We start from the raw sequence: 288,358 nt of genomic DNA on the forward strand, positions 1-288,358 counted from the left end.
TGCTGCCACGGGTGCTCGGGGGAGTGGAGGACAGCTGAACGCAATCTTTTTATGCTGCTCAGCCCCCAGGTACATCAAATCCTAACACTGATCCTTCATCACAAAAGTTAAACAGACTTAGTCAACTCAATTTCCTGTGATAATGAGCATCAGAAATCACATGGATTAATGAACCACAAATGATCCCCTTCAGAATAATTTTATTTCTAATTTCTTAACCCTCCTGGTACAAGCCCTTGGAATGAGTGACGGCCAGAACTGAGGCAGGCTGCCCACTCTCCCCGTCCTGGGCAGAGCTACAGCTGAAGATAGCAATGGCCACTAAGCATGGAACCATCGCCTCCACAGAGCAAGGTAAATGTGAGGACATTTGATTGTCTTCTGCATCCTTGACTGTCATTAAGGATGTGCCACTTCTCAGCTAAAGGTACAGACTGAAGAAAAAAGGCAGGGGGAAAAAGTCTTAAAGGTACAGCCCTTTGCCTCAGCTTTATGCTACTGAATGTCCCACATTCCTGTCTTACGTTCGTTTTATTTATTTAAAATATGCTTCCACTCCTTATTTTTGGCCGCATCAAGTCTAAGTTGCAGCACTCAAGCTCTTTATCACAGCACGGGGGCTTAGTTGTCCTGTGGCATGTGGCTCTCAGTTCCCCGACCAGGAATTGAACCTGCATCCCCTGCGTCAGAAGGTGGACTCTTCACCGCTGGACCACCAGGGAAGTCCCTGTGTTGCATTCTTGAGTCCTCCCTTCTCTGTCTTCTGAAGGACTGGCTGATTTGTAAGCATTCGGACACTAACTGAATAACTGAACACCCTAGATCTATTCTCAGACTGACACCAGTTAGATGTAGCTAACACAGCCAATAGGTATTAAGAGGATCCTCAAAGAATTCGCCTGCCAGTGCAGGAGATACAGGAGATGCTGGGTTGGGAGGATCCACTGGAGGAGAAAATGGCAACCCACTCCAGTATTCTTGCCTGGAGAATCCCATGGACGGAGGAACCTAGTCCATGGGGTTGCAGAGAGTCAGACATGACTGAAGAGATTTAGCACACAGCATGAGAAGCAGTATGTCCGAAAGAAGAAAAACAGAGAAGACAAAAGACAGAAAAGCAGAGGGTGAGGGGGCTTGCTCATGTGCTACTGTCCATGTCCATGTCTGTCTGTTAGAGAACAGGAGACGGAAATCTGAGTGGAGTTTTCTCTTTAAAAATGACAGGGATGCTTGACTTTCAGTAGCAAAGTAAATACAGGTGGCAATTTTGTATCTACATAGTCACCCAAAAGATGAATGAAAGGGCTAATAAAAAAGTATTTAAATGTATAACTGTCAAAAAGAACTCATAAAAAATGAATAATCATATTCATAGAAATAATTAAGTCTATCTAGTGAGTGACAGAGCCAGCAGCTTTGAGCAGACTCAGGATTTTAGGCCTGAGTCCCAGCTCTACACCCACCAACCACCTGACTTTGGACAAGCTACCCTACCTCTAGAGCTTCAGTTTCCAAATCTTTAAAATGGGGGTAATTATACCTGCTCCCAAGGTTTTTGTGAGGATGAAAGAAGATACTTAGGACAGGGTTTGGCATAGACCAAGTGTTCCATAAACCTCACTGCTTGTCCTCTACAGACAAGCCTATAGTTACACATCAAATACCAAAGCAAAACTCTGAAGGAAGAAATTTGCTGGAAGAGTCTAAAACTTCTTTGGTAAGACATTTCATGCCTTATAGACTATATCATATTATTTGCTGCTTATGTTGATTGTAAACAACCTATTGCACTCATGTTAACCTTTAAATTTTAATAACATTTTAAAATTAATTATTATTGGAGTATAGTTGCTTTATAATCTGTTAGTTTCTGTGGTGCACCAAAATAAATCATCTAAGCATATATATATATATCTCCCCTCTTTTTGAGATTTCCTTCCCATTTAATCCACCAAAGAGCAGAGGTCCCTGTGCTATACCATATGTTCTCATTGGTTATGTCCTAGTATCAATAGTGTGTCAATCCCAGCCCCCCAGTTCTTCCAGCCGCCTCTTCCCCCTTGGTATCCATACATTTGTTCTCTCCATGCCTGTGTCTCTGAGTCTGCTTTGCAAATAAGATCATCTATACCATTTTTCTAGATTCCACATGTATGCATTAATATATTTTTGTTTTCCTCTTTTCTAACTTACTACAATGTTTGACAATCTCTAGTAAAATTTAGTAACTTTTAAGTAAAATTCATTTAATTAGAAAAATCAACAATTTAAATGCTAGAAGTTTAAATTATCAAACGTACATTTGCTTCACTGACAGACATCCACACAGTTATTCATGTTTCACTTCTGGAGACAGCTAGAGTCTTTATACTGATGATTTTTGCTTTTTCATTTTTTGGGTGAGGGTGAGGAGCCTGCAATAATTGTCATTTGAGAAAGCTACAACATTTAAATATCTTGCTTTTATTTCTTCTTTTCTCAATATTTCTTCCCTTTTCCATACCAAAAGGGGGGGCACTATCAAATTTATATAATTTTGAGGAAAGTCTGTAAACTAAATTTATTTAACATCAAATCTGGTTTAGTGGAAATCCCTCTATTAAGGAATGAGGTCATGTCTCTTGCAATGAATCATGCCCATTAAATTTATCTTCTTTTCTGGATACTTTCCTTCCTTCATTTTGTCATTTCCAAGTCTCTAATTCTTGTTGATTGCTCAATTAAATGGAAGCACTGATTTTTTTTAGTTTTGAAAAGGGCATGAAACTCAAGCTACAAAATATTATTTGTATCAACATATCTGCTTTTAACTCTGCAATAATTTTTCCTATCCAGTCTTTTTTAAAGCAAATACTGATTTGATTTTATTCAAAACTCTCCAAACATCTTCTCTTCTGATCGATTTTTTCATGTGTGTCTTCTCTTTTGCCATCTTCTGACTGCTTCGATACTGAAAACAAAATAGGAAAGACGGCTGTTCCCTACTATAATATTCTATTACCCAGAAAACTTACGGAGAACGAAAGTAAACCCTGCTCTTCAAGTTGGCTAATAACTGATTCATCTCCATACATTTCTCTACTGCTCATTTTCCTTGATGCCAAAATTACACACTAAAAGATTACAGCTCCACTTAAATAACTCCCACTTATTTTCATAGACAGTCCGAGGAGAACTATAATCTTCTCAAGGATTCTTCAAAAGGTCTCATCTATTCCCAGGCCTTGAGATATGATCCAGTACATAGGATGTATCAGGATTTTACGCCTGGATTCAGTTAACAATGGAAGCAAATTTGGAAATCTACCAGCCCCGTATCCTTTTTTAACGTGTAAGGAAACTAAGACCCAGAGAAGTTGTACTGTATAGAAAATAATTATTTCACAAATATATATGTATATATCATCTATACTGCTTACATTTTTATAGAGAATATCACATGAATCGTCATAGATACTAATTAAGGGGATCTTGAAGACAAAACTAAGCGGTTTTTATAACAATTGGCCCTTTTCAATTAATATTTTTAATCTTAAAGGAAATCTTTATGGCAACACAAATGATTTTATTTCCTAGTGGATATGATTTTGTGTTTTGAAACAGCGCCTTTATTCCAGGTTCAGATGCCGTGACCTTGTATAAGTTCGGTTTCCCACCCGGGTTCCCCCCGGGGCAGGGACTGAGGGCCGCCCAGGCCCGGCTCGCACCCATCTTGCCCAGTGCCCGGGCGGCGGCGGGGACAGCGACGGCCGCGACCAGACAATGTCCTGCATTCACGGAGCCCTCGGCCAATCACAGGCCGCCGCCTCCCGGCCCCGCGCGGCGCCACCGGCCACGCTCGGGCCTGAGGAGAACCTGGCCTCCAGGCGGCCATCTACGGCCATCCTAGGGCCGGACGCCGTGACCCGCCTGCGCCCCGGCCCGGAGCAGCGGACCCGGAGCAGCGGACCCCGGGGCAGGGGTCGCACTCTGAGCGCCGGACGCGCCGCCCCCTCCGGCTCGAAAGCGGCGCTGTCCCTTTAAGACGAGCCTCCTCCCGGGCCGAGGAGCGCGTCTGCGGCCCCGCCGCGGGGGGCAGCGACATCCGGGCTACCGGGCTGGCGACGACGACGGCCCCTCGGGCAGCTCCCAGCCTCTGTGGGACGCCCGGCTTGCCGCGGTTGGGGGGGGAACCGCTGCCGGGGAGGGAGGGGCGGGCTTCATCGCCACGTAAGCCCCCGGCCCTGGTGAGCCTCGCCGCCGCCCGCCCCCACCTCGCGGTCGCCGGAGCTTGGACGCCGAGGCTCGGCACGCGGGTCACGGACGCTTCGCCCTCGGGGCCGCGCTTCGCGCGCCCACGTCGGGCCCGCCCCACCTCCTGCGCGTGCACGGGGGGGCGGGGCGCCGAGAAGTCAGCCAATCAGCGGCGGCCGACCCGGGACCGCCCCTGGAGTCCTCGCGGGGGGCGGTGCGGGAGGCAGAACTTCGTGGGGGGCGCGGCGCGGGGCGGCTGGCGGGCTACCAGGGAGTACGAACCGGCGAGGGAGCCGGACACCGAGCCTACCGGCTCCGACTCGGCAGCTCCGCGGAAGTGAAAGGGAGGGAGCGGCGGGGAGGGGCGCGGGCGGCGCGTGAGAACCGGCGCGGGAGGGGGGAGGGAGGCGGCGTCGGGAGCAGGTGGTGCAGCCGGAGGCGGGGGAGGAGAGGGCGGGGGCGGGGTCGGGGGCGGGGCGGGGGCGGGGGCGGGGGCGGGGGCGGGGGCGGGGGCGGGGGCGGGGGCGGGGGCGGGGGAGAGCAGGCAAGTCCCGGAGATAGAGAACTAGGGATGGAAGTACCGAGTTAATGAGCGTGAAGCCAGAATCTGTCAGGGCTTATTTATGCAGCACGGAGAACTTGAAGAAGTTGTGCACTCACTGGTGAGATGCGTCTTAAGATTTTCCTCTGTCCGCGTTTTTCTAGAGTGGGTACAGATTTTTGATATCTGGCAAAGTTTATTGAAATTGAAAGTTGATCACAATATTTTATCATGGGAGTTGGGGGCGGGGAAAAGAAACAAAAGGCATTTAAAAACTAATTTCTGCAATCTCTTCTACCGAAAATTTGAGAAAGACTGTATGTTTCTGCAGTCAAGACACACTGAGTTAGTTTTTAGGGTAGAATAGGGGGTGTATGCCGACATGAACAAACCCGCACCTCGAAGTCTCATTTTCCTCGCCTGCAAAATGAAAGCCATGACCTCTACCTAATCTCGTAGATGTTTTGTCGTTCGATGCGATCAAGAAAAAGTGGAATATAAGTTTTGCCCGGTCGCACTGGATTGACCCCCCTGGGCAGCTGTCCTAGGCCACCTTCTCCCCCCCGATGGTCTCGTCCCCTCGCACAGCGTCGTCCTACTCCAGCCCACCTCGTCCTGAGGTCCAGGTGTGGGTAATCTGGGAGCCTCAGAAACGTCATCTGGGTGTCCTACACAGAGCTCGGCACCTCCCCTCCAAACCTGCGGCGTCTCCCATCTCAGCAGGTGAATCGCTGTAGCTCGGTCATCAGCGCCTCACCCCATCGTCGAGTCATTAAACCCCTGGGTCCACTTTACTTCCGTACTTCTTGACGCCTGTTTGTCACTGCTGCCCTGCTCTGGCTTCCTCCGCGCAGGCCACCGGCGTCTCCCACCTGGGTTACCGTAGTTACCTGCTCACTCGTCTTCCTGTCGGGGGTTTTTGCCCCACCTACATCTCGATATTGCAGCCACGTAGATGTTTTATTGTAAAGTGCCGCGTGTAATCTCTTAGGGGATGTTTGTCACCCTCGGGATAAAGCCCTATCCCCTTAACTTCTCTTTATAAGGCCCTCCTAATCCTGTCTCCTGCTAGATCTCTCACCACCGGTCAGTCTTCCCACCCGTCCCCACCCGTCCCCAGTCCCAGCCTACCTGAACTGTTTTCAAATTCTCTAAATGTGCCCAGTCCGCTCTGGCTTCTGCAGCCTTCCTTAGTCTCTTTCTTTTCTGAGAGCTGGCTTCCTACCTTTCCCTCACCTCCTTCCCCAAAGTGTGAAAGAATTAGGGGCACCCACTGCACCCCTACCTCTGCAACAAACCATAGCCCTTTCCTGTGGTGGCTTGTCGTCCTGCCCTTCAGAGCAGGGGCTGTGTGCTGCTCAACATTGTTCCCAGTTCCTAGGAAGATCCTGGCAGTAGTCGTTCGGAGCCGGGTGACCCTTTTAGAATACACAGTGAGGGGCACAGGAAACCGATAGCCTTAGGTGTCTACTGGCTGGTTCATTTTATATTCCTGAGTTTTTCAGTTTTGAATTCCTCTTCTCTTAGTTACAGGTTTCTTTATAAGAGTAACATTAAAAAAAAAATAGATTTTACTTAAACCAACTGTGATTTTTTTTGTCACAACAATAAATCTCTTTCAGCAGAAATAGTGTGTGTGGTTTATGAAATGAAATTCATGGCCAGTGGCTGCCGTTCAATGCAAATAGGCAGAAATGGGTTAAATGGACTCATTTTACACTCAGACTCTGAATCTAAGCTGAAAGTAATGCCCCAGTGATGACTGAGGGAAGGCATGGAAAGAAAGAGTGTTAAGCTGAGAGTTTTGTTTCCATGTTTATTATTATCATTTTTTAGATTACCATTAGCCGTATGTTAAGAAATTACTCATAATGACTTTAAAAAAACAACTCCCGATACACCTAATATTTTTCTTTTGGTTACAAGAAATGTCCGCATAACAAACTGAAATTCTCATTTCCTTGTGCTTGAAGCTCACAATACTAACATATTTAGATATGTAGTATTTCTAAACACCGCCCTGCCACACACTTTCCAATAAAGTTCAAGAATTCTTTGTTGAGAGATGTAATATTTGGAGGGGAGGATAGGGGAATAAATCTCGACTACTGCAAATTGTTTCCCTGCAGCCTTACTCTGAAGGAGATCCTTGTTGGCTTTCTCATTACTGTACAGCTACTCTGTTGATTCTGTTACACCTTGGTAGAAGGGAGGGGAGTTTAGTAAGAAATAAACATTTTTAAAAAGAAGGGAGGGTAAGCTTATTTCTTTAGTAAAATAACAACAAAAAATGAAATTATATAAAAGTAAAAGCAAATAATGTATTTAAAGTATTTAAAGGAGAAAAAACATGCATTATAATGATTTACTATTTCTATACAAAAGTATTCTCTCAGCATGTATCATATCTGTTTATGGGACTCACCAAATGATTATTATAAACAAATGGTAAGGGTTTAAAAAATGTGAGAGAAATGGCTTCTTTTGCATATGTCAGCTCGGGTAATTTTGAGTTTAGAAAACATTTTATGTACTGTGATTTAGTAAAAATCCTATATTTTACTTACATTTTAGCTAGTTCTGTTTTTCAGTTTTTAAACCTTAAAAAAAATCTTATTTCCAAACTATAGAGTGGTAAAAGATTATTTAAAAAAACTGTTTATAGTGAAACATTTTTTACAAATAGCTCCTTTTAAGAGGGGATTCCCTGCAGTGGTCCAGTGGTTAAAGGTTCTGCATTTTCACTGCTGAGGGTGAGGGTTCAATCCCTGGTTGGGGAACTAAGATCCTGAAACCTGCACAGCATGACCTAACAAAAGTAAATAAATATAAAGAGTATCTCTACAACAACATACATTTCAGCCTTGTTTAAAAATGTCAAACCTGATTAAGTGACACCTTGAGAGAATCACACATTGAGGCTGAGATCTAAGATTGCCATTTGCTACATTTGTTGGTTTTAGCAGAGATTTCAAGCTGATTGGGCGGTCAGCTCAGCAGAGATATGCAGTGATGACCAACAGGTAGCAAAGTGGAGAGAGGGTGGGTTTTGGAATTAAAAGACTCAGGTCTAAATCAGATAGCCTTGTACCTTCTGCAAGTTACGTCTAAAACCAAGGGTCCACATTTATAAATTAAGCAACTATTTGTTATCTTGACCACTGTGTCTGTGAGGATCATGTGAGGATAATGTATCCTGCCAGCCTTGAAATACTAGATAACTCATAGTTCCTGCTACTGTCCTACACATTCTGATTTGTCATTGGAGACATTTGATTTTCACAGAAATAATAAAATTATATATGAATTATATATGTGTGCGTATGAAAGAGAAAATGTTAGTCCATGGAATGACCTCATGGATTGTAGCCCACCAGGCTCCTCTGTCCATTGGATTCTCCAGGCAAGAATGCTGGAGTGGGTTGCCATTTCCTCCTCCAGGGGATCTTTCCAACCCAGGGGCTGAACCCAGGTCTCCCATGTTGCAGGCAGATTTTTTACCGTCTGAACCACCAGGGAAGCCCATATATATATATATATATATATATATATATATATATATATATATATATATATATATATATATATATATATATGTTGTATGTTAAGTTACTCCAGTCGTGTCTGACTCTTTGTGACAGTGGGCACATGTGGGTTGCCATGCCCTCCTCCAGGGGATCTTCCCGACCCAGGGATTGAACCCATATCTCTTACGGCTCTTGCATTGGCAGGCAGGTTCTTTACTGCTAGTGCTACCTGGGAAGCCCCTCTCTCTCTGTCTCTCTCTATATATAAAATGCATGTATATACATATATATACATATATATGTATGCATATACATATAAAGGAAATAAGTTACTTTTTCATAAACTATGACTCCTCAAGGAGGATTTATATATGCTTGCATTTATCGGTGGGTAATAGCTGATATTAGAGACAATTGGGGCACCTTATATAAAACACAATCCTTGTAGTAAGGGTACAGAGGATGCTGGTATGTCTAGAATTTGTGGTACTCTATGTAGAATGCAGGAGCAAGGTGATATGTGTGTGTGTGAAACTAATAAAAATGGATAAATGAAGATAAGGCAGATAGTTAATAAAGTTCAGTTCAGTTCAGTTCCTCAGTCTTGTCCGACTCTCTGTGACCCCATGGACTGCAGCATGCCAGGCTTCCCTGTCCTTCACCAGCTCCCGGAGCTTGCCCAAACTCATGTTCATTGAATTAGTGATGCCATCCAGCCATCTCATTCTCTGTCGTCCCCTTCTCCTCCTGCCTTCACTCTTTCCCAGCATCAGGGTCTTTTCTAATGAATCAGTTCTTCACATCAGGTGGCCAAAATATCAGAGCTTCAGCTTCAGCATCAGTCCTTCTAATGAATATTCAGGACTGATTTCATCTCTCTCTCTCTTTTTTTTCTTTTGAAAAAAAAAGTATTTATTTGGCTGCACTGGGTCTTAGTTGTCTCATGGGAGTCCTAGTTCCCTGACCAGGGATTGAACCCAGGGTCGCTGCACTGGAAGCATGAAGTCTTAACCACTGGACAACCAGGGAAGCCCCAGTGAAGTATATCTTGTCTGGTGTTCACTGTTGAAGGCTAAAGAAGGAAGATATTCTTCAGTGACAGTATTTATTTATTATTATTTACCCATGATAAACCTGGAGAATAAAGTAGCAAAATGGCAACCAAAACACTTCTATATCCTTGATTCCTTCACCCGAGTTTGAAATATTTGGCCAGTGGTTAATTATCCTAGGTTTGACTGAAAACTTTCATGCAGAAAGCTATAGTGCACATGATATGGATGGTTAAATAAACACAAGATGTATTTTCTCTCAAGGAAGAATTCTGAGAAAGAAAAGAAACAGAGCCCTAAGATGTCTGTGAATGAGCCTGCACTCTGCCTGGGAAGGAGGCAGGATGGGCAGCTTCCCGCTGCTTCTAACGGACCTCCCCCGACCAAGCAGAGGAGGCATCTCCTACATGAATACCATACACTCGCCCTGTACTCTTCCACCCTGAGAGTCTCTTTCTCTTGGGTCCTAACACTATCCATTTTCTGAAGTTGCCTGTTAAAATATAAATCTCCCTGAGAGGGGTGTCACTGGAACGGGGAGCTAACACCTACATAATCTTTTACCAGCTCAGCAGAGATGGTTCTTATCCTGCTGAGAGCAAGGAAGGGAAGAAGATGGACACATAAGAGCATGTGAACAGCCAGGGTGGAGAGGAAGGTCCCACAGAGTGGAGACCGAAGCACGCTGACAGTTTTGCTGGAACAGTCCCTCCAGCTCTGTTTCTGTGCAGGTGTGACATCCTGCCGTGGGGTTCCGACCTCTGCCCTCAGGCTTTCAGATCTCTGCATCTGGCAGTACCCATAGCTCTCGACTGTTGTGAGGTTCAGCTGGATTCAGACTAGCTTTGTGGTAAAGACAGCACTAGAAGAAAAAGCACTCTGAAGGTCAGAAGACCCCAGTTCTTTGGGACTTTGTGCTATTCAGACTTCAGTTGCCACATTTGCAAAACAGAAGGAATGGCTTCTGTTCCTATTCTGCTCTGCGTTTCATCCTCTCCCTGCAGACTTCTCTCCCAAATCTTTTTACTGTAATTAAGCCTCCACCTTGTGGTAGCTCCTAAAAGGTGGAAACAACCCAAATGTCCGTGGATGTGTGGATGAACAAATGTGGTCTATACATACAATGGAATATTACTCAGCCTTAAAGAAGAAGGAAATTCTGACCTGTGCTACGGCATAGATAAAACCTGAAGACATTATGCTGAGTAATGTCTCATTCCATTTCACTGGAGGCCTCTGCTAACGCACGTTTTGGAGCTCTGTTTTGTCATGTCTCAGCCTTGTTCTGAACAAACCTCATTTTTAACTGCTCTTTTTGCAGCCCTCCAAAAGTGCTGTACTCTCTTGAGTCCAAATGTTTGCACAAGCAGATCTTGCTGCCTGGCACCCTACTTCTTCCCTCTTCTTTATCTAACAGATCCTACATGTTCCTAAGGGCTCACCTCTGAGAAAGCCGGTGCTAGCCCCTCCCTCAGGCTGTAGGAGGAGCCTATGGCCCACGGCACCCCCTGCTTATTCCTCCCATCATTTGTGTATTACGACTTTCCCACAAAAGGGCAGGGATTTTGGCGTCTTTATGGCATGCTCCCAATCTGATGCAGGCAATAAACCTGTTGAATAAGTCACTGAATATACTTTAAAAAAATGCTTCAGTTCAGTTGCTCAGCCATGTCCAACTCTTTGCGACCCCATGGATTGTAGCACACCAGGCTTGCCTGTCCATCACCAACTCCCAGAGCTTACTCAGACTCATGTCCGTTGAGTCGGTGATGCCATCCAACCATCTCATCCTTATTTTTGATTTATTCCTTTATTTGGCTGCGCCAGGTCTTTGTTTCGGCATGCAGGATCCTTAGCTGTGGCATGTGGCTTCGAGTTCCCTGATCAGGGATCGAACCTGGGCCTCCTGCATGGAGAGAGCGGAGTCTTAGCCACTGGACCAGAAGGGAAGTCTCCCCCTGAATATTCTTAAGAACACATTGTTTAAAAAAAAAAAGTACACATTGTTATAGGTTGGTCTAATCAATAATAATTTGGCTTATAGATTTTATTTCTGTAATTTTATTATCTTCTTATAAGTATCATGTCTATCTTTTACATTATCTTTTTTTTTACCTACTAGTTAATTTTAATACTTGACATGTCAATAGAATCAGGTTTGGCAGCACATAACAAAAAATTCTCAGATAACATTAGCATAAACAAAATAGAAGTTTGATCCCAATTCTGCAGAAGTTCAAGTACAGACAGTGTTGGGCTGATACCCATTTCCCTCCAAATCTTCAGGGATTAATTCTCTTTCAGCTTCACTTGGCCATCCTGAGGCTGTCTTTGTGCTCCAAGATGGAGGCCAGGCTGGAATTCCAGGAAGGATCAAGAAAGGGTGTAGGGTGTATAGCAGCTGTCTTTCTGGAAGCTCCTCAGATGCTCACATACAGCATTCTTGCTCACATACTGTTGGGCAGCTTAATCACACGTAGCTGCAAGGGAGGCTGAGATACCGTCTATATTCTGAGCAGACATGTCTCCAGCTAAAATCCCACTGGTGTGGAAGAGGAGCAATGAATATTGGGGGACAGAAAGAAGGGGAGGCCAGACGAGTATAAAAAAGATACAAACATGTCAATATCATAATCTAGTTGAATCTAGATTTCTAGATGTATTCTTCCCAGCTCCTAATCTCCTTTGTTGAAAGGTCATGACATTTAGACTCAGGAGTTTTCACACTAAGCAAAGCTCTAAATTTCCAGGTTTTCTCCTTTTACCAGGTAATCAAAGAAGTAAGTGCTGTCCCCTTGTCCTTCGTATGGGGCTCAGAGAGGGGGCAGAGGGCAGTAGAGCTGAGGACTGTCAGTGGAGAAAGGGCGCAGTAGTAACAAAGGCAGGATGTCATGTTTCAACACGTCTGATCTGGCCCCTGCGTCTCCCGGGCCGGCTTGGCTTTGTCCTGTTTTTCCCTGGCTCCGCTCTCGGGCGTGTTCCCAGCAATTCCCAACCTCTAGCACCTGCAGTTCCACCCTGGGAAGCTGGAGGTCTCTGCTCCTCCACAGGCCACTGTGGATGCTCCAGTCACCCTAGAGGAGTCATCGGAGGCCACGGTCTCTGCCACCAGGCCAGGTGCAGATGTTGCCTGCAGAGGATCCCAGTCTGTACCACAAACCTGCTCTCACTTGTCACCAGCCTCATAGCCTTAGCCACCAGCCCTGATGGCATGCCCTCAGTCCCTGTTCTCACTGTTACTCTCCAAGCGTCTCCTGAGCTTTTCTCTTCCATTATTTTTCCTCCATCCCAGTGCCTTCCAGGGTCCTCAGAAACCCTGATTGCTCTCATGGCTTTATCCAGCTTTCACTCTCCACCTAACTCACTGGCAATCTCCTCCCCTGAATCTCTAACCTCCATCTTTTCTCTGTAGCTGAGGACTCTGCTCCAGGCTCAGCATCCTCCTCCCTCCTTCTCTGCAGGCTTCTTCCTCTCCCCCAGAGCCCCTTTTACTGTGAGAAAAGCCCTCCCTTTTTTTGCTGCTCCATCCGTTTTCTTTCTTTCATTGCCAAATAAGGAAAAACACTTCGCTTAGCCATTGCTCCCAGTGATTCATCACCACTCCTAACCCCGTTCCCTGTCATCAGGTGGCACACGCCACTTCTTTGTGGTCCCCGGTGAGCTCCAAATTACATCATCCAATGAAAGCAACAGATTCCTTGATTGTAACATGACACTAACATCACTGCCCTTTCATTACAATTTTCTCTTGCCTTCCATCACCCTACATGCTTTGGTTGTTTTCTCACTTTTCATGACCACTCTGATCAGCGGTAAACCATCACTGCTTCCTTGGTGGCTTGGAAGGTAAAGAATCTGCATGCAATGTGGAAGACCTGGGTTTGATCCCTGGGTCAGGATGATCCCCTGGAGGAGGGCATGACAACCTACTCCAGTATTCTTGCCTGGAGAATCCCCATGGACAGAGGAGCCAGGTGGGCTACAGTCCATGGGGTGGCAAGGAGTCGGACATGACTGAGTAACACTTCCAGTTTTCTGACCACACTGATCAGTGATAAAACATCAGTGCTAACAACTAATGTTTAATGCGCACTTATTTTGTGTCAGGCAGGTCAGATGGTTTACACACATCATTTCCTTTAATGCTTGTATTGACTCTGTGGAGGAGATGCAGTTATTACCCCCACATTACAGATAAGGAAACTGAGGCTCGTAGGCCTACAAAGGTCAATGATGTGCTCACAATGACAAAGCTAGTAAGAGTTAGAGCTAAACTCAAACCCTAGTTTGCTGAATTCCAAACCAGGAGGACCCTCTGGTTCTGTGCCACCTGTTGTCCCTCATTTCCTGATTTCACCTTAAATATGAGACTTTCCCAGGCTTTTCTGTTCTGGGTTACCAGCTCCCCTGGGTATAGACACTTACTTTTAAAAGGAAATGTGCTTCCACAGAGTGAGCACTCCATTTGTTTTTATCCCATTATTATGGAATATTTAAACACAGGGAGAGACAGAATTGTGTAATGACCCCTTACCCTGTCCCCAGGCAATGCCACCCAAGTCCAACAGTCATCCACTGGTGGCCACTCTTGTTTTGTGTGCACCCCACCATTCCCCATACCCCCTACCAGATTATTTTGCAGCAAATCTCAGAAATCATATCAGTTCATCTGTAAATATTCCAGCATATTTTTAAAATATTGTTGTTTGGTCTCCGAGTTATGTTTGACTCTTTTGTGACCCCATGGACTGTAGCCCACCATGCTCCTTCTGTCTGTGAGATTTTCCAGGCAAAAGATTACTGGAGTGGGTTGCCATTCCCTTCTTCAGAGAATCTTCCCATCCCAGGGATTGAACCCACATCTCTTGCACTAGCAGGCAGTTTCTTTATCACTGAGCCACCAGAAAAGCCCTTGTAAAATGTAAGGATCCTTTAAAAAGCCTTAACCATGAAAACATTAATATGTCTAAAAATGAAAAAGAATCCCGTGATATCAGCAAATATCCAATCAGATCACATTTCCTCAGTTGTCTCATAAAGTTTTTAAAGAGTTGGTTTGTTCTTTGTTCAGATCGGGATCCAAATAAGGTCCACACACGTCACTCTTTAAATCTCTCTTAATCATTTGATTCCTCTTTTCTCTTTTCCTACACCCCCAGCCCCCACAATTTATTTGTAGAAAGCACCCATTCCTTGGTACCCAAAATCCACCTTGTGAATTTTGCTGATCACATCCCCCTAGGGTTGTTTAACACATTGATCCCTCCATCCATTCAAATTTCCAGTAAACTATACATTGCCACAACAAAAGTCCATCTAGTCAAGGTTGTGGTCTTTCCTGTGGTCATGTATGGATGTCAGAGTTGGACTGTGAAGAAAGCTGAGTGTGGAAGAATTGATGCTTTTGAACTGTTGTGTTAGAGAAGACTCTTGAGAATCCCTGGGACTGCAAGGAGATCCAACCAGTCCATTCTAAAGGAGATCAGTCCTGGGTGTTCTTTGGAAGGAATGATGCTGAAGCTGAAACTCCAGTGCTTTGGCCACCTCATGTGAAGAGTTGACTCACTGGAAAAGACTCTGATGCTTGGAGGGATTGAGGGCAGGAGGAGAAAGGGACGACAGAGGATGAGATGGCTGGATGGCATCACCGACTTGATGGACGTGAGTCTGAGTGAACTCTGGGAGTTGGTGATGGACAGGGAGGCCTGGCGTGCTGCAGTCCATGGGGTTGCAGAGTCGCACACGACTGAGCGACTGAAATGAACTGATAGTCAGATAGAGATGTGTGAGCTGATTCAAGTTCATTTTTCAGCAAGATGATTCTGTAGGTGAAATGATGTACTTCCGTCAGGAATCTTGTTTATTTAGGTGACTTCCAAGTCTGTATCCAGCTTCATTCCTTTATCTTAGGCTAACTGATATTGGCCATCATCTCAAAATCGGCACGTCTAAAAACAAATTTATCTTCCCCCACACAAGCTTTCCCTCTTGACACCTTCTCTGTTTCTGTCATTCTTGCTGTCCTTTAAAATGTCTTGGGCTCTCAGGGCCAAACTTCACTCTCCCTTGACTCCCATGTTCAGTCACAAAGACCTGCCAGTTCTCTCTCTATAGGGTGATAGAACCCTTTCCCCTTGCACCTCACACCCATTGCCCTTGTCCAGGCTTTAAAAGTATTACAATACCTGCCCCCCACCCCACTGGTCTCTCTTTCCTCAGTTCCACTCCATAAACTGCCATTGGACCAAGCTCAAACCTGACGTCTTCCTTCAGTGTGGAATATTGGAGCATCAGATAAACAATTACTCAAGCTCTGGAATAGGCAAAGCTTCTCTCTGAGGATAATCCTGGATTTGTCTCAAGGGACACCCGTGGCCCCACACTAGGGGGAAGGCAGAGTTGCCTATCATCCTGGTGAAACTCTGCTTGCTAGCAGCTTTCTCTGCTTTGCCAGTAGGACATTCACACTTCTGTTTGTGTTCTTCAGTTGCTAAGTTGTGTCTGACTCTTTGCAACCCCTTGGACTGCAGCACGCCAGGCTTCCCTGTCCACTATCTCCCGGAGTTTGCTCAAACTTATGTCCATTGAGTCAGTGATGCCATCCAATGGTCTCATCCTCTGTCACCCCCTTCTCCTCCTGCCTTCAATCTTTCTAAACATCAGAGTCTTTTCCATTGAGTTGGCTCTTCACATCAGGTGACAAAAGTATTGCAGATTCAGCATCAGTCCTTCCAATGAATATTCAGGGTTGATTTCCTTTAGGATTGACTGGTTTGATCTCCTTGCTGTCCAGGGACTCTCAAGAGTTTCAAACACTTGTGTTTGTCTGGTCCTAAAACATGTGCCTGGTTGTCGACCAGTAATGCAGATTGGCAGCCACCTCGGCCCTGCTCTCACATCACCCACTGGCTGGCTCTAATTACAAGCCAAGCACACAAACACCCAACAACACAAAGAACTCCCAGCCCAGAGAGGGAGGGATGTTCAGAGAAAATTCCCTCGGAGACATGCTATCTGTCCACTCTTCCAAGAACTTCATTGAGTTAACCAGTGACCCTCTGCATCCTGGATGCCCTTCAACCAAGAGACTTTGAACATTATCCTGCTGATACTGCTCCTGCCCACAACTCACCATCTGTGAGAATTCCCATGTGATGCTTTCTTGTAAAATTCATCAGAAAGACCTGGTATTCACAGAGCTGGTATACCATCCTTTCCATAGAAAAAGCTATGAGTTTATAGTTTCCCTTTTTATGCTGGTTATCAAGAGGCTCAGATAAAATTGCAAAGTCCAGTAATGGCTTAGTGCTTTTCATTAGAAATTTTATATTTTTTCCAAGGTCCTGACTTCCATTTGTAGTTCTCCTTTAATAATTTTGTGTTGTTATCTCATAAGCACCTTAAAATGCATTTTGGAATGATCCTGTGTGTGCGTTAAGTGAATAAAATGCTACTGCATTCCTCCACCCAGGCAAAGGTTCATTGATTTACCTCATCTGACTCCAAGTTTACTTATTCTGTACCTTCTGATGGGGACACTGCCCTTTCTATGGTCCCAGCAGCACCCCAAAGCCCACCCACCCCAGATACCTCAGTTCAGATGTCCTCATCCCCGCATGAACCATCCTGACTCCCCAGCCTAGAGCAAGCTTGCCCTCCTCTGAGGGCCTTTCACGTTGTTTGTACGCTATTCGTTTTATAAGCTATTTTTTAAAGTAAAAGTAATTTGTACATATAATAGAAAATTGAAACTGTATGAGACAGGTTGCACGGGAAAAAGTATCTGCCATCCACAGTTGCCTTAGAGGCAATCACTATTGCTAGTCCTTTTTGTATCATTCCAGACACATCTATGCATTTACAAACATATGGATATAGGCATATATATACATATATGTATATGTATATATGTGTGTACATGTTTTCTTACAAATTCTTCTGTCCTTTTTCCCACAGCTATGAACATAACACATACATTCTTCTGCACCTCGACTTTTTTTTGGCTGCACCGTGCAGTTTGTGGGATTTTAGTTCCCCCACCAGAGATGGAACCTGCACCCCTTGAAGTGGAAGCACAGAGTCCCAACTGCTGGATCACCAAGGAGGTCCCTAGACATTTGTTTTCAATACAACAGTATGACTTGGAGATGACAGCTCATCAGTATGCAGATATCTACCTCATTCTCTATAATACCTGCGCAGCTTCTGTTGAAAAGGTAAACCTTAATTTATTTGATTAGTTATACATCATGGTTGGTATCTTTCTGGCTTAATGTACTCTTTCTGAGGGCAATGCAGACAATAAAACCACAATTAGTATTGCCCTCCACAAATCCAGGGTATGGTATCTTCCACATAGGAAAAGCTTAATAAATAACTGATGGTCAACTTTTACCAGTAAATAGTCAAACAGAAAGTTATTCTACTTTATACAAATGTTTTAGGAGTAACTTGAGAAAGTCTTACCGCATCAGCCTTTCAACTATGGCCATCTTTCAGTGACATTGTCTGTGGTCTGGGCTTGACCTTGCGGTATACTGTATCTCAGTTCATGAAGAGAGTGCTGAGGGGACCTGAGCCTGAGGCAGGGCTCCCAGGGGATGCACTGGGTCCAGCCAAGGTTCCGCCTTCAGCGTCCGGAGCAGGGAATCTGTAGGACTGAGAGAAGCTGTCCGAGCTTCCCTGGTGGCTCACTGGTCAAGAATCCTCCAGCCAATGCAGGAGACAAGGGTTCCATCCCTGATCTGGGAAGATCCCTCATGCCTCGGAGCAACTAAGACTGCATGCCGCAACTACTGAGCTCGTGTTCTCAAGACCAGGAGCTGCAGCCACTGAAGCCCAAGTGCCCTAGAACCTGTGCTGCACGAGAGAAGGCCCTGCAATGAGAAGCCTGAGCACCGCAAGCCAAGAGTAGCCCCTACTCTCTACAACTAGAGAAAAGCCCGTGCAGCAGTGAAGACCCAGCATAGCCATCAATAGACAAATCAAGGTTTGAGGCAAAGGAAGTGCATGTGATTACAGAACATGGTATCATTTCCCCCAATTCATTCTCATTCCACTGCCTTGGTCTGTATCCTCTCTGAGCCCACATGTACTATTTAACTCGTGGTGGGAGACGTGTGCTAATATTACATTTTCTCTTCTTGAGAGAGGTAATCAAGAAACAGGTTTTGGGGGAAGTACGTGTAACTGTGCTTCTGCGACTTTCAGCCTAGGTAACTTAGACGTGACCTGAGGGCAGTGGCCCCACCACAACTCTGGGAGGATAGGACGGAGACCCAGTGGGTGGGACAGAGCCCCGGGTCCACTCAACTCCCACTGCTGAGATCTCAGGAAGTTGTGCTTGCCCAGGAACCAGAGTCAGCCCGCGGAATGACATCCAGGGAAACTGCCAAGAGGAAGGCTTAGGAGACAGGTTAATATGGAATCTTGCTAGCTTTCTAAACGAAAAGCCCCAGCATAGTAGCTCTACCACATTAGAAACACATTAGAAACATATTAACAAGTAATTACTTTGGAGGAAGTTAACTTTGTTAAATTACAAATTAAGATAAAATTAGGAATATTTCTCCTTTCAGATTCAAGTGCACAGGATATGTATAGTTTTAAAATGATTCCTTTCTGAATCCACACATCCTCGCACCTTAAATGCAACGCTTATTCCATAACCATCCTCTCTGTAAGGCACCCTACTAGGTGCTGGTCTTGAACTAAGCTTTCACAGATCTGAGTGTGGTACTGGATGGGTGCATTCCCACAACCCTATTTCACCATGCAGCAGTGGGCAGAGAGGTGTCTGTGTCTCCACCCAGGAGAAGGCATGATTTGTAGCATCATTCTCAAGTCCGTCTTACCCAGAGCTGCAACCTAAAGAAGATCCTGTGAAAATCAGGGTGCGGACTCATCTGTCAAATGTCTTTTTCCCCTTTAGAGCAGAGGTGAGTGTACGCAACTGGATGTAAAGGAGTTCAGTTCACAGCGGATCGTGAGGAAGGCATGGCGTCTTTCCACCATTACTGGATTTCTGTTTGGCGTTGAGAAGACCTGGGTTTGGATCCCGCTTATTCATTCATAGCAGGGCAATCTCTCACGATGCAGATGCCTCATCTGTTGCATGAGCATGATCTGCAAAAGCCAAATCTAATATTTTTTTCTACTGGGAATATTTTGACCAAGGAGGAAGAGGGCTGGAGCACCATGTGCTAGCAAGAGTTATTGGCAAATACCTAAACCAGAGTTAAATGTAGGCACATCATGAGATCTGACACATGCGGTATGGAATTAGGCAACCGTAAATTATGACCTGTTCTCATTTTACGTATCAGAGTACAACTTTGAGTTTGACACAGTTCAGCCTAGAACTGTCCAAGAACTTGCAATGATAGTATTATGTCCTTTTATGTCCCCTGTACGATACTGACACTGCTGAGATCACCGGAACAGAAACAGCACCCATGGCCTTGACCTGATTATCACTGGAATCCAACCAGATGAGCCAACCAGCCACCCTGGAACTTAAGGGAATAGAAGGAAGAGGAGACATATTCAGTTATTTCTCTGTTGTTGTTAACATCTTTCTTTCCCCAAAGAGGATTTGAGATGGCCAGTAATCTCTGCATAATATAATCACATACAGTCATGAGTTGTGTGTGATGATATGTATGTGATTCAAAGAAAGCACACTTGATTGTGGCTACTTCATGAACCATACAAGGTGATCTTGCCTGATCCCTGGGAACCTGTTCTGGTGATGTGACCAACTATCCTCTTTGGTTCCTGCAGATGGCAAGGACTCCCCCGTGTGAACCGGGCAGTTCTCCAGTCCGACTCCTTTTCCCTGGGGTTGAACATCACTGAAGGAAACTCCAACAGTCTGATGCCTCTGCAGTCCCAGCTCAGGACTCAGGGAGTCCTAGGACTCCAGGAGGGTCCATTCACTTCATTTTCACAGCTTCTTTCTTCCTCGTAGAGACTGTTCCAAGACTGGAATCCTTGTCTCAAATTTCCTGACCCTCCATGAACATTTGAATCTCAGGAGATGATTAACCACTGAATTGAGGGTGGAAAAAAAAGAAGCTTTTATAAATGCATTTGCTTAACTTTCTGAGATCTCTCTCTACCCCAGCCTGTAAACGTATTGCCATTGCTGTCAGCCTTCCTCTGGTTTCAAAAAGCCCGGTGTTGCTCTTCCCATCAACCCTCTGCTGGATGCTTCTTCCTCTCAATAGGCCTGACTCTCCTAGGTCATTTCCCCTCTGCCTCCTGGCTCTTGTCTCTTACTCTAAAGTAATGCACATCACTGTCATTTATAAAAACAACAACCACTATTACTCTCCCTTTAATGGGAGTTCTCCTGTAGATGCTGCTCCATCTCTTCATTTCACTTCTGACCTTCTAAGAAAAGAAGTCTGCACCATCTGTCTACACTTCCTCAACACCCATTCACTTTCTCTCCCCTCTGTGATTCAGTTTTTACTCTCAGCTCGCAAAACTGCGAAGGTTAACAAAGACTAAGTCCGTGAACACTTGTTGTTCCTTGCATTCTTGTTCTCTCTGTGACACTTGGCACTGTTGCCCCTTCCCTTCTGGAAACTCTGCTTCCTTGATGTCTTACTGTTTCTTTCGGACAGTGAGTGATTCTTGCGTCTTTCTCCAGTGGCTTCTCTTTTTCTGCCTGTCTCTTAGCATGTGTTTTGCATGGATAAGTAATGTTCCCAATGAATCACTCCCTCCTCTGGGCTCGCCTGGTGTTGAATCCGGGACCATGTGACTTGCTTTGGCCAGTGAAACCTCAGTGAACATGAAGTCAGCAGAGTCTTGACAAGGACTTGTGTCTTGGCACTTGCCTTCTTGAAACGCTCCTCAAAAACTTCTGTGTCTTCTGGATGACTAAGATGAAAGGCCAAGAAGAGAGAAAGGAGAGAGGGAATGTCAAAAATACCAGATTTTTTCAACTGAGTCCGAAGCCAGCTCACCCACCAGATGAATCATACCTTTTTTTTTTGGTTCAAGCCACTAAGGTCTGGGGTGGCTTGACATACAGTAATAAACAACCGAGAAGAGCTGGTGTTTTAACGATTCCTATTGTTGTCCTACATTCCTCTAATGTTGCATATTTTTCCGGACATCCATTCCAATGGTACCGTTCATACGTCATAATTATTAAACTTACGTTTCTAGACCAGATCAGTCTTCTAAACTCCTATCTCTTACTTCCTGGACATCCCTACTTGAATAATCCACAGACCGCTCTGAATTCCCACACCAAAGCATCAGATTCTTCCACAGACTTCTTCCCGCTTATTACTTATCTTGGTTAGTGATGCATCTACTTACCAGTCACTCAAGGAGAGAACTTAGAAGTGAATCTTTAACCCCTCCCTTTCATTCACTTATCAACAATCAGTTGTTCACCAAATCTTATCAAGTATGTCACCTAACTCTCTCTCACATTTATCCGTTTATCTCCAACACCTCTAATGCCCCCTGGTCAAGGACCTCAACATGTTGTACTTTATCGAAAACCTCTGCTGTCTCCCTGCTCTGAGGTTTGTTCTGATCATTTTCCAGCTGACAATCCTTTTGTGGCTCCTCACCTATGGAATAAGGTAAATATTTCTTAATATGCTACTAAACCCTTTCTGACCTGGCCTTCCTCACATTTCCACTGTCATTTTCTGCTCTTTCTCTCTGCATACTGTGATCTGAGCCAAATTACTCACAGGGCCGACACTAGCCATCTGCCCCATGGATGTCTCAGACAGTTTTCCTGCCTGGTACCTCCCCTCCCCTGCCATCTGCAGAGTCCTTGAAGACTCAGATTAAATGTCACATCCTCTGTGAAGCTTCCCTGCCTCTCTGGGCAGAAGCAAAATGAGGCATCTCTTCTGAGTAATCATGTACCCAGTAGTACCATGACTGTACACGTTTTTTAAATTGTGGTGATGTGCTTGAATATCTGTCACCCCTGATAGAGTCAGAGAGCTCCTCCGGGGTAGGGGTGGCTTTACTTTTGTTTTCATAGTGCCCAGCACAGTGTCTGATACACGGCAAGTGTTCAATAATTACTGAATAAATAAGACACTGTATTTTCCCACTTGTAATGTTTTGTTAATGTGCCTTATAATTGGCTAAGTTAGCACCTTGGATTTCCATTTATTAGTCTCAAAATAGAGACGGGAGATTTTAAGTGTTGCTGAACGTGACTTAGGTAAGTTTGGTGGTAAGTCACAGAAACTGGAGCTGGTAACTGAGGGGAGAAGAGGCAAATGCCTTGTTGCAGGTGGGCAGTGGGGCTGTGTTGGAACCACTGCCTCCACGCCCCAAGCAGTGCTCCTTTCAGACCGAGACCACCTTCTTCCATCACAGGGGAAGTGGTCCATCATACCTCTCTGTTTTTCTGTGGGATGACGGCCCACGTGACAAGCATTTAGGAACACCTTGTGTCTGAACAATAACACAGGAAGTGTGGAATTGATTTTCTTTCTTCCCTTTTCTTGCCTTATGAGGGTTTCTTCTCTTTTTCTCCCTGCTTCAGGTACCATTTCCCACCGTCTGCACCCCATCACAGAGGTCTTTCAAAGGAAAGATCTGACTTGTGACTGTCTGAATGTTTCAGTGAGCCCCCCGCAGTGCTTTTGGGGTTCAATCAAGGGCTTTCCTTGGTTCTGCCTACTTCTCCAGTCTAATCTGCTGTCCCCTGACTCTACCATTTCTGTAAGGAGGTAAGCATTCACTGGGTACCTTTGTGTGAAGGCTCTGTGCCACTTGGGGATGCCAAAGGACAAAGCATAGCCGTTGTCCCCAAGTAGCTCACAATCCAGTGAGAAACTAAGACAAGAATGAATTGTAATTTAATGTAAACCAGTATTAATGGGGACAAGTATTGAATGGATGAGAGGACAGCCAGCCATCCTGGGGGCTCAGTGAAGACCAAGCAGGACCCGCCCTCCATGTGCCAGTTAGTATGGAACCACTTGCAGTGACCTGTGCTCACCAGGCTTTGAAACCTCTGGACCTTGTGGTCATCCATCCTGCTCTCTTTGTTCCAAGAAAATCCTCAAGCCCCCTTCCTTCTAGGAAGCCTGTTGTGCTGTCCCAGCAGCCAGAACCACTCCCTTCTTTCTGCTGCCACTGAGCATGAACTCCATGTCAACAGGGAGCTCGCTGTGACCTCCAGTACTGCCACATAGTAGGCATTGGATCAGCGTTTGCTAAAACTACTAATGATTCCCTTAGGGAGCCAGTAGTGGCCTGATTGCAGCCCTAGTGGCTTCTTTTCTCCTGGTCTCTTCACCATTCCAATCTTCACAGTTGCTAGCAAAGGCAGTAGCAGCCAGGCCCGTGACCAATGGAATATGGAGGCTGAACTTACACATACAACCAGATTCTCTCCCCCATAAAAAGCATCAGCTGGGAAGGTTACGCTGTCCTTCCAGTGATGTAGGAAATGCTTTTCAGACTTCTCTTTTGGGGGCTTTCTTCAGCATTTATAGCCCTCTAGATACCTATAGCTTTATTTTTCTCTCTTTTCTTTTTAAAACATTTTATGGATTAAACATATTCAGTCAGAATTTATTATAGTCAAGTTTTTAAAACTTTGTGAATAGCTATCATATATACTATTTAAATTCTATATGGTTCCAATGACAGTACATCATTATTTAATGACAAAATATCCTTCTGGAGCTTGCCAAAATCATTTGGAACCAAATTTGATCAATGATAAAGTAGAATAATATAGGTTTTAGTGGAAAAAAGAAATTGGGTGCTAAAAAGAGTTATTTTCTATGATCCACAAATTGGCTCTGAACACGGTTTCAAAAGATGAGTTCCAAAACTACATTAGAGTAAGTCCTCAACACTGGAACTGGTGTAATAGATTAGTGTAATTGATTTTAACAATTCAGAAGAACAGATAGGGAAAAGCGGACAGCTTTCAATTGAGTGTGTTCTAGATAAAATTTGGGTATTAGAGATTGTTCCCAGAGACAAATATTTATTTGTCTAAGCAGTAAGTTTGAGTTCCTGGAAGAGACTGTTTTAATTAATTTCATGGGGCCTAGAAAACCTTTTTGTAACAGGTCAAGTTGTCCCTGGAATTTTTCTCAACAGTTTTCTGGGGGCACCCACTCCATCCCACCTCTAGGCCCACCTCCAGGCCTCTTGCACCTTTCCTCTGCCCTGTGGCTACAGTGAACGAAAGCCTGTCCTATTCCCTAGGGGCTGAGACTCTGAAGTTACTATTATCTCTTAGCACTAAATCAAAACCACCAGCCCATTAGATCCTACACTCCAAGACTGCAGGAACCTTGGTCCGTTCTGCTCTTACTGTATCTCCAGCGCCTAGCACAAGGCCTGGAACTTCTCAGACACTCATCGTTGAATGAAGGAAAAAAATCTCTAAATTTGTTAGTCCCAGCTAGGTGTTGGGAGAACAACCCATTGAACTAATTTGCACTCATCTGTGAATGACCAGGAGTCCCTTATCTGTCCCTAAGGTATTTGCATACTCAAAGGGAAAGCTTGTGAATTCAAATTATTCTCAATGGGAAAACTTCAATAGTGAAGCAAATGGAGAGAAAACATTGGAGGGTAAAGGGTAGGGCTGGGGAGGGGGTGGAGAGATTATGACTCCTAGCTAGGGCTGCCTAGGAGTCTGACCCTGAGGCCTTTCGCTTTCCAAGGCCCCACAGCTCTGCACTGTTAATCACTTTGGAGAACTTAGAGACTCCTCCGTCCTGTGGGAACCAGGAGGGAGATTAACCAGGGAGGGGCTGTAGGGCTGCTGGTCTCCACTTTGAGCTTTGGTTGTACAGTCTCTCATATGTTTCAAAGGGAAGTGTCCTCACTTTCTGGTTAAATATACAAGGGCACGAGGGACCTCCTCACAGTCAAACCTATTTGTTAATTAAAGGTTAACTAATATATTTTTGGGCTTCCCAGGTGGCGCTAGTGGTAAATAACCCACCAACCAATTCTGGAGACACAGGAGACACAGGTTCAGACCCTGGGTCTGAAGATCGTCTGGAGTACAAAATGGCAACCCGGTCCAATTTTCTTGCTTGGAGAATTCCATGGACAGGAGAGCCTGGTGGGCTACAGTCCATGGAGCTGCAAAGAGTTGAAAAGGACTGAGCACAGCACAGTATACTTTTACTTTATGTAAATATCTTTAAGTTGGTAAATTGACTTGAAATAAACCCACATCTGACAGAGAGCTGGGTATACTGTAAAGGATAGAGATAAACCCTTTTATGCCACTTTTGAGTCCTCTAACATGATCTGTTACTAGTGATTTATCTGCAGACATGTGTCCTGTCTTTAACAGCACCCCTACCCCTACCCACCCACCACACCCCAAGCATCCCCCATGCTTTCACTGAGAGATGTAAACATAATGGAAATGTAAACCTGACCTCAGAATTCTGATTCTTGGTTTATGAAATGAACTATAAAAAAAGACAGAAGTTGACTTTAGTGTTTCCTAATTTTTTAACATAAGAATTTTCTGTAAGATCAGCCTTCTTTCTGTTTATTTGTACATTTCTTGAATGAAACATTTACCTCTTTCAAAAGACCATTTAAATGTGTGACAGAAAAAAGCAAAAGCCCAAACCAGTGCATTTCAATAAATGACAGTATAACACATATTTAGAAAATCATTACTAATGTTAGGAAATGTTTGAGTGATTAGATCTAGGATAATCAAACAAGTTATTGAAGAGTTGTAGTAGTAATGTAACAAAAGAGTTTTGATTAATCCTTGCTTCAAAGAAATATATTGTGATAGCCTTAGCACTACAGGATCTGAATGAAGAGAAATGATATTTTCTGAGTTTGTTTTGGAGTCATTAATAGCAATTGGCTTTCCTCTGTATCTGTTATAGGTCCCTATTTGGTTGATATAAGTTCCTTTCTTGATGTGAAAATAAATGTAATTTTAACCTAATAAAGTCATCTTAATGTGTACAAGTGTTGACGGTTTAAAAATTTTATAATTGCTTGGTATTTTGCAGATTAAAGGTACTTGATAAAGGTTGGTAGCTCTATTTCCTGAAAGGAAAATTAGTAAAAGATAAATTTCTCCTGGTTTAATATTCATTTTGTACCGGGAAGGGAAACAGAATAAGAGAATTGAGTATTTAAGGCTAGGCGATCATACAAAAGTGCCATTTTGGCCAAAGAATGATTAAAACACTCTAGTCCTGACACGTTTAATAATGGGCACACAACCTATTTCTTTGTTTCATAACCATTGCGCTCTCTCTCTCTCTCTCTTTTTTTTTTTTTTTGGCAAAGCAACAAATTCAACAAAATCAACGCCATCTAGTTAAACTTTTTGATTTAGCGGTGGATCCGGCTGTCCTGTCAACGAGGAGGTAAGACCAGCAGTGTGCACAGACAAGAAAAATTTATCTGAAATGGCAAGAAACGTGCCCATTCTAAATAATTTCCTGTGGGAAAATCGTTCCAAGTTGAAGGATAATTACAGGAGAGACGTCCCAACCCTCTGAGTTGCTGCGGTCCGTCCGCGCAGCGTTGCAAGGCTTCCCCGCGGCCCCGCCACCGCCGGGCCGCCTTCCTGCCGCGGGCGGCGCACCCGGACTCCGGGAAGGTGCCGCGCGGGGAAACGTGGCACCGTCTCCAGCCCGCGCCCCGGGCGCTGCCGCGCAGCGCGGAGCGACCGCTCGAGGAGCCGGGCCGGGAGGGCTGAGCGGCGGCCGCGCACGGGCCCGCGGGGAAAGCCGCCCGCAGCGCCGGCGCCCGCCCGGGGACGGGAAGTGGCGCCCGGCCCGCCCTCGCGGCCCGCGGCCCCGCAGCCCCGCGCCGCCCCCTTTCTCTCGGCCTCTCCCTCGGCCTCCGCCACCCCGGCCGAATTCTTGCATAAATTATGCCAGGCGCGCCTGACGTCAGGTGGCGGCGCGCGGACCCGGCGCGGCGCGGAGGGAGCCGGCGGCGGGCGCGCGCGGCCCCGCGGCCTCGGGCGCGCGCGGCGTGCCGGGCGCGCGCAGGCGCTGGCGTGCTGGGGCCGCGGCGGCGGCGGCGGCGGCGGCGGCGGCAGCGGTGGCGGCGGCGGCGGCGCGGGGGTTGAGCCGCGGTAGTGCGGACGCGCTCGTGCTCGGGAACTATCGGATTAAACTTGAATCGAGTGAAATTACACAAAGGAGCGCCGCGGAGGAGGCGGCCCGGGGACCCGGAGACCCTGAAACTCGCCAGAGCCCCGTTCGCCCCCGGCCAACTCCGCGCCCGAGGATCCAGCCCCCTGGCCGCGGCCGCCGAGCCAACTCCGGAGCCCGCTCTGCGTTTTGTCCCCCCCTCGGCACCGGGCGGCGGAGGAACCCGCCCGCCCGCTCCGGTAAGCGCGAGAGTTCGCCGGGCGCCTCCGGGAGGGGCGGCAGCGGCAGGAAATCGCTCCGGGCGGGGGCCGGGGCCGCGCGAGGAGTTGGGAGCGAGGAGTTGGGCGTGTGCGGGGCGAGGGGCGAGGGCGGGCGGGGGCCGGGGCCGGGCGCAGGAGCGCAGCGCCGCCGCCGCGGGGCCCGAACCCGCGCCCCGAGCGCCGCCCGGCGCCCCAACTTTTGCCTGCGTCCTCGGGGCTGGCGGCGGCGGGGGCGCGCGGTCCGGCCGAGGGTCACTTCCTCGCATGTAAATGGCTTTTTGTTGTGCTGCCGGCCGTGGGGGGGGGACGGGGGACAGGAGGGAGCGTGTCTGCGCGCGGGGGAGCGCGAGCGCGTTTCCTCCCGCCGGCGCCGAGCACGAGTTGCCGGCTCCATTCGGAAGAAAAAGGAAGGAGGAAAAGTTGGGCTGCAACTCCAGTGCGAGTGGGCGATGGGCGCGCGGGCGCGGGGCGGCTGAGCGGCGGCGGCTCGGGGACTGCGGCGACCCCCGCCCCCCGCCCGGGACCGACCACGCCGCGCTCGCCGGGAGCGGCGGCCGCACCGGCGCGAACAAAGTGCGTCCCTCCCGGCGGCGGCGGCGCCGGCCCGCGCGGGGACGGCCACCGGGCGAGGTGGGTCGGCGGCGGAGAAAGTGCGCGGGGCGCCGCGTGGGGCGGGGGCGGCGCGAACACGCGGTGCGGGGGGCGTCCCGAGCCCGGCCCGTGCCGGCCGCGGGCGCGGAGTTGCGAGCCCGGAGCCGGGGGGCTCCCGGGGCTCCCCAAGTTCGCGAGGAAGAGAAGAAAGGGAGCGGGACTGGGGCGGGCGCGGGGCGGCGCGGCGAGGAGGGGACCCCACCTTGCCGAGCTGGCCGGGCCAACGGCGGCGGCGGCCGCGGCGGCGCGGCGGCTGCATAATAGCGACTTTAAGCCCCCGGAGGCAACTCGGCTCCCCCACCCCTGAGCCTCCCGGGGGTCAGCGCCCGCGGGGAGGGGGGGTCACTAGGTGGCCTCCGAGGTGGCTCGGGTGCGCTCTGCCCCCGCAGAGATCCGCGGCTCGGAGCGTGAATCGTCGAGGTGGCTGGAGGCCAAGCGGTCAGCGGGGAGAGGAAGGAGGGCGGCGGGGGACGCGTTGTTTGTTTGGTCGGCACCGGGGACGGGGCTCGCCGGGGGTGCAGGGGCGCGGGCACCCGGTGGGCTGCCGTGCGGGGCGGCCGCGTCGGCGCGGGGCGAGCGCCGCCCGGGGGAGGGGGGAGGGCGGCGATCCCGGGCGCGGGGGTGGAGGGGGGGGTCGGGAGGCTCCGGGGAAGGAGCCGCCGGCCCCGAGCAGCCATCATTACCGAGCCGCCTTTCTCCGGATGGCTGCGCCTCGAGGATCCCCGCGCCGTGGGAGCGCACCCCGAACTCCCGACCGGCCGCCCGCTTTGTGAGCGCCCCCGGGGAGCGGCCGGGCGGGGAGTGCCTCTGCTACCCGGCGGCCGGTTTTCCCGGAGGTCACTTTTAGAGACTGTTCACGCCTCGATTTTAAACTAGTTTTTTTTTTTTTTTTTTCCCCTCTTCTGAACAGACAATGGACAAAAGAAAAGTGGCAACCCACATGGAGAGTTTCCTTTTGAATTGCTAGAATTAGATACACTATCCAGCTCGCCACTTGCTAAGTATACTTTCTAGTTTCCCATTGTATATTACCTCGCCGTCGATTTAAAGAACTCATCTTGAAATGTGTCCATCCTCTGGGCTTGATTTCTCAGCTGTATTAAATATTTTCATTTATTTCTAAAGGATTATGTGAAGGCCCTGATTTTTATTTTCAGAAAATTGTAATTCACGCTGTCTTTGCAGTGGGCAGCACCTTTCAAAGAGGTGGAGTGTATGCTTCCCCCCCATCCCCCCAGTTCTCTCCCCTTAAGGGGAGGGGGGAGTACTCCCTAAACGTAATAATCAAATAGTTTTTTTTTTTTAAAAAAAAGCAAAACCAAACAAACTTCTCTTTATTTCCTCACAGATCTATTCTGACAATGGCAAAAAAGAAATAAATAAAAAAAATCGTAGTGACTGTGATCTTAGCAGCATGGGAACTCGATTTATTCCAGTTAAAATTCCATTTAGGTAGTAGCAATGTATGATCGTATGTAATTCTTATTTCAGAGATAACTCGAGCAGAGCAGTGATTCTCCGAAGTTGAACCCTCCTCCCAGCCCCCGGAGTGCGACATCTGTCGCGGAGTGTTTTTGTCTTGCTGTTGCACAACAGAAGCCCTCCAGTCTTTACCCTAAAATGGCAGCTTTCATTTGACTGGGGCCCATTCATTGACAATGATAATAAAGAGGCTGAAAGCTAGATGCTTGGGGCACGGAGCAGGACGGGGTTTGCCTTTCTAGGTGCTAGTAAGTGGGAGACATTTTATGTCTTCCAGATTTGCTCAGGAAAAGTTTCTTTTTCCTGAAAAATCTGGACTGTGGAAAAAAGTTACAAAGTAAACAGAATTTGGAAGTGGAAAGGGACTTGTAGCAAATTTTAGAAACTTAAGTTTTCTTGTTTCACTAAATGGTGAAATTATGACATCCTCCCTTACCCCTTCCTAACCAGATCAAGGGCGGTAATGAATTCTTGTGAGGCTTGTAACAGGTGAATTTCATCACTATAACACCCAAGAATTGTTTTTTAGCACTTTAGACTTCATTATTTATAGTCTGCTGATATTTTCTATTTTTTTTCCTCCCTCTGCGCGTCAGTAAATTGAAGCTTGATGAATTCTAGGTTTTTCAGGATTCAAATGAGTTTCTTGGTAAGAAAATAATAATAATAATAAAGGGACTGGTATATGAATTTTAAACTCTAATTTTATTGGTTTAATCAGTGAAATTATTTTTGAGTCAGTTAAAATAATTGCTTCCATTTCTATGTCTTAAGATGGAAGTAAGGATAGAGAAGTCATTTATAAGTGATGGTGATAGTTAAAAACTCAAACATTATTTTCCTCTTTCGAGGAAAAAATAACACTTTTCCTCCAAGTTGAGAATATATAAGTTGAGTTTTAAATAACAGATCTTGTAACATGGTTTTAAAACAGTACTTTCATAGATTCTCCTGTACTTGGTCTAGTTGTTAATCACTTTGGCTTACAGGACTATTTCCAAAACTTTTCCACCAGAGTATTGAGTTAAAATGAATACCATGGGGAGTATGTGTATAAAACTGTATGAAAGAAATGTTACAAGTTTTTCTTCATACAGATGCAGGCAATAATGTATTACCTGTAGTATATTTTTAAGCTGTTAGGTCAAAAGAAAAAAATGCATTTTCATCTATGAGGAGATATAGTCGAAGTGCGTAGGTATACATGCCATGTAACCCGTGAGAGCAATCTCAGTGCCAAGGTTAGAGTAGGCATTTCAAACCTTGATGGAAAGTATGTTATTCCCTGTGCTTAAGAAAGTTGGCTTGTCATACGGTCACCATTCATTTGGTTACTTTGGATTCAGCAATCACTAGTGAGTTTTCAGTGTGTAAAAAGACAAATAGAAGGCAATGCTTTCCCTCAGAGAGTTCACCATCTAGTAGGAGAGAGCCTTTTAAAGGTACACAGATACTCACATTTAACTTTTAAGGTCAACTTTGGAGGTAATAGTTATTCATCTTTTATTATCCATACATAGCCATCTTATAAATATCTACTATAAATAAGGCATCACAAGAATAAAAATGCTTAGTCAGGGCTGAGCATTTAAAAAATGACTGACTTCAAAAAGTGACCCTTAAGATTTCAGCTTTGAAATAAAATGATTTAATTCCAGTATTCAGATGGTTTCTAGATGTAAACAGACTAGTACTTGGATACATCACATAGCTAAATTCACTGGAGGTAGGAAGGGACATTTGGGGGTGATGTTAGGAACATACTGGCCCTATGTGATTCTTTAATTGCCTTTTTCATTCACAGGACACATTTGTATATCTTTAAAAGGATATTCTTTTTATGCCTTTTAGAAATTGAGAATTTTGCGTTGTATCTTACCAGGTTTCTCAAACCATTATGATTTTATCAGTCTGGAAAATAAAATTTTCCTTTTTCTCTGGAAAACCTTATTATTCTTAGGTTTTTTTTTTTTTAAACTCTGACATTCAAAGATGATGGATGATGTTAAAATATAAAAGAAATTGGGAATAAATGACCACTTAATTTTTCTACCAAAAAAAAAAAATGAAGATGTAGTGATTTAATTTGGGTATTACTCAGATTGGGTTGCAATTATGGCAGAAGCCCATAGCTGATCCTGATGGTAGTTAAGAGTGGGGAAAGTAATTAAAAACGCTACTGCCATTCTTTTACATTTAAATTCTATCGGTATATAAAAATTCTTAAACCACACCTGTGTGATAAAAATAATAAACAGGAAAGCACAATGATACTGTCAAGTAGAAATTCATCTTGTGATCATTAGTGAATCTTTGGATATTTAGAGCATAAGGACCTTGGAGAGCTAGTCGAACTTACTCATTTTACAGATTAAGAAACTGAAGCCCAGAGAGATTAATTAAAGGAGCCGCCTCTGGCTGGCCACCCGGTTACTGCCGGGCAGTCTCGGTCACGGTTGTCTTGCTGGCGCCTAGCTGGGTGCTGCTACAAGGGGATGCTGGGTTGGTCCTTGCTGGATGACAGAGCTGGTTCTTGAAGGGTCTGGTTCTCGAAGGGTCTAGCTCTCTTCCTACTTACATCTGACTCAGAAGCACCTTTTGGCTTAAGAACCCTTTAACCCATGCTACAATAGCTCTTAAAGGTGTTCCTGCTATTGCTGCTGCTGCTAAGTTGCTTCAGTCGTGTCCGACTCTGTGCGACCCCATAGACAGCAGCCAACCAGGCTCCCCCATCCCTGGGATTCTCTAGGCAAGAATACTGGAGTGGGTTGCCATTTCCTTCTCCAATAAAGGTGTTCCTAAATCATCATCAATATTGTGTTTGTCTCTACCGTGTAGTGGTTGGGAGGTTTTTTGGGGTGCTGGGTGGGGGGAGGTATGATTACGCATCTAGAGGAAGGTACGAAAAAATTATCCCAAGATTTGATTACTGTTTTCCCTTAAGAGGCATGTATTCCTTATCGTAATTAGATTGCTATACCTTTTAACTCATGTTAGGTGACTGCAAACATGATTATGTTATTCTTAGTATTTTTGGAGGGTTTTGTCTTGTTTTTACTTCGAAAAGTAAAAACTATCTTGTTAAAAATGAAAATAGCATAGAACAGTAATGAAGAAGGATTACTGGGTAGGAGGAGGTGACCACGTGGCATCAGAGATGCTTGCTGTCTTCCGTGGTCCTTTCGGCCTCAGTACTGCTGTAGGTGCCAGGCTTGGCTCGAGTGGCTGGTGGCTGGAACTGTGATCGGTTTTCTGTTTCATCTGTTTTCTTGTTCATCGATTCAAGTATTTATTGGGTACCTGTTACCTACAAGGTGCTGGGCTGTACCTGAGTTAGGAATATAATACATAAGAAGACATAGGAGACCCACGTGAAAAAGAAATAGAACTGCCGCAGTGTCGTAGGTGCTATGTGCTGGATACCAGGAGGAGGGAAGATCACTTGTTAGCTCTTAGGAGTGGCCTCAGCACTGCCATCCAATTGGTGGTAGAAGAAGGGGGCTCACCTGGAGGGTGGCAGCAGGTCCGAGGTCTACGGAGAGCGGCCAGATGACGCCTAAGAGGTAGGCAGAGGCCAGCTCGGGCGGGGCTTATGGGATCTGGAATTTGGGATTAGGGAAAAAGAGCAGCAGAGCCACTGATGGATGCAGAGCAGTGCTTGGCGTGAGCAGGCTTGTGTTTTGAAGGCTGAATTGGCGGGTGGGGCACTGGAGGGAGACTCAGGATGTTCCCCCTGGTGGTGAAGGAGCAGTGGTTTGGACTGGACTGGTGACCGTAGGGAGGGAGAAGTGGAGAGGCTGCAGAAATATTCAGGAGGCGCGCTGGATTGGACTTGAAGATAGATTTGTTCTCAGGGAGAGGAAGGGGTCAGGGAATGTAGGTTTTCTGGTGTGTTCCAGGCGTGGCTGGCTGGTTGGTGATGCTGCTCACTGAGGTGGGGGGGCACCTGGTGGGAGCCAGGTCTGAGGAGGAAGTTCATGGGTTCTCATAGCGTGTGACTGAGGTGGCCGATAATGGACCATGAAACCACTGTCTCAGCCTTCTTTCCATTGCTAGCGGCATTCTAAAACTTTCCAAAACAGCCTGCTAGCTTCCCCCCAAAGATGGAGGTATACGGTGAGCCCACCAGGAGACCTGCCAGAGAAGGGGGACTTTGTTACTTGCCTCCTACATGGCACCCTGCTTGTTACTTGTTGAAAAGAACTTTGCTTGCTCCTTCAGAGAGGAGAACCCTCCAGTAAGCAGGCTTTGTTACATTTTGTTCTTCCGTCTCCACATTCCAGTGGCTGCTTTGTGTTGCTAAGCATGAGGTCCTTGGTCTCCCAGCAGTAGCTGGTGGGTCTCATAGTTAGCTCTGGTTGAATTTTAGAGCTGGTTGCAGCCACACATGGGTGTGGTAGAAATGAATACATTGCTCAGATAATTGTGGAGGGAAGTACCATCCTTGGTCTGAACACTTAACCTGCTCTGGGTGGGGAAGGAAGGAGTATGTATAAACTAGTTTAATGTATCTTAAAAGTCACTTTGATCAATTATTATAAAAAGTTGTTGTTCAGTCACTCAGTCGTGTCTAAGTCTTTGCGATCCTATGGACTGCAGCTTGTCAGGCTTCCCTGTTCTTCACCGTCTCCTGGAGTTTGCTCAAACTAGCATGATTGGTAGCAAATGAGAAGGCCATTTTCTTCTCCAGGGGATCTTCCTTCCCACCCAGGGATTGAAACTGGGCCTCCTGCATTACAGGCAGATTCTTCACCGTCTGAGCCACCAGGAAAGAGGTACTAATGAATAAATCCAGACATGTTTTGAAGTTTCTGAGAAAAAGTATGAAAAGCCTGAACATTTATCTTGAAACAGTTTTTTTTTTGTTTGTTTGAGGGAAGTGTTTGTATTTTATGTGTGTGCACACCAGTTTATAGAGTAGTGATATTATTGTTTAGTCTCTTAAGTTGTGTCTGACTCTTTTGTGACCCCATGGACTGTAGCCCACCAGGCTTCTCTGTCCCTGGGATTCTCCAGGCAAGAATACTGGAGTGGATTGCCATTCCCTTCTCCAGGGGATCTTCCTGACCCAGGGATCGAACCCAGGTCTCCTGCAAGTCCAGTGTCACCCGTTTATTTTTGTTGCAGGTCCTGCTTTGTTCTTGGTGTGGAGAGGGGTCCTTCCTGGGCCTTGTTGCCTTTGGTTGGGGTTCATTTCAAAGATGCTCTGCCTGACCCCCGGTCCTCACAAGCCATTTGGTACCATTGTGACTCCATCCCAGCTTCACCAGGGCCTGCCCCGCCTCCTCCGGGGTGGGCACGATTGTCCTTTGCAGGATTTTCAGGGGCTTGCCTAGGCTGTAGGGGCTGCTCCATCTGCAGGTTTTGCTCTCTCCTCTAGCAGTCTTTAGGGATTGTTTGGATACGTTTAAACTTTAGGGGCAGTAATGTTCCCATGTGGTGAAATAATATAGAAATGCTGGGTGTGCTGACTTCAGGTGGACTTGGCCGGCGACCCTACTATAGTTTTCATTTCTAATCCTAGTTCTTTCCCTGGTTAGTTTCAAACATTTCAAAAAACCTTTAAAAATACATTGTCTGGCTTGTTCCCATCAACAGTATATTAGTTTAAGAAACCGTTGGCCTTTCTAGAGGTGCATACATGACATTGAATGTAGGGTTGTGCCATGTGGCCTTCAGTGGAAGAATAAAGGGGATGTTATCCCCACTCCCAACCCCCACCCCAGCTTTAGCCTGTCTGTCCTCAGCATGGGGCGGGCAGAGAGCCGCAGCCACTGTGCACGGGGCCTGGGCTGCCACACCAAGCCTTTGTGCAGGGAAAGACAGGCAGATAACGTGTGCAGTTCTGACATGTCAGGGACTCTCCCCAGGATCCTCCACTCACACATCAGAGATCTCTACACCGTATTTGTGGTTCATCTGATAAAAGGGTACATGGTTCCTCAGTAATTAATTTTCCCCTCGTTCTTTGGCAAGTTAGAGACTGCTTTAAATGATTAAAGAGTCCACTTTGTTCTCTTTTTGTCCTTCTGAAAGAATCCATAAACACTTCAGAGTTGGTCCTCTTGATATTTAAAACATAATTAGCAAAAGTACATATTATTTTAACACATGTAAAAAGAATGATCCTCTCTACCATGATTCTAAGCCAGCAAGTAGCAAGAAGCTTCTTATAGAATTACAAGCCTGCCTTATTTTCCAAGCCAGGCCTGTCCTGGCACTAGGTGAAGAATAAAATCAATTGGAACACAGGTGTGCAATCAGCATATGCCTTAGCTGTGATGTATTTTAAAGTGTGTGGGTCTAGAAATTACTTTATTTATGGATAGGACTAATAATGGATTGTAACTGTTAAGCCTGGATCTTCAAGGTGAACTTTTCCTTTTTAAACATCTCTCTCACTGTGTTTTATGTTCTTGTATACTTGACCTTGTTTGTGCTTGGGATTTTGCTTTGGCCAATTGCTGGTGTATTGATCTTGTCAGAAAAATCATGCAGACTCATCTGGAGAATGTAAAAATTTTGATTAAATTAGGAAACTGTCTATTTTCTCTGTTAGCTGTGTGATCAACTGAAATAGTGCAGAAATAACCCAACAGCATTAAAGATATCATTAATCACCATAACAACTAACTAGCAGTTGATTTTTGAGCATTTCCAATCATGTAGGGCTTCCCCTGTGGCGCAGTGGTAAAGAATCCTCCTGCCAATGCAGGAGACATGAATTCGATTCCTGGATCAAGAAGATCCCCTGGAGGAGCAAGTGGCAACCCACTCTAGTATTCTTGCCTGGGAAATCCCATAGACGGAGAAGCCTGGTGGGCTATAGTCCGTGGGGTCACAGAGTTGGACCCGACTGAATATGTATGTGCGTGTGTGCACACACATACAGTCAGATAGGCATTTGCTAAGTGTTTTGGTTACTTGTTAGAACAACTCTAGGACAGGGGTCCCCAACCCCTCTGGTCCTTGGCTTGTTAGGATCCGGGCCACATAGTGGGAAGTGAGTAGTGGGCCAGCCAGCAAAGCTTCATATGTTGCTCCCCATCATCCGCATTGCTGCTGAGCCATCACCCCCACTCTCCACCCAAGGTCCATGGAAAAACTATTCTCTGTGGAACCAGTCCTTGGTGCCAAAGGACTGGGGATCACTGCTCGAGGAGATAGAATGTTTACCCCCATTTTACAGATTCAGAGGCTTGGACTGAGGGGTTAAATTGCCCAGGACCACACATAACTGCAGTGCATGCTGGAGGAGGATTTTTTTTTATATATAATATTTATTTTTATTTATTTGGCCTTGCTGGGTCTTCGTTGCAGTACATGGATCTTTGAACCTCATTGCCGCACGCGGGACCTTTAGTTACAGCTTGCAAACTCTCAGTTGCGGCATGTGGGATCTAGTTCCCCGTCCAGGGGTCGAACCCAGGATCCCTATTTTGGGAGCCTGGAGACTTAGCCACTGGACCTCCAGGGAAGTCCCTGGAGGAGGATTTTGAAGTTCACCAGTCTCCAGAATCTGTATTCGTGATCCATCACCAGTCTCGTACCACTGCTGCCTTAATAGGTAAAAGTGCATTAGAAATGCCAGCAACGCCCTGTAATCCTGTGTCTCCTGTCAGCTCAGGCTTTTCCGGTCACACTTGCTCTTTTTGTGCCTGCTGTACTTGGGGCGGGGGAGAGGGGGCGGGGGTGGCACCGTATATTATATCTTGGGATGTCTTGACTCCCAAGATGACCGGGTTCCATGCCTTTCAGCATCATACCCTTCCTGTCCCATGAAGACACCGAGAGGAGTTGTTCTCCAGCAAGTTTTATTCTGTGGTGGCTGAGAACTTGAGTTGTGGCCTCTGACAGATCAGCTCAGTGAGTCATGAAACTGGGAATAATAATACTCTCCACCAGCTAGGGTTAGGGCGGAAGGTGGCATGAGATGCTTCAGCTTCAGGCACTAAGTATAGCTTATGGCATATTTATTGAGGAGTTACTAGTAGCATTAGCTGACTCTTGGTCATTGAATTTATCAAGCCACGTGCCTTGGTTTTATTTTTACTTAAAAAGTCCCCATAATCCTGAGTCATGAGAAGCCCACTGTGGAGCCCAGCTGCATGGTTTGCCTCAGGAGTCGACATCAGACTTCACAGGTGTGTGTCTGTGTCCAGGAACAGAACTAGTTGTTCCCCTACACAGAGGGAGCTTGGGTATCCCAGATGCTAACGATGCTGCCTTTGAGGGAGCAATCTCTTCCTGGCCCTGGGGATTCCTTCTGCTGGCCGAGCCTTGGCTGTCTCGCCAGAGAACCAGTCATTTCTTCTTTTCCCCAAACCTGCAGTTCTCCAGAGACAGTGGGGATGTCACCAGCGGTGGGCATATTCTGTCAGCTCTGGCGTGGACAAGCCTCCCAGTGTAGACCAGAGAGGCACAGGCTGTTCTCAGAATCTGTAACTCTAGATCCTTGAGTTGAACGTTGGAGTTAACCCTCCCCTGCCCCAGATTCCGTCTGTTGCTTAAGAAGGAGACAAGAAAGGATCTAAACTGAGAGTAGATTCGGGGTGGGGTCTAGGACAAGAGTAGCCGCTGTTAACAGAAAATGAGAAGGTTCCATGCCTCTGGAAACATGAGGCTCTGGGGGCGGCTTCCCTGGTATTCCACTCTGTCGGGACTGGCACGACGGTGGGCGAGGTGGTGCATTGATGGCTTCCGTTTTACTGTATTCCATTTTATTGTCACTTAGAAGTGCCTCTTAAGGGAAGGTGAGATGGGGCGGAGTGGAAGGAGCTGGCAGACAGGGGCCCGTAGGAGTTTCCCGTAGTCTTTGGCTCTACTACAGGGTTGGAAACTTGTAGAAGCTTCTTGGTTCATGGACTTTTAAGAGCTTGACCTCCATAGCTTCCATATATGGAGCGTGGGGTTCATGTGAGTTTGCATTTTGCTAATAACCTGTGTACTTACCTGAACTGTTGTTCCCAATGATGGAAGCAGGATTAATCGAGATTGTTTAATACATGGTGCAGTTGGGACTCAAATCAGGACAGGTTCGTTTAAGAGCCTGTAGTGTGAACCTCTCTGCAGAAAGTGCTTGGGATGGGTGGTCACATTGGAATGACCTCGGCCTGAGAAGGGCTGGACCAGCGTCTATCAAGACGTGCACACCTGTGCTTTCAAGGCCTGGCTCGCTGAGCCACACTAAGAGGCCCAGAGCTGCGCATGAATGGCTTATAGTCAGGGGCGCGTCTTTTCCTCCTTACAATTCATATCTTATCAATTGCGAACACTTTCCACCTAAAAGACATTCATTGTGAGACTCACTAGTATTCCACCCTGTTTTTGTTTATCAGTCCAAAACGTGACCAACCACAGAGTATTCAGCTTGCTACAGAACTGGCTGTTTCTTTCCAGTGTTTATCCAAGATGTATTCATTCACATGGACTTCCCAGGTGGCGCAGTGGTAGAGAACCCACTTGCCAATGCGGGAGGTTTTAGAAACACAGGTTCCATCTCTGTGTTGGGAAGATCTGCTGGAAGAAGAAATGGCAACTCACTCCAGTATTCTTGCCTGGGAAACTTCATGGACAGAGGAGCCTGGTGGTCCACATGGTCCATCTGGTCACAAAGAGACACACATGTGTGCACACATGCCAGGTTGCTTCAGTCATTTCTGATTCTTTGCCACCCTGTAGACTGTAGCCCACCAGGCTCCTCTGACCATGGGATTCTTCAGGCAAGGATAGTGAAGACGAGGGATACCATGCCCTCGTCTAGGGAATCTTTCTGACCCAGGGATTGAACCCTCATCTCTTATGTCTCCTGCATTGGCAGGCGGGTTCTTTACCACGAACCTCCCGTTAAAACTTGGAAGTTTTGCTATTTTTGGTGCACTTAAAAATTCTGTTTTTGTTTGTGTGTGTGTGTGTGTGTTTTGTTTCATAGAGCTAGGTTTATCACCAGAATTAGCATTTTAAGGTTTCCATTTCCCCCTCTCATTAGAAGACAAACAAAGTCCAGGTTGGTATTGGAAGCAAAATTTCAAGCTCATAAGGAACTTCGTGGCTACTGTGGGCCCGTGAGAGCCATTCTGTTTAGCTGCCGAGGTCTGGCAGGAAAGGAGAACTGTCTCATGTCCGTCAGAGGCTTAGTAGGGATGCACTGCTGTGACGCAGTCAGGTAATTTCCCACATGGTTTGCCCTGTCGGTGGTGACACAGCTGTGCCTGGGTTGCTAGCAGGCAGGCATTGTCACCATAGACTAGCTGAGAAATCCGGTGTTTGTCTCCGTATGAACGGAAGGAGACGTACTGCCTGAAGGTCCGCACAGAAGCCTGGCTTTTGCTGATGGCATGGTGACATCGGGGACCGATGGTCCGTCTCTGACTGTATGTAGCTCAGGCTTTTCAGAACTTGGAGAAATGCCCACATCACTGGTGTTATCCTTTACGGATCACTACCACCGTAATAATAACATTAAGAAGAAGAATATCCTCACTGGGCAAACCTGAAAGTGACTCGACTACCTGTGCCTTCTCTAAACAAGACGGCTTGAGCCAGCTGTTGAATTTGGAACGTAATCTGATTTGTGTCACCTACCAGCTCCAGGCTAGGGGTGAGAAAATGGGTCTGTTTATTCAAAGCATTACAGCATTCACTCATATCATTATGAGATTTTCTTGTGTGTCTCTTAACTCTTCCAATGTTCTGTTGTGTGAAAGGAACCCCAGCTTTTCCTCTCCTTACCTTTTTGAGACAGGTGCATAGAAGACTCAGGTCCCTCATTCCCAGGCAGAAAAGCTAACGAAGTATGTGGTGGATTTTGGGGAGGAGGGAGCGCTCCGTCTCGCACCTCCTCAGCAACGTCCTCCCCTCCCTTCTACCTGCCAGGATTCACAGGGACAAGGTGGTTTTGCAGAAATAATATATCCATTGGTCTTTAAGGAAGAGGAGATGATGAGTGGGACTGAGGTTACTTTTTCATCTGTTTTCTCCAAGTGACCTGTAGAATGGGTCTGTTCACGTGATCTTGAGGCTCTTATATAATTATTTCAAAAGTTCATTTGGTAAGAAGTGACGGGCACAGTAGATATTTATTGGGCCTTAGAATGAACACAGTCACCTGGTGGTATGTGCTTAATTACTCACTCAGTCGTGTCCGACTCTTTGTGACTCCGTGGACTGTAGCCCACCAGGCTCCTCTGTCCATGGGATTTTCCAGGCAAGAATACTGGAGTGGGCTGCCATTTACTTCCCCACCCAGGGATCAAACCCACATTTCCTGCATTGGCAGGCGGACCCTTTACCACTGAGCCACCTGGAAAGCCCCACAGTCACCTGTGCTGCTTGTTAAAGATGCAGATTCTGGGAGTCCAGTGATGAGCACTTGTCACTTTCACTGCCAGGTCTCAGATTTGATCCCTGGTCAGGGAACTAAGATCCCACAAGCCTTGTGGCGTGTTACAGCAACAACAATTAACAACAGCAAAATGCAGATTCTTCAACCCTACATTGGTTTTATTCCTGGATTAAAATCTCTGTGGGCCATCTAGAATCTGAATTTTTATCTCGGTGCTTTTGATATACTCTAAAAGGCCTCACGTTTAGACCAGTATGTTAGTTATACAGTGAACGTACCATGGAAATACAGAACAGTTCAGAAAAATGGTAGCATATATTTTTACAGGTTTTTTTGGAGCTTTGCAGGTAATGTTATTCTTTTACATGTGAGTGAGTGAAATGTAGCTGCTATTCGGGATTCCAGCTATATAAAGGGCAAAGATGGACACATGGTTGAGCTTGGGAGCGTAGTCTACCTTAAAGGCAGTAAAAGGGATGGAGAACAACATGTGTTTACTCATTAAATTGTATTTTCATTCTGCCACAGAATAATTAAAAACTTATTTTATGTGTAGTTGCAGCTTACATGATTAGCGGGTGGATTTAGGGGACTTCACCAGCGGTCCAGTGGTTATGACTCTGCCCTTCCAATGCAGAGAGGATTGAGTTTGATCCCTGGCTGGGAAACTAAGATCCTGCATGTGGTGTGGCCAAAAAAAAAAAATTAAATTAAAAAAGTATATAAAAAAAAAGTGAGTGGATTATTACTCTTTGGGGGCAGCCCGTTCCAAGGTGGTGTTATTTCCAAGGGCAGCTCAGTCGTGAATGGTGAGTCCGGTGGCATGTCATCCGGCAGCTGGACTTGGCAGCGTCCATCTCCGTGGGACCCTGGTACTCCTATGGGAGGTGATGGGAAGCGGCTCCTGGCTCTTTTCTCAGCCCTCCTCCTCCCTTCCTTTCCGATTTCTTCCTCAGCACCTGCCCCGTCCTCTTGCCCCACCATCTCCCTGGACCTGGGCTGGGAGGCTCCGTCAGGGTCCTGGGCTTCCCTTGGCTCCTCACCCCTCCTGCTGCTCCCTGAACGCAGCCAGTGTCCTGAAAGCGCCCATCTCGGCTCCAGCTCAGACCCACAGCTCCAGATCCTGTTTCCAGGTGATTAGCTCCTAAAACTTTATTTTTATTCCCAGTATCTTCCCCCAAGCTTCTGTTCTTCATCTTCCCAACCTGTCTGAACCCGAAGTCTTCCCAGCACCTCCTCCTTCCGGCATGAAGCCCTGGCCTCTCAGCCCCACGTTGCGCTCCGTGCCACCTCGCATCCCGGCCGCCTCTCAACCTCTCCAGGCTCCTCCGAGTTCAGGGGGCTCCACACCCCTTGGGTCCTGGTTTCTTTGACCGCATTACATCCTCACGACACTCACCTGCCCGTTAGCACACAGCTCCAGGCCTGCTGAGCCCTGGCCGTCCTTGTCCTCGTCGTCTGCACTGGAAGAGACTGCTGCCTGCCCTCTCTGCTCCCAGCGTTCTCCTTCATTCATTCCTGGGGCAGCTGGCGCCCTGACTGCGGGCCTGGAAGCTCTCAGGCTCCCGCAGAGGGGTCCTGCTCATCACCTTCAAGTGCAGTGCGGCTGATGGGTTTAAAGTCAAGACTATTGGTGTGGGGGGGTGAGGTTTCCCTGTGCCTGTCCCCCCGCCCCCTCCCCGGTGACAAGTGGTTCCAGCCGTACCTGGTTGTCCCCCAGCAGGTTCAGAACGTGAGTGGGAAGAGGAGGTGAGAATTCCTCCTCAGACCCCATTCCCATGTCCCTGGTGTCTAGTCGGAGGGCCTCTTCCCTGGTTGCTGTGTTCTGATTAGGTACTTAAGATGCCCTTTGGTCTGTCTCATGATCTTTAGGTTAGCCCAGGAATATCTGTAAGATATAATCTTGTATTGAGGGAAAACTATTAAACTAGCAACTGAAATCCTTTTGTGGGGAGTCAGTTGTGCTTGACCATGGCCTGAGGGACTGGGGGCTTTCAGAAATGGGCCTCCAAGTTCGTGACAGAGTGAACTTTCCATACAGGCCTTCCCCAAGCTGGCTGTAGGAAGGACTTCAGTGAATGCAGAGACATGGCCAGTAAGGGCAGGGGATATTCAGCGGTGTTTCCAGTTTCCACCTCCATAGTGTAAACGGCGATTTCTGTGTGAGGTTGACTGTGAAGTCTTCTTGGGTTTTGGAAACCTGGATGTGTCTGGTAAAAGCTGTTCTTTTATTAACACCTTTCAAAAGATCGGTAAGAATTACAAGCGCACAAATCTTAATATTCTTGCTGACTTTTGGGGATGACACTAATGTTTGTGAAGTGGTGCTCATGGAAAATTGTAGCTGTGCCGAGTTCTGCAGGAGATCTAAAAATGCCGACCGTGGCTCCGAGATGCCGAGTTGCACACCTGGGACATATAGCAGGCCAGCACCGTGTGTGGTCAGGCGCTGAGGATGTGTGATGCTCTCAGTGTTGGTCTGGTAGTGGAGGAGGACATCAGCAGATGAGACCCGAGCTGCCTTGTGATAGGCTGGGAGGATTGAGAAATGACAGGAGCAGAACCACAGAGACACAGCGAGGCCAGCCCCCGAGAGCAGGCTGCCGGGCCGGGCCGGGATTGCACCCCCAGGGAGAGGGGCACCCTGCCTCACACCCGCCCTCCTCCCGAGCTCAGGGAGGGTCAGAGGTGGCTGGGAGGAGAGGGCAGGGGATGGCCAGACAGGGTTGAGGGTGGGCTGTGGTGAAATTGGTGACATGCATTTGCACTAAGTGATGGAAATGGCATGGTTAGTTTGGTAATGTGTAAGGGTTGGTGGTTGAAGAGGGACTGGAGGGGAAAAGTCAGCAGTGGAGCTCCACCAGGGCAGGGGGATTGAAGAGGTGCGAGGGCGGTGAAATCGGTGGGACGTAGGGAGAGGACCGGTCCTGCCAGGGGCCAGCGCCCACCTGAGAATGGCTTGGAAGCCTCTTTTCAGGAGAATCAAGGTTTGATGTTTTGAACTTAGATTAGATCCAAAAATAGGAAACATTTGAGGAGGGTGAGATGTATGAAAAGATAAAAAGATCACTTTAGAAAGCTTCCAAAAATAAAGCTACATCGCTCATGAAGTTGTGCAACCAGCAAGCCAAAAAAATATCAAAATAGTAACCCCCCTCCCTGGATATTTTAATTAAAGTTAGTGTCTTATGAAAATGATTTTGGAACTGTTTTCACATGTAGTTTGACTTTATTTCTTTAAATGTCCTTGCTACTTGGGCACAGCATAATGTGAAAGAGTTCTGTAGGATTGTTCATGTTGCTCTTTCAGAATCAAAATGGCACATCGGTAGTTAGGGAGTTTGTAAACGTCTACCCAGCTATTACACACGGATGGTGATCTGTTCACTGGGGTCATGCTTTCTTCTGAGTGTGTGTTCTGACATTTGGAAGACCTGCCTCACCGTGTGTGCTTCACCTGCTCTGATGGGTGGGTGCGGATGTATTGAAAAGACACATCAGCAAATACAGTAGAGAAACAGCTCTAGCCCATAGAAAAGCAGTAAAGGATGTAGCAGGTAATTCATAGAAAATGTAACTGCCAAAAACATGAAAATTTTCCCAGTTATGGAGTAATAAAAATGCAAATTAAAATGAGATAACTTTCCCTCCTTATCAAATTAGCAAGGATTTAAAAAATATTCTTGGTATTGACGGAATGTGGTGAGGCTTGCAGGCTCACTGCTGTCCGGGGTTCGGTGAGTGCAAACATTTTGGAAAGTAGCTGGAGATCCCATGTTTCTAGACCTTCCTGAACAGCCATGCCAGTCTTATCAGTCGTCCATCCGAAGGAAAGGTCTGCAGTCCAGTCAGCTATGATAAGTAAGAGGTCACAGCATGTTGTTCTGACAGTGAGAAGTCAGGAATAGTTAGATTTGTGCTGTGTTCATAAGCTCAAGTGTGATGCAGGTGTTACAGATTGTGTTTTTGAAAACCGTAAAGCCTCAAAGAGTAGAGCACAAAATAATATATTAAATCTGGCTCTAACTTGATGCAAATTATTACCACAAGCCTGGGGGGAAAAAAAAAACTAGAGAAAATACATCAGTTTTAAAAAATGAGTAGTTTCAGGGATTGACAGTTTCACTTAGTTAAAAGCTCCGATTGCAGAGTTACACAGGTCAGGTTTGAATCCTTGCCTGGCCATTTGCTGGCGGTATGAACTTGAATAGGTGACTTCGTAGCTCAGTGACCACAGGCAAGGTTTAAACTTACCTGAATCTCAGTTCCTTCAGCTGAGGCTAGGAGGGGTGGCGGCAGTGCTCAGCTCCTAGGCCTGCTTTTATTCATGCAGTGATATCTGAACTACCTCACACGGTGCTTACTGCACTGTTTGCTCTCTACGAACGTCAACTGAGGTTGTGTTTATTTTAATTTGTATTTAAAATTTTATTTTAAATATATTTTGATTCATCTTTACATTCAAATTTACATTCTTAAATATTTTCTTAATTTTATACTGAAAGGCACTTTGCATAATCAAGAAAAACAACCGTCACCATCCCGAGGAGCATCTCTTGCTCCTGAGGGAGAACAAGGAAGCCCGACAGTTTTTAGTGTTTTCTGGTATAGACAAGAAAATCTTTATAAAGTAATTTCAACTACTTATTTTTCTGAAATGATTACTCCCCAATTTGCCTCTTTGCCCTTGTTTTCTAGGTCACTGAGTAGTATTTGGATTATTTTTTTCTATCTCAAAGAAATTTTGTTCTGTAGTAAGTTGAATTTAAGAGACCCCTGCCTTTTTTTTTTTTTTTTAAAGTTTTCTGAAATCTGGGAAAACAAGAATCATCTTTGAAAAAACTCCTGTAGATGAGATCTGAATTTGGTTAGTGTTTACTTCGCCTTTAGCATTCGGATTACAGTGCTAGCTTCTGTACACCTCACCGAATTGTTTAAATATGTGAGCATGATTTTGATATTGGGGAGGTGGAGGAGAAACCAACCTCCTGAAAGTGTTTGAGCTTGAGTTAAAAGGCTTGCTGTGTCTTGGAGTGAGTCGATGTGTGCAGGTGGGAAGTCTTAAGCATCTGGAACACTTCTACCTTGGAACTGTGTCTTTCTCACAAAAGAAGCACATTGAGGTTGCATGCAACCAGGAGAAGCCTTCAGGCTCTATTTTCTTCGAAGGAGGGCAACAGCTTTGCACTTATAATAAAATAGCTTCAAAGCTTTCGTCTCCTTGAAGTTATGTTACCTTTCATTTATCTCAGACATTCTTTATTATATCTTCTATGGCAAACAGAAGAGAATAAGAAAAGGAAAAACAGATTTTTAACACTGTCTCCTAACTTCATTATGAATAAACTGGTTGATGGTAAAACTTAAACGATAGAATCCGAAATACATACAACCACATTGTATTATTGTGTTTCATCACACTAAGATGGTACCAGTTGTAAGACAGGTCCTATTTCTGACCTATGGGAATGTGAAACAGAAGTAGGAGTTAGAATCAGTGAAATATAGTATTGAGTGAAAAATGAGGACACCTCCACTTTGCAGTCACTCGTACCTTTCAATTTTGTTTACTGAACAAAAAGAAAAGTCACCTGAATGCGTCAGGAGTGGGAACTTAAGCCTCATCTTTAGCAGAAAGATTTCATAGCCACCTGTCACTTTAATCACACCTGGAGCCATCCTCTGCACACCTTGCTGTGCTCGTTGTGAACGGCATGTACGGCGCAGCCTAGATGGGCTCATGAATCAGGCATTTCAACATGAACCTGCTTGGCTACCGGACCTAATGTAAGCAGACAGTGGGCCACTTTTTATAGCGTTAATCTGCCAGACTGCTGTCAACACATTGGGTACCATAAAACAGAGTCACCAAGGCTATTCCACAAGGGTGATGCCAAAATCTATTAAAACTCCCAGTAAAACAAGAAACGTGCTGCTTAACCACTAAAAGCCTGACTTGACAAACAATCAAGTATTTGGGTATAGATTCCGAGTTTAGTGCTGGGTTAGTGCCCACGTGCTGTAAATGCAGAATGAATGGATTGTGCTTATGAGTTTAAAAATCTAATTATTCAGCGATACAAAGCAAGGAGAGGCCCTCTGTCTTTCTTCTTTTTTTGTATCTAGGATAATTTGAGAGGATTTTGCATCAGGTGGTGTGAAGGTAGAATGAAGAGAATGAATATAGACCCCAAAGGGGACCCAGTATGACAAAGTCAGAGATTTGCTCTCCACCAGTCATAAGAAACAAAAGTCTCCAATGAAATTATCACACTGTACAGATTCTTTAAATGCCTAATTGGAGGTCAGATAAGCAGCGTGGTGGGAAGGTCAAAGCTCTGGAGTCAGACAGCCTGGGTTTAACTACCTTTGGAACCTTGGGAAAGTTGCTTAACCCCCAGCCTCAGTTTCCTCATTGATGAGATGGGTTAGAATAGCCCCTGCTTCAGTACCAGCCACTGATTAAGACCAGCAGTTATTTACACTGTCATGGCTTGCTTTGCTTCTTAGGAAAGAGAATGTGAAAGTGAGAGGTGTAAAGATTTAAGAGCCTCGGTGTCTATTAGTATGACTGTAGAGGTTTCAGATGAAGGTGAGAGATAACGCCCTTCTGGGCACTGCAGCCAGCAGTAGACGACTTGAGAGCATCTAGTTATGAAGGAAACGCTGAGAGTACGATTGTGGCAACTACCTGTAGAGCATTTTCTTCTGATACCTCGGTCGGGGTTTTCTGGATTTCCCCCGTGTCTTGTGGTTGAATAAGGAGTGGTTTTAACAAGGCAGTGTGGACTTGGGTTATAACAAAGGGGGCAGCAGGACAGGGCTCTCTCTGTCTTACACCATAGATTCTTCTCTCTTGGGTGATATGAACAATTACTTTAATGTCACCAAAGACTGATGACCAAGAAGGACTGAGGTGATTTCAGAATTGCCAAATGTTGATATTTTAACTGGGTTGTTGCTGGTCACCCAGAGGAGAGTCAGGGGTGTGCGAGAGATCTGTTTTATTTCATGTTACCTTTTTTTAAAAAAAAACCCAAAAAACTAGGATAACCTGTTCAGCTGCAGCCGGCCTTGCGTCTCCCTCACGGCTGTGAAGTGTGTCCCAGCTTCCCTGCTTCCTTCCTGAGAGCCCTGGGGTAGGGGTGGGGGCACAGAAAACCAGAGCAGGAGCTAGGGCAGGGCTGTAAGGCACCACCATCTTCTAGGGCCGTCCTTCGCTTTCTGCTCTTAGCGCATCAAGTGTTAGTTGACCTGGGTTCTTCTCCCCCGCCCCCCATCGTTTATTGTTGTTATTGTTTCACAGTCAGAGCTTGCTTTTGTGGAATTATTTTATTGTAATTTTGTTCATTTATCTTCTGTGCTGGGTCTTCGCTGCTGCAGGCTTTTCTCTGGTTGTGGTGAGCGGGGGCTCCTCTCTAGTGGTGGTGCATGGGCTTTTCATTGCAGGGGTTTCTCTCGTTGTGGAGCACAGGCCCTCGGGCACACGGCTTCTCGTTGCAGTGCGTGGGTGCAGTATTTGCGCCTCCTGGGCTCTAGAGCACAGGCTCAGCAGTCACGGTGCAGGGGCTCAGTTGTTCCAAGGCATGTGGGATCTTCGCAGACGAGGGCCAAACCTGTGTCTCCTGCGATGGCCGGCGTATTCTTTACCACTGAGCCACAGGGAAGCCCTGGAATTATTTTAGATTCCAAACATCCAAGTTACAGAATATCATTCGGGGGACTTCCCTGGTGGTCCAGTGGCTATGGCTCTGTGCTCCCAGTGCTGGGGGCCGGGTTTTGATCCCTGGTCAGGGAACTAGGTCCAACATGCTGTAACTGTGTCATTAGGAGTAAAACTAAAGACTGAATCGATATTTGGTGATTGCTGGCCTTAGGCTCTTTCCAACCATACTGGCAGCTTTCGCCTTCACAGACTGTGTCTAGGACGTTTCTAGAAGCTTACCACGTCACAGCAATAACAGCACCGCTGCCTGTGCTGTAGGAGGTACCTGGGCCTTGTCCTTTGATGCTTGGCTGACATAGCGCATTGACCTGATGGAAACCACAGATCGTGTGTGTCTCAACCCAACCTGGATGAAGACCAGCGGAAACCCAAAGGAATAAGGACCACGGAATGAGGAGACTGCGGTGCATGACGTCACACAATGAGATTACACCACGTTGAGTGGTGAAATAGTTATGGAGACTTAAACACGTGGTCGGCTCCGGGGTTAGTGACGAGGTCCTGCTTAACCCAATGGAAGGGGTCTACACACGGGAGGTGCAGCTGCCACCAGCTCTGCTGCCGGTGACCGTTGGAGGCAGTGTTACCTTACAGGTGGGGGTGTGGGTTCTGAACTGAGAACCTGGTTCTCACGTGGCCCTGGGACAGTGCCTTGAACCCTGCAGGCTTGGTTCCTGAGGGAGCCAGTGCCTGGGCACACTGAGCAGAACCTGGGGCCTGGGGGCGGGGAGGGTGGCCAGGACCTTCTAAAAGCAGGGGGCTGGCCTCAGTTTGGAACAGTGTGTTCATGTGACTTGTGAGCTGAGTGAGGTTGGTGGATGATGTCTTTTGGGGCTGGAAAATAATCTGATGGAAAGTGAGGCCGCATGCAGTCATCACCCCAAGGTGGTTCAGGGTGTCCTGTGTGGTGGGACAGGCAGGTGGCTGCATCTCAGCTGGGTCTGCAGACCAAGGGTCAGATACAGAGTCACGGTGCACACGTCTTTATGCACAGCAGCAGCGGTACAGGGTTAGTCTCCGTCTCGTGAGACAGCCCTGAGTGCGAGGAAGTGCCGGTGAAGGGCTGTCGTGACGGACAAGATCATGGACATAGAGTAGGCCTTCAGTCGTGGGTGTCACCTGCAGAAAGTCTGACGTTCCATCCTCAGCATCTTCATTTCTCCGAAGAAATGAGAGTCCCTTCAGGCGAAGCAGGTCCTTGTTCCTCCTCCCTCTTTTCTACATAAACTTGGCCCTGTATTTGGGAGTGGATGGGGCTTACTCGTTGTAATGGAGAGGGTGTTTCTTACTCAAAAGGTGACACTGTGGCTTCTTCACAAAGCACTGACTGTCTGATTGTACCAGGGTTCTTCCTGGCATAGATGTCTATACTGTATAATGGGAGTATATATTAATATGACACATTGGGAATAGCTTTTTATCAAGTAATTGCAATTTTTAAAAAGAACTTTATTAGGAGAGGTGGATTTGGTGAGGGAAAAAAACAAAAAACACCTCTTCTCGTTTGAAAAGTATCTGGTTAGGTAACAGCTGTATGTGAATATAGAAGATATTTTTAACCTTCCTGGGGATTTTTACAAGCGTCTCCCCCACTCTTTTTCGGGGGAGGCAGCATCACCAGCAAGGGTTGTTTGATTTCTCTGCAGAGGATGGCTACCTGCTGTAGGCAGAGGCTGTTTCTGCCTCTTGAGCAAATCCTTCCGCCCCTGGTCAGGCTCTGTGCAAGGTCGGTGGGAGGAGGCCTGTGTTTTCTCCCTTGCAGTGTTGGGTTTTGGAGACCAAGCCAAAAGAAAAAGAAAAACCCAGCTCCTCCACTTACCACTTTGGTGATTCAGAGAGTTGCTCGATGACTTTAATCTCCTCTTCCGCATCTACAAAATGTGGGCAGGTGCTGCCTCAGGGATTGTGTTGGGGATTGTGTGTGTGTGTGTGAAAAGCCCAGTGCTCAGTGAGCACTTTGTAAAATGTTAGTTACTCTTCCCCTGTTTTAATGCTAATTTTCCTTATGTGCTGGGTATATAATCTTGAAGATACAGGATTTTCTTTTTCCAAATATTATACTTTAGACTGGGTCTCCCCTGTGGTATCCACCATAGGTTGCTGCATTCACATCACACCTCGCCTCTTTTGGCTCTAATTGTGGTTTCCTCTTCAACTTAGCTGTCCCTTCCAACTTCCTAGACCAACTGGAATCTATTGAATCCACTAACTAAATAAAGCTTTTTATATTAAGACCTCCCAGTGACAAGCACATGAGGAGGAGGAGACTGTGGTTTCAGTTGTAAACTTAAAAACAAAGTCTCTCACCCCTGCCCCTCCCCATCACAGCTTTGCAGTTGACGGAGATCAGCTCATTCTCTTAGAACCTGGAGCTTCATGGTGAGTCCAGTTACCTGCTCACCTGGCCGGTGATGGAGAGGGGTGCTCAGGCGCAGAGAGATGGGGGTATCCTGCAGTTTCCGCAGAGGATGTGCCATCCCCGAATTCTGCTGTGAAATGCCTTTGGCCAATGGACTGGTGATGGTGCTGAAACTCCAGGATGCTTCCTTCCTCTCCCATTGGTCAAGGTGGGGTTACGGGTAAGAAACAAAAGAAGACAAGGAAATAAAAACAAAAGTATGTGCTTTCAGTTTCCCCATTATAGTCCTTGAATCTTGGACACCGTTTCAGGATAAGTTCTTGGAATCCTATCTGGTTAAAACTCTGACCGTTGAAATGACAGTCTCTACCCCATTGGCATTACCCCAGGTCGGAGGCAAACTCAGGACGCCCCAGTGACTGGAAGCAGGGCCTTGGCCCTTGTGTTGTTTGTTTAGCTGCATCGTCAAGCTCACTCTGTGTTTTGTCTTCCGTGTGCTGATGCCGGCCTTGCTCAGCCCTCCTGGAAGGGCCGTCCCGCCTGTGTTCCTGCCACCTGGTGCCACCTTGGTTCCAGTCTCCCAGACCCCCCTCCTTCCCCGCATTGAGTCAGTTCTCCAGCTCCTGCTCTGTCTCCTCTCTGAAACACCCATGACCCCTGCCTCTTCCTGCATCTGACTTCATTCTGCCAGATTCATCTTGATCTCAGTCTGTCTCAGCTCCTGGGTCGACAGTGTGAAATTTCCACTTACCTTTGAAGACTCTTGCCACCCACCCTCCCCTTACCTGACCCTCCTCCGCTCCCATGAGCTCATCACCACCGCTGATCTCCTGCTGCTCTCTGATTGGTACAGTCTTGGGCCCCCTTTCCTCCTGGTTCTCCCCTCTGCTTTTTTTAAAAATTGAAGTATAGTTGAATTACAATGTTGTGTTAATGATTACTGTACAGCAAAGTGACTCAGTTATACATATGTGCTATGCTCAGTCGTGTCCAACTCTGAGACCCCATGGACTGCAGCCTGCTAGGCTCCTGTGTCCATGGGGATTCTCCAGGCAAGAATACTGGAGTGGGCTGCCATGCCCTCTTCCAGGGGCCCTTCCCAACTTGGGGATCGAACCCAGGTCTCCCGCATTGCAGGCAGATTCTTTACCATCTGAGCCATCAGGGAAGCCCCAGTTATACATAAATGTATGCATTCTTTTTTATATTCTTTTCCATAGTGGTTTGTTACAGGATATTGAATATAGTCTGCTGTGCTATACATCAGGACCTTGTTTTTTTTTCCATTCTGTATATACCGGTTTGCATCTCCTAATCCCAAAATCCCAATCCAGTCCTCTCCCCCGCTCCTCCCCCTTAGCAACTATCAGTCTGTTCTCGGTGTCCCCAGTTCTATTTCTGTTTCATAAATAGATTCATTTGTGTCATATTTTAGATTCCACATATAAATGATATCATATGGTATTTGTCTTTCTCTTTCTGATCGACTTCACTTAGTACGACAATCTCTAGTTGTGTCCATGTTGCTGCAAATGGCATTCTTTTTCCTCCTGTGGCTGAGTAGTATTCCACCGTATATGTGTACCACATCTTTATTCATTCACCTATTGGACATTTAGATTGCTTCCTTGTCTTGGCTGTTGTGACTAGTGCTCTTAAGAACATGGGAGTGCAGATATCTTTTGAATTATGGTTTTGTCTGGATATATGCTTCGGGGTGGGATTGCTGGATCGTGTAATTCTGTGTTTAGTTTTCTGAGGAACCTCCCCATACTGTTTTCCACAGTGGCTGCAGCAGCTTACATTCCTGCCAGTGTACGTCCCCTCCGCTTTTTGAAACTTATTACACCACTCATTGTGAAGTTTCTCCCTTGTTTGAGTTTCCGCAGTGCTCATATGCTTGATCATATATTTTATCTCACCCTCCCTGAAGTATTGGCCATAGAATTAGTTGTTTCTTTTAGCTGTTTTATTGACTGATCCAGAAGAGCAGGTTCACTATTTGTTGTCAGGGCTCCGTGCCGAATGCTGGGCATGCAAAAGTATTCCAGGTGCCCACAGCCAGTGGAGCGGATGGATATTAAGCAGATAGCCACACACACATGTAACAGTGCAACTGTAACAATCGTTTAAAAAAAAAAGAGGAGCGCGTGGTGCTGCGGGGCGGGTAGTGGGTGCTTGAGTGAGACGCACGACTGGCTCACCTGAGGAAGCTAAGCGTGAGCTGGGGTCCTCCTGCTTGGCCTGAGCCCACAGTCACTCTGCTGCACAAAGGTTGGTGGGGTTTGAAGAGGTGGGGAGACCACTGCCTAGTCATGAAAGGAAGTGGTGATCCCGCCTCGAGTGGTGGGTGTGGATGTGGACAGAGGTGGGTGGGCTGAGGTGGATTTCACAGGTTACCTTGGTAGGTGGGTGGGAGCCGTCAGAGGAAGGTGTCTTGGGTGGCTCCCGGGCTTCTGGTCCAGCTGGTCCCAGCTTCTGGGCCTGGCCAGCTCACTGGGGGGACTGACGGCCGTGGGGCCACCCGGGCACCTGGGGTGCCTGTGATGCTAACGAGAGGCCCTTTCTCTAGGGTGCGTGCCCGGGCTGGTGGAGTACCGGCTTGATCTCCAGGCCCACTTGTTCCCGCAGCTGCCTGGGTTGTGAAGGGTCCACTCAGTCACCCACTGGCTGTAGCGGTCACCACGGGGCCGGCTCACCAGTGTGTTCTCCCTTTCCTTCCAAACCAGGCGACGTTTGTCTCTCTCTCTTCCTTTTTCGAGAATCAGATGGCAGAGACTTAACAGTTGGGGAAAATCCACTTGAGAGATTATATAGGACGGTATGGGAGAGCAAAGGGCAAGATTCCTGAGAGCGGGGGAGGGGACACAGGCCAGGAGTGGGGGCCAGCCCGACCTGGGCCCGGCCCAGCCATCCTGTGGTGATAGGCAGGCAGGAGCAGTGGATGGGGGCAGATGGGAGGGGGCGGGGGCGCCTGTTTGCCCCACAGCGTAGGAAGTGAGGTTACCTATTTAGGCCTTGCCCATTCAACCAGAGCATAAATTCACTGGGGACGAAGAGGTGTATAGGTGTAAACATGCTTATTTGTTTCTTTCGTAGCTCTAGGTTGATGGTTACTGAATGGTTGGGCTTCAGTGAAAAATTGGGCTCATTGAAAATTTAGACTTGTTACTTGGGCTTATGCACGAAATTTATATGGGCAGGATAACTTGCTGTTTTACCAAGTTTGCAAAAATATTAAATGCTGTTAACATAAGCCATACTCTGTTATTTCTAACTACTTCCTGAGTGTTACTGACTTAATTTATGGTGAGGTATCCGTAAATAAACCTCATGCAGTGAAAATGGCAGGATTCTTCCTAATGGTTTGATCCACGGGCTTCAGAGAAATGCACACCACCCCTCACTGAGATGAGCTAAAGTACAAGGATGGCGATGACACACGTAGAAAACAGGGAGGAAAACCACATGGTCCTTTACATCAACGCATGTGTGTTGGTCAGTGTTACGTAATAGAGCGAGTCACAGTGGTACTGTGTTTTATTACTTATCAGGCGCCTTAACACTGGCAGTGTAATCCATATGACATTTTATAGATGAAGAGATTTAGGATTTACCCAGAGCCACACACATAGTGGGTAGACGAGACTTTTTTTTAATATTTATTTTTATTCTTTTGGCAGTACCAGGTCTTAGTTTTGTTCGGCACGCGGACTTTCCGTCTTCCTTGAGGCACGTGAAATCTCCTCCTCACCCCTTTGTTTTAGCTGCGGCGTGTGGGATCTCGTTCTCTGACCAGGGACCAAACCCTGCATTGGGAGCGCAGAGTCTTAGCCACTGGACCAGGAGGGAAGTCCTGATGAGACATTGACTCCAAAACAGTCGGGTGCCTCCTCACTGTGGGCATCCCGAAAAGATGAATCCCATTTGGTCAGCAGACTCCCGCTCTGCAGTTCCAAACAGCGCGGAGTATTTAATACAAACCCACAGACTTTTACATGGTGATTATGTTCATGCCATCTGATTGTTGGTGGGTGATGTAGCAAGCTTTCTGATTAATCTTTTATTTGTTTTCTAATTACGTCTGTGCAGAATTGTTTAAAATGGTTCAAATTTGAGTGTGGGTTAGGTAGTTGAGTCATTTTGAATTGCTTGAGTTGGTCTGACATTCATGAAGTAGACAGGAATAATTTAGTGCGGCACTTATTTAGCGTGCATAATATTTTTAAACATTTGATAAAATAGTGAATTTTATGAGACCAGGGAGTATTTTTATGCTTGACTACAATTCCGCATCTGGTGAAGTAGGAACAATGTAAACCATACGCCGAAACTGGGTCTGAGCAGCCCTGGTGATGAAAGGACCGCGTGGGTTATCCCAGGCCACGTGTGATGTAGTCGCACGTTACAGGCCTTGTTCATGGAGGATCTTGCTCTAACTTTTGAAGAGTCATCATAAAAAGTAAGAATTAGAGTTGTAACACACAAAAAGATGAATTAGAGAGTAACACATTTATCTTCACATTAGGAGGATAAAAGTATAGTAATTTCATTATGCTTTGCTGATTTAAGATGTCTTAAATCTGTCAGTTAAGATATTTTGTCACAAGAAAAAGGGAACATGCTGAAAGTTAATTTTCATATGTGAAGAAGAGGGAAGTTCTTTTAAACGTTGTTTACGGTTAAGATCTGGAGAGTTCCTGGAGGCAATAGTTTTCATGCAGGATTGAAGGGGTAGAGTGGTCCTGGAGAGGGGAGGGAGTAAAACAAAGCTGTGAATTTAGGAAGCAGGAAGAGTATGGTGTGCATGAATTTAGAGGAGATGTGAAGTCTCAGGAGGCCACCCGGGAGACTCAGGAGACTCCACTCAGGAGACTCAGGTCTTTCATTCTTAATGCCAGCCTGGCTTTGTGGCCATGGCATTTGCTCTTCTTAAACACATCCCATGACCAGGCTTGCCTGGTTCATGAACACCCAGCAGCTTCTGGCCTCGGTGCCTTTGTTCTCTTTTGCCCCGTGTCCATTCCACCATCCCTCCCCCTTCACCTGTCGAAATCCTAGTTGTCTTCAGGTTCTGTTTCAAGTGCTGCTGCTTCTGTAAAGCCATTTCTGATTCTTAGCAGAAGAATCCAGTGTCCTTACCTTATGTCGTCTTCTATCTAGTTGTTGGTGCTCACGGCCCCTTGTAGATGACTCCGTCAGTAAACACACAGGTGAGACATAGCAACATCTTGCCTTCCCGTTGCTTGCAAGGCCTCTGTGGGGTCCTCGCTGCCCGATCCTTCCCCTGGAAGACCACCTGTTTCTCCCTGGTGCTGGGCTCTGCCTGTGGCATGGTGCTTTTGCAGAATTTTTAAGATGATATTGCTCTGACATATCTAGAGTCCTGTTTTCTCGGTTCTTTGAAGACAATCTACGTCTGTTTTAGTATTTTTTTTAATTAATAACTTTCCTGATTGTGCCTATTAAGGGTTAGGTTTGATTTCTAAAATAGGTAGTTGAATTGTACATTCCCTAAGATGTAACCAAGGTGTTTTTATATAGCTTGCAATATTTTGATTAACTTTGTGAAATGGTGGGTTCCTTTAGAGGGGGCAATCCTGTGTCTAGAATTGATAGAATTCAGCGTGAAGATAAGTATAGTATAAAAATCACAGAAACTCATTCATCTTATTTTTGTATCCCCATAGCAGACAACCTATAGGAGTAGGTTTACAGGTTTTGATTTAATTGAAAAAAAAAAAAACAAAACAGGTAAATACTGTTATTTTGTAACTGAATTATTAGAGTGCCAGATTTTCTTGTGTCCTGTTAGGGTTCATCAGGAATTTCTTGTTTACTTTTTATTCCCAGGACCAAGCATGGTGTCTCTCACATCCTGTACACTATTAAGTTTCTAAATAGAAATTGAAACTGTGTTTAAGGGTGAAAGGAAACTTTAGTTCTAATAGCAACAATATAGAGACTGACATCTAAAGATAAGAATTTTCTTATAGAGGAGTTTAAAAGTGTCTTTTAGTAATAGTTTGCATCAACTCAAATATTTTAAATTTGTTATTAGCATTGGGGTATTTAAGACTGGAGATTCACGCATCCAGGTTGGTAGGAGTAGTTTTAGAGATTCTTTTAAATTTGCAGTCTTAATTCCCTTAGTAATATTGTTCATGCTTGTTGTTCTTGATGGCTTAAAAAAATTTACTGTTAGTTTTGGGGAAAGAAGTCTCCAGATACCAGTTTCTTCTTTATATTTTGTGTAGATGAAAGGCTCTCTTGTTGTTGTTATTATTTTTGGCTGTGCAGCATGTGGGATCTTAGTTCCCCAACCAGGGATCGAACCTGAACCCTGTGCATTGGAAGCTCAGACTCTTACCTGCTGTTTCTCCAGGGAAGTCCCTGAAAAGTTCTCTTATGGTGTTTCACAATCTGAATACATTTGAGATATCAAAATACATGTTCTTAATTCATTATGATTCTCGTGTAGGCTTTTCAGTTTTAAAAACCTTGTCACTATCTCCCTGACGATGGCAGTCCCAGCAGCAGTGTTCTTTTCAGTAACAAAACCCCGAATGCATGCCTGATGGGGGACAGATGCTGTGACCACCATGTGGAGGGCCGAGTGGTGTGCACGCCATTCAGCTCTCTCTGCCTGCCTTGTGGGAGATAACATTCTGTCTGTCTCTAATGGACCACCTGTGCTAACGCCGGTAAACTGCCGTGCTGGTTGACTTCATCTAATTTAAAATCCAGTTCTAATCAAGATTCGGAAACTCGACGTCTTCTTGGGTTGAGCTCACAGGTCTGTTTTATCTCCCCTTTACTGCTCTTGCCCTTGTCTTAGCAATCGCACAATGCCGTACCTGAATCCTTAATCTCCAGGTGTTCTAGGTGTGCATATCTATGTCAGGGATGACGAGCCTGACCCTTGTAGGATTTAAAGACGGTGCGTTTTTCTGAGACTAGGATGAAATGTGTACCTCAGAGAGCAGCATGGTTGCAAGAGGCAGCACTGAATCTGCCCTGTGGCGTGGCTGTAGCTGGCGTGTTGACCGGCAGCTTGGATGTCTGCTCCCAGATTCCCGCCTGAGAAAAGGCTGGAAAGATGTGTGGTGTGTGCACTGACATCTGTGTGCTCGCATAGGCAGGAAAGGGTACAAAAGAAACTAAATTGTCTTTGGGGAATGAGATCAGGGTTGGCGGTGGGAGAGAGAACTCCAAACTCATTTTTCAATTTTTATTCCTCTTGGAACTTCCTTGGTAGTCTGGCAGTTAAGATTCCGCACTTCCATTGCAGGAGCCGGAGGTTCGATCCCTGATCTGGGAACTGAGATCCTATATGCCACTCGGTGTAGCCAAAAAATAAATTAGGTCATACTCTTCTGATGTATGTATGTGCACGCACTAGATGTGAGTGCACACACCACATATCTTATTGGATTTTTTTCCCCTCGTCATGTCAGATTATTTGCACACAAAATAAACCAGAGCCAGTTAACATTGTGATACAGCAATGGTCCCTTCAGTTCTGTTCCGCTTATTGGACCCCCAAAGTCTTGTCCACGTGGTGCTGTGAGAAGACGCCGCTGCCCATCTTTATAGCAAAGTATAAACGTGAGTTGGAGGAGGGCACGGCAACCCACTCCAATATTCTTGCCTGGAGGATCCCATGGACAGAGCAGCCTGGTGGGCTACAGTCCATGGGGTCGCAAAGAGTCAGACACCACTGAAGCGACTTAGCACAGCACAGGACTTTTACTCATAGACTCCCATGCAGTCCCACATCCCAGTTCTAAGGGATGAACGTGGTCACCCTTGGGGAGAGCATCTCTGAAGCTCACCAAATCCCATTTCAAATTCCATTTTAGGGAGAAGGTTATAATGGAGTGCAAAGCAGTCTCAAGGCAAAAGTGTGGCAGCCTCATCAGAGACAGCTTTGTGGCCTGGTGACTTATAATGAGGGTGGCGTGTAATTAGAAATCGTCCCTGTCTTTTCTGAGTGCTGATGAAAACCACGGCTCAGAGGTTAATTCAAACAATAATTAATATTGGTCTCTGTCAGTGCAGGGTGGTAATGAAATCTCTCGTTATTTGATGACTTTGACTTTAAACATTGAGCGAGGAGTAACACTGCACACATACCGTGGGGAAGTGCAAAATGGGGAAGTTTGCTTTTCGAAAAGTGTTGTGCAGAGAATTTTGTTGCATCCTGTGATTGTCTATGATAGAAGCTCTAAGACAACACGGTGATACTAACGTTTTATTTTCTAAAGTGATGCTTCTTTAGGGTGATCCTAGGAAGGGTCTTCCCATTTTCTACTGTGTGTGGTATAGGCAGCAATGAAAAGTGAAAGTCGCTCAGTTATGTCCAACTGTTTGCAACCCCATGGACTGTAGCCTGCCAGGCTCCTCAGTCCATGGGATTCTCCAGGTAAGAATAAGGAGTAGGTAGCCCCTTCTCCAGGGGATCTTCCCCACCCAGGGATTGAACCCTGGCCTCTTGCATTGCAGCTGGATTCTTTACCTTCTGAGCCACCAGATTACCATCTAAATCGTGGCAGATTACACATGCGCATCGATCTAGAGACAAAAACCTCAAATGGCTGGATGACTTGAACCTCCAGTGTCCCTTGCAACCTTGAAAGTAATGACTCTGAAAGTCATAGCGTCACGTTTACTGGACATGTTTCCTATGTAGAGTTGGGAGTTAACAAATGAAGCAGAAGATGTATTCTGAATGTAAGGAGGTGGTGTGGAGACGCAGTAATACTTGTTAATACAATCACCTCTAGCTTTGCACACCTGTCAGTGCTGAGTAGAACTGTTTGACTAAAATAGTTTCTTTTCGGTGGCAGGAAGATACAAACACACCATTGAGCAACTTGCTCTAAAGTTGGTTTTCCTTTTTGAAGCATGTGTTGGTGTATCGCTGTAGCTTAACCTCTGAGGGTAATGTTTGGTGTCATCATCTTTTATAGGGAAAAGTAACAGACAAATGAAGAGGGATTTGTATGAAGCCTGAATACTTTGGGAGCCTTTCTAACACATGAAAGTAGACAGAAGGCTCCTGTGAGCCGTCACAGACCCTCTGCCAGCTTCGCTATTAACTCAAGGCTGGTCTTATTTCATTCACACTCACCAGCTTGCCCTGTGCTCTGTATTATTTAGAAACAGATCCCAGAAAGCACAGTATTTTATTTTAAAATATTTCAGTATGCATCACCGAAAGGAAAGACTTCTTTCCAAATTAAATTGCTGTAGAAGCTCATATGGACATTTTAAGAAAGTTTTTCTCATTTTAATTCAAAGACCATCCTGCACTTCAGGAACAGTGTACAAACACCTTTTTTTTTCCTCCTTGTGCTGGAGCAGAGTGGGTGACTGGCAGTTGTGACACCGTTAGGAGCGGTAGGTTTCCTTTGATTTCAAGAGCCACCGCAATTCTGTCTGAAATGAGAACAATAGGATCAGAACGCTGTTTTGTTTACAAGGGTGTCAAGACCGTTTGGAGCCCAGAAGCTTTAGGGGAGCTGGGCACAGCTGATGAGACCTTTTCTGCAGCGGTCGCTCTCTGGGGTGGACCACAGCAGAGGTTCCCAGAGAAGGAATCAAGAGTAAGCCTTGCACTGCACTCAAAGTGACCTTTCCCTGCAAAGCCCCATCTTGTCACTTCTTTGCTGAATATCCTCTGTTGGCTTCTCATTGTCTTCACACAGGCCAGGGATTCTGGCCTGATTCTTAAGTCTTTCCCATCCTTCAGCTCCTCCAGGACCCTGGTTTCTCTGCCTTGGCCTTGAACCCTCTGCCTGCTTTCTGCTCCAGCTGCTGTGCAGGCCACTCCCTCTACCGGAGCCCCGCCTACCCGCCTTGCCTCCTCTGCTGGTTCTGCCCCTCCTTTGCCTCCAGCCACAGTCTTGCTCCAGGAGACCTACCCTAGCTGTCTGTCACCCTGCTTAGGCACCCTTCTCAGTAGCCTAATCTGCTTTCCTAGCCACCATTGTGCTCTAATTACGCACATGGAGATGGACATACCAGCGACTAGAGTGGCTTAGTGCTAGTCAGAACTGTCCTTTGTGGCTAGGTGAGCAGATGGACTGAGGGATTGAACAACCCAGCAGGGTGGTGGTGGAGCGGCGAGGGTGCAGGTGACACAGAAGGGAGGGAAAAGGAAGGACACCCTTCTGGCAGCAACAACTGAGAAAGAGAAGCATTCTGTCTGAAACATTTGCTTTTCAAGTTTACGGGTTAGCTGAGTGCATGTCTCCTGGGGTGAGAAACGTGTCTGGGGAAGGATGTGAGGGTTTCACAGGTGATGGTGAGAAAGACCAGCCTTCCCAGGGAGCGCAGAGCTGGGAGCTGATGCCCGAGGCTCGGCCCTGGAGCGTGTTCCGGTACCCAGGGCTGGATGGGCCGTCCTTGTCCTCCTAGCCGTGTGGCTCCCTTTCAGTCGCCGGTCCTCCCCTGCGCGAGGCGGGCATACAGAGGGCCCACCTGTGCCCAGTGCAGGGAACTGCCTGAGCACCAGCTGCAGGTGAGCTCAGGTGAGGCGGCTCGTGGGTCCAGGCCAGCTTCGGAGACGCCTCGGAACAAGGCTTCTCCATCTTCCATATATGGTAACACTCTACCTTAAAGAAACAAACGGAAGACCAAAAAAAGCCACATGACATAGTGGAAAAAACCCTACACTTGGGAAGGAAATCCAGGCTCCTGTTTTGTTTCCAGCACTACCTTATACAGACAAAACACTTGCCAGTTCAGGCTTCTTCCCTGCGGTGATAAAGGGAGGGAACACCACCCTCACAGCCTGCTTCCCGAGACTGTGCGTCCTGTGTGCGGCCAGAGCTAGGCTGCTCTCGGAGGCTGTAGCTGTCTGAGATGGAGGCCTGGGGATGCTCTTTGACTCCTCCCCTGCTCCCCCTTCTCTCGCTGCGTCAGATGTGTCCTCAAAGCCTTTTGGTTCTGCCGTCAGAACTGTGTGCAGAGTCCGACACCGCCTGCCTCCTCTTCTGCCACCCGCCCACGTGGCCGTTCTTCCTGCAGGAATTCCTGCAGCAGCTCCCTGCCTGGACTCCGCATCCGCCTGCCTCCTCCGGACTGTTTCGAAACTGCAGAGAACCTAGCTTTCAGTCCCTGCACCCTCTGTCCAGTGACCATCACCCCCATTCTACTTACAGACCTTCAAAGTCCTCTTCTGTGGGCTTCCCCATCCCCGCTTTAAGATCGTGCCCTTTCCTCCAAATTGCCTCTCTCCCTTCTGGTGCTGTAGTTCTTCTCTTGTTTTTCCTTTCACTTATTTTACTTGTATTTTACTAGTTGACTCTGACTCCCTGCTAAACTGCAGCTGAACTCCATGAAGGAAGGAGTTGCTGTCTCCCAGTGCTAGGGACAGTGCTACACCTGTGGCAGGCACTCTGGACACGGCTCTGCATGAAAGTTCACGGGAGTTCGTCACTGGAGGGAACAAGGTCATCAGTGGGCTGCTCTGTGGGTCATGCTTTTGGCATGTGCAGCAGGTGAAACTTTGTGGAAGTTACAATGTGGTGACTTTCAGAAATCAGGAATTTCTTCTGTTTGTGATGTCAGCTTATTAATAGCAACCTGATTAGCAAATTATACTCCCCCGCACCTGACATTGGAACCTCCATGGTGGCTCAGAGTCCACCTGCAATGTAGGAGGCCCAGGTTTAGTCCCTGGGTTGGGAAGATCCCCTGGGGAAGGGAATGTCTACCCACTCCAGTATTCTTGCCTGGAGAATTCCATGGACTGAGGAGCCTGGCAGGCTACAGTCCATGGGGTTGCAAAGAGTTGGACACAACTGAGCAACTAACACACTTTGGGAACACACACCCACCCCGGTTAGACTTAGGCTAAGGCTTTTTTCTTGGTCAGAGTAACCTGGTGTGTCTGTCTTCAGGGCATTGTGTCAGGGAACATGATATCTCTCGTCCCATTTACTGCTGATGTTTGATTTGATCATTTGATCACTCTGTCTTGAAAAGGAGGTTATTAGAATTCCATGCACAAGCTTAGTTTATGGTCAAATTAGAATTATAGTGATTTGCCTGCTTGAAAATGAAGGCAAGTGTGTCCTTATAGTGTTTTCATTTAGTTACTTGCTGTTGGTTATAATGTAAACACTTGGGTTAGTTCCTGGACTTGGTGATTGACGCCTTTGTGGAGAACCTCTCCTCTAAAAACTCAAAATAATTTTGCCTTTGTTATTTCACTGTATGTTTGGTTCATCTGGAGAGAGTGGCTGGGGTTTCCATGTGGGTGAGGCCTTAGTGATGGTTCAGAAAGTGGCTGCAGTGTCTTCCCTGGCACTTGTCTCTGTTCTCACGGTAATGTGACCGCTTCTGCAATTAGACCTTAGCTGTGCAGGGCTGGGTGGGCGGGAGGACTTGCAAAGTGAGAACTGACTAACTGTATGAGTTGGAAGTCTGATTACAGGTTCATGGACAGTGTCTCGCATTCTGGACCATCCCTCGAGAAATGTGTAACACTTTGTATTTGGGAAAGAATTAGTCATGGTAGGAAGCTTTGGAGTTGATAGACTTCCTTTTTGATTCAGTTAAGTCTGATGTATGATTTCAGATGAGTAGACTGAAAATATTTTTTAAGCTTCCAAAGCAGGAATGTGGAAAATTCGGCCATCTTTCATTTTGACTGTCCACTGTTGTTACGAAATTTAGACAGATGGATCAGTTTTGTATCTTTAGAATGTTTGGAGTGTGTGTGGTCATTTCAAAGATTCATAAACCTTTTTCTCCAGAATTCCCTTGAAAGTGAAATGTGTTTCTGCCTTGGATTGACACGTTCTTGTATCACCAGTATTGATGTGATATGCTAGCTCTAGATTACCTTGTTCACATGATCAACTTTTCATGCTGGGCCCTCAGGGAGCCCTGGGATAACAGAGGGGCACTGGGCTTCCCTGGTGGCTCAGATGGTAAAGAACCTACCTGTGATGCGAGAGGCCCAGGTTTGATCCCAGGGTCGGGAAGATCCCCTGGAGAAGGGAATGACAACCCACTCCAGTATTCTTGTCTGGAGAACTCCATGGACGGAGGAGCCTGGCAGACTGTAGTCCATGGGGTTGCATAGAGTCGGACACGACTGAGCGACTAACACCCACTGTATACTCAGGTGTGCGCTCAGGGAACTCCCTGCCCACAGACCGTCATTACCCTGCACAGGGTGTAAGTGCAGTGAGGGGAAGCAGGGGGCGTTGAGTGCAGAGCACAGGTGCCCCTGCTGACCCGGGAGGACAACAGGGCTTTGTGAGGTTTAGCAACATCATCACTGGTTTGAAGAACTCAGAGGGAGGCTAGATCAATTTGACATAGGGAAAAGAATTTTAATAACCTATTTTTTTCTACCATCTGCCTAATTGTAAGTATGCTTGTTCCAAAATAATTCACACCATAATACATGTATAAGGTAGAAAGTGAAAGCCCCCACCCCAGTAAACTCTGGTCCATGAATTATTCCTCTAGGTTTTTAGCGGGAAGAAGGTTATCACAGTGCAGACACATTGTAACTCCCTTTTCTCACAGTATGGTGGCTGATCTTTTCATATCAACACATACAGCTCTGTTTCATCTTTTCAAAGAGCTCAGACAGCAACATCCTGTGCCATGGCCACTTCATCTGCCCATCCTCCTTTAATGGGCATCTAGGTCATTTCTCATGTTCCCCGTTTAAATCAGTGTGACTATGAGGATGTGCCCTTCTCGTCTACCTCCATGTCCCTTTAGGGCATATTCTTAGGAAGGGGTCCCAGGCTGCCAGTTTTCTGCAGGGTGCCTGTCCTCCAAGTTCACAGTCCTTTCCATGGTGTGGGGTTGCCCATTGTTTCTGCCCTTGCCAATGTGGGACTTCTTGTCCTTTGCCAGTTTGGTGCACTTCTTCCATCGTCAGTGAAGTCAGGTATTTTCCTTGTGTGCCTCAGTGTTCTGTGTTGCCTTAGCGCCTGTCCCTGGCACCATGTGCTGTGTGGCCCCTGGTGTCTGGAGTCCCTCTCTGATTGAAGATCACCTGTGAGCCGGTACGCTTTTCTCCCTTCTAGGGGAGACAGAGGTTAAGGCCGCGGCTCTGAGAGCAGCCTCACGATTGTTGGCAGGCTGCTTGATCTCTAAGCCACCCATTTCCTTCCTGTAACGGGGTGACGAGGATGAAACAAGCGAGGGCATCTTGGCCTTCCCACAGGGCCTGGCACCTGAGTGGTTGCCCACCGTCAGCACCAGGCACCGGTGTGGGGTGGCTTTCCTTCCCTCGTCCCCTCCTGTGGGAGCCCAGTGTCCTGCTCAGCCACTCTGGGTCCCCGGTGGGGCTGGGGTTCCCTCAGCAGGTGCTGCAGCTCCAAGTGACCCCTTTCTCCTTGTCCTGGTGTGTTGCAGGCTCTGAGGCCAAGGGCCTGGATCAGGAGCACCAGCCTCACCTGGGGCGTGAGCAGTCTTCCTTCTGAAGTCGGCCCCAGACTGCATGTGTCCCTCCACATCTGTGTGCTGAGGGCCACCCCCCAACCCCAGTGTGACTGGAGGTGGGCCTTCATGAAGATAGTTAGAGTTAAATGAGGTCACAAGGGTGGGGCCTTCATCCAGTAGAATCAATGGCCTCATAAGAAAAACTGTTTCTCCCTCTCCCTTCTTTTGCACAGAGAGGTCATGTGAGCACTCAATGGGATGACACCTGCTTAGAGGCCCAGGGAAGAAGCCTGAGGATGCAACCTGCCTTGCCAGTGCCTCAGTCTTGGACTTCTGGCCCTCAGAGCTGTGAGCCATCCATCCTGGAGTGCCGGCCCGCAGCCTGTGGCATTGATACTTGATGGTAGCAGTTCTAGCACCTGAGATCATTGTCTTGGCCAGTGGGTGTCTGCCTGTGGCATCGTGGTTTCTTGGCCTTTAGTCCAGACATTGGAACCACCTGGAGGGCTTGGCGAAACCCGGACTCCTGGGCTCTGCCAAGAACTTAGAACTGAATAGGTTTGGTTGGTCTGGGAGGTCAAGTTTCTACAAGTTCCCAGTGGTGTTGGGGCTTCTGGAGTAGAACTAAACTTGAGAACCACTAAGCAGTGTGTGGAAGGCTTTCAGACAAGACCCCAAGAGACTTGAGGTCGGGGTGTGGGTGCTCCCTCCCAGTTACGGAAGTCCTTTTAAGTTCAGTTCTGCTGTTTGTGAAGTTGGGATAATGTTTACATCACTCATCTCATAGGCCTGCAGAAGCTGAGACACATGAATCAGAGCTTCGCGTCCTCCTGATTTTCAGACAGCAAGGTGGGAGCAGGAAGTGTCACATTCCTGTAAAAAGAGAAGAGCAGGTGGATGGAGGACTGAGGACTGTAATAGTAAGCTCTCCTTTTGCACCCTGGACACTGCCTGAGCATTTGATTTGCTGGCTGTGGGGACTTTCTCTTCTCCCACTTCTCTTCTGTGCATCTCTCACCCAACTTCCCTTGACAGCCAGGCAGCCCAGCCAAGCAAGCAGCTTGGGTCGGACAGTCTGATTCTCTTTTGTCAAGGACGTCTGGTTCTTTTGGCAATTGTAGCATCGGAAACTACTGAGTTTCTAGTTCTCCACAGGGAAGTCTTGCTTTCCATGGCCAGGTATTGTATTTGAAAGGTGTTTTTGTTTTGCCATGTTTAAAATGTTTCATGGTATAAAAGTTTCAGGTGTGTATATGGTTACTGGTATGTTGCATTTTGAGCAGTGACTAGTGATGAGGGTCTTCATCATCAAGTTAGAGCTGTGGTTCTCAAATTTTGTGGTTTCACGCCCACTTTATACTCTTATTAAGAATCCCAAAGAGCTGCTGTTTACGTAGGTTATATCTATTGATAGTTATTGTATTTGAAATGAAAACTGCTTAAACATTTTATTTAGTTAATTTAAAATAACATTAAATCCATGGCATGTTAATATAAACAACATAATTTTTATGAAAAATAATTATTTCCCCAAACAGAAGTTTAGCGAGAATGAAGGACTTTACTTTATATTTACTTAAAAATATTTTAAATTGAAGTATAGTTGCTGTACAGTATTATATGTCACAGGTGTACAATATAGTGATTCACAATTTTTAGATTATTCTCCATTTATAGTTATTATAAAATGTTGGCTATATTCCCTATGTTGCATATTATATTCTCTATAAAAAATCCTTTATTTTAAATTGAAGTATATACTTTTGCTTTACATCTTATTAGTGTGTTAGCTTCAGGTGTATAGCGCAGAAATTGTTTATACATATATAGAGAGAAGGAGATGGCAACCCACTCTGGTCTTCTTGCCTGGGAAATCCCATGGACAGAGAAGCCTGGTGGGCTACAGTTCATGGGATCACAAAAGAGTCGGACATGACTTGGCGACTAGACAACACCAACACACGTATATATTTCTTCAGGTTTTCTTTCTTTATAGGTTATTAGAAAATGTTGCGTATAGTTCCCTGTGCTATGCAGTAAGTCTTTGTTGATTATCTGTTTTGTATACAGTAGTGTGATATGTTAATCACAACTTCCTAATTTATCCCTTCCCCCAAGCTGTAAGTTTGTTTCTCTGTTTTCTGTTTTTTTTTTTTGATTCCACATATAACTGATATCATATGATATTTATCTTTCTCTGTCTGGCTTACTGCACTTAGAATGATCATTTCTAGGTTCATCCACGTTTCTGCAAATGGCATTATTTCCTTCTTTTTTATGGCTCAGTGTACAATATATCCTTGTAGCTTATTTTATACCTAATGGTTTACACCTCTTAGTCCCCTGCCTGTATGTTGCCCCTACCCCGATTACTTTATATTTTTGTAAGTCTCTTTTAATGTCTGGTTCAAGACAAGACAGAGTCTGATAGCTGCTGTACATTCCATCTGTTGTAATACGCTGTTTTGGTTGAAGAACATGAAGAAAATCTGGTATGCAGATTTGTAATTGAAAAGGGAGGAATATTTGAATAGCCTTTTCAGATAATTTGATACTACACTAAAACCAAAAGAGTAGTTTCTTAAAGGTTAGTTGCAGTGTGGACTCTGAAATCGTATGAGTGAAATTTTTGTTTCTGGTTTCATTAAAATTCGTTGGTGTGTTTTGCGCTTTGAATGGGCCTTTTATCTATGCGTGGTTTTGTAACATCATGTGTTGGTAATTCGGAAAATATTGGTTCAGTGAATTACACAAATCTTTCATATGTCAACACATTTTATTAGACAGTATTTTTTAAAAAATCACATTTGTTAATATCAGCACCTATTTAATCAGATAAGTCTTTTAAGTTCTGGGAGTCTGTCAAGTTCATCATGGTAGATAGAGATTTTCCAAAATTCTGGCTTTTGCTTTGGAAGCTCAGATTTTATCATTGGCAACAAAACTGTCAATTGTTTTCCTTGAAGTGACAGACTTATTTTGTTCACTTTTGAGAAGAACGCCTGCCAAATGCCTGAATAGCTATAGTTTGTCAGTTTCCTTTCCACTCCAAGTCAAAATGCTGCTCTTTGGAAAAAATCTTGCAACTTGGTTGTACTACCTCTTTCCGTATCTGCCCTGAATTGGATGTTTTCTTTATTTTCTCGGCCACCCGGGAAGCTTGGGTGGTTCCGGGCATGCACCACCCTCTGGAGGGGCGCAGGGGTTCAGGAGCGGTGGTGCAGAGAGCAGGTGTCTGTGTGTGTAGAAGCATTCTGGAGAAGCAAGTATGGCCTGCTGGTTAAAAGAAAAAAATCCTCCTAACACAGTTGACTTAATACACCAGACATTATGCAAATGAACGTTGTTTCCTTCAGCACAGTGACCTTGGAGAGAGAACGCTGCGGTCAGTGATAACAGGACGGCCAGGACGTTGAGAAGCCGCCTTATTTGGAGTTGCTGCAAGTTATGAGTAGTGCTCACGCCACAGGTCGTGTCTGGATGTCCTGTTTTAAAACCAGATTGCTTCCCCTGCCTGTTAACATTGGCCCAATGGTGTTATAAATACTGCTTGTCTAGTCTGAGAATGAGGGGCTCGCTCTTCTGCCCTGTGGGGTATTCATTGCAACAGCACCAGACTCAGTCTAGGGGTCTGAGCACTAGGCCGAGTCTTCCTTCTGACCTCAACTAGCTGGGTGACCTTGAACAAAGCAGGTGCCTCCTCACCGCTGCTGTGTAGGGTCAAGCAATCGGACTAGGGCTCCAGTCTTTCAGTGCTCCCATTTTGGGTTTCCCAGGTTCTGGAGACGTGAAAGCAAGATTTCCAGCCCCCTCCCCTTTCTGGGAAAGTGGCCTGTGGGGGGCTCGTCTGCAGCCCTCCTGTCCCTTCCCGCCAGCCCTGTGTCTGCCCCCTAAAAGTTGCAGGTTAAGGTGGGTGTCTGTGCTGGGGGGGACAGCCGGCGTCAGTGTCCGTCCACCACATGCCAGGCAGTCTGTGAAGAGCCGCTTGCGGCAGGTAAATGAGATCATGTCTAAGCGGCCCTTTGATGGCAGTGAGGGCATGGTTCCGGTCATGTTCTCCTGGAGGGGGAAGCTGAGGTCCAGAGAGCTGCTTTAAGTTACCGGGGCAGAGAGAGTGTCGGAGGCCAGATGAAGCTGGTTTCCCCCCAATTTCTTGATGCTGCTTTTCTGCTCCCCACCTTGGCCCCGACATTTCTTCCTTCATTCCTCTGTGACTGTTTCTCTCGGCTTTTCTAATGTGTAGAGAGATTCACGATTGGGCATCGTTCATCTTTGATGAGAGGTGGTAATTTTATAAATGACCTTTAAGTTTGAGAATAGTCAGTAGAAGTTAAAGATGGTAAGTGTTTATGTGAACCCATTGTTGTTCAGTTGCTAAGTTGTATCTCTTTGCAACCCCATAAACTGCAGTACATCAGGCTTCCCTGTCCTATACTGTCTCTAGGAGTTTGCTCAGACTCATGTGCATTGAGTCATTAATGCCATCTAGCCATCTCATCTTCTATTGGCACCATATTCTCCTGCCTTCGATCTTTCTCACCATCAGGGTCTTTTCCAGTGAAGCAGCTCTTCACATCAGGTGGCCAAAGTATTGGTGCCTCAACTTTAGCAGCAGTCTTTCCAATGAACATTCAGTGTTGATTTCCTTTAGGATTGACTGGTTTGATTTCCTTGCAGTCCAAGAGATTCTTAGGAGTCTTCTCCAACATCACAGTTCGAAAGCATCAATTGTTCGGTGCTTAGCTTTCTTTATGGTCCAACTCTCACATCTGTACATGACTAGCTTGTGTTGAAATGGGGTCCACCCAGGGTGATTAGACACGGAAAACCGAGTATGAGCTTGGGGAAGAGTCTTGTGTGGGGCTCTGAGGGCCGTGCCCGGGGTCTCCCAGCTCCTTGGGAGGGGTTGATCCATGCAGGGACCCATCAAGCAGAGACTCTATACTTGGGGAAATGTCTGGTCATCGTGGGTCATTAGGGAAGGAGATGCTCTAAAGAAATGTTCTGTGATCTCTTCTGTGTTACAAGAGTGGAAGCCGAGGTCAAGGATAGTTTGAAGTTGACATCTCATCTCCTATGGCTTCTTGATGAGGGAGGCTTCCCATCTGCTTGGTCAGGGTATCAGAGGAAAGAATCCCAGGTTAGACCTCTGAGATGAATCCAAGTGGAGAATAAGCATTTTAATACAGTTTTTGTACAACGAAATGTGTTATTGGCTAAGTCACCTTCATGGCATCCCTGAAGAAGACATTTGACAGTAATCTGCTTTGTTACTGGAAAAAGCGGTTCAAGAAGTTACGTTATGTCATATTGGTTTGTTCAGCAGATGAAAGGGAAATACAATATTCCAGCACCTGGTTCATAGGTCAGAGCTCTCTGGGGCCTCGAAGTTGTGTTCTGGGCTCTTAGGTTGGTAATTCAATGGGAAGGCTGCAGTTGTGTGGGTAGTTGTGTCTGGTGGTTGTGCTCAGCAGGCAGAGTGCACCTCCAGTCCTGTGGAGAAGAGGAAGTGTGAGGTATCCTTCTAGAAAATTCACTTCCAGTGGCTGTGGGGGCTCCTCACATTAGGAAAGATCCCAGGGGTTGTCCGAGGTTGTTCTCCTGGAGGTGGTGCCGGCTGGTGTCCTGCGCCCCTGCTCCCTTTCTCCAGGTGGGCTGAGGCCGAGGGATTGCCTGTGATGCCCCTGCATGGCATGACGAGCGAGTGTGTTCTGAGAAATGGTGGTTTCCTAATCCAGTTCCGTGTAAATCAGTGCTGGCTTACCTTTGGGGAGCAGTTGCTTTAGGATTACTAGTTGCTGCTGCTAAGTCGCTTCAGTTGTGTCCGACTCTGTGCAACGCCATAGACAGCAGCCCACCAGGCTTCCCCGTCCCTGGGATTCTCTAGGCAAGAACACTGGAGTGGGTTGCCATTTCCTTTTCCAATGCATGAAAGTGAAAAGTGAAAGTGAAGTCACTGAGTCGTGTCCAACTCTCAGTGACCCCATGGACTGCAGCCTACCCGGCTCCTCTGTCCATGGGATTTTCCAGGCAAGAGTACTGGATTGGGGTGCCATTGCCTTCTCCGATTACTAGTGAGTCCAGGCACTTTCACATTGAGAACTGAAGCTTCACTGAATTATTTACATAGTATATATGTGTTTGATTTATCTTTGTCATCACTTTTTATCAATTATCTGTGCTTCTTGAAATTTTGATTATTTTTCTCCCATTAAAAGTGTGAGTTTCAGAAGAGGACTGCTGTACTTTTAAGTATAGCTAAGTCTAAGTATAGACATGAGTCTCATGGCAAAGCTACATAGGTTAGCGTCTTCTAATGGAGGGCCCCCTTTCCACCCTGCCCCCACAGGTGAGAAACCGGAGCAGAGAGGCTGAGTAACTGGGTCAATTTTAGATACTCTGTGTATCTAAAATTTCTCATGTGCGTAATGTATCGTCTGCCAGATGCAGTGCCAGGCGCTTTACATATACACTCCAGTCTTGATGAATAGTGGTCTCATCTGTGCTTTACAGATGAGAAAAGGAAGCTTGAGAACAGGATGTCATTTCACAGCTGGCTTCAGACCTTGGGTTCACAGTGCCCTCTGACCCTGACCCTTGGTTCTGTCAATTCTTGGGGTTTTCTGTGGTTCCATACAGGTTTTAGGGTTGTTTGTTTCTTTGAAAAATGCCATTGGAATTTTGAGAAGGACTGTGTATTTATAGATTGCTTTGGGCAAACTGGACAGTTTAACAGTATTTTTTTTTTCTTTTGAGCTTTCTATTTTGTATTGGGGTATACCTGATAATAGAATCAGCTATTCAATTATAGCTGAATTGAAGAAGAATTGATGCTTTTGAACTGTGGTGTTGGAGAAGACACTTGAGAGTCCCTTGGAGATCAACTCCCAAGGAGATCAAACCAATCAATCCTAAAGGAAATCAGTCCTGAATATTCATTGGAAGGACTGATGCTGAAGCTGATACTCCAATAATTTGGCCATCTGATGTGAAGAACTGACTCACTGGAAAAGACCCTGATGTTGGGAAAGATTGACAGGAGAAGGGGTGACAGAGGATGAGACGGTTGGATGCCATCACTGACTCAAGGACATGAGTTTGAGCATGCTCTGGGAGTTGGTGATGGACAGGGAAGCCTGGCGTGCTGCAGTCCATGGGGTCTCAAAGAGTCGGAGATGACTGAGGACTGAACTGAAGAGCTGATTAACAATGTTGTGATGTCTCAGGTGAACAGTGAAGGGACTCAGCCATACATATACATGTATCCATTTTCCCCAAACTCTCCTCTTGTCCAGGCTGCCATATGACATTGAGCAGAGTTCCCTGAGCTGTACAGTAGGTCCTTTTGGTTACCTGCTTTATTTTTTAACTGTTTATTTGTACTGGGGGATAGCCAGTCAACAATGTTGTGATAGTTTCAGGTGAACAGCAGAGGATCTCAGCTGTACATCTGATCCATGAGCACAGATCGGCTTCCCATTTATTGTGTCTTCTTCAATTTCTTTTTTCACAACCACTGCCTGCCTCTGAACTCAAGCCAGTTGAGGCCACAGGGATGAGACCACGTTCCCTTGTTTACTTCTCAGCCTCTACACCCTCCCCTTACTGCCCTGGTGGAGGAGGCAGGTTTTGTCTCCCGTGCTCTGGATCCCGCCCTAGCATCTCCCCTTCCGTGTGCTTCTCCTTAGACCCTTTACTCTCCATGCCGCCTCCTGTTAGCATTTGTGTTTTACTGAGCAGCAGGCACTGTTCTACGTGCTTTGCAAATATTCATGTACTTAATTCTAAGATCCCACCATCACATCAATACCCTTATTATTCCTCTTTCATACTGAGGCACAGAGACGCTAAGGGTTCCCTGACCTGTGATGGAACACAGCACCATTTTTCTCACACGAGGGAGACAGATTCTTGTCCTTGATCCGTCCACTTCCACAACTGCCTGGCTTGGTTTCCTGCTTCTCAGTCCACAGCTGGGAGCCTCTGCACTGGTTCCCTCCTCCCGTCATCGCTGTGACCGAGCGCTTGAGCTTCTGCCTCCACTATTTCGTAGAAACACTCTTAACAGTGACTAACCTCCTACTGGTAGAGTCTGGTGGCCACTTCTTTCTCTGCAGCATTTGAACTTTGTTGTCACTTCCTTCTTGCAGCTTTTTCGGGATGTCTGCTTCCATCTCACTAGCTGGCTCTTCTCTCCGCTCTATCGGTGTTGGTGTCCTGCAGGGTTTTGCCATGGGTCTTTTCTCTGGTTCTTTTAGAATATTTCTGGCCATTCTTTCCGGGGAATCTCATCTGCTCCTAGACTTTGCCTTTCTTCTGTCTGTCAGTGACTTGAGTTGTTGTATCCTCAGCTCTGCTTTCTCCCTGGGGTGCTCTTCGCTCTCATATTTATTGAGTTGCTAACTGGGCAGCTCCTGATGGACTTTCTCCACCTGCCCCCACCCTATACAAAATTCTCTTTCTCTTCTGTCCCCTACATGTCAGTGCACGGTATTACCATTTGCTCAGGTACCCAGGTCAGAGCTGACCTCCCAGACTCTTGTTCATCCTCCAGCATCCAGTCAGAAGCCAGGTCAGCTGGCTGATGGGTAGTCCTATCTCGGATAGCTTCATCTCCTTCTTTTCTGTAGCAGCAACTCTTACCTCAGTTCTGTAAGAGCCTTCGAACTGGTCCTCTTGGCCCTAGCCCCACCTTCCCAATATGTGATCTGTATTTTAGTAAGTTTTTTTTTTCTTTCTTTAAAATGTACATTTTTCTGAATGGGTAAAGAAGATGTGATGTATGCGCGCGTGCACACACATGCAGAGCAGAATGTTGTTCAGCTGTAAAAAAGAATTGGAATAATGCCATTTGCAGTAACATGGATGGGCCTAGAGTTTATCATATACTAAGTGAAGTATGTCAGAGAAAGACAAATATTATATCACGTACATGTGGAATCTAAAAAATAATACACACAAATCTATCTATAAAGTAGAAACAGACTCAGAGGCACAGGAAGGGAACAGACTTATAGTTACCAAAGGGGAAAGGAAGTGGAGGAAGGATAAATTAGGATTTCGGAATTAATAGACACACACTGCTGTATGTAAAATAAGCAAAAACTGTACCTCCTGTATGGAGCTTCCCTGGTGGCTCAGATGGTAAAGAATCTGCCTGCAATGAAGGAGACCTGGGTTCAGTCCCTGGATTAGGAAGATCCCTGGAGAAGGGAATGGCTACCCATGCCAGTATTCTTGCCTGGAGAATCCCATGAACAGAAGACCCTGGTGGACTATAGTCCATGGGGTCTCAAAGAGTGGGACGTGATTGAGCAGTGCATACATACACACACACACACACACACACACACACACACATTTATATAACTGAGTCACTGCTGCATAACAAACTAACACGGTATTATACATTATACTTCAGTTTAAAAAATGTGCATCTTTCTAAACAGCATTGCTTAAAACGTTAGACTGACTTCTCCACAAGTTCAGAATGCATTGTATTCAGAATGCCCTTCATAATCTGGCCTCTACTTGAGCCACGTCGAGGTACTTGCAGACACCTTCGTGTGTGTGTTCTCTTCCCTGAGCCTCAGGCATGGACCCTCCGGGCCTCTCTGCCTCCCTCTTGCCAGACCCTCCACTTGTCACCCTCCCATTTGCCCTTTAGGTCTCAGCCTCAGTTCCTGTCACTTTTCTGGCATGATGACAAGTCCCCCGAGCTCTGTGTTTGCTGTGCCCAGTTCCAGGTAGCTCCCCACGTGGTTGCTGAGCAGTTGAATGTGACTGGGGTGACAGAGGAGCTGGATTTTAAATTTTATGTAATTGTAGTTTGAATTTAAACATGTACATGGGGCTTCTGGCTTCTCTACTGGAAACACAGGGACCATTAGGAGGGGCAGCTGAGTGGTACTTGATCTTCCTGCTCATCTCCACCAAAACACCTCTCCAGCAACAGCACAATTGCTGATAGTCTTGGAGGAGTTGGAAGAAATTCACAGAAAGCAGGCTCAAGAATCCAAAGTATTTGTATGAGCACACAAGAATATTATAATGCAGCAAAATAATTTTATGAAAAGTGATTTTTCCAGCACCAGTTATTTTTAGCATGTTCACAGGGTTACTTTAAAAAGAAATACTTATTTATTTGGCTGTGCTGGGTCTTCCTTGAAGCATGCAAACTCTTAGTTGAGGCATGTGGGCTCTAATTCCCTGACCAGGGACCAAACCGAGGCCCCCTGCCCTCGGAGCACAGAGTCTTAGCCACTGGACCGCCAGGGAAGTCCCCATGGTTACTTTTTAAATATTAGATTTACATCTGAAATTCTTAAATAGAAGCTGCAGACCAAAGAGGCCAGGTGAAATAAATAATCATAATTTCTTTCAAACATTTTGTTTTGGGGTGCCAGGTAACATTATAGTTTTTAATGGTACTTGATACTGGATTGTTAGCATTTATCGATGAAACTTAAAATGGGTGAGAAGGCAGTGTGTCAAGAACTTTGGACCTTTGGAGAAAAGGTGTTTCACCTACGATAAGCACTAAACAGCAGTTAATGCACTCCTGTCTTGGGCGCACTGCGCGCAGGTAGCACCTAAAGTGGGGGGAAGAAACTGCCGGGTCCCCTGGACTCTGTTGATGGGAAACACAGCAGATTACGTTGCTCTGGGAGTGTCGGCCTGAAGGCTGGAGCAGGTCCTCACACAGGGAGGTGTAAAGCTAGACAGTCGTCAGCAGCTTGTGGTTCTCCTTTTAAATGGCGCAGCATCCATGGAGAGATGGAAGGGGTGCTCTCATTCCCCGCCCCAGCCCAAGCGTCTCGGCTCCCTTGTGTGAACAGAACCTTAGGAGGCAGTACTGCGCGGTGACCTCTCTCTATAAAGTTTGTGGGGAGGAGGAGGTGTTGGGAATATACTGGGATGTTACACATAACAGCTAATTCCTTAAACACTTTGGGGGCACCTGGTGTGGCATTGGGGGTGTCAAATGACAGATGTAAAATGCAGAGTCCTTTCTGAGGCACTCACTTCTGTGGGCATGCTGGGCATATTTATAGTCAAGAGGGCAACAGTTAGATGTTTTATGATGAAAGAAACACTGAAATGCAGTCTGTATTCATGAGTTAACCTTTCAGCAGGACACTGTTTATTCAGAGAAAAATAGGGAAAAGCAGAAAGAATTCTTCTAATGATAAAGTGGCAGCATTTAAATTCATTTCACAAAAAAAGAGGTAAAATATAAAAAAAAGAGCTAAATGATTCTGGTAGGTTAAAAACTTAACTACCAAGTTGATAGGCAACGCATAAAAATTAATTGGATATTGATGATCTAAGCAGTTTATCGTCAGTGAAGATTTTCTCCCTTACCGTGGTCAGGGAAACCCTTCGTCTTCACCATTTCAGGACGAAACATCCTTGGCAGCTGAATGTGCAGTGCGCTTGACAAGTGACCAGACCGGAGCCCCGAGGGCTTGTGAGGGTAGTTCTGACGTAGAAGCATGAGGTGTGTGGTCTGTCAGAACATTTTCTGCTCTTTCTAGGTGTGCGGTGCAGTCTGCAAAGTACAGCGTAGGCAGTTTTCAATTTAATGGGGCACTTGGGTTTACATTCAGAATCTAGAAGGCTGTTTCAGAAAATCTGCCGTCTTCTGTCGTAGCCGCTGATCTTTAAAGACACTAAATTCTCGGTGGTAGCATAGTTTAAAACGTTTCTTTATTATTCTTCAGAATTATTTTATAGGAAAAATTGTGAAGATTTTCAAACCATCTCTGAGAAATGGGCATGAAGTAGAGAATTTGGTATGTTTAGAGGCCTCCTAGACATGGGGCAGAAACCTGAACAGTGCAGGGTGGGTGTCATGAAATGTAATTACTCAGATTTTCTCATCGGGATCATCATTTTATTAGCACCTGATGTCGAGGAGTTAAGCTCATGAAAGCCATACAGATAGGTGGATGCCTCAGTAGACTCTTTTTAAAGCAGGGTAGGTGTCTGGTCGTTTTTGTATTCTTTGATTAAACCAGGTACAAAATTCAATTATAAGGTGTCATTGGTAGCCTTAAATTATCTCGATTGTCCTCATTATGTGAAACGAATGTCACACTTGGTTGTAGCTCATCTTCCCTCTTTGCCTTTTCTTACCGTCTACTTGCTGATTTGAAACGAACTTAATATTGATCTGTGATTGAAGTGGACACAGTGTTGAAATTTGTAACTACATAATGGGGTCCCCTTTCAAACTGAAATGTTAAGTTTACCTGCAAGTTAGAATGAGGTTCTCTTGTGAGGATCTTGTACACTGAGGTAGTGAAAGTGTGAAAGTGAAAGACTACTCAGGTAGTCACTCAGTCGTGTCTCTTTGCGACCCTATGGACTGTGGCATGCAAGGCTCCTCTATCCATGGGATTCTCCAGGCAAGAATGCTGGATGTGGGTGGCCATTCCCTTCTCCAGGGGATCTTCTCAACCCGAGGATTGAACCTGGGTCTCCTTCATTGCAGGCAAATAATCTTGACCATTGAGCCACCAGGGAAGCTCAGGTAAGAAGTACTTAAAGCTAGAATTGGCTGATTGATTTTGGGGGGGGGAAATAGTGAGGAAGATCTTTACAAGTGGCTCTCAATGACACTGAAGAGTTTGGTGATACAGTCAGACAAAAGGAATGTGCTATGAGCATATTGTAATCTTTTTGTAAACACATATAAGGTGTGAATTAATTTACTAAGAATAATATAAAAAGTATTTCATAAAGTGAGTTTTCCCCATGGTACACAGCTCATTGGGGAAAAGGCTCAGAAGATTTCAGGGTAATGAGGAGAAGGGTCAAGTTAGGGCTGAGCCTTTGCTCTGAGTGCGGGAAATACACACAGTTTATGGATAAAGCTTTCATTTTTTAATAAATGCAAATATGAGTGAAGACATTTAATTGGCTAGAAGAGGTATTAGCTTTATTTAGCTGCACGCAGTGGATAGTTTAAACAGCAGTTGTGTGTGTTAGTTGCTCAGTCGTGTCCACCTCTTTGTGACCCCATGGGGTGTTGCCCGCCAGTCTCCTCCATCCATGTGATTCTCCAGGCAAGAATAATGGAGTGGGTTGCCATTTCCTTCTCCATCAGTTCAGTTCACTTGCTCAGTCGTGTCCGACTCTTTGCGAGCCCATGAATCGCAGCACGCCAGGCCTCCCTGTCCATCACCATCTCCCGGAGTTCACTCAGACTCAACGTCCATCCAGTCCGTGATGCCATCCAGCCATCTCATCCTCTGTCATCCCCTTCTCCTCCTGCCCCCAATCCCTCTCAGCCTCAGAGTCTTTTCCAATGAGTCAACTCTTCACATGAGGTAGCCAAAGTACTGGAGCTTCAGCTTTAGCATCATTCCTTCCAAAGAAATCCCAGGGCTAATCTCCTTCAGAATGAACTGGTTGGATCTCCTTGCAGTTCAAGGGACTCTCAAGAGTCTTCTCCAACACCACAGTTCAAAAGCATCAATTCTTTGGCGCTCAGCCTTCTTCACAGTCCAACTCTCATATCCATACATAAACAATAGTTATTTTATTGTGGGCTCCAAAATCACTGCAGATGGTGACTGCAGCCATGAAATTAAAAGACGCTTACTCCTTGGAAGAAAAGTTATGACCAACCTAGATAGCATATTCAAAAGCAGAGACATTACTTTGCCAACTAAGGTCCGTCTTGTCAAGGCTATGGTTTTTCCTGTGGTCATGTATGGATGTGAGAGTTGGACTGTGAAGAAGGCTGAGCGCTGAAGAATTGATGCTTTTGAACTGTGGTGTTGGAGAAGACTCTTGAGAGTCCCTTGGACTGCAAGGAGATCCAACCAGTCCATTCTGAAGGAGATCAGCCCTGGGATTTCTTTGGAAGGAATGATGCTAAAGCTGAAACTCCAGTACTTTGGCCACCTCATGTGAAGAGTTGACTCACTGGAAAAGACTCTGATGCTGGGAGGGATTGGGGGCAGGAGGAGAAGAGGATGACAGAGGATGAGATGGCTGGATGGCATCACGGACTGGATGGACGTGAGTCTGAGTGAACTCCGGGAGATGGTGATGGACAGGGAGGCCTGGCGTGCTGCTATTCATGGGCTCGCAGAGTCGGACATGACTGAGCGACTGAACTGAACTGATAGTTTTTGATAATGGTTTTGATTGGCAAATAGTTTTATGGTGGCATTGTGTTGATAGAATCTGCTTGTGTTCATAAGTGTACTTATGGAAAAAAGTTTCCAAGTTTGTTATATAAGTCAGAATAATTATGAAATAATGAATGCAAACTGTTTGCTATATGAAGTGAAGTGAAGTGGAGTCGCGTCCAACTTTTTGCAACCCCATGAATTGTAGCCTACCAGGCTCTGTCCATGGGATTTTCTAGGCAGTAGTACTGGAGTGGATTGCCATTTCCTTCTCCAAGGGGATCTTCCCAACCCAGGGATTGAACCCAGGTCTCCCGCATTGTAGACAGACGCTTTACCGTCTGAGCCACGAGGGGAGTTTATATTCCAGCCTTAATTCCATTTCCATCATCAAATATAATCTGTTAAAAGAGTAATTTAATACTGTAGTCACTGAGTAAGTAAAGTCTGTTTTCTCCCATTTTTCTGTCTGTAGGTTTACCTTTTTGAAACAATGTGTGGTTTCCCCAATACTCTCTTTAATGCTCTTCCAAAGCCCTTCTGAATCTTCCTTAACAGTTCTGTTTCCCTTTAATATTGCTCATTTTCCTGATGGAAATTTGAATTTATATAATTCCTTTGTATCTCTTTTTTGCGTGTAATATTGTTACCAAAAGGAGGTGTGTGTGTGTGGCGAAGAGGGGGGGATGGGGGAGCCCTCTGGTTAAAAAGCCAATAAACAGGCTATGTTGGTGGAAAGGAAAGATTGCTTTATTTCAGATGCCATCACTGGGACAGGGAGTGGTGGACGTTGTCCGAAGGCCTACTCCCGCCCTGACAAGCAGGGCATGAGAGCTTTTATAGACATAATGGGGTGGGGGGCTCCATGCAGAAATAGTACCGTCATCTCTAACCATCTTTGATTGGTCGTGAGTTGTTTGACTAGCATCATCTTGGTTGTTTTAGGTTCAGGTAATTTTCAGTTCCAGTATGCACTTGTTTCCATTTTTTTTTTTGCCGTCAGTTCTCGGAATTGTGGCAGCTCGTGTCCTGGGTACAGTCTGCTCATCATGTAGTTAACTTCTCCACGTGGCACTTTAGTTTCTACAAGACAACTCACAGCATATGGCTTAGAATATTATCTATAGCCCTTGAGAAAGAACTAAAGGTCCTTGATTATCCTTAATGCCTATATTATTATTATTTAGTCCTTAGACAGGTTTTGTTGTTGTTGTTCCCACATTTTTCTGATTAAACTTATCCTTTGACTAATGTTTTTCACAGGCAGAGGGCATGCAGAGGACATGGTTGGGGGGCAAGGACTATATGGCCCTGCTCCGTTTCAATTTGGCATCTTAGGACACCCTCCAGGTTACCCTGAGACCTCTGCCCTTGGTGTCCTGTGACAGTTGGCCTGGCTGTGTTGTTGTTTAGTTGCTCAATTGTATCCAACTCTTTGTGATTCCATGTCTGTGGGATTTCTCAGGCAAGAATACTGGAGTGTGTTGCCACTTCCTTCTCCAGGAGATCTTCCCAACCCAGGGATCGAACATTCTTTACCCTCTGAGCCACCAGGAAGCCTGGGCTGGCTCTGAGCTCAGGTTGATGGATAAGGCTCCCTTCTCATCACATGTGCTCTGTTCTCACAGGAAAATAGAGAAATTATTTTCAGCTGCGGTATTGCTGAAGACTTTTTTTTTCCTTTTCCTTGAAGGAAAAGAATGCTGGAGGTGTGTGTCAGAGGAGGTTGTTTAACCACACTCTGCCTGCCTGCCTTTCAACCAGGCTGAACTGGGGTACAGTTTTAAACTCTCTGAAACAGGATCCCCCTTACAGCTTCCAGAACCTTTTAAAATGCAGAAGCATGCAGGGAATTGCAGTTAGTTAGTTAATCAGTGGCAACTGCAAGTAAGTATACAAGAAGCGAGGTTCTTCCAAGAGCATTTGACCTGCACTGTCCTTTCAGCCTCTCAGCATGTTGCCCTTGGCGTCCTCCTGTGACTCAGGGTCTCTCTACAGGGGCAGCCCTGGATCAGGTGGTCCCGGGAGCTCCTTCCTTCCTTCCTTCTCTCCTATTCTCACCCCTTGTAGGCTTGGCCCCACCCAGATGTTTGTGTTTGTGTGTGCACACCTGTACATGCCAAGTCAGTAGCTTGAAACAGGCCTAGAGTAAGTGGGGAAATACATTTTCAAATGCTTTTTTTTTTTAAGTGGGTTAATAAGCACACGGCATCATTATCTTTGTACACCAGTCAAATTTTGTCTAAACTATCTCAGGTTCTTTTACAGTATTCAGCAAGACACACTAAGCAGTCACCACATTTCATAAAATTTGTGTTACTCTTCCCTTAGTCTGCCCCACGCACATCCTTGCAAAGTGAGTTGAAGTACATTTCTGAAGTTGACCTTTTCCCCATCCCAAATAAATCACACACAGAATTTCCATTTTCTTATTTCTGGACCTGGTTTCTCTTGTTTTCCCCTTTGTCTACAGTACAATTAAGGCAGTGTTAAAAAGATAAGGGATGGACGGCACACTTCTTTTGCGTGTCTGCCTGTGTGGACATGGGGCGTGTAGCTCTGTGTTTGAGCACTGTCCTCACCCCTTGTCTGCGTATATGTTGCTTATTTGCAGTGTTACTGGATCGTGAACCGTCTGTCGTGGGGCACTCTGCGCTGCACGCGGGACGATCACGCTGAGTGTGTTCTGGTGTCTGCAGTGAGACAAGCCGTTCAGCTGTCTTCTCAGTGGCCTTGGTCTTGGAAGGGATTAATTTCAGGGAATGATGTTTCAGTGTTGAATCACAGGTAGTAAAGGTTGCTCTCTAAAGGACATTGATTCTTGTGCTTTAGTGCACAGCTTACGTACAGGATGCTATGCATCTTATGACCAATTTAGGAAAGAAAAAAGTGCTGAGACCGGGCACTTAGTATAAACTGTGAGATGAGTGCTATTTAATTACTTGCCTTGAAAGAAAATTTATTAGCCCCAGGACTCATATAGAAAAAAACCCACCTTTATCTGAAAGGCAGCTCATAATGTCCAGACTCCTCAAAGTTATGTAGAAATAACTGAAGTATTTCTGCAAGAAACCTATGAAATAGGGTGTTATGTAACATAGAATTAGATATTAATGTTAACTGCACTTTTTCTTTGTCTTGCAAAAATGACTGTCAAGAAGGTGGATGGATGTATCTTGAAAATTAAACCACTTTTGGATGTCCACTGTTTGTAAACCCCTACAGATTAAGACTTGTCACTAAGGGTTGTTCCTAGTCCTTTGGGTGAGGTCAGTCTTATTTCTTCGTGTGTCATGAATGGCAGGACATGCTTCCCTTAAATGTAAGATGGCATGTCTTTGTTTTACTTGCGTGGTAATTCTTTGAGACCTGTTACCTGTTGTTGAGGGCTTCCCAGGTGGCTCAGTGGTAAAGAATCCATCTGCCAATGCAGGAGATGCAGGTTCCATCAGCACGGTTGGGAAGATCCTCTGGAGAAGGAAGTAGCAACCCACTCCAGTATTCTTGCCTGGAGAATCCCATGGACGGAGGAGCCTGGCTACAGTCCACGGGGTAGCCAAAGAGTCAGACATGATTTAGTGACTAAACAACAACAACCTGTTGTTTGTGGTTCCTTCTTATGTTAATCGAGGAGAATCACAGCTGTAGCTCAAGAGGCACTCAGGGTCTGTGAACCAGACTTACCAAATTTCCACAAGTGCAGGAATCACCCGGGTTCCTTGTTAATAACATGCAGACACTGGTGCAGGAGGTCAGAGTGGGCTCAGGATTCCACATGTCTCACCAGCTCCCAGAGGGTGCCGGTGGTCCCAGCATCCTTCTTCAATGGCAAGGCTGCAGTCTGCAGGGAGAGAAACCAGAGCAAGGTGTGCTTCATGCTTTTGGAGCTCCTGCCCCAGTGGGGTGGGAGTTCTAGGGAGGGCTTTGGACTCAGCCTGCAGAGGGAGGGCTGAAGGGCAGGACACTTCCCAGGTAGGTGGTCCCAGCCGGAGGGTGAGGAGGCAGGTGTGGAGGTGAGGCAGGTGTGAGGAGGTGGCCAGTAAAGTAAAACACAGTACTGGCAGTGCTTTGATGGACCCAGCCTGGGTGCTGGTGAAGGTTTCAGGGGCGGAGGAAAGGGAACTGGGGAGCAGAGGACGGGGAGGCCAGTGGCGTCTGATCACAGAGTGCCATGCAATCTGCTGGAGCCTTTGGGTTCCATCCCGGGAGCTGGGGAACTGCTTTAAGGATTTTAACCAGGACGAGAGAGGACTCATGGCGTGGCCTCGAAGATCCTTCAGTCAGGCACCTGAGCGTGTTGAGACCCGACTCCAGAGAACCCTCAGCCTTTAAAGTTTTATCCTTCACCAAACCACCATGCCTGATTGCATCAGAGACAGAGTGAACCGGCGGAGGCAGTAGACTGTGCAGTGTTTGAGAGGAGCATCCCCAGGCTGGATGGGGATGGATGGGCAGGGTGTCCACAGGGCTTTATTAGAACAGCAGGCTACCTGGAACGGGCCACGTCTGCTCATTCAACTCTGTTACCCAGTGTCTATTAAATGCTTATGCAAAGTAGGTCCTCATTAGATAGTTTTTAAATGAATAAATGCTGGGAAGGATCGAGGGTGGTTTTCCATCATCTGGCTGGGTGGAAGAGGTGGGTGGAGGGAGCTGAGCCACACAACGAAAAATGTGTCTCTTCAGCTATTATCAGCAGCGTTGGAGGCTACCTAGTGATGTAAATGGATATAAACACAGCTCTTATTTCCTGTTTTTGGTTTTATTTTTCATGTGGTTCTTGGACTAACGTAGACTTCACATCCTTTTTCATTCTTTCTGCATCTCTTTCTTCCAATAAAATAGTTAATGAAAATAGTACACAAAGCCACTAGGAAAGGGAGTGGCCTAGATTTTTGGTTTTTAAAATTAATCTTGCAAATAGTTTATGTAAGCACAACTATAAATGAGAAGGGCTTTGAAATTAATTATTCCTAAGTGTCTGAATTTTGTGTAGTCGAGTTATTAAGAAATAGAAATATATGTTGGTATATATTACAGAAAGGATAAATTTTATAGTTAAAAGTTAATTAGCATAGAATATGATGTATGGAAAGAACACTATACATTTCATCACAAGGGATACGTATGGACCTTTGTAAGAACACTAATCTCTGAGCAGTAGAAAATATTTTTTCATCAAAGAGATTTGCTACTATTTAATATGGTCTTCGTCTAAGAACATTACCTCTAGGAAGAAAACTGTAACATTGCCGTCCATAGAATTTTCTGCCCTGATAAAAACGTTCCATGTGTGCACTACAGCCACCAGCCATGCCGGCCTGTTGAGCACTTGAAAGGCAGCTTGTGCGACCGAGGAGCTGAATTTAGAATTTTCTTTAGTTTTTATTCATTTAAATAGCAACACATGGCCAGTGGCTGCCGCGTGGCTCAGCACAGTCATGGCCTGGACATACGAATGAGGGAGAAAATGTGGTCTCGCCTTGGGGAAGGGGGCTCCAGGAACAGTATCCTTTGGTCCAGCCAGGAGGCCAACCTGGAGCTGACGGGCGGGGAGCTGATGCTGGTCACTTGGAGGTCTTCCTGTTGGTCCATCTGGGTCGCTGTGTGTGGGCTCAATACTTCCTCCCACATCAAGTGGCAGCCTGGGCAGGCCCCTGCTTTCCCCCGTGGTTGCTGGGGGCCCATAGCAGGATGCAGGGATCACCGTCCACAGACCTGGTGATGGAGCTGGAAGGACTCTCTGTGAGGAGCAGCCCAGCCATTTGGGGCCTTTTTTCTCTGCATCCCTGCTGTCGGCTGGGGGTCCTTACCCCCTCTGGTGTGATCTGTGGCCTCGGTGGTCTGAGGTATCTCCCTGGCTATGCTGAGGGTGGGGAGGTGCCCTTTTTCCTGCCACTCCACACTCCCTTGGATATGCTGGCACTTGCTCCCCCAAGTCCTGAGAACAGCGATCAAGTTATGTCGCAAACCTCAGGCTCCTGGGAGGTGGGGGAGAGAAATGCAGAGAGAAGGAAGCGCAACAAGCCACATTACACTTAGGTGGTCGCTGGCCTCTATAGGGCAGCTGCCTCTGACTTCACACTTGCCCCGTGGGTTGGATTCTTATGAAAAAATGGGTGGCACCTGGATGGCATTTGACTGCCACAGCCGGATACAGAGTGGTTGAGCTGCAGTGAGTATTTTGCCTGGGGAAATGAAAGGTGTTCTGTGTTCACCTCTCTCCTGTCTGGCTTTCCAGGTCAGTGAGACACCAAATTAACACCTGACAACACAGATGCCATCCTACTTGAACCAGAGCATGGCAGTGAATTGTTGTTTATGTAAGCTTTGGAAAGTCAGAGATTCCCTTCAAAATATTAATACGTATTTTCAGACAGCTTGTTTCTTTCATTCTGGTTTGTCGTACTCCTGCTTTTGCCCACCCCCCTTTTCTGGGTGCAGTTTACTTGCTTTTTGGAGTTGCTAGTTTGCATCCTACTTACTCCCCCAAATATTAACCAATAGCCTCAATATGGTGCTAGTATGGGCTTGCTTCCTAAACGTAACAGAGAGTATAAGCGAAAATTTTCTTGAAAGGAAACTCTTCTGTTTAGTGGTTTCAGCAGTTATTTTAGTGACCAATCTCTGAATAAATAGGACCCCGTCTAAGACCTTTAATCTTTTGCCCTCACTGGCGAGTTGACATTTCATCTGTACATTTCTCTTTGGTCTTTGGGAACTGTTTGTCGTTAAAATATTTTGTATCAGAGGTTTACTCTTCTTAGTCCATAGACGTGTTCTTCATCTGTAAAATGAAGAGGGGCTTGGATTAGGAGGTCTGCAAAGCACTGGCCAGCTCTAAATTTTCATTGCTGGTTGCACAGCAAGCCTCTGGTCAGGTGTCCACGACTCCCTTAGCAGGGCTGTCTCCTTGTGCCTCTCTTCACCCCAAACACACCTCCAGATACCTCTGAACTCAGAAAATACTTGCTAGTAGGGTGCTGAACAGAAAGATGTGATTGTGTCATTATAGGTGTCTGTACTGAAACTGTAAATAATATCAGACAGTTAAAGCACTTGTCATCATGAATTACCAAGAAATATTTTGTAAAATGGTATCCTAAATTTTATACCATAACCCATGAATCTTAATTTTTATTTAAAAAGTTTTAAATAAACTTTAAAACTAGAGATGAATGTAACCTCTAGGAGGACAAAAGGGAACTTGTTTTTTTTTAAATTATTATTATTTGACAGCTTCAGGTCTTAGTTGCAGTGTGCAAGATCTTTTAGTTGTGGCGGGCAAACTGTTAGTTGTGGCAAGTGGTATCTAGTTCTCCTGACCAGGGATCGAACCCTAGCCCCCAGTATTGGGAGCACAGAATCTTAGCCACTGGACCACCAAGGAAGTCCTGGAACTTTGTTTTTATTCACTGATACATCTCTGGCAATTGTGATCAGTGCCTGGATCACAGTAGGGACTCAATAAATCTGTTTCAAATATATAAACGCGATTTGAGATTTAACTTGATTTTCAGTTAAAGCCAAATCAAATGTAAATACAATTCGAAAATTTATTTCCGAAGTGATAATGATGAGAATTATTTGATAACACTGGTAACTTAATATTTCTCTTTCTTATTTTTAATAATCTATACCTGTGCCATCTTGTATGGTAGCCATTGCCCCCACGTGTACCTTTCTGATTTGAAATGTGGCTCTAGTAGGAATTAAGATATACTCTATGTGTGAAGTACATATTGGGTTTCAAGGACTCAGTACTGAAAATGTAAACCATCTCATTCATATTAGTTACATGTTGAAGTGATCATATTTTGCATATGTTGGGATAAATAAAAATTATTAATTTCACTCTTTTGGGGGCTACTTTTTAAATGTGACTACTAGAAAATTCAAGATCACCTATGTGGCTTCATTGGACAGTGCCGGTGTAGACACAGAAAACTTAGACCGTGAATGGAGACAAGGGCCAGCCCTCTGGAAAGGAAGATTATATGAATATCTTTGATAGGAACAAAATTAAGTGTTGCAGCTGTGACTTGGGAAAAGTGGGCATTCAAATGGTCTTGATCAAATTTAAAAAAAAAAGACCAAAATAAATTAATTAGATTAGCTCAGATCAGAAATATGAAGTCCAGCTACCAGATGGATTCCTCACATAGTCGCCAGCGGAGTGAGTCTAGAGGTCAGGAAAGGGGCAGGCTGGGTGGTGGCTGCCCCAGCAAGCGCAAGTGGTTACCAGCGGCAGACTGGAGCCGTAGTGTTTGGGCTCCTCTGCCTGGACTTCACCTTCCTGGGGCTGCAGCTCTGGTAGGTGGCACATTCACTGTGCCCCGTAACTGCCGTTTTCCCTACTGCTGGGAGATGGCCCCTGGGTGGGAGGAGCAGGGAACTGGAGACCCAAGTGTTGGGTAGGATTAGTCGCAGTGTGAGTTCTGTTTTGTCCCTTCCCTGGCCTGGAGGCAAGTTCTCTTTCCCTTTCTCCTTAGCCTTCTAAAGTGAATGCCAGCTCCCTGGCTGCCTCTCCAGGCCGGCAGTGGTTGGAGTGCGGTGTCCCAGCTCATCCACTCCTCGGGACTCTTTCCGTAGAGACTGGCTGAGAACCCCATATGGCACTCCTGTGACATGTGGAGGGCCTGGGAGGATGAAGCCATTATCCTATAAAATAAGGCCATCTAGGACATGCAACTTAGATGCTACCTTCCTTAAGCTAATTTGAAAGGTTATTTTGGTAAGTGGTTAGTCTGCACGGCTGGTTTAAGCTATTATCAAGTCCATTCCTGTATTTATTTCCTTGAAAGCCAGAATGAACCTTGAATAAATGAAGACTGACTGCGTAGGCTTTTTAGGAGTAAATTCAATTTATAAATATTTGTTTCATTTGGCACTGGAGATTTCGACTGCTCCTGAGTTTGAATTTTAAAGCAGCTGTGTAGTGAAGCAGCGTGTCTGTAAATAAAATGGCTTTCACGCTCACCTTATTTCCACCCGTCTGACCCCTGTTTTTGGAGAAAGTAGATCAGAAAATTCACGGCAGTTAGCGGCCAAGTGAAGAGACCTTTGGCTTCAGCTGACAGCTGTCGCCTGAGCACTGCCGACCCCGAGACCCTCTCAGGTGTTCTGTCTGTAGCTCTGACAGCAAGCAGGAATGCTGTTTACATTTTCTGTAGGCAAAGATCCCTCCCTTGTTGGGGGTGTGTTAGAATAGGATGGGTGGAATCTGAATTTCGATCTGTCTTGGGATGAGTTCTCAACTGGTGCTGGAGGTGCTGGCCAGCCCTCCAGCCGGCCCCTTTCCCATGCTTATATGGATGGGTGTCAGTAGGATTTATGGCCGGGCCTGTTTATAACATCCCTTTTGAAATTCTTCAACAAGATACTGTTTTTTCAAGTTGGGCAGTATCACACAATGCTTCATGTGCTTATGAAAGAGGGAAAAAAATGAGTTAAATTCCAAAGATGTTTAAGATTTTGGACATTTTTCCTATGTGAATTAGTTCTTTATTAGGCCTGTCAATTTAATTAGCATTGAAAAAAACACACTTTCGTGTTTTGATTGTGGAAACATTGTTTAAATCGGTTATTTTCATCTGATACAGAGTCCTTAGGAAGTGTTGCATAAAGCACAGAGTGTTACTTAGTATCCACCACGTGCTTAAACCTGGGATGCAGATGGGTGGGCTTGCTCCCCTTCCCCCACCTGCTCTGGCCTGCCTGGTCCCAGAAGAGGTCAGGGCGAGGGAGAGGGCTGCAGAGACATTTTGAACTTTATTCTGTTAAAAGTTTCAGTTTTGAACGGTTTGAGTAAAGGTTTTCTGTCTCTACCAAAGAGAACGGTCATCGTCTAGAAACTGTCTGTCCAACTAGAGTTTATTCAAGCAGTCACACAGTGGTCCATTCCTAGAGCCCAGGGCTGGTGGGTGAACGATGAACCTGTGAGGGGACTTCCTCTGGTGGGGGTGAGTGGGGGATGCTGGAGAACGAAAGTCTTCCTTCCGGTCTCTCTCTGGCCTCGTCTGTTCCTGCCATCAGATTTGAGGAAGTAATGAGTGGTCACACCACTTGCAAGTGGGCCTTCCAATATTTTTGCCGCCGCTGTCTCCTTCGACACCCCTGTTCCCATTTCCTTGTTGGTTGTATGTGGGCCGTAAATATCCAATTTGTACGAAATGACTGATTTTGGTATTTGTATAATCCTCTAGTCAATTTAACTAAGTTGAGCTTTTCACAGCCCTCGGTGCAGCGGCTGCTCATCTGATTACACCGCTCAGGGGAATAAGGTTAAGGGCGGGCTGTTGGTAACCGGAGCATTTCCAGGGCTTTAGTGCAGCAGATGGGCTGCTTGGCGATAGTCATGCATCTGCTGGCCTGCTGTGGCAGCTGCTGCTGCTTCATGTTGTGTTCTTTTGTTCTGTTCCATCCAAGAATGGAACGCGAGGAAGTGTAGTGAATGGATTAATTTAAGGTTAAGGTTAGTGTTTTGCTTGCTTTCTAAGTAACCGATCATAACAATGCTTCTGGTAGAAGCTAATGAGTTTCTCTTAAAGTGAACTAGATTTATAAAATATGGCTCAGTGAGGGGGCTAGATTAGTATTGTTGGTGGAGACCAAATTCAAACGCGTAAAATGCTGGCAGGTTTTTTTTTTTTTAATCATTTGTCCCTAATTCTTTGTTTTCTTCCTTCCTCCCCACTACCTCCCGATCCCTTCCAGGACCTCGATCCAGACTTTGCCTGACACTGCAGGGTCCAAGAGAATTAAAGAAATATGGAGTGACATGAAGAAGATTAGTCAGGATTATAGGCTCTGAGGACAAGCCCTCAGTGAAGTGAAGCACAGACGGGCTCCCGCGCTCTGGTCTGGAGGAGCCAGCCGTGTGCTGGGAGAAGATGGCGGATCCAGGAATGATGAGTCTTTTTGGCGAGGACGGGAATATTTTCAATGAGGGCCTCGAAGGCCTGGGCGAATGTGGTTACCCTGAAAACCCCGTGAACCCCATGGGTCAGCAGATGCCTATAGATCAAGGCTTTGCCTCCCTGCAGCCTTCCCTCCACCATCCCTCCACCAACCAGAATCAAAGCAAGCTGACCCACTTCGATCACTATAACCAGTACGAGCCGCAGAAGATGCACCTGATGGACCAGCCCAACAGAATGCTGAGCAATGCCCCCGGGAACGGACTGGCGTCTCCTCACTCGCAGTACCACACCCCTCCCGTCCCCCAGGTCCCCCACGGAGGTGGTGGGGGCGGCGGCGGCGGCGGCCAGATGGGCGTCTACCCGGGCCTGCAGAACGAGAGGCACGGGGGCCAGTCCTTTGTGGACGGCGGCTCCATGTGGGGCCCCCGGGCCGTGCAGGTGCCCGAGCAGATCCGAGCCCCCTACCAGCCGCCGCCGCCGCCGCCGCCTCCTCCGCAGCCCCAGCCGGCCCCATCGGGGCCCCCCGGGCAGGGCCACCCCCCGCACCTGCAGCAGCTAGGTGGTTACCTGGCACGGGGGGACTTCTCCATGCCGCAGCATGGCCAGCCGCAGCCGAGGATGAGCCAGTTTCCCCCAGGCCAGGAGGGCCTGAGTCAGGGAAACCCTTTCATCGCTGGCCCTGGGCCGGGCCACCTGTCGCACGGCCCCCCACAGAGCCCCGGGGTGGCCCCGAGCCTGCGCCACGCGGTGCAGCCCTTCCACCACCACCCTCCCACCGCTCTCCACGGGGACTCGGTGGCCCACAGCCCCCGGTTCTCCCCCAACCCCGCTCCGCAAGGGGCCGTGAGGCCGCAGACCCTCACCTTTAGTTCTCGGAGCCAGACAGTCCCCTCACCCACTATAAACAACTCAGGGCAGTACTCCCGCTATCCTTACAGCAACCTAAATCAGGGATTAGTTAACAGTACAGGGATGAACCAGAACCTAGGCCTTACCAATAGTGCTCCCCTGAACCAGTCCGTCCCGAGGTACCCCAGCGCGGTGGGATTCCCGCCCGGCAGCGCCCCAGGACTCCTGCACCAGCAGCCCGTCCACCCCAGCGGCTCACTGAACCAAATGAACGCGCAAACTATGCACCCTTCGCAGCCTCAGGGATCGTACGCCTCCCCGCCTCCCATGTCACCCCTGAAAGCGATGAGCAGCAGCGCGGCGGGCACGCCGCCCCCGCAGGTGCGGCCCGGCAGCGCCCCCATGGACGTGGGCGGCTACCCTAGCATGCCGCACCCGCAGCCCGCTCACCAGCCGCCCGGCGGCGCCCTGGGGCTCGGACCGAGGAGCTTGGGCCCGCGGAGCCTGCCGCCGGCGCGCCCGTTCCTGGGCATGTCCCCGGCCCCGCACCTGAGGCCCAACGGCTGCCCCGGTGTGAGCCTCGCCGACCCGCAGGCCGTCCAGGACCGCCTGCTCCCCGGCCAGCAGCACCCCGGGCCGCAGCCGGCCTTCCAGCAGCTGCCCAGCTGCCCTCCGCTGCAGCCCCACCCGGGCCTGCACCACCAGTCTTCACCCCCGCACCCGCACCACCAGCCTTGGGCGCAGCTCCACCCCTCGCCCCAGAGCACCCCGCAGAAAGTGCCTGTGCCTCAGGTAAGGGGGCGGGGCCTGCCGCCTCGCGGTGACGGTCTCGCGGTGATGCGCTGCTCTCGCGAGGTTTCCCATTATCTTTGGGGAACGCTGCTTCACTCCAGGTCCTTTGTTTTCTTGTAAGCTGCTCCAGAATCTCTTTTTTCCCTCTACATGTTGTTGTTCAGTCGTATGTGACTGAACGTACGTAGCCCAGACGTATCCGACTCTCTGTGACCCCATGGATTGCTGCACATCAGGCTTCCTTATCCTTCACCATCTCCTGGAGTTTGCCCAAGTTCATGTTCATTGCATCAGTGATGCCATCCAGCCGTCTCATTCTCTGACACTCTCTTCACCTGCTCTCAATCTTTCCCAACATTAGGGACTTTCCCAGTGAGTTGTCTGTTTGCGTCAGGTGACCAAAATATTGGAACATCAGCTTCAGCATCAGTCTTTCCAGTGACTATTCAGGGTTGATTTCCCTTAAGATTGGCTGGTTTGATCTCCTTACGGTCCAAGGGACTTTCAGGAGTCTTCTCCAACACCAGTTTGAAGGCATCAATTCTTTGGCGTTCTGCCTTTACTGGTCCAGCTCCCACAACCGTATGTGACCACTGGGAAGACCATAGCCTTGACTATACGGACCTTTATCGGCAGAGTACTGGGTCTGCTTTTCAACATATTGTCTAGGTTTGTTATCGCTTTCCTGCCGAGAAATAATCGTTTTCTGATTTCATGGCAGCAGTCACCATCCTTCTGTTAGTTCCTAACTTACTCTCTCACTCAGTGGCTTGTGCATTTACCCACTTTTTCAAAAAAAATAAAAAATAAATCTTGAATCCCCCTGCCCTAGGGCTTGTGCTGGAGCTAAGAGTGCATAGAAAAGCCAAACCCAGGTCCTGCTTGCAAGGAGCTCTGTTCTCATTGCCAGCGGGGAGGTGGATATTGGACCCAAGTGTTTTTCCCTTCTCTTTATTTTTCTATGCTGTTCTCTCTACCCCTCTCTCTGATTTAAAAATACACTGAGCCTTGGTTTCCAGCAATGTTTCATGTGTTTGTGGTAGTGCCTCCCACCTCTTTTAGGAAATCATTTTTATCAATTATTAAAATAATTTTTATCAATCGTATTTTCAGTTCAGTTCAGTTGCTCAGTCGTGTCCGACTCTTTGTGACCCCATGGATTGCAGCATGCCAGGCCTCCCTGTCATCACCAACTCCCAGAGTTTACCCAAACTCATGTCCATTGAGTTGGTGATGTTAAAAATTAAAAATCGTATTTTAATAAATATTAAATTTTATTTTATTGTTATTTTCCCTGCAACATGTGGTCTCCTGAACCAGCTGTTGAATGTTAGTGTGAACTTAACTGGCACCCTGCAGAAAATCATAGTAAACGACAATCCACAGAAACTGTTCAGTCTCTCAACAGATTTGGATACCTAGCACTGAAAGCAGAGGTCTTCCTTTTTATCAGCTGGGATTTCATCTTACAGAATTTATAAGCAGACAGATTTAGGTTTTAAGCTCTAGTACTCCCAAAGCCATCTTTCCATTATAAGTGTTGGTGTTTGTGCCCTGGGTCTAGGAAAAATAAATTAATGTCTGTACGTACAGAGTATTTGGAGTGCTGTTCAGAAATATGTATTGATCTTCCACTGTGATTGCAGCCCTGAGCATAGATGGCACAGTGTGATTTTAGAGCTGTAAGGCACAGTGCTCGTTCCTAACGAACTTGTAATCAATTTGGGGAACCATGACCGATATGTGAAAGTATAAATCAGAGGGAAAGACCATGAATGGTTATGCGACAGGTGTCCAGAGAGAGGCGGTGCCTATTGGTGAGGGTGCTTGGAACCTGGTCAGGACTTAGACAGGGGTGTGAACTGAGGATGCGTTGCAAGTACATCGGAGGGGGCATGGGCTGTTGAGTTCTCTGCCGGCAGGGCCTGGGCATAGAGGTCTATATTCTGCTGTAAAGAATTTGGACTTCACCAGTGATAATGGACTAGACAGTGCCTGGGCTGGTGGGGGACCTGGAGATGAGCTGTGAGTCTGGAGCCCAGGCCTTGTGAGGACCGTGTGACCAGGGATTGGGGAATGGGAATGGGAGAGAATGAAGCTACATGCGAGTAAAAGGATGGGGTCTGGAAGCAGAGCCTTTTAGGGGGCATTGTGGGTGGAGAGGCATTAGATGAGAGAAGCTTCTGCCTTGGTGAGACTAGGGAAGTGAAGGTCAGGAAGTCTCTGGGGGACCGTAGGACACATTGGGGGTTTGGGGAAGCTGTGCTTACAGGCCCGACACACTGGGGATTCTCAGGATGGGTCTTGAGGTCGGGGGGCCACAAGGGCCTCAGCCACCTGGCCTGTGCTCCCCTAGAGAGAGCCGCTTCCCATCCTGGAGCCTCACCTGCAGTGATGGGAATGGGCTCCCAAAACTGTGGACAGCATGGAGGGAGGGCAGGAGGGCTGTCCACCAGCTGCTGGGGCCTTGGCCCACCTGGGTGGCTCCTAGGGCAGAAAGGAGCTTGACTTAGTTTCCAGGGAGTAGTCCCTTCTTGTTCCCCCAAAGTTTCTTACTGAACATGGGATCATCTCAGAGCAGTGGCCCTTAGACACTTCCTGGTCCCAGCATCTTCTCTCCTCCCTGGAGGACAAGCATAGTGTAGGGGAGACTGTAATCCCATCCCTGGGTGGAAACTGCTGATCTCCTCTAGCTTTCCCTCATTTTAAGAGCTCAGATGTTTTAGCAGAGGTTCAGAGGACATAGATGAGTGTGTGGGCTCTGAGTCCCCTAGTGCCTGGGGTCTGTGCCCTGGCAGATACCGATGGCCACCAAATGCATTTCCCTTTATCTCCAGCTCCATCCTCTCGAGCACACCATCATAGACTAACCTGGAACTGTTTATGAGGTATATTAAACAAGTAGATTTGAGGTATTTTTATTATCTAAGTTTAGTTGCCTTTTTAAACATTTCTACATGGTATTTGCTTTTTTCTTTCTCCTCAACTTTGCAGAACCTCTTCAGCTTTTGAAGCACTCAGTTCTGAAAATCATACTAGAGAGGCGTAAAGTCTCAAGATGACCGTAGACTTTGAAATCAGAAGAGTGTTTGAATTACAGCTCTCCTTATTTGCTTGGTGACCTGAGATAATTTCTTACCCTCTCTGAACCTCAGATTCATCATCAGTAAGAGAGGAAAAAGTGCCCATCTCAAAGGGCATTGAGGTCAAGTGGGCTAATGTACTCGTATTGTGAGAGTGTGATCTCTAGCCTGTGGTGCATGCTTGTTGTGCTTAGTTGCTCAGTTGTGTCCGACTCTTTGTGACTCCATGGACTGTAACCCTCCAGGCTCCTCTGTCCATGGGATTCTCCAGGCAAGAACACTGGACTGAGTGGCCATGCCCTCCTCCAGGGAATCTTACCAACCCAGGGATTGAACCCAGGTCTGCTGCATTGCAGGCGGCTTCTTTACCGTCTGAGCTACCAGGGAAACCCATAAATGTCAATTCTGTTCTAGGTTCTACTTTCTGATCTGCTGCAGTGAGAACCTTACTTTGTAATTCGTGTCATTTCACATGTACTAAATACAGTATAAAGTCATTTTATTTTTAAGGAACAGGTTACATGTTATGAAATATGGCCTTAGTTATGAAACATTAAATTTGACTTGTGCAAATATTACCCCCCTTTTAGCCCGTGTTTCTGGGTGTGGTGAGTTTAATGGAGTGGATAGTTCAGTAACCTCAACACCTCTCTCTCCCTGGGACTGACTCACATGCCACTCAAGCAAATCATCTATCTATCTGATTATGTTTTGCTTTAGAACTACTAAAATTATTTTACACTTTGTATATGACACAATGGTGATTCAAAACCATGCTGTGTAGCAGGGAAATTACCAAATTAAGTTGAAATGTTGATGTAATTTGCTGAATTAGCACATTCAGATAGGATTATTGACTTTTTTATCTTGAGGGTTTTTTTTTTTTTTACATTTTAATAGAAGTTATGCTTTTTAGATGTTTCATGGGTAGTGAACAGATATTTTTAAAATTCTATCACATGTTTAAGTATTTTGAAGATAAGTCTAACTTTATAATGAAGAGTCAGCAAAGGAGAATATTAGAACAGACGCCAGAGTTCATCGGGCCATATGTTCGTTGTGTGGACGCAGTCTTTAATGTTAGCTCCAGACTAGCTTGATGATTTGATGATACAACTTAGAGGGAAAGAGAAAACCTAGCTTCTATTTCTTTTCAACAGCTGATTAGGACAGTAGTTTCCCTCTTCATCTCAGACCACCCTCCCTCCTTCCTTCCTTCCTATCAATCATTAAATAGTTTATTTATATTTTAATTTTTTTTCTTCCAGTTTTGTTGAGATATAGTTGACCTACAGCCTTGTATACAGTGTACAAGGAGTATGGTATAATAATTTGATTTACATATGTTATGAAGTGATTGTCAGGATAAGTTTCGTGAGCACCCATCATCTAAGTCCAAAATTAAACAGAAAAAAATTTTTTTCTTGTGATGAGGCCTCTTAGGCTCTCCCCTCGTATCAGCTTTTACGTATGATATACAGCAGTGTTCATTATGTTCATTATGTCGTACACTGTACCCCTGGTACTTATTTATCTTATAACTGGAAGTTTGTACCTTTTACCACCTTCCTCCAATTCCTTCTCCTCTAGCCCCTGCCTCTGGTGACCACAAATGTCATCTCTTTTTCTATGAATTTTTTTGTTTGTATTTCAGGTGTAATTGACCTATAGCACTGTAGCATTAGTTTCTGTTACACGACACGGTGCTTTGAAATATCTATGCATTTCAAACTGGTCACCACAGTAAGTCCGGTTACAATATGTCACCATGCAAAGATGTTAGGTAATCGTGGGCTGTATTCGCCACATTGTACGTTTCACAGCTGTGGCCCATTTGTTTTGTAACTGGGAGTTTGTCCCTCTCAGTCACCCTCACGTATTTCTCTTCCCCTCCACCCACTTCATTCCAACAGACACCTGTGCGTTCTCTGTGTCTGTGACTCTGTTCCTGTTTTGTGATGTTTGTTCATTGGTTTGGCTTTTTTAGATTCCACATGTAAGTGAAATCATATAGTATTTGTCTTTCTCTGCATCTCAGTCCCTTTTACGCGCTTTAAAATTGTTGGTGACTCTAGGATTCTTTCTATTTTTATTGTTTTTAACACCAAGAACATTTTATACTGGGATATAGCCAATTAACAATGTTGTGATAGTTTGAGGTGAACAGTGAAGGGACTCAGCCATATATAGTTGACTTTCAAGATTCTTTATGTGAGTTTTATGTGTTAATATTTGTTGTCTTAGAAATTTAAAGCAAGGACAGTTTGAAATATTTGCTACTTTCTTGTAAAATGAGTAAAAATAATAAACCATTATGTGTTAATGTTCATCACATCTGTAACTAAAAAGCAGCTGTGTTCCAAGAGAACAAAACCCTCAGTGGCATTGTTTTACCTTTTCTGAGATTTCATGTTCTAACAGCTGCTTCCTCGTGCAGTCTGCAGGCAAGTCATGAGCCTCTGACCAAGTCAACGTGCATTCAGAGAGAACAAGTGTGAGAGGCTTGGTGACATCTCAGTGTCACCTACAAAAAACGCCCTGAGCTCCTGGAGCCCTGCTCTGAGAACCAGCCATGTGGAGGCGGGAGTGTAGACCTTGGAATCTACAGTTTCTTGGTAGGAGAACTACCAACTGGTTCCTGACCCCACAACCCTGACGACTCCACCTCAGGGCCCCTTGCCTTCTCTCCAGAATGAGGGGTGACCCACCCTCTTGGTTAGAGGCACAGAGAGAGGAGCGATAGTGTCTGTTAGAATCTAACCTGGTGTCAGATGCACAGTGGGGACTCAAAAGTGACCCTTTGTCGTCAGGCAGGCACTAGAATTGCTTGCTGCGGAGTTGGGGGAATGACCCCAAGTGCTCATCCTAGGGTTGTGTGTGGTCAGAGCTGTTGGACTCCCTGCCCTTGCTTCCTGGGAACAGTTCACAGATGCCCAGGCTCCCCATGCTGCTTCCTGGGGGAGAAGTGGAGGGCTTGTTGGGCGAGGGGGTGCGGGCCGCCTCTGGAAGGCACGCTGTGGTGGTGAGCTTGTGTGCTGGAGGGCAGCTCGGCACCCAGTCTTAGGAGGCGAGCTGGGGGCCTGTGTCTGCTGAGCTGTGAAGCATCAACTGAGTTGAGTGGAGGGTGGGAAAAGGTAGGCAAGGAGAGAGTTGGAAGGCTAGGAGACATGGGGGCAGAGAGAGAGAGAGTGAGCCCAGGGCCCTGCATGTCCCTCAGTATTGCTGGACTGTGGGACCAGGACCAGGGGGACTCCCCTCTCCCCGGCATGACCCTCAGACCAGGCTCCGTGTCCACGGGTGCACTGGGAAGGTGCAGAGGGACCCAGAACCATCCTTGGGAAGAGGGAGAGAGCGGAGAATGGGGCCAGGTGAACGCTGGTGAGAACTACCCAGAGGGAAAGCTCCGGATATCATTTTTCTCTTGGAGAGCTTGTGGGTTGTCCTACAGGTCACAGGTGAACTTCCGAGTTTCTGAATCATCCCGCTCAAATCTGCAAAGGTGTAGATTCATTGACTATACTCTGAGGTGGGCAAGTCCTGGTGAGATTTTTAGGATCCTTGTGTGTTTGTGTGCACACTCAGTCATGTCTGAGTCTGTGACCCCATCAGGCTCCTCTGTCCATGAGATTGTCCAGGCGAGAGTACTAGAGTGGGTTGCCATTTCCTCCTCCAGGGGATCTTCCTGACTCACTGATTGAACCTGTATCTCTTGCATCTCCTGCATTGGCAGGCGAGTTCTTTACCACTATGCCACCTTGGAAGCCCCACTGTGCCCTTAGAACAAGTATGTTTTGAATGCATTTGTGCTTCTCTCATTAATTTGGTCCTGAAATACAGTCATGGTGAAGGAGCACAGAAGCAGAATGCATCTTTAAAGGACCACTTAGATTGAGGTGATGGATAATAACTCCTGTGTCCTAATTTTCCCATGGGAGATTAAAAAGGATCCAAAAGAATCAGTGGTGCAGCTTTTCCCATTCTGTCTTTCTGTGATATGTTATGAATAGCTTAAAAAAAAAAAAAAGCCTTTCTGGGAAACCCTTTTCCTGGTAAATGTCAAATAGAGAAATCCTCTCAGTTCACCCAGTAAATAACAGAATTGCAGACACAAGCAGAGTAATTGGCAACTACTAAATACATTTCATGGAAAAAGTGGGCCTGCATCTTTTACCTCATTTATGAAAACTGTGGTCAGGAATAGAGAAAAGGACCGTTTTCACTGAGAGTGGATGTGTCTCTGTGAATACCACTCTGGACAGACTTACACTTTGACACCCCTGATGATGTCTGGTGGAGATGGGGAAACAGATCAGGTCCGAAGAAAACGTGTATTTGACCTGAGTGGCGCCCGGGGGGCTGTGGTCAGTATGTCCACACTGAGAGGCACACAGGGTCAGGCCTGCTGGAGTAGCTGTCCTGCTGAGCCCACCCCCTTCCCCAGGCACTGGTTTCAGACACCTGGGGTTAGGGCGGCCACCCCCTCCCCGATCGTTCCCAGTAACCCCCTGTCTTTCATGAAGACTGAAGGTGTTTCTTCTGACCACCCCTATCCGTATATTTTACTGCTCAGTGAGCACCGCCTGCATTTCCCCTGAGCACAGCTGGTTTATTCCAGAGGCCAGCGATTCAGGGGGTTAAAATGGAAAATGCCAAGCGTAGACTTAGAGCAAAGAAAACATTCTACCCCATCTGTCCTTTTACCCCACACTCTGAAAGCATGAAATGAGCCGAATGCTAAATGGTAGGTAGCCTTGCCTCTGAGCGGCTTTTATTTTCTACAAGGGTATTGTTTTCTGCAACTCTCAAAACCACCATAGATAGCGAGAAGTTCGTTTTTAAATTGACTTTATGGATCAGCCTGCGTATGATTCATCTGCTAACTGTCCCAAGCAGCTAGTGAATTTTCCTAGCTTTTAAGAAGCCACTTTTAGATGCTGCTTTTTTACGTCGTACCTCGGTTGCCTTCCTTCAGCTCCATCAAAGAAGCATTTACAGAGTGGCTGTTAGGTGCTGCACACTATGTTAAGGACCAGGTTGGTGGTGTGGCGGGAGGCAGGGAGAAGGCCAAGGCCTTCTTCACTGAGGTGGATAGGGAGTTTTGTCATTGAGGTGCAATCTCCTGGACATCACTTCTTTGTGTACTTACTATGTTCTAGGTCAGTGCTGTCCAACTGACATACAATAGGAGCAGTGAATGCTAGCCACATGTGTTATTTAAAATTTTCTAGTCACTACATTAAAAAAAAGAAATGATGTGTTAGTATTATGTATTTAATTAACCAGATATATCCAGGATATTATTCCAACACACATTCAGGATAAATAATTACTAATGGGGTATCTTACACACTGTTTGAGATAGAGGATATATTTACAGGCAGAGCCCATCTGCATTTGTATCTGCATAAAGCAAACCAGTAGCCCCTGTGGATGGCAGCTGCCATGTTGAACACTGCAGTGCTGTCCTCTTTCCGGTGCCGCTGCTTCCGGTTATCTTGGAAAACAAGAGTGTAAGAAACTAATGCACATATAAATAAATTTAAAATTGTTTAGTCTAATAATGACAGCCTCAGTACAGGTATCAGCACTCTCATGGTAAAGTTGGGAAATGAGTAACTTTTCTAAAGGTATAAACAGTATGTGTATTGTTGCAGGGGTGTGTGTGTGTGTGTGTATGTGTTTGTGTGCAGTATTAGTATCAGTTCCTAAAAAGATAGATTATCAAAGTGAAATTTCCTTTATTTGGACTTCAGAGAAAGCTGTCTTTCTACTTTATTGTAAAATAATGTAAACATAACCTTTTTCTCAGAAAGATGAGTTATAGCCGTTTTTAAGATTTTAGTTTCAAGTGGTTTGGGGATACTTTTCATAGTTATTCTCTCCTGCCTTCCCCTTTAGCTTGTCTTTGCCCCTCTGTGTCTAATGCTTGTTTCTTTATGAAATTGGTCCTTCGTTTTCACTATCAGGCATGCACTGCCACTCTTCCACCCCCACCCTTTTTTTCTCCTTTCACCTTTTCTTCTCTGCTGGTCTTTCTTCTTCGTTTTATCATTTGTTCAGAAAGGCAGTCTCTGGCACTGCAGAGAGGTAGTTGGCCGGGGAAGGAGAGCTGGGAGAAGGCTCAGGGGGACAATTAGGAGAACAGCGTTGCTGGTCCTGACTTGGAGAATGCACCTTAATCTTGACATCTCAATATCAGTCTCTGTCCTGCACAGTTACAGCTGTCAGTCTGCAGATAATCTCTAGGAAACCATGGGGAGCTGACCCTTATTCTGCCCCTGATACTGGCTGCATGCAGCTCTTTATCAGCGAAGGAAGTCAGTAGCAAACTTGTGCTTTTGCCTGGCGAAACCTTAGTAGGTGATGGTGCATCACCATGAGGGAGGTTTCACTTTTTTTCTTCACTTACTGTTAACAAAACAACAGAGGACCTTCTAGGGCCTGGGCCATGGCACGGGGTCCAGGTCCTGGTGGCAAACTTAAAGGAAATTGGCAAAATGCTAAGCTATCAGCAGCACTTGAAAAAGTTAAGTCAGCACAGAGGCGCTTATGGTTCTACTAGCTTGTGCTCTGCTTTGGGTTGAGTGATGAGAATGATGATCTCGTAAGACTGGGTGCTGCTGCTGCTGCTGAGTAGCTTCAGTCGTGTCCGACTCTGTGCGACCCCATATCCTTAATTCTTCTTTCAGTGATTGAATTAAAATCAGCACCCCAGCAGTCACTTGAAGGAAACATGTCATGTCGATGCCCATTTGTGAAGAGCATGGTGTTCGTGATCTGCTTTTATAGTGTTTTTGGTCTCTCCTCTGTCGCCTACTGTGTTTAACTCTAGACAATTGCGTATCACAGATTGCAGGAGAATTCTTAAACTTGAACGCTAACCGGGTGGAAGCAAAATCAGTTGTTTTAAGTTGTAAGGAAGAGGTATTAATCTTGAGAGCTGTTTTCTGTTTGTTTGCTTTGGTCATGGGTATCAAGTGCTGGAGAATATTGAAGGCAGTGCAAGTGGTGGTGGTGGAAAAACCTGGTTAAGAGTTCCTGTAATGCTGTTCACTCGTGCTTGCCTCCATGGTCATGGTCTGGCTGGACAGGTGGGCAGCATTAGCATAAGAATCCCACCCCCAGGGAAAAGAAAAAAAGAATCCCATCCTCTCTCCCTGAGATAGGCTTTGAAGCCCCTGCCTCTTGCTTATTGTAGTGTGTTTCAAGCATCGCAGGGTGGATCTCCCTGTGACTGACTCTGTGTGTTTGTGTGTGTGTGTTAAGTCACTTCAGTCGTGTCTGACTTTGCAGCCCCATGGACTGTGGCCTGCCAGTCTCCTCTGTCCATGGGATTCTCCAGGCAAGAATACTGGAGTAGGTTGTCATGCTCTCCTCCAGGGGATCTTCCCTACTAGTGATTAGGCAGTGACTTTTCAGATCATCCTTTCCCTAGATGTTAATGAAATGATATTTCTGAATATACTTTTTAGTGAAGGGATGGTATGTAGACTTAAAGTTCTTATCAAAAATAGGAATACTTGAAGTTAAAGTTCAGTTTTTAGGTCAGGCTCCTAGATGGACTTGTACAATGTGAACATTCTCGTTAACTAAGAAAAAAATTGTATAAAATTGTGAGATTATTCAAGTGTGCACTTCCCTCGTGGTTCAGACGGTAAAGAATCTGCCTGCAGTGTGGGAGACCTTGGTTCGATCCCTGCATTGTGAAGATCCCCTGGAGGAGGGCATAGCAACTCATTCCAGTGTTCTTGCCTGGAGAATCCCCATGGATAGAAAAACCTGGCAGGCTACAGTCCACAGGGTCGCAAAATCAGACGTTACTGAGCGACTAAACTCATGATGTATTTGTTTTCACTGTTAATGCAGAAAATACCTCAAGGGGCTTCCCTGGCAGGCCAGTGGTTGAGACTTCACCTTCCAGTGCAGAGGGCGCAGGTTCAATCCCCAGTGGGGGCACTAATATCCCACATGCCTTGTGGCAAAAAAACACCCAAAACATAAAATAGAAGTAATATTGTAACACTTAAAAAGTGGTCCGCATCAAAAAATCTTAAAAAAAACAAAAGAAGAAGAAGAAAAAAAAAAACCCTCAAAATGTCAGTGTGAAGAAGTGGCCAAACTTTAGTTGCACCGTAGAAGTGGCTAGAAATGGACGGTGGGAGCTTAGGGAGAATCTGCCTTCATCCTGGCATTTTGCCATTACTGCGCCCCTCTGCAGTTCCAAGCTGTAAGCCTCCGGATAACCTGGGCGTAGCTGTGGGCAGCAGGGGCACTGGGACAGTTACTGCTGTGATGTGCTGTTGCTGCTTTATGTCGACCCCTTACTAAGCTCACTCTGTTTCTGGCTCGCCTCATGCTGCAAGGACATTTTCAAGAACCCATGAGATGCATGGAGGCGTGCCAGGGCTTAAAGGAGATAAGCGAGAGTTCTTTAGGGAAAAAGTGTGGTGATTTGGTGAAGACTTCGGTAGCATTTTATCCTTATCAGCTATTCCTCCAAATGACTGAGATCCTTTTCACTTTAACCGCATTACCTCAGACTCTGAGGGTGCTAACAGGGTGCCCTCATCCTCCGTGCTGGGGTCAGAGGCCACAGCGGTTGGTGTGCTCAGCGTCTTAGACTCAGCCTCTGACTCCGCTGGGCATCTGTCTGCCTTGGAAATGATGGTGGGAGACCTAGCCTAGGGAAGGAAACATCCCAGGGTTTGATTTTGGAAAAGGTCTGTTCTTAGTAGAGCTGAGCATAAAGCTCACAGATTTAGTTTTTGCAAGCAATTTGAAAACCAGTACTTTCTTATAAATAGTGTGCTTTCCTGGTGGCTCAGACGGTAAAGAATCTGCTTGCAATTGGGGAGAGCCCCGTTTGATCCCTGGGTTGGGGAGGTCCCCTGGAGAAGGAAACAGCAACCCACTCCAGTATTCTTGCCTGGAGAATCACATGGACAGAGGAGCCTGGTGGGCTGCAGTCCATGGGGTCGCAAAGAGGCAGATATGACTGAATGACTGATAACTTTTTATAAATAAAGTCTCTAAGCTAGGGTGTCATTGGTGAAGGAAAAAATAACCAAAAAACCCCGTAAGAAACTAGTCATTTATAGAGCAAAAATGAGCCAAATGTGACAAGCTCGTGTTTCCTTTGTTGCAGACTTGAGTGGTCATCCTTTCCAAGCTGTGCCGCGTTAGATGCTAGAATAATAATTCATATTAAACATAAATATAGTTCCAAGAGTAAGTTAATGGGAAGAGGCGTCAGCTTACTTGTTTAATCCAGAGTTTACTTCATTGTTTAGACGCTTCTCACCTGCTCTTGGGTCTCATGGCCCCACCAGGCTCCCTGGTGGGGAGAGGGTGCTAGGTTGGGGGCAGGTGGTGGTGGGGGCTGGGGAGGGGGGAAGATGGCATACAGGGACGAGGAGCTCTGAAGACCATGGGCTTCAGGACACAGGAGTTGCATTTGACTCTCACTTTTCCAGTGTTTTGCTTAGTAAAATTTTGACTTAGCCCAAAATTGGACACATCCCTAAACATTAGTTTCCTGAGGATAATATTTGTACCAATTGCACAAGATTATTGTGAGGATTACAGAAGATTATGGCTGTAAACTTTTTAGCATAGTGCACAGCATGCAGTTAAGTCCCCAACGAGTGTTAACTATTTTATTATAACTTTTGTAAATGTAGTCATTGAAATGAGCTCTCAGAATTTTTCTCCCCATTGTCTACTCTTTCATCTTAAAGTAGAAAACCGTTCCCTTATTTTGTAAAATAGAACATTGTGTTTCAGTGTCTTAACACCCAAGATATCAGATTCTCCATAAAGCAAATGCAAATTGATAATATTTTTAGGAGGAGGGGGCAAAAATTGCTACCACTTTACAGTATTTCTTTTTAATTGAATCTCAGGGAAATGGGATTGTTGTTGCCATTTAGTCACTAATTCACCTGACTCTTGCGACCCCATGAACTCTATAGCCCACCAGGCTCTTTTGTCCATGGGATTTCCCAGGCAAGAGTACTGAAGTGGGTTGCCATATCCTTTTCCAGGGGATCTTCCCGACCCAGGGATCAAGCTCTCATCTCCTGCGTTGACGGGCAGTCTTTACCGCTGAGTCTCCTGGGAAAGCCGAGGAAATTGGATACTGTAGATAAAAGACTGACTGCTTTCTCAGTGTTGAATTTCTTCTCAGTTGTAACCAAGGTGAAAGCCATCACTTGGCGATCAGCACCTTGAGGCTGCTGGGGTGAAGCCAGTATCCTGTTTTGTGTCGCTAGGGAAGTTGACTAGCGTTCCCTCCAGCATCCCTCAGGTTAACCCTGAACTCTGTTTACACCTATATATATAGTAAGTCTTGACCTGGTTAAATACAAATGTAAACTTACAGCTGTTAACCATACTTGAAGTGATCCTCTTCACCCTGTCACCCTGGCCCATATTTTACTGTGTCTCCACCTTAGGCTCTGACGCACCTTGAGCTGCAGTGTTGAGTTTATTCGGTGAGTGTGTACCGGTCACCAAGGAGGAGCACCGTCTGAAGCTCTGAATGTGACTTCATGTTTTACAGTGAAACAATCACAAAATAATTTGTTGTAGTTTGACTTAGTAGCTGGATTGTAAAAGCCTTGCCTAAGAAGGTGATTCACATTTTAGAGTATGTGAGGTCTGCAACTTTGGCGATGGTTTTTATGCAACTCCTAACACTGCAGCCACTTTTTGAAGTTTGCTATTTTGAGCTGTGAAACTTTAGAGCCCCAAAGAGGCTGGAGTCCCAGTCTTGTTTTTCAGGAAAGATCACAGCTGCATCTTAGCTCCCATTTGGTGATAAGGAAGAAGCCCTTGGCTTATCATCTTCAAGCTTTATGCACCGCAGTTTTTTACACTTTATAAAAGTATTGGTTGAAAAATGAGATAGGAAAAAAGTAAACGTAAAACCTGTTGGTTATTATCTAATGTCCAGATGTAATGTGTTTCTACAGCGTCATGTGCAGGATGTGTATACATATGACTTTTCTGAACCATATTCTACAACTTTTGTGTAAAATGATTTGCTGCCTTCACATTTGTTTATTGTTGTTTAGTTGCTAAGTTGTGTCCGACTTTTGCGACCCCTTGGACTATAGCCGGCCAGGCTCCTCCGTCCATGTGTCCATGGGATTTCCCAGACAAAAATACTGGAATGAGTTGCCATTTCCTACTCCAGGGGATCTTCCTGATCCAGGGATCGAACCTGCTTCTCTTGCGTCTCCTGAATTGGCAGGCAGATTCTTTACCACCTAGCCACCTGGGAAGCCCTCCCTTCACATTGTGGAAATATTTACTGTAGAGTGGCTGCAATCCAAGCGTGTCATATTCTTTCATTTAATTCATTGTTTAAGGGGGGAAAAGTCTCTAAGTATATTTAGCTATGTACCAAAGTTTGTCAGAAAGTAGTATTTTCCAAATTATTTTTGCAAGAAAGTTTGCCATGTTTTTGGATATCTCACGGTAACCTATTGGTAGAAAATGTCTAGCCTAGTGGTGTCTGTGGACTTGTGTTGAGGCTGAGAATTGTCACTGTCTGTTTTGTCCGGTACAGAAGCCACCAGCCACGTGGGGCCCCTGAGCATCTGAAAAGAGGCGAGTGAGACTCAGGCACGTAAATTTTAATTTAATTTAATTTAAATATAAATAGCCATATGTGGCTAGTGACAGGCATGTTGGAAAGCTCAGTGTATATAACCAAACAAGACAAATTATTTAAATCACAGGAAAATAAGATGTAGCGCGTAGACCTAGAAAGGGCAGTGTTTCGTTGGGTGAGTAGCTGGTGTCAGCTTTGAATTTCTGCTGCTGTTCTCTCACCTCTCACCACGTGGGCCTGGCTAGATGGTGAGATGATATGATGATAGAGAGCCACGCACGCACGGCGATGCCGACGAGGTTCGCCTCGTGATCCTTGGAGTAAATCTTCGCTGTGTACCTGCCAATTGTCGCTCAACACGGTGCGGTCTCTTTAGTGATGTGCGGAGAGCATCTTGTTTTCAAGTATAAGTGATCTTTTAGAAAGCTGTTGTTTAAATTTTCTTCCCAAAGACATTCCAGTCAAAAGTACTTTGTATAAGATGTGTATTGTTACTTGTTCTGTTAGTTGAAAAGCTGTTCCTACAGTTGGTAAAATTGGTTTTGTCCCTCGAAAAAGGTTTTTTACAGTTTTATGTTAAATTTGATATTGAACTGTAAAATTTCCGTCTCCTCGTTCCTGGAAGAAGAAGCTGCTGGCTGTGTCCTGGCCATCAGCCCCGCAGGGTGTATGTACTCATGCCTTGGGGTGGGCATGTGTACCCGTGTGGATCTCTTGATCCAAGACCCTAGGCCTTCATTTGGCACTGAAGACAAACAGAGAAACTTGAGTTGTTTGAAGATGTTACTTTAGGGTGAATTAGTTCTATCCTAGGATTAATATTGTGTTCTCAAATTTTCTAATGTATGGTTAGTGGCAGAGGGTAAATGGAGTCAATGGAAATCTAGGCTATAGTCCTTAGTCAGTATTTCTCCAAAAAGGATTTGAGACATTTTGACAAAATGCGTGTGTGTGTGTGTGTATGTGTGTGTGTGTGTGTGTGTGTGTGTGTGTGTGAAATAGAAACAGGAAATTGGGTTCTGAAATGGAGACCAAGGAAGCATGCTAATTACAGCCTCAGCTGCTGGGCTGGGCATCCTGGTAAGTGGACAGAGGGAAGCCGGAGAGGTGATCACTCTCATCATCAGAAAGAAGGAATTTTTTTTCCTCCTCAGAGATTTTTTGTGTGTGTGTGTGTGTCATGAAATCCTGAGAGAAACTTTTTGCTTGGTGTATTTTATACGTAGGAGGTGTTGATGGGCATCACAAATACTTTCTTGACAAGAGTAGTCTTATAACACGTGTGGAGATAGTTTTGGTTTCTCTGGTTGTTTTTCATCTTCTGCTTCCTCCCTTGACCCTGGATGGTTCCACCCCAGGTGGTGGCATTCAGGACCACAGGGCGCAGGCTGTCCTGTGGGGGCTGGGCTGCTGTGGCCCAGGGGACACTCCCAGAAGCATACATGGACCAAGGATGCCTGAGGTGATGGGTTGCACATCTGAGGTATCTCCACATTTCGAGACTTCTGGTCTGTTAATTAGGTCATGGATAGGCTTTTGACAGATTGTTTGACAGAAGATTGTCAAGTTGTTTAGGTAGTCAAGAATCTAAATTATTATCGGTATCTTCAATGCCACTGAATTATTTATTTTATATTTATTTGGTTTTGGCTGTGCTGGGTCTTTGTCGCTGCAACTGGGCTTTCTCGAGTTGTGGTGTGCAGGATCTGCTGTCTAGCTGCAGTGTGCGGGCTTCTCATTGCAGTGGCTTCTTTGTTGAGAAGCACAGGCTCTAGGCCCACAGGCTCAGTAGCTGCGGCTCATGGGCTCAGTATTGTAGCTCCTGGGCTCCCGAGCACAGGCTCGGTAGTTGTGGCTCACGGCCTTAGTTGCTGCATGGCATGTGGGATCCTCCCTGACCAGAGGTCAAGCCTGTGTCTTCTGCATTGGCAGGCAGGTTCTTAACCACTGGACTGAAAGGGAAGTCCCTGAATTATTCATTTTTAAATAGTGAATTCTATATCCATGAGTCTCAACTCAATTTAAAAAAAAAAGAGTCCAAAGCACTAATTTGTATCTTAATGGTGGAAAGCCAGAGCCCTATTCTTTAGAAACCAGATAAGAGGGTTATCCGATGAACATTATGTCTTGAAAGTTGGGTTCCTAGTAGGCGTTGTCACCTGGATGGAACTCTGTCACCTGCTGCTGGCATTTGGGAGCATAAAAATGGTTGTGGGAAAATCCAGAATTTCCTCTAGAAACAAAGCCAGTTAAGCAGTCAAGACTCCAGAGCAGCTTTGCCCAGTGGAATTTTCTGGCGAATGAAAGTATTTTACGTACTGTCCTTTATGGTAGCCTGTAGACATGTTGGTTACAGACACTTAGACCGTGGCTGGTGTGACTGAACAGGTAAATTTTATCTAACTTTAAGTAATTTAAATGCCACATTTGGCCGGTGACTGCTGCATCCAACAGAGCAATTGTAGAGTTGTAATTGATAAGGCAGAAGTATTCAAAGTGTTTTGTTCCCTACAAGAATTTTGAAACAAAAAACTTTCAAAAATTCTAGTTTTTTTTTTTTTTTTAAGTTCAAATAAATACATTTAAAAGTGTTTGCCTGCATGACTGTCACCACTAAACAGGCATTTACCCCGGCACTGCCCGCTTTGATATTTGTTAGTGGAACTCTTTGCTGCCAAGACTCTCCTGCCCTGGAGGTGACACTGAGCAGAACACCCCAGTAGAGTAAAGGGAGCAAGTCTTGTACACGCTGGCGGAAGCCAGTATAGCCTGTGCAGAGGCCCTGGGGCAGGAGTGTGCGTGGAACGCTTGAGGGCAGCGAAGAAGCCAGTGTCTTTGGAGTGGAGGGAGGGAGGGATAGGAACTTTGGTTCAGTTCAGTTCAGTTCAGTCGCTCAGTCGTGTCTGACTTTGCAACCCCATGAATCGCAGCACGCCAGGCCTCCCTGTCCATCACCAACTCCCGGAGTTCACTCAAACTCACGTCCATCGAGTTGGTGATGCCATCCAGCCATCTCATCCTCTGTCGTCCCCTTCTCCTGCTGCCCCCAATCCCTCCCAGCATCAGTCTTTTCCAGTGAGTCAACTCTTTGCATGAGGTGGCCAAAATACTGGAGTTTCTGCTTTAGCATCATTCCTTCCAAAGAACACCCAGGGCTGATGTCCTTTAGGATGGACTGGTTGGATCTCCTTGCAGTCCAAGGGACTCTCAGGAGTCTTCTCCAACACCGCAGCTCAAAAGCGTCAATTCTTCGGCGCTCAGCTTTCTTCACAGTCCAACTCTCACATCCGTACATGACCACTGGAAAAACCATAGCCTTGACTAGACGGGCCTTTGCTGGCCAAGTAATAGAAGAGTAAATGAAGCAGGGGTTGGGGTGGTTTTAGATCAAGCAGGGTGCTGTGAGCTATGCTGAGGAGCTCTGAGTGTTACCACGAGTGAGATGGCGAGCTGTCGAAGGGTTTTGCACTTTAGAGTGGCACGAGGTGCTGGTATGTCAGCAGGCTCACTCCGTGCGTCTCTGAGAAATAGGTAGAGGGCAAATGCGGTTGCACAAAGAGGCCATCGATCAGGCAAGATGCAGTGGTGGTCTGGACTAGGGCGCTGGTGTTAGGAAGTGACGGTTTGTGCCAGTGGATTGGAAATGGGGTTTGAGAGAATGAGAGCCATCATGGTTCTGACTGGAGCAGCTGAGGGATCTCAGTTTGGACATGTTAGTGTGGAGGTGCTCCTAGACTCCAGTTCAGATAGCTAGTTGGATACGGGAATTTGGGGATGTGTTTAACAGTTATAATTGTATAAATGTTGTTGTTTAGTCGCTAAGTTGTGTCCGACTCTCTTGCGACCCCATGAACTGTAGCCCACCAGGCTTCTCTGTCCATGGAATTCTCCTGGCAAGTAAACTAGAGTGGGTTGCCATTTGCTTCTTCAGGGGATCTTCCTGACCCAGGGATCGAACCTGTGTCTCCTACACTGGCAGGTGGATTCTTTACCACTGCGCCACTTGGGAAGCCCTCTGTAGATAATATTCTGCCATAGGCCTTGACAGGGTTAGAAGAGGAAGGTGAGGCCAGGGCCCCTGTACAGCCCATCGTTAGTACTCTAGACTAAGAGGGTCCCAGGACCTGCAGTGAGGAGAGACCACCACCAGGCATTCGTCCTGGATCCCAGGAGAGGAGAGAGTGGCCAGCAGGGAACCTTTGATGGTGTCACACTCTCTTACTATGAGGTGTCCCATAAGACGAGGACTGAGTCCCACCAGCTTCAGTCTCAATGGGTAACTCTTCTCATACCCTTATATAATTCTCACCTACCTAACTCCTATTGTTAAGTTGTGAAATTTTAGCAGACTTCTGAATACGATGTCACAGTGCACCCAGAGATGGTTGTCACAACTCTAAGCAGCTACCGTGTACCAGGCTGAGTTGTTGGCTCCTGAGGTTGAAGGTGGATAAGAGAAGCCCCTGTAGACTTCTCAGACTTGCAGTCTTAGGAGAGAAGGTGCCTGAGCATCTTAGTGCCGTGCTTGGCGTGATGACTGTGCGGGGCTGGACTGAGGGCCGTGGAGGAGCGAGTGACAGATCAGTGAGGTGGTGCTGAGACCGGAATCACCTGGCATACAGTCTCTACTCTCCTTCCTCCGGTGAGTGCCATCTTCACACTGTGAAGAGCATCCAGTGTTGAAGTTTATGAAGGCATTTATGGGAGGACGTGCACTTGAAAAGCAAAATCACTGTTCTTCAAAGGTAACCAGTGGAAATCTTTTCTTATTGCTCATCCCACTTTCCTGCTGTCTGCTGTCACCAAAAGGAAAAAGAAAAAAGAGAACCTAAGAGTGGAGGGGAATCCTTTGATGTTGCTTGAATTGACAAGATAAGCATTTCTTGTAAATCTCACATTTCATCTTTACAATGAATGTGAACTTTGCAGTCTACTCAAGTATGTCATGTCTGCTTAGCTGTTTGATCATTTAACTCGCCCTTGGCCACAACCCCTTAAGCAGCGATTCTGATTCTTAAGGAAGGTGTGCTTTTGGGGTTACTTTGGATCCCTGTTGGCTACTTGCCATGTTCACTTGGGTAAACTCATAGGCTGGTGGTTTTGTAACATGTCTACTCTGTAACTTTGTCATCAGAAATTTCCTTAATGTCTAGGTAAGTGTACCTGTCCGTTGGATGAAGACAGTACAATATTGAGAAGCCCTTAGGCAGGGCCTCAAGAATTCCTCCCAGGGGGACCGCGTTTCGCATCGATCAGGACAGTAGGTCCAGGCTGACTCACCAGACAAGGAGTGAGCACTACAGGCCCCCTGCTCTTGTGTCCAGGGGCCATGCAAGGGGCCAAGCTTCTGGGTCATCCTGTCTCGTGTCTTCAGGGATCCTGTGCAGGTCCTGTAGAAAAGTTCCTTCTGCAGCTGCAAGTGAGCAGAGCCCCATCTTCCTCTGCCTTCTCTCCTTCTCGCCTCCCCAGAGAAGGTGAATTGATTCTAGCTCTTCCAGACCCTTTCACCCTGGACTTCTGTCCAGAACATTCACCTGTAGTTTAGAGATCACTTGTTCTGTAACGTCTTTTCTCTCTACGTTCCAATCGCTCGTCTTGGGAGGCAGCAGGTGCAGCGTGGAAGAGCATGGCCTTGGAGTGCTGGTTTCATCACTACGGAATCAGCTGTGTGACTGTGGGTGAATCGCATAGCTTCTCTGGGCCTCAGTTTTCTCATCTATACAGTAGGAATCATATCTGTTTAATGCTGTTGCTGGGGCTTCTCTAGTGGCTCAGTAGTAAAGAATCTGCCTGCAATGCAGGAGACACAGGTTTGCTCCCTGGGTTGGGAAGATCCCCTGGAGAAGGAAATGACAACCCACTCCAGTATCCTCACCTGGGAAATCCTATAGACAGAATAGGCTGGCGGGCTACAGTCTGTGGAGTCACAAAAGAGTTGGACACAACTTAGTGACTTAACAACATTAACAAATACTGTTGTTAGGGGGACTGATGGAGAAGGCAATGGCACCCCACTCCAGTACTCTTGCCTGGAAAATCCCATGGATGGAGGAGCCTGGTTGGCTGTAGTCCATGGGGTCGCTAAGAGTCGGACACGACTGAGCGACTTCACTTTCACTTTTCACTTTCCTGCATTGGAGAAGGAAATGGCAACCCACTCCAGTGTTCTTGCCTGGAGAATCCCAGGGACGGGGAAGCCTGGTGGGTTTCCGTCTATGGGGTCGCACAGAGTTGGACACGACTGAAGCAGCAGGGGGACTGAGATCATACACTAGTGTGCTTAGAACTGTGCCTTCTGCATGATATGTTGTTTGTAAATACAGTTCAGTTCAGTCCCTCAGTCGTGTCCGACTCTTTGTGACCCCATGAATTGCAGCACACCAGGCCTCCCTGTCCATCACCAACTCCCGGGGTTCACTCAAACTCACGTCCATCGAGTTGGTGATGCCATGCAGCCGTCTCATCCTCTGTCGTCCCCTTCTCCTCCTGCCCCTAATCCCTCCCAGCATCAGAGTCTTTTCCGATGAGTCAACTCTTCACATGAGGTGGCCAAAGTACTGGAGTTTCAGCTTTAGCATCATTCCTTCCAAAGAACAGGACTGATCTCCTTTAGAATGGACTGGTTGGATCCCCTTGCAGTCCAAGGGACTCTCAAGAGTCTTCTCCAACTACAGTTCAAAATTACTACTGCCATTAATGCCTCATTATTATATTATTACTACTTCTGTGACTGTATTGTTGCTAAAATACTCTGTATCCCACTCTATGTTCTAAGTGGCGTGAGGGGAGGGTTCCTGTCCATCACCTTCTGTGCCGTATCCCCAGGGTGGTGCACATTCATTCTGCAGGTGCCCATGCAGTGCTCCGTACCCAAGGCAGAGCCTGGGAGGGGGACTGTGGGGCCATGGGGGGCATGGGGAGAACGGTATTGGAGGGCATCCTGTGGGAGGAGGTGCCTTCTGGGCTGAGTCGTCCCTGCTGGGTGGAGGGCAGCCAGATCTGAGGGTCACGGAGCCCTCACCTGAGGACTCTGGGGAGAGCTAATAGGTGGGAAAGAGCAGATGCCCTGGGGAGTGGAGTGGGGAAATGGGGGGAGGGGGCAGCAGAGAAACGGAGGACTTCCCTGGGCAGTGCTGCCCAGCGGGGAACTGGATGTGAGCCCCAGATGTTGAGTAAAATTGCCTCCTCAGCACATTGAAACAAAGAAACAGGGAAGTTCATTTTTGTATATTTAATGTGCATGTGTGTTTAAGTCACTTCACTTGTGTGATTCTTTTCGACCCTATGGACTGTAGTCCGACAGGCCCCTCTGTCCATGGAATTCTCCAGGAAAGAATACTGGAGTGGGTTGCCATGCCTTCCTCCAGGCGATCTTCCTGACCCAGGGATGGAACCTATGTATTTCCTGTCTCCTGCATTGGCAGGCAAGTTCTTTACCATTAGTGCCACTGGGGAAGCCCACATTTAATGTAAGATACCCACAGTATGGTTTCAGCATGTAATAATTGAATATCCTTTCAACAAATAATATTTAATACAAAGATATTAACAAGATCATCCACATATTTTCCTCCTAAGCCTCTGAGTTCTGGTGTGATTTACACATGGAGCCCCTCTCAGATCAAACCTGCCACGTGCTCCGAGGCCACGTGTGTCTGGGGGCCGCTGCCTCGGAGACCCCAGGCCTCAGGGAAAGGTGGGTGGGAGGTAGTCCTGGAAGCAGGACTGCAGCAGTGTGCGTGGTGGGGTCAGGGAGGGAGAACTGGGCTCCCACATTGCTCAGTTGCTTAACCAGGTGAGTGGTGGCCTCACAGGTTGGTGGAAGAAGTCAGCAAAGAGAGCAGAGGGTTTTGGGGTGTGTCTTGCTTCAGCAGTGGACGGGCAGGAAGTGAGATGGTGAGTGAAGTTCTGGAGTTTGTGGCCAGGTAGGTCATCGGGCTTCGTGGTGACAAGCCTGGTCTAGAGCTTCATGACCTTGTGGTTGAGGACTAGACCAAAGCTCCTTAAACCCAGTGCAGACCCTGGGTCCTTTATCCCTCCAGCCAACTCAGGCGCCTCCTTCAGCCTCCTGGCTTCTCCTCCTGGGCTTTAGCACAAGGTACATGATCATTCCCCCACCCCCTCGGGAGATGGGCTGTGGTCAGAGCAAAAAAGAGAAGCACGCGTGTGTCAAAATTTGCAACCATGCCTTAACCTTCCACCTAAAGCAACTGAAATATTTCACAGCTCAGAGTCATTAGAATTTTAAAGTTTATTTTAAACATGTATGTAGAAGAAAATGATAAGCTGTCTTAGATAAAAATATACGATCAATGTAGTTCAGCACTTACTAACGATATTTTTGGAGGCCAGATTCTGAGAACTCTTTCTAGGTCTCTTCCCCAGGAGTGCTTTTGTTGGAAATGAGCTGCGGGATGGTGATCCATTCATAGCAGAGGGACAGCATTTGGGGCCTGTTGAGACTTCTTTAAAGATATTATTTAAAGATAGGGTGAGAACCTCATACATCTGTCCACCCATCCATCCACCCTCCATTTATTCATCAGGCAGCATTTTGGAGCATTTGTAACATGCCAGTCACTCTGTGAGGTCATGGAGATATAAAAAGAAGGTATTCTCTCCTTAAAAGAAGTCTAGTTAAACAGTGGTGTCCCTGCAATGAGAAGAGAGCAGTGCAGACTTACATGGGAGCAGATATGCAACTTAATTGTTTGCAGGGTCAGGAAGAAAGGCGGTACTTAAGTCAGGGAAAGAGGAGAAATGAAGGAGAAATTTGTGCAGACAGCAGGCAGAATGTGCAGCTTTCAAAGGCCATCAAATGTTTCAACATTGCCTCAGACCAGTCAGAAGAATGTGCACTCACTCACTTACGCATTTATTAGTCCACAGTGTCCTAGGATACCCTTGTGGGCACCTTGGCGGTACAGCAGTTGCCAGGAGCTCCCACAGAGCATGTATGTAATCAAGACAAAGGCTGGAGGTGTGACGTCTGTGTTAACATTGGGGGAACATCAAGACAAGGGCTGGAGGTGTGGCGTCTGTGTTAACATTGGGGGAACGTCAAGACAAAGGCTGGAGGTGTGGCGTCTGTGTTAACATTGGGGGAACGTCAAGGCAAAGGCTGGAGGTGTGGCGTCTGTGTTAACATTGGGGGACGTTTCATAATCAGGAAACACTAGGCCCACGGTGTGTGTCAGCTCCTGCTTTAGGTGTTGGAGAGAAGGACAGACAGGCACACATTCTGGTATCTGTGCCTCTGTATACAGTTGGCCCTTGAACAACTCGGTGGCTGGGGCACTGACCTTTCACACACTTGAGAATCTGAGTATAGTTTATCGTTTGTCCTCCCTGTGTCCATGGGTCCTCCGTATCCATGGTTCTATACCTGCGCATTCAGCCAACCCCGAGTGTGTAGTACTGTGACATGCACTGCTGGAAAGAAGTCCTTGAGTAAGTGGACCCCCGCTTTTCAAATCCACGTTGTCAAGGGTCACCTGTATATAGACAAACGGCCCATCAGAGGCTCACAGTCTTCCGAGGACAGAGGCCGCCTATGCAAAGATCCTGAGGTGGAGAGCTTTTGCCCTTTGTTGTTTGACAGTAAACAAGGGATCAGCGTGGGCTTCCCTGGTGGCTCAGTGGTAAAGAACCCACCTGCCAATGCAGGAGACGTGGGTTCCATCCCTGGGTCGAGAAGATCCCCTGAAGAAGGAAATGGCAACCCACTCCAGGATTCTTGCCTGGGAAATCCCATGAACAGAGGAGCCTGGCGGGCTACTGTCCATGGGTCGCCAGAGTCTGACTTGACTGAGTGCCTAAACAACAACAAAGGATCAGCGTAGTTAGAGCAGGTTGGGGGGTGGGTTTGCAGGAGATGAGGTTTGGGAGGTGGCAGGGGTCCATTTGAGGCCTTGTAGTCCATGCTGAGGACTTGCCATTTTACTGTGAATGAGAGGAGAAGGTCCTAGTGGTTTTGAATAGAGGTATATTGTGGTCCTATTTACATCTTTAGAGGATCACTGGGACTGTGCAGGAAACAGACTGGGCTGGATGGCAAGCCTGGGAGACAGGGGTCAGGTGCAGAGATTGTGGCAACAGTGGTCCAGGCAGGTCTCGAGGTGCTTAGACAGGGTGGAGTTGGGGTCGTCAGAGGGTGTGTCCTGTGTGTGTTGTAGGTGGAGCCAGGAGGAACCACAGAGTGGAGTGAAAGTGCTGGGTGAGACTGAGCCGAGATCAGGGCCGACTCCCCATGTCTGGCTTCTGCTGCTGGTGGAGCTGGAGTCAGTAAAGAAATCAGGAGTTTGGTTTAGAGTTCATGGAGTGTGAGATGCCTGTCGGGGCCGTGCAGGTGGCTAGGTCAGGTTGCCAGTTGCATGGGGACGAAGGGAATTCAGGGGAGGGGCCCAGAATCTCGAAGGAACCTTGGGAGCCATCAGCCACGGGTAGGTGGTGTTTCGAGCCGTGACCCCTGCTGAGGGAGAAGGCAGAGATCTCAGATCCAGATGTGAGGGTCCAGGGCACCTCGGGAGTTATGGGCTGAGAGGTTCATGGGAAACCAGCACTGAAGGAGCTCATGAGGGGTGGTGAGGCTGTTGTGAGGTCCCTGAAGAAGCTGGGGGTGAGGCTGTCGGCTCCTACTGACAGTTCAGGAGCATGGGGGAGGGGGTTCCCTATGAGGAAGGCTGGCTGTTCAGGTGGAGTACGAGTATGAACTCTGCCTACCAGGGGAAGGCAGCAAACGCTGTCATTCCCTGGAGCATTCTGTCCTAAAGGGGAGCGAAGAGAGGCGGCAAGGCTGGAGGATCCAGAAAGGTTCAATGGGTCACTGAGAACCTGAGCGAGGGTGAGGGGTGGAGGGTATCAAGGTGGAGAGACCAGTGTGGGAGGCAGGAGGGTGGGACAGAGTGGGGAGGGACGGAGGTTTGGAGGCTGCCGCTGTTTAAATCATTCCTGAGGCCCACTTCTTATAAATGACGATTTTACAGAGGGTCGCTCCCAGGCTTCCTCGCTGCGGGTGATCAGAAGCCCGCTGGGGGCTGCCTGGCTGGTGTGGCCTGGCCCCGGGTGAGGAGCATGTGTGCTACACACCGCACTCAGCTGTGTTGTGAGGAATTGGGGGTCCCCACCTCCCTGAAGTCAACAGGGCTCCCCTCAGAAGTTCTCAGCGAACCTTCCAGGGCTGGGAGAGGTCCCTGCCCAGTGCTCCTCATGTGTGTTTGTCTCCAGGTCCTGTGGCTGCTGTGAACGACACGCTTCTGTCCTTCCCACCTCCCCTCTGTTCTTCCCCTTCCCGTCACCTGCCCATGGTTTACTTGCTGTGGATCCGTGAGTTCAGGGATTCACAAACGTGAATGATTCTTTTATACCTGAGTGTTATTATTTGTCATACCCCGGTGGCTCAGTGGCAAAGAATCCAGCTGTCAGTGCAGGAGACTCGAGACGAAGGTTTGATCCCTGAGTTGGGAAGATCCCCTGGAGACGGGCATGGCAACCCACTCCAGTATTCTTGCCTGGAGAATCCCATGGACAGAGGAGCCTGGTGGGCAGCAGTTCATAGGGTTGCAAAAGAGTCGGACACAACTGAGCGACTGAGCTTGCATGCATGCACAAGTTATTTAATAAATATTGCAACATATTATATTCAGCAGAGACTGAACTTACTAGGAGAAAACCTTATAGACATTAGGTACCTATGAAATGAAGTTATGAATTATTGCAGTGAAGTTCTGAAAGTTCTCCTTTTTATAAATGGGGAAAGTAAATTGTTTATGTTAAGATTTCATTTGCATCTCTAATTCCGGTATATCGTATTTAATTCGGGCTTTCTACTGTAGGTTTTTAAATGTCTTGTTTTTTGTGTTTATCTACAAAACTTCCTTAATAGTTCCCTCTGAAATGATCTTCACTTCCCATTTCACTTTACTAGTGCTCATTTCTTGCTGGACAGGTGGGGTGGCAGTTTGAGCAGGGCTGACGCCAGACTTTAACAGCAGAGAATATCGGACGATAGAGTCTTAGAGTTGGAAGCCGTTACAGACCAGCTCCTCCACTTCTTCGTCTTACAGACAGGAAGCTGAGGCGTCTTGAGACGATAGGTCTTCACACTTGATAAAGCCGCCACAGAGAAAAACGCTCAAAACCAAGCCTAATAGTGAATCCACTAGTCCACCCTACGGTTCTTCCTTCAGATGAATTATCCTGACAGAGCTGCCAGCACCCAGAGGAACACGGCCAGGGGGCACCTGGCTAATGCCGGCGTACTTGGTAGGGGCACAGATCCTCAGCCCCAAGAGACCTGACTGCCTTTAGGCCGCTTGGGCCAAGGCGGCTGCATGGCTGCCCACCCCTGTTAGCTGGGTCCTTCCTGGTCGGGGGTAAACCCTTTCTGCAGGTTGTTTCCTGTCTGCCTGCTCTCTCTAGGGATCAAGATAGTAACAGATACAAACACTTGTGAGTGAGATTATTCCCAAGATAATTTCCATTTCTGTTTCTGAATGTGCTATAATAGAAGCAAAAGAGAAAATCTTTAGGATTCTTTTTTTTTTTTAAATTTTTATTTATTTATTTGGCTGCTCTGGGTCTTAGTTGTAGCATGTGGGATCTAGCTCCCTGACCAGGGATCGAACCTGGGCCCCCTGCACTGGGAGCTCAGAGTCTTAGCCACTGGACCACCAGGGAATTCCCTTTAGGGTTCTTGAATTAGAGAAGTGGTTAATGTTGGACTGGACGTTGGGCGATTATTACATTTTTGCAAGTACAGAGCTTATGATCCTGATACTTTCAAATAATGTTAAAATGCCATGAAAAATACCCCCACTCCTTTGTTTGCTGATGTTCATCCATAAATACTGCTCAAACTTTACACCATCTCCTTGTGAATAATTATGTTCTTATTCATACCCCTAAATTACATTTTAAAAGGGAATATCAATATAAATATTTATTATTTTAGACATAAGTGAGATTTTGTCACAAGTCATCTGAAGTTACGCATTTTCAAAAAAGTGATGTTTTTAAATACAAATAAGTTAAAATAGAAACAGATACACTCAGATGTTCATCATGATGTAGCAGCATCTTTGTAGCATCTTCAAATTGTTCAAATAGTTTCAAACAGACAGAAGTATCTGAGAACTTTGAAGAAGGCTGCTCGACTGGATGTTGACATTAGGCGCGGGGTAGGTCACACGGCAGTTTAAACTAAAGCTGCTTAGTTCAGAGGGTACTGCTGTTTTATCACCATATTTAAAAATCCGTTCCTCTTTTACTCCCTCAAACTGAGCTCAGGGATATAATGGATCCCATTATAGGTAAAAGGTCTGTGACTCAGCCATCGAGCTGCTCAAACTCTTGGCTGTTTTAATTGCCACCATTAAAGCTTTAGTACTTTTATCTCATAAAAATAGATATCATCGATGTAAAATGTGTGCCTGTCGAAAATACATTGGTACCTCTGCCCTGGTGGTTAGCTAATCATCCTTCCGAGTTTCAGGAGAGTTAGGTTTTAGGCAGATGGGAACCTGACATAGATCACAGATTTGTTGAGATGGAGTCACTTAATTAAGAAAAGAATTCATGTAGTAATAAAGGGTAACATCTAGTTAGAAATATCCTCAGAAAAGAAGCTTGTTTTGCTTTGGTTTGTGTTTTAAGTGCATTTAACTGATGGAAGGATGGTGGATTTTTACTCAGCTCGTCTTGAACCCTAGAGAATAATGATGCTTTTCTGATTTTGATGCTAAAACTTCAACAATTCAAGGGAAATGTACCAGTCGCTCTTCCGACCCTGTTAGACACACCTGTGTACACTTAAGTGCAGTAATTGGCGGTGTTTCTCTGTCTGTCTTCTGCAGAGGGGCAGATATCAAGGGGGAAAGGGAGCTCCAAGAACACAGTGGGAGCCAAATGTTAAAATGTGAGAAGCGACTTTGTTCTGCTGCTTTCCCTCCAATGTGGCCCCCAGTCACAGTCATTCATTATTCATACGGCCGTGCACAAACAAGGTAAAATGTCTCTGGAAGAGATCTGAAATGAGCACATCACGAGAAAGCTTCACCTCCTGCCCACTCTGTACATAGGGACCCCTCTGTAGTTCAAATGGGAGCAAATAATTGGTGGGCAATTCATTGAGTTCTTTTCCCTCCTGCAGTTGTAATTGTGGAATTGTGTTCAGTTGAGAGAAAAAAAAAAAAATCTTGACTGTAGAAGGATCTCCATTCTGAACCAGCTCTAAAACTAAAACCTAGCCACACAAAGCAATTGTGAGCTGATATACATAACCAGCCTTCTCTTCTTGCCCAGCTGTGTAGATTCAATTATAATAATTTTCTCAGTTGCATAACATTGCTGTTTGTTTATTACTGCGTTATTAGTCAGTGAATGAACCTCCCTCTTTTTGACCCCTCAGCAGTGTTTATAAAATACTTAATTGCTTTGGTATCTTCTGTTTCATGTATAATTCCAGCTGGAAGGAGTCATGGGGACACAATCCCCTTTAAGTGTTAAACCGACTGTTTCTAAGGTGCAGGAAACTTTCTGTTAAAATACACATCAGGAACCTTTAATATTGCTTGTAGTGCAGTTTCTTTTCTTTTTCTCCCTTCTTTTTTAAAATTTGAACACAGTGATTAAAAAAAAAAAAAATCCCCCTGTGATGGTTTCAGTGGTGCTTAACTGTCTCAGAGTGTCAGACTCCAGCCTGCCTGTAGCGCCTACACCCTTCATTTCATCTCGGTTCTTCCTGTCGGAGTGGGTCCCACCTCTGTCCAGCTGGTACTTCGCACACAGCTGTGTGTCATTACGCCTTCCTCCTCTCTGAAGACACGGCAACAGGAATGGGCTTCCCTGGTGGCTCAGATGGTGAAGTGTCTGCCTGCAGTGCAGGAGGCCCAGGTTTGATCCCTGGATTGGCAAGATCACTGGAGAAGGGAATGGCTACCCACTCTATAGTCTGACAGGCTATAGTCTGTGGGGTTGCAGAGACTCAGATACGACTGAGTGATTTTCACAGGAATGGGTGAGCTGCAGTGATTAGATAATAGGTGTAGTAGCTAAGATGTGGGCTCCACAGAGAGGTGACCTGGCTTGAATCTTGACTCTTGTAACGAGCTTTTTGTGACTTTGGACAAATGCATCACCTCTTTGTGTGCCTCAGTTCTCCCATTTATCAAATGGGGATAATTTCCCCAGGTGGGTTGTGAGCACAGAGAGGTGCTTGGCACAGGAGGGCTCAGTGTCACCATCAACAGAGCAGCATCACAAAGCGATGAACAAGTCCTGTTGTGTTCTCTGTCCTCCTGTGGTCAGTGGGATGTCTACATGCAAGGGGGATCCAGGATGGGGAGGGGGAAAGACTGAAAAAAAATTAAGACGTGAGTGGCTGGGGATTTTAAGGTATGCATTGTTGCTGCGTAACAAATTGCCACAGATTTCGTGGCTTCTGACAATACCGTGTTCTTATCCCCCGTTTCTGTGAGTCAGGATTTGAGCCCAGCTCAGCTGCCTCCTATGCTTGGGGCCTTTTCAGGCTACTATCAGGAGTGGGGACTGTGTTTACATCTGGAGTCTTGGCTGGGCAGGGATTGACTTCTTTGTCCACTGGGGTTGTGGGCCGAATTCACTTTAGGTAGCTGTGTGACTTGGGGCCTCAGCCTGGGGCTGTCCTTGACCTCTGGAGGCTGCCCTTGGCTCGTGATCATGGTGGGTTGCTCCCAGCTGGCAACAAGGAATGTCTAGCCCTCAAGGGGGGACCCACACCCTCTTCACAAGCTTCCTGATTAAGTCAGGCCCGCCTTTGAGTAACTAAAAGCCAACTGATTTGGGGTTTCTAATCATAGTTGCGAGTCCCTCTCAGCTTGGCCACGTCTGCTGGCCAGCAGCCACAGGTCCCCCTCGCGGCTAGCAGGTGGAGATTGTGGGGTCACCTTAGAATTCTGCCTCCTACAAGATGTGAATGATATATTTTTTTTTAATAGAACCAAAGCAATCTATCATTAAGCATTTATTGCAACTAGATCTTTCGCTAGCCTCACAAGCTCTGAGTCCTGGAGAACTTACTGGGTGTAAATTAGCTTTATTACTGAGCTCCTTACAAATGGATTTTTTTTTCCCCTTAAAGACTGTTCTATTCCCATTTCTACACAACCCCCTGGGATTGTTCTGTGTTAGGTAAAGACACAGAACTATTGAGGTTTGACTTTTTAAGTTGATAGGAGAAGCATTGTAAGCTACCTTTAACACTGACCTTTTTAGGCTAGTAGAAGTCTAAAAGTGCAAATGTGGAATGAATTGGTTTTCCAGGGCCAAACTCTATATGTTCCCCCTTAATAACTCAAGGATCAACGAACTTTAGGTACACCAGTGATAGCAAAAAAAAAAAAAAAGAAGAAAACAACAATGGAAGTGTACAGTAAAAACAAGAAAAAAAAACCAAACGATTGAATTGAACTAAACTATTTTTGGTATGTAAATTTGGTCTTTGTCCTTAGTGGCTTGAATAGGCTCTATTTATGCAAAACATGTCGACCAGCCCGGAAGCACTGCTGTCTTGTTTTTGCTGAGCTTGATCCCTAGTAAGCTCGGTGGCTTCAACTCTGGGTGTCTGCTGCCAAATTCAAGCATCCAAACAGCCTTTTGAGAACTTTACAGACCTTAGAGATAACTGGAAATAGGGAAGAGGAATGCCCCTGTAACTGGGATTAGTTCTACAGATTCTCATTCTCTGGTGATTGTGGAGTGGAGGCTGTTAAGGGCAGGGTGCCCTGTGCAAGGTGGTGAAGGAAGAAACAGGAGGGAAAGGAGAGACAGTACAGTTGGCCTTGTTAAGGACCCCGAGCACATTCGTTATCTTTCCTGTTTTTACTTCTAGGAAGTAATGTCCAGTAACAGATAACACTTGAGGATTTACTGCTTTTAGGAAGCAAGACCTTCGGAACAAGAGGGTGAAAGTTTGGCCCTGTCTCAGATTCCTCTAATGGGGTCAGAGTTTGGGTTGCTTACTGGAAGTCAGAGGCACTGCGATGCCACATTTGCAGACCCTGTTCCTTTTTGGTGGGGGGATGGTGCGGCAGCTGTAGGAGGAGAGTGGGTGTCATCCTTATGGTGGGCGGGCCTGCTGCCTGCAGGGACTGTCCCCTTGTATGCCGTCCAGGCTGCCCAGGAAGTCACTCAACGGCTTTCAATCGTGTTGTGTTCATGCTGGTTTCTGTCTCTCCCCTACCCAGAGGAGTGAGGCTTTTCTCAACCAACCCCTCTGCGTTTCCCTTCTATTACAGGTACTTTAGGGAAGGAGATTTCAAGGTTAGGGGCGTGGTCTGATGACCACATAGGCTCTTTGGAGAACTGACACATGTTAACGCAACATTCAAGTCTTGTCTAAACAACTAAGCTGATTTTCCCAGGCACTTGTGAAGCAATGGAGAAACAACAAAACAAAAACTTCAAAACTTTAACATCACTTTAACTCTGTGCCCTCAGTGTGTGGGTGTGTATGTGTGATTTGGATGGGACAAACATGTCATCTCATTATATGCTTTTTAAATGTAAGGCGATTACTTGGTCTGGTGCTTTTGCTAAGCACTAGAATTGACCTGTTACCCAACTGGCATGGTGGCCACAGAGCCGTACCCTCCGGCTGGCACCTCACTCAGCCACAGGGTGGCACCCAGCCCAGCGTGACAGTCTGGTTGCATGGACACGGAGAGAGGGCAGTGACAGGGAGCAACAGTGGCCAGATGCCCTGTTCTCCTGCACTGGGAGGGAGTGCGTGCCACTCAGAACTTCTCAGACACTTGGGAAGGGGGTCAGCATCGATGGCATCTCTCCGCAGGGCTGTCGAGGTCCAGTTGCCCATGAAAACACCAGAGCACAGTGTGTCCCACACTACAGAGGCCAGTGACACTCCCCATGATGTAGTTTCACCCTGAGCACTGCAAGGTGGCCAGGGTTCACTGTGTGATGGGAAGTTATTTAACACTGAATTCCACATGCCCAGTTGGTTCATTGTTTTGGACTCTTCTCATTCAAAATGCACTTACAGTGTAGATGCTGTCAAAATGCCTACAGATGATTTTTAAATGAGATACTTCACAGTAACTAAATTTTTTTTTCAAGTCTAAAACGAATGATTCTGAGGGACACACTAAGATAAGTTATTATATTTTAAAATTAATTTTATTTAACTTATCTTCACTGCATATATATATATATTATAATGGAAATTGTATAAGTCAATTGATTATATGATTATACTAATGTCCCTGTTTTATTCCTACATATGACCATAATTGAGTAAGCTGTTTTCAGTGCATTTATATAAAATTGTATTTATTCATAGAGTTGTATACTAGCTTTTAAAATATTTGGTAACCACGGCTTCAAGACAAGCCCTCTTTCTCTCTCTCTCACATTCCTCCCACAGAGGTGATGGATTTGCTCTGCTTTAGCTGCTTAAATCCAGAGTACATTTTAAAGAACATTTTTATTCAAGATATTCTTGGACAAAGAATGCCATAGTTAAATATCTGTATGGCCCACTGTGTCCTGTCCCTCTTCAGAGTGTAGTAAGGGTTTGAAGAGTTTTGCAGTAAAGAAAAATGCTTAACATTGTCTAACCCAGAATTCTCAAAACTCCCATGACTTGAGTCTTCTTTTCTCGGAACACTTTTTAAAATCCTAAACTTAGAAAAAAATTTTTCTATACTTTTTGCCTTCTCAAGTCATATGACCAACAAGTGTGATACTGTTCATTTTTGTGTCTATGTTTATAAAATTGTTCATTTGATATTTTTTTCTTAGAAATGGTCTTTTTAAATGAGCTGAATAAAACTAACTGGTATAGGAAAGGCTTGAGCTTGAGTCCCTGACTCTTGATACCAAATTTGGTCCAACAGAAAATATTCTGATCCTTGATTCTTAAGATTGTTCCTGTCCTTGTAATTTTATATCAAAGGATGAAAGTTAAAAATTATTTCAGTTGACCATTCAGAATAATACCTGTTCATGAAAGCCCCCTGTGAGGTACTTTTGTGTCTTCAGTCCACCACATCCTAGACGTGGTTTGTTGCTCCGGCTGGTCCATCGAGGGAGGAACCCCTGGCCAGTGTTTGCCTCCCTGAACCGTGTTTTTTCCAGAAAGCCTCCTTGGTGTCTGCTGGGGCTTTGCCCTCCCTCAGCAGGCACCCAGGCTCCCTGGTTCACTGTTACATCCTCAAATGTTTGTTGGATGAATAAGTGATTTGAGCACAAGGTATTACTGAGATGGTCTTTCTGTCAATGTCATTGACCAGAAAAAGATGTTTAAATCTCAGTGGAATTTACAAAACCTTTGCTAAATGCTCTGTTGAATCCTGGTACATTTAGACTGGAGATTGAGCTGTAGTGTTCATACCAGAATTCATTTTTGAGTGTAGAGGGACTAAGAGGCTGTGGAATACTGGAAAAAGAGAAGTGAAGAAAACCAGTAATGGGAACATGTCTCCAAAGCCATTTAAAAAACCTCCAACAACCAAATTGTACTTTTCAGTCTTTTTTCTTCCCCCTCTTAGCCACTCCATGTGGCTTGCAGTACCGCAGTTCCCCAACCAAGGATTGAACCTGTGCCCCTGCGGTGGCAGCGCAGAGTCCTAACCACTGGACTGCCAGGGAAGTCCCTGTACTTTTTAGTCTTAAATGGCTACTTAATATCTGTATTTTTACAAGCCATTGCATTCATAGTTGAGTGTTTTGAGCTTGCACCTGTTGTCACGTGCAGCTCAATTTTCCTGCCACTTCTCCCCCTGGATCTCAGTTTCTCTGAGCACCAAGTGCCTGCCTCTCTTCAGCCTACTTTGTGGGGGGGGATGTTTCCCCGGAAGCACTGTGTCCTTTCATCTAGTTGGCAGTATCTTCTCTTTATTATAAAGTAGCATTTTGATTTTATATGCATTGTGTCACTTGCTGAGTAGAATGTTTGCCCACAGACGTCCGGTATTACGAACAGTGTTGGTTTGCAGGGATCGTCCGTGTTGGAAACACTGCATGCTATTTACTGACTCATGGTCACTGACCTTGAGAGCAAGTTGAGACTTCAAGACTATAATTAAGAAAAAACATGGTTAAATAAGATAGGCTTTGAAGTCAGAAAATGCTGGTTCATGTTGGAGGGAAAACACAGTGGAGATGGACATAGAGTGTCTTCTTGGGCTTTTTTTTTTTTTTTTCCCTACACTGAGTGGCATGTGGGATCTTAGTTTCCCGACCAGGGATTGAACCCATGCTCCCTGCAGGGAAGTTCAGAATCTTAACCACTGGACCGACAGGGAAGTCCCTTATGCATTTTTTTAAATGTTCTTTTGAAGGTTCCTGAGCCTTTGGTGTCACCTTTGCTTAAAGGTAACAGAGGGGTTGGCCTTGCCTCCCTCACCCATCTCTTCTTTGGTTAAATTTACAGTCTGTTCTGCTGTTTTACATGAGGAAACTTGTTAATGTGTTTGCCTAATTTATATGTTCATGAAACATAGAGTTGATAAAAATCATCTTCAGTTTATGGTAATTTTTTTGGATAGCACACACACCTTGGATGATTTTTATTTATTGTTCAAATATCAGTTACTCTATTTCAGTTCGGAAAGTGCATGGCACAGTCCTTCCAAGTTCCATAATTCTCCAACAGGCACATGGAACTATGATAGAAAGTGTGTTAAGCAGGAAGTCCTAAAGGGTGTATTTCAAAATACCTTTGGTATCTAACATTCTCTGCATTTACCCTAATAAATGAGAGGTTTTAGGAATGCCCTATATGGTGATATCAGATGTTAATGGCATTGATTACCTGTCAGGCAGTGGGAAATGATGGGAAAATGTCTGCTGTAAAATTAAATAGCATTAGAGAAGACTGTACCATGCGTTTGGGTGTGTGTAGGGGGGGTGAGGGGGCTGGACCTGGGAGACTTTGTCAGGGTATTACTCTGAGCTCCAGGTTTTTTCCCCTGCATGATTAAGGCAGGCCATCTGTTCTTTGTTAAATGTTTACAAAAACAGCTTTTCTCTAAAAGATTTAAGGAGATGTGGGTCTGGTAAACACTATAATATTTCTGAGCACCTTTCCCACCCGACTTCAAGCAGTGTTCAAACAGAATTCTGCTGCCTATCAAACAGCCTTCATATCTTTTTTGTATTTGGTCTTTACATTCCACCCCCCCCCCCACCTCTTCTTACAGACGATTAAATTTTTAAGGGATACTAATTTATGGCTTCATTTGTTACTGAAAGGAGCATCCAAAATGATTTGTATGCTAAAGTGCAGATGAATTTTCCGACTTCTGGTATTATGTGTTATATGCTTTTTCTGACTCACATCCATGGAACAGGTATCTCTCATCGGAAGCTGGCATCTGGTTACCCTAGTTAATGCCATGCAGATTAGAGAAAGGTACGCATACCTGGAATTAATTCACCATTCTAAGCTGTAAGCACTGTTTACTCAGAGACTTTCCTCTTTCCTTCCCTTTCCAGGAAATGCCTTGTCTTCCATTTCCTGACAAATAGCTTGTCCCAAATAAGTTTGATCTCCATGTGTCTTATGATAAGATCTGGCTTTTTCCATTGTACTTACACAAGTAAATAATATTTAACAATTAGTTCTACTCTAGCAACTTAGATATAGTAAAACTGTTGAATCAGATCCCATTAATTCTCAGATACTAAAATTAAAAAAAAAACTTTTAATTTTGTATTGGGATATAGGTGATAAACAAACAGTGTTGTGAGTTTCAGGTGAATAACAAAGGGACTCAGCCATATATATCCTTGTATCCATTCTCTCCCAAACTTCCGACCCTTCCGGGCTGCCACATAGCATTGAGCGGAGTTCCCTGCACTATATAGCAAGTCCTTGTTGGTTAACCATTTTAAATATAACAGTGTGTACCTCTTCACCCCAAACTCCCTAACTATTCCTTCTCCCCATTCTTCTCCCCATCAGCCATAAGTTTATTCTCTAAGTCTGTGAGTCTCTTTTGTGTTTTGTAAATAAGTTCAATGGTATAATTTCTTTTTAGATCCTGTATATAAGGGATGTCATAAGATATTTCTCCTCTGTCTGACTTACTTCGCTCACTATGATGATCTCAAGGTTCATCCATGTTGCTGTGAATGTCAGCCACTGACAGTTCGGTTAGGTCCTCGGTTGGTGTTTGCTGAAAGCGTTTGTCAGGGCAGGTGGGTAATGTTTGCCAGGATGTGCTCATTTTGTCACCACTGGGCGGGCCCTGCAGCTGCGTGCATCCCCACTCTTCTGCCCTGGCTCCAGTCTCCTCCTGTGCGTCCTCCAGGGTCTTCCCCTCTCTCCCCCAGGGTTTCCCCACTCTCCTTCAGGGTCTTCCCCTCTCCCCTTCAGGGTCTTCCCCTCTCAGCTCTGACCAAGAAACAGCAGTATGTATTTGAAGATTTTCTAGTATCGTAGGATGTTGGAAGAGTCTTTGGGATAAATGCTTCCTTTTGCCGAGGAAGAAAAAGTGACATGATTCCCCCCAGATAATACACCTCATGGCAGGGTTCGGATTAGAATGTGCTCTCTCATCTCACAACTCTAACTCCGGCTGTTTCTCTTACACCAGCGCAGCTGCAGAACTGGATGTAGGCTCCTCCGGTAACTGTAGCAGCTTTTAGTGGGAACAGAACAACCAGTTTCTTTCCTGGCAGTGGTTTCTTCTCTTTGAGTTTTTGGAGGGTCACTGAACACTGGGAAGAAAGTGAAGTTGCAGTACCTTTCCCATGAGGATGAGGCCTCTGGGTGAGGTTTCAGGAGCCAGGCAGAGGAGCGCTGGATTTAGTAGGAAACCTAGATTCAGATGACACCTCGGGCCCCCCACCCTTGTGGCCTCGGGTAGCCACCCAGCCTCCTCAAATTCTACTTCTTTTCTGAAAAACAGGGGTACATGATCACATTTTGGTTGTATTGGAATCTGAATTGCAATCTGAGCTCCTCTCACATCCCCTGCAGACCTGGCCTCTCTGGCGGCTCCTCTCTTGGGATCGTGTGGGCGGGCACAGGCCCCAGTTCTGTCACTTGCCTCTATCGCTCTTGGGTACATGCATCACATGAATGTGTCTATGTCCACAGAGAGCTCTCCAGGCTGGCGCAGGGATCGAACAGTGTCCCAGACTAAAGTGCTTACCTAGCACAGGCCCACCACGTGGTAGTTTTCCATGCACACTTGTGGCTGTTACTACTGTTGCTCTTTATATTATAGTTACTATCCAGTGTCTGGAGAAGCATACGAAAAAGGCAGAAAATGAATGACGCTTGTAGATGTAACATTTTCAAGAATTGCGTTGAAATGTAAAGGTGCATTAGATGTCATAGTTTACAGTGGAGACAGGTTGTCCTCTATCCCTGTTGTCAGCATTCTGTCCCAGGTGTTGGTATTCTCCACAGTATTTAAGACCATCTCTGGATATGGTCCTGCTGCTGCTAAGTCGCATCAGCCTTGTCTGACTCTGCGCGACCCCATAGACGGCAGCCCACCAGGCTCCACCATCCCCGGGATTCTCCAGGCAAGAACACTGGAGTGGGCTGCCGTTTCCTTCTCCAGTGCATGAAAGTGAAAAGTGAAAGTGAAGTCGCTCAGTCTTGTCCGACTCTTTGTGACCCCATGGACTGCAGCCTACCAGGCTCCTCCATCCATGGGGTTTTCCAGGCAAGAGTACTGGAGTGGGGTGCCATTGCCTTCTCCGGGATACGGTCCTAGTGGATGTTAAAAATCTCCTGCTTAAAAAAAAAAAAACATCTGCAAGTCATGTCAGATTGACTGTTTGGGGGAATCTCTTACTCTTTCTGCCCCTGCCTCCCTTCTTCCCTCCCTTCCTGTGTGAGATTTGGAAATGTGAAGCTTTAATAGCTTAATAAAAACATTATCTTCTTTGCCTGTCAGTACCAGAAATCTAACCAACCCCAAATTATTCAGCTGGTATGTGTGTGCTTAGTTGCTCAGTTGTGTTAGACTCTTGAGACTCTATAAACTGTAGCCTGCCAGGCTCCTCTGTCCATGGGTTTCTCCAAGCAAGAATAATGGAGTGAGTTGCCATTTCCCTCTCTAGGGGATCTTCCCAAACCAGGAATTGAACCTGGGTCTCCTGCATTGCAGGCAGATTCTTAACCGACTGAGCTATGAGGGAAGTCCTGTCCACGTATAAGCTGGCATGTATGCTTTTAATTTGACATTTGAATGTCATTTAAATTAGAAATGACTTGTACTGTATAAGATTTGTGTGTTTATACTTGGACTTCAAACTTTCACAATATCTGATTCTTACAGTGCTCAGTTTGCCTGCTGTTTTTAAAAGTGACTTGATTATCCATCTTTAATTTCCCTTTCCTGCATGGGGAGAATTCCACTTGAATTCCATCTTTGTGGCTTAGCTTTTGCTGCTGTTTCATCCTTCATCAGTTCCTACACAGGTGCTAAGGACATGGAAAGTGTCTTTAAATTGAATGAGAAATTTTCTCTCCTGAACAGAATTTTTTTTTTTTTTAACTGTATGACTAAGTTGCTCACTTTAACTCTATTCATTTAAAAGCTTTCTTGTTGAAGAAATCTGTTTTTTTTTGGATGAGACAAAATGATAAGTTTCACAACTGTATAGTGGGTTAAGTTTGCTGCCTTGAGTGTAGAGTAAGTTTGAGAACTATCAGCACTAACTTTCAGTTCCTTTCTAAACTACGAAGAATGATAAACTAATTTCAATTCCTATTTGTGTCTCTTAGCATTCTCCATCGGAGCCCTTTCTAGAGAAACCAGTGCCGGATATGACTCAGGTTAGTGGACCGAACGCTCAGCTAGTGAAGAGTGATGATTACCTGCCATCGATAGAACAGCAGCCACAGCAAAAGAAGAAGAAAAAGAAGAACAACCACATTGTTGCAGAGGATCCCAGTAAAAACTTTGGTAAAGATGACTTCCCTGGTGGGGTTGATAACCAAGAACTAAACAGGAACTCACTAGACGGGTCCCAAGAAGAGAAAAAGAAAAAGAAAAGGCCGAAGGCAAAAAAAGATCCCAAGGAACTGAAAGAACCCAAGGAGAAAAAAGAGCCCAAGGAACCCAAGACCCCGAAAGCCCCTAAGATTCCCAAAGAGCCAAAGGAAAAGAAAGTAAAAACTGCCACGCCAAAACCCAAATCCAGCAAAAAGTCAAGGTAGGCTGCGGGCAGAAACACCCGCCACCAAACAGTAGAGACACAAGCACCAAACAGTTACAACCTGTGGGATGCGGGGGGGAGAGGGGGCAGCTCAAGGGTGGGGGTCACTCTGATTTTTGTCCTTACTGTTAAGCTTCTTTCTCTCACACCGAAACTAACAAGTGAAGGTGTTAACGCATTCTAAAATTTAGGACTCCCATTATTATGAGTTGTTGATTCAGGTGGTAGATTTTTAGAAATATTACTGGGTGAAGAATAGTTTCTTATTTAAAATCACTGTCTTATATTTTTATGAAAACCTGGCATTTAACAAATAGAACCAGGTTACCAGCATAATTTTTTGTAAGCTTAGACCACCAACCTCATTTTCAGCAACAATGCCAAACTGGGTAAGGAGGATTATAGAAGCCAGGCGAGTCACTATATTTCAGCAGGCCTTTCAGTCCTTCCAAGAAGTTGAAACAGGAGAATTAATTCTCCCCATTTGGCAGGCAGAGTGAGCCTTCCAGGGGCAGGGTGGAGATCCTAGTGGGCGACATGGGACAAATCAAAGAGCAGTTACCCATTAGATATGCCTCGGATAAGACCATGTAGTTTAGGTTCTAGGGGAAAAGCCTCCTACACGCCCTCCTTCCCCTCCGTACTTCCCCACCAACTCTCTGACCCCCCAGGAGGCATATTTATTCAGTAAGAAAAACTGAGAGGAAAAGACATTGAAGACTAATTTTTTTCATTTGTACTGAACATTTCTTACAACTGTTCTGAACCAGTTCCAAACATCTGAATCTATTTTTCAGAATATGGCTCATGTTATAAAATATAGTTTCCAGATGGAAGTATGGTCAGACTTGGTTACCCCGAACCTGTTTGTAAAACTCGTGTAGAAAATACGCACCCCCCGTAACCCCCCACGTGTGAATGTGCATGCGTGTGGCGGACGTGCGTAGTCAGCCCTGAGGCTGAGGGCACTGGATCCCCGCATTGCGAGCTTGCGGGCCAGGCAGCCTTGGGCTTGTGGGCGATCCTGTGTATCAAGAGCAGGTACACAAAGAGGGCGTGGTTTCTGTGGCTAGAGAGATGCTGCAAAGCGGAAGGACAAACTGGGATTTTCAGTTTCCTGCTGAAAATATCTAAACAACCCAATGCATTATTATGTAGTGTAAATTTGAATCATAGTACTTAAAAGAAAACCTTTTGTTGTCAGTGCTATGTATGGTGCCCAAATAACCGAGTTACAGTTCACCCTCCACAAGGGACTTGAGTATCCTTGGATTCTGGTATCTGCCAGGATCCTGGGACCACTTCCTTGTAGATATGGAGAACCATATATTCAATAATCGGGTCTAATAGGTAACTTGATGTTTGCATTTACTTACGAGCATTCTTTGATGCCTTGGTATGTGGTTTCTTAGTTGAAAGCCTTAATTTTTTTCCTCTGTACAAACACTCTTCTAAACTCACAATCCATTATAAGTTTCGTTTTCATTTACTTAAGAAATATTTTATTGGGGGCTTACTATTTGCAGGTACTATGTTAAGACAGGGATGTGAGCCAAGAGGATGCTGTTAGAATTTCGGTCTGATTTCTGAAGGGGGTTTTAAAAATATAGTTACTTAAATCTGAGTGTTGTGCTTTTGGTAGGAAGAGGCATGTGCTTTATTTCTGCAAAATCTAAAAAGAAAGTTTTTTTTTTTAAACTTAAAATGTGAAAGAGTGTGTGGTCTCAAGAAGTTTTCTGGAGTTCAGAAAATATATCACCAAAACTAGCCTCAAAATATATCTGTCTTCAATTTTTATCTTAGTGTTTTGAGTTTATTACCTAATGGTAATAATTGATTTAAAAAACCTCACTCTATCTTGGATACTGGTCATCAATTCCCAGCTGTGTTCTTTGAAGCTCTCAGTCTACCTCAGACTGACCCTGTCTTTAAAAATGGACTTTAGCACATCTTTAGGCCATGTAGGATACGTTGTTTAGTTGCTAAGTCATGTCCTATTCTACTCGCTACAGTGTGTGAACCCATGGACTGTAGCCTGCCAGGCTCCTCTGTCCATGGATGTTTTAGGCAAGATTATTGGAGTGGGTTGCTGTTTCCTTCTCCAAGGTTGGGGAAGATACTAAATTATTTTGTTTTAACAGTGAAACTTGTTGAAATGTCCCTAGTTGCCATAAACAACCATTAGGAGCTTGGAGCATCAAATTCAGTCTTTCCAGGCCCCTCCCCCACCTCCTTGGTGCAGGTACAGACTGTGCCTTTATCTTCAGAAGACCCTTCGGTGATGCTCGTCTGTGGCCTTGGCCACCCAGCCTGACATGTGTCTGTGCATAGGGAGCGGTCAGCATGGTTGAGACTGAGTGGCAGCCGTGCCCTAGAGTCACAGGCTTTCAGCAGGAGGAAGGTGTGTGATTATCTTCTCCCAAGAAGAAAGCCTAGTACTTTTTTTTTTTTCTTGTGACTAGTAGTCTCTGTCAATGGCTGCCATAGGTGACAATTGTTCTCCCCCAAGTGGTGTGACAGTAACTGATGGGAGACCTTCTATAGTATCTGGAGAATGCCAGTGGGGAGGGGGCATGCCCTGGAGACATGGGGGCCACCAGAAGGGCCACCAGTGACTTGACTTCTTAACCGGCCACTTGCCAACTTAGGATGAAGTGTGGTGAGGACGTGCCTGAGAGAGGTTTTCCTGTTGTTGATGGTCTGGTGAGCGTGGCTGTCTGAGAATATGGTAACCGAACGGGGAGTGTCATTCTTAATTAACCAGCCAACCCATTGTTTTGTTGAGCTGCAGTGTTTCTGCTGGTCAGGTGAACAGAGACACTCGAGTTGTGGTTTTGTTTAAGGCTAGGAAGGAAAAAGTGTCCCCCAAGCAAGGATAAGCAGATTGCACACAACTGCATGTAAATTCTGAATAGCATAGCAGAATAATTATGTAAATTGAATATGCAGTGATGAAGGTAATGGGAGGTTTGGGTTATGTCAGTGCTGGGGTTGAATTGCTGGAGCAGGTTGCTGTAAGCCCTGGAATACAGCAGTGGCAATTTTGTTTTGCAGAACGTTATGTGATACCAGTTATTTCCATCCTTGAATAAGTTAACTTGATGAATTTGTTTATACAGAAAATAATTCTCCTACAGAGGGCTGGAACAGAAGGGATAAACAGAAATGGAAGGAAACAGTTACTGTAGAACCGCTCACATCTCTCCCGTTTGGCCCTCTCTACTGGGTCACTCGCAAGATTTCTGGTAACAAGCTCATGCTCTGAGTGTCTGGTGACAGCAGTGACCCGTTAGTGGTCTACATTGTGTCCAGGCAGCAGAGAAATGGCTTTGCGTCATTGACACACTTGTGCTAACATAGCACGTGAGAAAGGATGGTTGTCTTCAGTGGGACCAGTTTTCCTGTGTGCTTCCACGGCTTCATTCTCTCAACCTGTCCTCCCACTTCATTCCTTTGAGTCTCTGAGGCTTAAATTTGTGGCCATTCCAGCAAACTGGCCCTTTTGGCAACAACATATGATTGAATCTGTCTTGCCTATTCAGGGGAACCTAAAAGAACTGTCCAGAAGCTGTTACATACAGTGGTGGTGGTTTGGTCATCACTTCTGACTCTTTGCAAGCTCATGGAATTTAGCTCCTCGGGCTCCTCTATTCATGAGATTTCCCAGGCAAAAATACTGGAGTGGGTTGTCACTTCCTTCTCCAGGGGATCTTCCTGACCCAGGGATCGAACCTGCATCTCCTGCATTGCAGGCATATTCTTTCACTGCTGAGTCGCCAGGGAAACCCTGCATAGTAGAACAGTAGGGAAACAGAAAAAGGTGTCAGCATTTCAGAAAGAGTCACTTAATATCTTAATGAGGGGAAAAAAAGTACGGGCCATATTCCTCTTTTCTAGTTAGAGCTATATCTTTCTTCCCCCTTTCCGTTTTACCTTAAATATATATTTTTCCACATGTTTTTCCTGTGAGCTCTCCAGGTGTCTTTATAGCCTTCTAATATTGTCAGAGAATATTGAAAATAAGGGCTCAGACATTTGTGGCTTGGAAAGGATACTCTTTTGCATACGGAAGGGGTCACAGAGCTGAAATTCCGAGGATTTGTGGCCTTCCCTTCAATGCATTTTCTGTTGTGTGTGCTTGGGCCTTGTGCAAAGGGAAAATTTGGAGGAAGTGCTTCCTTTGAATGACTTTGAAGGATTTAGTAGTGCGTTTAGCTATATAAAGATTCTTTGAATGTACATAAAGAAGGGAACTTGGCCAAAGGGTGTGACTTGACTGTTGAAGCTTCAGTTCAAAGAAGCCATGGAGATTCGCTTCTGGTGCAGTTTCTAGGAATTCATCTGACTCCTTGCTCCCCTCTCTGCGCCCCTCCCCCCAAGTATTAAAGTTAGTAGGAAGCTAAAAATGCTACTTCTCAATTAAGAGTGAAGATATTTTAAAGTGGAAAGCAACCATACTGTTCTTGTTTTAGAAAGATATATTAAGTAAACACGTAAACTGTATTTTTTTGCATACGACACTTTCATTAATATTTATGTTGTGACTTTCTTCTAACAACGGTAGCTTTTCAGATACTGTCTTCTCAATTATGATCCTAGAGAGTAGCAACATTTACCTGAGAAATACTTTTATTCAGTCATTCAGTCAGCAAGCCCAGTGGTGGTGTATTTCAACCAACTAATACATATTTTATAGTGTGCTCTGAAACAGGTAGAATTATTTGCACACAAAACAAACCATTAAACTCATTTTACTGATAAGTACAGAATTGCTCGATAGGTATCTCCCCATCGGATAAACTGAATTAAGCCAGCAGCTCTTCTTCTTCTGTTTCTTTGTTCTTTCTTCTACTCACATGCTGTGACTTGGTTTTGACCTAAGACACTGAATAGCTGTTCAGACGGAATTAGCTGTTTTAGATGCTGTGCCTCAAGTGGGTATAGGTTTCTCTAGCATGTGGTCACAAAGGGACTGTTGAGCCCTTTCGGTGTTGGTGAGGATTAAGAACTTCTCATGAACATCATGCGATCTGCCTGCCCACGGGCCTGCACTGTCTGCTCCTGGTCAGTACATCCAAGCTCTGGGACAGGGGTGTGGCCAGGTACCCCCTTACCTGCTGATCTCAAAGATTGTCTTCTCTTTGATAAACGGGCCATGTATGCGGTCAGTCATGTCCGACTCTTTGCAACCCCATGGACTGTAGCCGGCCAGGCTCCTCTGTCCATGGGATTCTCCAAGCAAGAATACTGTAATGGGTTGCCATTTCCTCCTCCAGGGGATCTTCCCGACCCAGATATCAAACCCATGTCTCATGTCTCCTGCATTGGCAGGCAAATTCCTTACCAATAAGGCCTCCTGGGAAGCCAAAAGGACTCAGAAGTCAGAAGAGAGCAAACATGTCCATGGGGTCTCCTTAATCCCAAATCCTTCTTTCCTTCAGTAGAACCACCTGGGATCCTTTCCTGTGCCAGTGACAGGCCACATTATGACATTTCCCCCTTCTGGTTTATCTTAAATGAAGACAAGCAGGGAGAGAGAGTGGTCAGCTGCTTTTCAGTACAGACTGACGTCTGACAGTACCTGAGTCCATTTACACTTACTGGGGACGGGAGGCCCTGCAACACTGACCCTTAACAGAAGTTCTGCTGACTCATGCTCTGGGCTGAGTGCAGGCATGGACCACACTGGGCCTGCTGGGGGTTTTGCCCTGCCTGTCCAGTGAGCTGCAGCAGAATTCAAGAGTGAAGGCCTGCTGGCACTGTGGTCTGTGTGGGGGAGGTGCAGTAGGTCCCACTGCACCCATCAGAGCAGAGGTGAGGAGGCCCTAGAAGGCAGAGGGATGGGTGTGAAGGGTGGTTTTCCTGGAGACGCATTCCTCTGAAGTCTTTCCTAAGTGGGATTTTAGGGTGGGGCATAGGAGATGTGGTGGTGACATCAGAGTTGGAAGATGAGCAGGAGGAATCACGTGTGCATGCTAAGTCACTTCAGTCGTGTCAGATTCTTTGCGACCCCATGGACTGTAGCCCTCCAGGCTCCTCTGTCTGTGGGGATTCTCCAGGCAGGAATTCTGGAGTGGGTTGCCTTTTCCTCCTCCAGAGGCTCTTTCCAACCCAGGGATCGAACTCGGTATCTCTTAAGTCTCCTGCATTGGCAGGCGGGTTCTTTACCACTAGTGCCAAAATTATTGTTAAAAGATTTCTATGGTTGTGAAACAAACGTTTTTGAGAAGTATGAAGTTTTGTACGGATGCTGAACCTGTCACGTGATATGTAAAGCACTCCCTGCTAGTTGTTTTCTGCCCAAAGGCCCCCGTGGGATGTTGGATGCGAAGCCACTGTGAGAGCATCAGGCACGTGAGAGGCCAGTCCTTGCATCGGCTATCCTCCCCATAGATGCCTGTGTGACTGAGCTCTCAATGTCAAATAGGGAGCTGGAGGGTATAGGATTAAGAAAAAAGACACTGCTTTCTCTGTCTCTCGCTCTCTGTCTTTTAATTTTAGAAAAATAACACCCTTGAACTTCCATTAGATGACTAATTTTATGTGTACCCTGATTCCTGTAGGAACAGTGTAATGTCGTGGGAGTTCTGCTTCTCCTGTCTGGGTGGGTGGTAAAATTTATTCTTTTTCCCTCATGGGCCTTAAATTTGCTGAGCCTAATTCTCCACCTCTGGACCTCACCCAGTTACATCGAGAGTGGGCTGCCCATCTCTGGGGTTGACTTTAGCCACCCTGATGCATCAGAGAAGATGCTCTTGAATCTAGGGGAGTTGGGGTCTGGCTGCTACCGCCACCCTCACTGTCCCTGTCCTGGTCGTGGGAATGCTGCTCATGAAACAGACAAGCATCTTAGGACTTGGCACAAGCTGCCAAATACCGGCCCTGCTGTCTGGCTCTTGGAAGAATATCCCATGGTAGAAGGGTAGTGAAAGGCCTGCTTTCTGCCCTAGTTGTGTGATGAGTGGTGTGCCCAGTCCTTTCCACAGTGTCTCAGTGCCAGGCAGAGCCTCGGGCTGATGCTGATGTTTGCTGAGCTTCTGGTATCCGATGACACATTAGCTTACTAGACTTTGCTTCCATCTTACTTCTGATGGTGGTTTAGTCCCTCAGTCATGTCTGACTCTTTGCAACCCCATGGATTATAGCCCACCAGGCTCCTCTGTCCGTGGGATTATTACCAGGCAAGAATACTGGAGTGGGTTGCCATTTTCTTCTCCAGGGGATATTGCTGACCCAGGGATCGAACCTGGGTCTTCTGCCTTGCAGGCGATCTCTTTACTAACTGAGCCACCAGGGAAGCCCTCATTGATTCAGTCCATAAAACTCAGGAACCTTTAGTCTTTCAGTGATAATTTGTGACTGCATGATGTCTTTTTTTTTTCTTTCTTTTCCCCAACACCTAGAATCTATTCAACATTAAAAACGGGTTTAGCTCTTTCAGGAGGACTTTCTGCTGTACTTTCTGTTTCATTTCTTTTTTTTTTCTTCAACATTCTTCTTTATAAAATGGACAGCTGGAGCTCTCCTCAGGACAGAGTGCAGTGTTAGTTACTCAGTTGGGTCCACCTCTTTGCAACCCCATGGACTATAGCCCACCAGGCTTCTCAGTCCATGGGATTCTCCAGGTAAGGATACTGGAGTGGGTAGCCCATTGCCTTCTTCAGGGGGTCTTCCTGACCCAGGACGGGTCTCCTGCATTGCAGGCAGATTCTTAACCATCTGACCCACCAGGGAAGCCCCTCCTTAGGACAGAGTTCTATGTTATTGGAACCTGCCCAGGGATGAGTCCAAGTAACAGAAGACATTTACCAGGAGAGGTTTTCCCCAGGACCTGGGCTCTGGAGCTAGGCGGGTCCTGGGATGGCTGCTTACTAGGCTGAGCGTGTAACTGCTTTGACCGTTTTGGACAGTTTGATAGAAAGATACAAGGGTGAGTGGTATTGAGTCTGAAATAGACATTTTAAATGAAAGCAGGTTAGGTTTCTCTATCTTTCCCATCCTTCTTTGCTATTCCCTTTCTAGAAATTTAGCACAGTTAAGGTACTTCGGGGGTAGTTGATGCTCTAAAAGCTACTTAAAGTAATAAGTTAATAAATAATCAATAACTTAAAAAGTTTATTGATTGTCATTGAAGTTTGTTGTTCAGAAGTAAAACATAATTCTTTCCTCTAATTCCCTCTCCTTCACTTCTCAGCTCTCCTAACTTTCTCTTTCTCAAACAGGAGCATGGGATGAAGAATTTGTGGGTGGCGTTGAGGAGTAGTTGGGGGTGGCTCAGCACCTGAGCGCTGATTGCTGGGAGGTTGTGGGCAAAGGGGGCCTTGCTCCAGTCCTCCCATCCCACCCTGGTACTCTTCTTGTGGGGAGTCTCAAGCATTGGGACTGGCTGCTGACCACCACTGGGCCCTTGGTCCAGGGAACCCTGATGGCCTTCTTATGAAAGTGTTGATGTATGGTTTTCTTGTCTGTCACGCAGAATTTGTCTTCACGCTTACCTCACTAGTTTATTCTGTCTCTCGCATTTTTATCACATCCTAGTTTAGCTATTAAATAAAAATTTTTAAACATCTTAGGACTTTAACATTTTTATTTTATTGAGTTGGCCTTACTTCATGATATATCACATTTTATGTTGCCCTCATTGATCCTTTTGAACTTTCAGTCCTTTATCTTGCTCTTTTTTTTAATTTTCCTCTTTATCTTTTGATTTTCTTTTTTATTGTTTAAAAACTCAGAGGAAGATGTGCTGAGAGGCCAGACGCTTTCCTCCTACCAGCCTTGAGCCTGCAACCCTCGTGGCTCAGGGATTGTATCATATGTGATCTTTCTGAATCATGACAAGTCACACCCTTCCTGCGCCACGAACGTTGCTCACTTCTCATCTATGACATTCGGTTTCTTATGGAAAAGCCTTTTGAGTATGTAAAATATAAGGATATGTTTCAATACTCTTTGTTCTCCTAAAAGACAGTAGTCGTGTGACACTTTGGCTTGATTTCCTGAAAACAGGCCTGTTTAATGTTAACAAACCTCACGGTTGATTTTTCCCAATGTGAGGAGGCCCTTCGCCAGCGTGTCCCGTCTGAGGGTCTGTGTGGTGAATCCCTGCTGCTGTTCAGCTGCTTCACTAGCTGACTCTATTCCTCTGATCCCATTTGGTTCCACAATATGGTTCCTTTTCAAACTTTCTTTCCTTGGAGGACTTAGATCCTTAGGCTAATGTTAGTCGATGTTTACATTCTGTAACAAACCAGGGCAGCTAGCTGGCTTTCCTGTAAGTCCTGGTCTTTTGCATGAAAGTCTTGTTTAAAAAACCTGTACTGTTTCTCACCAAAGAAAATCTTCATTGTTCATGTGCTGTATCCAAGCTGGGATTTATGTGTCCAGCCCCTTTCCAGGGACCATCCCTTGGCCCATGGCTGTGAACTCTTACAGCCACACGCTGAATACCATCCTTCTGAAGGGCTGATCCCTTCCTGTAAATCCCTCCTCTCTGAACCCACCACTTACTTCTCGGAGTTCTCATCAGGGTGGTGCAGGCTTTGATCACATGGGGCAGGGAACAGAACTTTAGAGCTTGGTCTGTCAAGGTGACCTGAGTGTCACTTAGCCATTGACCCCTGAGCACATCTTTCTGCCCACCACCATGACCTTCCTCTCATGGTGAAACGTGACATGTGAGTAAAGCTGGTGGAGGGACAGTGGCCCTGCCATCCCCCAGCAGCATCCCCAGAAAGAAGTCACCTTTCCAAGAATACAGGGGCCCGCCCAGCTTCACGAGGGGGCAGCCCTACATCTCGGCCACACCAGTAATGATGGGCGATAAGGATCAGGAAATGAAAGAACTTTTGTGAGTACAGAGGGGAAGTATAAAGATGTACAGGGTTTGAGGCATTGCTAGGTTTCACTCTATTTGGGTAGTACTTTGGCCTTACTTTACTGAGCTTCGTAAAGATAGAATCTATGTGGGGTTATCGTAAATGCATTAGCAACCAGAGAGCTTGAGCTGCAAATAGTCCGGACTGTGTAGGTGTTTGTTTTCCCTGTTACTTTTACTGTTTAGTTAAATCATTCAGCTAACCTCACCTGACCAGACATGAGGAATACAGAGATAAATAAGACACAGTTCCTTCTTGAGCTTACAGGATATTTGGAGAAAAAGATACACACACAGTACTTCACTTTCACTGCATTGCAGTCATGTTAGCCCTCAGGGTTGTGTGTTTTAAATATCCCTTGTGTGTGGGATATGTCATGTGGCATGTAGAGGGTGTGTGATCTGACTAATCCAGACTTTGGTGGCCAGAAAATGGTTCTCTGAGTGAGTGATGTCCACCTAAGCCTTGCAGATGAGTAAGCGAGGGGCAGTGGAGGTTGAAGAGACATGTGTATGCTTTCAAAAGTGCTTCTGTGTATCCATAGGGTGGAAGATGGGGGGTTTAGGACATGGGAAGAATAGAAAAAGAAAGCTCACGTCGCTGACTGTAAAAGCTGCGTGTAGAATCTCAGACATCAATACACGTGGGACTGGACTTCAGCAGAATGACTAGGTCAGGTTTGCCTGTAAGCCAGCTGCCCTGGTGGTGCCCGGAGGATGGGTTTGCGGGCGTTCTTTGGGTGGCAGGACCGCATCTCAGAGCGTGGGGAAGGAGGTGGGCAGAGCCAGTCTAGGGTAGGCATGAGGACAGACGTGGCTTCTCCACGGAGGCCACTCGGGGGGGACCCCATGCAGTCTTCCTCGCCATGCTTGTGGATGGGGCGCCGGGCCAAGGCCAGTGCTGCAGCTGTTGGAGGCGCTGTGAGGTTGTAGATCTGTGCCAAGTAGCCCAGGGTCTCTTCCCCCACCTCATAGTGTCTGGTCATGGGGTGTAGCGTCCTTGTTAATACCACTCCCTTCTCCCCTACCGGAAGAGCTGCCCTCTCCATGCGCTCAAGCTCTCCGGATTGTAACTTGGAAGAGGAATGTGTATGTTTTGGCTTTGACATCACGAAAGATCAGTTTTGAACCTCACACATCTGAGTCACGGCTGTGGCCCTGGGATTCGTGTCCTTTTTCCAGCAGTCTGGGTGTTGTGACAGTCACGGTGAGATGTGATATGTGTCTGCACTAAAGCAGTGGCTGCTGGGCTGGTCTCCTCGTTTGTCCTTTGAGCTGGTGTTGAGCTCTGTTGATACGGGATGTTCCTTCTCTTCGAGTGGCTTAGATGAAGCAGTCACAATGTAGTGTGGCCTGTCCTTAAGTGTCTGCTGGTTATTCTGCCCTGTGGGTCTGAGCCATAGTCAGAGAACAGTTCCCAGCCGTGGGTGCCAGGCACTGGAAAGATTGAGTCTTGGAGCAGGGTGTAATTAGTAACCTCATTTTGTAGATGAGTAAACTGAAGCTCAGGGAAATTTAAAGATGTATCCAGGATCACATTCAGGTTAGCAGTGACAAAGTTGGAACATGAACTGAGAACTGTCTGAAATCAGTGCTCTGATTACCCTCATTGGCTGGGGAAGAAAAATTCTGATTCTGGCTTTTGGGGGGCAAAGCAGTTTTAATGTAACAGTTGAAAGTGCAAATGAGCTTACTGCAAAACAGTGGCAAAGGCAATCTGATGTAAATAACTCTCTCTGGTCCTTGATTGTCGTGTGTTGGGGTGACATGAAGATTTTGTAGCATTTGACTTCGTGTGTTTATGTGCTGATGTCATGAGAAGATGCTAGCGAGGAAACGCTGAGCTGCCTCTGAGCAGCAGGGACAGCACAGGATCTGCTGAGATGAGAAATCCTCCAGTCATCGGAGCTGGGCTGGGCGCTTCCCTGGGCTGCCGGCATTCTGTCCGTGCGACCTCGGGTGGTCTCAGAGCTTCCATGGCGTGCGTCCCCAGCCAAGGACAGATGGAAATGCATGAGCACGTCTCTTCTTGGGCAGACTGACGTCTCCTCAGACCTGGGCTCCAGCAGGCTCCGGGACAGCGAGCCTTTCTCTCCTGGAGGATGGCTCACCCTGGGTGCAGTAACCCCACTAAATCAAATGGTGTCCTGCGCTCCAGGGTGGAGAGGGCACAGGCAGAGGACGAGCCGCCAACTTGCTTTACCTGGCAGCTGTTCAACTCTGTGACAGGCCTACCTCTGATTAAACAAATTTGAGAAATATGTAAAGTTTTGGAAGCAGTTTTGCACTGATTTGATAAAAGAAACCGCAAAACACTGCAGCGCAGGTGTTGAGAATGTTTGAAAGCTGATTGAGGGAAGCAGATGGCTTTAGTCAGTGGCATCCAGCCAAAAGAGCAGGTGCTGGTCATGTGACCGCTGGTTACCAGGGTAATCTGATTGCTCTTGGCGTGCAGATGAAAGGAAAGGGGCCCAGCGTTCAGCTGTAGTATTGTATAATTTGTGGCAGTTAGAGCGGAAATAAATGCTGGGAATGGAGCCTCATAGTAGGGGAGACTGCTGTCCATGTGTAGCATAAACACTGGGATAGTTGGATGAGGAACTCTTGTATGGATTTTTTTTTTAATTTAAAAAATATTATGCTTTCTGTGGATCTTTCGGAGGCCTAAAGTTTTTAGGACACTGCCACCCCCCTTTTTTTTTAATTAAAAAGAAGTCTGTAAACCTAACTGCTGTTTGCTATAACCTTGAATCGTTGTAAGTTTTTTCCTTATGGGGCTATTTACTAGGCTAGGATATTAACAGCACAAAATAAAAAGCTCTGAGGATTTGAAAATGACTACTTTAGTATTATCAAATATCTTATTTATTCGTTACAAAAATCCCTTTTAGGTGTGCAATTATATTAACACATACTTTTGAAATATTTTACATGACATGTGCTTTACTGAAATTAAAGCGTTTGGATATCCTGGCCTCTTTTCCTTTTGTAATAGTTGGGACTGAAACAAAAATGCTACTTAATGCATTCTGGCAGCATATTTTTTTTAGGAATTTACAAGCTCAAACTTTTTAAAGGTTTTTGAAATGTATCTTTTGTTTTCAGTAGTAAAAAGTAATAGTGACTGAGGTTGGATTGTTTTAAATGTTGGATAATAAATGATAATAAACAATGTTAGGAAACCTTGAGGCTGGTTTGGAAATTGCTGTGAAAGGTGGCACTAAGAGTGCATTCTAAAAGAATGGCAAATGAAGGTTCTAAAGGTGATGGTAGACTTAAATTTAAAATCTTTTTTTTTTTTCTTACAGTTCATTCTTGTCTCTTGACTTTGGTAACATTCAAATCCTGTTAACCTTTGATGGAAACATGCTATGGATCATGAACTTGAATTATTGGGGTCACTCTGCTATGTTTTTATATTTTGGAGAGCTAGCTTTTGAAAAACAGGCTATTGTGACACCTTAAAAAAAACGCCTAGCACCAAAATAAAGCTTGTATTTACTTAAGAACATAGCATTAAATAAAACTGTGTAGAAGAGGAAATTGTTATATATTTTGTTATATTTTAAAAGATTGTAAATTGGATTAAAATGTAGCTGAATGATGTAAAAGAGGACATGCAATACTACTAGTTAAGAAAAGGACTTAGGAGTATTTAAAGCTATCCATTATGTTCTAGCTTTCCTTGAAAGTCTTAAAAACATAGTCTGGTGCCTTAAAAACTTGATAGCAAAACAACTTCTTAATCTGATTTTTCATCAGGGCTTTCTGTATTGGCAGAGACTGTTCATTGTCTTGATAAACAAATGTACTCTGTGTGATTATTAGCAGTTTTTGCATGCCATTTCTTTTTAATTAGGTCAGATATTTGCCGAAGGTCATCGGTATGGGGTTTTGCTGTAAAAATTAATTGAGAGTAAGTACTGTTTAACTCTCGATGGCCAACATGCATTGATTTATCCACAGTTATTGATACTTTGGGGATGTTTGTGTGGGAAACAGAGGCATGGGGTGTGTGGAAAACCTCATGAAAAAGTGAACACTAAGTGATCCACTTTGATTCTAGTAATAAGAAACCTGATTCAGAAGCAAGTGCTTTGAAGAAAAAGGTCAACAAGGGAAAAACAGAAGGTTCTGAAAATTCAGACTTGGACAAAACGCCCCCACCATCCCCTCCTCCCGAAGACGATGAAGACCCAGGTGTTCAGGTAATACCTTTATTCTGATCCTGAGCCGTGGCTGTTGAGCGTGGGTAACTTTAGCTGCATATCAAGTGCACTGGACCTACCTGTCTTTGTTATAGGGCTGCTGTAAAGATGGGTTTTTGTTGTCTGGAACATTATATTCATTGTGATGAGAGCTGGGCGGCCAGCCTGAAATTAAACTCCTGACTTCGTGGTTTTGCCATCTTTGACTCTATGATAAATAAAATAGGCTCTTTACATTTATTTCTGTAAAGGTATCTTTTGATGTTTATGTATATGTTAGTGTTAATGTATTCTTAATATATTGGTTCATTAAGAGCTTCATCCACATTTCCAAATTTCTCCTAAGTTTCGTTCCCTGTCAATTATATTGCATAACAAAGTTGAAGATGCAATCTGTACCTCATCTTAAGGTTTCTGACATCTGACGGTCAGAGTCGAGATGTGTTTGTGTAATACTAAAGTTTCTCTGAACCAACTGAGTGACTTTCTGGATGGCAGCTCTGCAAGATTGTCCAGTGTTAGATTCTCCTGACTTTTGGACAGTTTTATAGGAATCAGTTGAAAGACTGGCCCTGAAATAAACATCAGGAATTCAGGTTCTTGCGTGTAAAGCACACTGCCTCCACTGAGAGGACTGTAAGTAAGGGATCCCTCCACGTGACTGTTGAACATTATTTCCTTGTTACGTTCCCTGGAAGCATGCCAGCGTGGTCCTCTGGGGTGCCTGGGAACGTGGCTTCTGTGAATGACATCTCTGCTGTCAAGTAGCAGTTACTGAGCGTCCTGCCAGGATAGAAAGCAGCCCCTGGAAGCAAGTTTGACCTTTTCTAATGGTTTGGTGCATATTCAGTACTCCTTGTACCTACTAATTTGCTTCAAAGTTAGTAACAAAGTACTTGCAATATACAGCTCTGTGCTAAAGAATTTCAGATAGCTTTTGTTTGTGTGTGTGTGTTTAACTAGAACTCCCTGTTACCTATAGTCACAGAATGGCCTAACCTAAGAGGACCTGAAAGGGGGAAAGAGAGAATGAATGAATGAATGAATGTGTGTCAGTGAAAAGATATGGGAGAGGTGAGTAGATATTTTTAATTGTTTAGGGAGTTTTAAACGAAAGTATTTTTAATGATTTTGAGCTTAATTTTTATGCTCACAGGTGGTTCCCTGCCGTCCCCCCGCCCCCCGCCCCGAATTGTCTTTGCTTAAACTAGGACCTTCATGCAGTTATTTGGACAATATGAGGAAGACTTTCACACAGGTCAAGAAAATTCTGTAGTTCTTTCACAAACACTACTGAATCTTAAAAATCCACTTGTATTAATGCAGACCCAAATGGGCTTTATGAAATACCAGTGTTTTGTGTTTTTTTCCCTCTTCTGCATTTCAGTTATAGACAATGCTAATCAATGCAAATGGACATCGGTGCATCCTTTCTCATTGGCTGGTGCTGAACTGTCCTGGGCTGCACAGCTGAAGTCAGTAACCACACAAGTCACTCTTTCTCAGTGTCCCTCCTGTGTCTCCGCACAGGAAGTGATGCTGCCTGCTGGCTTGTTGTGTTTCTTCCTGTCGCACACACTTCAGTAAAGGGCATGTAGTTCTTGAGTTTTATGATTGATTTGTTTAAACTCTAGTAAACGCCATGTCTTATTTTTTCTTTTACCCAACTGAAAATTGTGTCACAAAGTACTGCCACAGTGAGGTTGTGACAACACATTTAAATCTCCTGTTCAGTATACCTATTTTAGCTATAAGAAAATTCTTAAAACAATCCAAGTTTAATAAGTTATTTTGCTGTTAATTCAAAAGTTTTGAGCTTTAAGTGTGATTCTTACATTTTACTTTGATCCCCTCCCAATCTTTTTTTTTTTCTTTTTTAATTGAAGGATAATTGCTTTACAGAATTTTGTTGTTTTCTCTCAAACATCAGCATGAATCAGCCATACTCCCCAAGTCTTTTAAATAATAATCATCTAACAGATCTTAAAGAAGCCTATTATGTAATAAATTATTTTATGTTGGGAAACTGGAAAAGGAACCTTGATACCCAAAATAAATGAACTTAAGATCAGTTATTATTTAGAAGGTAAAGAAGCCATATAATATTTAAATAGTTCAGAAAATTCAGTTCTAACTGTATATTTTTTTTTTACTCTTATGTAACACAAAGTTGATATGAGGAGAAAATTTCATTATAAAAGTTATATTCATACATACATTTCTATATTTAAAAAAAAAGTCTCTGTCTTATTGCACTGGAACATTTCTTCATTATCAGAGTGGGGTTTAGTTTAAAGTGGGTTTGTCTTAGACTCTGTCCAAGGACGTTTAGTTACTTGCACTGAAAGAATCCTGGGGCGGTGTGGCCCCAGCCACGGAAGCCTGATAAAGCACCACAGACGTGTCATCCGTAGCATGTTCTTCGTACAGTAATGACATAAAGATGAGAATAAAGATTAATCCGTTTCCATTTAGCGAAATTGATACATCAAATGAAATACAGAGATTATGCTAAATCTCACCAAATTAAAATGTTGTTCCTGATAACAGGCTCTTGCATCTTAAAGAAGTTGACAGCCAGAAGTGGGAGGTGATAAAGTGAGGCAGAAGAGGAGTTACTTCAGATGAGCTGTGGGAAGAGAGGAAGGAGGCTGTGTAATGCAGCCTGGCTTTGGAGCCTCACTGCTTCCTAACTTTCCTTGCCAAAGTGGAGCTAGTTGCTGATGACCGTAACACTACTAATTGCATTTAGCATTAGCACGTTTTGAATGCACCATTTTGAATGCTTCCAGTGAATTTCCTTCTGTGATCGTCACAGCATACTTATGAGGCAGCTACTACCATTACCCCTATTCTGCAGATCGGGAAACTGAGGTCCCTAAAATAATGCATTCAAGGTCACACAATGAGAGACCAGGCTCATTCTCATGGGGACATGTGATGCCAGGGCTCACAAGGTAACGTGGGGCAGGATGGGACATGGCAGGACCCCCACTGGCCTCTGTGTCACCTCCACGTGGAATTGGTTATTCTGGAGAGGAGAGGGAGGTCAGAGGGGAAAGTCAGAATTTGGATGCCTCCTCCTAACTCCCCCCAATACCTAGATGCAGAGCTAAAAGTTCACAGTCGCCAATGACCCATCTGATGGTCCTGTTGTACCAGTTGTATTGTGAGCAGGCTCCCACCCCCTTTTGAGAGCAGGGGAATCACAGACGTAATACAGTAAAACGCAGTGGGTCCCGTTCTCTGGTACAGGGTGCTGGAGCTTGGTGGTCCCGACTTGGGGCTCTATTGGTCCCTGGCCCATACCTCCTGAGGTCCATGTGGTGGGGTGATTTGCTTCTCTCTGCCTTACTGTCCCAACTTTAAAAAACTCGCAAGGCTCTTCAGAAGGTTTTTCTTCATAATTCTTAGAAAGCAGTTTGTATCAGTGTTACTTTTTTCCATATTCTTTTTATTCTGTGTGCTTTGCCAGCTCATCTGTAATAGTCTTGCCTTGCTCAGTGATTTAAAACTTACACAAGTCATTTTAGAGTTAGCTTGGATTTTATCACATACACGTATTAATGAGAAAGTTATTTATCTCCATTTTTAATTAACAGACAAACCTATTTGTATATCAGAAAGGTCAAGCAGTCTAGAATTGTTTTGAACAAAAAGTGCAGACTCTTTCCTTCTGCTGCATTTATTTCACTCCCCAGAATTAATAGCTTTAACAGTTTGTTGTGTCTTTTCAGATTTTTTTCGTATTATTGAAAATATGCACATATACATTAATTTTTTAAAACAAATATTCATTGAGTCATAGGAAAGTAAACAAGATACACAGTGTGTTTCTCTGGAGGAGTTATTATATTGATGGCCCACATATGCAGATAGATACACAAGGTTTTTCTAATCTTGGAATTGTAAGGAACCAATTGTTATGTGACTTGCTTTTCTTTTTAGTTAACCATTTGTTTTCTGGATGCATCCTGTAGCTTCCTAGGAGTTTGCTTGCCAGAATGAGTGGGCAGGTTTTACATTTTGACCACTCTGGTCCTGCAAAAGTGTATTAGGCTCTACTTTGTCCACTGGATGAGACAGCATCTTGCCAGTGTTCCTACTAATACTGTTAACAGTCCTTTGCATTTTAATTAGTGCAGTCAAAAATTTTTAAAGTTCCTTATCATAGTTGCTCATTATAAATTCTGCCATTCAGTCCTTCATCTCTTCAGAAATGTTCAGACTATTTCTTTTAGGACCAAGATTAAAATGCACACCTTCTATTTAAATGGACCTCTGAAATATTATTGCCACCTTGGATAATAATCTAACTGTAGTTATATAGAACTTTATAATTCACAAAGTACCTTCTAACGCCTTCAGTTTTTTTAGACTTTTTATCATGGAAAAAATTTTTTTTAATATACAAAAATAGGATGGCCTAATGAAGTCTTATATATCCAACACCCAGCTTCAGTATTGCCTTCGCTTTTGAGCAACTCACTACCTGAAGGAGGAGGAAGATGTGTTGTTACTGCCCAGTTAAAGGCCACGTAGCCGGAAGTGGCAGGACCTTGACCTGCCAGGTGTCTGACTTCAGACTTCCCCCTTTCCCATTATATTTGTTGCCAGTGTGATGTTTTGTATGATTTACAAGGTTATAGTCGCTGACTTTTCTTTAAGATCATTGTTGTTTTATAATATAAATATACCCTTGCCATTCTAAGAAACAGAATGTAAAGAAACAGAAATAAGCATCAGCTTTCTAAGCCCTCCATGGTGGGTTTTTGTTTTAGAAACGACGGTCCAGCAGGCAAGTGAAGAGAAAGCGATACACCGAGGACTTGGAGTTCAAGATCTCTGATGAGGAGGCTGATGACGCAGATGCTGCTGGGAGAGACTCCCCCTCCACCACCTCACAGTCAGAGCCACAGGTGAGCAACCAGGTGTGCGGGGTTCCAGCGTGCATTTCAAAGAGTAGGCTGGAGATTTTATAGCTGGTATCTGAGAAGTTCATTTGAAGTGTTGGACTTTGAGCTGGAAACATCCATCTCGTGTTGGTGAACACACTTTGGGAAATCAGTGGTTTAGAAGTAGGTTTTTTAAAAAACTCTGTTCACTGAAATTTATTTTAGTGTGAGCCTGTGATACACAATTTGACACCATTTTGGAGAATTGATGGTCCCTGTTGAGGATGAGTCAGAGCTGGGCTGCAGGGAGACTGAATTTCCCTCTGAGAGTTCAGTGCTGTATAGCTTCTGGGACTTTAATAAGCCCCTCAGGCTTGTCTCCTGCTGCTCAGCATCATAAGAACCCCTTTATGAAATTACTGCCGTGTAGTACCCAGCAGGGCATACTTTATTCTCCATGCAATGTAAATGATGGATAAAAGAGCTTATAAAATATGGGTAGTGATGGAGGATTGATTATTGTGAATATCTTTTTTCCACCCCTTCCCCCCTCTCTTTTAAAGTCCTCTTCCTACCATCACTGTGCTTTAGTTAACAAACTGGTAACCCACTGAAAAATGTACTAAATGCAGTTTTGTAATTCATTTGGTAATTTGCACTCTGTCAGGTTGTTCTGTAACGTTTTGTGTGACCTCCGTAGATCAAAGCTGCCTACAATAACAGAATGATGAGTATATTTACCCCATGGGTCCAGACAGGGAGAAGTCAGGTCTTTGCCATCATGCGGAGATCATTTCTCTTGGCAGCTGGAGTTTCTGAATGCTCCTTGGCTTTGGGGATCCATGCTAGTCCATACAATTAAACCACATAATCGTGAAGTAATAAACACAGGTCTCCCTTTTTGCCTTTCTGTAGAGGGAAATTTTTGTTCTTTTCAATTGTATTTCCCACTGGCGATGCTGCCCAGTGATTTAAAGGGTATGAAATTAAAGGGTTTGGAGGGAGATGCAGAAGGGAATGGTTTCTCACTTTTGTAGCTTAGAATGGTATGCTCTCTGTTTGCATTCATCCCTTCTGCTTTATTTTTTAGGAATCTGTTGATGCAGATGGTCCAGTGGTAGAAAAAATTATGAGCAGTCGTTCAGTAAAAAAACAGGTAAGTGCCCATGTAGAGTTATCAAAACTTGTGGTGTGGGTATGACTCAAAATTATTTTTTGTTTTACAGTTTCCTTTTAAAAATTTCACTATTGTAAAATAAAACTTCTGCTGATGGTTCTAATCCTGTCTAATTGATATTAGTCCAGTATCAATCTTTGGGATATTCAACCCCAAATGAAATTAAAATGTATCAAACAGTCAGTGCTTTATTACCCCATTTAGAGTAGGCAGGAACTCAAAACATCTCAAAAGAAATGTATAGGACTCATAGGCTGCCTATTTCATAAATATTATTCATAAAAAATCCTGGACATGAATCTGTCATCTCTCTCAGGAAGGTCCCTACCCCCACTCCCCAACCCTGGAAGCTCTCTTTATCATTTTAGCAAGTAGGTGTTTTCTCATGCTTTTCGCAGCATTTTTTCACATGCAGTTGAATTCTAATTTCTTTTTTTGTTTGTTTGTTTGACTGGGGATTTTGTTTGTTTGTTTGTTTCAGTTGTGCCTTGCAGTACGTGGGATCCTAGTTTCCCTAACTAGGGATCGAACCTGCACCACCTAGAGTGAAAGTGCAGAGTCCTAACCACTGGACTGCCAGGAAAGTCCTTTCATATGCAATTGAAATATTCACTAGTATTTCTTTTTTGTTACTGCAGAAGTGAAATACTGAAATATTTTCAGTATGATTTTTGAAGATAATATGCCTTATCCTTCCAAATTATTTGAAATTCATGTTGATTCGTGAAGGTGAGCCCTAAGTATCCTTTATTAGCCTGGTGCCCTTGTCCCTGAGGGGCACACACACTGTGACAGTGAATTCCAGGAACACTACTTCTGTTATTGATGGAGACTCCCTGTCAGCCTTTCCCCTTTTTCATCAGTTTGAGAAAATGCTTTAGTTTGAAGAAGTACATAGGCATCCAGGTACATTTACATGTTCTAGCAAACTGTGTTTGGTTTGTTTGTCTCTAGAGATGGTCTCCTTTAGGTATAAATGTCTGTCTTCTGGCTTGAATCATCATCAAGTGCAGTTATTTCTTCTTCTTTGCTTTCAAGGTGGGTGGAAGTATAACCTCATTGTTTTGACATGTAAAATAAGCTTTTTTTTCTGGGAAAAAAAAATGTAAAGTGTATACAAAGTGTAACTTCCAGTGAGAGAGATGAGGAGTGGAGGAATTACAAGATTTAAAGTGAACTCCTGGGTTTATCAAATAGGAAATATTTAAGAGCCTCTTGATGAAGGTGAAATCTTTGAAAAGGCTGGCTTAAAACTCAGCATTCAAAAAAATCATTCAGCATTCAAAAAACGAAGATCATGGCAATCCAGTCCCATCACTTCATGGTAAACAGATAGGGAAAAAGCGGAAACAGTGACAGATTTTATTTTCTTGGACTCCAAAATCACTGCTGATGATGACTGCAGCCATAAAATTAAAAGATGCTTGCACCTTGGAAGAAAAACTATGACAAACCTAGACAGTATATCCAGACAGAGATACCCATTTGCCAACAAAGGTCTGTATAGTCAAAGCTGTGCTTTTTCCAGGAAGCATGTACAGACATGAGAGTTGGGCCATAAGGAAGGCTGAGCACCAAGTATTGATGCTTTCAAATTGTGTTGCTGGAGAAGACTCTGGAGAATACCTTGGACAGCAAGGAGATCAAACCAGTCAATCCTAAAGATCAAGCCTGAATGCTCATTAGAAGGACTGTTGCTAAAGCTGAAGCTCCAGTACTTTGACCACCTGATGTGAAGAGCTGATTCTTTGGAAAAGACCCTGTTGCTGGGAAAGATTGAGGGCAAGAGGAGAAGGGAGCGACAGAGGATGAGATGGTTGGATGGCATCACCAACTCAATGGACATGAGTTTGAGCAAACTCAGGGAGATAGTGAAGGACAGGGAAGCCTGGTGTGCTACAGTTCAGGGAGTCACAGAGGCGGATACAGCTTAGTGACTTAACAACAACTCTTCAAATACTTTCTAGAGGTCCTTGAAATGGTATTTTACCAGTGGTAAATTCTTCTTTGCCTTTGCGCCAGTACTGTTTTGCTGTTCTATTGTGTTATTCAAGGCATAGATTTTTATCAGAAGATAGCATTCTGGTTCATATGAAAATAAAAGCAACATGTCAAGATATTTTCAAGATGGTGCAGAGAGTTCTGCTGGGCGATGCTGAGCCAGAGTATTCAGTCAGACAGGGAAACACAAGCCCAGCTCACTGCAGTGAAATGGAACGGATATTTTATTACCAACCGAGGGTGTCATCGGATCAAAATCCCACACACAGAATGTGTATGTGTGGCTGAGTCTCTTCGCTGTTCACCTGGAACTGTCATGACATTGTTCATCGGCTATATCCCAATACAAAATAAAAAGTAAAAAAAAAAAAAAAAAGATATTTTCAAAATGAGTGTAGAGAATGAAGATATATGGAATTACCTACCTGGTGACTCTTTGACCTTGAGAATTTCCTCTCTGATGAATATAAGATCTCAACCAAATTTCACTCCTGTTCAAGCAGAAATGAGCACTATTAACCTAATTAGAAAGGTTGTGTTTTAGTCCTTCTAATGACTCTAGAATTGTTAATTTGTGAATTGTAGATATATGGCAGAATGTAAATGCTTGACATACTATGAAGCGTAATCCCCTTCACCGAACTGAAGTGACTTGAGTAAATAGCCTGTGGTTTGCATGGGATATATTAATTTTCATTCAATTGATAGTGCTTTGGTAGGCATAGTCAGCAGGTTTGGGGGTTGCAAATTATAATCAGCTCTATTACTCAGAGCTACTTAGACTATACATGATGGAGGGCATTGCTTTTTCTTTCTGTCTTGCCCACTATAGGGCTAGTTTTTTCCTTCTTTCCTACCTTTGAAAGAGAGCTACCCCCAGTTTAGGAGTAGGTATTACTACCATTTAGAGATGACCAGGCTCATCTTATCACCAGAGATTAAAAATCACTGTAATTGTATGTGAGGGTAGTAGAGTGTTTGTTGAATTGGTGAATTTTAGGATGAAGAAAAGTAATGGGAGATTTTTTCTGGAAAGAGAGATATGCCTTGAGGTGTGATTTAAAATAAGAAATATGGAGCTCATTGACTTGCTTGTAGATTACTGGTATTTCATAAAGGGCAATAAAAAAACCATCAGAAAATTGTAAACATTAGCAGGTTCTCTCTTTTTAAACTGCTGATGTTCTCAAAATAGTTACTTTAGTTATCAGCCTTAGTAACAGTGGACGAAAGTGTGGCAAATAGAAACAAAAGGAAATTTGAGATTTTCCTGTGGATTCTAGCTGGCCCCGCCGGTCTGTTTCCTCTTACCTTGAATAATTGAAGACGTGGCTGTGAGAAGGTGCCTTTGTCTCCCCCTGGCAGCACCGTGGAAGCTGGCTGAGGGCTGCAGGAGCTGCCCCTGTGTAGTGCTGACACGTAGTGGGGACTCAGGTAATTTACAATCCGCTGACCTCATCCCTGTAGCTTCTAAAGGGCCATCCCTTATGATGGAGCCACACAAACGCACAGAACTCGTCTGGTAGAACTTCCCTGGTTCAGCAGCTCGTGTTACATGGGGATGGCTCAGGCATCTGTGTTGTTCTGGACCCACGTTAGGTTTTCCCTGGTGACTCAGTGGTAAAGAACTCACCTGCTAAAGCAGGAAAAACCAGTTCAATCCCTGGGTGGAGAAGACCCCTGGAAAAGGAAATGGCAACCCACTCTAGTATTCTTCCTGGGAAATCCCATGGACAGGGGAGCCTGGCAGGCTGTAGTCCAGGGTCACAAAAGTGTTAGACATGACTCAGCTACTAAACAACAACAACAAACCCAAATTCACAAGCATGAGACCCAGTAGAAGGAACATAGATGGTACTTGTATTTGAATATTGAGATAGGTTTAAGAATGGACTTTTGGATTGTGTAAAGGTTAATTCTCTTTGCACAGTGAGTCATAGTATAGCCCTTTCTGCCTTGAGCCATCTGTCCTTGGGGGAAAACAATTCAAATCCTTTTTGTATCGGAAGGTCAAAAATAGTTTTGAAAGTGAATTCTGTATTCATGATGTCCTATTTTCTTCCTAAGTAAACCATGATTTGATACCTCTGATAGAGTACACAGTAGGTTGGGCCAGAAGTAAGAATGGATTCATACCTTTTCTTTATTGTTACTTTCATCAAGGCACTTTCTCATTCTTTTCTGCATTATTTAATAAGATTTCCACCTTTTCACCCTAAAGTTTAGCTTTGTTTCCTCAATGCAACTGCTTAATTTAGTAATAGGGTGCTTGGGAAAGGTCTTTCAGGCTTGGATTATCATTTGCTGAATGACTGTTTTAGAATCCAGGTGGCCGAGGAATTGATTTATGCCTGGTTAAGGTTCTGTTTCATGGTAACAGTGGGACAAGTATAACTTAATATGTTTGGAACTTTCAATTTCATGTGAATAATAAGGATTTTGATAGACTACTCTAAGCGTCTAATAAAAGGATAAACACATTTCTCAAAACTAGTCTACTGAGTATGTAAAATTACTTCAGAGCACTCTCAAATTTACCGGTAGCTGTCCTAGAGATAATGGGTTGGCCAGAAAGTTGGTGGGGGGTTTCCATCCATAAGATTATGGAAAAACCCCAAAGACCCTTTTGGACTAACCCAGTAGATTTGAGTATTTTGTGTGTATGTACGTGTGCGTGCTCAGTAGTGGTGCCTTGACTCAGTTGTTCATTGGATATGCCCATTGAAGAAAGAGCTTTGAACACTGAGGAGTGAAGATAGGGGACTGGGGCTGTTTTCAACTGTCTTAAGAGTCTGGTCAAACTGACTGCCATTTAGTGAATAATTAAAAGGATGCCCCTGAGGGCTGATGAATTCGTACTCTTTTGTTCATTGTTTTGCTGTAAGTAAAACAGAAGAGGCCAGTGTGATCATATTTATATGATATGAAGGGCAAAACAGTTCTCTAGCTCTCTACCTACAGTTCTGGAGCAGGGAGACAATCCACCTATAGTTCTGGGAGTGGGAAGAGGGTCCACCTACCGTTCTGGGAGCAGGAAGAGGATCTACCTACAGTTCTGGGAGCAGGAAGATGATCCAACATGAGTGGTCACTGAACAGAGTACAGAGATCTAGTTCAGAACATCCCAAGGAACTAGGACCTGAAACGGTTCTGCACCTGCTCCAGCTGCTGCTCAGTGAGGTCTGGAACCCGATCACCTGCTCCCAGAGAGCTCGAGACCCTCTTGTTGAGATCTCCATAGCATGCCCCCTTGAAGCATAGCTGATCCCAACAAGAAAATAGGTCTATGTGACAGTCAGGGACACAGCGTTGATACCTTTAAGAGTCTGAGCCTTCTGGAGCAGAACTGAGGCAGAATGAAAATGACCTCTTTGTTCAGAGATCATCCTGTGTGCTTTGAGACCCTCTTAGCAGTTCCAGTCGGTGAGACCACTTAGAGTAAGATGGGAATGACAATACAGGAGCAAGGCTCTGAAAGAATGAAGTCAGGAAATGACAGACCATGGGAGGGACAAAGCTTGTCTTTTTACTACCTCCAAGGTATGTAATTTTGGAAACCTTTTTCAGAATTGAAAGAAATAGAGTTAACATCAAAAAGTTAAAACAGCAGACAAGACATCTGAATTCCATTCGAGGTTTAAATTTCATGATATGTTATGAGAAGCACCATGAGATCTAGGCTCTTCCTGGCTTTTTCATTCTCCTTGGCTGGCCCCTGTCTTATCTTTGGCTTTCTACTGAAATCCCCAGTTGTATGCCAAGATAATGTGTCTCGAAATGATTGCTGAAATGTGGGCGTGGAACTGGGTAATACTAGGGCTAGAAAAATGTAAGGTGAGTCCGGGACGGTTGGACTCAAAGCAACCAGAATTTATCGATACAGTAATTGCTGGTGTATACTGAAGGCATCTAGCAAACATTTCATCTTGGACAACTAAAATGTCTGGGACACGTCACAACATTGTAAATCAGCTATAGTCCAATAAAAATTGATATAAAAATAATAAAAGTAAATAAAATCTGGGACACAGATGGTTTTCTGTGCAAATTGATTAAAAAGTTGCTCTGGGGCATCCTTGGTGCCTCAGTGATAAAGAATTCTGCCTGCCAGCGCAGGAAACAGGTTTGATCCCTGATCCTGGAAGATCCCACATGCCTCAGAGCCACTAAGCCCATGCACCACAACCATTGAACCTGTGCTCTAAAGCCCGGGAGCTGCAACTGCTGAGCCCACGCACCCTGGAGCCTGTGTTTTGCAGTAAGAGAAGCCAGAGCAGCGAGAAGCCTGCACAGCACACTTGGAGAGTAGCCCCTGCTCACCGTAACTAGAGAAGAGCTCATGCAGCAATGCAGACTGAATACAGCCAGCAGTAAATAAATAGTTATTATTATCTTTTTTTAGAAAAAAGAAACTGCCGTTGCTATAGGGACTTCCCTGGTGGTCCAGTGGTTAAGACTTCCAGTGTGAGGGATGCGAGTTTCATGCTGGTCGGGGAGCTGAGAACCCACTGGCCTTGAGGCCAAAAAACCCAAAACCTAAAACAGAAGCAATATTGTAACAAATTCAATAGAAATTTAAAAAATAAGTCCACATTAAAAAAAAAAATCTTTAAAATAAATAAAACTGGTGATACTTAAAAAAAAGAAAATGTTTTAGGATGATGATAGGGCAGGACCAGATTTTTTTTTAATTTTTAAAACTTTTTGTTTTGGGGTATAGCTGATTAATAGTGTTGTGATAGTTTCAGGTGAAGAGCAAAGGGACACAGCCATATCAACATGTATCCATTCTCCCCCAAACTCCCCTCCCATCCAGGCTGCCACGTAACATTGAGTAGAGTTCCCTGCGCTTATAGAGTAGGTCCTTGTTGGTTATCCATTTTAAATATAGCACTGTGTACATACCCATCCCAAACTCCCTAACTCTCCCTTCCCCCAGTTCTTCCCCTGGCAGCCATAAGTTTATTTTCTAAGTCTGTGAGTCTCTTTCTGTTTGTAAATAATTTCATGCGTATCATTTCTTTTTAGGTTCCACATATAAGGGATGTCACCCAGTATTTCTCCTTCTCTGTCTGACTTGTTTCACCTAGTCTGACAGTCTATAGGGAGGATAGGACCACGTGTTAATGGCTTTTGGCCATACTCCTCAGTGTCCTTATTGGGGATCTCTTGGCAGATGGAAAAGCTGCTTGATATTTAAGTTTAACTGATAACTTGGAAGAGTTTTGAAGAATAGTGTTAGTCTGCGGTCTTTGACAGTAGTTTGAAGGCTAAGGGTTGAGGGCGATCCCAGTGTCTTTGAATGGACCTGGTGCCAGTCTGTCACCCAGTAAATGTCTCTGTTCCTTTGTTCGTCCTCTGTCATGCTCTGACTTGCCTTAGTTTTCTCTGCGGCATCTCTGAGGCCGTCTAGCAGCCAAATGCGACCCTCCAGGCAGGTGCTCTCGTAACAGTGTAAAAGCAATCTTCGAACATCTGTAAGTGGTGTTTATGTTTTACATCCCTGATTTATCTGATCAAATGTTCCAGAAGAAAATTACATATTACGACTTGTTTAACAGCCTAAAACCAAAAGGAAAAAAAAAATATTGAAAGAGATGCTTAAAATATCATCCACGTGGTATCTTCTGCAGACATGACGGTAGGCAGGATCAAGGGAGAGATTCTAGATAATCTGCCCACTGCACTCCCGGTCTGGCTGACGGGTCACCACGTTAACCTCACCTCAACGTCGTATTTGGAGTGTTAATTTTATTTGGCTGCTACGTGTGTGAGACATCTTGTCTGAGAGATTTTAATTGTACCATCGAGTCAAACTAAAACCCTCAATAGTGATGCACTGAAATTACACCCTAGGAACAAGGTTTAGTTTTATATGGTTTCTTGTTTAGAGTTATTAACTATATGGACGAATAAATGTCTTTTAAATATTTTAAAACATTACAAAACCCACAATGTAAAGTTGCCATGAGGCAGCCAAAAATAATACATATGGCATTCAGGAGAGCAGTTGCTAATTGGCTGCTGCCTGCGAAAATGGTACACTTGGCGTCTACTTAACACTGTGGGTTTGGCAGAAAGCCAGATTTGGGGTCAGGTTGTTGTGAATGAAGCTGCATGTGGTTAGGGAGGAGTTAAAGTGATTCATGTCTGAGAAGCCGGAGCCGGTCGGGTAGCGCCTGGCCCGTCCTCATCCGACTGCCTCCCACCAGCTCACCACGTGCTCATCCTTCCAGGAACATCCCATGCCACTTCTGCGATGCCTTATGTGTGTCCAGACGGGAGGGAGTAAATCATTACTTTCGGAGCATTCTAGTAGATGCTTTCAAGTATATGCCTGAAATTTTCCTCTGTTGCAGAAGGAATCCGGAGAGGAGGTAGAAGTTGAGGAGTTCTACGTGAAATATAAAAACTTGTAAGTACATTGTGACTTTTTTTTTTTTTTTGAATGGGGGAGTATATTTTCAAGGTACAAAATTAAAAAGTAATCAGGAATTTTTTTTTAATTGGCAATGGGGAAATTTTGGTATGATTTATTCAGTGCTGTGGAGGCCATTGCCTCCTAACTTTTGTATCTTAGATAGTTGATAAGTTTTATTTTTCTGTAAAATGTATAATTGGTATAAAGGTTGACTAGCTTTTATGCATAACCAAGAAGTTCTTTTTAGAGGAGATGAAACTCATATAATAACAGAGAAAGTAATATCTGCTTGACCTCTGAAGATGAATTTTGCTCTGTGAGGCCAGGTACCCTGCCTTCATCTGTGCCCAAATGAGAACTCTGCTCCTGGGTAAAAGCGCTAGAAAAATCGTGACATCATCTCAAGTTTTGAAATGTAGCGAGCTACAGTTTTGATGATCTGTTTTTATTTCTGATTTGTGTTTAGTGAATTTGAATTGCTTAACTTTGAAAAAACTGAGTCACAAACCACTGTGAGTTGTTGTTCTAAGAGATGGAGGCAGGATGCTAGGACCAAGCACACTCTGATGGGACAGCCTAGTCTGAAGCATCAATATGCATCCTACCAAGGAAAGACCGCAGCCATTCTCTAACGCAAATAACAATCACAGAATAAAGACACAAATATTTATTGATAACGTAAACATTAAATGTACTTTAAACTTTTTAAGGCCAGGAAATCAAGTGTCATATTACTGAATTCTGGGGTTTCAAGAGAGCCTTCAGGGAGCTGTCAAGACAGCCTAAGAAAATCTATCCTACCCTCAAAAAAGCATCAGGCCCCATGGTTTCTGTTATCACCCCCTGTCGCATTTGGCACTGTGTTAATGGATGGATATCTTTCTGACGTTAGTGAGCAGAACCTTCCACCAGGTAAAAAGATGAAGGAGTCTCTTATCAGTGTTACTGTAAAAGTTCAGGGAAATGATAAATGCTCAGTAAACATCAGATGCAGTGATCATTTTATACGCAGAGCATGAGAAGCTTACACACATGCCAGGTATGCACATGACATGGTTTCATATAGTCTTATCAGGTGGATGGAAAGACTAGATAAGGAGGAGACAACCAGGTAAGCCAGAGAGAAGGCTCTCTGGTGGATTTATCAAATTGTGCTCCAAGTCAAGAAGTTTAAGTATCTTTTGCCAAGAAACAACTCCACTAGATAGACACCCATCCCCGTCAGTGTAGAGTGCTGAGGCCCATGGTGTTTGGTTCTCAGAAATCCTCTCAACCGGCCTGTGACCAACCCTAGCCCCTGGGGTACCTCACCAGGTGCCGCTGTGGCCGCCAGCCGGGGAGATGAGTCATCAGTCATGTGAGATGAAGCAGCGTGGTGCTAAAAAAGAGCTTTCCTCTCTGATGTTATAGTGCTCTAAAGGAAGTTAAAATTTCCATAAAATGAAAACTTTTTGTTAACCTTTCATTTTGACATAATTTTGAAATAGATTTACAGAAAAATTGCAACAGCAGTACAAAGAATTCCTGTGTGGAGTCTTATGTTACTCAGGGGTCATAATCCCTTACTGTCATGGCATAATTTCCTTTGATCACTTGATCCCAGACCTGTCCAGTGGAAGCCCATCAGGCTGTTTCCTCCCTCGCTTACCTTGTCCCTGTCCTTCTTCGAGCACTTCCTTAGTTTCTGGCACCAGAAGATGTTCCTGACGCATCTCAAAACTTCCTGTTCAAGTCCTGGAATTGGTCCTTTCTCTTTGGAGCCTTGGTTGTTTTTACTGGAGAAGAGCATTTAGAAACCAAGGTTTAACTAGGTGTGTTCACTGCCGCTGGGGAGTCATTGCTTCTGGGCTTAGGAAGGGCATCCACGTGCCTGTGTGTATGGTAATGCATGTATGTGTGACATATACACATACATGTTACACACACACACATAAATGTTCATTGTATATACCCACACATTTCTGTCTACTTGCCAACCTGCCAACAAGGAAGAACAATGTCTTTATAGTGATAGTTCCAATTTTATTTCAATGGCACGGGATTCATTCTATTCTTTCCCCTTCTAATATTAATAACTCTCTGTTTTCTACTGTGAGAAACCTGTCACAGTAGACATATGATCCATAATATATTTTCTGTGATCCATAATATATTTTCTTATTTGTTAATCCTGGAATATGTAAGAAATGGATTCAGAATTATTAGACCATATTTATGTGAAAAACAAGCCTGCTAGCTTCATTCAGTATTTGTTAGCATTTTTTGTTGTCTAAGTGCTTTTTCTAAGTGCTTTTTGGTCAGATTAGCCCTTCTCCTTCCTGCCCCGCTTCAGTGGGATGTTATTTATTTGATAGTCAGTTTGTCTCATTATGCTCTTCCCTGGTAGCTCAGACGATAAAGAATCTGCCTGCAATGCAGGAGACACAGGTTCGATCCCTGGGTCGGGAAGATCTTCTGGAGGAGGGGATGGTAACCCACTCCAGTATTCTTGCTTGGGGAACCCCATGGGCAGAAGAACCAGGCGGGCTACAGTCCATGAGGTCACAAAGAGTTGGACACACCTGAGTGACTAACACTACTTTTGGCTCGTTAGTTTCTGTTTGTATTTGTAATCCATTTTAGGCCCCACCCCGTCTGTGGGGTCGCACAGAGTCGGACACCACTGAAGTGGTGTAGCAGCAGCCATCCTTTGATTTATTTTTTTTTTTGCTTTTTTTTTCAAGTTCATGAAATACTAACACGCTTCAGTAGTCAGAATTATATACAAGACGATACCCAAAGAAATGCCATCCTCCCTTCCTTTCCACCCCATTCCTACTTACCTTCTCATTTATCTCAGATTTATCCTTCCTGTAATTTTTGGCATGAATATGGAGATAGGTAAATCAATAGGTTGGTTTATTTTATATGTTATTTCCCTTTCTTTCTTAAGCATGAAAGAATAGCGTCAGTACACATTGGCACTTTGCTTTTTTCATGATACTATGAGTACTACATTACTCAACATCAGTTCATAGGGTCTTCCTCATTCTTTGTTACAGCTGCCTAGTACTCCACGGCACATCTGCGTGATAACTTACCCAGCCAATCTCCCATGTGTGCTGGCTTGTAAATGGCTTCTGATATGTTATAGTTACAGATAATGCTGCAATATATATTTTCATGCCTACATATTTTCGAATTGTTGGAGGCATAGCTTCAGGGTGAGTTTTTAGAACTGGGATTGCTAGATCAAAAGGCAAACATAAATGCACTTCTCCTAGGGAATTTTGCAATGTCTAATAGTTCTGTTTGCATTCCTACCAATACTGTGTGAGATCACGCATTTCCGCACAACATTTCCAATGTAGTATGTATGTGTGTATGTGTGTTTGTGTGTGTGTGTTTGTGTGTGTCTGTGTTTGTGTGTGTGTGTTTGTGTGTGTATGTGTTTGTATGTATATGTGTGTGTGTTTGTGTGTATGTGTGTGTGTGTTCACTTTTTGTGGGAAATTATATTTCAGTGTGGTTTTAAGTACCATTTTCCTTTATTGTAAGTGATTTAGAACATCTTTTCGTACGTTTAGTGATCATTTTTGTACCTTGTCCTGTCAGTTATGTGTTCAGATCTTTTGCCCAGTTTTCTGTTGTGCTTCCTTCCGTTTTTAACAGTTCTTTATGTGTATGCGGTATTAGTCCTTGATCTGTATTATATATTGCAGCTGTCTTTTCCCAGTTTTAGTTGTCATTTGGCTTTCTTTATTGTTGTGTATAGCACTGTATTTTTTTTAAGGGTTTTGTATTCCGATTTGTTTGTCTTTCCTTTTATTAGTTCTTGCTTTTGAATCGTAGCTGGAAATCCTTTCCCTACCCCTGGCTAAAGGGGAATTTTCTGTGTTTTTCTGTAATATTTGCATGTTTTTATCCTCTCTGTTTCGGTTCTTGATTCACGTGGTACATGGTATAAAGCATAACTCTAATTTTATTCTTTTCCAGATATTGTTATTTCAGCATCATTATTAAAAAGTCCATCTGTGCCCTGGTGATTTGAGATGCACTTTATCATGAACTGAAGATCCATATTTATTGGGTCCTGTCTGTCTTTACTCTAATCCTGTGATCTGTCTCTTCACAAGTTATAGCATACTATTTTACTTATAGAGGCTTTATAGTATTTTGTTATCTGGTTTATTGGAGTTTCCCCTAAGACAGTTCCTTTTTATGGTTTTTCTGGATGTTTAGCATGTTCATTTTTATATATAAATGCAGCATTCACTTGTCTAACTCCATTAAAATAGTTGTTTATATTTTTATTTACATAAATACAAATTTATTACTTCTTATATTGAGTCTTGCTATCTGAAAACAAGGATGTCTTTCTTGGCTCAGCTTGCTTTCTGTGTCTTTTAGGAGGATCTTAAATGCTTCCTTATACAAGTTTCACATGTTCCTTATTAAATTTATTACTAAGTATTTTTTCTCTGTTGATACTATAAAAGAGGTTTTCACTATCATTATTTCTTCCTGTTTTATTTGTGTAAATGGGGACATTTGACTTCTGTCTGTTAATTTTATATTCTGCTATATAACTGAATTATTTTATTTTATTATTTGAATTAGTTTCCTAATTGATCCTCTAGGGTTTTCCAGTTATGCATTCATATTGTCTGCAAATAGAGTTCTTATTTTCCAATTACCACTCCTCTTATTTTCTCTCATCTAACAGCATTGGCCAATGCCTAGAATGTGATATTGAACAGTAGAGGACATATAGGTATCCTTGCCTTGTTTCTGATCCTAGCAGAGAAGCCTGTGGTTTTTCTCCATTTAGTTGGAGCTGATTTCACTGCCCAAAATTTCAGCCTAGTTTGCCTGAGGGAGGGCAGGGCTGGACCAGCTGTTGAAGGGCCTGCATCTCCCTCATGGCCGGCCTGGTGACACTTTTAAAGGCATGTGCACCTCAGCCAAGACAAAGGTGCTAAGTGCTCACATACCTTTTTCTATCCAGTAATTAGGAAACTAGACTAGGTGATGTTTATAATATTGGTTTTGGTTATAACAGAATTGCATGTTATTTACTGAAAATTTGGAAAATACAAGTCAAAAGTAAAAAATATTTACAGTCTTACCGCCCAGAATGATCACTGCTAGCATTTTGATGCATTTTCATCGAGTCTTTTCCCTTGAGTGTGTGTGTGTGTGTGTGTGCGAGCATACAGGGCGTCTATCAATTCATATCTATACAAGGCATATGTATTTAAAATCCTTATCTCCCTCAGTCCACTGTAGGACTAAATCTGTCCTACCTATGAAAATGCATATTAGATGTTATATGAATAAAAATGATAACGATATTTAATGTCATCAGCCTTTTCCATATCATTAATCATTTTTTGAAAGATTTTTGTAGTGGCCACATAATTTCTAAGAGTAGTAGTATCTTGATTTTGAAAGCACCTCATTTTTTAAAATGTCATCACTAAAAAGAGAAATAAGAGACAGGCAAGGTTATAGGGATGTGGGGTAGGGAGAGGATGATAGTACTAAAGGATATTGAAATAACTAAATGAAAGAATGTCAGAAAGGTACTATACAACATTAACTGTATACCTGTGAGTCTTGGGGATGAAAAGGGAAAGGTGGGATGGGGAGTATTCAAGTTCAGGTTAGAGAAGACACAGCAGCTGCTCAGAGCAGGCTGGTGGTGAGTCTCAACAGGAAGAGACTAACCAGTGAGAGAAGAGAGTAGGCATTGGAGAGTGAAGAATTCACAAGGGACCCCAGGAGGCATCATCTCAGAGCTCCTGGCAGAAGAACTAACAAGGAGAGGGCTGGGGGTACTGATGTTCTAGAGCTGGGTGGGGGGGTTCCTTTTCTCCCCAGTTGTTTTAGAAGGAGGAAATGAGGTTTACCTTTGCTATTTTAAATTTGAATTCTTTAAACCTGACAGAAACCTTTTATTTCTCAATTAATGATAGAAAGCTCAAAACAAATCCATAATTAAAGCCATCTTGTAGGGCTAATTGTTTTGTATTGGAGTAAAATCCATTCACTTATGAAAACAGCCTGTTATTGGGTCTTTTTCCTTCTTTCTTTCTTTTTAATGGGAAATGGGTAAGAGAACAGCAGACCCAGCACAGAAGGCAAATTTTAGTATCTGTTATTGATTATTTTCTCTTATTCTTAACCATTAGTAGTTACATTGAAATGTGGCTCAGCAGCCTCTATGAGTAAGTAATTAAACAGGTTATTCTGTTAGTCATCTGTGTAGTTGATTTTGTGGGGAGAGTGATAATGAACATGTATCATAAAGATCAATTATTTTCTGTTTCAAGTATATCGTTTTATTTTTTTAGCTCTTATCTTCATTGTCAATGGGCGTCTGTAGAAGATCTGGAAAAAGATAAGAGAATTCAGCAAAAGATTAAGCGATTTAAGGCAAAGCAAGGCCAGAACAAATTCCTGTCAGAGGTATGAAAAACCTGGTTAATTTTCTAAAGTATTTACATTTTTAAAGTGTTCTAAATTTTGAATTTCACGTCAGCATATTATTAAGAGAAACTAGTTTGCCTCATTTTGTGCTGTTACTTGCATATTGGTAACTGGTTATTGCTAAAATAATTTGTAAACAGGAAATTTCTCATTTTTCCTGTTGCTTAGTCTAGAAGATAACTGGTCCTTCTGAGATTATGTGGAAATATAGTGGTATGATTCAGTCTTGTAATGGAAGTACACTTAGTAGACAGTGAAAAACTAAGTGGACACAAGGCAGGTAAGGGACTCTCTTAGCCCACAAGTTAAGGCTTTGCTTTCTGCTGCGGGAGGTACAGGTTCGATCCCTGGTCAGGGAGTTAAGATCCCACCTGCCTTGTGGTGAAACAACCAGAACATAAACAACAGAATCAATATGGTAAAAAGTTTCAGTAAAGACTTTAAAAATGGTCTATATCCAAAAAAAAAAACTTAAAAAAAAAGTTTAGCAGATTAAAAACTCAAAACCTCTACAGTTAGTATTAAGTTCTAGGATGTAAACATTTATTTCGATTGGGGAAGGTGTGTGACATTTCTCTTGTTAAAGTCAGAGAGTTTGCTGACCTTCTTTTCACAGATGATACGCTGTGGTACAGGAGTTGATATAATATCTAATATCTTTACCTCCCTCCCCTTTATCCTAGTTTATCAATTAAGATAATGAGGTACCCATACTTAGAGCTTCCCTGGCGACTCAGACAGTAAAGAATCTGCCCTAGTGTGGGAGACCTGGGTTCAATCCCTGGGTCAGGAGGATCCCCTGGAGAATAGAATGGCAACCCACTCCAGTATTCTTGCCTGGAAAATCCCATGGACAGAGGAGCCTGGCAGGCTACAGCCCATGAAATTGCAGAGTCGGATGTGACTGAGCAACGAACACTGATTGACTAATATCTAGGGCAGGAAAGAATGCCTGCATAGTTTAGGAAGAGCCACGGTTCTCTTCCAGCATAGTCAGTTACGTAAACAAGGCTCTCGCAGGCTGCCTCCAGGGGTCCCTAGACCCGTTTGCTTTCATTTATAGCCTCAAGCAGATAAAAAGAGAAACCTTCACACTGAAAGACTAACCTGGCCGACTCATTCGTTTTCCTCTCCATGAAGGAGTTTAACAGAATGTAAACTGTTAAAAAAAGTGTGAAATTGGATGGAAAATCATACCTGTTTCATGGCCAACTTCACAGCCCGACCCCTTGTTGGAGATGGGGGAGGGGGTCACAGACCAACGAGTGTGCAGTACTTTTATGTCATAGAGTCCAGACTTATCCTCTCAGGTAACAAATCTGGGGTCTCCTGGAATCTGAACTCCATGCCCCCAAAGGCGTAGTGTAAACTTGGCCACCTGATGCAAAGAGCTGACTCGTTGGAAAAGACCCTGATGCTGGGAAAGATTGAGGGCAAGAGGAGAATGGGGCAGCAGAGAATGAGATGGTTGGATGGCATCACTGACTCAATGGACATGAGTCTGAGCAAACTCCAAGAGACAGTGAAGGACAGGGGAGCCTGGTGTGCTACAGTGCATGGGGTTGCGAATAATCAGACATGATTTAGTGACAGAACAACAATTACAAGGTTGAAATACATTATCTTCCTGGTAACTTAGTAACAGTAAATCTTAAGCTTTGTCCTGAATAGGAGCATAAGCTTGTGTCTGAAAAGAGGATCTGAGGGTTAACAGAGAAGGATATCAATTCTTGATCCTTTACACACACACACACGCAGGTGTGCTCACACACATACCTGTCCTTTGTCGTGCCCTATAAATGGTCCTGGCTTCAGGCACCCCCCAGTTCTGCTACTTTGAGATTTTTAGTCATGACCACTATTGCCTTCTCTGATTCACCTAGCTGCTGCTGCTGCTAAGTCACTCCAGTCGTGTCTGACTCTGTGCGACCCCATAGACAGCAGCCCACCAGGCTCCTCCGTCCCTGGGATTCTCCAGGCAAGAACACTAGAGTGGGTTGCCATTTCCTTCTCCAGTGCATGAAAGTGAAACTTGAAAATGAAGTCACTCAGTCATGTCCAACTCTCAGCGACCCCATGGACTGCAGCCCACCAGGCTCCTCTGTCCGTGGGATTACTTAGGCTTCCTTTTATGTCACTGCAACTAAAACTCTCTATTCAGAAAAATTATTGAGACTGGAAATCACAGGTGTGCTGGCATAGATTACTTGCTTGAAGGATAAACATGTTTAGGAGTAAAGTTAAGGATTTTAATTCAGATTTAATAAAGGATTCTGTTTTAAGAACAAGTTGCCTTAGAGCTTTTATCATAAAATCCTAGTTTGTGGAAAGGTTTAGTGTTTATGCTCTACATGCATAATACGTAGATACTGGGAACCTAAATCTAGAAGCTTTGACAAGCCAATGCATTATATTAACACTTCAAATTAACAGTGTTTCAAAGGTTTTTGTTGCCTTAGTCATGAACTCCAGGTGAATACCTGAGGCAGTTGAAACACACTCTTGGTGTTTCTGGGTTTTGTTTCATGATTCACAGTCCACAGCATCCAAACTGGGTGCATTAAGTGGGCACAGGACCCCAGAGGATGTTTGTTATCCTGAAGTTGACTGTAACCAGGTGGCTCTTCAACCTGCAACTTTGGGGACGTGGACAGTATCTAATGTTTTTGCAAAGCATTTTAATGAAGTTATGTTGCTGATAAATTAATCTCTGGGAACACATAGTAATGTGTCTTTTTTTTTCTAACTTATCTAACTCTGACTTCTTTAAAGTATGGCTTAATCTGTAACTTCCCTTTGAGCCAAATTGTCTTCTTTTACGTGAGATCAGTTTGCAGACAAGCAGCGTTACTTGACTTCTGTAAAGACTGTTAATGTCTCAGCTAGAGAACCCAATGTTTAAAGCCTCATTTCTTTATCCTCAATACTTTTAGCCAAATGTTCTGTGTTCAATACAAATAAATCATGAGAGAACACTTTGATGTATGCCAAGATTGTATTCAGATAAGGTACTAATACTGATTGGCAAAGGTGACCAAACAATATAAACTCCGTTCACGCTTAAGTGTGGAATTCACTGGTCTCAGTGTTTTTAGCTTTTGAATAACATTCTGCAAATGATGCTATAAGGCATCAGACAGTTACAAGACTCTGGTAGCACTTACTTGCACAGTTCTGATCTTTTTTGCAAACTACAGTCTCAAGAATGCTAAATGCATTGTGTGCCATAAGCCTTTTGGATTGCTCATTAGTGAATTGTAATTTCACACTTGATTTAAAATATTCTTAAACATTCTCTCACAGTAAAAAGGTTTCACACAGTAATTAAAAGACCCAGTTAACAAAGTCTGAGAACTCTTGATTTCCTCATGGGGAGTGATTTTGCTAAATTATAGCATTTCAATTAATATAACAGACCTTTGCCAAATATAAATTTTGTATTGCTGTGACCCCAAATAGTACTGCCTGATGAAAAGTGAAATAGTGTTTATTCTTAGGAGTTAAATAAACATTTTAACTTTCTTTTTCTCCCCTTTGGTGTAGATTGAAGATGAGCTTTTTAATCCAGATTATGTGGAGGTTGACCGGATAATGGACTTTGCACGTAGCACAGATGACCGGGGAGAGGTAACAGAAGACCGTTTGTCTTAGGGGGCAGTGGCTCAGACCGCTTAACGTGTTGTTTATGGAGAACCATCATGAATTCTCAAGATCTGGTCCTGCTCACAGCCTTGTATTATGACACACTTGGTCGAAACCAAACTGAAATGTACTAACTTACTATTAGTTTGGGGACTTAATAATCACAGTAAAAATGTTGCTTGTTTTAGTCTGAGAGCTTTTTAAAAGAAATCAGTTTTCAATGTGAAGCAAAGAGCACTGACACTTTGCACAGTTCCAGATACGATCAGTAAGGAATTTACTATATTTTGGTGTAAATCTGTTATGTAGCACGAATTCTGCTTATAAGAGTGCCCTTGTAGCAAAAACGCAGTTCAATGTTAAGTAACAGAAGACATCACTAATGAAGTTGATGGACCTCATTTAACACGGTACATGGAGGATGCTATAGAATCCTTCTTTTTGTGAGATCTGAGTCTCAGCATGCCCGTTTTGCTTTGAAGAACCCAAAGAGGTTGTAAAGGGCAGTTGGTAGGGCACCCTACTCATCGCGTAAGAATAAACACGCGTCTAGTGACTTCTGAGCATTGTGTCTTAGTAAGGATATGCCTACTCACCGTGAGGTCTGTCACTTAGCTTCTTCTTGTAAATTAAACTGCATAAAGTGTTTGGATGTTTGAATCTTGCTTGTCTAGTGAGAGTCTGCAGTGAAGTCCCATTTTTAATCCAAATTCTGTATCACAAGGTCCATGATGTTTCAAAGACCATATCTGTAATACAATGTTTACCTTTCTAGTTTTGCTTAGTTGTACTTAAAAAAAATTTTTTCCCCCATATTTTATTTATATAGTACAGCAAATGTTTGTAACATCACAGCCAGGTCAGAACCTTGGTCTAAATTTCGCTGAGATTTATCGATTTACTATTAGTTTTAGGGCTTAATAATCAGTACCTTTGTCCTAAAATGAAGATCCAAAAACCCAAATGTTTTCTAGAAGAAAGGCAAAGGAGATCTTCTTGGTCTGCATTACCCAAGGTATTTTGCTCTCCAGTTTTCTAGAGCTCAAACACATTACTTTAAAGCAATTGCATGCAGACAGTATTCCTTTAAGAAAAAAGAAGAAATTCTAATAAGTTCAAACCTGTTTCTCATTGTTTAAGAAAGTAGCCAGTTAGGTAAATATGTAAACACACCAAGGTAAGTTACCCTGTGAGTCTGAATCAGTTGCCTGATGATCACACAGATAAGAATAAGGTTCAGATTCAGTTTTGTTATTTACTAGCTATTTCTATATACTTTTTGGCTTTTGAGCATGACTTAACCAGTGGCTTAGATAAAAATCAATTTGTTCTGACAGTATTTAATATTACAGAAAGTCCCCTACATACGAACCTTCAAGTTGCAAATTTTCAAAGGTGTGAACGTGTGTGTGCATGTCCAGTTGCATAGGTTAGTTCATGTGTCTGGCATATGTTGTCATGTGTGTGCATCCTCGACAGATGGTTGACCTTTTGTGTACTTTACTGCTGTACAGTACTGTTACAGAGTACAGTAGCTTTATTTCAAACCCGGGATGTTTGGAAGCAAGTGTAAAAGCAGAGGTGTATATAGCTTATTGTATTAGTTGGCTACGTCCCAGGTGGCGCAGTGGTAAAGAATCCACCTGCCAGTGCAGTAGATGCGCGCGCACACACAGACACACAGACACACACACACAAGCTGGGTACTTAGGCTAACTTTGTTGGACTTATGAATGCACTCTTGGAGTAGAGCTCGTTCATATGTGGGGACTTAACTGTATTTTCAGTTCCTTTAGACACTAACCAAGGGCTTCTCATTCGATGGTCACAGTTTTAAAACGTCTCCCAGCTCCGTCTCGCTGTTGCTGGGGTAGTGTCTGTCAGTAAGTGAAGTAGAGTGCATGTTTTTCATACATCATTCTGCTGTGTTTAAACCCGGCCCAGCCTGTGACTCACTATCTGGTGAAGTGGTGCTCACTGCCTTATGAAGACAGCACGTGGGAGCTGAGGCAGGACATAGACCAAGCCAAGATCGAAGAGTTTGAGAAGCTCATGTCCCGGGAGCCAGAGACAGAGCGTGTGGTGAGGACTGGCGGGTGGTGGAGGGTCTCATTTGCACACAGCCGGGTGGTGTGGTCTGTGAGAAACCACTAACGGGATTTCCTGTATTTGAAACAGGAGCGACCCCCTGCTGATGACTGGAAGAAATCGGAGAGTTCCAGGGAGTATAAAAACAATAACAAACTCAGGGAATACCAGTTGGAGGGAGTAAACTGGCTACTTTTCAATTGGTACAACATGTATGTAAAATGCATTTTTCTTCACCTTTTAAAGAAAGCCTATAATAGCTCTTCTGCAGTTATTGAGAGTATTGATCAAATATAGCAACATTTTAACTCGCTAATAAAAATTATTTAAAAAAGCAAACACTGGCAGTATGCTTAATATTTGTCTAATTAGCATGTACTAATGTAGAGACTGATTGAAGTATGTGGAAGTAATTTTCTGTGTCTCCGAACATTTTGTTTGAAAATGTATCTCATTGTATTTAAAGAAGCATTTAAGGCATGCATTTATGAGTTTAATGGATATATACACTTACCTTGTGACAAGAAAGCGCTGTCTTGTATGTGTACTCATGAAAGTTTCCTTGTTTTATTTCCCTCCCAAAGGCGAAACTGCATTTTAGCAGATGAAATGGGTTTGGGAAAAACTATCCAGTCCATTACATTTCTCTATGAGATATATTTGAAAGGAATCCATGGCCCTTTTTTAGTGATTGCCCCATTGTCCACAATCCCCAACTGGGAAAGGGAATTCCGGACCTGGACAGAATTGAACGTGGTTGTGTACCATGGGAGTCAAGCTAGCCGTCGGACCATTCAGTTGTATGAAATGTACTTCAAAGATCCCCAGGTAAAGTGTTTTAGGCGGACAGTCCTTACACGTAGGGGTGCTTTAACACGTTGAATGTTCAAATGGTTTTCAGACCTTTTGGGGGAATGTCTAGATTTTGCAGAACTAAAGAAATTTTGTTTAGATTTCTTACCCAATTTATGTTTGGATTATAATTCCTTATCTTATGACGACAGGTCTTTCTTTTTATAGCCTTGGTCTTTCTAATTATTAGAACACATGAAATTATTTTTACCTTGGATGACTGCTGAAAATCATTCAATGCATTGATAGCCTAATCTGGTTTATTTTTTAAACCCTAAAAGAAAGTGAAACCAAAAAAGAGTTATTAAATGGAAATGGGAAGAATATTGTGTTCTTTATTGTTTCTAGAAGTGAAAAATATTAGGCACCTAACATTAACTGGTGCATTGAATATACCCAGAGGGAATAATTTATACTTTGGCTCTTAGTAGCAGTTGCTATGACTTTTAACTAATTCTAGTTATCTGTATGAAATTATCTTTGATGTTGACCCTGAAGCATTATAAGTGACAGAGAAAGAAGAATAAATAGTATGTGCTATAATAAAATAGTTTTAAGCAATAGGTGAAATGCAAGTCCTATAACTGGAAATAGGACAGAGTTTTGTGTTCTATATTTATTTGCTTTGAGTGTAAAATCTGACCTACAATTACTTAAAGGAGAAGAATATTAAAATGTGTTTTGGTGTTGATCTTTACATTTGGAAAGTTGTTGAAAGTTCTGTCCTGAGTTGAATGCTTTTTTCATGTTGGCACGTTAAAAGTGAAAACTAAGTTACAAAATGAAAAAAAAAAAAAAAAGGTTTAAAAAGTAAAAACATTTTTAAAACGTTGCCTTAGTACATAGTCCCTCTGGCCTTTCGCCTGTTGGAGTCTGTAGGATGTAACTAGAATAGGCACACTTACTGCATCTTATCTATAAAAAAACTGGATTGGAAATTTTACCAACAAATTGCAAAACTTCCTTAAAAAAGGAAAGATTTTAAAACTCTGTTGTACCGTAAGAGCTTAAAACCTCCAAAAATACCTTGAAAACAAAGTATAAATAAAGGTGTTCCCGAAAGGATAAACATATATGTATATCTCTTATGCTATTTATTCATCCTTAAAGTTATTAATGTAATCTTCAATGCTAAACAGTAACGCAGAGTCCTTATTATAGGGTCGAGTGATAAAGGGGTCATATAAGTTCCACGCCATCATCACTACATTTGAGATGATTCTGACCGATTGTCCTGAGCTGCGGAATATTCCCTGGCGATGTGTAGTCATCGATGAAGCCCACAGGCTGAAGAACAGGAACTGCAAGCTCTTGGAGGGACTCAAGATGATGGACTTGGTCAGTGGTCATATTGGTGCTTCCCTTGAACCTGGATAAAATTGTTAACTGACTCAGTATTCCTGATGCTCTGAGTCCGGCCGATCCCTTTGAAGGGTGCTTGCAAAGCCTGTCAAATCCTGTGACATATTTGCTCCTGAGTTTACTTAAAAGTTGCTGCTGTCTTCCTGATTCTTCTGTTGTTGGCTGGTGTCTTTGTACACTTGTTATCACAGCAGAGTGTGTTCATGATACTTCCGCTGAGTTTCAAGTGTCTGCTTTTCCCTTTTGTTTGTAAGTACTGCCACATTGTAAGCCGTTGGGCCAAACTTTAGCTCCATGATGATGACCCAGTTATATTCCAGGGCTTGTAGGTGTAGTTTTCCTCTCTAAGTTGAGTGGATATTTGAAATTGGCCCAATTTGTCCAGACACTTAGAAGTTTAGTGCATGATAAGGCCTTGAATTTGATCTGGAGTTTTAGACCAGGTCTATTACATACTCTTTTCTCAAGAGATGGTCAGGACTTCATGAGTAGACTGTTTTAGATTTTTTTTTTCCCCCCGGTAGGAGTATCTTGGGATAACATACTGTGGCAGTGGTTGGAGTTTGGTTGGCTTTCCTCGCCACACTGCTGCGTGGTCTTCTAGCAGACATTATCACATGACTCTGTCACCCTCAGGCCTCTGTTCACTCTGTAGTTTACAGGATGGGTTTTGATCACTTGTTTTTATTTTTAATGTACATTTCAGAAGCAAAGATATTGTTATTCAGCATGTCTTAGATGTTTAGATGAGTTTTTCAAAGGTACAAAAAGATTTTTTAAATCCTTTAATGTTGACTTCTGTAGATTAATTTGATCTCTTGTTAATTGAGAGTGTGAGATGGAAAAGAATATTCTGTATGTTCATGGCTGTAAATTTTTTTTTAACTGAAGACTGGTACCACCAAAAAGAACACTTAAAAGCTTTCTGTTGCAGCTGGTTCTTTGAATCGGATTCTTTTATTCCTAAATTAAGGGGATTGGATTAGCCAGCTATTCTTTTAATTAAAAACAAAGAAAATCTAGTTCTGTTTAAAGGGAAAAGTCTGACTGAATTATCCTATTTAGAGTGGAGTTTTCCATCCTTAAGACCTTTCTCAGAGCAGTTTGTACTGTTTCGGTGTTCAATCCACAAAACAAATTAGAACACTTTGAATAATCTTGAAAACATGAGGAAGAGAAACACTAGGGCTGTAACAAGTCTCTCCAGATGATAGTTTTAGTCTTACATTGAGGAAATGGCTCAGATGATAAAGAATCTGCCTGCAGTGCAGTAGACCTGGGTTCAATCCCTGGGTCAGAAAGATCCCCTGGAGAAAGAGAATGGCAGCCCACTCTAGTATTCTTGCCTGGAGAATTCCATGGGTAGAGGAGCCTGCTGGGCTCCAGGCCATGAGGTCACAGAGTGGGACTGACTGCATGACTAATACACTTTCAGAAACCCATTCAGGTTTGCTGCTGCTACTGCTAAGTCGCTTTAGTCATGTCCGACTCTGTGCGATCCCACAGACAGCAGCCCACCAGGCTCCCCCATCCCTGGGATTCTCCAGGCAAGAACACTTAGGTGAACATTAATTTTCTTATGAAACCTAACTGCCTCTGAGTAGGGGCCCATCTCCACAGGGGTCCATATAAGAGACATTTATGGCACTGTTTCCTGAAGGCGTAGTCATCTGCGTTCATCTGAGTTGTCTGTTATTAGTTTCTGTGCTTCCAGATAGCGGATTCTTACTACAAAATAGCCCTTCATTGGTGAGTACAGTTTGTTTAACTGTCAACATCCAACAATCTAATTGTCACTAGGAGATTCCAAAGGATTTTCTGTTGTTTATAGTAACGCTTCTTTAATGGGTTAGAATCTGTTATCCAGATAGTTTTTCTGTTATATACGATATTGTTCCCTAACCATTTTTCCACAGTGACACATATAGAAAATGATAATATTTGTGTATCATACTGCAGTAAGCCAAGAGGGCTGGCCACTGCCACAGGTGACCAGTCCTGGGATCCTGACTGTCTCAGCCTGTCAGCTGCCCCAAGGACCTGGCATACCTGTAACTCTTTCATGTCTCACCACAGAAAGCTCTGATTAGCAAATGAACAAAATAATTGTTTTTTCCAATGATCAAGAGTTGTTGATGGAATGCAATATCATTGTTCAGAGTTAGAATATATGCATTTGTCCACTTCTGAACTGCTCATTGGGGCTTCCCTGGTAGCTCAGCTGGTAAAGAATCCGCCTGCAATGTAGGAGACCCCCGTTAGATTCTTGGGTTGGGTTGGAGAAGAGATGGGCTACCCACTCCAGTATTCTTGGGCTTCCCTGGTAGCTCAGACGGTAAAGAATCCACCTGCAGTGCGGGAGACCTGGGTTCAATCCAGGTTGGAAGATCCCCTGGAGAAAGGAATGGCTACCCACTCCAGTATTCTGACCTGGAGAATTCCATGGACAGAGGAGCCCGACAGGCTATGGTCCATGGGGTCTGCTCGTTGCCTAGTCTTTAAATCCTTACTTCAAATATACATCATGAGAACGTATCCACTGACCAGTCTCTATTCATCTTTCCTAGAATAAGTCATGGTGAAAATGGCAAATAATAATTCCATCCCACCACAGAGCAGGTCACAGAGAACGGCTGTTACCTGCGCTGGATGCAGTTATGATGAAAGTGGTAGATTCTCAGAAGGCAAGGACCAGGCAGCATCTTCAACTCTCTGGTCACCAAGCAGATGCTCGAGAAGCTGCTGGGCTGAGGGGCATTTGTGTTCTCTGCCCCCTCCATGGGAGCGCAGGAGGCAGGGCCATCTCCTTGTCCCTTATGGACAGGAGGGGACCCTCTGAAGGTGGTGGAGGGTCTTCATGGATTCTGTTAGCTCATCATTCGTTGTCAGGAGGCCTCACACAAATTAAAGACTCCGCTGAAATGAAATTAAGTGAATGTCACTCCATCAGAGCTAAAAGGAATGGTAACATTTTCAAGCCGAAAGCTTAGCTGCTGGCAAAGTTGAGCTTGGATGTGATAAGCCTGATAGCCTGTCTCTTACTTGACATTTTGTGACACCTGTATATTATTTGTATTTATGTTAATAATGACTTTCAAAGGGAAACCTGGTGTAATTTCACTACCTGTGCAACCTTACCAAAGGGTCCTCTGTGTAACTGTTTGATAGAACTGGCTTTAAAAAGAACTTGAAGGGAAGCAGCGTAAAAAAGTTCTTTTCTTGTTTTTCAAATAAGTTAATTTTAAAATTAATAACTTAAAAGACTTTTGCTGAAGTATTTTGGTTAGCAGCTCAGTATTTCAGTTGCTCATAAAGGATATTTAAGAAAAACTGAGAGACAATCTTTAGTATTGATACAGCTCTTCCACTATAGTAACGGTTTTCCTGAATCTATGGCAATATTTTTAAAAATTCTTGGGTAAAGTAATTCAGGACTTGAAGAAATCAGGGACTTGGCCCATGTTACCCACCAGTATGCTTATACGTTAGAAAATCTTGCATTGGTTTGCAAGCTCCTTACTCTTTATGGATTTAATGAGTTAGAAGATGACAATGATCTGTGTATCTTCCTGAATCAGAACCCTCTTTATTCAAAAGGAACCAAAGGAAGAATAAAAGCAAATCTAACTGCTTCACCGTGGTTTCAAAGAGCTTCATTGACAGATAAGACTCAATAGATGTTGAAAAAATGAGCATGCCTTCAGGCGAATCACCATCCAGTATTTACTGAGCACATACTCTGCTCAGCAACCAAGCCTTGTCAGACTTCCAGTAAAGTCAGAATATCTCTTTCGAACCTCCTTGAAGGTGTAGCCACTTTTGGAAATAGTTTTATTAACTGTGTGGTGTCCTAGAAGGCCAAAGTAGAACGTAATAAAGCCTTTAAGATGAGTAAATTCATTGTCATTAAGACTGGTCACCATATTGGATATGTAGAAATAAGAGGACAAGGATATGGATCCATAAAGAAAGCTGAAGAAAAAGCTCGTTAACAGGAAGAAGTGCCTTAAAGAAAATACCTACCTTGGTTCAAGGAGACAAAGTAAGAAATAGCCTCTATTGAAAAAAAAAAACAAACATGATTGTGGTATTTGAAACCAAGCTGACCTCTTTGCTAGACTGAAATGTTTGCTGAACAAAATAGGTTCTCATGTGCTGTTGCCTGTAGAAAACCTTCTTTTGTCTCTTAAGTGAGTCATGCAGGAAGCAGATGGGGAGGGCACAGCCCTGTAGAGAGCAGAAAAGGAGCACGTGCGCTTCATCTGAGCTAGGGATCTGAGGCAAAACTTGAACTTTGGTGGGAAAAGATGCCACGAGACGCAGGAGATGTGCAGGGCCACACCGCCAAAACATTGACCTAAACATCCCAGGAAAAAACAGAATAGCAGACCACGCTTACATGGTCTTGAAATCTAAGACAGAGACCACATTTCTTGCATCTCTGCCTTCGGATCTTATTCCTGTGTTTTATGCTGGGTGGATGCTGAATTTCAGTGACCACTAGTGGAATTGGGGAAATGCTGATCCCGAGGGAGGCTTTGGCATGGCTATGGTTTTTGTTATGATTTGCTCAGTTATCTTCGCATCCCCATAGGAACACAAAGTGCTGCTGACGGGGACCCCACTCCAGAACACAGTGGAAGAGCTCTTCAGCTTGCTTCACTTCTTAGAACCAACTCGCTTCCCTTCGGAAACCACCTTTATGCAAGAATTTGGTGATCTGAAAACCGAAGAGCAGGTACTTACCATGGCTCCTTTTGTATTTCCCTCACTGAATTGAGGATTAACTCCCAAAGGGCCAAAGCATTAAGATTTAACTATTTTTTAAAATGTAAATTATGTCAGTTTCCCCCCACCTAGTAGACAAGTGAGATTTACACATCCTTTCCTTGGATGTTCTGAGTCTTCATTAAGGCGATGTCCTGGCTGGTTGCTTGGTCTCTCTGCCCTCCTGAAGGGCTGTTGAGATTTACGGAGTCTCCGTACCTGTCCACCTACTCTTCAGCTGCTGTCCTGTCAAGTTTGGTGGTTTTGCCTTGTGTGCTTTTGGGGGTAGTGTCAGGAGTGGCTGAAATTTCACAAGCTGTGTCCGTCCTGGAGATCCAAAGTTCTAGTCTTAGCTCCTGCTTGCTCACATTGCTTACTCTTCTTGAGTCTACATATTTCATTTAGAAACATGGTTCCTAACTACCTTGCAGGATTTCTATGAGAAATAAATATGGTATCGGGTATGAAAAGTGGCCAGTTATCTTATACATTGTGAGAGTTACGTAGGTGTTGGCTATTAAGCTCTATTTGAAACAAACATGATGCTTGAAATCTTGGTCTTCACGTGTCCCCTCCCCTAATTTACCATCTAAAACCTCTTCTCTTAGTTCAAGGGAAGTCTGTTTTGTTTTGCCCTTTGTAGAAGAAATCAGAGCTGTCTGGTGTGCCGTGTCCTATTGCCAGTCAACAGAGATGAGAACAGACAGGGACCAGAGAGCTCCTGGCTTACTCACACATTCTGTCAGCTCTTGCTAGAAAGGAAGAGAACTGAATCGAGTCATTCCCACGACTTTCTCCCTTCCTTCCTCATCATCCCAAAGACTTAAGACAAACAGAAGGGAAAACTTGACAGAATGAATAGGGTTCTTTTCTGCTGTGTTCCGTTCAAGCCTCCTGGCTGTTCAGGACTCTCTGGCCAGGTGAACTTGCCCATCAGAAACTGGGCATTCAACCCTCACATGCTCCTGTTATGAGAGCTGTAAGATAATGCCCTTGTACCCTTCGACAAACGAAAGTAAAAGGTAGATAAATAAGAGACTCCTGGTTTTTTATGGTAGACTATGTTTTACCATGCTAGCAAGTCCCAACACCAGTATTTACTTAAGATCCTTTTTTAGGTGCAAAAACTCCAGGCTATTCTAAAGCCAATGATGTTGAGACGTCTCAAGGAGGACGTGGAAAAGAACTTGGCCCCCAAAGAAGAAACTATCATTGAAGTGGAGCTAACAAACATTCAGAAGAAATATTACCGAGCCATCCTTGAGAAGAATTTCACGTTTCTTTCCAAAGGTGGTGGTCAAGCTAACGTACCCAACCTTTTAAACACTATGATGGAATTACGGAAGTGCTGCAATCACCCCTACCTTATCAACGGTAAGCCTGGCTCCTTGTTTCAGTCGTTGTCGAAGCCCCAGAAATCCTTGCCTCCCTCCACATGTGTTATTGTATGGTTTGTAGTTGCCCCAGTGTGAGTTTCATCATCTTCCTGTTCACAATGCCTCCTTCTGTGAAGCCGTAGGTGCAACATCTTTGTCCCCGATGGTCCCTGAAGCAGGACCTCACATCACCTGTCCTGCATCTGCATCCCACTCCTTGAAAGGAGGTGACCGTGCTCGCTGGCTGGAAGTCATCACACATGCTAACAATTAAAAGAAAAATTAACCCCCAATGAGGTGTGTGTGTTTAGATCAGAGAAGTTAAAGAGCACCTTTGGAGTGAGAGGCAGCTGTTGGATGCCTCAAAACTTTGATGGGAAAGAACTTCTCTCAGTCCAGAGGCTTCCAGCATCCATTCTCTAAGAGTGAGAGGTTATCTTGAGCATTGATAATCAAGATCATGGTTCATGATCTTCCTGTTTTCTTAACTAAATTGATAGTGTTATGTAACTGATAAGAGTAAGAACCTGTATCGTACTCTTCCAGAAATCATTAGAGGAATTCATGCCTGTGACATGTAAAATACTCCAGAGGCATGAGAGCAGGAAAGCCATTCGAAAGCGATGACAGTGAGACAGGCTTTTGCCCATCAGAGTTAAAAAAGGAAGGGGCATTTAGGCTGATGTAACCGCAGGAGACAAGAGAAGGAGGCAGAACAATGTGGAACCTGCCCAGGATATAAAGTATGTGTGCGAAACAATGGGACAGTGAACCGTAGACAGAGTGGAACCTGGTTATGGGAAGCCTAGATGCCAGCTTGTGGAATTTTGGTGGAGCTAAGAAATGATTAGACATGGGATTTAGGATGATTGATCTGGAAACGTCATATGAATAAACAGATGGGAGTAGGGAAAGATATACAAACAGAAAGCCCCACTAGGAGGCTACTGCTGTCATCCAGGCGGGAGTTAATATGGGTTAAAGAAAAGTGATGGCGGTCTCAATCGGGGTGTTTGTGTACAATTATGATTGGCCAGCAATGCAGTTAGGGTGCTTTCCAGGGGCGAAGGAACCAAGCCAAGTTGTTTTTCTTTTTTTTTTTTTTTGTCACTATCATAATCCGTGAGGTTCAAATGCAGCTGATGTCAGGAGTTCCTAGTCTCTCCCCATTTTGTAATCTATCCTCCTTGGGCCAGCTCACCTCCGGAATCTGCAGTTACTAATGACAGAGTGGTCCCTCCCTGGAGCTGCCTCACCGTAGCACCTGAGGTCATGGCTGTGCTGTGACCTTGGTGCATTCCTGCTTCAGACTTGCTGCTTTTAGCTTGGTCTTCCCAAGAGAGACTCACACGTGACCGTTGTGTGTTCAGTGCTGCCGCTTGCTCATCCTCATGTGTGTAAGAGCCTGTGAGGCCGTTGTGGTGTCTACAGCCTGGTCCTGAGCTAGGGAGATGGAGCTGGGCCGAAGGTGGTCGATGGTATGAGTAGAGCTGTGTGTAATCTGAGAGACACACACACACAAATACACAGTTTTTTTCATTTGATGTCTGAAAAGAGGAACAGTAGCCTCCAAGAGACTCCATTCAGTGTTCTTGGAGAATCTCATGGACAGAGGAGCCTGGCAGACTGTGGTCCGTGGGGTTGAAGAGTCAGATGTGGCTGAAGCAGCTGTGCACATGTGCGCATGTGAGAGTGGAAATGCTGTTGAAGACGTGGTGGGGTCCCCGATGGCTTGGGTTGACGTATGAGTCCTCCGTGTTGTTGGGGAGAAGGGGTGTGGAGAACAGTGAGCAGAAAGAAGACGAGGCTGAGCTTGTGATGGAATGAATTTCAGAGAGCAAAAGGGTAATCTTCAAAAGAAATATTTTCTTACTTGTTTGCGGCTAGTATAACTGGATAACATTGCAGTGCCTGCCCTCACAGTGACCATCTGTTTAATGGAACAGACTTCCACACTTCCTTAAAGTTGTCTCTGCTACATACACACACACGTGTGCACAAACACACTTTTAAATACAAATGCAGTACTTTAATTTAGGGAAGTGCCATTGGAGTATTTTTGGGGCTCCCCTGGCAGCTCAGTAGGTAAAGAGTCTGCCTGGAATGCAGGAGACCCAGGTTCGACCCCTGGATCGGGAAGATCCCTTGGAGAAGGAAATGGCAACCCACTCCAGTATTCTTGCCTGGGAAATCCTATGGACAGAGGAACCTGGTGGGCTGCAGTCCATGGGGTCACAAAAGAGTCGCACACACCTGAGTGACTAACACTATTGAGTATTTGGGCTTTTTATAGCCTATTTCCAATTTTTAATTTTCTGATTGATGTTTACAAATCTAGTATCAAGGTAAATCTTTAATAATTGATAACCTTGAGAATCATCACTTCATGGGAAATAGATGGGGAAACAGTGGAAACAGTGTCAGACTTTATCTTTTTGGGCTCCAAAATCACTGCAGATGGTGACTGCAGCCATGAAATTAAAAGATGCTTACTCCTTGGAAGAAAAGTTATGACCAACCTAGATAGCATATTCAAAAGCAGAGACATTACTTTGCCGACTAAGGTCCGTTTAGTCAAGGCTATGGTTTTTCCTGTGGTCATGTATGGATGTGAGAATTGGACTGTGAAGAAGGCTGAGCGCCAAAGAATTGATGCTTTTGAACTGTGGTGTTGGAGAAGACTCTTGAGAGTTCCTTGGACTGTAAGGAGATCCAACCAGTCCATTCTGAAGGAGATCAACCCTGGGATTTCTTTGGAAGGAATGATGCTAAAGCTGAAACTCCAGTACTTTGGCCACCTCATGTGAAGAGTTGACTCATTGGAAAAGACTCTGATGCTGGGAGGGATTGGGGGCAGGAGGAGAAGGGGACGACTGAGGATGAGATGGCTGGATGGCATCACTGACTCGATGGACGTGAGTCTGAGTGAACTCCAGGAGTTGGTGATGGACAGGGAGGCCTGGCGTGCTGCAATTCGTGGGGTTGCAAAGAGTCGGACACGACTGAGCGACTGAACTGAACTGAACTGCACTGAATGGCTTAGAGGTCAGTTTGGTTTTCCTCCTGGACATCTTCCCTGCCCTTCTTTCTTCAGCTTTTCTGGAAAATATGTGCTCAGTCACTTCAGTTGTGTCCAACTCTTTGTGACCCATGGACTGTAGCCTGCCAGGCTCCTCTGTCCATGGTATTTTCCGGACAAGAATACTGCAGTGAGTAGCCATTCTCTCCTCCAGGGAATATTCCAACCCAGGAATAGAACCCGCATGTCCTATATGATTTGCATTGCTGGCAGATTCTTGACTGCTGAGCAACCGGGGAAGCCCAGACAGAGTATAATTATAGCTGAAAGCATCGCATAGGAAATATGTTTGCTGATATATTTAAAGGAAGCGTTATTAGTGACAACTGGCTGCCACTTTAAGAGCCTGAATTCATAGCAAAGAGCTGAATTAATTCAGTAAGAACTTTTGTCAGATAAGAAAGGACATATTTTAATTCTGACAGTTTTTGATGATGTATTATTGGTAGAATTGAAAAAGCAGGAAAGTTACTTTTCTCATCTAAATAAATTTGAAATGAAAAAAATTTCTCTACTGACTTGACTGAATTTATATTTTCAAATTTTCTGCTAAAATAGTTCAAACACATTAATTTTGTCATGATTATTTCATTTTTGAAAACTATTCACTAAAATATCTAAAATAGTATATTTTGATTATGGATTGATATTAATATCTTAATTTTAACAAAAAATAACTACCCAGATATTATAAGTGAAGTGTGTTTCTGAATTGCTTATAGTATATTATCCAACAGGAAGAAACGTTTTGAAAAAACCTAATATAATATGTGGATATGATCTGTTCCCCCTGTCTCCTGAGGACCTTCTTGTCTGAATCTAGAACCTAGATTTCTAAATTTTCTGTTTTGGAAAACATTATTTGACTTTATACAGGGACATTTGGTGAACTTGCTTGCCAACACAGGGGATATAACAAACGCAGGTTCGATCCCTGGGTCAGGAAGATCCTCTGGAGAAGGAAATGGCTACCCACTCCAGTATTCTTGCCTGGAGAACCCCATGGACAGAGGAACCTGATGGGCTGCAGTCCATGGGGTCACAAAAAGTTGGACATGACTGAAGCGACTTAGCAAGCATGTAGGATGCAAGAACATTTATTCAAGAGGGTGCTTCATTCAAGGATATTTGTGCTGATGCTCTTCAACAGCAGTTTGGTTTTTATCTTTTCCTAGAGAAACCTTTACCTTTCATTCCCTTCAGATTGAAATCCTGAATACTAGCCTTTTATTCACATGGGAGAGAGAGGGAGTGAGAAGCGGCAGTTCCCACCCCGCTGGCATTTTCTGCCTGGCCCTTCCTGGGAAACAGCAGTGGCTTGCTCTGCACAGACCTCCCGGCCCAGCCCAGGCATTTGTGACTGTAATCTGGTCTCAGAAAGATTCTTTGTTGATTAATAACAAACAGGCTGTATTTCTGGATATGATCAGGTCATGACTTCATTTCCACAGGTGCTCTGAAAAGGGAAGTGGGGGCACTGCTGTCCCACCTGTGGCTGCATGCCCCCCTTCTGTCCTGGCAGCTCTGGTGGCCCAGGTGACCTGGCCCTTAAACCCTGGAAGGGTCTCATATCCCCATCAGTACAGTGCCTTCATGTTTAAAAACCAGTGGTTAAGAAGTCAGGTTCCTGGTGTGGTTTAAGGCTGGGAAGTAATCCCATCAGATGGATTTGTCTGTCTGTATTTCCCAAAGAAGTGACTACCCTGCATCCCCAGCGCAAGGGTGGAGCACAGTGCCCGGGCCCTGATTAACCCCCTCACCCTACCCTGGACCCCGCTGTCTAATTCTAGTTAAGCCACTTAAGCGGCTGCAGGAAGCTTAGCCAGCTACTCCTTGGACAAGTGTGTTTGGGGTCAGGGGCAGAGGTGGGGAGAGTTTCGGTCCCTAGGAAGGTGACAGTCTCTCTGATGCACCCGCAGCAAATGCAAGTCTCTGTGGGGCTATTAGAAGAGAGGGTTAGGTATCAATGTCTTTCATTAAACAGAGGTTGGTTGTTTAAAGCTTTGGATAACTCAAGATAGAACTTTTGTACTTTAGGAAATTATCAGATGAGAATGAATGTAGAGGGAGATGGAGAGATTGCAGTGAAGATGTGTGCTCAGATCTCCTGAAAAAATCTCTAAATATTATCCCCGAAGCGGGACTCCCTTTTGCTGCAGCCCTTTTGGCCATATTAACAGGCAGTTTAGATACACAGACAACTGCCCTTGCACAGCAATTGTTAGAACTCTGTTCCCTTGCCTCTTAGTTTCAGAACAGATTTTGTTATGTGTGTTTATGTTCCGCGAGTAAACAGCTCCTCATTTCTTTAGCATTTTAGGTTCCAAATTTTCTGTAGGTATCCGGCCCTTGGCTTGTTTCTGCCACTTCTAGCTTTGACAGTCTGTTGTTGAAATTCAGTTTCTACAGACAGCAAACATTTGTTTGTTGGAAAATGTGGGGGTTCCCCCCCAAACGCTTGAAAATGTGTCATGCTGAAAACTCTGATCCCTCTTCTACCTCCCTGGTTTCCTGCAGACCCCACTCTGAGCTGGTGGACGGATGTGTTCGTGAGCGCGAATGCGTGGTTCTGGGCCCTGCTGTTTGCATTGGGTGTTGAAAGCAGGTTTGTTGTTTTCAGTAATAAAAGAAAAAACCTTTTACAGTATTCCTATTATGCTGTCCAATCTCCGCAGGTGCTGAAGAGAAAATTTTGGAAGAGTTTAAAGAAACACACAATGCCGACTCTCCAGATTTTCAGCTCCAGGCGATGATCCAGGCTGCTGGCAAGCTAGTGCTGATTGACAAGCTGCTGCCGAAGCTGAAGGCCGGTGGCCATAGGGTGCTCATTTTCTCCCAGATGGTGCGCTGCCTGGACATCCTGGAAGACTACCTCATTCAGAGACGGTGAGGGCCAAGCCCCCGGGGGTGAGGAGTGGGGGGAATGTGGGACTGGGCTCCACACGCTTCACCTCCAAGTGGCCTGTATGATAAAGGGGATGGGTGGGGGCTTGTGTCTTAGCTCTTCTTGAAAGCTGTGGATGGGCATGACAGTTGTCCCATATGACGTGTGCTTTTGCAGGTAGTTCTGTTTTTCCACTTCTTTCTCTGGGCTAGGGGAGGACAGCTTTTTCTTGATGTTGAAATAGTATCTGACATTTTTGTGACCCCCATGGACTATAGCCCGCCAGACTCCTCTGTCCCTGGGATTTCTCCAGCAAGAATACTGGAGTGGGTTGCCATTTCCTTCCCCAGAGGATCTTCCCGACCCAGGGATGGAACCTAAGTCTCTTGTGTCTCCTGCATTGCAGGCAGATTCTTTACCACTGTGCCATCAGGGAAGCCCGAGCCTGTTAATTTATATCCCATGTTGTAGTACGTTCTTAAAAGCACCAGGAAAGGAACACATGTCCTGTGGCCATCTGCCAGGCCTCCTTGTTGACACTGACATCTTCCAGGTACCCGTATGAGAGGATCGATGGCCGGGTCAGAGGCAACCTCCGTCAGGCAGCTATCGACAGGTTCTCCAAGCCTGACTCCGATAGGTTTGTGTTCCTCCTGTGTACGAGGGCAGGAGGCCTAGGCATTAATCTCACTGCTGCTGATACCTGCATCATCTTCGATTCTGACTGGAATCCCCAGAATGATCTCCAGGTAAACATGCAAGAAAACCTTTCTGGTACACCCCTCCCCCACTTTGGAAAGTCGTTCCGCTACATCAGACCAATAAATTGAAATCCTGCCGTCGCTCAGGCAGTATCCCATGATCGGGGCAAATGAACCAACCGGTAATCAATTGATTAATAATGTGAAAGTCATTTCTTGGCATGTTAACCCTCCACTGTTGAACGGTACACCTATTTATCAGAACAGATGCTCTTGTAACTGGCAGTAGGGTGTTCTCTTTCTCTGGTGGCCATGCATTTCCTTTTTCTTTCAGGCTCAGGCTAGATGTCACAGAATAGGACAAAGCAAATCTGTGAAGATATATAGGCTGATTACCAGGAATTCTTATGAAAGGGAAATGTTTGACAAGGCCAGCCTGAAGCTGGGTCTGGACAAGGCAGTCCTACAGTCCATGAGCGGACGGGAGAATGCTCCCAATGGGGTAAGCCTTGCTGTCCTCACCCTGCTTGCTTCACTCCTGCTCCTTGCTTCGTTTAGCTCCCAGTGAGAAATCATCCTCATCTGGTTATTTTTTGGCCTCAATATTTTAAGCATGTTTGGTCACATTTACTTCGTCATAATTGAGGTTTACTGTCTTGGAGAAAAAAGTAAGCATTTGTTCAGTCTCCAGACATTTCGGTTCTTTGTTACTGTTCAGTAGCTCAGTTGTGTCTGACTCTTTGCAGCTCCATGAACTGCAGCACACCAGCCTTCCCTGTCCTTCACCATCTCTCAGAGTTTGCAAGTCAGTGATGCCATCCAACCATTTCATCCTGTCATCCCCTTCTCCTCCTGCCTCAGTCTTCCCCAGCATCAGGGTCTTTTCCAGTGAGTCACCTTTTCGCATCAGGTGGCCAAAGTATTGGAGCTTCAACTTCAGCATCAGTCCTTGCAATGAATATTCAGGGTTGATTTCTTTTGTCTAAATGACTTTAAATACTTCTCTAACACAGGTACAACAGCTTTCCAAGAAAGAAATAGAGGATCTTCTCCGGAAGGGGGCCTACGGTGCGCTCATGGATGAGGAGGATGAGGGCTCCAAGTTCTGTGAAGAAGACATCGACCAGATCCTGCTCCGGCGGACCCACACCATCACCATCGAGTCCGAGGGCAAGGGCTCCACGTTTGCTAAGGTGCGGACCCACCCAGGAGGCAGGTCTTCTGGGGAAGCGGAACAGAGGCTGTGTAATGCGCTCATGAGAAGCACACGTAACAGCTGCTTTATGTTGCATGTTAAGAAATTAGTGATTTAATCCCAGTGGGGGCCCTGACGCACAAAAAGTGCTTTATGTTCTATGCGTCTGGTATCAGGGTCACCCTCACCTTGTCCCATCCCTGCTTCCGGGCTCCCCAGGCTCGTCCTCTCTCTGTGTCCTGGCCCCCCTCTCTTCCACTTCTTGAGCCTCTGCTTTGTCATCACCTTCCTCCTTTCCTGGGATCTTGATTCCTGATGAAGCCTTGAGAACAATCAGCTCACTCCTATCTTGAAAAAGTCCCCCATCTGCTTTCCTCTCTGGCTGCAACCCCATAACTCCTTTTGTAGCTAAAAACCACACCAGCAACCCACACAGTGTTACTGACCCTGCTGCTCCACTGCCTTACTCTCTACTCATTTCCCAACATCCAGCTTCTACCCCTCCCCCACCCACCCCAGCTCCCCCCAACCCCCCGCCCCTTCTGAGGCTTCACCCACCCACCTCCAAGCCCAGTGCCACACTTTCCACTTTCATTTTGAGCAACTTTATGGAAATGTAGTTTACTTACCATAAAACCACCTATTTTAAGTGTACCATCCAGCACCTTTACCATATATAGACATGTACAAGTATCCCAATATCTAAGTCTAGAACATTCCGTCACCCTTTAACAGTCCTCCCCCCACCCTCCTCCCCATCTAAGTCCCAGCAACCACTCCTCTGCTTTCTGTCTCTCTAGGTTTGCCTACTCTGGACAGTTCATATAAATGGAATCATACAACACGTGGCCTTTTGTGTCTGGCCTCACTACCTTAGCCTGTTTTGGGGGCTCATCCATGTTGTAGCGTGTTATCACTAATTTCTTTCTTTTTATTGCTGAACCACATCCCATTCTATGGCTCCACCTTATTTAACACTTGAATATGGACCTTGATTGTTGACCCATTCACTAGCTGGTGCTGAAATTTGGATTGTTTCCATTTTTTGGTTATTATGCATGATGTTACAAACATTTATGTACAAGTTTTTGTGTGGACATATGTTTTCATCTCGCTTGCTTATATTACCAGGAATAGAATTGCTGGGTCTTCTGTAACTCTGCATTTAACCCTTTGAGGAACTGCCAGACTCTTCTCTAAAGTGACTGTACCATTTCCTCTTCCCACCAGCAGTGGTTAGGGTTTTCATTTGTCCACATTGTTGTCTGTCTTTTCTAATCACCACCCTATTACCGAATGTGACATGATAGCCCACTCTGGTTTGATCTGCCTGTGGTTTTCATTTGTCCACATCCTCACCAACACTTTTTGTTGTCTGTCTTTTCTAATCACCACCCTATTACCGAGTGCGACATGATAGCCCACTCTGGTTTGATCTGCCTTTCTCTGATACTATTTAGCATCTGTTTGTGTGCTTGTTGGCCAAGTACTGATATATATCATCTTTGGGGAGGTGTCTCTTCAGATCTTCTGAACAGCTTTGAACCTTGTTCAGTTATGTTTTTTTTAAATTGAGTTTTAAGTGTTCCAAATAAAAGTTTCTTATTAGGTAATTTGCAAATATTTCTCTTAGTCCTTTCTTAATGGTGTTTAATTTTAAGAAGCCCGGGTTACCCATGTTTTTCTTTAATCATGTGTGCTTCTGATCCACTGTTTAACCTGTGATTACAAAGGTTTGCTCCTGTGCATTCTTCTAAGAGTTTCATAGCTTTCACTCTTAACTTTGATGTCTCTGATCCCTTTCTGAGTGAATTTTTGTGTGTGATATGAGACAGAGGTGCAGCTCCCTTCTTTTGCATATGGATATCCAGTTATCCCAGCTACTGCACTTGCCCCACCTGCTCCACTTGTTGAAACTACTCCACTTGTCTCAGCTGCTCCACTTCGCACAGCTACTCCAGCCTTGAAAGGTTCTCCTTGTCTGGGCTCAGTGACCCAACACCTTCTCCCTCACATCTTTTGACCTCTTTTCAGGTTCTTTCCTCCGTCCCCACAGATACTTCACATTCATTCGGTACCAAAACAGGTCCATTCTCCCTTTCCCTCCACCTCTGTGCATGCATGTGTGCACGGGCACGCACCCCTGTTTTCTTCGCATGAGTCACACCTCTCAGATGCCAGAATTGAATGCTGGGCTTTCCATGGCTTCCTCCTCCTTCAGGCTTTACATGCCCTCACATTCTAACCCCTGTAATTTTACCTTGTAAAGACCACCTTCTAGCCTGTCTCCTTTTCTTCATTTCTGCAGATCTTCCCCATTTCCTCCCTAAACCCTGGCTGCAGCTTGTGCTGCTCTGTTCTGTACTCCCCGCATCCCACCCCCTGCTCCAGGACACTGGTGTGGTCCCTCTGACAGGTGACTTTGCGTATGGTCTCATCCCTCTCGAGATTATTCCCATTTTCAAAGAATTTCCTGCTGCCTGAGGATGGGTTTTGGACTCTGCTAACAGGACATGCAAGGCGCTGCTGGCCCCAGCTTCTGCCTGCCTCACCAGCTTGACCTTGGGCAACACCCCGACCACCCGAATTCCTGGCTACATGACACAATCACCTTTCTTGGCCCGTGTGCCTTTGCACATGCTCCATCCTGAACATCCCACTTGCTTTCTTGTTCTATGGCCTTTTAAAAAAATTAATTAAGTTTTGGCTCTGCTGGGTCTTCATTGCTGTGCTTGAGCTTTCTGTAGTTGCAGCGAGCAGGGGCCACTCTCTGGTCGCGGTGCTCAGGCTTCTCATTGTGGTGGCTTCTCTCGTGGAGCATGGGCTCTAGGCACACAGGCTTCAGCAGTTGTGACTCAGAGTCTCAGCAGTTGCAGCGCCCAGGCTCCAAAGCACAGGCTCCGTAGTTGTGGTGCAGAGGGCTCGTTGCCCCCTTGGCATGTGAAATCTCTGTGGACCAGGGATCAAACCAATATCCCCTGTGTTGCAAGGTGGATTCTTAACCACTGGACCACCAGGGGAGCCCTGTTCTGTGGGATTTTAACAGGCTGGTTTGGGCACTGTGTTCCGGAGGGCATATTCTCTCTTCCCAGCAGGAGCCCCCACCCCACCTAAGTCTGGCTAGGACTCCCCTCTGTATATTGGCTGCAACTGTACATACCTCTGTCACCTGTCATTTATTAGGCTGTGCTGTCATCTTTTATTTCCTGATCTGTCTCAACCCCTGGACAGTGAGCTGCCTAAGGGACAGTCCTCTGTCCCAGTCCCACTGACCATAACACCGGGCACACACACAGTGGAAGGATGCCTGTGTGTTCGAGTGAATGAATGAGTGAAACTGCTTTGCATTTCACCTCTGAGAAAACCATTGCAAAGTAATGAATATCTTTTTCCCCCTTTAGGCCAGCTTTGTTGCATCTGGAAATAGGACAGATATTTCCTTGGATGATCCAAATTTCTGGCAAAAGTGGGCAAAGAAGGCAGAATTGGATATCGATGCCTTAAACGGGAGGGTGAGTGAGCGGTCATATTGACTCCCTGTCTGATCTCTCCCAGGGCTTCTTTTTTAGAAGTTTCAAAGTATCTGCTGTCTTTCAGAACAACCTGGTTATTGACACTCCGAGAGTGAGGAAGCAAACCAGGCTGTATAGTGCGGTGAAGGAGGACGAGCTGATGGAATTTTCAGACCTGGAGAGCGACTCAGAGGAGAAGCCCTGCACAAAGCCGCGGCGGCCACCAGACAGGTCCCAGGGCTATGCCAGGAGCGAGTGCTTCCGAGTTGAGAAGAACCTGCTCGTCTATGGGTGAGTCAAGCTCACGTGAGAAATGGAATTTCATTCAAAAAATGGTTAGAATTCCAAGTGGTGTAGGAAAAACTCTAATTTATGTTTGGGTTTCTGTGACTGCCCAGGACACAAATGCTTTTGGTGCAACCCAGGTGGTTAAAGAACTCAAAGCTGTGCAGATCCTCAGAGAGTTGAAGGGGATTTGTCCTTTAAGGAATCATGTCAGACTCAGATTCACTTGCTGATCACTAATAACTCAGAATGGAAGTCTCAGAATTACATCTTTTTCTAGTGTTCTTTTCACATAAAATTACCACTCTCTCATCACTTTTGGTACTCTTTCATTATTTTTCTGTTATAAAAATTTGTTAAAGGCAGTGGTCTCATTTGTAAAGCTCTTCCTACCTATCTGAAATGTGGAGGTCATTTCAACCATCTGAATGGGTCGTATTTCTCCTGCTCAACCGCAGGATCCACATTGAATCCATCTCTGAAACTCCATGGCACAGGGCTTCCAAAGGCAGGGTGCTCGGCGCAAATCAGAATTCCTAAACAAGCATGCTCTCGTACCTGGTGGGACTGTAAGCAAATATTGCTCAAATGCAAAACCTGCCACAAAAAACAGTATTTCTATAGATCTGATGACTTTTGCTCTGTGATTTCTTTCTTCCAATAGATCATCATTAGTTTCAGAAGAAACACAGACATGCTGCTAACGTGGCCGACAGGGATCTTACCTGGCCCTTGTCTGTCCTGTGGGTCCTTCCCACGGCACTCAGGGCTGCTCTTAGGACAGACCCTTCACCTTCTGCCATGTGCTGTTTCCACAAGCAGCCCTGCCCCCACTCCCCCAGCCCACACTTGATCTGCCTACCACCTCCCGCACTTGACCTCCTAGCGGGCATCAGCTCAGCATCCTGCCCCGCCTCCCGCCCCTGAGGGTCTCCTGCACATGCTGTCACTCAGCTCGTCGCGTGATGGCTCTTAACGGTCACGTCCTGCCAGAGCCCCAGTGAAGGACTCCTTGAGGCCTAGGGCTCCTCCTTTGTCCTTGGGGCAGAGTGTGATGCCAGCAGGCACAGTGCACGCTGGGTCAGTGGTTGCTTACAGTGAAGGCAGACGCACTGTAGCCCGTCCCGTGTCTTGGCAGCTGGGTCCCCTCTCCGCGTCATCTCCACACGCCGGCAGTTCTCTCCTGGCCGTCTTTACTTGGCGGAGACCCTCCACCTGAGCCTTTTGCTACTTCACCTGTTTCCATGATTCAATCTTAGCCATCAAAGTTGAGAATTTTGCTGCTGATTTTAGCAACAGAGCATATTAATCGCTGCCGAAGCTGGAAGGTATGCTTATCTGTCTTTCTGTAGAGCCCTTCCCTCCTCAACCATGAGCAGGATGGCCATGGCACCCCCACCCCCACCCCAGAAAGACAGGTCCTCTCTCCTTTAACAGGCAGCTCAGGTGCTGTTTCCTACTTCTAAGTGGGGGAATCAAAGAAGGCATTCCACAGAGGCGGCATGAACAAACATCTTGAATTAGCTGGAGTAAGAGTAAGGGTGGGATGTCGGACAGGGAGAAGAGAGTTTCCGGCAAGAAGAGCTGTGGGTCCGAAGGCCCAAAGGCTAGGGCCAACCTTGTGGTTTGAGGAACTGGAAGAACAAATCTGGAAGCTGGAGGACCAGGTGGGGCAGAGGCAAAGCCACTGGTGAGGCTGTGCCCCTCGCCTGGGGGCTGATTTCTGCCCTGAGCACCTGGAGCCTGGGGAAGGTGTGCTCACATAGCACCTGCCTGTGGGGGCCTATCCACGGCTCTTTCTCTCCCTGTTTCACAGGAGGACACATAAGTGCTTATATTTGGGACTTGTTTCAGAGGGAGACCTTTCGTGGCTTTCCATTAATTATCGGGGTGTCCTTATAATTTCCTTCTAACACATTACACAGCACCTTACCAAAATGAAAATCACGTATAACTTTTTTTTCAAGTTGATGAATGATGCTTCTAATGAATGATGCTTCTGATAACTTCCTGTGTGGTTGGTCGTTAATCTTCCTCACTCCGGGCTGAAGGTCCGATGTAAGCCAGCAGACCACCTCACGTCTGGGTATCGGAAGATGCTCAGCTGCTTCTGCGGCCACACCCTCAGCCACCAGCTTCCTGATGTGGGGGTGGTCACACCTGCCACTTGTCACCTTTCATCTCAGATGACAGGTCAGCATCAGAACATGGGACCACGCCCTTGAGGAGTGGAGCAGAGGGTTTTCAGGTCCCTGCTGGAAATGCAGGTGTCAGCTCCCACCCTGCGGCTGTGTGTGTGTGTGTGTGTTTAGCTTCTACACCTGGACTGCTTTCCCATTGCCTGATGTTGATGTCGCTAGTTTTGACCCGAGCCCTCCTAAAGCTGCCACCTGCCTCTGAAACCAGAGCCCCAGGTCTCAGGTCAGAGGCACCATCCACATGTGGAGATTTTCTTTGCAGCTGGGGGCGGTGGACGGACATCCTCTCCCATGGCCGCTACAAGCGCCCGCTCAGCGAGCAGGACGTGGAGACCATCTGCAGGACCATCCTTGTGTACTGCCTCAATCACTACCGGGGGGACGAGAACATCAAGAGCTTCATCTGGGATCTCATCACGCCAACGGCTGATGGCCAGACGCGGGCCCTAGTCAACCATTCTGGTGGGTCTGCACCTCCCGCTCGGGGTCCTGGGAGCCTCCGAGGAGCTTGGGAGGCGCCCCAGACCCTGCGTGTCCCTGACTCCTCATCCTGACACGGTCACTGGGGTCGTGGACAGTGTCTGTTGTTATTATCATCATGACTACTCCGGTTCTAGGTTTGTCAGCCCCAGTGCCCAGGGGGAGGAAGGGCAAGAAGGTGAAAGCCCAGAGCTCACACCCAGTGGTACAGGATGCTGACTGGCTGGCTGGCTGCAACCCAGACGCCTTGTTCCAGGAGGATAGTTATAAGAAGCACCTGAAGCACCATTGCAACAAGTACGTCAGGGAGGGCAGGTGCGGGGAGCGGGCAGCCCTTCTGGTTCTTAAATGTACGTGTACTCAAGTATGCGTATATACTGAATATCCATCAGTAAGACTAGTGCACTCTCATGGTGCAGCTTTATTGTTTTTTTTTTCTTGAAACATGATGTCAAGTCATGTGGAAGCCTGACTTTAGAAGACTGATTTTGGGGGGAGAGGGGGACAGTAGTAAAGATGTATAAACACAGTTTTACTACTTTAACTGTTTGTAAGTATACAGTTCATTGGGAATAATTATATTCAGATTGCTGTGTGCCCATCACCACTGTCTAGACCCCAAACCGTTTCGTGGACCTTAATAAAACCTCTGCTCCTATTAAATGATTTCTCGCCCTTCCTGCCCTCGGCACTTGACAACACCGTCCCACCATCTGTCTCTAAGAATTGGCTTATTCTAGGTATCTTGTTATAGTATTTGCCTTGTTGCAGCTGGTTTATTTTACTGAACATAATGTTTTCAAGGCTCGTCCATGTTGTAGCTTCTCCCAGAAGCTCGTTCCTTTTTTATGGCTGTGTAATACTCCATTGTGTGTTTAGACCACATTTTATTCATCCATCCATCGATGGGCACTTGGGTTAACGTATGTCTTTGGCTGTTGTGAATGATGGTGCTATGGACATGTGGATAACTGAGTTTTAGCCAATGTGTTTAGAGAATGTGGTTCAGTCAGTTCAGTTGCTCAGTCGTGTCTGACTCTTTGCGACCCCATGAATCGCAGCACGCCAGGCCTTCCTGTCCATCACCAACTCCCGGAGTTCACTCAGACTCACGTCCATCGAGTCAGTGATGCCATCCAGCCATTTCATCCTCTGTCGTCCCCTTTTCCTCCTGCCCTCAATCCCTCCCAGCATCAGAGTCTTTTCCAATGAGTCAACTCTTCGCATGAGGTGGCCAAAGTACTGGAGTTTCAGCTTTAGCATCATTCCTTCCAATGAACACCCAGGACTGATCTCCTTTAGGATGGACTGGTTGGATCTCCTTGCAGTCCAAGGGACTCTCAAGAGTCTTTTCCAACACTACAGTTCAAAAGCATCAATTCTTTGGTGCTCAGCCTTCTTCACAGTCCAACTCTCACATCCATACATGACTACTGGAAAAACCATAGCATTGACTAGATGGACCTTAGTTGGCAAAGTAATGTCTCTGCTTTTTAATATGCTATCTAGGGTGGTCATAACTTTTCTTCCAAGAAGTAAGCATCTTTTAATTTCATGGCGGTAGTCACCATCTGCAGTGATTTTGGAGCCCAAAAAGATAAAGTCTGACACTGTTTCCACTGTTTCCCCATCTATTTCCCATGAAGTGATGGGACCAGATGCCATGATCTTCGTTTTCTGAATGTTGAGCTTTAAGCCAACTTTTTCACTCTCCTCTTTCACTTTCGTCAAGAGGCTCTTTAGTTCCTCTTCACTTTCCGCCGTAAGGGTGGTGTCATCTGCATATCTGAGGTTATTGATATTTCTCCCAGCAATCTTGATTCCAGCTTGTGTTTCTTCCAGTCCAACGTTTCTCATGATGTACTCTGCATAGAAGTTAAATAAGCAGGGTGATAATATATAGCCTTGACGTACTCCTTTTCTTATTTGGAACCAGTCTGTTGTTCCATGTCCAGTTCTAACTGTTGCTTCCTGACCTGTATACAGGTTTCTCAAGAGGCAGGTCAGGTGGTCTGGTATTGCCATCTCTTTCAGAATTTTCCACAGTTTCTTGTGATCCACACAGTCAAAGGCTTTGGCATAGTCAATAAAGCAGAAATAGATGTTTTTCTGGAACTCCCTTGCTTTTTCGATGATCCAGCGGATGTTGGCAATTTGATCTCTGGTTCCTCTGCCTTTTCTAAAACCAGCTTGAACATCAGGGAGTTCACGGTTCATGTATTGCTGAAGCCTGGCTTGGAGAATTTTGAGCATTACTTTACTAGCATGTGAGATGAGTGCAATTGTGCGGTCGTTTGAGCATTCTTTGGTATTGCCTTTCTTTGGGACTGGAATGAAAATGGACCTTTTCCAGTCCTGTGGCCACTGCTGAGTTTTCCAAATTTGCTGGCATATTGAGTGCAGCACTTTGACAGCATCATCTTTCAGGATTTGAAACAGCTCAACTGGAATGCCATCACCTCCACTAGCTTTGTTCATAGTGATGCTTTCTAAGGCCCACTTGACTTCACATTCCAGGATGTCTGGCTCTAGGTGAGTGATACACCATCGTGATTATCCAGGTTGTGAAGAATTGTGGTTAGCTTTATATAATCCTGCCTTCAACTGACTGCTTCCCATGAAAGGGCTGGGGAGTTTAGATGATATTTTTTGCTTTGTGATGCCATGAACAGAGGCGCCTGGTGGACTACAGTCCATAGGTTCGTGAAGAGTCGGACACGACTGAAGTGACTTAGCACATGTGCACGTGTGCACACACACGCACGACTCCTTGATTGCTGGGTCCATTTTTTCTTACCTGTGAGCTTTAGAATCCTATTCCTCACCTTTATTTCCAGAACCTGATTATATATAACTGAAGGGAACTGGGCCTGAATTAACTTCATTGCTCGGAGCTCTGGGAGCTGCTGAGCACCTCCACCTGTGGATGCTTCCTCTCTTCTGAGCATGTGTTTCAGTATCTGGGGTTCAGCAGCATAGCCAGTGCACATCTTGCACCCTTCCTGATTGGGGCGACCTGGGGCAAGCTTATCATCCTCTCAGACTCGCTTTCCTTACTTGTCAAATAGAGCTTCAATAAATGTCTGTCTCTATAGCGCAGCAACAGAAGTCTGAGTACCTATTACTGGCAGCACGCCAAGCGCCTCCTATGGATTTTCTGTTTGAATTGTCTAAGACGAGTCATCTTGCTCTTTTATCCCCCTTTACCAGACAAGGACACCAAGTCTCGGATACTCAAGGTCCCTCAGCTAGTTGAGGGATGCTGCCCTTGCTCTCGACCACCTCCCCTCCAACCCACCGCCCATGTTGGAAGCCTGTCTTCCCTCAGGGTTGTCGAAAGCCTCAGTGAAATAATTTCCGAGAGAACACCTGCTTCTCCTGGGTTGCCCTGACTCATGGTTTTCGTCCCTTTTTAAATGTAATGGTGCTTTCAGGGACCACCTTTGATCACTATTCTTAAATTGTGACTGACAAAAATTTTCCTTTCTGAGTCTTCGAAACCATTACCTCAAACCATCTTGGCACCTCAGAAAGCACTGTTACTCTCATAGCATAGTGGTTCTCCTTAAAGTCCCGCTCCACTCATAGCTATTAGAACACTTCTATTTCTTTGCAGTTTCTGTGAAGTTAGGGTCCATAACCTTACGAGTTCTGGATTCAGACAAACCGTAACTGAAGGGATTTAGTGTGGGGGCAGGCTTCTGTTCCCAGGCCTCACTGAGACAGTGGTTTTTAATTTCCCGCTTTGATGTCAATCACAGACTTCCATAGGGCACCCTCCCTGGTTAGTACGTGAGCTGTAACTCGTGCTCTTTACATCTTACCTGGGTCTCAAGAGAACTGGCCATGTCTCCACCTCCTCTCTGGGATGAGCAGTTAGAGAGAAAAGCGAGACCCAAATTGTGAGATCTCCTGGAAAACATCTGACCGGTCCTCTTCAAAAGTTTCAAGAGACAAAGACAGGAACTGTCTTGGGTTGAAGGAGGTGGAAGGGGTGGGACAGCTCAGTGCACCGGTAGTCCTGACCTGCATGCTCATCCAAAAAACAGACCCTAGTGGGACCAGCCACCAGAATGAAGATTAACACTGGGGACTTGAGAGGCATCCTGACTTACCACATGCAAACCCCTCAGAGTCCGAGGCCACCTTCCATCACCTCGTTATCCTGCCAGGACCCACCATGTATTCCTTAGGGGCACTCAGCTTGCCTGTACATGAGTTTGAATTTTTTCCTCTAGAAGAAAGATGACATTCACAGTTACAATTGTTCGTTAAAGCCTCCATCCACAAAACTAAAACTCCTCATCAGGTAGAAAACCTTGTCTTCTCCTGAAGGGAGAGAAACTGCTAGGGTTACTGCTGCTGCACTGAGGTTTGGTGCATGAAAGAAGATCCAGGGAAAGGTGGAGGGTGCGTCCTGGCTGAGCATCCTCTGTGAGGAGACCTAGGCTGCAGACTCTGCTCGTGCCGGGCACGGCTGCCCACACTGTCACTTCATTTCTGCAGGTTCAGTGTGGCACAGCCAATTTTTTAATCTTATCCAGAGAAAGAAATCTTAAAAACTAGTTTTCCAAAAAGATATCTTACTTTGGAGCACATTCAGGTCTTTACAGCTTTGCGTTTTGCCTGTTGAGAACCCAGGCTGGCCAGGAGCAGCCCCCATGCTGGACAGGCAGGCAGGTGATACAGGGGGTGTCTATGTGTGATCTGGGGTGGGAGGTACATGGGTTGTCCCTGTGTGATCCAGGGCAGGTGGTACATGGGGTGTCTGTGTGTGATCCGAGGTGGGTGGTACGTGGGTTGTGTCTGTGTGATCAGGGGTAGCTGGTACATAGGGTGTCTGTGTGTGATCCAGGGCAGGTGGTACATGGGATGTCTGTGTGTGATCCAGAGCAGGTGGTACACCAGGTGTCTGTATGTGATCGGGGTGGGTGGTAGAGGAGGTGTCTCTGTGATTGGGGGTGGGTGATACAGGGGGTGTCTGTGTGCGATCACGGGCAGGTGGTACACAGGATGTCTGTGTGTGATCAGGAGTGGTCTGTCGTGGTGAAGCCACCCCTACTTGCCATTTTGATATGTACAAGGTCCACATCCCTAGAGACAGTACAGAGTAGTGGAGTCAGACGGCCTACTTCTGAGTGATCCATGCTTAAAGTGACTCTGACTTTGAAGTCTGTCACTTGTGTTCTGTTAGCTTAGGAAATGGAAATTGTAACTTGTCCCACTTTGCCCTAGAGTTACTGTGAGGATCAAACGAACTGGTGGTAGTACACGTGACACACGGATTGAGAAGTGTTCTCCAAGAGTGTGATGGGAATTGCACTTGGTTTTGTCTACTCATGGACAAGGCGGTTGTCTTCAGGTGTCTGTCCTGAATGCACACCAGGGCCAGTCCAGGAGATGCTAGACTTGAGAGTTCTTGGAGTGTTTACCAGGTGGGCTTTATCCAAAGAATTAGTTTTACGCCATTGAGGAAATCCACATGAGACTGAAAATTTGGTTGCTAGAATTCCATGAGTTTTTAAAAACCAATTCCTTGAAGATGACTAAGAACTTCAGCAAACCGGACACACTTTAATCTCCTTTGTGATGTTGTAATATTATTTGGTAAGTGACAGTTTGGGCTTCCAGGTTATGTAAGCTAGAAGGAATAAAACATGGGTACTGCCCCTTAAGGGGTGGCCCAGCGAGGATCCACCCCCATCACCATCTTCCTTCCTCAGAAGCAAAGTTGTATAATCTGGAAAATCTGACATTCTGTATTGAGGGTTTATTGTCAGGTAGTAAAACCAGATTTTATATCTCGTTTATTCCTACAACTTCTGATGTGCTTCCAAAAATGGTATTAAGGCAGCAGCTGAGGAAATTTTATGAGATAATGAAGCAGAACAGTTACTGAAAGCCATCTGCTCAGTTGTTTACAAACTTGCTTCAATACTTCAGAGGCAGTGGTGGGCTACGTGTCTAAACTTCACAAGCTGCGCTAGGTAGGACTAAATGAAGTGCGCCTGGGCCGGGCTGAGCGCCGGCCCTCCCGTGCAGGGGGCGCGGTTGCCAGGCAGGCCGGTTGGAAGCCAGCAGAAAGCACACGCAGAGGTGATTATGTGGCACCATCTGTCACGCTTCAAGCCTACCATACAGCATGGCTAATCAGCCTTGGCAGGATGATGGATGAACAGCAGCAGCTGCCAAAAGCCACTGTTGGCAAACAGTCCCGAAGTTAAGAACTTCCCCCCGCTCCCCCGTCTCCCTCTCCAGGGTCCTGCTGCGTGTCCGCATGCTCTACTACCTGAGACAAGAAGTGATAGGAGACCAGGCAGAGAAGATCCTGGAGGGCGCCGACTCCAGGTGGGTACGCGCCTGTGTTCCTCCTCGCCGTGACCATCCAGGTGGTCGGAGTCCACATCAAGGGTGGGGGCACGCTTCAAATCTCCTACATCCTCAGCGCACCTCTCTTTCTGCATCTCAAATGCAGTGTTTGTCCTACCAGCCTGGGGACGTGAGGAGAATTGGGAGAAGCCTGTTTGTAGGTCTGGGTGGACGTACAAAAAGGTGTGAACTAAATGACTCGTGTTCTGAGGTGACCTTTAAAGCAGGGTCCTGTGTGATAGAGTTTACTCCTGGTCCCGGTAGAAGGCGGCCGACTTCTGCCCTTTCCTGCAACCTTGGGTCGCACCGCCCCAGCACCCCCACCCCACTCCACGATGCTCAGGTGCTTGTCGTGGGAAGGGGGCGAGTGTCATGCTCGTCACTTAGCATTCTTTTCCAGCAATGGGGTCTATTGTAAATATCACGTCAGTGGTTGTCTTTACAGTGAAGCTGACGTGTGGATACCTGAACCTTTCCACGCAGAAGTCCCCACAGACTGGTGGGATAAGGAAGCAGACAAGTCCCTCCTCATTGGCGTGTTCAAGCACGGTAAGGGGCGTCTGCATCAGACCCCATCTTGACCATGTGTCTTTGTCTTTATTTAGAGCTCTCTGCACACTGTCTCCAAAGTCATAATATTAATGAGGCTAGTTCCAAAGGACTCTTGGCGTCTACGGTTTCCCTGCACGAAAAATCTAATATGAACTGTAAATATCAGATGCTGTTTTTGAATGTTTGTTGAGTATTTGAGAAGAAAACATTTCTTCCTTGGCTGTAAATAGAACCCAAACCATATTTGTTTTAATAATAGCCAAGTTGTCCTATAGCTCTTCGGAAACTTTACTTCCAGCACGGCTCCCCTCGCGCGCTCTGCCAGCCCATGTCAAAGTGGACGGTGGGCTTAACCTCTGCTATTAATCTGTACAAGTGCCTCCTGGGCTTTGTTCCAAGCAATATTTCACAAATGTCAGTGCCGAGAACCCGCGGCTCCCCTGAGTGGGACGCAGCCTTGTTAACTTTGAAAGGCCGGGGATGCAGAACTGGCATGATATATACAGTGAACGATTCCTGATTATAATCCCGAGTCTCTGGAGGTCGCTGAGGTATTCTCGGCAGCCCAGCCTGACTAAGGGGGAGAATGATGGCTTATAAAACCTTTCATGATTACAGTTTGGCTGGTGGCTCTACAGCAGTTAGGAGCCGGGGTGTTGTTGTACACACCATAATTGAATTGTGCCGTTCTGCTTGTGTACTGCAGCCGTGTTTTGTGAGCTCAGCCTCAAAAGCCATCTTCCCGCAGTGCACTGTTGGGATCTGCCATTTCCCATCTAGTCAACCTGGGCAGTCAAAAAGCAAATTGCAGTTTGAAAACCATAGAGGGAACAGTGTCATCTTACTGACACGCATCATCTTAAACCTGATCAGACAGGTTTGTTGGCCTGACGTAGACAGGGATGTATCAGCCGGCGGTGGACTTCCTGCAGGACTGAAGCTGCTCACAGGGAGGGTGGGCTGGACCACTGCAGAGGTCATCGAAGAACATTACGCTGCCTTTTAAATGCCAAGCAAAATTAGATTTTGGGGACAACAGGGTCAGACCTCTTCTCGGGCATCTTGCAGTTACCCTGAACCTGTTTTTTCATTAGTATTTACTAAGGTCATTCTGATAACATCCGTGAAAATTCCCCCGCCCCCCCCAAATCTGCCCCGGGAAGAGTGTTCCAAGAATGGGCTACTACAGCCTGGTTAGTTTAAATAGGGCATAAACCATCATCTTATAAAGAGATGAACTTGCTGTGAGGCAGCCATGCCGTGGTTCTATGAGTGACGGGCCTTTGTTGTCTCTGTGTGTGTCCTCTCTGGGCTGGGGGGACGGCGCAGGGTACGAGAAGTACAACTCCATGCGAGCTGACCCCGCGCTGTGCTTCCTGGAACGAGTTGGTATGCCCGATGCCAAGGCCATCGCTGCCGAGCAGAGAGGAACAGACATGCTAGCAGATGGCGGTGACGGGTAAGAAGGACACTTTAAAATTTTAATAAACTTTATGTCAGTGTCAGAGTGTCAGATCCACTGGCAGGGTTCAGTCCTTACACAGCACCACGCACTGCGCTGCATCTGATTTGGACTTGAGCGGTGTTTACCAGTCTAGTCTTGTTTATGTATCATGATGACTATTTAAACACAATATAGGATCTAGATAATCTGCAACTTGTCTTTTTCAAATGATCATGACCCCCCACCACCACCACACCCCACTGCGTGCACACACACCCTCCGCCCCTCACGGCAGCACATTTTAAATACCGACAGAGTCGCTTTGGATGTCAGGCTCAGAATTCAAAGCAGCATGAGGCGAGCTGTTCCTTTTTCTCAGGCTCCTTCGGTCTCTTGCTAATCAGTGTGATTTAAACATTTTTTAAAAACATTTCATACAGGGGAGAATTTGATAGAGAAGATGAAGACCCAGAATATAAACCAACCAGAACGCCGTTCAAGGATGAAATAGATGTAAGAACTTGAGTACATTCAGTTTTATGGCCCCAGTAAAATATTATATGCCCACGTAAGACTTATTAAACTTTATAGATAACGGCCTTTCCTTTAAAAGAAAAAGCAAAATAGAACCCCAAATTAAAATAATTTGTCTTTCTTGCTTTGCTTTTAAGGAATTTGCAAATTCTCCTCCGGAAGATAAGGAAGAGCCCATGGAAACACGCGCCCCAGGTACAACTCTGAAAGCTGGGGGGAGCAGAGCTGAGGAGTGGGACTCAGGCCAGGCCCCACAGCCAGGCTGCAGCTTCTCCACCAGGGTGGTGTCTCCAAATGGCACTTCATCTACTGCTCTCTGTTGTGAAGAATTCTAACTCCTGCTGGTTCTTGGTTAATCGTTATGTTCAGTCTCTTTGATAAAATAACTGCTTTTTGGACAAAGACAACTTATATATTTATGATTTATACCAGTTAATGAAAACTCTTAAGCATCTACAGAAACAGCTCATGGAAGCAGGAAATTTGTTAAATATCTGAAATAACTGCCAGTTTATTGAGACTATTACCCTACTTTTCCCCTGATATAAAATCATTAGGTAACAATTATATGATTGGTTTTTATGTTCAAGATTATTGTATTACATTATCACCATGTAGTTTGTGGCACAAAGTATGTTTCTTTATGTATGATTGATATATGAACTTGGCTTTTTTTCCCCCCTAAGGAATTGAGAAAGAATGGTTTATAAGTTTCGTACTAATATGAAACTTCCATACTTCCTCAGTAGTAGTGTTAGTCACTCGGTTTTGTCTGACTCTTTGGGCACCATGTACTGGACTGTAGCCCACCAGGCTCCTCTGTCCATGGAATTCTCCAGGCAAGAATACTGGAGTGGGTTGCCCTTCCCTTTTCCAGGGGATCTTCCTGATCCAGGGATCAAACCTGGGTCTCCTGCATTGCAGGCAGATTCTTTACCATCTGGGGTACAGGGAAGTATTAAGAGCACCACCATGATTTTTCCCAGGCTATCATTTGAATGTTAGCAAGTCATCCTGTTTCGATGGGAAACCCTACCTATGGCAAAAGTCATAGCTACACATTCAGGAATGTTCTCTCATTCAGGAATGTTCTCCCCGCCTCCCCAGGCAAGCACAGCGAGGGCAGCGCTGAGCTAGGCCAGCTGTACTGGCCCAGCACCTCCACGCTGACCACCCGGCTACGCAGGCTCATCACTGCCTACCAGCGCAGCTACAAGCGGCAGCAGATGCGGCAGGAGGCGCTGATGAAGACAGACCGGCGGAGGCGGCGGCCCCGCGAGGAAGTGCGGGCCCTGGAAGCCGAAAGGGAGGCCATCATATCGGAGAAGCGGCAGAAGTGAGCGTCTTAGGGTTGCCTCAGCCCCTGGTACCTTCCTCTCCCCTCCGCTCTTCCTGGCCTGTAGAGGCAAGAATCACATCCAAGAGGATGGCCATCAAACCCAGCCCCCTCACCAAACCCCCTCGCCCCCCCCCAAAAAAAAGGAAAAAAAAAAAAAGCACTATGGATTCAGTTTAAAGGAGAAGCAGCAGTAACCTTTGAGCCTTTTTACTCGGGTACCAGTCCACAGCTAAGATCTCCTCTCTGGCAGGTGGACGAGGCGGGAGGAGGCGGACTTTTACCGCGTGGTGTCCACATTCGGGGTCATTTTTGACCCTGCGAAGCAGCAGTTCGACTGGAACCAGTTCCGAGCCTTTGCCAGGCTTGACAAGAAGTCCGACGAGAGTCTGGAGAAGTACTTCAGCTGCTTTGTGGCCATGTGCCGGCGGGTGTGTCGCATGCCCGCCAAGCCGGATGATGGTAAGTCCCCAGGGATGCGGAGAAGCGGGAGGACCGGGCATAGGTTCCCCAGGGATGCCGGTGGTGTGGGGATGGGAGCCTGGTGGGGACCGGAAGGGGCGGAAGGTTTCCGAAGGATGCAGGCGGTTCTGGACAGCCTGGGATGGGAGAGGCTGGGCGGGTTCGGGGACCTCCCACTGCACCTCTCAGTGACACGCCTCCCCCCTCCCCCCCTCCTCCCCCGCCCCGCGCAGAGCCACCGGACCTGTCCTCGGCCATCGAGCCCATCACGGAGGAGCGTGCCTCCCGCACGCTGTACCGCATTGAGCTGCTGCGCAGGATCCGCGAGCAGGTGCTGCACCACCCGCAGCTGGCTGAGCGGCTCAAGCTCTGCCAGCCCAGCCTGGACCTGCCCGAGTGGTGGGAGTGCGGCCGGCACGACCGGGACCTGCTGGTGGGCGCCGCCAAGCACGGCGTCAGCCGCACGGACTACCACATCCTCAACGACCCCGAGCTCTCCTTCCTGGACGCGCACAAGAGCTTCGCCCAGGCCCGTGGGGCTGGCGGCGCCCCCGCCCTGAACCCTCTGGCCCTGGGCTTTGGCCAGGCCCCCGCCGCCACCCCAGCTGCCCCAGGTCAGGAGGACAAGGCGGGGGCAGCCGAGGCCAAGGCCAGAGAGGCCTCCGAGAAGCCCGAGGGGAAGGAAGAGGAGGAGGCCGAGGGTGGCGGCAAGGACCAGAGGCAGGACCGCGAGGCGGAGCCGGGGGCTGGGAAGAGTGAGCCCAGAGGGGTGGAGGTCGGTGTGGACTCCGGGCCCAAGTCCATTTCTGAGAAGGGTTCTGAAGAGGACGAAGAGGAAAAGCTGGAAGATGATGACAAGTCAGAAGAGTCTTCCCAGCCTGAAGGTAAGACCTAACAGACCCTCAGGCCTCTCTTGGCCCCACCCCAGCAGCTGTCTTCATGTCATGTGATCCGTGTCCTCTTTGGGTTTTTAAAGGGTAATGAGTGTACGTTTTCATTAGGATGGTATCGGATAATGCTTAGATGTGTGTTTTGCCCTGCTATGACCTGTGAACGCACTGCTTCCAGCTTCTTCTCAGAAGGTTTTACAGGCAATAACAATTTTAAGGCAGATGATGTTTAATTTAATTTCCGTTCAGAAATAAAGAGTGGGAGTAGAATCTGGGAAGAACCAGTTGTCTTCCTAAGTCCCAGGTAGGTTGCCACAAAACAAAAATAAAAATAAAACACGTGCTACACTTTTCTACCTGAGCTGCAGCTCGGAATCATGGCCAACACGTTAGTCCTCTTTCTGATGGAGGACCAGAGGGTCCTGCGGGTCAGAGGCTTGGCTGTCACCACCCTCCTTCGAGACTTGTCTGCAGCAGGATGCCCACTGACTAGTGACACAGCCCCCCAAGCCTCTACTTCCTCATCTGTTAAACAGGAGTAACGCCAGCTACGTGCAAGGGCCCTTGCAAGCTTTGAGTGACAGGATTTGCAAAATGCCTGATAACCATTCTAGCCATAGTAGGTACGAGATACAAAGGAGCTCATCAGCATTCAGACATTAAATCCTTTCCCATGTACACTTCTTTTCAGAAAGATTCTGGTTGTGGGTGATGCACAGTAACTCATTTCTCAGCAGGGGCTGTTTCTAGAGGGAAGAATTTTGATGAAGAGAGCAATGCTTCCATGAGCACTGCTAGGGATGAGACCCGGGATGGATTCTACATGGAGGATGGTGACCCATCTGTAGCTCAGCTCCTTCATGAAAGGACGTTTGCCTTCTCATTTTGGCCTAAGGTTGGTGGGATTTTGTTGTTATTTGGTGACTAAAATAGTAAATGGGGTGAAGAAAATCATTCTACCTTGATTTTTCAAATAATTTTCAGGTAAACTTTGACATAGTGTATGAAGATTGTATACTAGATTTTTTTTTTTCTTATAAAAGAATGATCTGGAAAAACGCAAAGAAAAAAATTCTGTAGAATGCTTTCATATAGGATAGGAAAGGTGACAAGAAGCAAAGAAAGTAAGAAAAAAGAACTGTTTATAGGGCTCTTTGGTTCCTTGAGGTTTTTTAGGTTATTTGTCTAGTACAGTCTATGGATTATTGCTTCAGAAGACTCACCCATTGATAAAATGAAATGTGTGGATTTTTTGAAAAAAATTTTATTGTGGTAAAAAACACACCATGAAATTTACAGTCTTCACCATTTTTTAAGTGTGCAGTTGGGTAGTGTTAAATATATTCATATATTCAAATCATATATATATTTTTTCATGCTGTAAAAGGATCTCCAGGACTTTTGTATTTTACAGGACTGAGACTCTATACCCATTATCCCCCTCCCCTCTCTCTCTGCCCCTGGATAACCACTATACTACTCTCCGTTTCTGTGAACTTGACATACAGAATACAGTACTTGTTCTTTTGTGACTGGCTTATTTCACTTAGTATGATGTCCTCAAGGTCCATCTTTGGGAAAGCATGTAAGAGAATTTCCTTCCTCTTCAAGGCTGAATAATAGTCCATTGTGTGTCTGTGCCGTATTTTCCTTATCCATCTGTCCACCGTTGGGACATTTGGCCTCCTTCCTTCTCTTGGCTTATCATGGTGCTGCTGTAAATGGGAATTACTGATATCTCATTGAGACCCTGCTTGCTTTTTTTTTTTTTTTTTGGTACATACATACAAGTAGTATTGCTGGATCATAGGGTAGTTCTGTTTTTAATTTTTGAGGAACCTTTGTACTGTTTTTCACAGCAGTTGTACCATTTTGCAATCCCAACAACAGTGCACAAGGGAAATGTGTGGACTTTTAAAACAGCGTTTTGTTTTGTTTTGTTTTTAATATCCTGAAGCAGAACTTTCAGATCTAAGACAGCTTGCTATATATTTGGAACCCTGTAATCTTCTGAACTGGGGAAAGGATGGGCTGCTGACCCATTTGCTCAAATACATTATGAGATAATCGCAAATTTAGTTATCTGTAACCAAAAGCAAAGTGGAAATTACTCTTTTGGCTAACTAGTATAATTTTATAATAAATCTCTGTGTAATTTGGGTCTGTTTTTCAGGGTGGGGAAATAATCTTCCTAATCACCATAACAGGGCTGTCTGGTTTAAGACAGACAACACAAAAAAAGGTCTCTATGGCCCAGGCTGGTCTCACATAGTGTCCGTTGGAAAGAAACAATGTGAAATTTTTAACTGAAGACTGTACTATCAGAGACGTTGCCCCCTGCCCCCTGGCCCCACCCCCCTTATCTCCCTTGTTTTGCTCATCTCCCTTACTGAGTTTAGAAGGGAGCTTCCCAGATCAGCCCGGAGGCCCCTAGTAGCAGGCCCTTTTAATCTGTGGAAACTGGGTCTAAGAGCTGTAATTAGAAATTTTTAACGTCCACGCTTCAGTGAAACTTGAAGTGATAATAGGTAGAGGATGCAAATCGACACTCATTAGGTGTTCCTAGGTTGGTGCCCATTTGTAATGCTGAACTTTATTAATAGTGACGCTAATGATGTCCCACTTCCTGGGAGAGGCTGCAGTCCAGCACGTGGTGAAGTCTGAGTGCAGGCTTCCATCCATGGTCACCTACCAACACACACCAACAATCTGTAGCCTGAACAGCAGTGACTTGTAAAACACGGGGACGTCTTAGAGGCAGTGGTTATGTAATGCCCTCTCATTTATGCACCTCAGTGTTCATAACTGAGAAATACTGAGTGGTCTGTGTTGTGGCCACCTTCGGACCTCGCAGCAGACTAAAGCGGTTCTGGTGGGTTTGGCTTCTTCTCTCGCTTGTTTGCTTTCTGCTTACTTTTAAGTCTTTTCCGCTCTTTGGCATCTCTGTGGATGTATCCATCTCGTCATTTTCAGCAGGTCTTTGTTACGGTTTCGTGTGACTTTTCTTCTCTCTCTCTAGGACCGAGTAATGATAAACCGATTAGACAACATCTGTGAAGCAGTGTTGAAAGGCAAATGGCCGGTAAATAGGCGCCAGATGTTTGATTTCCAAGGCCTCATCCCCGGCTACACGCCCCCCACCGCCGACAGTCCCCTGCAGAAGAGGACCCTGGCCGAGCTCTCGGCTGTGGGCCAGGCCAGCATCAGCGGGAGCGAGGAACTCACCGCCTCCCCTCAGCTGTCCAAGGTCAGTAAGAGCACCCTCCCCGGGGAGCCTAGAGATAAGCTCTCCTGACTCAGTTTGGAAGCTCGTGTTGGCTGGTCCCATTTGAAATAAGAAGGCTGCTCTGGCCTCAGTGGTTTAATTCCTTAAACTTCTCATCCCTGGTTTCCGCTGTGCAGCAGGTGCAGGCTGGACTCACTGTTTCTGTGGGGATTTTTTCAACAGGAAGATGCCCTTAACCTCTCCGTGCCTCGCCAGCGGAGAAGAAGGAGGAGGAAGATTGAAATCGAGGCCGAGAGAGCTGCCAAGCGGCGAAACCTCATGGAGATGGTGGCGCAGCTGCGGGGGTCTCAGGTGGTCTCAGAGAACGGACAAGAGAAAGTGGTCGATTTATCAAAGGCCTCGAGAGAGGCAGCAAGCTCTACCTCAAACTTTTCATCTCTCACTTCAAAGTTGATCTTGCCCAACATCTCCACGCCGGTGTCTGATGCCTTTAAGACTCAGATGGAACTGCTCCAGGCCGGCCTGTCCCGCACGCCCACCAGACATCTGCTCAATGGCTCCCTCGTGGATGGAGAGCCCCCCATGAAGCGGAGGCGGGGAAGGAGGAAAAACGTGGAGGGCCTCGACCTGCTGTTTATGAGCCACAAGCGGACATCACTGAGTGCAGTAAGTCCAGGGTCTGGTGCCCCCCCTCCCCACCCACGTGTGCCCCTCCATGGTGTGGTGTGAAAGCTGTGCCTCCCACCAGAGGAGCCACCGTGGACAGAGCCGGGGTTCTGGGCTGGAACATTGTGCTGAGCATTGGCACAGATCACTCAGCCTGAACCACGTGCAGTTTGAGGATTTATTCTTCCCAAGGCCCTAATGTATTGATTACTCTCGGCAGAGTAGCCCCACACAAACCCGTGTTCTTCTGAGCCTATAACCTGTGAACCTCGAGATGGAAACACTTCTGCTCTTAGAAGTATCAATATGTTTGGGGCCCAGCATTTATTAGATTTGTTCAGCTTCAGACTGAAGATTTGTGTTCATATGCAAAGCTAGTGATTGCAAATTCTCCCACTTCTGTAAATGGGTATTTTAAAAATCTCAACTGAATTGAGGTCTGTGCTAGTTTAGGTTTGCAGGAAATATATGTGTCATTGGATTTTGACATTTACTTCTTCAATTCAAAGGAAATGAGTGCAATGTAATCAAAATATCTCTGTGCCCTGATCTGTCTCAACCGCTCACCTAAAACTTTGCCACCCCATTAAGAATGAAAGAGTTTCTCCCAGGAACCAGATTACACAAAGGTCCCCTCTAAAGCACTGAGACTGGTACAAAGCACCAAAACAGCAACCTGCTCCAATATTCTTATCTGGGAAGTCCCATGGACAGAGGAGCCTACCGGGATACAGCCCATAGGGTCACATAAGAGTCGGACACAACTTAGAGATTAAACAACAACAACACAGTGAGCCTGTGGATTCGAAACCCGAATCAGCACAGGTGCCTGATAAGCCGGCATATGGGTGGTGGGCCCATCCCCTGGGCGGTAGACACAGTTTAAGAAACGCCAAGGGGAGAGGTTTGTTTAAATATGTTTTTCCTTATTTCATCCCTATTATTATTTCCCCATTTTTGAGTTCTTGAATTTAAGGGAAGCTTAATAACCTTAAAGAGTAGGGAGACATGGTGGAATTAAGGTCTAGAAGTGACAAACAAGCTTCCATTGAAACTTGTCCCCTAGTCGGGTCTGATTCTGGAGCAGGAAATGGCACCTCACTCCAGTATTCTTGCCTGGGAAATCCTGTGGTCAGAAGAGCTTGGCGGGCTGCAGTCCATAGGGTCACAAAGAGTAGACACAGCTGAAGTGGGCTAGCCATGGCTCTGAGTTTCAGAAGCATGCAGGTGGTTAAAAGGTAATTTATTTTCAAAAATTCCCTGGTGGCTCAGACGGTAAAGCGTCTGCCTGCAATGAGGGAGACCCGGGTTCGATCCCTGGGTTGGGAAGATCCCCTGGAGAAGAAAATGGCAACCCACTCCAGTACTCTTGCCTAGAAAATTCCATGGATGGAAGAGCCTGGTGGGCTACAATCCATGGGGTCACAAAGAGTCAGACATGACTGAGTGACTTCATGATAATTACGAATATACCAGTCATAGTAATGGTCATTTTTGTGGATCATGTGATTTACTTTTAGAATCTTGTAAAAAATATGCCATACAGGGTATCAGTTTGACTAGTTGTTCCCCAAGTTAAAGAAACGCCATTGCTAGGTGTGTGGTCCCCTGCTGGGAACCACCCTAATGCTTTGATAGGTTTAATTCACTGAAAATCCTTTCTCTGGGAACATCAACAAATCATCTTTCCATTTGAATTTCATTTTGTGGACCCAGGATCAGGAATTAGCAATTACAATTTCCTATTGTAATTATAAACACCATAGTAGACTTACGACTGACTTTATTCACTCACATATTTTAAACTATCTCTGAGAGTTTATTAGTTTTTTCCCCCCTAAAGTCCTATTAGCAACCTAGCTCAAAACTCTTAACAGATATTAGAGAATGTATGTTTATTTTAATTATTTTTTTTTACTTTTAAATGTTGGAATTTCGCAGTTCCTCATTTGGTGTTATAGAGGGTTTTGTGTGAGCACATAAAACAAGGAGAATGGATCTATAAATAAACTGAGTAGTGAAGAGCGGTAGAGGTCAGCAAGGTTACTTGTGTGGAATGAGACAAATCCTAAAATCTCATGTTGACATCATGCTGGAGATCACTGTGCAGCTGTGAAAAGCAAGGATGCAGCCATTCTGCATTCAACAGCCTTGTGGGAATCAGCCATGCCCTGTGCCGGGTACTGGGATGCAGAGAATAAAAGCCTGACAGGTGCTTACACCAGAGAACGCAGTGTTTAAGATGGGCGACAGATAAATAACAATCTGTCATTGTTGTGAGGCGCCCCTGGGGTATTTTGAGAACCCAAAGGAAGAATGGGAATGGAAGGAGGAGAATGTGGGCAGAAACAGGTGGGAAAGTTTCCCTATAGGTGGTCATACCTCAGTTAAATTTTGCAGGTTGTATGGGAGTAAGTCATTTGAAAAGAGGGGGCTGGGAGAGCATGTGCAAAGGGACCGTGGCCAGGGAGAACCCATTGTGTCCGATGAACTGAAAGTTACTGGCCAGGGAGTTTGATGAGGAGGCAGCTTCAGCAGAGAGGAGCTTGGGCATAAGGTGAGATGTAAACCACAGAGGGCTTTGGTAGCCGAGCTAAAGAGCTTGGATTTTATCCTGAAGGTGATGGGAATTCAATTACAAAGTTAGCTTAACTAGGGGAAGTGATGTAACATAATCTTTGAACTAGGAAGGGTGCAGTTCAGCAGATTGCCTCCTGTCTAACGGAGTAGAGACTGGATTAAACAGGGTGGAAGTAGAATCAGAGGGGCCGTTTAGAAGTACTGCAGTGATGCAGGGGACCAGTGATGGAGACCTGAACCAAAGCGGTGGCAGCATGGCTGGGCAGATGGGCCTTGTGAACGACGTCTGCAGGTTGCAATGCAGAGTTTGAGGACCAGTGGATGGTCAGGTCTCAGCCTCAACTAATTCATCTTTCCAGTGTTGCCACACATGCCTGATATGAACAACAAAACTGTACTGAGTGCAGAAAGCCAAAAAGCTACACATGAACTGGCTTTTGGAACATTCCGTGAATTATAATTTCTATAATTTCTTTTTTTTTTTTTTTTTGCTGTACTGTGCCGTATGTGGAATGTTAGTTTCCCAACCAGGGATTTGAGCCTGTGCACCCTGCCTTGGAGGTCTTAACCACTGGACCTGCAGGGAAGTCCCCTAATTTTCGTTTCTTTAATGACGCTCTCCAGGGATTCCCAAGAAAGACTGAGAGGCTACCCACCCCTTCAGGCACACCAGGCTCAGACTCCACTGCCTGTGTCGTGTTCCTAGTGGGTCTCAAACATGGAGCAGAGATGGACTGTGAATTTTCTACCTTATTACTAATTGTACAGTGTGAAGAATAAGTTACATCTTCTGACTTAATCGCTGTTCCGAAACTGCCACTGTTTCAAGTAGCCTTTTTCCCTTTTGAAGAGACCCAGCCTGCTAGGCTCCTGGTTCCTTGGGCCGGGACATAGTCAGGACCGCTCTCTCCACTCAAGAATTGAGACCATTGTCTTCTTTCTGCAGGAGGATGCTGAAGTGACCAAAGCTTTTGAAGAGGATGTAGAGACCCCACCTACAAGAAACATTCCTTCTCCTGGACACCTGGACCCAGACGCACGGATCCCTGTTATAAATCTCGAAGATGGGACGAGGCTGGTGGGGGAGGAGGCGCCTAAAAATAAGGATTTAGTTGAATGGCTGAAGCTGCATCCCACTTACACTGTTGATATGCCAAGTTATGTACCAGTGAGTATCACTGAGCAGAGACTTGTTGCAGGGGACTCTTGCCCGGTCAGTCCTTCTCCTTCTCCTGTAGAACATGGAAGTCTCTGGTCCCTCAGTCTGTCTTGTCAGTGTGAACGTTTTCCAGCTTTCATCACTATATTCTACATTAGGGGTTTTCCTGGTGGCCCAAGTGGTAAAGAATCTGCCCGCCAACTCGGGAGACGTGGGTTCGATCCGCTGGAGAAGGGAATGGCAACCCACTCCAGCATTCTTGCCTGGGAAATCCCATGGACAGAGGAGCCTGGCGGGTTGCACTCCATGAGGTCACAAAAGAGTCGGACACAGCTTAGTAACTAAACAAAAACATAAAAAATTCTACATTAGAGAAACTAACTTCAGGTCTGTCCAGTGTGAAGAGCAGCCTCGTTGCTATTTGAAGACGCCTAGTATGCATTTCCTTGTTTTTTCCTTCTCCCACCAAATAGATGTGATTTTTTTTTTCCATTACTCTTCACATGGTGTGGTTTCCAGGTGGTCCCGTTAATAGAAAAACACACACCCCACCCCCAACCAACACACTTTAATTGGTCTCTGGACTGGATCTGCCCAGCACAGATTAGGAAGCTGTTCCGGAAGAGATCTGAGCAGCTAATGCAGCCTGAGGCTTTATTGGCGTCTTTCTTAAACAACTAACACTCATGCCGTTTATTAAACATCAGACAGGAACCCTAGATGATTTGTCACTTAAACTGCTTGCTAGCTTTTAACAGCGCACGCTTTATGTCTTATACTTACGTGATTGAATTTTTTCAAACTTAAATGTGGGAGTTTGCATTTTATCTTGGTGAGTTCCTGCCACTCAGAATGCACCCTCCTGCATAGACTCTCTATTCCTTGGGCTGTTTTTTCTCGTGCACAGTCTCATGGCGTAGACATGAGATCATCTCTGTATCCATTCACGTCATCGAGTAGAGATTAGTAAAGGAGCGAGAGAAAGTTTCCTTTTAAAATACTATGACTCAGTGAAACATTTGAAGTCAAGACTTGAGGAAGGTTATTGACAGATGAGAAAAAAAGCATATTCTCAGCTTTCAAGTTTGTTCTTTAAGTATAGAAGGAGAATAGTTTTTCCTTTCAAAGAAAACTAGGGTTTCTGATCCTTAAAATGATCCTTGAAATTTCCATAGTAGTTAAAAATGGCCTGACTGTTCTGCTTGTCATCCATATAGGAAAGAATAAGTATTAACTATGGTTTTACTAAATATGATTCTTGTATTTTTATGTTTTTTTGCAGAAGAATGCAGATGTGCTGTTTTCCTCATTTCAGAAACCGAAACAGAAACGACACAGATGTCGAAACCCTAATAAATTGGATATAAACACTTTGACAGGAGAAGAAAGGGTGCCTGTCGTGAACAAACGAAATGGGAAGAAGGTAAATCCTGGGAAGGAGAATTGATCTCTCTAGGATGTCTTTTCCCAGAAAGAAATATTTTATTCCATCCTCTTTATAAGTTCATATTTCTTCCAGCATACATGTGATGTGTATATGTATCTGTGTAGATACACAAATGGGGTGGGGGGGAGAGGGAAGAACTTGTTAGTTTCTAAGTCTTTTTCCAAATGCCTCTCCCCAGATGGGTGGAGCTATGGCGCCTCCGATGAAGGATCTGCCCCGGTGGCTGGAAGAAAATCCCGAGTTTGCAGTGGCCCCAGACTGGACGGACATAGTCAAGCAGTCTGTAAGTACAGATTCTGCCTCTCTGTCCATGAAGGTATCTGTACAAAATAGTTTTCCTGAATTTTTCTTTATTTTCTGCTGGTTATTAATTATTCAATGATAATTTATTCTTGGCTTAAAACAATTGACACAGTACATCATTTCCATAGATCATCAATACATCATCATTCCTTGTATCCATATGTCATTAATCCAAAGTGGATTAATTTGACAGCTATGATTTAAAGGACTGTATAGAAATACACACTTATGGTATTAGAGGCAGACTTACTCTAGGGAGAACGACCCCAGGTAAACCTGGGTAACAGCATCGGTGGAATGGAATTTATGGTGGTTGAGATCCTTAAGATTAACTGTGATTTCTGGTTTTAAGATAAACAAATGAAAAATACAGCAATTCTGCCTAGATATTTATTTCACTATTTCTTTTTGCAATTAATTTGTTAATAAAGTCTTGATTCTTTTCATTTGTACAAAGTATATAGTAAAAGTGCTTATTTTTCTTTTGGTGAACAGTTGTATTCATCTTCACACGTGGATAGTTTCTTGAACAGTCGCCATAATCAGAAGAATATAGACAGTTACATTGCTGACCCAAATTCCCTTGTATTGTTCTCTGTCTCCACCTCTAGCCCAGGGCACTCACTCCTTGATCTGTTCTCCGTTCCTAGAGTTTTGTCTTTTTGAGAATGTCACGCATAAAGAAGTGTAAATTACATAACCTTCCTGAGACAGCTTTCTTCACTCATCATACAGAAATTTATCCCAAGTGGTTACATGTGTCCGAAGTTTCACGGTTAATACACTCCTGTGCTTGGATATAACCCTGGGTGTGGTTCCCTATCACCCATGGAAGTACTCTGGGCTGTTTTCAGACTGTGACAGTTACAAGCAGAATCGCTGTAAAACACTTGTGTACACATTTTGGTGTGAAGATGAGTTTTTGTTTCTCCAGGATAAATACTAAAATGTTACTTGAAAGTGAAAAGTGTTAGTCACTCAGTCGTGTCCAACTCTTTGTGACCCCATGGACTGTAGCCCACCTGGCTTCTCTGTCCATGGGATTTCCCAGGCAAGAATACTGGAGTAGGTAGCCATTTCCTTTTCCCAACCAAGGGGTCGAACTCACGTCTCCTGCATTGGCAGGTAGATTCTTTACAACTGAGCCACCAGGGAAACCCCCATTGGTAGAGTACCCTTTCACATTTTTTTTCCCCCAGAAATTCAGCATAATCTGATGAGCTGTATAATGCTAAAAGAGAGAAGCTTTGCTTTCATAGGTTCTATCCTTGAGCTTTTTGAATGGGAATAATTTGCTTGTGTATTTCCATTCTGAACCATCAGTGTTCAGTTTATCACAAAAGTCTAGGTGGAAATGAGGTTTTGTCCCGCAACTTTGACAGCCCGTGTTTGCCTCTCCCTTCCCTTCAGGGCTTCGTTCCGGAGTCAATGTTTGACCGACTTCTCACTGGACCCGTGGTGCGGGGAGAAGGGGCGAGCCGGCGCGGACGGAGGCCCAAGAGTGAAATTGCCCGGGCTGCCGCGGCAGCTGCAGCAGTGGCCTCCACGTCAGGGATCAACCCACTGCTGGTGAACAGCCTGTTCGCGGGGATGGACCTGACGAGCCTGCAGAACCTCCAAAGCCTCCAGTCGCTCCAGCTGGCGGGCCTCATGGGCTTCCCTCCGGGACTGGCCACCGCCGCGGCGGCCGGAGGCGACGCCAAGAATCCGGCGGCCGTGCTGCCCTTGATGCTGCCGGGCGTGGCCGGGCTGCCCAGCATGTTTGGGCTAGGGGGGCTGCTCAACGCCCCGCTGTCCGCCGCCGCCGGGAGCCCCGCGGCCACGGCCGGTCCCACGGATCCCGAGGACGGTGCGTCCAGGGCGGAGGAGAAGGGTGGCGAGCACGAGGACGAGAGCAAGGACCCGGAGAAAAGCACAGACGCCGTCCCGGGCCCAGACTCCGCGAACGGATCAGTGGGTGCTGCTACCGGCCCGGCCGGCCTGCCCTCCAACCCGCTGGCCTTCAACCCCTTCCTGCTGTCCACCATGGCCCCCGGCCTCTTCTACCCGTCCATGTTTCTACCTCCAGGACTGGGGGGATTGACGCTGCCCGGCTTCCCCGCGCTCGCGGGGCTCCAGGGCGCCGTGGGCGCCGGTGAAGACAAGGCCCCTGACAAAGCCGAGGGGGCCGCCTTTCAGGAGGAGGAGCCCCTCGAGGGCAGCGACGCCGAGGAGAGCCTGGACAAGACGGCCGAGTCCTCCATCCTGGAAGACGAGATCGCCCAGGGTGAAGAGCTGGACTCCCTCGACGGTGGGGACGAAATAGAAAACAATGAAAATGATGAATAACCAGTACCAGTTTCCAGTTAAAGTGTTTAAAAACTTTTGACAAGTGGTAGTCCTACTGTTTACACTCACAGTTAATGTTCATACCTAGTTTTATAAGCTGTTCTGTAACATAGTGTAGCAAAAGAAAGAAAAAAAGTCCCAAGTCATGTTATACAGGTGTGTCAAAAGGTATCTTGGTCATTAAGTATTGTGCAGTGCATTATTTATTATCCCTAGGAGAGATGAAATTTGAGAGGTGATCCTGTCTTTTTAAGGAAACTTACATAATGCTCTGCTTCTTTTTTTTTTTTTTTTCTTCCCTTGTTCTCTACTTTTTCTTTTGGTACCATTGGTATTATAATAAAGAGCAATTTGTAACCGAGTGGCACTCATGGAAGGAAGTGCTGCTCAAAGGAAGTATGAAGTTATATATTTAATTTTTTAATTTTAATTTTTTTTTTTTTTGCTGTGAAGGTCAAGATGAAATTTACCATACATATCATACTTGCTCATTTGTTTCCCTTTATGACTGTACGGGGGCGGGGGGTCCCACACTCACGCATCACACACATCCATACACTCTGACAATCTCCACCTTAGTGTGAACGTCTCTGTCCCGAGGCGCAGCAATAATAAGGCAGCTGTTGAATGTGAAGGGTCCCTTTGGAAATTAACCTACTGGGAGGGTTCTTGCCAGACAGAACTGCAGTTCCATTGTCTCGTGGTCTTGTAATGCACTGGTATAAACAAAATAAATAGATGAAATTAATAAAGAGTGAAAGAAGAGAGAATCAGGTACCTTTTTTAAATTAAAGGACTTTGTTACTTTAGCCACAAAGCTAAAACAGCGTTACCTCAGCTCTAAACTAGCCTTGAAGTTTACAAACATGACTTTGTAAATGTATTGTTTTTCTTTGTTGTGATGTCCTTTTATTTTTTTTCTTTGAAAACTGCTATCATGTAAGATAAAATGTAAATTGCTGCCAACTGTAGTAATGATGCTTTTAATAAAAGTGGCCCACGATATGCAGAGATGTAATTATAGAGTGTAGTAGGGTAGGGGAACTGGTCACTCTATTTTTTGTATTCGCAATAGATGCAAATACAGCATTCTGGCCTTTGTACAGTTTCTTGATATATTCTCCTATACCAGATTAGCTCTTGGTAATTGTCTTCAGACTAGACAGGAAGAAAAACCTTCAATTGCCTTTACATAATTCTACTCCGGATATCTCAATAGACCCGCACGCAAAAACCTCCCATTATGTCCTCAAAAGGGCATCCAAGACTGACAACACTTATACGCGTGTGCAGCATCTGATAATGTGGTACACCGAGGAACAAAAGGGCAAAAGAAAAACGAGGCTTTTAATAGGCACAGTATCTGGGTCATTTATCCCCAGTTAATGGGTGGAAAAATACAAGGTGTGGGATCAGCAAGGGACGCAGAGGCAGGCTCCCCAGTGTCCTGCGGACCCAGGCTGCGAGCCAGGGCGGCGAAGAGCCACGTGGAATGAACACGGATGCGTTCAAGCAAGTGCGTGCGAGCGGGGCCTGGGAGCTGCTGATTGGTGCACCTCTGTACGACCTTTGATATTTCAGGTAAACCGAAGTTTGAGATCCACTGTTTTCATCTTGTTGTCACTTGAGCAAACACAAAGCGCCTTGTCCTTGCCATTAAAAAGCAGAGGAAGAGCCAGTGGGGTTGGTGAGCGGGTGGCGTTGGTCTGCGGGTAGCTTCTCTCCACGCCCTCCGCCAGGACGCACACAGGCCATCCCCCGCCCCAGGTGGCACGGGACAGACTGTCCCAGTTCTTTTTAGACAGTGAGGTTCTGTGAGTTCCCATCCCAAGGTGAAAATATTCCCGTGATGATTCTGGAAAAAGAGCCTCGTGAAGCTTCCACCTTAGAGACCCCGTGGTGGTTTCATCCATCACTGGGGCTTTTCTGTTTTTTGAAAGCGCCTGCGTTGTGCCCGGGAGGACAATCAATGCCTCTAAGAGGATGGCTCCTGGAACGGAGTTCTTAAATCGTGGATACTAAGACTAGAACGGCACGAAGTATAGAGAACTTAAATATTTAAGTAACTGGAAGATTTTTTAAGCTTTAACATAGGCCCTTAGATAAGGAGGAAATGTTTCATAAAATGAGCCCCAAAGAGTCTTCTTTGGAAATTCGTTATAGCATTCTAAGTTTTCCTATGACCTCCGGTAAACAGAGCACACGATGTGACTCTGTCCCTGTTGCAGGAAGATGCTGAGAACAGTGAAGATCTTCAAAGCAGAGGCATGAATTGCTTGTGGCCAGAAGAAACGCTGCTGTGATAGGTAGGTCAGCGGCTGGCTCTGAGTCATCTGCGATTGATGTGTGAAGGTGACCTTAAAGTTATGCAAGGTTCCATGTTGGGAAAAAATGCATTTTTTTCTTTTTTTTCTCTCTCTTTAATGGAATAAATTCTTGATACGAGATCTCGGATTTATCTAAGAAATGTTTTAAATTTGGTCTGATCCTTCGTGACTCCTGTTGGTTGGGTGCCCTGTGTAAATTAAGAAGTAAGGTGCTAAGTGTTTTCCGTGGCATTGCTGACGGCAGTCCTGTTCTTCCATGAGGGAACTGAGACCTGGAGACTCTAAGTAACAGGCCAACAGTACATACAGGAAGCTGGGTTTGAATCCAAGCAGTCTGATTGTAGAGCCTCCTTAATAGTTTCTTGAAATACCACATTCAGGTTTCTGAAAATAATTATTTAGTGATGATTTGAAATGTTTAAGGCTTTGTATTTTTACATCCCCTCCCTTACCCCTCCATGAAATGCAAGTACTGGTCTGTCAGTTGTGTCCGACTCTGTGTGTGACCCCATGGACTGTAGCCCACTAGGCTCCTCTGTGAGATTCTCCAGGCAAGAATACTGGAGTGGGCAGCCATTCCCTTCTCCAGAGAATCTTCCTGACCCGGGATTGAACCAGCATCTCCTGAATTTAAGGCGGATTCTTTACTGGATGAGCCATCTGGGAAGCCCTGCCCTTCCATAAGGGACCTTAAATCTCAGATTGGGATTTAAGAGACAGTCTGCATGAAGCAGATCCTGGAAGACTGTGAGCTCTGACTAGGGAAACTTGAATCTCAGTTACCTCCCTTAAATTTGGATTTATCTTGCCTCGTGAATATTTCTATTTTATAAAGAAATCAAGTCTTTAGAAAAGACCGAGCATCAAAGCTAGTAAATTGCAAACCTGGTATTTCAACTCAAGTTGACCTAACTCCAGAGCCCAAGCACTTAACCTGTGTGCTGGGGTAATTAACATTCATCCACAAACATTTACTAGGTGTTGTGTGTTAGATACTGTTTTAGTGGCAAGAGTATAATGAAAAACAGAATAAGAATAAACTAGAGGCGTGTTGTCATTATGCTTATATGCTAAAAGAAAGATGATAAACAGATACAAATACAATTTTTGTAGGTGGAGTTGTTCAGTCGCTTAGTCTGACTCCGGACTGCAGTCACATGGACTGCAGCACTCCAGGCTTTCCTGTCCTCCTCTGTCTCCCAGATTTCCTCAAATTCATGTCCGTTGAGTCATTGATGCCATCCAACCATCTCATCCTCTGCTGCCCCATTCTCTTTTTGCCTTCAGTCTTTCCTAGCATCAGGGTCTTTTCCAGTGAATCAATTCTTCACATCTGGTGGCCAAAGTATTGGAGTTTCAGCTGGAGCATCAGTCCTTTCAATGAGTATTCAGGGTTGATTTCATTTAGGAGTGGCTGGTTTGATCTTGTAGATGGAGGCATACTGTTAAATAGAAGATAGGCAGGAGCTCACTGTGGAGGGGATGACCCTGTTTACAGCTGGGTAATGAGAAGCAGTGGCCAGACAAAGCTGGTTGGAGACTGTTGCAGGCAAATGGAAGAGTCACTGCAAAGGTCCACAGTTGACAGATTGGAAGAAGCAGGGTCAAGGAGCTGTCTGCCTGGAAGTTATGGGGGAGAGCGACCAAACCGATCTTCATGGAGGATTTGGATTTCCTAAGTGCCGTAGAAAGTCCTTGGAAGGTTTTATGCAGAGATGTGATATCATATTCATGTTTTGTTTTGTTGTTTTTAATCACTGTGACTGCAATGTGGGGGGAAAAAATGGCTTGCAAAGAAGAATCAGGAACTCCATCTTGGGTTAAGGCAGTCAGTAACAACGAAGATGCTATTATTTAGTTGTTAAGTCATGTCTGACTCTTTGTGACCCCATGGACTGTAGCCTGTCAGGCTCCTCTGTCCATGGGGTTCTCCAGGCAAGAATACTGGAGTGAGTTGCCATTTCCTTCTATCTTCCCAACCCAGAGATTGAACCTGTGTCTCCTGCTGGGCAGGCAGATTCTTTACCACTGAGCCACCTGACAAGCCCAGCAATGGGAATGGAAAGCAGTAAATGGATTTAGGATACGTTTTAAAGAAATAGAGCTTCCAATCTGCATTACATGAATAACTCAAATTAACTTTTCAGGATTGCTCCTACTGGATTATACCCAAAGGTTAAACCAACAGATGAAGAATGTACACAGTGCTTTTTTTTTTTTTTAATTCCAGGATTAGTGTTAATAGAGAAGATCCAAAGAACAGAAACCCTTCTATCCATGTTCTTAGAAAGTTATCTTTTCAGTTAAGTGAAAATTATTTGTTAATCATCTTTGAGAAAAGTTTTTAGAAATGATTTCTAACAAATAGTGGAGGTATGGATGTGTGTATTGTTGAAGTGACGTGTGTGCAGTGAACATGAGTGTGTCTCCAGAGCCAATAAATTAAAATGAAGAAGCGAAACAATGTAAATGACCTCTACTAACAAGCACTTAAAAGGTAGAAATATATCTTACTCATTCAATTTGGCTCTCTAATGAGCAATTTTATGTCTCTTCTTAGCACAGGTAAAATTTACTATGGTTTTATAGACATTTTATGGTAAAGTAAACTACAGTTGACAAAATAGATGGATCAATTACCATTCGGAATATTTAATGTAAGACTTCTTTCTGTGGGAGTATTTCATTGTTGAATTTTTTTGTTGGGAGAGTTACCTAATTTGGAGATTTTTTCTTGTGGGAGTTAGAATGGTGATTTTCAAAGTATTTGGGACTCTACCAGTTATTTCTGGGGGTTTCCCTGTTAGCTCAGTTGATAAAGATCCACCTGTAATGCAGGAGACCCCAGTTCCATCCCTGGGTTGGGAAGATCCCCTGGAGAAGGGAAAGGCTACCTCTCCAGTATTCTGGCCTGAAGAATTCCATGGACTGTATGGTCCATGGGATAGCAAACAGTCACACACGACTGTCATTTCTATGTTTAAGGTTTCTGTTGAACTTTCCTAATACTCCCATTCTTGAGTCTCTAAGCCAAAACTAAAACACTGTGTGTATGCCTTGGCAATGTAACTCCACCCTCCTTATGGGCTTGTTGGTCTGTAGATCTTATTCTGAGTCTACCAATGTAGGGTTGAATTTTAATTTGCATCTTCTTGATGAATGTTTACTATGTCATTTAAATGAAATTGAAGAATAGCGTAACAACAATTAAAATTTCAAGTAGTGTTTTATCTGACATCTTTCTCTCCAGAACAATTGACTCCTATCATTTGTGTAGCTCTAAAACCAGTTGAAATATTCATCAGTTGAACAAAGATGGCAAAACTCATCTCCAAAGGCACTACAGACATGTTATTTAAGTATAGTGGCATCTCCTGGTAGGTTTCTTCCTGTGAACCTTTCTCCCTCACTCTTTACTGGGCTCTGAGAGAAATATGTCATGGTGAATTTGAGTTATAGATGAAGGATGGCATAATAGGTTTCTAAGGTATAATAAAGAGAAACACTAACTCAAAATATTGTTTGGAAATCACTTAATACTCCACTTTTGGTGGCTTATTTCATTGTCCCTGGCCCGCCTCTGCATTTTGATCTGAAAGCTCAAAGTTAACCAATGAGAGAAACTTGATTCTTTTCTGTGACTCAAGCCAGATACTGCAGCAGGTTCACAGCCTTTGCAGCACCAAACCATCTCCTAATTGTCCACTGCAGTGAAAGAGACTTCCACTTAGATGTAGGAAAATGACTGAAACCTAAGCTGGCTGTAAATGTAACACTTTGGGGAGTACACATCACACTTGAGAATGGAAAATTCGTCTGCTTTAACATGTTTCACCATGTTTCTTTGGGAATCGGGAAGCGCTTACCATTTTAGAATTCAGCATTTTTGTTTGTTAATAGGCACTTGTGAGTTAATCCACACCACACCCTGGTTAGTTCCAAGTTCTTGCCACCACCTGTTTACTGGGTGAGATAGGATCAGTTGCTCAAGTCCTAGAGCTGAAACAAGTGTGGTGACAAGAATTGGTATTCAGACGTCTCCAGTGTTAGCTGTGTCCAGCAGTGGGCTGTCCATCTTATGTATAAACCTGCCGTTCACATTAATTCACATCTACGATCTTAAACAAGATCCCCCAACCTAAGGGAGAATAAGCTACACACTCTTTTAGTAACAACTGATGTTATGATCTGAAGAACAAGCCAGAAGTTACTAGAATCTCGTGCTATAGGACAAAAGTACCCCAGGACAGGACTGAAAGATGTTTAAGTTTAACAAAGTATGCAATTCCAAGCTTGCTTTATTTACATTCTTGCTGATTGGATAATATAACCTAGGCAGCTGATAGTCTACATATCTTTGCACATTCTTGAAGCTGCTTCTCTAGATTTTGGATTGTGAGTCGTGCATCTGAATGGCCCAGAACTGGCTGCCCCAGCTGAGTCTAGGACTTGAAGACCCTGTGAGGGTGGATGTGACCCCAGCAGCTTGGTCGGGCCCCAGTTCCCACTCACAGGACTTTTCTGGGCAATTGTGGCTCTCAAGATGGGTTTGCATAAATGTAGCTGCCAGCTCCTGCTCTCTCATGAGGCTGGAAACCCTTTGAGGTACCTCCAGGATCCTTTCCATCTGGTTGTAAGAGTCCCTGGAAAAATGAGAGAGGCCTCTGTCTGACTGCAGAGGCATTCTTCTTGCCTGGACAGAGCTGGCCTGCTTCACAGCCTCTGGGTGTCTGCTTCCTCAGCCTGGGGAGCTGCTGGGTGACTCAGGAGCCCAAAGGGTTACATAAAACCATTGAAAATTTTCCCTTTCCCTCTCACTCTCCAAAATGTAGGGCTACAGGCCAACTCCAAACCCTCTTTTCTTTCGAGCCTCATTCTGTGCAGCACTTCTGTGTTCTTCGAGAAAACAGAGAGTAGAAAAGCAGTGGCAACTCGAGGACAAGGTGCTGGGCTCTGCCCCTGGGCCTCTCACTGGCTCTTGAGAAAAAATACCTTTGGCATCACGACAGCTGGATGCAGTTAAAGCAGAAAGTGTCCCTTTACCATTCACCTGGAAAGCTGCCTAATGCTAGGAGATGCTCAGGTGTTACTTGTTTATTACCATTAAAATCTTCCTACTGGGGACAGTCACTGCAAAACCCCGAATACCATTTGTGGTGTCAGGGAAGTGAAGCTTTCTGTGTTTATGTTGTTGTTTCTTTAATGTGGTTTGGGAGCAGGCCAACCGCGCACAACAGCTCTGACCTGTGATAGGTGAGAGGGCACTGGGAGACCAAGGTGTGAAACAGACAAACAGACTCCGGAGGGAAAGCAGTTTGCAATTAATTCGGTGTTTCTCCGTGTACTGTGCTATTGTGTGGTCGGTCGTGTCTGACTCTTGCGACCCCATGGACCGTAGCTCACCAGGCTCCTCTGTCCATGGAAGTTTCCAGGCAAGAATACTGGAGTGGGTTGCCATGCCCTTCTCCAGTTTCTCCTTGTATTTGGAACTCAAATGACTAAATGGCCAAAAACTCATCTCCTCATTGACATGTTCCCGGCATGCTCAAACTTATTTCTCTACGTATGTTTGCGTACATTGGAAAGTGCACGATTTTATTTTGTAGATGTTGTAGCACTGAGGCACAAGGGAGCGGGGTACATGGTAAGGGGGTGGGCTGCTGATTGCCCTGCTCCCACCAGCTGAAATGCTGCTGCTGAGCCCATGGGTTACGGGAGCCCAACGTCTCTCCCAGACCTCAAGGAGACACGGGGATCCTCTGTATGTTGAGGGTTTGGACAGACTTACAGTTGCTTTTTAAAATTTTTATGTGTTTATTTTTGACTGCGCCGGGTCTTTGTTGCTGCTTTCGGGCTTCCTCCAGTTTCAGCTACTGGGGGCTACTCTCTAGTTGTGGTGTGCAGGCTTCTTGTGGTGGTGGCTTCTCTTATTGAGGACCATGGGCTCTAGGACACATGGGCTTAGTTGCCCTGTGGAATGTGGAATCTTCTGGAACAGGGATGGAACGTGTGTCCCTTGCATTGGCACGCAGATTCTTAACCACTGGACCACCAGGGAAGTCCTAGACTTAGAGCTTTACTAGCTATTCCAGGTCAAAATATCCTAGCTGGTTGATTGACAGCTGTTAATGTGTTGACTCTTAAGTGTACTGAATATTTAAGGAGAGCCTAAGCCCACAGACCCTGGAGTAGGACAGGTGACAAGGTGGGTTGTCCTCAGCTCCAGGTAGTTTTAACTCCCTGCACCTGACGACCTCATTTCCAGAGTATGAGCAGCTTAAACTGATTTTGATTAACTCGAAGGCAAGGCCATCTAGACTTTTGAATTATTATTGTTCATTCGCTCAGTCATGTCCAGCTCTTTGCAACCCCATGTGCTACAGCATGCCAGGCTTCCCCATCCTTCATGATCTCCTGGAGTTTGCTCAAACTCATGTCCATTGAGTCAATAATGCCATTCAGCCATCTCATCCTCTGTCACCTTGCTCTCCTCCTGCCTTAAATTTTTCTAAGCATCAGGTATCCCCGGCCAAATTAGAGACTTCAGTTAAATGGCTCCCATATCAGCCCCTCCTGCGCGAACAGTCATCATGTCACTCCTCTTGTTGGCACACTGGCAGTGATCTGAAAGTGATGGCAATCAAGGCTGAGAACAACATTCCTGCTGCCCGTGTCCACAGCCGACTTCTTCCTGGACCTGGACACCCTTGTTCAATGGATTCAGGCAGCCATTCTGTGCTTGGGCTTCCTATATGAAGCCTTCTCTCTCTCTCAAGGACAAATGTCATGGAGTCTTTTTGTGTATGAAGGTCAGACACTTATGTAAAGCTTGCTAGAGAAAGGAAATAATAGGCATCACTCTTGTTCTTAAGTAGCCGTCAGTTACGGTTAGAGAAGGAAATGGCCACCCACTACAGTATTCTTGCCTGGGAAATCCCATGAACAGAAAAGTCTTGCGGGCTACAGTCCATGGGGTTGCAAAGAGTCAGACATGACTTACCGATGGAGCACGAGCCATCAGTTGGCAAATATTTAATGTGCAGCTGGAGAGTATGCCTGCTGGAGGTCGGGACAAGGGACAAAGAGTGTAGTCAGGGTCTTGGCTGTCTGGGCCCTTAGCATGTTGCTGATGCAGTTTGTGTAAATAACACATATCTGCTTGCAGCTTACAGATTTTAAAGCCTGTTGTATAGGCATTATCTTAACTGAGACAACTTTGAAACCGGTAATTAGTTGTGACTTTAGAGATGGGAAGAAACCCTGATGCTGGGAAAAATTGAAGGCAGGAGAAGAAGGGGATGACAGAGGATGAGATGATTGGATGGCATCACTGACTCGATGGATGTTTGAGCAAGCTCCGGGAGTTGGTGATGGACAGGGAAGCCTGGCGTGCTACAGTCCATGGGGTTGCAAAGAGTTGGACACGACTGAGCAGCTGAACTGAACTGAAATGAAGGCTCAGCCATCCCAAGAGGTAGGAGGTGGCTTAGTTGGGTCTTACCGGCAAGTGTTTGGACTGTAAACCCAGAGATCTTTCTACCACATTATGACAGCCAACAGGCAACTCCACTCCATACTGTGTAGCTGCCCTGCTCAGCCAGAGCTCAGCTCCCCTCTGAGCCTTACCGCCCTCATTTGTAAACCTGGAATAAAAATAATAACAACAACAATCATGCCTGCCTGGTACTGCTGTGTGAAGATTAGAAATAGTGACTGTGCAGAGTCTTTTGAGCCTGGCACTGAACTGACACTCAGTAAAGGATGCCTTTAAGACCACCCTCAGAAATGTTAGTGGGGCAGCATAGGAAGCACAGTTGAAATGCACTGAGATGGCTTCCCTGGGGCCTCAGTGGTGAAGAATCTGCCTGCCAGTACAGGAGACGTGGGTTCAATCCCTGAGCAGCGAAGCCCGTGCTAAGCTAAGCATAGCTATTGAGCCTGTGCTCTAGAGTCCAGCTGCCGCAGCTACGGAGCCCTTGTGCTGCAACTACTGAAGCCCAAGGGCCCGGGAGCCGCAACAGGAGCAGCCACTGCAACGAGAAGCCTGTGCACCGCAACTAGAGGGTAGCCCCTGCTCACAACAGCTAGAGGAAACAGCAGTGAAGACCTAGCACAGCCAAAAATAAATAAATAAATAAATTTTTAAAAGAAAAGCACTGAGGAAGTGGCTGGGGTCTGCAAGGAAAGTCCCACAGAAACGAGGCTGATGCCTGTCCTGAAAACACTGGTCAGTTCTCACCCAGCAAGAATAATACAGAGCCTGGAGGAGGCAGTCCAGGCAGGGGGTGAGGCTTCCAGGCTGCTGGCTCTGAGACATGAGGCAGAGATACGGCTGGCACACTGGGACATTTTTTCCGGAGCTTCACGCTGTTAAAACATATCTTTCCTCTAATCCACTCACTCTGTTGTATTCTATTTCATTAAAAATGATCACGGCCCTCTAAACTGATTTTAGAATTCAATAATGATGGTGGCCTGCTTTGGGGAAAACTGAGCTTTAAAACAAGGGTTTTTAACTTGGGCCTGTGGCTGGGCTTTGGGTCTTGGGGTGAAGGTGGCCTCCTAGTTCCTGGAGTCGAATGCACAATGTGTGTGTGTCTTTCTGGAAAGGAGGTCCCTAAGTTTCATCTGTTCCTCAAAGCATGTCACTCCCTCTCTGAGAGGGTAGCGAGAAAGAGAGCCAGAAAATTCGGATTGAGTTGATCGGGAATTGCTTTTAATGCCACTTAGAGTTGGAAAACGGACCCAAGACTGCTCCCTGAAGAGCAGAACCCAGTTCACAGCTAAACTGAGCATCCCCCACATACGTCCGGGACAGAGGCCACCTCTCCCCATTGTGTAATGACCGGTGGTCATGACTGCCTCCCTCTTCTCCCATACCAACTCGGATGCAGAGAGCACCTGCCATATAGGCCTGTTTTGAAGGCTGGATGAGATAATGCATACAGAACCACAAACAGAACAGGTGCAAGATAAACACATTCACAATGGCCACCAATGTGCATCCTGACCGTGCGTGGCAGTGGTGGTACCACGGGGAAGGTTGGCCCCATTGTATCTGCTCCGTTCTGGTATGAGTGTGTGTGTTTGTTTTTAGTGGGATGAATTATTTCCCTCATTCACTAGGATGGAGGCCCATAGATAGAAATTCAGGGTCATGAAATACACCTCTGGGCATCTCCCCACTGTCCTGATACAGAGCTCGAGGATAGCAGTGAGTCCTTTCCTCCCTCTCTGGCTTCTGGATGGTGGCCCCCAGACCTGAATGGCACACCTGCCAGGCTACCCCAGGTTCCACCTGGCAGATAACACCCACAGTCACCACCCCTTCCACCCCAGGGCATCTAGGACCTGAACTTGGGTCCATACTCGCACTTTAGTCTAAAACCAAATCAGAGGGGCTTTCCTGGTAGCTCAGGGGTAAAGAATCCACCTGCCAATGCAGGAGACACGGGTTTGATCCCTGATTTGGAAAGATCTTACATGTCATAAAGCAGCCAAATCCATGTGCCACAACTATTGAGCCTGTGCTCTAGAACCCAGGAGCCGTAACTACTGAGTCCACGTGCCCCAACTCCTGAAAGCCCGTGCACCCTAGAACCCAGGCCCCGCAATAAGAGAAGCCGCCTCAATGAGAAACCCGTGCCCCACAACTGGAGAGTAGCCCCTGCTCATCACAAGTAGAGAGAAGCCTGCACAGCAACGAAGACCCAGCACAGCTAAAAATAAATAAAGAAAATTATGTTTGAAAACCATCAGAACAAAACGAAATAGGCCCAAGAGAGTTGCCGTCCACTTTCCATTTTTATGAAGAATACTGCGAGTTGAGAAGGGAAAAAAAAAGGCCTCTTTGTGTGATTGCTTGCCTTTTGGGGAGCCTGGATTTCCACCTTCATTCCTGCGAAGTCTACCACGTAATTTGCTGCCACGCTGCTCAGTCCAGACACTGGGCTCCAATAGCAATAGTGCCTCTGGACACAGTGGTGGCCAATGCCGCAGCTCCGGGTCCACTGGATACACATGGACTGTGGGGTCAGGTGCTGCTCCCAGGAGGGGCCGAAATGCAAGCAAACAAGCCACCTGCCAGAACCAGTTCTTCTTTCCCGGAGCCTCGTTTCAAAGGATGCGCTGACAAAGGTTTGCTGATCTTAACAACTCGCACCCAGTAAAGGATGACGTTGTATATACCCACAGGAATTAGACCTATTTGTTTTAAATCAGGTATTTCGAGAGATGATTTAAGGGGAAACAAGGTTATATGGGTGGGCCCTAATCCAGTGTGGCTGGTTCCTTATAGAAAAGGAAGACTGGGACACAGACCAAGGGAAGACCAGGTGAAGACCCGGAGAGAAAATGGCCACCAAAGCCAAGGAAAGAGTCTCCTAAGGAACCAACCCTGCAGACACCTTGATTTTGGTCTTCTGGCCTTTAGAATCGTGAGAGCATAAATTTGTTGTTTCAGCCGCCCAACCTGCGGTACTGTGTTATAGCGGCCCCAGCAAACTAACACTCTATGTACTTTATGAATTCATTAAGTAACAATTTACAAGTCTGGCCAGCCACATCAGAAAAGGAAAAAATAAGAAATCATCATGGGGAAGTAAAAAGCATAAAGAGCAGTGGTTTGGGGTTGGAGTGAGTCTGCTGGTGTCCTACTTGACTGTTTACAAGTCCATGCCCAGGGCAAGCTGCTCCACCTCGATGGGCCTGTTTGCTTAGACATGATGGTGGTGATGTTGATGGTGAAGGTGTTGGTGGTGATGGTGGTGATGATGATGGTAGCCTGCCGGGAGCAGTGGGTTAGCCTGTGTCCAGCACTTAGCACTGAACCTATACCTGGGAGTACTAGCTGAGTGATTATTTTGTTGCTATCACACACCTGACAGTCGGTGCCAAATCTGGAAGCTCGTCCTTCCCAGACTTGTGACCTTGAGGAGATCAACACCCTCTGGAACTATTTTACTACATAGTGAAGACCCAGTGACACTTCAGGACCCTTTCAGCACTAACATTTTATTATTCTAATAAATTTTGCCATGAACCATTCTACAGGAGCAGTGGAACATCTTGGTGAGTTGTGAAAAGCATAACAATTTGGGGGGTTTCTATACTCTATTTGTTCATGGTTGACAAACCTGAGTGAATGGGGTACCTTTAAAGAAATGACCTTCCAAACAATTCCCTTTAAAAAAAATCTGTACCCTTGGATTCTGTAGGCATTAACATAGAAAGGAGGGGGAGAAAAGCAAAGTTCTACTTTTAAGCAGTGCAAAGTGACTGCAGTAAATCTGTTTAGGTATCATCGTGTTTGACTTTAAGAAAATGGCTGAGCTATGGGCAAGGTAATTCAAGAAGATATAAATGGCTGCATTATAATAAGCAGACACCTATTTTAAGCATGATCTATGTTTTTGAGAAAATTCATTACAATGAGTCTTACAATACCAACCTCTTCAATGAATTTTTCATGCCTGCATACCAAGATATATATAAAACGATCGTAATCATATACCTTTGGGGCAATGCTGAGCGCCAGCTGTTTTGGAATGATTTATAGGTTGCCATGCTCAAGGTTAATAATCAGGAGAAACAGGTTACAGTGTGCAATGTATTTATGTCAGGTTAGAAGTTCAGTTAGTGAAGATAGCACATTGTAAGGAGGCACACACTTTTAATTATTTTCTAACCACCCTCCCCACCCCATTTCTTTGCAATAAACTAAAAAAAAAAAAATGTTTTACATAGGGCATCCTCTCTGCCAAGTGCATTTTCTAGTTACTGGTGGCTTTATTTAAAGGGAACCAGCCACTAGGAGTTAGTAGCTATACATACGAAAACACAGCTTGAAGGTACTTAAACATCTGGGCAATGGGCCCATGTAAAGGGTATGATGGAGTTTTGTGAGCATCAAGGTAGTTACACCCTCTTGAAATGACAGCATTTTGCTGCTGTCAGGATTTCTAGCAGGATTTTCAGAGATGTGATGCATAACAGCCACAAGTCCATCTCCAAAAGCACTAACATAGGACTTGTCCCCCTTTGGAGACAAAATTATTGCATCAAAAGTATTTCTGAGATTCCAAACACCTGTTTTGAATTGAGACAAAAATGTATTTTGTCCTAGGAAAATTTTTTTATAATAAATAGTGACGAAAAAAAAATTTTTCTGCAGAGGGTTGAGTTCATTGTGTTCCTCATTCATCTTCATTGGTCTCTAAAAGTCTCTCTCTTCTTTCATTGCTTTTTAAAATTCTCTTCTATACCAGTATTGGTCTCTCAGCTCCCACTCACCTAGGAGACACTTTCTAATATCTTTATCACAGATATGTATGTTTATTTGTACAAAATGTTGTTTTGTGTGCACACATATATTTAGTTATGCAAATGATAGTCATGTATCTCATTCTACTTTTAAAATTTTGTGAGTGTATCTTTTAGTTAACAGCTTTATTGAGATATCATTGGCAAATATTGTAATAGACATGTTTAAATAACTTTGGACACCTATGAAGCCATCACCAAAATCAAGATAATGACACATTTATTATTCCCCAAGTTTCCTCTGGTTTCTTGTAACCACTGCTCCTGCCCCTTCCCACCCCCTCATCTCCAGGCAACTACTGATCTGCTTTCTGTCACTAGAGATTAGTTTATGTTTTCTAGAATTTTACATAAATGGAATTTTATTTTATTCTATATACTCTTTTTTTTTTGCCTACCTTCTTTTATAAAGCATAACAGTTATGAGATTCCTTCCTTTTGCATGTATCAATAGTTCATTTCCTTCTGTGATAGAGTACTGTATGGATATATCAATTTATGTACCTAGATACCTGCTGATGGACACTTTGATTTTTTCCAGTTTCCATCTATTGCAAACAAAGCTGCTTTGAGATTTTTGGTGTTTTTTTTTTAATGGAGATACAATTTTGTTGTGTTGTGCTGTTCTGTGCTTAGTCACGTCTGATTTTTTGCAGTCCCATGGGACAGTAGCCTATCAAGCTCCTCTGTCCATGGGATTTCCCAGGGAAGAATACTACAGCAGGTTGCCATTTCCTACTCCAGGGGATCTTTTCGACTCAGGGATCAAATGTGTGTTTCTTTCATATCCTGCATTGGCAGATGGATTACTTTTGGAAAAATGCATAGAAATTGAAGTCTGGAAGTGGTAGGTATAAGTTTAACTTCTTATTAAGCTGCCAAACTTCATTCCAAAGCACTTGCAGTGTATTTTGTTTTCCTGCCAAAAGTGTTCCAGTTTCTCTACACACTTGCCAACACTTGGTGTAGACAGTCCTCTTAATTTTAGACATTCTAGTAGGCATGTAGTGGTGTAGTCATTATGGTCTTAATCTGGATTTCCCTAGTGACTAAGGAAGTTAAGGACATTTTATGTGCTTATTTGCCATGTGTATATCTCCTTTGGTGTGGTGTCTGTTCAAATCTGCTCACTTGTGAAGGAGGGTGTTTGTTTTCTTATTATTGAATTCTGAAAGTTATTTTTATAATTTGGATACAAGAGCTTTATCACTTACTATATACTTCATATGTTCTCCTGGTCTACAGCTTTCTTTCATTCTCTTAATAGAGCCTTTGGAAGAGTGGAAGTTTTTAGTTTGGATGAAGTTCAATTTATCAATTTGTTTTCTTATGGGTCATACTTTTGGGGTTGTTTGTGATCTCTGTATTCTGTCCCATTAATCTACTTTTCTTTCTTCATGCCAAAACCAGACTGTCTTGATCACTATAGCTCTATAGTAAGTCCTGAAGTCAAGTAATCCAAGTCCTCCAACTTTATTCTTCTTTTTCAAGGTTGTTTTAGCTATTCTAGTTCTCTTGCCATTCAGTTCAGTTCAGTTACTCAGTCGTGTCCAAGTCTGCCAGTTCCCTTGTAGTTGCATATAATCTTTAGTAGATGGAACCTGCCTATAACTTTAGTATATGCAACTAATATAGCTTGTCAAATTTTACATAAAAGGCCTCTGGGAATTTGATTAGGGTTGTATTAAGTCTACAAACCAACTTCAACAAAAAGATATCTTAACAACATTGAATCTTACAGTCAACAAACGTATTTTTAAAAACTCTTTTAACATTGAACATTTTAAGCTTAATTTATGTTGATGTGTGTATATTTACTTCATTGCTTCTAACTCTTGCATAATTTCAGCACATTTTAGTCTTCCTATTGGAGCTGTAAGAAGTTCAGTTCAGTCCAATTCAGTTGCTCAGTCGTGTCCAACTCTTTGCGACCCCATGAGCCTGCAGCACACGAAGCCTCCCTGTCCAACACCAACTCCCGGATCCCACCCAAACTCATGTCCATTGAGTCGGTGATGCCATCCAACCATCTCATCCTCTGTCGTCCCCTTCTCCTACCCTCAATCTTTCCCAGCATCAGGGTCTTTTCCAATGAGTCAGCTCTTCGCATCAGGTGGCCAAAGTATTAGATTTTCAGCTTCAACATCAGACCTTCCAATGAACACCCAGGACTGATCTCCTTTAGGATGGACTGGTTGCATCTCCTTGCAGTCCAAGGGACTCTCAAGAGTCTTCTCCAACACTACAGTTACACACATCTAAAAGCTGACAGAAGAGAATACACAAATGTATTCTCTTACGATTCTGGAGGTTGAAGCCTGAAGTCATTTTCACTGGGCCAAAGTCAAGGTGTTGGCCAGATTGGTTCCTTCCGGAAGCTCCAGGGGAGAACCTGCTTCCTGTCTTCCTTTCAGATTTAATGATTTCCTATCTTCTGTGGCTGTGGTCCTTCCTCTGTCTTCACAGCACCTTCCTCTAGCCTCTTCTTTCGTCCTCACATCTCTTTCTCTCGCTTTGACCCTCCTGCCTGCCTCTTTTTTTTTTTTTTAATTTCCATTGCTCTAAGAGACAGATCCAAAAAGATATTGTTGTGATTTTTTTTTTACAAAATTTATTTTTATTTGGAGGACATTATACAGTGTTGTGTTGGTTTCTGCCATATGTCAACGTGAAAATGTTAGTCACTTAGTCGTGTCCAACTCTTTGCAACTGCATGGACTGTAGCCCACCAGGCTCTGTCCATGGTATTCTCCAGGACAGGTATTATACTGGAATGAGTTGCTATTCCGGTCTCCAGGGGATCTCCCTGACCCAGGGATCTAACCTACATCTCTTGCATCTCCTGCATTAGCAGGCAGATTCTTTACCACTGAGCTACCTGGGAAGCCAGTGTCACCATGATCATATATTAGCTGTATGTGTGTGTGTGTGTGTATAATATTCCATTAACATCTTTGCTCTTCTACTGGTCTCATATTTTTTCTTACTGTGGCTTATGATACGCTATATTATTTAGTGTGAAAAATCCTCTCTCTACTATTTTCAACATGGATCTAGGTGTTTTATTCTTCCATATACATGTTAATATAAGTTCCTCAAAAATGCAGTTTCTAATCATGATTATGATTCCACTGCAATTATAGGTTAATTTAAAGACACTGACACAAACTGTTAAATCATCTATCTGAGAACATGGACTATGTCTCTATTTTTTTTTTTTTCAAGTCATCTTCTATGTTCCACCTCAAATTTTGTTTTGTTCACAAAGCACTTCGGGATTCTTCAGGATTCTAAGACACTTTACAGCTTTTGTTGCTATTGTGAGTGAAGGCTTTTATTCATTATTAAAATTTCTAGTTGGTTATTTTCTGCCATTTAGTAGGTTGATCACATCGATGACCTGGCTAAACTCTTGATGATTTCTAATGGTTTGTTATCGATTGGTTCCCCACCCCCTCCCAGGTGAATGATTCTATCATCTGCAAACAATGCCAGTTTTTCGCTTTAGGAAACATTTCCCCCCAGGATCCTATGCAAGCTTTATGGCCTAAATTAGGGAGTCCTGTGAAAGACTTCTTCCTAAAAACATTTGAAATATACTTAATGTCTCACTATACCTCTGAACAAGACGAGAATGAAAGAGCTGCAATTTACAAAGATGTAATTACCCCAAATTGTGAAATATACCCTCCTCGCTGGGCTTTTCTCTTTAGAATTTTTTGTTTAGTCAACACTTTTAAAATTTAGTTAAGAAATACAATGAGAGGAATAAAATTCAGAAAACTTCCAAAATTAAAGCTGAAACATTTACAGTAATGACATCATGTCCCCATTAATTATCCCTCTTTCAGCATTCTGGGGATGACTAAATCTTTTCCTTTCTCTTCAAGTTATTTGTTTAATATAGTCAGTAAACTACTCAAATCTAACATGTTCTATAAAGGCTGGGTCATTTTTTCTGAGTTAATTTCACATTCTATTTTTTACGGGGAACAAATAACTTGGAACTCTTTTTTCTTTTTTTGCACTCCACACACCTAGGAAGTGTGAGGTATCCTAGTTCATGCTTGCAAGGCTGTCCCAATATTGTTCCAAGTATTTGCTATGGCTTAGCTCATTATGACGGAGAAGGCAATGGCAACCTACTCCAGTACTCTTGCCTGGAATATCCCATGGACAGAGGAGCCTGGTAGCCTGTAGTCCATGGGGTCACGAAGAGTCGGACACTTATTGAGCGACTTCACTTTCAATTTTCACTTTCATGCATTGGAGAAGGAAATGGCAACCCACTCCAGTGTTCTTGCCCGAAGAATCCCAGGGATGGTGGAGCCTGGTGGGCTGCCATCTGTGGGGTCGCACAGAGTTGGACACGATTGAAGCGACTTAGCAGCAGCAGCAGCTCATATGAAAATTCTGATTTCTTTGACTGAAATATTTGAGGGGAACTGTCATTAGGTCTGGTGCTAGGATAAACTTGAACATGAATAAATTTCTGTTTTAGGCAACACCTATCTAACATTCCATTGCAGAACATATCCCAGAGATAGGGGGGTCTAAGAAAATGCAGCTTGTAGCTCTTCCCCTTATATCTGAGCTTGTTGGAGAAGCCCAAGCCTCTCAAGTTACTGATGAGGAAATTGAGTGTCTCCAGCCCACACAGTGAGAGGCAAGTATTAATACTCAGACCCACTAACTCTCACCCCAGGACTCCTTCCAGCAGCACAGGAGATGGCCCGCCTTCCACCTCTATGTAGGCATCACTAAGGATGACCAGAGGGAAAAGGAAAGGGCAGGTAGAGCCCAAAGAATAACTAACACCGTATAATTTCAGATAATTCTCTTTATGGCTCACATCAATAATAGATGTAGGTAATGATAGCTAAATGGCTGTGTGAGGAGGCCTTACAAATACCTGTGAAAAGAAGAGAAGTGAAAAGCAAAGGAGAAAAGGAAAGATATAAGCATCTGAATGCAGAGTTCCAAAGAATAGCAAGGAGAGATAAGAAAGCCTTCCTCAGCGATCAGTGCAAAGAAATAGTGGAAACAACAGAATGGGAAAGACTAGAGATCTCTTCAAGAAAATTAGAGATACCAAGGGAACATTTCATGCAAAGATGGGCTCAATAAAGAACAGAAATGGTATGGACCTAACAGAAGCAGAAGACATTAAGAAGAGGTGGCAAGAGTACACAGAAGAACTGTACAAAAAAGATCTTCGTGACCAAGATAATCACGGTGGTGTGATCACTCACCTAGAGCCAGACATCCTGGAATGTGAAGTCAAGTGGGCCTTAGAAAGCATCACTACGAAAAAAGCTAGTGGAGGTGATAGAATTCCAGTTGAGCTATCTCAAATCCTGGAAGATGATGCTGTGAAAGTGCTGCACTGAATATGCCAGCAAATTTAGAAAATTCAGCAGTGGCGACAGGACTGAAAAAGGTCAGTTTTCATTCTAATCCCAAAGAAAGGCAATGCCAAAGAATGCACAAACTACTGCACAATTGCACTCTTCTCACATGCTAGTAAAGTAATGCTCAAAATTCTCCAAGCCAGGCTTTAGCAGTACGTGAACCATGAACTTCCAGATGTTCAAGCTGGTTTTAGAAAAGGCAGAGGAATCAGAGATCAAATTGCCAACATCGGCTGGATCATGAAAAAAGCAAGAGAGTTCCAGAAAAACATCTATTTCTGCTTTGTTGACTATGCCAAAGCCTTTGACTGTGTGGATTACAATAAACAGTGGAAAATTCTGAAAGAAATGGGAATACAAGACCACTTGACCTGCCTCTTGAGAAACCTGTATGCAGGTCAGGAAGCAACAGTTAGAACTGGACATGGAACAACAGACTGGTTCCAAATAGGAAAAGGAGTATGTCAAGGCTGTATATTGTCACCTTGCTTATTTAACTTCTATGCAGAGTACATCATGAGAAACGCTGGGCTGGAAGAAGCACAAGCTGGAATCAAGATTGCTGGGAGAAATATCCATAACCTCAGATATGCAGATGACACCACCATTATGGCAGAAAGTGAAGAGGAACTAAAAAGCTTCTTGATGAAAGTGAAAGAGGAGAGTGAAGAAGTTGGCTTAAAGCTCAACATTCAGAAAACAAAGATCATGGCATCTGGTCCCATCACTTCATGGGAAATAGATGGGGAAACAGTGGAAACAGTGTCAGACTTTACTTTGGGGGGCTCCAAAATCACTGCAGATGGTGACTGCAGCCATGAAATTAAAAGACGCTTACTCCTTGGAAGGAAAGTTATGACCAACCTAGATAGCATATTGAAAAGCAGAGACATTACTTTGCCAACAAAGGTCTGTCTAGTCAAGGCTATGGTTTTTCCAGTGGTCATGTATGGATGTGAGAGTTGGGCTGTGAAGAAAGCTGAGCACCGAAGAATTGATGCTTTTGAACTGTGGTGTTGGAGAAGACTCCTAAGAGTCCATCCCTTGGACTGCAAGGAGATCCAACCAGTCCATCCTAAAGGAGATTAGTCCTGGGTATTCTTTGGAAGGAATGATGCTAAAGCTGAAACTCCAGTACTTTGGCCACCTCTTGCGAAGAGTTGACTCATTGGAAAAGACTGATGCTGGGAGGGATTGGGGGCAGGAGGAGAAGGGGACGACAGAGGATGAGATTGTTGGATGGCATCACCGACTCGATGGACGTGAGTTTGAGTGAACTCCGGGAGTTGGTGATGGACAGGGAGGCTTGGTGAGCTGCAGTTCATGGGGTTGTAAAGAGTCGGACACGACTGAGCGACTGATCTGAACTGAATGATAGCTAACATTCTTGCTTATACATATTGTACAGATTATCTCATTTAATTACTACAAAAGCCCTATGATATGGTGCTTTGATTGTCATTTCTATTTTATAGATGAGAAAACAGGTCAGTAACATCAAAAATGTGCTGAAGAGGCCACAGCTGGAAAGTGACAGAGCAAGGACTTGAATTAAGAAGTCATGAGGCTGTGTCCCTAACTGCTGCCTTACGGTCGACAATCTTCTTACCTCCATTTCACAATTATGAGCCTGAGGTCTGGCCCAATGTGGCAGAGTTCTTCGTTACAATTTCTAACACCCAATTCTGTCTCATTTAAGCAGAAAGAGAAAACTTATCAAAACTCACCTCTCCAGGTTCCAAGAACATTGCATCCTTTGAGGTTCCCCAGGGAGCTTCTTGGAACCCACCTGTGGGTCGCTCTCTCCTTGGTAGAGCAATAACTCCATCTCCTCTTTCCAAGCAGATTAATTACTCCAGCCCAAATCCATAACACCCCCATCACCAAATACACACACACAATTTTTTTTTGGCCTCTTCACCCAATGGAAGAGGGTCATAATCCAGGTGCAAATCTCAGCTTTGAGTAGAGTGGAACCACTTCTGCCTCATCTAGAGGAAGTGTACTCATCTTGTTAAGGCCTCTAAGCAAAGCCCAGTACTATGGAATCAGAAAACAGAATGGTTTCCAGTGATCAGGTCATCACATTCTCATGTCCACCGTTCACAGGTGGGGACAGCACGTGTTGATTGCTGACTCAGCACATTCCATACACCATAACTCATTAGGTTGAATGTTATGAATTCACCATATTTGTAGGTCAAAAATGGTTGCTTACTGGCAAGGTCATTTGATTCAACTTAGGAGCAAGACTTCTTTTTTTTCTACTTGTCCTGTTACTCGATCTAAGTCTTCAGTAGATTCTTCTGTGAGGGCAGCTGCTCCTGAGAAGTGGGCGACAGGGTATAATTGGTGAGGGGTGTGGCTCAGATGGTAAAGAATCTGCCTACAGTGTAGGAGACCAGGGTTCGATCCCTGTGTCTGGAAGATCCCCTGGAGAAGGGAATGGCAATCCACTCCAGTATTCTTGCCTGGAAAAGTCCATGACAGAGGAACCTGGTGGGCTCTATGGGGTCGCAAAGAGTCAGACACAACTGAGCGACTAACACTTTCCCTTTCACTTTCATGGACACCAGCTCAGTGTCTTGTCTTCTGCTCAGATGTGCATGCTTTGGTGAGAAGTAATTGTATGTGACTCTGAGAGACCGTCATGATTAATAAGGCGTCCATAAGACTGTGGGTTTTGGAGGAAGAAGTGTGAAAGGAAGAAAAGCATTTGCAATCCAAATCCACGATAAGTGTTTATTCCAGTAAGGATGAATTGCTACCTCTTTGATTATGGAAAAGATCCAATGTAATTAACCAGCTACCAGGAAGCTGGCTGCTCCTCCTGGGAATGGCGCTGCATTCATGCCCAGGGTTAATCAGTACTGCTGACAGGCTGGTTACTCAGCCAGGTGAGGACATGCCCTATGTTTCTGAGCCCATGCTTAGCTTCCTGTGCACCCTTCACGGCCACTTACTTCATGAACCTGTTGAGTGAGCATAGCTGTTGACTTACCCAGAAAATAGGTCATCACATCCACCTTAGTAAAGAAAGCTTCGCCCATCATGAGGGACTTCCCATGAGTACTTACACGGTACTCTTTGTGCCTGTTCTTCCAGTCCATAGTCTTTCCCTTATTTGGTCACCAACTCTTAAATTTTTACTCTTTTCCATTTCCTTAAAACTGTTAGTTGCTCAGTTGTGTCCAGCGCTTTGTGACCCCAGGGACTGTAGCCTGCCAGGCTCTTCTAACCATGGGATTCTCCAGGCAAGAATACTGGAGTGGGTTGCCATGCCCTCCTCCAGGGGATCTTCCTGACCCAGGTCAAACTCAGGTCTTCCACATTGCAGGCAGATTCTTTACTGTCTGAGCCACCAGGGAAGCCCATTTCTTACCCTATGGCTACACCATAGGGCCAAACAATGAACCACTGCCTGTAGAGACTGACCTCAGCTTCTGTCTCCTTCCAGGTGAAGTAGAGAATGGAAAAAGTCAAAGTTACAGAGACTGGGAAGATTTCTTAGCCATCCTTCTGGGCCAGCCCTGAGTCAGGTGTAACTCTTCGGCGGTCTCTTTCTGGCTGACACCAGCATGTTGTCAGGAGAATGCTTGCAAGGCCCAGGTTTAGGTTGAAGGAAGGGTTGTAATATTGGAGGAGGGTTCAGGCTGGGAGCCTGAGCCATCTGCTCACATAATTTTCTTGTACCTCCGGGATCCGTTCAACCTGAATTATGGGTGCATCTGGGAATACCTGATTTTATGGCCTAGAGAATGAGATGAAACCCGCTTCATGATGTGGCATTCAGATTTACCTGGTGTCTTAGGCTGAGATTTTTTAACACCCATAAGAGTCCAGAAGCAATGCCTCTTTCTCAGAAGAAAAACCATTCCTGCCAAACGACTGTGGCTCTGCTTCTCACATCCAGAGGCCTCTGCTGTAATGCTCTGCGGAGCCTGGCTGAGATCTCCCGCAGTATCCCTACCTACTATAGACATGCTGGGACCACTGCGTCTGCCATCACAAGGCTCACTGGGCAGGGCTGTGTCTGCCACTGGTCCAGGCGGAGAATGGGTGAGCCCTGCTTTGTGCTAGTGGCCTTTCAAGTGACGTGGTCCATGAGGGGAACCACACTACCAGATGTTACCTCTAGACTCCAGAGAAGTTCCCGAGGTGCTGTGCTGCTTTCTCAGGGGCTACAGGGGACAACAATCAGTTCTCCACTTTGAGAAGATAGGCTGCATTCCTCCCAGACCGCTAGAAACTGTCCTGATATGGCCTTCATTTTCATGGGGTGTATCTGATAACTTTGGCTTATATAACTTACCCAGATGTCTTGGCACCTGCTCTTTACTGATCTCCAAGTCGCGTTACTGTGGTGTTCTCAGAGGAGCAGACCAGTGGGAATGAAAGATGATCGATGACCCCTTGGCATGGAGGCTCGTAGCAAGGCAATGAAATGTATTGCTGGCCCACCAGGCAAAGCCAAATTTCAGATATCTCTACTGATTGAAGTAAAGAAAAAGCATTGTTTTTTTAGATTATTACCTGCATAGAAAGTACCAAAGGCTCTGTTGACTTATTTCTGTAGGGGGAGACCACTTCTCCCTCTACGGAGTAACAACCACTTTATTAACCTTGTGATAATCCATCATAGGTCATTCTCCAAAAGCCGTCTATCCTCAGCATCACCCTGAAGTCTGTAACCACTTTCGGTGCAACTCCTTTACCCATGAGCATCCTTCGTCAGAAGCAACAGACACTGGCTCTGGCTGATGAACGTACTTGAGGACCCCCCTAATCTCTGGTCAAAGAACTTATCTCTGCACTTCTCCCAAAGATAAGGCACAGTTTGGGATTTACTGTTTGCCAGTGGCAGTCTCTAGGAGCCTGGCAGGCTACAATCCATGGGGTTGCAAAAGCGTCAGACATGACTGAGGGACTAAACAGCAACAACTGCAACAAGGGCCCATCACTATGTTTCAGGGATTTCCATCCAATTCTTTGACCCAGTAGCCTTTGCTCCTTTCCTACGGATGAGCCAAAGTGAGGAGTATGAGAATTGTGGAGATGACACACTTAATAAAATGTAGGGATGGAGGCTGGGAAGGATGAGGTTTTACTGAGTCTCCTGGGAGAGGATTTTGGCCAGAACTCATATTTCCTACTTCAGTCTCCGAAATCTCCCTCTCTGACTTCTGCAGGGGTCCCCAAGCTCCAGGGTCTAAGGCCTGATAACGTGAAGTAGAACTGATGTAATTATAATAGAAATAAAGTGCACAATAAAGGTAGTGTGCTTGAGTCATCCCCAAAACATCCTCCCACTCCCTGGTCCATGGAAAAATTGTCTTCCACTAAACTGGTCCCTGGTGCCAAAACAGTTGGGGACTGCTAGACTAGAGTGATGTTCCAGGTCTCGGGGAGTGGGTGCTTTCTAGAACCACCATCACCCCAGCCTACAGAAAATGGCAACCTGGTGCATGCTAGTCCAGTACACGCGTGCGCAGTCGTGTCTGACTCTTGCGACTCCATGGACTGTAGCCTGCCAGGCTCCTCTGTTCATGGGGTTTCCCAGGCAAGAGTACTCGAAAGGGTTGCTGTTTCCTTCTCCAGGGAATCTTACCAGCGTAGGAACTGAACGCATGTCTCCTGCATTGGCAGGTGGATTCTTGACCACTGTGCTATCTGGGAAGCCCACAAATACTGTTGGCCCTCACCTAACCCATGCATTTCTCAGTGCTTTGACGAAGGGATACTTTCTTGGGGCCTTCTTTGGTACATCTGAGGAAATACATTTCACTTATGATAAATCTGCTTGTATTAATAACAGTCCTCTTCCTCCAAACTTGAATCCTCTGGATCTATTCCTTCAACTATATCCACCAAATCTGAATATTGAAATCTCATTCAGCAGGTACTGTTAGTGAGTACAGACTTCAGTTGATTAAATAAATAAATAACTGACACTGTTCCCAGCTGCCTGAGTTAAGTCAGTGAACCCAGACTCTCCTGTGTCAACTAAATTTAGTTCGGTCTACAGATACGTATTAATACTCCTCTCCCTGGTGTGGATCTTTGTGGAAGGTTCAGGGGGAGCCAGAGAATCCTAGTGGATCCTCCCCAGGTCCCCATTTCAACCCCTAGGCATTTACTCTTTGCTGATCAATGCTCTAAATTCTGCAAAAAATACCTACTGAAAAAGCAGAGACATTACTTTGCTGACTAAGGTCCGTCTAGTCAAGGCTATGGTTTTTCCAGTAGTCATGTATGGATGTGAGAGTTGGACTGTGAAGAAGGCTGAGCACCGAAGAATTGATGCTTTTGAACTGTAGTGTTGGAGAAGACTCTTGAGAGTCCCTTGGACTGCAAGGAGATCCAACCAGTCCATCCTAAAGGAGATCAGTCCTGGGTGTTCTTTGGAAGGAATGATGCTAAAGCTGAAACTCCAGTACTTTGGCCACCTGATGCGAAGAGTTGACTCGTTGGAAAAGACTTTGATGCTGGGAGGGATTGGGGGCAGGAGGAGAAGGGGACGACCGAGGATGAGATGGCTGGATGGCATCACTGACTCGATGAACGTGAATCTGAGTGAACTCCGGGAGATGGTGATGGACAGGGAGGCCTGGCGTGCTGCGATTCATGGTGTCGCAAAGAGTCGGACACGACTGAGCAACTGAACTAAACTAAAAGCTGTGAATTCACTGTAGTTCTTTAGCATTCAGGATCCAACTTTGAGTCTGGCTGTTGGTTGGCTTCTTTAGACTTATCTGCAAGTAATAAGAGTTTATTAACAGACAAGTCCCATGTTTTCCTGACTCTGCTTTGGGCAAGAATGTACATATGTGAGCCCTACCCTTAGATCTGTAGTTCCTTGTGGCCTCCCTACCATTGTTTGGCAGGAGTCACATGTCCCCCAGAAGTCTGTCGTGAATGGATGTGTCATTTGGAGGGCTACAGGTCACATGAGCACTTTGCCACCACGCGTTAGACCAGACAGAGTCCCATTCTTACCTGCACTGTTTCTGCTTTTGCCACAACTCAGCCTGATAACCAAACCCAGATTTCCCTCATTACCTTGAGCTCTGTTTCCTATAACCACCTCTGGTTCCAATTTCCCCATCTGTGCAGTCTTAATGGTAAGCAGCAGAAACTTACTGGGGTTGATTTAAGCAGAAAAGAAACTGATTCAGAAAAGATATTGAGGGGGTTTCCCTGGTGGCTCAGTGGTAAAGAATCTGCCTGCCAATGCAGGAGACATGCGTTAGGGTCTGGGAAGGTCCCCCATGCCACAGAGCAACTAAGCCTGTGCGCTGCAACTGCGGAGTCTGTGCTCTAGAGCCCGAGGGCCACAGCTGCTGAGTGCACGATCCGCAGCTGCTGAAGCCCAGGGGCCGAGAGCCAGCGCTCGGCAACAAGACAAGCCAGTGCGACGAGAAGCCTGCATACTGCAGCAGGAGAGTAGCCTCCACTCATGGCAACAAGAGAAAAGCAACGAAGACCCAGCACAGCCAATAAATAAATTATATATATATGGGCTTCCCTGGGGGGTCAGACAGTATAGAATCTGTCTTCAGTGCAGGAGACCCAGGTTGGATCCCTGGGTATGGAAGATCCTTTGGAGAATGGAAAGGCTACCCACTCCAGTATTCTTGCCTGGAGAATTCCATGGACAGAGGAGCCTGCGGGCTACAGTCCATGGGGCCCATGGGGTCACAAAGAGTCAGACACGAATAACATATATATATATATATATATATATATTTTAAAAGATATTGGGAATCCCAGAGAATCTAGAGGGATGAAAGAAGAAATAATACCACCAGATTACCTTACAGGATCTATCCGATGAAGACCCCAGGGTTCTCATCTCCTAACACCATCTTTTGCAACTCCCACCCCTGACACCACCAGCTGCAGATGTAAGCATCAGCAGTGTTGGGTCTGCATTCTCTTGAGCTCCACTTGCTGCAGTTGCCCCTGTGCCAGAGAACACATGTCTACCTCCTGATATGAGGCACCACGGAGGATACGTTACCTCTGAAGATTCCTTCCCAAAGATGCAGGACCTCATTCTAATCATGAGGAAACATCAGACAGAGCCAGCTGAGGATGGTTCTGCAAGATAACTGACCAGCACTCTTCAAAATTGTCAAGATCATGAAGGGCAAGGAAAGATTTGAGAAACTGTCACCGACTGAAGGAGATAAGGAGATGGGACAACTAAATGCAGCATGACATGCTGGGACTGAGACCCCGGACAGAAAAAGGACATCGGGGAAATCCAAATAAAGTCTTCAATTTAGCTAGTAGAATTATGTTGTTGTTGTTTAGTCACTAAGTCATGTCTGGCTGTTTGTCGACCCTGTGGACTGTAGACACCAGGCTCCTCTGTCCGTGGGATTTCCCAGGCAACAGTATTGGAGTGGGTTGCCAGGCCCTCCTCCAGGGGATCTTCCGACCCCGGGATCAAACCCATTCTTTACTGCTGAGCCACCAGGGAAGCCCTCAGTAGAATTATACTAATGTTAATTTCTCGGATTTGATCATTGCAGTATGGTTCTGTAAGATGAAGAAGCTGTATGAAGAGCATATAGGAACTCTCTTATTTTAGCAGCTTATCTGTAGTCCATCTAAAATCATCTCAAAGCCATCAACAAATGTTAAAACCAAAAGACAATATTATGCTGTATAACCAATGGCACATTTGAATGGAGGGAAACATGCTCTATTTTTTCCTCTTAGCTGCTGACTCCTTGAGTTAATATGTCAGGGTTACTAGATACCAGGGATCAGCAGACAGAGGAGGAAGCAAGCATCGGGGGAGGGAGAGGGAAGTGGGAGAGAGTGGGTGGGGAAACCCCATGACAAACTCATGGGGAAGGTATTTTTAAGCAGGCATTTGAGATGCTTTAAATTCTGCCCCCCAGAATGACTATTTGCTTATGGAACTGGCTTTGGAGATCTTGGTTTATTACTCTGGGATGAGGAAGAGGAATACTCCTTAGAGTAGCAGCCAGTCTTGGGCATCTGAGCTAGTCTCTTATTTAGAAGCTTTGCTTCTAATGACAGCACTGGTCCAGTAGAAATTTCAGCGATGGTGGGAATGTTCTGTATCTGTGCCGCCCTGTTCTGACTGTTGCCACTAGCCATGTGCAGCCATGGAGCACTTGAAATATGGCTCATGAACTGGAGGAACATGTTTCCACGTAGACAGCCACCCACAGTGACTAATGGCTCCCGTGTTTGACGGGGCAGCTCCAGTAACTAACCAGCTTGTCTTTTTTCCTGTTGATCATGACATGGTTCAATACAGGCAAAGAGGTGTAATTTTAGAGATGCGTATGTATGTGTGTAATCAACTACCCGAACCGCAAAGACATAGTGAAATAGGACTAGTGAATGAATCGTTTTACAATTGGTTAAGCTGGTAAATCACAGAATTTCACAGCTAGAAGAGAACTTAGAACTTGTCCTTTCCAACAGCTTCATCCAGGATCAAGAGTGAGATAAGAACAAAGGCAGGATTAGAACCAGGTTTCCCCAGACCTGTTCTGGGGCTGTGCATCCTTGCATGTGGCTTCACATATATAGAACTAAAGATGACACTTGCAACCTCATTCACACTAAACTTGCATCCATACCGCTGAGCTAGGGTGCCCCACTCCACGCTTCCCTCCCCACCTCGACCCTCCCCAACCCCCACTGTTGAGCCTCATGAAATGCACCAAATGGGATGCTTGATGAACAATTTATTTTTAACAAAAAGTGACAAAGCCACTGTCTTTCAGCCACACGGTCAGTCTTCTGGCCCCAAGGGAAGAGGAGAACTGAATAATAAATCCTCTAGAGGACCCAGAATCAGGGACCCGAGAGATCTCTCATAAATTGCCTCTCCATTACAATTTGAATATATACACAATGGGGAACTCTAAATAAAATGAGGGAGAGCCGAATTCATTTTATAAACATTACTTTAAATCTCTTTGTGTACCTGAGCCATGAAATTAATTATGACTATGAGGAAATATATTCATCTTAAAACAGCTGAAGTTATTTGGGGGCTTCTCTGGTAGCTCACACACTAAAGAATCTGCCTGCAATTCAGGAGGCTCAGGTTCGATCTCTGGGTCAGGAAGATCCCCTGGAGAAGGAAATGGCAACCCACTCCAGTATTCTTGCCTGGAGAATCCCATGGATGCAGGAGCCTGGCAGGCTACAGTCCATGAGGTCACAAGACACTTTCACTTTCACGTTGAAATATGATGGTGGTGGTTTGGTCACTAAGTCGTGTCCAGTTCTATGAAATATAGTCACCGCCAAATAGCTGGGGTTATATGGGGGCTTCCCTTGTAGCTCACATGCTAAAGAATCTGCCTGCAATGCAGGAGACCAGGTTTGATCCCTGGGTTGGGAAGACCCCCTGGGGAAGGAAATGGAAATCCACTCCAGTTTTCTTGCCTGGAGAATCCCATGGACTGAGGAGCCTGGGGGGCTACAGTTCATAAGGTTGAAAAAATTGGACATGACTGAATTGACTTAGCACACACCCACGCATGATGAAATAGGGAGAAAAAAGGAGTTGTTTAAAACTGTAATGAATATGACCTGAGCTACCTTCTTCAGCAGTTTACTTTCCAAAGATGAGTACAGCAGAAAATTCCATAAATGTCAAGCCTTATGAAAAGGCAGGAGATGGCAAACCACAGTAAACTGGGTAATTCAGCAGAAAATGTCTGTGAGAGTCTCATTGTCAAGGATGCCTCTTTGTTCTAAAACAACCAACACAGTTTAAGTCCTTGAGTGGTACAAAGATTGGGAAAACCCACCCTCAAATGGAATTATGAAATTGCAAAGATCAGTAATGACTTCTCAACAAGACTGTGTGTGATGGAGTCTGGTGTGGAGATATTCTAGACATTGTTTTTTTCTGGTGTGAATTTGGGGTTTTTGAAAAGGCCCATTTCTTACAGCTTTTCTCCTGAAATGTAAAGAGCAAAGCTTCCACCTGATTACCGAGGGAGACCATTCTAAGAAGTTTCACGTTTGCTGTGATTTCATTTGAGTAAGAGCACACTCTGGGGAAGTTCCAGATTCACTTATTGACATTGAATGTTCCTTTCTTTTGTTCAGGGTCTTTTCTGAGCAGGACCTGAAGCCTATGGCAACTGACACATCTAGCCTGTGAATTAATTTCTGCTGACTATAAACACACATGAAATCAAAGTGACATCCCAAGCTCCTCTCCAGCCTCAGGATGCCTGAGGAGGATGGCGCTTTGTCAATAATCTATACACACGTCAGTTATCACGGGCCCTGCATGAATAGTTAAAGATCTGGGGAGAGCAGCAACTAATATTTACCAAATGTTTTTCTATCGGACGGGCACTTTTCAACCATTATCTCTTACAATCCTTTGAGATAGATGGTATTACTGTCATTATCATTGATGAAGAAGTTGAGGCAAAAAGAAGTAACTTGCTCCAGGGCATGAAGCAACCAGGTGATGGTCAATATTTTCATCCAGATGATCTGGCTCAGGGGCTTCCCAGGTGGCACAGTGATAAAGAACCTTCCTGCTCATGCAGGAGATGCAAGACAAGGCTTCCATCCCTGGGTCGGGAAGATTCCCCTGGAGAAGGGCATGACAACCCCATCCAGTGTTCTTGCCTGGAGAATCCCATGGACAGAGGAGCCTGGCGGGCTAAGGTCCCTGGGTTGCGAAGAGTCAGACACAACTTAGTGACTAAGCACACAGCACCTTTGTGGCTCAGACCCTGAGCTCTTAACACTTCTTTTAGTTTGCTGTCTTTTGAAGGAAAGAGGAGTAGAGAGAGACCCAACCAATCAGAGTCCCCTGCTTTGTGATAGATGTTTTCTGATCTGGGCTCCACGCCCTGATCTCCCAGGTGACAAATGTGTCTGCAGGAAGTTGATGGGCATATTTGCCTTCAACAGTTTTCACTCCTTATTTCACCTCCTTCCTGTCACCCCCATCTTCATCCCTGACCCCTACTCTGTGGTCTCAGTTCTTCCTGGCTCTTCTGTGCTGTGCCTTGCTTAGTTACTCAGTCTTGTCCAACTCTTTGGAACCCGATGGACTGTAGCCCAGCAGGCTCCTGTGTCCATGGGATTCTCCAAGAAAGAATACTGGAGTGAGTTGCCATACCCTCCCTTCAGGGGACCTTCCCAACCCAGAGATTGAACCGAGGTCTCCCACATTGCAGGCAGATTCTTTACCAGCTGAGCCACCAGGGAAGCCCTGGGTTCAGTGTATAAAGTGAGTGCTAACTGACTCAAGTTTTCTCTTTTAAGGTTACTGTAGGTCCTCTGAGGCCAGGATACCTTTACTCCCCCTCCCCACCCTGTGTGTCTTGGTTGCGGGGGTGGCGTTTTGTTTGCTGCAATGCTTTCCCCTGGCCTGGACTCCCACGCAAGTGCTCACCCTGTGAGGTCAGGCCAGGGAGGTGGTGAGACATGGGCCGCTCTGGTCATCCATGATTACAGTTTCCTTGGGAAAGCCAAATCTTTGCGTTACTACACTTTTATTCTTTGAAGTATCCAAGAATGACATTATTTTATTTTTCTTCCAGTTTCATTGAGATGCAACTGACATGGTGCTGTGTGTAAGTTTAGTGAACACCCTTTCATCTCAAATAGACACAACATGAAAGAAACAAAAATATATATATCTTATCCCTTGAAATGAGAACTCTTCAGGTTTTCTCTCTTGGCCACTTTCCCATGTAACACATACAGTAGTGTTGGTTGTCTTTATAACGCTGCACATTAACATCTCTGGAATTTATACCTGGGAGCTTGTGCCTCTTGACTCCCTTCATCCAGGTTCCCATCCTCCACCCCTACCTCTGGTAACCACAGATCTGATCTTTTTTTCTATGAGTTTGTGTGTTTTTGAAGCATAATTGACCTGCCACGCTGCATTAGCCCTGGATGTGCAACAGAGCGATCTGATATTTCTCTGCATTTCAGAATGAGCCCCGTGGTAAGTCTAGGTGTTGTGTCATCATACAAAGATACGATACCACTATAACCCTACACTGTACAGTTCATACTCACGACTCATTTGCTTTCTAACTGAAAGTCTGTACCTCCTGATATCTCTTACCTGTTTCTCTCATACACCCACCCCTATCCCTCTGGCAATTGCCTGTTTGTTCTCTGCATGGATACCTCTGTTTCTGTTCAGTCACGTTTGTTCATTTGTTTTCTTTTTAGATTCCACATTTAAGTGCAAAAATACAATATTTGTTTTTCTCTGTCTGACTTATTACACTTAGCATAATACCCTCAAAGTCCATCCATGTTGTCACAAGTGGCAACAGTTCATTCTTTTTATGGCTGAGTAATGTTCCACTATATGTGTGCCTGTTCAGTTGTGTGCAACTCTTTGCAACCCCAGGGACTGTAGCCCGCCAGGCTCCTCTGTCCATGGGATTTCCCAGGCAAGAATACTGGAGTGGGTGGCCATTTCCTTCTCCAGGGGATCTTCCCAACCCAGGGATCGAACCTGGGTCTCTTGCATTGCAGGCAAATTCTTCACTATCTGAGCCATCAGAGGACTTCATTCCATGATGTACGCATGTATAAATACACAAGTACATACACACATATATGTATGCCAGTTATCTGTTGATGGGCATTTAGGTTGCTTCTATATCTTGGCTATTGTGAATGATACTGCAGTGAACATAGAGTTGTAGATATCTTTTCCAGTGAGTGTTCTCCTTTTCTTTGGATAAATACCCAGGAGTGGAATTTCTGGATCATATGATAGTTCTGTTTTTAATTGTTTGAGGTATCCTCATACAGTTTTTCAAGAGCTATCTTAGAATTACCACAAAATTTGCCTTCCAAATATGCCCTCTTCAGCTTTAGTCATGTGTTGGGGAAAAGGTAATCCAAATGTCAAAGCATTTTCCAGCTAGATGGACCTGGCAGTTCACATCTGGGTGCTGATCCACGTAGTATGTGATTTGATGGTGATAACTTAGCCGGGAACAGACTGTAATATTGTAGTGTAATTGCCACATGCATATGCGCCTTCGTGAATTTGACAATAAAGGTCAAAAAGGGGAAAAAAAGGTGGTGTGGGGGAGTGCAGAATATCAGCATGACACTGCAAGCAGTGTTGTCTGTCTGTCCACTCAGTGAGGCTGAAATGGGTAGCAGAAGTCTGTCCTTCTCTCAGGGGTCTCACCTGCCACATGCCTTAGTGATCTGATCTCTGTCACTCTGGCATTTAAACAGATGGACTCCCCACAAGTGCTCACAGGTAAATGCCGAGGAAGCAGAGATCTGTCCAGAATCGAGGAGAATCTGACTTACTGGACCTGGGAGAAACACCTTTCAGTGTGGCAGTTTCCTAAAGGGCTTTTGAGGGTCCTTCTGAAAATCTGTGACTTTGCCCTGAGAGTTAGAGAGGGGACTCCACTGGAGACGAGGGCTGCGTCACGTCCTGGTGATAATAACTATCGCCTGCTAAGAAGCCACTGCATGCCCAGCTTCTTTCTTTCAGCAAGCTTGGTGTCAGGTTCATACAGTGCACACCAGACAGGACGCAGGCTGGTCCTTCCTAGCAGAGCCCAGCTATGCCATTGTCCCTGGAAGCAGGTGCCAAGCCATCAGCACCCTGTGGACGCCCCATCTGTGGCAGAGAGCGGTGGGCCTCACTTCTGTGGCCCAGACTTCCCTAACACCGACCCCTTGGCTGATTTCACATTAGGACCGACTTTCTCCATAGGGTGGCTCCTGGCAAGGTTGACTTCACAACTGCAGCAAAGAGAACTCTTTGCAGTTTTAGTATTGCTCCTGGGAGCCAGTGCATTGGCCTCACTGACCTGGTTTGACCCGCAGGCCCATCCTCACACTGGTCCCTGCAGCGAGGAGAATGGGATGCTCTGATTGGCCAGTCCTGCAGTTGCAGAACCACAGGACGAGGGTGAGGAAAGTGCTTCAGGGGTGATCATACCTGAAGAAAGGACAGGGAATGATCACTGCAGACACAGCCCCGGTCCCCCTCTCCTCGTCCCCAGTCGCTTCCATCTCTCCTGTCACTGCCATCTGGTCTCCCCTCCCATCCTCCTCCCCGTGCCCTCCCAGATTCCAGTGCCTCATGGCTTTGTTTCCTCCCAACTTCCACACAGGGGATGAGATGGTTAGACAGCATCGCTGACTCAATGGGCATGAATTTGAGCAGACTCTGGAAGATGGTGGAAAACAGAGGTGCCTGGCATGATACAGTCCATGGGGTCACAAAGAGTCAGATATGACTTAGTGATGGAACAACAGCAAACTTCCACACCTTCACGCCTTCTGTTTACTTCCTTCTCTGGCTTTCTGTCCATGCCTTCTCACTCCACTGTTTGTTGTTCAGTTGCTCAGTCAAGTCTGACTCTTTGTGACCCCGTGGAGTGCAGGATGCTAGGCTTCTCTGTCCTTCCCAGTTCCTGGAGCTTGCTCAAACACATGTCCATGAGTCGGTGATGCCATCCAACCATCTCATGCTCTGTCGTCCCCTTCTCCTGCCCTCAATCTTTCCCAGCATCAGGGTCTTTTCTAATGAGTCAGCTCTTTGCATCAGGTGCCCAAAGTATTGGAGCTTCAAATTCAGCATCAGTCCTTCCAATGAATATTCAGATTGATTTCCTTTAGAATTGACTGGTTTGATCTGTAGTTATGTCTTTTAAAAAAAAAAAAAGAAACAGCTCACACTGTAGTTCCCTGAAAGTTACCTGTTTGGGCTTGTTAGCATCTCATCCAGTGGGTCTGTACAAAGCAGTGTTGTCATATCAGGACATCCCATAGTCACCAAACAGCCCCCACAGCTCATTTCCTTCAGGTCAGATCCCTTTCCCTGAAATCTTCAGCCAAGATAACAGAGCTGTGCAGTGTTACAGATCAAGGGGCCTCTGTAAAGGCACAATCTTTGACTTTTTTTGCTCAGCACAGTGATCAGAGCTTTGTGGCTAAAGATTACATTCAGTATTTCCCCCTACTATGGTTTCTAGTATACACTATATAAACCTAAAACAGTATCGGCTGTAAAGAGTGGGTTTTTTTTTTTTTTTCTTGACATCCTAGGTGATACCACTGTTGGGTATAAGTGTCTAAATGGAAACTAGAAACCTACCATCTCAATGACGAAAGGAAAATGGGTTTGATGAGAAAAGGTGAAAAGGGTTGAGAGGGGCTGAAAGGTGACCACATGATGTTTTTAGGAAAATGAAGGTTAAAAAAGACATTGCTCAGCTATTCCATATATACAGGGAGTGTAGAACTTGGTGGTTGGGTTTCCTTAGTGGCAAGAAGCAACCTTATCAAACCACAGATTGCAGTCCTGGGAGAAGCTTCTAAAAGCTTCTAAGAGCATGTTCTTAGATGAGGGGGTGGAGTCAGGGGGTTCAAATTTAGAGTTTTATAGCTTGAAATCTAAAATATAATAAAACTGGGAAGCCCAATGCTTCTAAAGGAAATCAACCCTGAATATCCTATTGGAAGGACTGATGCTGAAGCTGAAGCTCCAATACTTGGGCCACCTGATGCAAAGAGGTGACTCATTAGAAAAGACCCTGATGCTGGGAAAGATCGAAGGCAAAAGAAACAGGGACCAGAAGAAAATGAGATGGTTGGATGGCATCAATGACTCAACGGACATGAATTTGAGCAAACTCTGGGAGATAGTGAAGGACAGGGAAGCCTGGCGTGCTGCAGTTCTTGGGCTGGCAAAGAGTCAGACATGATTTAGTGACTGAATAGCAACAATATTTCTCTGATTTTATTTAAGTGGAAGAGACTTCATGGTATGTGTTGATAGCATTCCTCCCACCCCACGGTGATTGCTAGTGGCCCAGAATCAGAAGGAGGCACAAGCCCTGAATTTAAGGAAGCCCTCCTTCTCCCTCTCAAGTGCCAGCCCTGCACTTGCTTCACAGCAAGTACCTCCTTAAATTTTGTGTCCTGGGCTCCTCCTGCCTGTCTTATGGGCATCCTGGCCCTCTTCATTGAAGAATGGTGGTTTCATTTTCCTAAAAGCAAACCTTTTTGGTAATCCAGATGAGATCAATCACTTTATCCTGCTTTTTATGATGCAGGTGAGTGGACTTGAACTAAACAGTGAGTTTTGTTTGTAAGTGTGTGAGATAAAGAGGATCAAAATGCAGATTTTTCTACATGTAAAAAGAAAATCTTGATTTTATGTTGTCTTACCTTTTTTTAAGTCCCTGCAGATTATCAAAACACCTCCTGTCCTGGCTAGATCCATCCCCAGGGCTGCCAGGTGGCTGCTCCGAGCATTTTCACATCGGCGATCTGTTTCCTGCGGCACAAGCCCTTCTCCAGACATCTCATGTTCACCTGTCTTATTAATAATTGGCTGCAACCTTTTCAATTTTCCCCTCTAATAGGCTCTCAGAGTTGCGTTACTTATCACTTTATGAGTTCAGTTCATCTAGATTTTTACATGAGTCCTCTAATGCCTTCAGGTAAATTGAAGAATCACCTGAGTAAGTTGATGCTGATGAGGGAGGCTTGGAGGCCAGCACGGACCTACAGGTGGGGCCAGGGTGTTCTCTGGACACCTGACTTCACTGTCTCTAGGCTGCTTGGCAGAATTGCAACATATGTGGCTTTCCCCCAGCAGTAAAAAAAAAAAAGTCCTGTGAACAACTCAGCGTCTCCCCCACAAAGCAATGAGATCACATTACCGCTCATTTTCTCATTGTCTGCGTGGCACCATATTCATTCACTGATTCACCCTTCTACTCCCTAAGATGCCTTTTTCTGAGTTCAGTGTACCTCATAATTTTAAGCATGGAATTTCTTCTCATCTTTTAGGAAAATATTCCAGGCTTCTTGCCCTGATAGAAATAGTTACCTATATTCAGAAAATTTTTATTTGTACCTTTATTCTTGGAGGGAAAATCCCTAGGAACTCTGACTTTGGGGTGTCTGTTTCCAGATTATTGAAAAATAACTGCTTTTTGATTAGCAGTTATGAATCAATGTTAAAAGTATCAAACGTCAGGGTCGCAGCTGTGGGCTGAGGTGTTGGGAAGAGAAAGGTACTTTCCCTCCCTGGGGTTTTGCCTCAGTTAGAGAGATGCTGGACAAATCATCTGGGGGCTAGTTGGCTAGGTGGTTGGATTCCCAGGGGCAGTACCCTGATGGGTCCCCAGTCTGGTCCCAAGCTTCTCAGAGCAAGAAATGATTAGTTAGGTCACCTGGAAGAGTGGGCTTAGAACTGCTTCTTAAAAAAATTTGTTTATTTTTGGCTGTGCTGAGTCTTTGTTGCTCTGCATGGGCATTCTCTAGCTGTGGTGCGCGGGCTTCTCGTTGCAGTGGCTTCTCTTGTTGTGGAACACAGGCTCTAGGGCGTGCAGGCTTCAGCAGTTGCAGCACATGGGCTCAGAAGCTGGGGCCCGTGGGCTTAGTTGCTTCAAGCCATGTGGAATCTTCCCGGATTGGGGATCGAACCTATGTTTCCTGTACTGGAAGGCAGATGGGAAGCCCTAGAACTAACTGCCTCTTGCTTAATCAAAACCCACATGAAACTGACATGTCAACCCAGAGTTCAGCTAATTCATATTTAATGCACAGCATGCCAACCACATGATCAAGAATATGTATAACACGAGGCTCTGACGTCTGTCCTTCCTGCTTTGATCCCCAGTGTTAGGGCATCGATCCCTGAGCGCATATTACTCATCGGTCAAGTCATTTTCTTCCCACTTTCTCCCAACAATACTAAGGAGACAGTGACAATTTCTGGATCTAGAAGTCCCCGTGATGATTGTTTCAACTTGGTAGAGACTTCCTTGAGATTGGTCTTCTTCAGTGACTTGATGTTACCTTCCTGAGAAGTGGGCTTGTCACTTCGAGGGACTGGGCCTGTCAACTTTCTGTAAGCCGCACATTCACTGGCCACCCCGGAGAGCCTGTCATTTCTACAGACAGCTGATCACACCTTGAGAACTGAGGTTCCCTGTGTCACAGGGGGCCTTCCTGAAGGACTGAGCTGGTCTCGATGTTGCCTGCATGTACAGGCAATTTTTACAACTGCCACACCAAAGAGAAGAAATCATACCCACGTGTATATGTATGGCTGAGTCCCTTCGCCGTCCACCTGAAACTATCACAACATTGTTAATCGGATATACCCCAATACAAAATAAAAAGTTAAAAAAAAGAAACCAGAGCAAACGGAAGGTTCACCTTGCCTACCTTTGCTGAATTTCAGAATCATTTAAGCATAACAGCAAATGCACGTTGCACAGAAGCTCAAGATTCATAAACACCACCCTCAACACACACATACGCACACACACGCTTCAACATATGAAAGACGAAGTGAACCAGTGAAAACAAAATTGTGTACTTAAAAACACTGACAGTGCATACAATCTCTCTCTCCTATGATTTCACAGTCAAGTTTGGATACTTGATGACAAAGTTCTCTGAAAAATCTCAATTTAGTCTGAATATTTCTATTAAAAACCCCTCTGATAGAAAGATGACATCTCACTTTAGGCTCTAAGTAACATGGCAACATGCATATCAATGCCAGTATGTGTGGGTAGACTTTTCTTGTTAAAGCTCTCACAACAGGCAGAGATGATTGATAATAAGATCAACTCTAGATTGTTTCTCTGCAGCTCACCTTCTCATCCCCTCCCCCTGCAAGCACAGGTTGGCTTTCTTTCACAAGCACAAAGACTCCAGAGTTAAAAAAAAAACAAACCAGCATTGGTTAGTCAGAACACTCTCCCCACTGGAAAACCACCACTGGAGGGGCCAGGAAATGACAATTGTCAGCCCCCTGTGGTACGTGAGTTATAAACCATACACAGTGTCATGTGAAACCAGGGAAATTCATACATTGCAGGAAAATCTCCCCCTCCCTCTGGACTTGTCATGTTTTGTTCCCTGTGAATCGAATTCCTGTATTTTCCTACGGAGCATCTACGGTTCCCACCGGAAGGAAACAGAAAACTTCAATTCTCTGAAGGGAAGTACCACATGTGCAGGGTACAGGGCTTGGCTGGAACCCGGGTGCACTTCCTCAGGAGGATCTGCAGGGTTTTCTCAGCTGTGAAAGCAACAAAAAGATAAGACCAAGGACATCTTCCTCGTTACAAAAAAGCCAGTTCCTTACTGTCTGCAGAAACAGTGAATCCTTAATATTGAAGGGACTCCAGCAATTTTAGAATGAAGCAGCCCCTCCTCTTTTTGAATTTAGCTTTTCTCTTGGGTGAGGGCTTCTGATGATTTCTTCAAAAATTTTAAAGTATGCTAAGTCCCTTACGTACGACCACATTGCGTTCCAGGAGCATGTTTGTAAGTCCAGTTTGTTTTTAAGTTCAACAAAGTTAGCCTAGATACCCAATTAACACAATCAGCTATACAGTACTGTACTGTAATAGGTTTATAATATTTTTCACACAAACAATACAGAAAAAATAAACATTTTTTCATCTTACAGTACACTACCTTGAAAAGTACAGTAGTACAACAGCTGGCATACAGGGGAACATTCACATCTTTGAAAGTTCATGCACAGGGGACTTACTGTACAGGTTCCTTGGTATCTGTCTAGGTTGGTCTCAGGGTGTCTAAGGATGCTCAAGTCCTTTATATAAAACAGCACACACACACTCAGGCACATCCTCCTTTAAACTTCTCTAGAGTAGTTATAGGGGTTCCTTGATGGCTCAGATGGTAAAACATCTGCCTGCAATATGGGAGACCTGGGTTCAATCCCTGGGTTGGGAAGGTTCCCTGGAGAAGCGCATGGCAATCCACGCCAGTATTGTTGCCTGGAGAATCTCCATGGACAGAGGAGACTGGTGGGCTATAGTTCATGGGGTCACAAAGAGTCGGACATGACTAAGCGACGAAAGCACAGGAGAGTAGTTATAATACCTAATACAATGTAAATACTATGCCAATAGATGCCTACGTGGAACAAATTCAAGTTTTGCTTTTTGAAACTTTCTGGAATTCTTCTTTCCCCTGAATATTTTTGATTTGAGGTTGGTGGAATCTGAGGACCCAGAACCCGTGCACTAGAAGAATAGGTCACTGGGTTTGTGGCTCCATTTGTCTCCTACTATTGTGAAATAAAACCACATTCTGCTGGTTTCCGTAGGTAAGAGCAGAAATGACTGGATGGAACGCCCGTCAGCCCATGCGATTTGAAGAGACATAGTCTGAATCCTCAAATACTTTGAAAATTAAAAAAAAAAAAAAAAAGAATAGCAGGAAACACCGCATCAGAAGCCACAGAACATTTTAATATTAACCTGTGTGGCTGGTGTAGGTGTGCAAGGTGACGGCTTCATCTCTAATGTATTTGGAGATAGTGCCCTTCTGTAAATTTAAACAGCTCCGAGTCCCTCTTCTATAGAATCCAGTTTGGTCTTAACAGTTCCTCATGGTCAAGTGTGTTCGTCATTTTGTTTTTCGGTTTCAATTGAGGTTCATAAACTGAAACAGCCATCGCCCCATTTCAGCTATAGGACTTTTGGGAAGTTATTCACACCCTGCGCCTCTTCATGTATAAAGTGAGGGTAATAATAGTATCTTCCCGTGAGGGTGCTTCTCTACTGATTAATTTGACGAATAACCCTGTGCATCCCGGAAGTGTCAGAATGGGTCTGAGAGCAACATTGAACATGTGTCCCATCCATCCTGCTGGGTTTTGTTGCTCAGGGAGAAAAAGGAATAAGTAAGCAACCAAAAAGCAATTGATGTTAAGAGTGATGAAGGAAAACAGAGTGATTTGTCTGAAAAAAGGTCTGTGAGGCAGGGACATTTGAAGAGTGAAAAAAATTTAGCTGGGCCAAGGCCAGATATTCCAGGTGGAGGGAGGAGCATGTGCAAAGGCCCTTGGGTACAGATGCTTCTGAAGGTTGGAGAAACTGAACACCACCCTCTGGGTTGGAGGACAGTGCTGGGGGCAATGGGAAGCACTCAGAGCTCAGTTCTGGAGCACTCTGGGAGACCCCTGGAGGACTTTACTCAAGAGCCACACTTGACCTCATTCACATTTTAAAAAGCCCTGGAGGAGGAAATGGCAACCCACTCCAGTATTCTTGCCTAGGAAATCCCATGGACAGAGGAGCCTGGCAGGCTACAGCCCATGGGATTGCAAAGAGGTGGACACAACTGAGTGACTGAGCATGCATGAGCACATTTTAAAAGGAGCTCTCTGGCTACTGCTGTGTGAAGACTGGGCAAGGGGTGGAAGCCAGAGTTTCTTTTGTAACCATTAAATGAAATAATGAATGTTTGGCATTTGGTGCAATACTTGACACAAAGCAACTGTCCAGTTGATGTGACTGATTGCTATTAGCAATTATTACCAGTGTTAATAGCAATAATGCTTCAGTTTGACATCATAACCTGATGCTATACATTCAAATGTACACCTAAAATTAAATGTCCTCTCTGATTTTAGTCACTATCATGCCAAAAAGAATTAAGTCAGAAGTTGGGCCATGAGTTTATCCACCTAACTGAGTCTCAAAGCCACCGTTGATTCCTAAACTGTTTATGACTGTCCATATAATTAGCTGCATGTGTTGAAGGTCAACTTTTTAAGAAGAAAGTTCGTGAAACATTTTTCACTAATTAAATTATTATACCAACCTATAAAAGAAGCCACTTATTGAAAACACTATTTTTCAGAAATGCAAACTGGCTCCTGTGAGGTCTGCTTTTGACCCGAGGGCTTCCCTTGTGGTAAAGAATCCCAGCTGGTAAAGAATCTGCCTGCAATGCGTAAGACCCCAGATTGATCCCTGGGTTGGGAAGATCCCCGGAGAAGGGAAAGGCTACCCACTCCAGTATTCTGGCCTGGGGAATTTCATGGACTGTATAGTTCATGGGATCGAAGAGTGAGTGACTGACTTTCACTTTCACTTTCTGACCTGAATGAGGATATGAGTGGGGAGAATGTGTGTTTGGAGAACCAGCCTCTCTGTGCTACATCTCCAGCTTCAGGAAAGGACCTGTGTTGGCTACAGAAAATCAGGATGTGTGTTCTCCATTCAACTTGCTCTCTGGTGGGCTTCTAGTGCTCCTGGCCATCTCCTCTCCTTGGGGCTTCCCAGGTGGTTCACTGGTAAAGAATTCGCCTGCCAATGCAGGAGATGCGGGTTTGATCCCTGGATCGGGAAGATTCCCTGGAAAAAGAAATGGCAATCCACTTCAGTACTCTTGCCTGGAAATCCCATGGACAGAGGAGCCTGGTGGGCTATAATCCTTGGGGGTCCCAAAGAGTGGTACAAGCCTGAGCCTGAATAATGATGGCTGTCTTCTCACCTTCCAGGCATGGGCAGGACTGGTGAGCTAGGAGTAACCCTGTGGACCCTCGCAGGCCTCTCTAAGGCTCAGTCTTATATCTATCAAATGGTGTGGTAAGTGTCTTCCTTTTAAGGCTGTAAAGACTTAGAGAATTCATCAAAGTGCTTCCATAGTCTGACACATAAAAAGAGCTCAACAACTAACCGTGGAGGCAATTACTGTTATTTGAAGACCAAAGTCCCCTTCCCCTTATTCCACAGGTTTAATTCCAGATAAAAAGGACGGTTCTAGTTTTTAAAGTAGCACTGCTTTGGCGATTAGAAAAATTTTCGTGATGACATTTTATCTCTGACCCTAGTTTGACCTCTGAGCTAAGAGGATACCTGGAACGGAGCCTCCGGGGAACTGGTTCCAAGCTACTGAATCTAGAGTCACAGACTCACAGCTTTGTGGGAGGCGGCCTCCAAACGTGGCTGGAAATCGCACTTGTAACCTGGGAGTTTGATAAGCCAAGGGGCCGGGGGTTTCAGTTACCGGCTCCTCCGTTTTTCTAACCGGCAGTAATTACCTCTGCAGTGCTCCGATGCTAAACAAAGATGCTGCTCGAGCGCGATTTTCTCAGGCTCAGGTGCCAGCTGGTACCTCGCCGGGCAGCTGACCGCCCAGGCGCTCTCAGGCGCGTTCCCGTTCCCGGGGCCCAGCCCCTGCCCACCAGAGCCAAACAAAGACAGCCCGGCCTCCCCGTCCACCCCGCCCTTCCCCCCGCGGCCTGGAGGAGCCCCGTCCCTCCTTCCAGCCTTCCCTCCTCCCCCGCCCCTCCCTAGCCCTTCCCCTGCTGCCCTCCCTCCCTCCCACTGGTGGTTTCTTCCTGCAGCAGAAATCCAGGAAGCCGCCCCGCACGTTTTCTCTGCCAGCAATTTTCTCCAGGGCCTAACTCACACCCGACTCGGCTTGATCTGGGGTTCCCTTTTCTCTGCCCCAGGAGAACCCCAACTCTGGGAGTGGGAGCTTACTAGAGAAGGTGGCTTATTTTTGAGTCTCATAATTGACCTTTCATCAGCGTCATTAAAAAAAAAGCATATTTGAAGACAAATTACAGAAGAACAACTATGAGGCTTGTGTGTGTCTCTGTGTCGTACACACACACACACAGCCCCTTTACACGTTGGTCAACAGAGCTGCAGAATGAGTGGGTTTTCGGTAACTTTAATCTCCTAATTTATTGTGTCTGCGGTGCGGGTTGCAGAGCTGAAAGGGTGTAACAGCAGGCTGGTCTGGCACACAAACACATTTAAATGTGACCGGGTGGGGGTTGCCCACCTTACGAGGAGTGGTTGAAATGCTGCCAGGAAAAGAAAACAAAAACAAAACAATAGGTGGGGTGGTTGAGGGCTGGGGGGGTCGGAGTTGTAGTTTCTCCGCAGGGCGGAGGCTCCTTTAATCCCGCCGGCTCCAAGGCTGCCGGGGGTCATGGCCCAGCTGCTCGGCAGGAAGGACAAAGGGCGAGGTGGGCGCCCGGGGCTGGCGGCGGGGCACTGGGCGGGCGCGACCGAGGCCCCGGTCTGGGCGCCCACCGCGCGCCGCCGCCGCTGACCTTGACTTGTCCCTCCCGCCGCGGACGCGGGAGGGGACCCGGGCCAGATGGGCGTCCCGCGCGTGACGCCTGCCTCCGCCCCCGCGCCCTCGCGCAGCTGTCGTCGGCCGCTCGGGGCCCCCGCGCCGCCCCCGCACCTGCTTGCCCCGCGCGCCCCTGCGGTCCCCAGGCCCGGCCCACGTTCGGGAATCCCCGCCAACAAAGGCGATCGGGGCTCGGCCGGCTCGGGGTCGCCGTCCCGGGGGGGCCCTGGACTCGTCGCCCCGCGGGGCTCTCAGTGGCCCCTGCCAACCGCATGCCCGGACCACTGAGGACACCCGCGCCCTTCGAGTCCCTGGAGACGCCCCGCACAGGGCCTGGCCGGAGGCGGCTTGGGGAGATCCATAATTTATGATGTTGTTCTTACCAGTCCGGTTTGGGATTTCACAAGCCTGGCCTGTGTTTTTTTCCCATTTGTTGCTTCCGTCTGTGCTTTCGGAGACAACGCGGCTTCCCCTCCCCAAGACAGTAGTTACCTTGTAGAATTCTTGTGATAAGAAAGAAAAAAGTGTTTCCACCTGAGGCCTTGCTCGGGGGTAAGAGGAGCCCAGGTAAGGGGGCGGGGCTGGAGGAGCTGGCGGGGTCCCTTGCGGACCTTCCCCTAGCGTCACCCAACTAGGTAGGATAAAACCCTCTTTTTGCAGAGTTGGGGTGGGAGGTTCCCGTTGAGAAGCCGTGAGAACAGATCCTTCGCTGCTCTCACTATTAATACCAGTCCCTTTCCTCATTTGTAACTAAACCTCTGGGCCCTGAGTGGTTTTTTAGCACTGCAAGGTCGCAGAAATGTTGATGGTAAGCAGAAAGAAAGGGGTTAATTGCTCCCCCTTGCACCCCGACCTGGCACTGATCCCAGCATTGCAGCCAGGCAATCTCAGGTGCTCCTAACTTAGGATGCATTGGGGGGGGGACCCTTTGGCAAAGGCTGCTTCTGTTCTGAAAATTCTTTAAATTGCTGTCATGATTGGGGAAAGATTTATGGATTTTCTCACGTCTTAGTGCAATAAGTGAGTAAATGATAGGGACAACAAAGGACCCCACAGTAAGTTGGGGGAAGTCCTTTTCCTTGTTCCCTTTCCTTTAAAAGAAAAATCTTGAAACTTATTCTTTTTCTCATTTGAATTCAGTGTTGCTAAATGGATGCAGGACCAGAGAGGGCCTGTTGCCAATGCTTTTTCTGAGACTGGAGCCTGCAAAGACCTGGCTGAGAGGGTCTCTGAGGAGGTTGGATTCCTGAGGCCCCAACTCTGGGGCCTGGGAAGAGCCTCGAGCTCCAGAGCCTGCCTGTAGCTGGGTCATTTCGTGGTTCACAAACAACAATGCAAGTTGAAGCCACAGTCGCTGTGGTTCTAGGCAACCATGATTAGTCACACAGTCAGTGACCCAGTTACGGCACACCCTCCTTTAAAAGGACATTTGTCCACATCTTGCTACCTTGAACGCAGAAATGGTTCATGGATACGGGGAGGATGAAGACTGCAAGGGACAGGGAATTGAAACCCAGGTTGTAGGATCATATAGGCCAGGAGCTAGGTTTTCTGAAAAGGAGAAGCTCTGGGGTGTGACTTTTAGGACAAGTCCAGTTGCACTGAGCTTTGACAAGAGAGTGTTTTCCAACTCAGGAATGGTCTCTGAAGGAAAGGGAGGCAGGGAAAGAGTCACCTCCTGAGCATTGACTTGGCCTATAGATTCAGGATCATCTGTCACATGAAGGTGGGGAGACAGGAAGAGGAAGAAAAGCCCTACATATGGAGGCTTGTGTGGGTTTTTGCTTTTAAAAATAGCATTTCTTTTTAACCGCAGAGGCGTAGGAACTTGTAAACATGAATCCCCAACAATAGTAAACAAATTCTAGGTTCTTTCATCTGAAAAGTAAGTAGAGCAAGTGTCTCTCTGGTCTCTCTCTCTTCTCTTTTTACAAAGGGAAAATGCAAAACGAAAATCCCCCATCCTCTTAAAGGCTTCTTTGCTGGTGAGTGTTTGTCCAGGAACAAGCAGTCTTTTATTCGAATGGTCTCCAAAAGTTCATAAGCAAAAAAAAAAAGTGTCCGATGTCTGGTTACCCACAATACAGTCTCTGGCTACATAGTGGAGCTTTTCTGTCCTGAATTTGTGATCTGCTATCAGAGTCCTTTAATTTCTCTGAACAGAAGGCTCTTTGGGAGAAGAAAGCTTGGGGGTGGGGGAGCCACATCGCAATCAGTCTTTTCTTTTTTTTTTTTTTTTCCCCGTTTGCTGTTTTCTTCCAGTCAGTGAGGAGTGCTGGAATTCTTCTGATCTTTTCCAGCATCTTAGTGAACTGAGGGCCACGGAAGGGTTAAGCCAGGCTGCGGGCAGGTTTCCCTGCTGGCCTATTTTCCTGGGGTGGAGCTGCTGGCCAGGCATCACCTAGGAACTCTTCATGAAAAGGAGCCGCCCTGCTCCTGACTGAGGCCCTTTATCTCCTCCAGAGCTCTTCCTTTCTTCCTTTTACTGCTCGTTTCATACTATCTTCAGTGAGAACCATCTTTTTAAAGTCATAGGTTCCCTTTAACTAAGGGAAGTTTACAGATGTCCCTGACATCACTAATGTAGTATCTGGTGAGATGAAAGAGGCAGACGATGAGGGAGAAGACGGACAGTCATTTTGAGAGATCGGCAGAAATAATTACTGTAGCTGAATTACAAGTGCTTAGAAACAAATCATTGGTTGCATTTGACCACTAGTTGTGGGTCAAAGCTTCAATGCAAATAAATTCAGCTTGATATGCTTTGATTGAGCAGCCCTGACCCCAACTGGGTGCTTTCCTTGGTGCCCAAGGATACAGAGAGGCAAGATACACCAAGACAGCGCTCTCACCGAGCTTACATTCTGTGGGGGAGACAGCTAAAAGGTACACTTTTAAATGACTTCTGGATAGGGATGAGATCTTTGAAAATAGTAACGTCAGACAGAGGGAAAGACCTCTCTGTGTTGCTGATATATTTGAGCAGAGATCAAGACCAGGCAATGCATGAGACGTGGGTTTGATCCCTAGGTTGGGAAGATCCCCAGGAGAAGGCAATGGCTATGCACTCTAGTATTCTTGCCTGGAGAATTCCATGGACAGAGGAGGCTGACAGGTCCATGGGGTCACAAAGAGTCGGACACAACTGAGCAACTAACATACAAACACGCAGTGGTGCAAAGAGGGAGGAGAAATTTCAGGTATGCTAAAACTAGTAACACTAAATATATTATTAATTTTGTTCTCTGGCCTCATCTCCCACCTTCAGGATTTGTATCAGATCCTTAAAAGTTTTAACAATGAGTAGAAGAGCTGGTTCACTAAACTGTCTTTACAATATGTTGTTAAGAACATAGTCCATTCATTCCTCCAGTCCTTTCTAAGCATGTGCAGTGGGGTCAGCATTGGGGATGTGCCTACACAGAGCTTACAGTCAAGCAGGGAAGACAGATCATACAAATAGAATGACCAAGAAGGTTGGTAGGTGCCCTGGGTGGTCAGAAGGTCATAGGACCAGGCACTGGGGTTCCTTAGTCTTGTGTCTTGAGAGTAGGAGCCAGCAAGTAGAGGAAGAGTTCCATGCAGAAGGAAACAGAATTCACGGAAGTCCCTCAGGCCGAGAAGCATGATATTTTTGAGGAAGCAAAAGAGGTTCAGCCTGGGCAGAGTGTGCGTGGGATGCTGAAAGGCAGGACAGGAGAGGATGCATGGCCAGGCCATCGCAGGCTGTGCTCCAGAGTTTTGATTTTACCCTAAAAGGCAAAGGAATGCCACTAGAGGGTTTTACATGCCTCTGTGTGTGTGTGTGTGTGTGTTGTACCCGCAACAACTGGGACTTGAGCATTAGAAGGGAATGGCTATAGGAGGTTGCTGCAGCTATCAGATTCCAGGAGATGGAGCCTGGACCAGGGCAGAGTAGCGGAGGGGCAGAGAAACACGTGGATCTGATCCATATATGTGAGAGGACTTGTAATAGTTTGAATGTAGGAGACAAAGGAGAGGGAAAGGTCAAACTCCTCAGCTTCTGACTTGAATACCTGGGAGGGTGTTAACTTGTTGAGTCTGGGAACACCTGGGGAAATGCAGATGAGGAGTGGACAGGTCTGCCTGTATGCATGCCGGGTTTGAGAATCCTGAGAGATATCCACAAGGACCTGAGTTTGGGGACACTGGTCATCACTGGTGAATTGAGACAATCACTCTGATAATTTGTGTGTTTATAATCTGTCGTGGTCTGAGACCTTTCGGTCATAAGGAAAGAGACTCAGTTAAGCTTGCTCAAATAGAATGTGGAACTCTTGGCACACAGAGGGCTTCCTGCGGTGTGTTGCTCATGGGACAGCTGTGGGGATGGGCACAGCTCTGCCAGACGGCAGGGGGTGATGCGGCCACTGTTGCCTTCATTTCTTCCTCGCTTCCCCTGTGGACCAGGCTCCTCTGCTCATGGAGAGGCCTCCGTCCGCCAAGTCCTTGCTCTCGATAGAGCTGGCTCCTGCCCTTGCCCCCAGCAGACCAGCATCTGAGCTGAAAAGCTTATGATCATTATATGTCACCATAATTTATACACCTCTGTATTCAGATTCTTGAGAAGAGAGGATCTGATTGGCATTTAGAAGTTAAGAGCATGGTGGCTTTGGGTCAGGTGACCATCCTTGGTCCAAGCAGTGACAGCAATGTGTGTGTGTGCACATATGTATGTCTGTGTCTGTGTGTATATGTATCTATATGCACATGTATATGTGTAGTGCGTGTATATATGTTCTTACATGTCTCTCTGTATATATGCGTGCGTGTATGTGTATATACGTGTGCGCCTGTGTACATATATCTGTATGTGTGTGACGTATGTATACGTACATGCATGTCTGTGTATATGTGTGTATATACATGTGTGCATATGTGTATCTGCTGAGGGGGGGATTCTGTGTGAGAGGAGTGGTCAGGCCAGTTGCCCTGTCAAATGGAAGACAGGCTGGACAGATGTGGGTACACTGTTTACTTGTCTCAGCTGTCGAATGTTGATTCTGCTGCTCTTCTGTGTCCCAGGCAGCAAGCAGGAAGACAGAGCCTGCGCAGCCAGACTAGGACTGCACGTTTCCTCTCCCATGAGGCCTTGGGTGGTGTGGAGCCTCTGAGAGAGCCCCAGTTCCTGCTCTGTAAATTCAGTGATCCTGCCTGCCCTGCAGGAGAGGGGACGGAATGAAGTGACACTGTGGATGGCTGGCAGTGGGGGGAGACATCCGGTGGCTGTCCTCCCTTCCTCTATGCTTGTTCAAATCACCCTGTTCCCAGAAAGCAGGAAAAGTACTTCCATCACATTTTTGTAGTAATTCCTCTGTGTAAGTGTGAACAAATGTTTATAGAATGATCATGTATTTTACACCACTAAAAAAGTAGTTGTAACTATTCCATAACATTTTGGAAAACAGAACCAGAAAAAAATCATTCACCCACGATCTAAATAAAAACACATAAACCACTTGATTTATTTCTTTTCAGCTTTTCTTCTAGGCATCTTTTTTTGTTGTTGTTACATACACGGAATCGTAATTTACATACACTAGTGTTTTATGATGTTTAAACATGAATTATTTGCATAATGAAAGACATATACTTTAAAACTGTTTAATTTTCGTAAATCTAGAATCCATATTGGCATCTCACTCTAATTTCCTCTGTTTGGTCCAGAACATCTCGCACATGGGACATTGTTGAGTTAGAACTGTATCTATTTCTACCAAATTACAAATATATTCCAAGCAAGAGCTATGTCCCTTCAACTGTACTTGGAGATGTTAGATTTAATGCAGGGCTAATGAGGCCAAGCCAGAGGTTTCATGCTCACAGGAGTCAATTAGCCTTACGCACTACTGTGGCCACAAGTTTCACCCCTATCTTGGTTTCCTACCTTACAAATGAATGGCAGGAGTCACCAGGGAGACTGAGAGAACGCAGAATGTTCAATGCAAATCTATTACCATTACTAGGCAGCCAACCTAAAGACTTTTTTCAACCATTAGGTGAACTTGGGGGCTTCCCAGGTGGTGCTAATGGTAAAGAACCTGCCTGCCAATGCAGGAGATGTGGGTTTGATCCCTGGGCCGGGAAGATCCCCTGGAGGAGAGCACTGCAAAGCACTCCAGTATTGTTGCCTGGAGAATCCCACGGACAGAGGATCCTGGCAAGCTACAGTCCATGGGGTCACAAGGAGTCGGACACAAGGAGTTAGCCTGCCTGCATGCAGGTGAACTTGGGCAGAAGAATGCCGAGTAGGTACAATTAGAATATTTCATGTTGGACAGTTGTTGGATTCTAGTATGAAAATCACAGATCCTGCTAGAACAAAACCAGTCCAGACCCATCTCTTTTCAAGGATGGTACCTGAAAAAATCTCTCTAGCCTCACAGAAATAGGGGTTGGCTGCTTCAAACAGTGATGGAAACCAGAAAATTCTTGTAGCGCGTTCTCTTTCTTTAAATTAGTTGGAGTTAGTAATTCTGAGAGAAATCTAGTTACTGGTTGGAGAGATTTTTAAAAATGCCCATTCACTTGTTTTACTTGAGGTTATCTTAGAGCAGACACAGAATTTCAAAAATTCCATTTGAGAAAGCTGCATCAATGTGATTGGGGAATTTTCCACAGTGATGCTAAATGTATGTCTCTGGACATCTGCATGGAGTTTTACGAGTCTTACCTCTACAGTGATGCACTTTCTGTGCACTCGTGCTTTCTTTTCAGAATGACTTGTACACATACCCTCACTGCTTGCAACTCCATAGAGAAGATGCAGGCTGTCGAGACATTCACATGTGCGCCCTGGTGACCTCTTCCACCCTGGCAACAGGGGTTTGTGCCGCATTGTTTTAATTGTGAAGTCTGAAGAGGGCAGGGATCCTAGCTCTCCTGTGTGATGGCTGTTCATCAACAGTTACACATCTGTCACATGGGTTTAGTCTCACATGAAAAGGGAACATTTCAACCACCAAAGCTCTCGGGCTGCTTTTGGTAGCTTCTGAATTTTTTACTCCAAAGTCTCCTTTCTCCCCTTTGCATGACCAGCCTCATGGTTTGGGCTCAGAGCTTGCCTTGGAGGCTGTTTGATATCATGCTTGCTTGTTACCACATCGCTGGCATCAAATGTCCTTATTGATTTGTTCCTGATTAGTCCAGCCTGGAACAAGATCAGCTTCATAGACGGGACATCTTGTGGTCTGAAATAGGAGGTTTGTTTCAACAAGCCACTCTTAACCATTATTTGCCCCAGCAAACTAAGCAAAGGCAATTTATGAATTTCTTCTTGGTGGTCTCGCTGGGGACCGTTCTCTCTCCTTCTAATGTCCACCTTCTAGTGTCCTCTTGCCTCTTTCTCCCACTGCTTACAAACAAAAGCCCCCAAACAATACTCACTGAACTCTCAAATCATTCCCTGGGCCCTTGAATCAGACAGAACTGTGTCATTCTGGCTGTTGATAGAGTGTAGGATACTGGGGGAAAAAGTACCATTGTGTAAGTTAAGGAAAAGGTCAGAGAACCGAAAAGACAGCAGCTGTATGGGTTGGGATTCTCCTTTTCAGCTATAAAAAAGCATAAATGATCACAAACTTGAAGATGTGGCAAATGAGAAGAATACGAGGGTTTTGTTTTTTAAGTGACATTTCGCTTTTCCCAGGAATGCCAACATGAAGGTTTACATATTTTTCGTGTCAGCTCTACTCCCAGGCACCTTTGTTTGCCAGCCTGCCTGCGTGCCTCCCCTTAACAGCTGGACACATCACCATCCCATTTTTCTATTGGTTGTGACTGAAGTAGCTTGAGGTCAATTATTTCCCCAGCAATTGACAAAGAGTCTTGACGAAGAGGAAAGTGACATTGTCCCTTGAACAACACTGCCCCCTCCTCCCCCCACTGCCCTCCTGGTTGAGAGGCGGGCAGACTCTTTTTGCTAGGAGCCCAGCGGGGCAGTGGCGGTGGGGTCTGTGGAAGTGCGTGGGTGACATATGGCAAGTGGAGAAAATATTTATATTCATGGGGACAGAGCAGGAGATCCAAAGAAGGTCATACCACAGAGATTTCAAGCAGGAGACAGACGTACAGACTTGATACTCTGTCTTTGGTTGGACACGACAGAGAATTTAAAGGAAGAGTTTCGTTGCTTTCGCTGTCATCTTTGCACTTCCAAACAATCTGAATTGTGGACTGTTTGAAAAAGGTTTGCCTTTGTGCCTAGGCTCCAAGAAAGCATCATAGGGGACCTTCTCGGCCCGCTGCCACCGCCCTCCCCTCCTCCGCCTAGGCTCCTGAGACCAGAATTCAAAGCCACTTTCTCTGGTTCTTGTGCCTTGGGCCCGTAGGAGTTTCTTCCCTGGTTTTGACTGGGAGGCCAGTTCAAAGCGGGCATTTGGGCAAATGGTTCTTGGGAGGAGGTATAAATAATTAACGGGTGTTAGATTACTCTCTGATGCACGAGAAACCTCCAGTGTCTTCTCCAGGGCTTTCCAGCCGGCGTTTTGCGCCACAGCTTCCTAAGAAAGCTAAAGCCGCCCTGATGTCCAGGCGCCCGTGGGGCCCCGCGCAGACGCTCCACGGCTCCCCGTCAGACCCTCACATGGACTGACCGACACACGTGCGCTTCTCTCCACGCCCGCCTTCCCGCTTGCGTTAAGCGCAGCGGACTTGAGTCAGGACGGCGAGGGGGTCGGTTCCCAGATCGCTGTCACAAGGGAAGTGTGAACCCGGAGGACAACTCCCACCCCCACCCTCAACACACCCCAGAAGCGGACACTTAACTCTGGTTTGGTTCCAAGCATGTTTCTCTCCAGTCCTCCCCAACCCCCCATTTCCAGTTCCAGGCGGGGGATGGGTGGTGATGGTAAGAGGGGGTACAGGTGCGTCTGAGTCCTGGCTGGGGAGGGGTCCCCCCGGGGTCCCCTGGTGAAGCTGCCCGTAAACAGTGCGCTACGCTTAATGGATTCTTGCAGATAAAAGAGCCTGGCTACCTCACTTTCCCATAATGGCCCCTGAGGCTAAGGTCTTCAAGAGGAAACCCTGGGATTGTTTTACAGCGCATGGTGGGGCGGGGGCCGGCTGGTCGGGAGGGGGAGGTGGCCGCTGCTTGTTAACCCTTCCCCTCCTGGGGCCACTCTAGCCTGCCCGCCTGGCTCGGGCTCCCAAAAGCAGAAACCCGAGGGAAGAGAAAGTCATGATGGAAGAGGCCTTACTCCCTTTTCTGTCTTCTTTCCAAAGAACTTCCGAAAGAGGGAACGGAGGTCAAAGGGCTGCAGTTTTGTGAGTCAGATCAGGGGGACGCTTCCCGGGAGCCCCGGGCTGACCCCTAGTATCCACGCGTGGCAGCGCCTTCGCGTCCCAGACCCCTGGAGGGGGACCCCAGGAAGGCCTCTTCTTGTCAGCATCTCGCCCCCGGCGGTGGGAGGGCAGTTCCTGGACCACTTTGGAGACCCAGTTCTTCAGGTTGTGAGCACGGTGTACCCCGCCGCCTGGGCGCTTCTTACCGGAAGTTTACATTTGCAAACTGCAGCGGGAGAGGGAGGGAGAGCAGGGTAGGCAGTCGCATCTGCTTCCTGGCTTTTTGTTCTGGCTCCAGGAAAAGATCAAAACAATAGTTAAATAGCAATTGAAGACAAGCCTTGTGAGAAATAAACAACGCAACAACAAAAATGCCGGTAGCTTTTTTTTTTTTAAGCCTTTATCATGGAAATTATTGGGAGAGAAGATGGTATAATACTTTGGGTCTCAGATTTGAGCAGGTTTCGGAATCAGGAAGCTGCAGCCTCTGAAGGTTTGATGGAAACTCCAAAGGCTGGGCCCATCCCTCAGAGGTTTTTATTTCGTAGATCTGGGCTCTCTTGTCACAGCCTGAGAATTTTCAGGTTTCCACCTGATGCTGCTGCTGGTCTTGAAGGTCTCTTTGAGATCTCTGTTGTTGTTTAGTTGCTCAGTTTCGGCTGACTCTTCGCAACGTAGCCTGCCAGGCTCCTCAGTCCATGAGAGTCTCCAAGCAAGAATACTGGAGTGGGTTGCCATGCCCTTCTCCAGAGGATCTTCCTGACCCAGAGATGGAGCCTGCTTCCCCTGCATTGGCAGGCTGATTCTGTACCACTGAGCCACCTGGGAAGCTCTGCTGCTGCTGCTGCTGCTGCTAAGTCGCTTCAGTCGTGTCCGACTCTGTGCGACCCCATAGATGGCAGCCCACCAGGCTCCCCCATCCCTAGGATTCTCCAGGCAAGAACACTGGAGTGGGTTGCCATTTCCTTTTCCAATGCATGAAAGTGAAAATTGAAAGTGAAGTTGCTCAGTCGTGTCCGACTCTTAGCGACCCCATGGACTGTAGCCCACCAGGCTTCTCTGTCCATGGGATTTTCCAGGCAAGAGTACTGGAGTGGGTTCCCATTGCCTTCTCCAGGGAAGCCCTAGTGGTATCATAAACTCCCTTGTAACCCTCACCAGCTTCAATATGTAAACTGTACAACATTTTGCCTATCAGGTTTCTGTTTTAACACTTTTTATTTTGTATTGTAGTACAGCCGATTAACAATGTTGTGATAGTTTCAGGTAGACAGCAAAGGGCCTCAGCCATACATCCACATGTATCTATTCTCCCCCAAATTCACCTCCCATCCAGGCTGCCACTTAACTTTGAGCAGAGTTCTTTGTGCTGTACAGTATGTCCTTGCTGGTTATCCACTTTAAATATAGCCGTGTGTACGTGTCCATCCCAAACTCCCTAACTATCCCTTCCCCACTTCAGGTTTCTTCGATCCCTTCCCCCGTCTTTCAGTTTGCTGTAGACTTTTTTTTTAACTGGTGGAAATTTGCTTTACAACATTGTGTTGGTTTCTACCATACAACAATGTGAATCAGTCAAAATTATATATATATATCCCTGCTGGAGACTTTTTAAAGCAAATTCCAGACATCATATCATTTCACCCATATGGATGATTTTTAACTCAGGAGTGACTCAAGCCATGAGGAGTAAATGCTCTGAGAGGTGTTGGAAAAGCCTTTACATGCATCCAGGAAATTCAACCTCTCTTCTGGTCATTTCGTCCTGGGGCCTAGTCCAGAGGCTCTCTCTGTAAAAGCCATGCCTGCGTCTTGGGTCTGAGACCATCTCTCAGGAGTTCCTTGCCAGCAAAGCTTGTCAGGTTCCTGGGACGCAGCCGGATTTTCCCCAGCAAGCTGGCCTGGTCTGGGGTGTCACCCAGTCCCCATCTCTCAGTGTGAGTTCATGATCCCATCTGTCATCATGTACTCCCATGACCATCATTTACCCTCAAGTGTCTTCCTAACAAGGCGCCTGCCCCCAGGACTGAGCTTTGAACCTCAGGGGTTGGGGTGGTACCCACAACACTGCAAGTCCACAGTGACATTTTGAATTGGTTGCCTCATTCTTTAAGAATCTTGGACTCATCCCCCAAGCGAAACCACTCACATCTGCCCCTTCTTAAAATCACTGGAGTTGAAAAAGGGAGATTCTAGCCCATAGCTCTGGAAATGGCCATCACTGAAGCCCAGTTTCACTTCGCTTCATTGGCAGGTCTTGTATAGTCTGGCTCTGCAGGTTGGTTTTGTTCAGAGGTACTGAGCTCCCTCTTATGTTTCACTCGGCTCATCCTTAATGTGAAGCTTCTACTCAGGCTTCTCAACACCCCTTAGGCCACTCCAAGAGCACCCCCGCCCCCAATTTAGGATCCCGCCTCCCCCACAACTTTCTTACTCCAACCCCTGGCTGGCCTACCTGACCCTAGCTCGGACAGCTTCCTTAGGCTGTTGCAAAGTTCACTCTCTTATATGTTGGCTGTTTTTCTTTTTTGCTTCTCCTGACTCTCCAGAAAGCTGTTTGAATCTTCCCTTTCTCCATCTGCTGCTAAGAAAGCCCCAGGGACCGAGGTGGCTTCTCCCCCCAAGCTCTGTGTCTATTTTCATTTCGCCCCCTCTTCCTATGTTTTTCTTCTTCTGCCCGCCTGGAATCAGCTGTCACTTTTCTGTTGTCTCATGGGTCCTTCAACTTGCCTTTGCTTTTCTAGCCTTTCTCAAAGAAAATGTGAACAGCATGTGTTTGCTCTCCTTTGGGTCCTATTGTGCGTAATTTTGTCTGGCTGTCCGTCTCCCAGGCTGCAGCTGGGTATAGCAGTTTTATTCCTTCTCCCAGGAAGGGAGGCTGCATAGTGCTGGGGTAAGATTTGATATCAGTATTTGAGGTCCATTACTGGTTCTGCCTTTTCACTAAATTAAAAGTGAAACTATCACATCTCTTGCTCCTTGGAAGAGATGCTATGGCAAATCTAGATGTATTAAAAAGCAGAGACATCAGTTTGCCAACAGAGGTCCAAGTAGTCAAAGCTATGGCTTTTCCAGTAGTTATGGATAGATGTGAGAGTTGGATCATAAAGAAGATTGAGCATGGAAGAGAATTGATGCTTTCAAACTGTGGTCCTAGAGAAGACTCTTGAGAGTCCCTTGGATGGCAAGGAGATCAAACCAGTCAGTCTTCAAGGAAATCAACTCTGAATGTTCAGTGGAAGGACTGATGCTCAATCTCCAATACTTTGGTCACTGGCTGAGAAGAGTCAACTCATTGGAAAAGACCCTGATGCTGGGAAAGATTGAAGGCAGGAGGAGGAGAACAGGGCAATAGAGGATGAGATGGTTGGATGGCATCATCAGTTCCATGGACATGAATTTGAGCAAACTGGGAGATAGTGAAGGACAGGGAAGCCTGGCATGCTGCAGTCCATGGAGTCACAAAGAGTCAGACACAGACATACTTAGCGACTGAACAACAATTGCTGGATTCAACCTCAGGACTTCAGTTGCCTTATTCATTCATTCATTCAACAAATATGATGAGCCTACACTGTGTGCTGAGTGCTGGGGATAGAGCTGTGAACAAAACTGACATAATCTTGCCTTCCTGGAGCTTTTATGCTTTTTCTTTTTTTTCAGTTCTACCAGCTTATTGCTACCAACCCATCTCCTTTCACTCTCTTGTGTGCGTGCTCAGTCATGTAACCCTGTGGACTGCTACCCTCCAGGCTCCTCTGTCCATGGACTTTTCCAGGCAAGAATACTGGAATGGGTTATAACATGTGATTATGTAGAAATTATATATTTGAGTTGGGAAAACAGACATTAAATAGGAGAAGTAAGTAAAATAGCATGTTAAGAGAGTGGAAAAGTCCTATGGTGAAAAAGCAAAGCAGGAGAGGTATCAGAATTGTTCCAACGGGGGTTGCCGCTGATGTTTTAGGGAACGTGTCCAGGAAAGGCTGCACTGAGCAGCTGGCATCAAGTGAAGGCCTGAAGGAAGGCTCATCTGCCAAATGGGGGTCTGAATATTTCACAAAGCTGTGAGAAGCAGGTGGGGCAACCTGTGTGGAAGGCGTGCCCACAGGGACTTCTTCTAAAATTGCCATCCTTAAAACTTACTCTGAACAGGTCCAAGGTTAGAGTCTTTCTGATGGCTTTGGAAACCATCTCCCCTGTTACCTGCTTCCGGAGGGCAGCGCTGGTCCAGAGGGTGTCTCTATGGGAAGCCTAGCTAGTCCCTTCCTCAATTTCCTGCCTCCCTGCCCCCTCCCCTTTCCCCCAAGAGATGACAGTCCCCGGGGAGGCTGGAGAGAACACCCCAGGGCAGGCCCGCACGAGTGTCACTTTTCCCTTAGTTTCCGTGGCCTCAGTGACAATGCAAAGGAAGTGATAATGCAGAGGCGGCTCTTTAATGAGAGGAGGTGACAGTGGTCATGGGAGAGTTCCCCATGAGAAAGAAGAGGAACTGTCTGGTGGAGGCACAAGCTGAAACTGGCTTGTAACCGCAGCCTCAGAGCTGAAGCTCGTTCAAGTTGCTGTGCCTTTTAGCAATTGTCTTGGTACTGTTCCTGGTCGTTTGATGGACCAGACATCCTCAGGAATGTCCAGGCTCCACCCTATTTTGTGCCTAGTAGGTGCTTTTCTGCACTTAAACGTCTAACACCCACTCGAGCTTCCCACCCCCTGAGTTCATCTGGATGCTGGGCTCAGCTGTTTTCAGAAACCCATATAGTCTGCTGCAGAGATAACCATGTTCCTTGTGACCTTCACTGTCTCTTTAGAATGTTGCAGGAATGAGGAAAGGGTGGACTGTTTACCTTTTAGACTCCTGGTGGTTCCTGGTTATACTGATTCAGAATTGCAGGGCCTGCTCCCCTGAAGAAAAACAGCCCAACCCTCTGTGTTCCCTTGGTTGTTGTTTAAAAGCTGTACCGGTCACAACATAAACAGGTCTCTGTGTGACTGCCACCCCCACATCCAGGTCCAGACAGAAGCTGATGCTTTCCGTCCCAAAGCAAACATCCCAGCCCAAAGCCAGGCAGCTGATCCCACAGGCCAAAGGGGCTGCTCTCCCCGCAGCTGGCAAGTCACTGGAGGCTTGATCAGGTGAGAGTTGCGGAGAAGAGCCATCCAAGGATCTGATCCCTGAAAAAGACTTCCTGCTTGTAGCCACTTTGAAGGCACTGCGCACACGCCGGTTGCAGGGGCTGTCATCCATTTCCCTGTCAGCAAAGTGGCTGGACTGGTAACCAGCCCTTCTTGGAAAGGACTGGAGAGGCAGGCAGGGTGGAGGAAGTCTCCAACTTTGCCCCTGTCCTGGGCTCACTCTCAAGGCCCCTCTGTGAGTGAAGCTGGCTGGCAGGAAGGGGGAAGGAGCTGGGGGAACGGATGTGGTTACTCTGCAAGACCCTGTTCTGCTACAGGATCAAAAAAATGATTGTAAAACACACTCGTGTTACAGTGCAACAGACCTGTAGCTATGAAAGTTGTGTGTGTGTGCATGTAGGTGTTTTCCTGGGTATTATTATGTGGGCCCTGTGGTCAGTGACCATTTAGTGTGATCAGTAGTTTATCAAGAAAGAGAGTCATATCTCAGTTGTACTTTTTTGTTGGGGCTACCAGAACAAATTATTACAGACTCAGGGGTTTGATGGACTTTGGTGCTAGAAAAGATTCTTGAGAGTCCCTTGGACAGCAAAGAGATCAAACCAGTCAATCCTAAAGGAAATCAACCCTGAATATTCATTGGAAGGACTGATGCTGAAGCTGAAGCTCCAGTACTTTGGCCACCTGATTCAAAGAGCCAACTCATTGGAAAAGACCCTGATGCTGGGAAAGATTGATGGCAGGAGAAGCGGGCGTCAGAGGATGAGATGGTTGGATGGCATCACCGACCCAATGGGCATGAGTGTGAGCAAATTCCAGGAGATGGTGAAGGACAGGGTAGCCTGGCATGCTGCAGTTCATGGGGTTGCAAAGAGTCAGACACAACTGAGTGACTGAACAACCACAGGGGCCTAAACAACAGATATTTATTTTCTCACAGTTCTGGAGGCTGAAAGTCTGAGGTCACTGTTGGTTCCCTCTGAAGCCTCCCCTCTTTGCAGATGGCCATCTTCTCCCCCATCTTCGCTCAGTCTTTCCTCTGTGTGTGTCTGTCCACATTTCCTTTTCTTATAAAGACACCTGCCATATATACCCACTCCAGTACTCTTGCCTGGAAAATCCCATGGATGGAGGAGCCTGGTAAACTATAGTTCATGGGATCTCAAAGAGTCGGACACAACTGAGCGACTTCACTTTCTTTCTTTCTTTAATGACCTCTTTCAAAAATTTCCTAGGGACTTCCTTGTGATCCAGTGGTTAAGACTTTGACTTCCAATGCAGGCGGTGCAAACTTGATCCCTGGTCAGGGTGCTAAGATCCTACATGCCTTGCAGCCAAACAAACAAACAAACAAAAACCAGTACATAAACAACAGAAGCAGTATTGTAACAAATTCAACAAAGACTTTAAAAATGGTCTACATAAAAAAAAAAAATCTTTAAAAAGACTATCTGAAATATACTCAGTTTTCTAAGGTATTGAGAATCAGCACTTCAGTATACGAATTGTGGAGCATGAAATTCAGCCCAAAAGTCATCATGACAAGGTAGGGCCTTGCAGTTTAGAAAGTATAATGGCTTGACCATGAAAAAAAAATCAAATGTATTAATAAAATTGTTTTCTGAAAGGAAAAAAAAAAACAGCTAAAAAACATTTGGGGACTTTTCAGAACCAGTTACACTGCAAGATTTAAAACATTTAAACATAAAACTAAGTAACAATAATAGGATTATAGGTAATTAATTTTGTTTCCATGTCATAAATTTTATTGTTGTTATATTACCTTTATCATTAAAATTATAAGGGCAACATGAGTGGTGATATTGCACACATATTACCCTTCAGTTCAGTTCAGTTCAGTTCAATCGTCAGTCGTGTCCAACTCTTTGCGACCCCATGGACTGCAGCGTGCCAGGCCTCCCTGTCCAACACCAACTCCCGGAGTTTACTATATTACCCTTACAAAGCACCTATTTCAGTGTTTTCTGTTTGGAGCAAGGAAGCGAACACCCGTGTGCCCCGCACTCAAGCCCGCGCGTGCGCGCAGGTAAACCTTTGCAGCCAGGTTGCAGGGCGGAAGTGGATCGGAGGTATTCAGTGAGGTCATCCTCTGATCCTGAGTTGGGACTTTTGCTACGTTTTCAGAGAATACTTTCCTTTGTTTGTTTTTCTGATCAATTTTGAAACCAGTGCAGACTCTTCCGCAGCCCCCAGGTTCCCCAGATGAGACAGGCCGGGTCTCATCTGCCTTCTCATCTCCGCCCACGACACCCACACACCACGGAGCAGAGACAGCGGCGTATTGGCGAGTACTAGACTCCTTCCTGAGTCTTCTCATCAAGGACTTGATTCCCTTCTCAGTAGAAACAGCGTGCCAGCAGCCCAGGGGGGTGCCGCAGCTCGGTTCCACAGGAGGCGGGCGCGCGTCCAGAGAGGCGGGAGCGGGGCTCAGCCTCACTGCGGGGGGCAGAGCCGCTCCGAGCCCGGGAAGCCAGCCCGCCGCCCGCCCACAGGAAGCACGTGTCACCGCGCATCGGTCAGGGCTGCGCCACACTCTGCGGTCCAGATCCTGGGGATCTGATGGGAGGAAAAGTCTTAGATCCCTCCATGTCCCCTGAAGGCCGAGCAGTGACTTTTACCATCCACTGCTTCCTTAGTGCAGTGAGTATTAGGAGGCGTGGACGCTATTCACAGGTTCCAGGAAGGACACGGGATTGTCTGATCTGTTTTGAAGGTGATTCCCCAGAGTCCTGAGGTGGATGGTTTGTTTCTTAATGACATGTTATCCCTCGCCGTTCCTCGCTGTCGTGGCCACACTTGCCATCTGGTCTGAGATGCTCTGGGCGTGTGCCCGGGGTTGCCTGGCAGAACCCACATCCTCCGCTGTGCATCTTCCTCTCCTACACGCACCCCTCACCCCTCTCTCCCTCGCGGCTCCTCCTGACCCTCTCTGGGATCTTGATTCATCACTTCGCTCCAAACACAGGTCGCAAAAGTTTTCCGGGGCTGGATCTGGAGTAGCAGGATTAGTCACTGATACTTTTTTCTTCTTTTTCTGGTGACTTAAAAGAATGGTCTGGTAAAGTGTACACAACACAAAATTTACCATTTTAACCATTTTAAAGTGCACAGTTCATGGGGTATTAAGTACATTCAAAGTCAGGCAACCCTCCTCACAACCTGTCTCCAGGACTTCTCTATCATCCCAAGTAGAAGGTCTGTGCTCTTAAAAAGTGATCTGCCATTCTCTGTTCCCCCCAGCCCAGGTTAATCTCTAGTCTGCCTTCTGGCTTTGTGAATTTGCATACTCTAGGTACCACATGTAAGTGGGATCATACCGTGCTTGGCTTATTTCATTCAGCATAGTGTCCATGATTCATCCATACATAGCCAGTGTTGAACATCCAGTGTCCAAATGACATTCCTTTTTAAGGCTGAAGAAATTCCATTTTATATCAGCTGAACCACCAGGGAAGCATATACACACACATGTGTGTATATACCACAGGTTGTTCAAGCACTTCTCTGTTGATGGACATTTGACTTGTCTCCATCTTTTTGTCTATTGTGAATAATGCTGCTCTCATTAGGGTACAAAAAATCTCAGTCCCTACTTTCAATTCTTTGGGGTATATAATTAGCCAGGTCATATGGTCATTCTATGTTTAACTTTTTGAGGAACCATCGGCCCCCCAAATCACGGAGCATAGTGTCCTTGTGTGTTTATTCGTGAAAGCAGGACCACTGCCCCTTAGGGAGTCATTCCACTTACTTCCTTTGATCAGGGGGCTGAATGGCCCAGGGGTTCCTACTCCTGGGCCAACCAGGCAGAGTTAAATTCCAGTTCTGATACTTGATGGATCTGTAATCTTGGGTGAGTAACTGTAAGCGACAGTTTCTAATGAGGAATATGATATCTACTTTTGGGGGCTGTTGTGAGAAAACACATAAAACAAAGTGGTAAAATGCTTGGCATCCAGGGCAGGCAACTTTTTAATGAATGGTAGCTGTTGTGGTTACTGTGAACATGTTTAGACTCAGAGGCCCAGGAAAGAAAAGAGTCCTCTGGTTGTTTCTTCCCATGGCTGGTTCTAAATTTCTCCATGCATAGCTCTTTTGATCAGAGAAGGCAATGGCACCCCATTCCAGTACTCTTGCCTGGAAAGCCCCATGGATGGAGGAGCCTGGTAGGCTGCAGTCCATGGGGTCGCTAAGAGTCGGACACGACTGAAGCGACTTAGCAGCAGCTCTTTTGATATGTCCCTGTTATTGTTGTTATTCAGTAGCTAAGTAGTACCCAACTCTTTGCAACCCCAAGGACTACAGCATGCCAGGCTCCTCTGTCCTTCGCTATTTCCCAGAGGTTGCTCAAATTCATGTCCACTGAGTCGATAATGCCATCCAACCATCTCATCTGTCACCCTCTTCTCTTCCTGCCCTCAGTTGTTTTAGTATCAAGGTCTTTTCCAGTGAGTTAGCTCTTCGCATCAAGTGGCCAAAATATTGGAGCTTCAGCTTCAGCATCAGTCCTTCCAATGAATATTCAGGGTTGATTTCCTTTAGGATTGACTGATTTGATCTCCTTGCAGTCCATATAATGTATGATATGTCCATGCATTACAGTGCAGTGTAAATTGAAATTCTTCTGTGAACCTTGTTCATCTCCTCTGCACTCCTGGCTGTGGTTGGTTGATGATTCTGATCCAGCTCAGATATTCCAGGAAGCAGGGTGACTTGGCATCATCCCATACTGCTACTTGCTCACCAGGTGGCCTCAGGCAGTTTACTGAATTGAGTTCCATCATAATATGGGGCATCATATGGAGTGTATAGGACTGTGGTTAGAAAACATTTATGCAAAGTTCCAACACAGAGGCAGGCCCTCAATGAGGAACAATTTCCATAGTTCATCCAAACAAAGACACTGATTGCCAGGTGGGCAGTTTAACTACAACACAAAGCTAAGGTACCCCAGGATGTAGAATGCATCTCCATTTCCCAGATGTTGAATGTGAGGAAAATGTGCATCCTAGGACTGTTGAAATATGGGAACTGCCTTTCGGTGAGTCCCTATGTAAAAGGTCATAAAGGAAAAAAAGAAAACACATAAAGCAGAAGCTCACAAGAAGCCTCACCTTTTGGAAAAGGAACAAAGTAATTGGAGCAGATCTGCCCTTCCTGTGATTAACTTGGGACCCACACCTGGGACCGCTCTCTTACCAACTCATGCCCAAAGAATTCAAGGAGAAAAACCAGTCGTTGGAAATGCAGGCTCTGCTTTGGCACGACAGAGTGGGAGAGGAATGCTTTGGGGGAGGGAAGGGATGCTCTCCCTTTTTCTGTCGTATGAAACAGAAACAGTGTCCTTGAATCTGTGGCTGCAGCTGGTGGCTGGAGGTCTGAGTGGGGAGAAGAGTCACCTTAGTGGCCCCGGGTTAACTAGGTCCCTCGTCCTCCTGGGTGTCTTACACAATAGATTCATTTGGAGGTGCCAACTACAGGCGAGTGACTCACTTCCCAGCCTCTGAAACACAACTTGTTGGGTCTTGATGAAACTTCAGAGGTGACCTTAATAGTGGCCCTGCCTCCGAGTCGCTCAGATTCCCACAGCTGGGGGCAGCTCAGGACTTTTCCACCCGCCTCTTGCATGCACACTGGCTCTCAGTTTTACAGACAAGCCTGAGCGTCTGTTTGAGGTTGAGTGGGATCACTGACAATGCTCTGTAGCTCGCTTAGACCTGCAGCCCAGGGTTCACCACGGTTTTACTTGTTCGCTCGAAGTTCAACTTTAATAGCTGTGAACTCAAAGCAGTTCTGTGGTTAACAACCTCTAATTCATTCCTCAAGCTCTTCACTCTCATGAAGCCAACGCCTGCTAAGCATTTGCTATGTTTTGGGTGCAATTCTAAGCACGGTTACCTTGAGGAAGGTCCCATTTCATAGATGGTGGTTAAGCCCTGGAGTCATGCGTCCAGTATTGCACAGCAGGTTTGAACTCTGACTTTGGAGTGTGAATTCTCAACCTAGTGCTTTAGGAGCTCCCTTAATAGGCTTATTACCTTCTCCCCAGAGAAAGTGTTTGTTTTTGTTTAGTCACTAAGTTGTGTCTGACTCTTTGAGACCCCATGGACTGCAGCACACCAGTCTCCTTGTCCTTCTTTATTTCCTGGAGTTTGCTCAAATTCATGTCCATTGAGTTGGTGAACCATTTCATCCTCTGCCACCCCCTTCTCCTCCTGCCTTTCCCAGCATCAGGGTCTTTTCCAGTGAGTCAGCTTTTCCATCAGGTGGCCAAAGTGTTGGAGCTTCAGCTTCAACATCAGTCCTTCCAATGAGTATTCAAGGTTGATTTCCCTTAGGACACTGTCCCCTGCTTAAAAGCTTTTAATTAGCTCTCATTCATCTGAGGAGAAGACCCAAATTCCTTAATGGGCCAATCAGACCTGCTGTCTTCTGGCTTCCTCTCCTGTCCAGCTCCTCTCACTTCTGGCCTTGGTGCCATCCATCCTTGTCACCTGGAGTCCCCCCCACCCCCGAGTCCTTCCCTCTGCTATTAGCCTGGCTCATCTGTTGGGTCTCAGCATCCATGCCACAAGCAGCCTTTCCCACTCAACTGTGCCCCTTCTCCAACCTCCATGTACTTTCCCTATTCACATCCTGGACTCCTATGTCCACGCCATGCCATACACAGAGCGGGCATTTCTCATTCCCTTTTCTTTGTTCTCCTCTGAACTGTAAGCTGTGTGAGGTTGCTTTCAACACCATGAGTCCTCAAATAGTTGTCAAGTGCATCAAATGATAGATGAAGACTTGGACCTCAGCCTACACTTAAAAATATTCCCACCTTCATCCATCGTGGCGGCGTCCAGCCTTCTCTCTTGATGTGCTCTGTTCCAGTCGGCAGACCATTTTAAATCGAAAGTCATATATTAACAGAGGCGCCTTTGTTTCAGGTCATATTTCTTTCCCGTTATGGCCAGTCCAGCTTCAAGACGTTTCCTCGCTGCTGACATACTCCAGTGAGATGAGCGCAAGGATGTCACCTATTTCCTCCTTCTGTGATGTTTGTCCTTTAGCTGTGTGATTGGAATTTTGTAAAAATAGCTGACCAACTGCAGTACATCTAGTTCCATCAACTCACTGGGAGTAAGCCCCTCTGTCCAGCCTCTGAGGGGCCCACACCTGCTCCTAGGACATTCCAGGAGATGCTGTCATACACAACACAAAGAGCATCTGTTCCCTGGGCCCACTCTGGAAGGACAGCTGAGGCTGTGCCCAGAGATGGCCAGGTCAGCCTGTTCCTAGGACCAGGGCTGGTGTTACCCAACAAGCGACTGAGCTTGAATGGCAGATGTGATGTGTGTCCTTGCTCACCAGCTCCCTTCACTTCTGCCTGTGTGGAGGAGGCAGACTCTCCTGGGAGCTCAATTAGCATGTCATGGTGTGTGTGTGTGTGTGTGTGTGTGAGAGAGAGGGAGAGAAAGAGAGAGGGAGGGAGGGAGGGAGGGAGAGAGAGAGACAGAGAAAGAGTGTGTGTATGTGTAAGAGAGAGAAAGAGTAGTAAGTAGAGGGAGAAAAAGAGAAAGGAAAAGCAAAACTGGGACAGAGAAAGGGATGGGGAGGGAGAAACTCCTAAGAGAAGAAGAAGGCTCTCAGAGATGTCGACAGATGGAAATAAGGAAAAGGGAGAGTAGCGAGCTGAGCAGATAGAGGGCTTGGGAACGCGGGCAGGCAGCACCATTGGTGGCCTTTGGTCAGGTTAAGTGCACACAAATGGGTGGTGTAGGATGTCAGTCCATCTGGAGGACCGTGTGTGAAGTCAGGGCAAAGTGAGCATCTGCGTGGTGGTTAGTTTGCTCCTAATGGGCTGGGATGGACCCTGGCAGGGCGACAGCCTGGGTAGATCAGACCAGGAGATTGTCTTCATGGCAGTGGGCTTCACTTTCAGCCCCAGTGGGCTCTCTTCGATGTTTAGATGTGGTTCTAGCACACAGAGATCCCGGAGCCAAGCAAAGCTGTTTGAGACCATCCATCGGCTTTAGAACCCCATCGAGAGGGCGCCATCACTCTTGCTCTTCATATATGAACTGACTTAATCCCCACAACACCCTTTAGGGATAGATGCTCTGGCTGCCCCTATTGTGTTGATAGAGATGGGGGGACATGGAAAACAACCAACTTGCCCAACACTGCACCCCTGGGAAGTAGTGGAGTGGGACTTTGAACCCAGGATTTCTGGTTCCAGAATCAGTGCCTTTAACCACTGTCAGTCAATTCTTCCCTTTTTCTTCCTAGAGCGCTTTCCAGAGACAAGAGCAGAGGTGTGTGTGCTTGCTTAGTCGTGTCCAACTCTTTGTGATCCCATGGACTGTAGCCCGCCAGGCTTCTCTCTCTATGGGACTCACCAAACAAGAATACTGGTGTAGTTTGCCATGCCCTCCTCCAGGGATCTTCCTGACCCAGGGATCGAACGTGTGTCTCTTGTGGTTCCTGCATTGCCGTCAGAGTCGTTACCACTCGCACCATCTGGAATCCCACAGTGGAGAGAACTGGAACATTTATAGCTCTGAGATGCGATTTCCTGACAGTCTTTTAAGTTTCAGGTGGGGCCGTGACTGAGTGCCTGGACTCTGGAGCCAGACCAACCCGGGGTTCACACCCTAGCACTGCCACTTCCCAGCTGGGCACCCTTGGTCCTTTAAGGAGCTGATCTAGGTCACAGGCTCATCTTCTGTAAAAATGAGAACAAAACCAGGACTGTCCCGGTGGGGTTGTGAGAGTTAAACAAAGTCATGTATTTCACATGCCTGGCCTGAAGTAAACCCTCAATAAATATTGCCCATTATTATCTTTCAAATGAAGCTCCTTTCTATTTTATATCTTTATTGCAAGGAGAAAATGAGATAATAAATGTGCAAGTGCTTTGGAAAATTTTTTTCACCATTCCAGCATTAGATGTTATTATTGTTGTTAAATACTCAGTGAGTATAAAGTCCACGGAAGGCAAATACTTCACCAGATAGGCCAGGAAGACATGGAGACCACCATGGAGGGGGCTGGAGGAAGGGGCCAGAGGAGAAGGATAGACAAGTGACTTTGATACCAGATGCAATATGGGAAGTCCTGTAAGAGAATTCCAGCATCAAACTCTGGGGCCAGCAGAGAAAGGAATAGGAAAAGACTTAATTAAAACACCAATTTTTGAAAAGATATGAAATCCATTCACTCAATTCATATTGAGTCCTTCAGTTCAGTTCAGTTCAGTTCAGTTCAGTTCATTTCAGTTCAGTCACTTAGTCGTGTCCGACTCTTTGCGACCCCATGAATCGCAGCACACCAGGCCTCCCTGTCCATCACCAACTCCCAGAGTTCACTCAAACTCATGTCCATCGAGTCAGTGATGCCATCCAGCCATCTCATCCTCTTGTCATCCCCTTTTCCTCCGGCCCCCAATCCCTCCCAGCATCAGAGTCTTTTCCAGTGAGTCAACTCTTCACATGAGGTGGCCAAAGTACTGGAGTTTCAGCTTTAGCATCATTCCTTCCAAAGAACACCCAGGGCTGATCTCCTTTAGAATTGAGTTCTTACCCTTTGCCAAGTTGTTGGCTGCTAGGGATACAATGATGATTAAGACATAGTCTGGGTTCCAGGAAATGATCCTTGGCTTGAGTTTTCGACTGGAATTGGTTGGGAAGGTCATTGCAATAGGAAGAAATAGGGTCAGCATAGGCATAGAAGGCTTTCCTGGTGACTCAGCAGTAAAGAATCTATCTGCAATGCAGAAACTGTAGGAGACACAGTGTTCGATCCCTGGCTGGGGAGGATTCCCTGGAGAAGGGCATGGCAACCCACTCCAATATTCTCACCTAGA

General features: G+C 45.5%; 2 protein-coding genes across 2 annotated transcripts; both read left to right on the forward strand.

Moving 5' to 3' along the window:
- Nucleotides 1–314: 314 nt before the first annotated feature.
- Nucleotides 315–28,644, forward strand: LOC138088307 (collagen alpha-2(I) chain-like). The gene is made up of 8 exons (XM_068983423.1): nt 315–354; nt 3,677–3,975; nt 4,025–4,159; nt 4,232–4,656; nt 19,285–19,291; nt 26,893–26,970; nt 27,270–27,964; nt 28,050–28,644. The coding sequence occupies exons 1-8, from the start codon at nt 315–317 to the stop codon at nt 28,642–28,644; spliced, it is 2,274 nt and encodes a 757-aa protein (XP_068839524.1).
- A 62,107-nt stretch (nt 28,645–90,751) lies between these two features.
- CHD7 (chromodomain helicase DNA binding protein 7) lies at nt 90,752–220,087 on the forward strand. The gene is made up of 37 exons (XM_068983916.1): nt 90,752–92,422; nt 131,868–132,298; nt 146,245–146,386; nt 151,168–151,305; nt 152,372–152,437; nt 160,819–160,874; nt 167,216–167,330; nt 170,895–170,978; nt 172,938–173,075; nt 173,172–173,293; nt 173,666–173,909; nt 175,095–175,271; nt 179,890–180,033; nt 181,181–181,436; nt 187,193–187,403; nt 187,955–188,150; nt 188,437–188,604; nt 189,116–189,295; nt 192,699–192,809; nt 192,895–193,100; nt 195,555–195,754; nt 195,910–196,069; nt 202,031–202,120; nt 202,587–202,690; nt 204,023–204,152; nt 204,578–204,650; nt 204,809–204,866; nt 205,779–206,007; nt 206,261–206,469; nt 206,703–207,353; nt 208,094–208,254; nt 210,379–210,606; nt 210,808–211,251; nt 214,778–214,999; nt 216,273–216,413; nt 216,616–216,720; nt 218,151–220,087. The coding sequence occupies exons 1-37, from the start codon at nt 90,752–90,754 to the stop codon at nt 219,066–219,068; spliced, it is 8,979 nt and encodes a 2,992-aa protein (XP_068840017.1). The 3' UTR covers nt 219,069–220,087.
- Nucleotides 220,088–288,358: the final 68,271 nt, after the last annotated feature.

The sequence above is a fragment of the Capricornis sumatraensis genome, chromosome 11 (assembly GCF_032405125.1).
Source record: "Capricornis sumatraensis isolate serow.1 chromosome 11, serow.2, whole genome shotgun sequence".
NCBI lineage: Eukaryota > Metazoa > Chordata > Mammalia > Artiodactyla > Bovidae > Capricornis > Capricornis sumatraensis.

What these genes read in the sequence shown, in the direction of transcription:
- CHD7 (XM_068983916.1), top strand. Translation starts at nt 90,752, where the DNA reads ATGGCGGATCCAGGAATGATGAGTCTTTTTGGCGAGGACGGGAATATT. An exon ending in ATGAAGACCCAGGTGTTCAG is followed by an intron (nt 146,387 to 151,167) that starts GTAATACCTTTA and finishes TTTTTGTTTTAG; the next exon opens with AAACGACGGTCCAGCAGGCA. An exon ending in CGTTCAAGGATGAAATAGAT is followed by an intron (nt 204,651 to 204,808) that starts GTAAGAACTTGA and finishes TTTGCTTTTAAG; the next exon opens with GAATTTGCAAATTCTCCTCC.
- LOC138088307 (XM_068983423.1), top strand. Translation starts at nt 315, where the DNA reads ATGGCCACTAAGCATGGAACCATCGCCTCCACAGAGCAAG. An exon ending in CATCGCCTCCACAGAGCAAG is followed by an intron (nt 355 to 3,676) that starts GTAAATGTGAGG and finishes CCCCCGGGGCAG; the next exon opens with GGACTGAGGGCCGCCCAGGC. An exon ending in CGCACCCGGACTCCGGGAAG is followed by an intron (nt 26,971 to 27,269) that starts GTGCCGCGCGGG and finishes GCCTGACGTCAG; the next exon opens with GTGGCGGCGCGCGGACCCGG.